The following is a 255,351-nucleotide window of genomic DNA, read 5'->3' as shown; positions in this document are numbered from 1 at the left end:
AGCTTTTAATTCCCACCGTCTGTCTAATGCCCTGGAATGTGACTTGATTTGATCCCTCGCTCTGCCAGGGTGATTCAGAGCTACTGCAGGCTCCACGCGCACCCCCCGAAAGGGGGAACGCTGGCTCACGGCAAGAGGGGTGACAGTTCAAACATCACGTAGCTGCTTGCAGCAGTGGGACCACCAGCTCTGTCTGGCGGGGAGCAGAGCCACCCTGCAGGGCGATACCCCACCGCTGGAGGAAGGGAGGAAATCCTTTAGAGAAGGTGAAGGTGGCCATCACGGAGTCAACATCAAAGCAGGAACGGGATGATGAGAAGAACACATCGCCCCTGTCAACAGCCATGTTTCCTCTCTGTGGTGCGTGCAAGTCGTGACAACATCCTGAGCTCAGCACGTGCAACATCGCACTTCAGCAGCTTGTTCGGAGGTACAACAGAGAGGTTTGGCTGTTCATATCAGATGAGGGCATGGGCTGGTGTGCCAAAAGCATCCCATAACGAGAGCTGGGACGTGGGATGCAGGAACCATCACTCCAGCTGCAGCCCAGACTCAGAAAAGCATCCTGACCCAGGACAGCTTAGGCTTTAAATGATGTCCTGAACAAGCGGCATAAGCAGAGACTCAAACACATCCCAAACAAAGCCTGTGCCACTAACTGACCCCGTGCCCTGAGCGGAGCCATGCAGCAGCCCAGCTTCCTTATCGACCGGGGGAGCCATCCTGCCAGTGCTGCACAAACAGGCAAACAGGTTGGGAGCGAGGAGGTTTGACAGTCACCCAGGGAGGTGACACAAGGCAGCACCAGCATCAGCCTGCACAGCCCTAGCTTGCTTTTTGCTTTTTCCCAACCATTTTTAAGCCTGTATTAAGCCACAGCAAGTACCCCCAGCCTTAGGCATGAGAGGGTGCCAGCAGATAATGCCGGCTCAATCTGGCTGCAGGGGTAGGAGTAGGGGATATCCACGCTGCCAGCCCAGCTCCACCAATGCAGCTGGAAGAGACTCCTCCATCCCCTTGGGGTGACTCGGGACCTACATTGCCTTCAGTCCACCCCACTGCTAGGTATGAAACATATTTATTTCTTCTTCAGATGAGGTTAGCTCCAGCATGGCTGTGCACGTGGGAAGGGGGTTAATTGAAAAGCAACATGTGCCTTGCTCCTTGGCTCACGCAAGGCACTGTCTTCTGGCTGATGCACAGCTACTGGCAACAAGGCTGCTTCCCTGAAAGATCTCTGCCCTTGATTGCTGGGGAGGCTTGGCTCAGCCCATCGAGTGTGTTGCGGACCCTACCTGGTTAAACACCCTTTGCATTTGCTAAATAAAGCAATAATAATAATGATAACTAGGAAACTTGGCTAAATAATCCTAAGAGGCTTACTCCAGACTGTGCCGATTAAGGCTCCCCAGCAGTGCCGATATCCCGGTGCACCCTGGCCCCCACTGCTCCGCTGCACGAATAATATCTGAGGTTATCTGTTCTCAAACAGGCCCTGCTAACAACCATCATTTGACCAGATTTAACCAGCAATTACTAGCTGCGAACAAAATCTCTGTGGTAAAATACAGCCCACACTCTATTACAAAGCCGACACAAACAAACCCTTTCAGAAAGCCAGGCAAAGGGCAAATGCCAGGAAGAAAGAGCCCTCTCCCCTCAAAATACTGCTTAAGGTTCCCAGAGACCTTATGAAACACCCAACTAGCGGCAAGGGTGGATGGCGTCTTCCTCATCGGCACTTTGCTACCCGCAGATGGACCTGCAAGGGAGCTTCCAAGAGGACGGGAGGAGGTAGGGAGGCATCTGCTCTCTGTGCATCTTCAGAGCAGGATGGGCTCAGAATAGCTAAACTTTCAGTAGGGGCTGATGTTCAATGTGTAGCATATGTTGCCATTTCGATGTGAATCCCAAAATAGTTGGTGTTTTGTTGTGTAATTTTAATGCACTGGTTTTTGGAGTCCTGTGAAATCTCTACCCTCCTGTTCAGGGAGGGAACGTGCTGTGAGCGTGCACCCCGACATACCATTTCCAACAGACTATTCATCTGCAAATCAACCAGAGTAGATAATCAGTTGCTGTAAATATTAGTTATATGGAGCACATATTAAATGCATGTGAATTCACTAGGAGTGGATCTGCGCACAGTGAGAAGGGGAAGCTGCGGGAAAATCCAACTGAACGGTGCACAAGGGGAGGGTGTGCTGCCCCTGAGCGTTACTGGCCTGCACTTGTCTCTCAACATGGAGACTAAAACCAGCGGGGCTGGGGAGCAGCCAGGTAAGCCTGCAAGCAGGGCAGCCTGCCAGCGAGGCACCGGGCAGCTCTGCAGCTGTGCAAGCACGGTCTGTGCAACCACTGCTCCCCAAACCCAGGGCGAGAGAGCGGAGGTGCCCCCATCCCACGCACCCTTCTAACCTGCGCAGGCAAACCTGCATCCCCAGGGCTGGTCTAGCTGCTCTCCGGAGTCTCCCAACGGCAGAGAGGGGAAGCACCCTGAGTTCCGTGCGCTGGCAGGCGGCAGCGCCCACTCTGCTGGGTTAGAAATGCGGGATGATTTGGGTCCAGCCGTCGACAGAAATGTGAGCCACGTTCCCCGCTCTGGTATCACCGCTGCACTGTGCTGTCTTGCAGCCAGCACCTACCAGAGAAAGCAAAACTTGCAGGAGAGAGGGGCCAGGGCAGCCCTGTGCAAAGCGGGACCCCCAGCCCTGGCTGCCACGACTGCACAAACCCTGCCCCTAACTGCCTTCGTCCTGCTTCACCCTCTCTGACATCCCATCTCGGGACACAGCGCTGTCCAGGGCCAGTCCTCAGGGATATTTTCTTAGGAATGAGCCTTTTTTGACCTTTTCTTCTTATTTTCCTCGTGGTGCTTGGGTTCTCCCAAACTCCAGAGCCTTAGCAGGCTTTTCACATCGCACTGGCTCTGTTCGTTGTGTGCCTGTAGCTAAAAGCAGACCCAGTCCCTCACATTCAAGGGAGGGGAGAGTTCTGTGTAGCATCAACTCTTATTAGGCTAATTTTATCTGCTCTCAGTGCCTTTCTGAGCTGGAGTCAATGTCCTCTGAGATTATCCAGCTGACTTGTCTTAGTAGTTTTACCCTGCTTTTACCTCTTCCCTTCCTGACTGTCTCCCAGCTTCAGGAGGATGACAACATCACTTCTCAAGACTTTCCAGGCAGCCAGGAGCAAAGCCCAGTGTTTATTCTGCAGCAGCAAGTCATCCTACGGTGGCTGGGACATGCAGCGAGCGGTGCCCAGCCTAGCACCGTTGGCCTGGGGAGCTGCACTCGGGCTGGGCACCGCTGCTTCCCGCACACCCAGCCCTTCAGGCTCCATAGATGTCCAGAAACAGAGTTAACATCAGCATTTAGGGCCTGGCCCTGTTGCCATGGGAATTGATAGACTTTCTGCTCACATTTTGGTGGGAGGAGGCATTTCAGGAGTCACCACTAGCTTCCAGAGTTAACAAACGTGAAGCCAAGTGAGGGCAGAAAGCAGCCAAGCTTCGGGGAGGCAAGAGGAGGACTGCTCCCACCCCACGCTCCGAGAATTTGGAGCTGGATGCAAGCAGAGGGAAAAGGCCACCGATAACCAGCAGCATGAAGACACTGCACAGCGAGCTCCAGGGATTCATGAAATAACATCTTGGTTTTGCAGAATTAAAGAGCAATTTGGCTGCATTAAGAGACCATTATAGCTGCTCCTCTCCCACATACACATCAGGCTAACGACATCCTGTCAAAAGCAATCTAACCAAAGCCCCCGTTCGGTGCTGATACTTAGTGCAGTAAATGTACCTGTCACAGCCCTGCAATGGCTGGCGGAGCTCTGTCCTGGCTGCTGCTCCTCCCAGCTGCTGCCGGCACGGCTCGGAGTTGTCCTGCCCATCCCTGGATTGTGAGGCTCAACCAGCCTCCGTGAGCTGCGACAGAATCGGCCGACGGGGCTGCCAGGGCATTTTCCTGACCCCCATCCACAAATCCCAGTATCATGGCAAAAAGCAACACAAACGAAAGAGCAAAATGAAAGGCCCTGGAGCCGTGCAAGGAGAAAGGCAAATCTGTGTCTACTATGGGGTCCGGCTGCTAGAGGGAACAGACAGCCCCAGCTTCCCCAAACGGGGCAGGGCTGCTCATGTTTGCACCACAGAGACAAACCCACTCTTTTTGGGACTGCAAAAACCCCCGTGGATGTACCCGCAAGAGGTACCTGAGGGAGCAGCCCTGCCGGCTGGGGAGGCAGCAGGTGATGTGCTGAGCCCTTCCCCGGGGCAGGCAGCTCTGAGCTCTTCGTGGCTGCCAGCCGGCACGAAGCGGCAGGAGCAGCCGGCGATGAGGAAGCCCCGCAGTGCCCCGGCAAGCGGCTACACCAGCACCTGCAGGTTAGCAGCAAAGAAATTGAGGCCACAGCCGAGACAAGCAGACTCCTGCCCGCAGAGCAGCTTTACCGGCGGCGCTGAGGAAGGCAAGCCAGCCTGCAGGATCCCTCTCCTCTCACATCTACGGGCTATTCAGCCGTCTGACCTTATGTCACCGGACCCAAAGCGGCGCAGGACAAATTCCATTCCACCGTGGGGAAGCCCAAGCATTTTCCAGCCCTGTAGTGAACCAGGGGAAACAAAACTGCAAAGCAAGGGATAACCACCAGCCAAAAAAAAGGGGAGATGGAGGAAGAGGTGGACAGGTACAGGGGCACGGTTCAAAAGAAAAACGTTAAATTTATACCCATCTAAGGGGGGGCACCTCCGAGGTCATTAAGCAGACAGAAGAGTCACTAGATGGCCCTGCTAGTCCTGTTCTTTTGATCACAGCGACGGGTATTAAGAGATGCTAGTTTAGCTACTCTGCAGGCTTTTGGGGACTGAGCAATCTGCTCCAAGTCTCCCTCTGGGAAGAAGGGCCTCCCCAGGAGAGCACGGCAGCCGGGTGGTGCCGTGGCCAGGCACATGGAGGGGACTCCCCAGGACACATAGCACCTCCGGGCCTCACCACGCAAACAGTTCTTCCCTGTCCCGCCATGACCTGGGTGTCCCCTTCCCTCCCCGAGACCGGCTCCACTTGCCAGAGACACTGCAAGTCTCTGCCTCAGCATAATCATGTTGACAGTGATGGGTGTAAGAGCCAGGGAACCATATTAATGAACATCGTGTTGCTGGATAATCATGACATTAGTATTATTGGATTAGAACATTTGCATAATTTGGGCACAAGCCGCTACCTGCACCGAGACATATGTTTACATGAATTTACATCCATTTGCATCCCAATGAAGCTCGTCCGACTGCATCCTCAACAGCTTTCTAGGTGACCAGTCATGGCCACTGGCATCTCAATGCCAGGGACCATCTCCTGCTGTCAGACACAATCCTGGGCCGCTCAGATCTCAACAAAACAGCAACATTTCTCCTCCTCAGAGTCTTACTCACAGAGCTTACACCCCAGCTGGGACAGGCATGGCCCTTGCAGGGGTCAGGAAGAAAAAAAACCCCAGCACCAGGGTCACCCAGGCTAAAACTGTCCCCCTCTCAGTCCCCACGGACTCATGCCACCTCCTGAGAGCCCCAGTCCCAGGATAACAGGCAGTTAAATCCATCCCACTCACAGCTGTGAAAAGAGCACGATAAAACACTCCCAGCAGGCTACAAAGCTCGGAATTTAAGAGGCCAATAAAGAGAACTCAAAATGAACTCTTTTCTCTTTTTTTTTTTTAAAAAAATCACATGATCTTTGATTCAATTACCTGATTTTACAGGAAGGGGAAGAGAGATTCAATTACTTGATTCCTGACTTCTTAACATAGAAATATGGACTCTGAAACCGTGGACCACAGAAAGGCAAAAAACCCTTCAAAGCCGCACTGCAACAATTTGGTGGCAACATCAGATTTATACAGCTGTAAGAAATAAGCAGCTTCCCCTCCTGGCCTCCTCAGCAGAACCTGCTCCAGCATTAAAATAGTGCAGTAATATCTGAGCACGGAGTCCTGCAGCCCACCCACAAGATTACAGGGCGAGAGGTGTTGTGCAGGCAGCAGAGCAGCTGCTGGACTAAATGCTCCTAAGTGCTCTTCTAGTGTAGAGCTGCACAGGGAGTTACTGAGTCCCTTCACAGACCCGGTAATTATGAGTAGGGAGGGACCAGGAGGTGCACACTAACTGCCCAGACATCTCCAGCCCCAGACATTGCTGCTGTGCTCCTTCCAAATGCCAATGTCCAAACCGTTTCCATCAAGACTCGGAGTAACCACAAGCCTCACCACCACTGAAAGCTTTGCAAATTACAGTGACTTATCTCCAAGCGCTGACCTGCAAGATGCAAAGAGCTAAACCCCAAAGAGCCCTTGGGATTAAACATGCCTGAACCAATCAATGGCAACGAGGGCAGCAAATCCTGCGGGGAGCTCGGTGGGAAGTTTGCTGGGATGCGGTGAGCTTGAGCAGCCCTCTCTCCCTTTAGCTGGTGCAGGTAACAATGCTGCCACGTAAATAAAAAGCACTGCTCAGATGAGATCATCTGGTATTTTTGGGGTCTGTTCACCCAAACCAACCCACATCCACTTGGTTTCTTGCCACTTCCTGCAGCTGAAGAAACCGGAAAGAAGAGAAAAAAAGAAACATTAAGCCATCACTCAACTTGAGGGAATCTGACCCCAGGGGATCCCCGCTCTCAGCCTTGCTGTGCCCAGAAAAACCCTTGTCCCACCTCGCAGCCGAACTGGCCATGTGCAGCTCCCCAGAGAAGCAGAGAGCAGCCCCGGTGCTGCGGCACAGGGGAAGGCGAGGAAGGTGTCCTGTCCCTGCCCTGCATGGCTCCCACCCACCACCTCTGCCACCCACCTCATACAGCTTCGAAGCCTGGCATTTAGCATATCTCTGCTTTAATCATTCAAGTTATTAAATGGGGACACTTTAACTTGTAAAAACCATGTCAAGATCCTTGGCTGAAAGGCAGCTGAGAAGCTCCCAGTGGCTTTGGTAAACTTTTATCCTTTATTTTAAGTAGAGTGCATTGTATTTCACTCCAAAGTGGTGTTCAGTTCCAGTATCTTGAATCTTTTGCACTCGCAAAGTGCATGAGAAATAGAAACAGACCTGGCAGAGGGGTCAGAGGGACTTCATCTCAACGGGAGTGAGAGAACCAGAATTTCTGGCTGAAAAAATCCTGCTTGGAGGAAGAACACGTTTGCACATGATTGTGTCATTAAGTGCCGATGCCAACTGCTAATGCCTAATGACTCCGTGTCACAAGCAATGAAGGCGGGAGCCCAACATGATGGCAACAGGAGGAGGGAACGTGCTGGTGCATTGCTGCCAGGAGATGGGCTCAGGCAGGGGCAGGGCACTTACATTATTTATGACCACATAGACGGGACGCTGAATCAAGGCTGCTCGAGTGTTTGATCAGCCCAGGGCTGTCAGCGTGGCTCACAGCTGGAGACACCAGATAACAGGAGAAAATTAAACCCCTTTTCCTCCCTCCCCTCACTTCTCTAGTGGGCCTCTCTCAGAAAAGAGAAAGGAGGGAGGAAAGAAAGCCCAGTAAATTGGGTCCACTGCTGTACAACCTCTAGCTTTGCGCCTCCTCCTGCCTTCGCTAGGGACCTCCAGCAAGGGCAGAGCCCGAGGGATGCAGAGTCGGAAGGTTCAGGGATGCAGCCCCTGGCACAGGAAGGGAAAGAGCCCAGGGAGCCAGGCGGCTGTGATTTCCAGCTAGGGAGGAGCGAGCACAGCCCAGCGCAGCTCCAGCCTTTGCCCTGATGTTCCCAGACAAGCCCTGTGCAGAGCCAAAGAAAGGCAGCACCGTGAGAGCAGAGCCAGTGCCAGGAGCAGGCAGCTGTGCTCTCATGGCTGCAGCCCGGGTGGAGGAGCAGGACCAGCCCGTGCACAGCTCTTGCTGTCCTTGCAGGGTGGTTTGCAAACCCTGACCAAGGTGGGGCTGAGCTCCCTTGGGTGCCCCTGCCCCACTGCAGGGTGGCTGTGCTTCCACAGGCAGCTTCCCCCCCCTTGAACAAAACCTCTTTCTCTGCCTTTCCCACATGCTGGTGTCTCACCCACCTCCTAAATACATCAGTGTGGGACTGAGTCCATGCTGCAAAAATCTGATTCCTGTACAGAAACAGGCTGCATCTGATTTCTTCCCTCCCTTTCCAGTCCTTTCACCCTCCTTTCCCTATCTTCGAGGAACAGATGCACCCATTCATAACCATGCAAAAGAAAGTGCGTATTTGCCTTTCCAACTGCAGTGCAGCTGGTAAAGCGCAGGAGGGAAAATTATGTTTTGTATGAATACACAAATTATCTGCACTGATCTTATTACACTTGAATAGCAAACCGACAGAAAAAGAAAACATGAAAGGAGAAAGGCATTGTTTGGGCTGTGCCAATGTAGCATCATTATTGTTTATCCTCTCCAACCACTCCATCATCCTAATCCCACCATCTCCCACAGTGACAGGTCAGTAACAATGATCTGCTAAATAGCATGACACAGGGGCTGCCAGAATGAATACAGGCAGGATGCAAACCCGGCGAAGCAACACCTGGGCGATGGCAGCACCTCTAGACATCTTCCCTGTAATTCCCAGGTAGGTCCCGGCCAAGCATCTAATAACTCACAAACATTATCAGCGTTAAAAAGATTCATGTTACAGTGGTACCAATTAGCGTCAGAGTGCTGGAATACACAAGGGTGATATATAACCCCTCAGTAACTCCCTAACCCAAATCCTCTCAGAGATGTCCTTACTCATCACACAACTAAGTCCCCAAAGCCCACAGCAGAGCTGTGCAAGAGGGGACACGAGGCTGAAGGGTCCTCCATGCCCCAAGGATCACCCCTAACACAGGACCGACACGTGTGGCTCTGTGCAAGCTCTGCACCTCGCACCGGGGGTCCTGGCTCACCGAGGAGCACTGGAAGCTGCGCAGAGAAGCGTGAGCAGCTCACTGCAATCTGACATGGGGCAGCCCTCACGTTCAGCCCCTTGGAGAGGGGCTGGGTTGGTATCCCGGCCACGTGGTGAGTCCTCTGCCGGGAACGGAGCTCGTCCTCCCTCCCCAGCCTTCCTCCCACACAGCAGGGAGGACACCCCTTCTTTTAAAATTTCCATGTAGCAAGTGACCTCTGTGCTCTGGGAAGACAGGAACCAAAACACATGATTAAATACATGAACTCCACCACACAATACTTTCTTGAAATAGCTTTGCAATCCCTTAGGTCTTAGATGCAGACACATCCATGACCGCAGCGGGCTCAGGCAGGACGGTGCAGGCATCTCCTCCCCAGTGCAGCGGCATCCGATTAGCCCAGGTGACAGCAGCTAATTCCTCATGCTACTGACAACACAGCGACTCCGGCAAGTACAGAAAAAACAATCACAAGGTGGAAATTCAAACAGAACACAAGTCACCTGCTATCAAAACAGGGAAAACTTGGCAAATTTCCTGCTTAGCACTTACTACATCAAGGCTGCTCAATGATGCTAATTAAACAGGTACCTCCCAGACATAGCCAGAAAGATTTATATCCCTAATTTGCGTTTCTCAGTTTATTTTTCTGTCCTCCAAGGCACCATTTTAATGGCCATGGCGTGATTGCTTGGAGGAGTTTAATTTTGCATGAGTGTCATTTGAAGATGAAGGTCTGTCCCGTCAGTGGCTTGATGACTGCTCACCCAGGGCCCAGATCCTGCCCCCTGCTTTCCCGCAGCGGGGCTCAGCTGTTCACCGAGATTTTCTTGGTCTCTTGAGCTTGGCTTCACCAGCAGAAAAATAACTAACACTGGGCTCAGCCGCTCTCAGTGATCCAGCTGCTGTCCCCGTCCAGGGGCCCTAGCAGTCTGGGGACTCTTTTGGGGGTGAATGAGCCTCAGAAATACCCAGCGCAGAGCCAGCGCCAGCAGCTGAGCTGGGGGATGCTGCGCGGGGTTGTCACTACAAAGCAGCGCAGACTTGCAAAGCAAGGACTGGTCTCGGAGATGCGATCTCTCCACCCAGCTCCCAAATCCAGCCCCAAAAACTGAGCACAGAAGGCAAGTCCCACACGCAGGGGTTGCTCCAATGGGATGGGACGGCACAGGACAGCCGGAGGGGAGGTATATAATTGCAAATAATTAAAAGCATCCGCAGGCCTGCGATAATTACTCAGAACTACCTCTGAGAGCAGAAGTCAGTCACGCTCAGGAGGGGAAGGTGTCTCTGCCAGCACCCCTTGTCCAGATGGCCCTGATTAGCAGCAAGGCTCCAGCCCCGGATAATAACTGCTTACACTGATTAGGCTGGTAGGAGAGCTGATGAGAAAGGGAGGCTGTGACGCCTGTTTGCTGCATTTGGTCAACTACAGGGAAACAGGGAAGCACCTGGGAGGAAATGGCATATAGCTGGGGGCTGAGAGGGGGCTCAGAGCATAACAGTTGCTGTTAAACTGATACAGTCCACAACAAAAATACTTTAAAACCACAATCCATCCTTCTTGGCAAAATATGAATACATTATGTAGAGCCACTCATTTCAGAGAGGGAAAACAAGAGCAATAATCCCTCCAAGATTTTACAAACAGCTTCCAGTGCCAGACAGAAATCAGTGGAAGGAAAAAGCAACACGAGGGATGCCTTCAAACCAACCCACAGAACCTCTGCAAAGCATGGAAGTGAATTTATACAGTCCTCTGCCTCAAGGGGATTTGAAATCATCCCTCAGAGGTGCAGCTCCCAGGCACTGATCACAGCACCCTTGGGTGCTGCGCAGGCATCTCCAGGGATTGCCCGGCAGCGGGGCACAGACCAGCAGTAGCGCACTACACCAGCCGTGGGGCTGAGTCGGCTCCATTCACGTTTTGCTATGAAGATAACGAGAGGAAGTATTTCTGCAGGGAGAAAGGCGTAGGGCAGGGCTGTACGAGGATGTGCGCAGCTGCCCGCGTGCGCTGCCACACATCACTGCCAGGCAGCAAGCGTCGTGTTCCCCACTCTGCACTGCAAGATCCTCATCTTGTGCCTCTCAAGCATCGCAGGCATTTCTAGCACTACCTGAATATACTGCTAATAAGAGGTGACGGTCAGGAAGGAATTTGAATGAGCGGCTCAAGATAAGAGCTTTCCACAAGATGCTTACCTGTCACCCGCCATCTTGTGCCTGCTGAAAGTCTCTTTATTTGATTGCAGCATCAGCTCTTCAAAAAAGCTTCCCTGAACAAGCCGTCAGTCACACCCACCTGTGGAAATAAGGCATTACGATGGGAAGAGCAGTCTCCATCCCGGAGAGGAACAAAGCGATGGGAGTGGTGGCAGGAAGAAAGGAGAGAGGTGGGCTGGTGAGACATTGCAGCCACCAGCCTTCTTCCCTGGAAGGAAACATCTTCTGGGAGGGATGGGGAGGAGGAGAGAAGAGCAACTGCTTTACTGTTTTATTTTACAAATAAACTTCAGCCATCTGCAGAGATTATCTGCCATTTTGTGTCACTGTTCAAGCACTCTGGCCGACAGTCCAGGGCTTTTGTTGTCCAATTCAGTAATGGCCAGAAACACATTGTCTGAACACCAGCTAGTAGCCCATTTCCTTCAGCTACGTTGAACTACTACACATGGTTCCCACAGAGAAAGCGTCCCCTTTCCCCTCAAACTATAGCTGTAAAAAGCAAACATGGAAACCTGGCAATTCATGGCCAGTGTTTTTGACTCAGAGAGATCCCGCAGTCGACTTTCCCATATACTGGTTGTTGTCATGGCAAGCAGAGCGGGGAAGGAACAACATAAGAGGTGGTTAGTCCTTGACATGCTCCATCCTTGGACTAATGGCAGCTCCCCAGCAAAACAATCCCAACAGCAATTATCGAGGCGCTTTTAAAATGGGAAAAGCAAAAACAGATTAAAAAGCCATTTGAAACCTTGAAGCTGAATGCCGAGTGGAAGGGAACGCAGAGCAGCCAGGGCTGCACGCGCTCGGAGAACAATGCGGAGACACTTCTCTGCAGGCAAAGCTAAATGGACTCCAATTGTCAAACCGGAGCCAGTGACAAACCTTGGGAGGCTGCAGGGACAGCACCTGACAGAATGACAATCGGTGCCGCTTTATGCTTAGTGGTTACAACATGGAAAACCTTCCGCAAGGGGCTGAGGAGCAGACCTGTGCCCCCCGCCAGCACCAGCACGAGGTACCAAAGAGGGGTAAGACAAAAGATGATTTTCAAGTGCAGAATTCAATTATGCTCCAGCCATGTGAGTCACTATTCCACCAGCTGGATTATTTTCTTTTGTTGCTGGGGCCAGCCCAAGGATTTGGAGAGTATCTGCAACCTGGGAATAGAAAAAAACTTTTTACTGTTTCAAGAGTGGCAAGCAGTTGTTACTGAGCCAAAGCTTTATTGTTTCCAGTAGTAAAACACTACATAAAAGTTGTAAGGAATGGAGACGAGAGCAACAAAATAATAAAATAAACAGAAACTACTAGAGCAGACCGAGCACTATTCACTGAGCCCTTCTTGCCCACCTTAAGCCAACAAAAAAGGCAGTCAACTGATACAAGCTTCAAATAACATTCCAACCAAAACTACAAAACACAACTGAGAGAGATGCAACAAAGAGAAAAGCAGTCTTTAACAGAAAATACGCGCGCAGAGCTGTAGATGTTCCTCTATCACATTCATATGTGGGAGATCACATTCTCCTGGGCTAGATCCTTCCCTTAACCCGAGGAGTCTTTCCATAGACAACCAAACACTTCTGGTTTGAACTCAACTGGAATTACTCCATCGAGGTAAAATACAGAGGTAAGAAAGAAAGGTTTCCAGTCTCACTGGTACAAGAGCAGTCCCAAACGTATCTCAGAGCGTTTTATAAAACCTAGTCTCAGTTAAAAATCAAACTTACCACAGCGTGCTAAACGGCCCTAAGAAGCGAGGATGGGGGTGAAAACACCACTGACCTGCCTGCACTGCCCAGGAATGAAGCACAAGAAACACAAGAAGAGTTAGAAATGACATGCTCAATTTTAAAAACTCTTTCCAACTCAGTGTAGAGTTTTTGATGAGAAAGTAACAGGTTTAAATAAAATGCAGTCAATTTTTACGTGTCTTTTTCCTTCTCCTTCTTCTAAAGAATTAACTTAGGCTGGCAGGCCAGGCTGTCTGAGGCACTGTGGTAACGAGAGCGTGAGCAAGGCAGCCTCAGTAGGACTGTCAAAAGCTCCAAGGCAAGACATGACTTTTTTGGTGGCAAAACACTTCTGAAATTGAAAACCCTACAGCTCTCACAAGAAACAGCATGACTTCAGCTCCGAAATCATACCAACCTTTCAGCAAAAGCTGACTTTTGGATTTACTTTTTCAGAAACAGCTAATAATTTTGGCATTACCCCTTTCAGAGATGCAGCTGGTCGAGTCTCAATGGCCAGGTTTAAACAACACAGACCATGACATAAAGCATCCCTCAGTGGAGAACAGTCTCATCCCTTGCTCTCCTTAACACCGATGTTGTGAAGCCCACGTTCAGTGGTTTCTCTTTATGCCATCTCAAAGCCCACGTCATCCAAAGGTTTTGTTTTCATTTTTAAAAGGGCAGAAACAGATCACGGAGGAAGAGCTGGAAGGATTTTCCCAGCAACCTGCCATAGCACGTCAGCTGGAACAGCAGTAAGGGAACAGTCCTCTCTTGGACCATGTTCATTTAGAAAGAAAGTCAAGGATTGATTTCCGATCTCCTGTTAGAGTGTTCCAGCACCCAATCTCATTTATCTTCATACTGCAGCCATTTGTAAGAGCATATACTGCATGTGCACAAACCGCCCAGCAGCAAAGGAGAACAGAACAAAAGAGTAATAACCAAGGGAAAAGGCTGACATTAACAGGCACAAATTGCCTTTAAATCCATGATTTCAGAGGGAATTTTTTTAAATACTTTGTTTCTTCAGCAAAAGATGGGTCAGATCCAAAGCATTTAATAAAAATCCACAGACTCCTACTTGCCTAGTGTGGGTTTTGTTCAGGCCTTCAAAGATCTAATTGCTCTAGAGATGGCAGGTAATTTGATTTTTCTCATCTGTCAGGCCTCGGAGGGAAATTGTCCATCCTGGAGAATAAGCAGGAGCGGGGCATGCAGCTTTCTACAGCCTGACTCACGATGACACCATCACAGTCAGCCAGAAGCTCAAGAGTTGCAGGAAAAAAGTAAAACAAAGGCCCCTGGCTCATGCAAGAGTTGACAAGGTGTGCGTGTGGGAGGAGAATCTGCAGAGCCTAACAAGATAAAGTAATCTGAAAGCTTTTATCCAATTTGGGCAGGCAAAGGCAGCCAGCTGGGCCGTGGGTTGGTGGGCATTCTCCCACCAGGAGCCGCAGCATGCACACGCTGCCCGTGACCCCAATGCCAAAGCATCACCCTCACCACAGGACAGTGAACAGCCAGGAGGACTGAAAAATTCACAGCAAACTTCTCTGAGTGTTTCTTCACTAATTGAAGAGTCTCCCTGAGCCCTAACAAAGAGAGAGACCTCAGCGGAAGTGAACGGGAGCACAATTTCACCAGCTGATTCAAGACGCCTCCACCGAACTCATACCAACCCAAACCAGAACAACGATGACAAGAAATACAGGGGTGACACCCTGGGCCCATGGGAGTCAAGTGCAAATCAGAGCCCCAGTCTCACCCCTGGGGTTCACAGAGGGAAATTCACCCCTGGGCTGAGAAGCAGTACAAGGGCCGTGGTCTCCTCACACCTGATTTCAGGGACATAGGGGTGAACTTCCCTTTCTCCTGAAGACTGCCAAGCCAGGACTGCGAGGCCAGGAGCTGAACCCAGGGCTGGGCTTGGCAAGCCAGGAACAGCGGAGGCAGCACACATTTCTACAGCTCCAGTGAGCACTTTCAACAAACACGGGTCTGGACCCCACGGCAGCACCACATAGCACAGCACCCCAAAGTGCGTGTCAGTCAGCAGAAGGGGAAACCAGACCAAACCATAAACCAGGTCAGTGAGGCAGGGAGGACAGGCAGGTGCTTTCCCAGGTGCCACTGTTGCTAATGCCTGTGCAAGAGCTGGCATCATACAGTCACCACCGGCAGCAGTTGTTGGCTGGAGTGAAGTCTACAGGAGCGGGCAAAGGGCAAGTGCTGGATCCAGGCAAAGCAGCTCCATCTTCACCTTTATCAGCATCTCGTTCTGGTGTGGACGCGCCGTTTGCCTTTAAAATATATAAAGACAAAAGCTTTGTTTGGAAAGAAGTGAAGGGGAGAGACTTGACAAAGTTATTTTATGTTGCTTTTACATGCTCAGTGCCATTTTAAGAGCTTCCTAAAAATAATAATGAAGAGAATGTCTCTGCATCATTACTCCACACTCTGTCAGCAGTCAGGGCCCATTAAACTTTATTAAAGAAAGAAAAGACAGGGGAAAAAAGGAGAAAGGAGTTTTACTGCTAGAACTGGTCCTCTGGTACCTGCTTCCCTCAAAAGGCCAAGTCAGACAAAAAGCCAAGCCTCAGTTCTTGGAGGTTTCCCCACCAGGTGACAGCATCCACGTGCCACCGAGCAGGTCCTCCACGTGACCCTCCTGCCCTCCACGTGCCTGGGCTGTGGGCAGGAGCCGCAGCAGAACGTGGCCCTTGCCCGGGGAAAGGTGCAGGGCAACGATGCTCTGCTGCAGAGGGTACTCGGGCTCACGTCGACTAAACGAATCTGAGCTAATCACCGCAGCAGCCCCTGGCGAAACTCAGGGTCTGCCGGGACACGCTGGTTCCAGCGCATGGGGTGAAACGCTGGGCCGGCAATGCAGAGAGCTCTAAGGCAGCGGTGGGTCAACATCAACTTCTTTCCCCCTTCTCTGAACTGAAAGGGGCACAAGTGACGTTAACTCCTGGAGAAAGGACAAGGGATGTTTCCAGTCACTGCCGTTCAAGGCACAGGGAATCCTGCAAATTCCTCTCACCAGCTACCGGCCGACATCCCAGTTGAAAGCTAGCCTCCTGAGCCATAAAACCTCTCAATGCATTTACAAGGACTCCAAAATCCAGACTTTTAACGTCTATATTACTGACCTCCCATGCTCTTTCCTTTATGCTTTGTTTTGAAAGATTACATCAATTATTGCCCTCAGTGCTTTGTGCTAAATGCTGAATAGAAAGTTGGAAGCGTGAGGAGTAAACGTATTGCAAAGGGCAGAGAATAAGTCTAAGGACGTGGGGGCAGGAGGCCAGACAAGCTGTTTGATCAAAGACCAAAGCACAGACCTCTGCAATGTGAAAGAAGGCACAAAAATAGGAGTTTCAGCTTCAGCAGCAGACTTGTTTCCAGATATATTGAGTGAAAGAGGCAAGAGAATCATTTTTTGTCATTCCTCTATTTTCAAGGAAAAAGTCTTCAATTTAAAACTCCATAAAGAATTACAGAAATAGTAAAAGTAATTTATTTTTTAGGTACTCGAGCCTTTATTCACTTAACTTCAAGGCGGACTCAAAAGAGCTGAAAATGTTTTGGTTCTACCACATGAGGAGGAAAATATTTTAATTCCTTAAAACATGGAAGGGGACATATGCTTCTTCTGGGGTTCATATTTACAAATGCATTGCATCTAGAATGCAAACCTTAAATCATTTCCTAATGCTGTCGCTACCCAAAGACATGTTTTATTTATAAATACAGCAGGACCATTCGGTGCTCTGCAGCACCAATACGAGGAGGCAGAGACAGGTCAAAGCTTCTCAGCCATGAAGGCACAATTCAATTTTTTCACTTTGTGGAAGAGGGACAACTCATTCTCCTTGGCAGCAGGAAAACTCAATCCCACAGCAGTGCCAGCAAGCTTTGAGCAAAGCGGGGCAAACAGCGGTGCCCAAAAATTGATGAGGGAGCCAGTGCAGGAGGCAGAGGCTTGGAGGGGAGAGGTGGGGGTGAGGTTCTCTCCTCCATTTCTGACCCCCTCTTCCTTCCTCTCCTGTGCCCTCAGTGCAGGCAGAGGCTGAAGGCAGAGGGAGGAAGAGCAGGGGTTGCGAGCACAGCATCCTCACGTGGTTGTCCACCTATTCTGCCCCGCTGCAACACCAGCCCTGGGAGACTACACTGTTTGGCTTTAGCTCGCACAGACGAGAGAACAAGCAGTCTGAAAACATTTAAGCCGCTTTCTCACCGAGCATGGGAAAACAAAAGTCACCTCCCCAAAGAGTGGCATGAAGAAAGTCATTAAAGAAATTACTATCCCATTCGGAGCCTAATTACTATTAGGACAAATTTTTTTCCTACATGGAATGCAGTAGTTAGACCCGCTGAAGCAAAATGTTACCTCCTCATCGTCCCTGAGGGAGCAAAACAGACGTCTGAGAAACAGAAGGGAAAGGGAAAGAAAAAAAAAAAAATAAGACATTAATGCTTTAACTTCAAAGATGGCCTGAGAATTTCCTGCCATGAAAATAATGCAGAATGGCTCTGCCTGTCTCATGTATTAATGGCTTGCATATTTATGAGTAAAAGTTGGTGCCTACCCCAGCCAGGGAGTCACTGAGCCACGGAGATAGTGACACCACCTCATTTCTAAATCCAGTCAATTCCTGAAAGACAGGGCATAAATCTGCCCAAATTAGGAGAGCTGGAAGCAGCATTTCCTGCCCATCTCTCTCAGCTCCAGGCCCTTTTCTCAGCTCTGCTCAGCCTCTCCAGCAAGATGGCTACAAAGCAAGCAGCCAGCCGGAGGTATCCAGAAGCTGCAGCTTCAGCAGCCTGGGAGAAGGGCTCAGCTTGGACCTGCTGACCTCTGGAGGTCCTTCCAGCTGGTCTCACCCTGGGATTGCAAGCCACAACATTTCTTCTACCCCACCAGGCGCTGCCATCATTGCCTCAGCTCCCAGACTCAGCAACATCACGGTTTAACGTGGCTCTGTTTAACTGCCAGCTGCTGTACCGCTCTTTAAGTATTAATGATTTAGACAACACATTGGCAAACAAGCAGAGATGGGGAGACTGTCATCTGCACTCAGACGTATGCCACTCGTTCATTAGCTTATCTTGTGGCTGTCTCTCAAACCTCCTCTTTTAAGCACAAATTAGAGCCTTCCCCAGCCCATGCCAAGGTCACTCACCGTTTTCCACCAGCAAGCTGTTCAGGTGACCCACAGAATACCGAAAAGGATGTACCCCTTCCCCAGACAAGGTCCTCAGAAGACCCATTAACTGGGACCCATCAAAGTAGAACTTGCTACTGATCTGAGGAGAAATGCCTTTTGCTCTTAATTTACCCCCCGCAGCAGCCAGGTCCAAGCTCAAACATGTTATCTCCGTTAAAAGCTCTCCATGGGCTAATGAAAACCACTGTAAGATATTGATGGTTTCTTTGTTTAATTCTGTTTAATATTCCCTCTCTTTAATAAAAATGACATAATTAACAAAAGTGAGGATTCTGTTCTTTTTTAACTGAGGCACCTCTTAACATATCAGCTGTACAGCCAGAACAAGGTGAGTCACCTGCCTAGCTGGGGCAGGTAAGGGGAAAAAGAAAGGTTGTGCTGCTTTCCTGAGTGCAAATTTCATTCTCTTTAGGATAAAACATTCTCCAGGAAAAACACTGCATGACCTTCCTCTTAACAGCTATCACGTCAGAGCGGGCACCTCCAGGAACTGGAGCTTCAGAAGAAGAAGAAACACCAGCCCCTCAGAAAACGATGCTTTTGAAAGGGTTTGAAAGCAGGTGGTAAAAAAATAAAATAAAATTGGCAGGTTCCTAACTCACCACTCTGTTCTGCAACTTTGGCTCATGGGCTGAGGTTGCCTAAATCCCAATGCAGCTCTGACAATGAGTCATTTTATGACAAACCCCAGGCTTCATTATCTGCCTCACCAAACCCCAGCCGGAGCTGGAGCAACACGCTGGAAACCTAGAAATTCTTCTTAATAGCTCCTTGTTTTCCCTTGGCCGCACAACCATGCTGTCGTCTTGGCCTTCAGGCTTAAAGAGCAAAGGACCATGAGAGCAGCTGCATTTGCAGTACCGCTCCCTGATTCCCTGTTCTGGCTGTGGCCTGGGATTTAAGGATGCTAAAATGTTCTGCAAAGTCACACCTGAGAGTGGAATTAGAGCAGAGGTGAGAAAAAGAAGCGAAAAGAAAGTCACCTGTAGAACAACACCTGAGGTGCTAATATGAAGCAAAAATTGCTCCCAACAGAGTGTTACAAAGCTTCAGAGTCTTTCAGAAAAGCTATAGCAAAAATCTCCCTTTAATGCCCTCGGTCAGCAATGAGGATCAGCAGTTTAAATGAGAAAGGATCTTCGCCCCTTACTCTGCTTTTGGGTCAGAGCAGAGCACAGGGACTGTCCCACAGGCAGGCAGATGCAGCAAAGAGTTTTGCCAGACTTGACATACGGCACCCATCACCTCCATCGCTCTTTAAAGAGATGAAACAGCAGGAGCGGTCTCTGCTTTTTGGCAAGCAGTGGCATCCGGAGTGACCCATCGTGAAAAGCCCCTCCCGGACAGACAAAGCTCTAATCTAAATAAAGGAGGGGAGAGGCACTGCCACTTGCCCTCAGGCTCCCACCATTTGCACGCCCCAGACCTTCAGCATCCCAGAGCACATGAACCCCTCCACAGAGAGGGATACTTCCTAAGGGACTGACGACAGGGCTGGTTTTGCACTTCTATTTTCTGCTCTTGCCAGGCTGCCGGCCTGGGAGCATTCAAGGATTGCAGCCTCCTGCATGTCTGATCTGCTCAAACCACCTGCTACGGAGCTGCGCAGAACACGAGGCGACGCGACTCGTATCGCTGCATAATGCTGATTGCTAAATTCATACGTAATGGGTCGTGATTGCCAATAGTTCGCTGCACGGATCACATCGCGGCAGTGTCTCTCCAGCTGGGCACGTTAAGTGCTCTCAGAGTAAACGAACGCCGACGATGCTCGCCCCTGCTGCTCACTCGCTGCGTGGAGGCAAGGCCACATCCCAAACACATCGGAGGGAAAACAAAGTCACTCTCCCTCTCTCCTCCACACCTTGAAGTGCCAAAGATGGCCCACACTGTGGGACAGAGCATACAGCTGTGGCAAACGCAACACAGCATATCATGTGCCTCTCACAACACGCTCAGCTTCCAGCTTCACCTCCTTGCAGAGACTATTTTAACCGGGCTCATGCGATTACTATAGTTTTCATTTTTTTAAATCTATGTCCACGCCGCCTGTCATTTTTAGCTCTCCCCTGCCTAGCAAGGAGAGATCTCACTGGAAAGCATTGACCCCTTGTGCCAAGCTTTGCATATGAGGTTTTTTAGCAGGAAAAAGGCATTTTCTGCCTGTGAGAGATTGTTTGCACTGTTGTGGCCAGAGAGCAGTTAGTTCAAACAGGTGGCAGGAAAGCTCCAAAGTGCAAAGCGCTGTACAAACACACCATCCAGGTGTGCATCTGTCCAGACTTCAGCACGGCCATGTAGCACCAGCAGAAAAAGCACCCAAGGGGTCACACCCACTATCCACCACCACCCGCTTCAATCCCACAGAACAACCTGCTGCTCCGCTCCGGTGGGCTGCAGAGCCAACACGCAACGGGAATCAGCTGTCTCTAATGTCACAGTCAACGGGGGCTTAAAATAAACCCAGTCTGGGGCAGCACTATAATCCAGAAAGAGTATGGACAGAGCAGAAGTATCACTCATGTGATTTGCTTTGCAAAAACTAAAATTAAAGAAAACTGAAAATCTCTGAAACTTGGGGAGGGAGGGAAGAGCAGAGAAACAATTTTATGCCGGCTATTTCTAGCGGGAAGCGTGGGGAGGGGGACTATGACTCTATGTTGCACTAAAGGATAAACCTGCTCTCTCTAATCCAATTTACGCCTCAGCATGCACAGCACAAAACAGGCTCAGGAACAAAAGGAGTGGCAGTTCACAGGGTGGCAGGAACGCTCTGGAGGGAGCAGCGCTAAACGATAACTTAAGGGGTTATTGAATAGATTAGCGGGAACCGCAGAGAGAACACATTTGCATCTCTTTCAGCTGCTCCAGATCAGATGTGATAGCAGCCTCTGCTCTCACAGTCACTTAATTGTTCCAAGGTTGTTGAGGGGGAAAAAGTGTCTTTTTTTTTTTTTTGCACTGCAGAGTTCTGGGAAGAGCCACACTTGGCTTTAAGAGCCATCTAACATTAGGAAAATTTTTATTCAGTCTCACAAAGCTGCTGGACTTCTGCTTTGCTTCAGTAAAAGCTCAGTCTGGGCTGCTGCCTCTGCAGGGCAGACACAAGCTCTGGGCCTTTGCAGGGGGACAGACCCAGGCTACGGCTGCTCTCGGAGGTGGGTGTAGGCAGCTCCCACCCCAGACGATTACTCATGTTGCAGAATAGATTCTGCATGCGGGGAAGAGGGAAGGAGTGAGCTGTAATGCTGTGACAGCATCTGCCATGAGAAAAGCAGCAGGGAAAGGTGATCCCAGGCTGCAGCTTTGCCAGGTGTGCTTCTGAGAAAGCTGTGCTTCGAGGGAAGTTGGCCCCAAAAGCTCACATCTGCCCAGAGAGGAGGTTCAGCTTACCAGGGGCTCTGCTGCCAACGTCACTGTCACGCTCGTCCGCCGGCTGGTCACTCTGGCAGCTCTCTGTGGCACTGAGGGCAGCCCCCTGCTCGCTGCCCAGGCTGCTGCGGCTCCCTGAGAGGGCAGGGGAGTGGGTGCTGCCCAGCGCCCTGCCTGTGGCCTGGCTGGGTTCCACGATGGGTGCTGCAGGGACAAAACAAAAGAGAGATGCTGCTGTGAGAAGGAGAAACGGGTGCAGATGCCGGGCCAGGTCCTGTGACAGCAGCAGCCTCCCCACTCCCAGCCAAGCACCCTCAGGAGCGGGGTCAAAACCCAGTTTCTGTGCTCCAATCCTAAAACAGCACCAGCGATTCCAGTGCTATAAAGCCAGGAGCGAGGAGCTGGCGAGAGACATGATGCCAGGTGGCCGGGAGCAGCTCCCAGCTACAAGAGCAGACCCTGAAAGGCTGCAGGCAACGGAGCGACCCACCCCCAGTTTGACACGTTGATACTAATCCAGTGAGAAAGGACCAGATCCTCACCTGGCACAGCTAGAGTGGGCTGCACCAGCGCAGGGCAGGCAAGCGGCTGAGCCAAAACCCACAGGAGCAAGAGCCAAACATTCAAGCACTTTACACTTCCCACCCTCCAGCCACAAGGAACAGCGATTCCTCACCCAGTCCCGCTCGGTGCTTTCTGCCTTGCGAGCCTTTTGACCCTGCAGGTGAGGGCTTGTCATCCACGCTGGAGGAACTGAACTCCGAGTCACTCTCACTGTCACTAGAAACCACTGCAGAAAAGATCGGGGAGAGGAGAGAGTTATTCACAATGTTCATAACACTTTCCAAAGAGGGTGCCAGATGGATCCAAATAAAACATAACAAATGCTGACTCGCTGATCACATTCTCCCTCTCCAAAAGGAGCCCTACCTGCAGTTCCCCCACAGCTGTTCACTCTTCCTCTCAAACATGATGTGTTTTTACTTTTTACAGATGATTTATAACTCAGCCGCATACACTTTGGTGGTGCCAGCACCTGAAGCAGATGCGCGCACCACCAGTGCTTCTCTCCCAAACCTGACCGGGACCACACCACTCCTGCTGCAAAGCCAAGAGCCCTGGCTGGTCTGGAAGCCGGGCTCTGCCCCTGCTGACCCCCGTGCCGGCACACCAGCAAGCCCCCTCCTCCTCCTGGTTGCTGTCTCCCACACGGGAGCAACACAGTAAAGGCTGGGCTGGGTACAAGGCTGGTTCCTGTTCAGCTGCAGGTGGAGGGGTCCCGACTCCACCATAAGAGCACCCACATCTGAGTAATGCGGGGAGAGGGGCTGGCCTCCTCCAAGCCACGTTTTGAGCAGAGCAGGGCCTCTGTGGAGGCTCTGGGATCTGTGAGGAAAACAGCAAATAAATACTGGGCATGTCAAATAAAAAACCCTGCAGCGATTACACAAAAAACCAGCCTTACTAGCTCATCATCCATTCAGCAGACACTCAATCCTATCAGCACACCCCCCAGAACTATATTACTCCTATGCCCCCAAGGCTTAAAAGGAAAGGGTCACTCCTCTTCCTTAAGGAGACTGTTGCCCCCTTTCAAAGCCGCTTTTTTTTCTTCTTCCCCCCCCCCCCCCCCCCCCGAATTCTGGCCCTAATCCTGCTGCTTTCCACCCTCCATAGTTTCCACAAGAGCTGAAGGAGCCTCATTTTGCCAGACAAAACTCCCCAAATTGGCAGGTTGTTTCCACTTTTCAATGCAATTATGCAAGTACTTCTGCTTATACCGGTGTAGAAGATAACTCGACTGCCAGCTGCTCTGGGTAAAATGAGAAAGGTGTTTTTCCAACCCCTGGGTTTTTGTAATGGCCTGATCTCAGAACAGAAATGATGGGGCTGAGGAGGAAGGTAACAGGAAAACAGCTGTCTTATATTTGAGGGATTGCACCTACAGCACTTCTCCATCTGACCAAGGCAGATACCAGCTCTCCTGGCAGCTCAGAAGCCATTTCAAACAGTGGGTCACAATTCCTGGTGGAAAGTACCATATTGGCTCACGTGGGTTATAGAGTAGGCAACACTGCAACGTACAGCCTCGACTGGAGAAAAAAGAAACCCCAACTATTTCTTTATATTTATCAGTATGTATTTATAAGCTCACATTCATATGAGAAATGAGCTCCTCGTTCTGCTACTGCACAAACCACTTTGCCCCCACACTGTTACTCGTAGTTCCCAGCCTCATGGTGCTGCCAGGTGCAGGAGGGACATGGGTGCAATGGTACAAGGTGACAACTGTGGGGTAGCAAAGAGAGCCGTCAGTTCAGCTCTCTGCATCAGCGCTAAAATTCACTACACGTGGTTTGCAGAGCTACAAACCCTTTAACACTGCCCAGGGCGTGAGGACAGGCGTCCCTCCCCTTGTGCAGGTGAGCACAAGGTGTCAAACATTTCAGCCAAGGAACTCTGCAGATGATCCTGTATTCAGGCAGTGATCTGTACTACACAAAATATTTTATTAAAAAAACCCCTTAATACCTAAAATAGCGCTTTTCTGGAGTTAACATCTCTGAGGATATTAAAGCTGGCTGCCAGTGTTATTGCAAAATGTTATCGAAGCTCCCCATGCACGCCGTGCTGCTGGGAAGCGCTGGGCAGAGGGCAGGCTGCCAGGCCCCCTCCTCGCTGCCCGCACAGCCTGCCCCAGGCACCGGCTCCTCCTGCGCCCACAGCCTTCCCCTCCTGGCACCATCAGAGATGGGACTTCTCAGCTGCAGGGAAAGGCACTGCAGAGCAGAGCCAGGCAGAGCGCAAAGCCCCATTACAAGCAGGGTGGCTGCTCTTCTGGCTAAGAGGTCTCAAAGCAAAGGTTTGGCTTTGGGCTTTGCTGTCTTAAAGACAGCTTCACTACTTCCCCAAAGCTCCCTGGGAGAGGTGGGGGACCGTATATAAATGCTGTTAATAACAACCCATACATACCAGGCTCTTTGCTACAAAATCCAAATCTCAGCTGTGAGAATCATTCTGACCATCCCATTGCCCAATTCCCTCAGCAAATGCACTTCTGTCCCACTTGGTTATCATCCTTTTTTGGCCTCCTGGATTCATAAAATCCATTGCTTGAGAACAGCTCCTTCCTCCATGAATCCTTTAAAAATGCTGGAAGGCAGGATTTATTTGGAGAAGGCCCCAGTGAATCAGTGGAGGTGACTTTAGCTGCCTTCCCTTCTGCCATTCAGCAGTTCAGAGAGGACCAGCACAAGAGGAGGAAAATATTAATAACACAAAGGCACTCGCACCACAGGAGCAGCCCTGTCTACTCTCATTTCCTCTGGTGCCAATAAAAGTGTATTTTACCAATGGCACCAATGTTTCCCTTTAAGGTAATTTTTCTCCCAAAGCTCCCAGACCTTCTGCTGGCACTTTTCAGAGCCCAGAAGTCGTAAATCTGGCGTTCCAGCAGTTGCTGATATATCAATAAGAGTCGTTGGACGGCTGTACTTTCAGAGAACGTAACAGATTTATCCCTCTCCATCTCCAGCTGACTGAAAAAAAGCTCATAAAAAAATATGCTGAGATAAAACTTGCAAGAAAAGCAGTATTCCCACAAGGAATGGGTCATTCATCGAGAGCCTGAACCACCACGGCTGCTGCCGGAGTCCACAATCCCTCCAACATGTGGCTCAGCCTCCGAGCCAGAGGTACCAGAGCCCCGTGGCACAGAGAAGCCACGGGGAACGGTGGAGGGCTGCCGGGCTCCACTTAACCCCAGCAGCAGAGGATGTGGCGACACTGCGCTGAGGCCAGGGGGAAAGGAACACTTGGCTGGGGTTGAGTTTTAATATTAAATGCATGCATTTGGCACGGGCACACCCGCGAGGGGGAGAGTCAGCCACGCTCCCTCCCACCGCCCACTGCAGGGCACAGCTCAGTCCCTGCACACACAAAGCCTGGCACTTCCTGCAGCTGCCAAAAACACAGAAAAAAACCCACATGGGCACGCATGGGCAGCCTGCAGCACCCAGCAGCCGCACACGCCCAGCGCAGCCAAGATGTCCTTGAGCACAGAGCTCCCCTGCAGCACCCGTATCATCAGCCTTGGCAAATAGGACCTCTGGGGAGTGGGGAGGCCGACAGCTCCTGGTCACTGCTGGTGGGAGGGTCGGAGATGAAGAGCTTTATTACAACCACAGCATCTCACCGGGTGCAGCTCCCACGCTAGATCACACTCAGCACTGCTCCCAGTTGCAGAGACATCTCCAAGCAGGAGGAAGGGACCAGACCCAACAGCTCTCCTTTTCAGAAGCAGCACACGTACAGCTTGGGCACTGCCCAAACTTACAGAGAAGTTGGACGACCCCTCAGTGGCCTGCAACGCGCTTGACCTGCCCCAGCACGCTCCTCTCTGCTCCATCACTCAGGGATTTGGCCTCCAGCACACAGACACCAGATGAACCCACTGCATCCCCTTGCCCAGCCGCTGCTCCTGTGCCTCCGACAGCGCCGAGCCCAGCATGTCGCATTGCTTGGCAACGGGACTGGAGCACATTGCAACGGGAGAAACCACCGGAGACCGAGCAGTGCAGCCCTCATGCCAAATAGTGCAATAGCTCAGGGATCACACTTCTTTTTCCACCCAGATGCTTTACATTTTTTTCTGCAGAACTCGGAGTTCAGAGGAAGGAAAGCCCTGCTGCTTATTGCTCCCCACCCCCTGACAGCCCCGTCCCACCTGACCCGGTGCAGAAACCCACCCACATTCCACCACATGGAGCAGAGCTGCTCCCCAGCACAAGAAATATTACTGCTATTCTCCCCATGACAATACATTTGTGCCTTAACTAATAGCAGGGTTCCCATGGCAACTGCTTGTTTATTACAGAAAAACTAAAGGCAACGGCAAATCCCAGTGTCAGTGAGCACGAGAGAAATAATGGGTGTGTAAAAATAAAACTTCTTCCTGGTGGGTTTGGCTTTTCTTGCCAGAGGCACGTTCCTGCGGTCCCTCGGTCCTGCTGCCTTCCCACCCTCCTGCAGCAGGTGCAGCCAGAGCAGCTGGTACCCAGGGCCTGGCACTGATCTCCTCCTTTTGGGGGGAAAAAGGGACACTTGAGGTTTGCCCCATCCCTGCTGAAAGGTAGCACCTGGCATGGAGGATGCTGAAAGGACAACCGTGGCTCCTCTCACCCAGGCTCTCCAGGGGCTGTGTGGGACGTGGCTGTGCCTGTGCTGGTCCCACCTGACTTGAATCCCTTAATGGCTGCGAGACAGCTCCTTCAGCGCCTCGGGACGCAAGCGGAGGGGTTAGACACGGCTGGCCAAGATAATGGAAACCCCACCAAGAGCAGCCTGTCAGAGTCAGGCACATTAAATGCCAGAGCTCGTTCTCAAGAACATCCTGCCAAACAAGCAACGGGGCTTTACCCAGTGCCGAAAGGACGTGTTCAGATCAGGGCGTACGAGGTGTGAGCTGACAAAAGCTATCAGCCAGGCAGAGGTAAGGCAGGCTGCCTTGTCAGCCACAGCCTCGTAAAGCTCAGTCCAGGCCCAGTTGCAGATTCACGTCAGCAATATCACAGCTACATCATCTCCACGGGGAAAGACAGCTGCCCTGCACATTGCAGAGGTTCTGGACGACAAACAGCAGAAGTCCCAGCACTGGCAGGTGAAAAAGAGTTAAACGGAGGGGCGAGGTGTACAAGCTCCCAGCTTCAGAGATGAATTACAGCCCGCAGTGCCCATTGAAAGCTGTCCAGAGGACAGGCAGCCTAACAGAGAAGGGCAACAAGGAAAGCAAGCACCAGAAAATAAAACCATAAATTAATACTATCCAACCCGTGAAACAGCAGCCAGCCAAAAATCAGAGCACAGGGAGAAAGGCAGCTCTCCACCCACATCAACACTTACCAACGGCCACTTTGCTGTCCTCCACCTGCTCCTTTGCTGCTCTTGCCAGTATTTTGGGGGAGTCCTTCCCACAAAACAAAACTCAACTAAAAAGCCGAACTAAAAAGCAAGCCAGGTTTGGGCTCAACATCTTTGACTCATGTTTTCTGTATCGTGTGAACAGAAAATACCTCATCAATCAGTTCATCTGCTAAGGCAACTCCTTCCAAGCATCTCCTGGAGGAAAGCACAACCATCTATTGTTTATCTAATTTGTCTTTAATTACAAAAGTTACAGTAGGGCTGGGAGTGCTTTCCTAGCTGGGGCCTGAAGAGAAGGTTTGTAAACCCGACTCTCCTGAGTCCTCTTTATTAAAAGGTTATTTCCCCCTGCACTACTGGTAAGGTTTAACTGGATGTGGAACAGTGTATGCTGCTGGTACGCCGAAGAGGTCTTCTCCAACTGAGGGGATCTAATAGCAAAAGACAGAAGGAGAGAGAGGCCAGACAGTTCTGCTAATCCACACCAGAAAGAAATGAAGAGAAATCAAAGCAGACTGGCAACAGCTTTAATTCTGCAGCATCCATCCGCTGCTGTGCTAACGACCCTGAGTGCTCAGCTCCTCAAAGCCAAGCTGCTGTTCTCCCCCGAGTTGGCTCTAGGCACAGCACTGGAGTGGGCGTACGAGCAACGACACGGTGGGCAGATGGAAGAGAGGGGGGGAGAAAAAGCCCTACAAGGCAGCGCTGTGAATGGGATCTGACGCGGCAGCGATCCAAGATGCCACATGTGATACAACGGTCTACTTCAATCAAGGTCTACCTCAAAGAAGAGGGATGTGAGTGCTGAAGCTAATAAATCTTCAGGCTTGTCAGTGTTCTGGCCCCAGCCCTGCACAGGGCTAAGTTAATCACCAGCTTCTTCGGAGACACATTTAAAGAACAACTCAGCCCTGAGCTCTCCATGCTGCAAACCTCAGCCCCCTCTCCAAGGCCTGGGGAGGGAGCTTCACCCTTTGCCATTCCCACCTGCTCAGGGGGTTCAGGCACAAAACGACACAGCCAGCAGCAGCTTGTTCCTGCCCACTGACTGTAGAAGAGTATCTCTGCCCACTTGCTCCAGGCCCTGGGAAGACCCCAGGGAGATGCTGGGGGGGTCATTTCTAACCCAGCTCAAAGCAGCTTGAGGTATCTGCCCAATGGTGCTCTGTGGAACAGCAGAAGCAAGGAGCAAGCAGCCCCAAGGAGAGAGGGAATGAGACCAGCCTTTTGCCAGCCTCGGCTGTACAGCAATGTCCATCAGTGGCACCATCTTACGTAGCTCAGCAGAAGGAGCTCTTTGGGCTGCAACTGCAGACAAGTGTCTGCTTCATGGCTTGTCCCTCCCTGGGCAGTCCCAGCAAAACAGCAGGGGCCGCAGGGAATGGAGGAAAGCAAGGGTGGATGGAAGGATAGGGAGTCAGGAGGACTGGGGCTAGTCTGGGCCACCAATGTGCACTTAAATAACAGCACAACCTGAAAAACATACTATAGCCAGCAAAACCCACCACTGCCCACATGGGAAACACACCACATCCTGTTGGCTATCCCTCACTTCTAACAGAGAGCCTCCCCTATCAGCTGAATCCTGCTAGCAACAGCAGGTCCTTCTGCTCCGCTCCCTGCCTGTTTCCTGGGCACAGAGCGGACAACCAACCTTTTCCCCTGGCCCAGGTGAAGGATCGGCTGGTCCCAACGCTCTCTGCCTCCGGCACGGCTGGCTCGCTTTGCCAAGGCTGCGAAGGCAGCTCACTGGATTTGCTGCTGCTCTTCAAAGGTGTGATGTACTTGGGCAGCCCTTTGTAGAACCACGCACCAGACCTCTTCCAAACCTGATGGAGACAGAGACACAACACCTTAAGCCTGGGGTTTTATAGCAAGAGAGCACAACCAGCACCACACGAGCTCCCCAGCACCCAGCCGCCCCTTCTAAGCTACCTCGACCCCACTCAAACACGGCCTGCAGGCACCTTCCACCTCACAGAGCCCACCAGTTCCCCTGCACTGTGCAACTACCACAGCATCCCAAATCCCTCCCCGTGAATCCAGCTTCACCTCCATCTTCCTTCCACCACAAAACCCCACAAATCTGAATGAGCAACAGGCACAGACTGAAGGAGGAGCAGAGGGTGATCGTGCAACCACAAAGTTTTTTGCGTTCTCCAGGTCAAGACTAGATGTTTCTCTGATGCCGTGCTTCAGTCAAATACACGTTCCCAGGCTTACTACAAGGATACTGCGATGAAGCTCTCTAGCCTGAACTAAGCAGCAGGCAGTTCAGATTCTGCATCTGTTGCTTTCCCATTGGGAATTCACAAAAAGAAAAGCTTCCTGGAGAGAGCAGGCACGTGCCATGGGTGGCAATAACCCCAAACACATTCTCCGCTTAGAGTAAAACAAGTCTTGCACTGGCTGGAGGGGCACCAAATCCTGACAAGTCTCTCCTGCCATGCCAGGTCCTTCAGCCTGGGTCGCTCTACTTCTGAGAGAGTCAAAGACCGGCAAGCAGCTGGGGGATGCAGGTGGCAATGCCAGGACAACAGAAACGTTGTCTCCTGCGGTACCGGATGGCACAACCTTGGTGTTCATTTCACAGAGCAATTCAGGCTGAGCCAGATCATTTAACAAGTGTGCTTGAAAACCCCAGAACGAGAAGAACGACACTCAAATAACCTGAACTTGCAGCAGGAAATGGACTGCGAGCGCTAAACTGTAATATCTCCTGTAAGAACGCCCTCTACTCTCCAATTTAGTTTTAATGCAGCTTATGATGAAGGAGCTCTATTAAGTATATTTAATATAAAGCCTGCTGTGAGCCAGAGGAAGGGAAAAGGATGGCAGCTCAGACAAGGAGAAATGGCCTCTACAAACCTAATTCTTTCGTGCCTTCCAGCAGTCTAATAATGAGCTAATGAGACAGCCAGGGCAAAAATAAGTTAATATAGTAAAAATATCATTTTCTATTTCACGCAGAGGGGTAGAAACCTTGCACTTCTGTTCAGAGTGAAGGAGATCAGTGTTTCTAGTCCAAGTTCCCAAAGCACTGTGCATATAGTATCACCATGATGGCAGCGGGTACAAATGCAGATATCCCTAATTACAGCAATACGCTTGCAATTTGCATTTAGGGCTTAATCAAAGCAGAGGGCAGTGACAACACCTGGCACTCATGAGAAGTTCCTCTCATGCAGGCACAAAAAGCAGGACACCAGCATCACCATTTCACTGATGGGAGGAGATTGCTCGGCAGGTTGCCTGGCTCCTAGTCCAGAGCCATCAACACAGAGAGCTAAAATCTTTGCGTTTGGGGGTCTTGAAAGCCAAGTTCAATTCAGAGGGCAACCTGGGAGTATGCTTTTTAAAAGCAAAGCGCCCAGCAGAAGAAAGCAGAGCATCGCTGTGACCAAGCACACATGCCAGTTACTGTAAGAGCGCAAGACAGAAGCTTGTGTGCACCATAGCAGGATCTAGAAACAAGGAGGTGAGAGCACCCTGCAATTCCATCAATACTTTCGTGCTGGGTAACAGCCCAGCAGGATGGTGAGGCTGTCATCCAAGAGAAAAGCTGGGAAGTCAGTTCCCCAAAGGAGAGAAGACTGCGAGTTCTTCTACAGAGGGTGCCTTGGCAGGCAGGACACCTTATCAGCTCCTTCACCAGCGTGCACACAGCCAAAGAGTGACCCAGCCAGTCAAGGCACAAGCTGACACAGCTCCTTCCGTCCCCTCTGCTAGCGCATAGGGACTGCGCAGCATTTGGTACGGCTTGTACAACAGCACACATCAGTGCAGCACAGAGACCCTGGAGGAACGTGCTCTGCTATCCTCGCAAAGCCAAGAACTGGGAAATGCAACACATTTTTTAAATCTGGGACAGATGTCTCTACACAGAGCTTAGCCCACTGCGACTCAGGTAAACATACACGATGCAGGAGCTGCAGGCTGGGCAAACCCTGGTCTCCCCTTGCCTTAGGAAGGCAAGAGGCCTTGGGAGCAGCTGCACGCACAGGACACAGCGGGCAGAACAGGGACTGCTGCAGCCACGGGGTTTGCACCCTGATCAGCACCGTGGCTTAAGGAGGGCAGGTTGTCCGTTCCCTGCTGCACATGGAGTAGCTGAGGCACACGTAGCTTCCCCACACAAACTGCTGGGGAGGAAGCAACCCCTTCTTACAGTTGTTCTCTGAACAGACCTTGCAACATCTGTAATTTAATTTGAAGCACTGAAGAGACCTATTATCTTCAGGCGAACTACAATTTAGGCACACCATAAAACCAATCAGACATAGCAAGGATTGCTGTAAGAAAAGGCTGGTCATCCCCAGGTTTCTCACCACCCCAAAGCAAGTCCAGTTATAGAAAGAGTTAATGATATAATACACCCAGCTCTGATGTACTAATACTAGTATAAAATTGATTCTATGCATACATATTCACTTTAAATTGGTGCTTCTAATAGAGTTTGGTCTCATTACAGCAGTATTGAAATTGTTTTGAGATCAGCTCTAAAATAGCAGCAGCAAGATGCTCTCCCCTATGTTAATTCAGTATCTCTGCTCCCCCTAGGTTAGCAGCATGCCCCATCCGTAACGACGGCAGTTCACGTTCTGTTCTGCACATGGGCACACAGGTTAGTTTTAGCATCCATGCATCAAAACAAATCAATGTTGATGACTACTATTGATGGTAGTTTCATTGATCGCAGGAGTGGCCTGACAGCAAAGTTCTTGCTTGATTTTAAATTAATAAATCTATAACAGTGATTCAAGACTAAAACTCCTGTTTATTAGCAAGAGTTTGCTCTTCCCAAGGAGAAGAGAGTTTTGCTCCCACTAGTCCCGTTGGCACATAAGGTGAAATCCTGCCCCCACGGCAGCCTGAGTTTGGGTGAGGCTGGAATTTTATCAGCAAGGACAGCCAGCTCCCTTCCAGTCTCTTTAGGCAATCCCATTTTAAGAACATTTATCATCCCTTGCTCTGAGTGCTTGACAGAGGGGAGTAAAGATCTGTATCTGCATTATCCCAGATCAGGATGAGGTGGCCCAGCTCAGGACAGAGTAGCCACACAACCTGGCCCTCTGCACTCCAACTGGTCCAGCCAAACACAACCAAAATCCATACTAAATATTGACTTCCTTCAGGCTCCTGTCCTTCTGCCTCCCCTGACACCTAAACTACCCTAAAGCAAAGCAGGGGAGGACACAGGGGAGAAGATCTACTTTAGCAACAGACTCCTTTTTTTATTACTTCAATTTAATAGCCGTGGCCATGACAAGTCCAGAAAGCTCAATGCCTTTTATAACCCTAATAATATTCCTATTAAAGTTGCATCAAGCCATCATTACAGCTACAGGATGAGACAGTCGGAAGCAGATGCATATTTGTATTTAGCGTGTTCAAGTGCAGCCTGTAAATGGGACCTAACAGAGAATCATGGGGCCCTGGTGAAAAGCATGTTACTGCTCATACTTCTCCCTCCTCTTTCTCCTCTGAACACAGAAGTGCTAAAACAAGCTTCTCAACAGAGAAAACATTAGGACTTGCTGATGAAGGGACATGGTCACAGCTGAAGGAATCATAACAAACACTCGCAGCCCCCCAGAGTTCACTTCACCAAGCCACAAGTTCTCCAGCTTAAAAAGGCTTTTCACTGCAAAGCTACATTTTGCTCTACCATCTACTGCTCGCCATGCAGTAGCTGTTCTATTCTGCAGCCCCCTTCCTTCGCAGCAGCCCGGGCTGGGCTGTGCGAGAGGAAAACAGCTACCTTTAGCTTCCCATGCTGACACCAGCGTTATCGGCTCAATCCCCCACCAGCTGAAAGGCGGAGGAGCAGGTTCTCGTGGGCTACAAACCCAAATGCAGCCTCCCCAGGAGGACTTCGTTGCCATTGCCCTCACGCAGCACATGCCCACACACTCACTTTGTCCCAGCTCTCCACCACGTCTCTGGCACACTGCAAACCACTGGCAGGGAGAAAGAGCAAGCGCTCTTCAGCTTCGTTATTTGCATTCATCTGCTTTTCCATAACACAGAGATTTCCAATTACATTATTTACAGCAATCTGTTGTCAACTCCCACATTCAGCACTTGAGGATGAAGAAAATTAAAAGGCAGTGAAATTGCTATTCGGAGCTTTGTTTCCGGAATAGCAAAATCTATCACACCTCTGACCCCGACGTTTCTCAAGCTGCAATGGCTGCCAGCCTTCAACCATTTATCATTCCCCTCTCAATCAGGCCTCTTTTTTTCCTGTGGCTCTATTCTAGAGGACACTATTTTGAGTCTAACCACTTGCTACCACCCCCCAAAATAATATGGCAGGCTATTGATGCGTTCTTTGAATTGCAAACAGGTGCACATCACTTTGATTCAATCCAGAGTCACCCAAAATAAACGCTCCCCTCCATCAGCATGGTATTTTGCCAAGAAATCATCATGCCAGGCAGGAATAACCCTGGGCTGTGTTGGTTTATGATGTTCAAAACGGTATGAGTGTATATCCAAAAAGGGAAGCCCTGGGGGCAAAAGGGGAGGAGACAACTCCGTTCTTCCAGCGCAGTAATCTTCTTCCTCTGTATGGTTTATTGTGATAAACCAAGAAATGCAGCCAGCCATGAAAATGCTGTTTAGCGGAGGAGAAGAAATTAAAGGGAAAGTGAAGCAGAGGGGGCAAATTAAAACTTTAACAGGTCCCTGATAGCTGACACTCGCTTTCATATTCAATGGGGTTTAAAAAAAGCTATCTCCCCCCACCCTACTTAAACTGTTTTCATTATTGCTACAATTTTGGATGTCTCGATTCAAATGTAAATGTGCACGAACGTTTCCAAGAGGATTTTAATTACGATGATAGCATCCCTAATTATGGATATAAAAAAAAAAATATATATAAAGTGGTAATTCAGGAACGTGCTTTGTAGAACCTGGTGGTATCAGTCAAAACAAGGCTGTGCAGAGAGTTAAACGGCTGGGCAGGGATTTGACGAAACCCAGCAGGTCCCATTTCCCCTTCAGGCCAGGAGGTGACAGGCAGACTTCAGCCACACGTGACTAATTCAACATGGGCATCGCTGCCCAAGCTGTTATCCAGCTCACGTGCCTTGCCAGAGGCCTGGCAGCAGGGAATCATTCCAGCTGTATCGCAGCTCCTCCCAAGCAGTTTTGCTCTTCTGACAGCCGCTGCAATAAGCCCGTTTTGCTGGAGGACTTCCTCCCTTTCTGCCCTGCACTCTTATTCATTCCCACGGGTGCATCACTACTACACTGCCAAGTTACCAAACAGGCTCACTGCAAACCCACGGCCAGTGCTTGCTGCAGTCAGGCATCGGCACTCCTGATCGTGCCACGGGACTTCATAGGCATGCAGAAGCAGGACTGGCCTGAGGAGGATCAGCCCTCCACGCTCAGTCTTCAGAAAGGCAACGCAAGATGCAAAGCTAAGAAAGGCTCCAACACGTGGAGGAGCAAAGAAGGGAGATTCTTGCCCTCAAAACTGAACGTGAGCTTGACTGAATTTGCTTCTACCCCTGCTTGCAGGAACAATAAAACACAATCCACACCTGCTTTAATTCCACCACCCTCGGCAGACATCACAAAGGAAAATGCCCATGGAATCCTGGAAAAACAAAAGGGGGTTTTCAATAGATACTTCTGCAAAAGTTGGGACAAGTGGTATCTCCAACAGGTCAGCTGTGGCCTAAAACAGATGAGGTCTAGCTTATTTCAGAAAGAAGACATATACTTATGACGTAGGGGTGTCTGCTGGTCCTTGGGGATGTTCTCTTTGCTAGTAGGAACATTCAGGCTCTGTCAGGTCCCAGCCATGTCAGAACACATTACTTTCCTCCCAGCGCCTCTCTGGCACCTTGGAGACCCTCACCCTGCATGTACACATCACGCTCGGCAGCTCGAGTGCTGCCGAACACACTGTTTTGCTTCTGGATGATTGGGACGTAAGCAGCAGGCAGAATCCATTAATCACCTCCACTCTCCAGAAATAAGACAGTGTCAGAGCAACTTGTTCCTCATTGCTATGCAGCACAGCCTTCCCAGTGGAGGTTTTCAAGGAAACAGAAAGCAGCAAAGAACACTTCTGAATGGCTGAGGCCGGGATTCCCAGAGGGGTCTCTGGGCATTAAGCATTCGAGTCCATCTGAAAAATTGATGTAAACAATAGATTGTTACTTTGGTCTTCATTTTCACCCAGGCATACTGATGATTTAATCGTAACTGAAGCCAGCAGAGATTCTGTCCACACAGCAAAAGGGGGAAGATGACTACCATGTGCCACTAAACTTATGCTAGCTTAAATCAAGCATACAGGGATAAATAATAACAAGGAAGATGGAGGGATGAGAGCGTTAGCATGTGCGAACAATGCCGCACATTTTAGCTGTTAGCTAGTACGTATGAATGTCCAACCACACCATCCTGGCTTGAGATCCTGGTGGGCCACATGACTCACGTGCTCACCCAGTGCGTGGCAGAGGCTAAAGGGGACAACTACAGTCCTAGGCTCTTGTCCCAGCCAGATGACGCTTACTGACTCTAGCCAACATCATTTAGTCCATCCAGGTTTCCAAACGACCTCCCTTTCTCACTACAGTGCCTGACAGTCTCTCACTAACAGAGCTGAGAGCTTCACAAATATCATGCCCAAATAGCTTGAGTGGTGGTTCAGAAAATTACAGATGGTGATGAAAGCGCTGATGTGGAGGGAATCATCTACTTGGAAACACCACATTTCATCACACCTGCGGGGGGGGGGCCACTCCAAACCAGCATCAAACACTCACCCACTAGAGCTGGCCAAGTGTAGGGGCCTGAGCACGGCCCGAGAAGTTGGGAGGTGTTGCCAGAGCTCTGTGGCCTGGGACAACCCTACTTTAACCATGTGCTTTGTCTGCATGGGCTAAAGAAGAACCTTGTTCAGTCACGCTGCGCATTGCAAAGGGGAGAGAAGGGTGGTATTGAGGTGTTACTGCATCACAAAACCCAAAGTATTCGGTGAGTTCCTGAAGCTCCCTGCCTGCATCCCAGGAAATAAAATGGGACCGACTCACCAGGCAGGTTAGACAGAAATGAGAATATCTTATCCCAAAGAGCAGACATCCATCTGCACTCACTGATAGCAAATATAACCTTCAGCAAAGAGCATGGCCAAATGGGTTTTGTCCAGAGCAGATGGCAATACAAGACAGATCCAGATCACAGAAACTAATGGCAACAAGGAACCGGTTGTGAACACAAGCCCTTAAAAGAAACCTGGTAGTTTAGTGCGTGCCCTGTAATATCGTGACACCTGAACCAACTTCAGGGACTCCACTAGTAGCAGCCATCAGCCGGGGGCTAAGAGCCTCATCTCTTCCTCCCACAGACTCTTAGGTTGGACCTGATCAAAGCCACTTTCCAGGCATTTATTCTGATATTGCCTCAACTTCCTTCCTCTGGCTGACATGCCTCAAGGCTTCTGCTAATTCTCAAAGCTTGCCAGTCTTCCCCAAAATAAAAGTAGAGGGGATGTATAAGTTGATGCCTGACTGCGTGCCCACACTATGACCCTTCCCACCTTCTGGTCAGGGTACCAGCACCACCACAAACAAGAAAGGAGACAGACCTGAACCACCCTTGAAGAGAATCAAAAAAATAAAGATGAAACCTAGGGCTGGGAGGTAAGATTAAGCTATTTTTTTAGTCAGTCTAAGAGGGAAAGTTCCATCCATTTTCATTAGGGAAGCACTTTGGCCGTATCTCAGGTTTCACGGAGAGAGCAAACTCTGAAGGTTACCGTACCCTCACACACTGGCAGCACATAACACTCAGTGGACAGGTTAATATTCTTCTCTGTCCAGTGACCATGGCTCCTCATTATTTTCATAAGAAATAGGAAAAAATCCCTATTATACAGTGTGGGAAGAGAAGAAATACAGAAAGAACAGAATAAAAGAAATGAAGTCAACTGTAGTCCCATACCCATCTCCCTGCAGAACACAGAAAATATCTTGACCTGTCTCACTCTCTATTTTTGGACGTCCATTTAGAATTCAAAACATCTAGATGGTTGAGTGTATCAAATTATTAGCAATATCCAAGGAGCTGGAATGTTCTCTGCCTGCCCTACCCACACTGCTGCTCAAAAAGTTAAAGACTGGCAGTGTCCATGTACACCCCTCATCTTACCGGGGCACAAACTTTGCAAGTGCTCCCACACAGACAAACCCCTTCCATGTAAAACCTAAGCAATGCCAAGTTTCCACAACTAGTATAAAAAAAAAAAAAACAAACTAAAAATTCAGCATCTCAAACACCTGCACAAATACTCTCACTATACTTCAAAATTTGATTTAGCAGAGCACCCAGGTTTCACAGTTAGTTGCAGTGGTCAGAAATAGCTACGCTGGATTGATGTTCAAGGACCACAAGCAAAAGCCCAAAATAAATCGATGGGAACAAGTGAAAATGTTTCTGTAATCACAGAACAAATTCACTGACTTCACTGTAGAGCAGCAAGCCCTGATGTTGGTGGATGCTGGCTGGCAGACAAGAATTGAGGCAGGCCATTACTTTTTGCAGCATAAAGTCAAGGATAAAAGATATAAAAATTGAGAGACCTGCATTAGAAGTCTCACACACTGGCAAGTTATGGGATTTTGCAGGCAGGGAGGAAAACAGACTTAAAAGCTGCAATCCTAGTTATTTTTAGGGGTACAAATATTGCAGCTATGCTATAGATCTCTCAGCTGTATTAAAGAATCAGCGTTAGCCAAGTTTATTTGCGACAGAGCTAGGAGGAAGAGTGCAGCAGCAAAAGGTAACAGTCTCTTTATGACCATGGATAGAATAACTCCACAAAGCCATTCAGGCTGCAGGGACTGGTGTGGTTTTTTCCCTTCACAAACCAAAGTTGCCACCATTGTGTGGATTCATGGAACCTGCCTGGCTGCCAGCCAAGCCTCCCAAACCCCATCCCAAGCTCCGTCCTAGTGCCCAGGCACAGGGAAGAGCCCGCGCACACTCAGCACAGACTTAGGTGCACGCTGCTGAACCCCATCTCTCCACACTTGCATTTTACCTCTCTCTGTTCACTGCAGATCTTGCACAACCAAAGAGGACGTTTCTGGGTTCCACAGGTTTCTATTCCGCACTTGGTGCAAACTTTCTGAAACAAGGAGAAAGAGAAAAAAATTTTAAAAAAGGTGGCGTTAGCAACTCCCCACAGCCATATAGCCCTTGGGAGAGAGAAGATCAAGAAGCGTCTGTCCCAACAGTTCTGTTTTACTTTCCTTAAATACCTAAACATGGCAGAATTTTCTTATTTATCCTAGAGAACCACTGATTGGAGGTCTGCTTCACTGAACCACTGCTTCAAGTCTATATGGACATGAGACAAAGGCAAATCTACAGCACGGTCCTTGACTGCAGGGTGAGAAGAGAACTGCAAACCCCACGACCAACAGGCATATTTCTAGAACATTTTTTTATTTCTTTAAATCCTAAAGCCCAATCACTGTGGCATGGAAAGCAGCTGTAACCGAGTACAAAACAAGCACCAGTTTGTGCAAGACTGGAAATCCTCTCCTCCCTTTCCTCACATACATAGTCTTAAACCCCACGGCTTCCCCTCCATTTCAGCACGCACTCGGCAGCTATTGATTTGTGGCTGCTTGGGAAGCGGGCACGACCATGCCTACATGCACATTGCCTGAGCAGAATGCTCGATAGCACCGCACGGCCTCTATTGCTGTACAAGGGAACTTTCATGTCTCCGCTGGCATTACAAGCCATTTACAACCTGAATCACCTAATATCATATAATGAAGCTGATGTGTATCAGGCTTGGCTTACAGCTTGAATGAGAAATGGGATGAATTCTTTGATCCTCACAGAGCAAAAGCCACTCACAAGAGGGCCCTGGAGAGCAAAACCTTGCTTACAGAGACATGTGAATTTAATCTCCCCAGCTAAGGTTTTACATATCCTCCCGACCAGGCTGCTCCTCCTCTGAGCCAGGAGGTCTGTGTCGAGGGACGAAAGTCTCAGTGACTCACTCAGCCCTCAGTGCTCATGCCTGGATGAGGAGAGCAGCAAAACGATGGTACCTGAGGCAATGGCTTCATTGCATGAATAAATGCACCCAACTATTTTGGTCAGTGTAGTCCAGAGGCAGGTCTGTCCCTGACTCATGGTGCACAGAAAGTGGAGGCAGCACCAGCAGCCCCACAGAGGTTGGTGCTTCTCTCCATCTCTCTGTTCCTGTCCTTGCCCTCATCTTCCCAGAGAAATAAGGAACAACCTATTGGGTCTGGTGCATCAATACTCAACATGGTGCTACCTAGCCAACTGCAGATGCAATTAGCAGACACCACCCGAAGTGCCACAAATTCTCCCTTCATCAAAACAAAATTAGAGGGAGCAACTCAGTCTTAAATACCCTCAAAGATCCCAATCCCCACACGTATAGCACATTCAAACACTCCCTCTAGTGGAAGCTTCCAAGCGATTTTATTCCTAGCCATAAATTTTGGAAGTTCCAATATAAGCCAAGGCTTTCCTCATCCCCTTCTCTGCAGACTAACTGGAAAATTGAGTGTCACTCACAACCTCTGAGAAGAAAACATAAAAATCAAGGACATTAAACACAGACCCATTCCTCATTAAATACAAGATAAAGCACTTTCTTCTCCTACTTACACCTCACCTTTTATACATGACACTGATACCTTCTGCATGGTAAATGACACATTATGCTTTGTGTAACTACTGCTATTGTTAACACATCTGGATTTGCATACATCTTTGTCTTGCCGTAATGCATTTATTTCTAAGATAACAAAAATTAGTATTAAAAATATTCTTCATAAAACAGAAAGTGGTGCTTGGAAAATTGACCAGGCTACAAGAAACATAGAACCTCTATTCAGCAGAAGGGACTTGCTGAAGTTACATTCTTTGCTACGGTTCAGATGCATCATTACGACAATTCCCGTTATTAAATTAAATGGGTTGCAATGAGATGGTAACAGAGCAACACTAGCAAGAAAAATGTGAACTTTAAAAATCCATAATTCCCTGACAAGTCATTGCTTATTGCGTACAACGCTGCATGAGTGATGGATATCCCCGGACAAGAGGGGAAAAAAGCTTAAAGTAGCAGTCCATTCTGTGTGCTCTGCCAAAGGGTTGACTGTTCCCCGAGTTCACTCCACAACATTAAAAAGCAGCAAGGGGAGAAGCCCAGGGCACCCAGTCAGCATTGCCCTGAGCTCACACACAGCTGAAAAGTGCAGCCAAGCTGAAAGCAGCTGCAAAATGCACACTGGAAAAGTAGGGTCTCACCTTAAATCAACCTGGATATGAATCCTCCTGAACTGCCCAACAGACTCCAGAAAAAGAGGGAATAACCACAGGAAAACCCATCCCTTCTCTGGGGTTTTCTGGCCAGAGCCCTCCTGGAGCCCCAGGCTCACGCAGCCTCACCAGCTGGAGGGGTTACTACCTGCAACTGCCAGCGGACAGGGCAGGGAAGCGTCTGCACCAGCTTTTGCCTCCTCATTAGTGTACAAGGCTCACAGGAAGGAGGTTAGAAAGTGCTGTGGCAATGTGACCCAGCTGGCTTCGGACAAGGTGAGAGCAGAATCGCCAAGGGAAGAAGGCACAGATACAGCACATCCTGTTATTCTGTGTGCTTGAAATTCAGGAAACAGCTCGCCGTCTCCTGTCAGCCATCCCGCCCTTTACTCTCCACAGACGTGTGTGCACAGAGCCCATGCTCCTCTCCAAAAGAGCTGCCCTGTAGCTCTCGTTTACACCAGACCTTTCACTTCCCAGTACCTTACAGCTGCTTCCTTCTCCACCCCTTCCTAAAAAGCTACTTTATCCCTGGCTTAGAACCCAGGGGTTCAAAGATTTGTGTTTACTTTCCCAGTCCCTCCCTTACAAGCAATCCTCTGCATAACCCCTGCCTCAGTCAAGCTACTTCTGCAAACTGGATCCAGTGGAGAAACCCACTCGACGGCAAAGGCAGGACAGCTCACAGCAGCTCCCTGCCCAGCGCACACATATGGAGGGATGCTGGGACCTCGGTTCTGACTGCAAGGGGCACCCACCTCCCTGCCCTCTCTTACAAGAGCTCTAAGCCCAGCAGTGCTGCAGCCAACTGTGGAGCAGCGCAGGCCCAGCCCGGCAGCCTGCTCTGCATGAGAACTGCATCTCACAAACTCCAGCAGTGCCAGCATGAAAGGTTCTCCATCCTGGCCTGCAGCCAGCATGAAAGGTTCTCCATCCGGGCCTGCATGGCTGCTTAACCACAGAGGTGCCAACATGCAGCACTCCACGGCAAAGGAGCAGGTTTTACTAAGTGCTGTCCTGTGGACACCGTGAGACAGGGTGGGTGACACAGGCAAACGTGTCCTTGGCTCCAGTACCCACCAGGGTACCCTTCTACCCTACCACGAGCAAGTAAGAAACACTCCTGCACCCAGCAGGTACCCTCACCTCTCCCCAGGCAACACGCTGAGGCAAAGCCACTTACAGAGGTATCTCCCCAGGGAAAGATGGGCTTCAAGTGCAGGAAAAACAGCCTCCCAGCAGAGGGAGGATAAGGTGGTTGCCTTGGAGATCATCATCTCCACCGCAGTACAGATTAACCCCTTGGCTGCAGAGTCTAGACAAGCAACAATCATTCCCCAGGGTAGAACAGCAGTCTCCCTGCAAACTGCCACTGCCTCTCAAACAGCACCCGTGCAGTCCTGCCAACAACATACAAACACAAGCAGTCACAGATGCACAGGCTAATTTATGCATCAGGGTTGGAAACGTTACACTGGCTTGGAATTTGAAGATGGACTTGAGCCCTCTGAAGAGACACGTTACTGTAAGGTCCAAGGGCAGACCTTGCAGTAAATAACTGTAAAGCATGCAGACCCTTTTATGAGTTGCGTCTGATGGATGTACATTTCTGCCCCTTCTCCCACTCTGCAGCCCCAGAGTGGGAGATGCAGAGGGGGCTGATGCACCCTATCTCAGCACTGAGTGAAATTTAGGCTCTTTAGGATCCTGAGGAATAAGATAATCAGGATGCAAGACAAAACCTGATGGTCTGACAGCACCGATCTAGACAACTAGGGCCAAAATAACTCTGCAGAGCTATCTAGCTCCCAAGAGGCCTGGAGGCCTTTTCTGGACAGATTTGCTACCAGGAACAGGCAGAACCTGTGTGACCAAACCCACCTTTTTGCAATCCTGACAAAAGACTGACGTGCTGCCCAGCAGCCCAAGCAATTCACCGCAGAGCAGACACTGGGAGAGGCCGTTCCCCATCACGTTCTTTCTCATGTTCTCCAGCCGCTCCACCAGGCGCCTGTGGGGAACGAGGCAGAGCAGAGGTCACAGCACTCACCTTGGAAGTTGAAGCACACGGTACTGAGGCATGCTGAAAACCTGCAGACGTGTGCTCCAGACTCAGCCTACCTTTGCTGCTTCTGGGCAGTTTTGGGCCCCTTGCTGGGACCATACGTACTTTCACTTCAGCCTCTGCACTCAGTGTTTCCTATCAGCTGGCTCTTGGTCTTCAGGGGATACAAACCTCTGTAAGTCCACCTACCGATGCTAACCAAGCCCAGAATAATCAAAACTGCGAATAACACCGACAGGCCTGACTCAGCTTGTGGGTGCAGGGCAGACAGCTCACAAGAGGGGCTTGGTCCCACACCCTTCAGGAGCTCCATGTCACCTGGGCCACACAGCCTCAGCACAATGATTTCCTGCTTGTAGAGCAAGAAAAGCGTTTAGTGCTTTAGTCAGACAGCACTGGGAAAGGGCTTAGACCTGCCAAGCCCTGCTCCATTTTTACATACACTCCCTGAAAGCAGCACTGCAGGCACATGACTTGTCTACATCCCGTTAGAAGCAGGAACACCAGACTGAGGCCATCAGACCAGAATGAGCCTGGCTGCAGTACAGGAATGCCAGTAACTGCTCCCTGCTTCGTTCCACAGCCTGCTTGGAAGACAGGAAGCACATATGTATGCACAATGTCCGCAGCAGCAGGACTACGAAAGGAAAGGAAGGCGGGATAAGCAATTAGGATGCAGGATGTGGAGAGCATGCAGAGCAGGGCTGCTGTCATGAGATCACTGCTTGGCAATTCTCAGGCATCCATTTGTAGATGGGGACGGTAACAGCCGGGCCATTTTTATCAGAGGCAGTGACCAGCCGCAGCCATGCGTGTGCATGCAGCTCAGGAAGGAAAAGCAATCCTGCTATCCATGCAGCCCCATTCTCATTAGAGCTAATGTCCCATCAACCAAGTCCCATACCGAGAGGAAGGCAAGGTCTGTTTGAAAGAGGCACTGCCTACGGTGATAAGGTCAGACAGCGCAGCCAGGCTGAGCCATCATTAGTGGGTTTATGATCCTTGACTTCAGCACAAGAGAACTCCCAGGAGTTAACAAAGGCATTTCAGAGAATGCTTCAGCACGGGAACAGCAAGGCTCTCGCTTTCTGCGGCTACACCAACAACTGCATAGGAACAATCGGCCCCTCAGGGTCTCTGGCTGCTTCTAGGGCTGTTGGGCCATCCCATGTATCACATAAACATCACTGTCCGTTCTCATTAGCACTCACTACCATCCACTGCACAGAAAGCACAGGGGCAGAGCGAAGCACTGGGGCAGGAAGCTGGACACGGGCTGGGAGTCACTTCTGTTTGTGAGACGGGAAACACCAAATACTGCTGGGAAATGCTGCAGGACTGCCGAACTCCCCGTCTTTAAAGACAGTCAGTGTAGGATGACCACAGATGCAGCTGAGGCCAGACCTCCAGCAGGATTGAAAGCAAATGGAAATCTGCAGCAGCAAAAAGGAAAAGGATGCCCGTAAATTAAATAATTCAAGCTAGCAAACCCCTTCCAGAGGACTTGGCCAACTAGAACATAAACTCATTCACTGCTCCAGGCAAAATCCCAGGGGGCTGCCACAGACAGGGGAAAATTTAACTGTGCTACCAGCAGCAGTTTCTGAGCCGTGCCGTCCACTAGCAGTGGGTGCAGCTGCGCAGCTCGGCATCTTCCCCAGCCTCTACCAGAGCTGCTGGGGCAGCTGCCTTAGCAGAGGCTGCATTTACCAGGGACTGCGTCAGTGGCTGCAACCACAGCAAGCGCCACGGCTCAAAGGCGGCACGAGAAAGGCTGGAGACACGGAGAGAAGGAAAACATCACATCCTTCCCAATGCTCATCCCCTCCAAACAAGCAACATGGGAGGGGAAAATAACTGACCTAAGGGGGATGCTCTGACTGATGGAGGCTGAGCTCAGGCAGCCAGGAGAGCCACTCCTCTGTCTGCACTGACCTTTCCTTCTGAGGGAAGGGGACAAATGAACGTGACTGTACCCGATGCGCTGCTGCTCGATGAGGTCCAATTTCTCCGCCTTGCGGATGACTTCCAGAATGACCTCAAGTTCCTGCGGGCTCAGAGCTTGCATCTTCCTCTGCTTCTCAGTCTGGAACGTGTGCACTGACCAGCCCGTCTGGAGCCTGTGGGAGGGGGTGGAGGGCAGAATTAAACTGTGAAAGGAAAGCACAAAACCCCTGCCCTGCCCGGCACACAGAGCCTGAGTGAGCCTTCCATCAGAGAAGTCTGTTCTCTGGTTAACGCCCAAAGCAGGAGTCTCTTCTCACTGACCAGATCACCATGTCACTCCCCCAGCAGCACTGAGTGCTGCACTCTCTCTCCCTGCCCTCTCATTTCCCTTTCAGCTCCAGTTTGTATTTTACCACTCCATGTCCTCACTCCTGTTTGGCTCTGCCCATAAAGAAAACGAGTGCACCTAGGGCTGGCTATCCTGGGGCATCCTTGCCGACACGGGGACTGATGCCAGACACCACAAATGCCAACAGCAGACTCCAGAACACAAGGATTACCTAAACCCTCCTCCCTCCAGATCACACAATTCTAAGGTCCTCAGGTTCAAACACACAAAGCACCAGACACACTTGGAAATACAAATTTGGCAGCTTCATCCCTTGGTCTAACCCAGGCCCACATAAGGACTTCAGCAAGCCGCTTCCCTCCATGCCTCACATACAGCAGCAGATATTTCTCCTTAGCTCACTTGGGGACAGGCAGGAGCTTTCACAGCTCAATTAATTACCATTCAGTGGGGGTTAAGAAGTCACGGCATAAAGTCACAGCTGCTAGCAGAATGCAGAGCACTATCAGACACAGCTGTCTCCATAAGGCTTTCAGGTGAAGGCTGGGGAAGTGGCAGCAGTGTGCACTGTTCACACTCAGGCAGTCCCTTCAGACGCAGGGTGACCTCCTATTTTCTAACACTCTGCAGCAGGCTGACCCCAGAGGTTCAGACGAGAGCAGAGGTGGCAGTGGCAGGGTACTGGCTGCCAGAGAAGGAAAGCATCCAAGAAACAAATGCAATTCTAGTGCTTGACTCATCACCATCCCTTTTGTCTTTAGGTTATGCAGTAATTTAACTTCAGGGGAAAATGAGATCAAACGACAAGTTCCTAAAACAAAAGAGTGCTGGCAGCTGGGGGCTGCTATCAATTATATTTAGGGTGCTGCAGAGATACAAGCCTGCCTCTAAGCCCTTCCTTTAACCCAGGGGAGGGCTGGTGGGATGGATTCCCACCACATGCCAGCCACGCTGCAAACTCCGCTGCAGGCTGGCAGCTCCGAGCAGCAGCCAAGCACCGAGCCTCAGCTTTGCAGGCTCCTGTCCCACCCTGGCAGCACACTCCTAGGGTACAGAAGGGTCTGCGTGACATGGCAAACTCCTGCCTCCCAACCAGGCTGTGGATGAGGCCAGTGGGCCAGAGCTCCACAGAGATACTGGGAAACCCTTCAGGCTGGAGCTGAGGCTGGAAGGAGAGGAGGGGGGTGGCAAGGACTCACTTGGCACGCAGTGCCAGCTGCCGGTCGTTGGGGCACACCCACTGGCCCGTCCCGCTGCCAAAAATCGTGTCGGCCATGGCACCAGGCTGGGGAGGAGAGGCAGGGATCACACCTGTAAGAAGCAAACACCAGCACTGAGCACAGCTGCCACCCCACCCTGAAGAAAGCACAGGGCAGCGCTAGGCACAGCCTTATTAACCATTCCGAAGGGCTGCTCGTCTGGCAAGCAAAACAAAGGTGATCTGCTGGCATCGCACACGGTGGAAGTAGACAGACTCTCACCCATAGACAGCGATAAAAACATACCATCATCCTCGTAAAATATAAGCCAATAAATACCTTCAAATACCTTGAAGACAAGGCTGCAAGTTTAGGTTTTATGGTACTCTGCAAAAAGCCAGAGTCTCTTTGTCAGTTCTGATTCTTCATTTCGAACTAGAGAAAAGCATTGTTTGTAAGAATAATCTCTGTCCCATCACCTCTAGAGCCCCACGCTGCAGTACTGACAGAGAAAGCCACTCTAAAGGACACAAAGAAGCTACACTTGCCTTTTTTACCTCTTAATGGGGTAACAAACAAAAACCCACGCGACAATCAGCGTGAATAGTGGCAAGTCATTTCGTTCATTAAAACTGCCTCCATAATAGCCTGATATTTATAACTACAGCCTACAATAGCAGCTTGTTTGCATTCTCTGATGTTTAAGACAGCACCTCTTTCAGCAGACCTCCTACTGCGGCTCCTGTAACCAGCACGGTCACACCAGTGATTCCTTGTGTTCGACGACAATCTCACTGTGAACTGATCAGTAAAGGCAGTAAGAGCCAACTTCCACATGCTCACGGGAGAAACGCACCCCCAGAAGAGACTTTGCAGCTAAGCAGTTCCAAGTCCTACCAGCAGCTCAGATGAAAGGAAAGCACCAAGGGACAGGCACAACCAAAAGATTTCAGTGGATGCAAAACTAATCTTGATGTACTGAGCTTTCCTCCAGCTGGATTTATTCTCCAGCAGAGCAAGTGTCTCATGAGCCCTAATGCCTAAGTTTCCAGATATTAATACTTACCTTTCCCAGAACAGATACTTGCCAGCTTTGAAACCGTACCTGCTGGACAGAGATAACGTGTTTCATGCTGTTTGGCAAACACAAATCAGATACAATAGCAGGCAAGGTATAGCACCTGCCAACTGTGCAGTAGTTCCCAAGAAAACACATGTTCCAGTCCCAATCCACAGCACACTTACCCCAGCAGTACCCGTGGTTCAGCGTGCTGCACCTCCGCTTGCTATCTACTGCTGACACACGGAGCTTTCTGCTTCTGTGCCAGGCTCGGAGGCATCACAGGCTGCGTGGCCTTGGCCCTCTTACATAGGCAGGCACACAGCTTGTGCAAATCAATCTCTCTCTCCCTAGGCTGAGCTCGCATGTGCCACACACACCACACACAACCCCCAGCACAGAAAGACCAACCTGTGTTAGAGAACTGACAGCTATCTCCTGCCAAACCCCACAACAGCCTCAAGAGCCCAAACGGTTACAAACAACGAACCAGTTCCTTCCTCTCTGACCATCCAATATCTAGAAAGAGTCTGGAAACTCATCATGTACAACAGGCAGGAGAGAAGAGGAGGAATTCCACACGAAGCACAAATTTCAGTGCAGGGGGACAGGTGCATAAAAAGGGTGAAGGCTCTAACAACTCAGCATAAAGCTCAGCAGCACGGTCCGTACAGTAAAGCAAGGCATGGAGGAGATGGGATGCTGCAAGAAAGGTTCGGTAGATAAAGAGGGTTCAGACAGGAAGGACAGACAGAAGTGTTGCAGACAATTATTTAAACCTTTACTACATTAGTTAGGGTGATCACTTTTAAAAAGGGATCATCCCTAGAAGAAATCTTTGAACCCTGGCATCTTCGATTTACCAACTACTTTCACCGCTCTGCTCAGTGCCACACATGCTGTTGGTTTGCATTTCCATTTTGTCCCAGAAGTAGCTCCCGCTCTTTTCATCTTCCTCACGATCTCAAGCAAGGAGAGAATGCAGTCCTTGCACATGTTCCACAGCAGCTCACAAAACAGCAAAAGAATACAGAGGCTCCTGCCCCCGGGTCACTGTTAGAAGCAGAGAGAAGCTACAATTTCACACAGAAAGGCTGACCTGGGATTTTCCAGATATTTTCCAAGCCTGTGATGTGTTGTTACAGGATTATATGCACATGTACCCACACACACAAATGCATATATTAAATTACTCGAGATATACCACATACTCTTCCCTCCCACTCACGCACACCTGAAGAATAGCACAGCCCACGCAATGTCCAGTGGCGAGGCTGAATGCACACAACCATACCGACGTGACCGGCGCTTGGCAGCCATCGGATGTTTAGCATAAAAGCTAGAGCTGGAGATGAGCCCCATACCATGGTCAGGGCGGAGGAGTTTGCTTTGCCAGCAGCTGCGCTTTCAGGGTGGAAAGCAGTGCTGAATACATCTGCCCCTCCTCTGCAGAGCTTTATCTGCTCCAACAGAGCTGAAGGCAAGTCAGAATAGAGCACATCAGCTAAGCATTTTTCTCAGGAGAGACCCAAACACATTCTCCAGCCTTATACCACAGTGCGCTTTTCTCAGCATGACTGAACAAAAACAAGCGATGTCATGCTCTTTTGCCTCTTGTTACTCAGCATACGGTTTCTGTTCTCCACCATTCCCTGAGCAGCATCTGCAAAGGGAGAAGGAAAACAAAACACAGCCTAGAGATCCATCATATCCCAAAACAGTTTTCCGATAGATTATCCCCTAAAATATTTACAGGAGCATTTTCTTTTGGCAGCACTGGGTATCTGCTGCTCCCTCTGATGTAAACTGGCATTGCAGGTGGCTTTGCACCTTTGCCTCTGAAAAAAGCCCAGTGTGGTTTGACACAAGCACCTTGGAGAAGGAAACAAGAATGACATGGGACTGCCGGCCACAGTCTGCTGGGGCAGAAACAGGAGCACTAGCAGGACTGGAGGGAAAGGAATATTTTGCATGGCCACGGGAATGATGCTAGAGAAATGGTACCAGTATCTGGAAGGCATGAAACATCCTCCCTTTTATCTCTGTACAGGACAAGAAGTACGGTGGAATCAGCCTAATCAGAAACACTAAGATAACAAAACCACGCCAGCCAAGAGAGTCATTTCTCCGGGCTGTGGTGAAACATCCCTCTCTTGCAGTCAGCCTTTACTGCATCCTCTCTCAAAAATGCTCCAGTTAGCACCTACCTCAGCGAGCCAACCCCTCCCTGTTCTCTGCTCCTCTCAACAAGCTGACAAAGGGCAGAAGCAGCCAGTCTCTAGCAGTGAGAGAGCAAGAGAAATCCACAGCTCTTAGTCCTCCTGCAAGTACACTGCATACAGAATAAAGGGGAAGCACAAGTACTTAGTGTTAAAGAAAGGAAACTTCCCACTCCAATATTCTGCTTTTTACTTGAATTAAGAATTAAAAGGGAGCGCTTATCTATACTCTATGACCTGCTTTAAAAACCCTCCACCTGTTTGTTCCTTTCCTATGATGGAGGAAGTCATGTGAAACAAAACCTCATTAAATCTGAGTCCACCTGGCTGCCCTTGGCATAGAAGCTGAGGAGCACTGCAAGGAAGGAGTGCTGCTCCGCAGGGAGCCAGCCATTTGCATGGGGCCAGGAGCATTTCAGATGATGCCTAACTGAGCACAACTCTGCCTGCAGCTCTGACGTAGCACTGCTTCTGCTGTCTCCATGATGAGACTTAGACTCTGCAGCCAGAGACCGTGGCTTCAGTCTGCGAGGGAGAAATCTTGCGGTAGGGTCTGAGCAAAGGGAACAGCGGCAGGGTCACACTGGTGACTTGGCCCCACATCCCTGCAGAACAACAATGAGACAGCAAAGTGAGCAGGATCTTCCCCACTTCTTGGCCTGGAGGATGAAGGTGGGCTGCAGCCAGCTGTGGGGCAGCACTTCCTCCAGGAAGTGCTCTTCCACGCTACCAAACCACACAGCCATGGATCCTGTGGCCAGCACACCTTCCCAAAGCAGCAGCAGAACAGCAGCAGGAGGTGTTTCTGGAGGTACTCCTGATCCATGTTCCAATAACCAGTACATTTGGCACCAACTACAAATGGCGGCCGCGATGGCGGAAGGTTGCCACGTCGGTACATCCCAGAGCTAGCCCTGGCTGACAGGAGTACACAGACACAGCCCTTTGACATGATGCTCTTCAAAGAATTTCAGGCTCTTCTGTGAAAGAAGGTCAGTTTTCTCAGCAGAGTAACAACAAGACCATCACATATCTTTACCTTAATAATGGAGTGCAGTCATAGCAGGTCATGCCAACGGTCCAGTGAGCACACCACCTGCTATCTGACCAGCCCCAAGAGCAGATGCTTCAAGAGTACAAGAACAGAGCCCAACACAGCAATACTTTTCCAGAATAACCTCCCAGCCTCCAGAGATTCCTGGATCATGCACTCCCTGAGCCAGGCTGTAGCTCTGTATTTAATACCCTTAACATTTTTCTGTCCCAAATTTATCTGCTTGCTTTTTCAGCTCATATACACTTTTAGCATCATCTTGATACACCAAGTCCCTTCCCCACTCCTCCACCTCAAACACATTTTGACTTTACCTTGACTACATCAAAGTTAAAACTGAAGGGTCTTGTTGACATTGAGGGAGTCATTGCAGGAGAAAACACCTCCTCACGGCAGCGAAAGCACAGCCTGCACAAGCCCTCCTGCAGCTGGGCTGATTACAGGTGCCCACGAAGCATGAATTCCTCCGAGCCCTGCAAATGCAAAAATGTCCTATACAGGCCCATAAGGAGCTCTCCAGTCAGCTTTCATTTGCCTGGTTATTTCAGCTAAGCAGCTTGTGTCTATATTAATTTGTTTTTATAGGAAATTAATTAGGCAATTTTTTTTAAATACCTCATTTAAAAAATAAAAATTAAACAGTTGGCCAGAGACGAGTTCCCAATTCCCAAGCCGAGCTGTGCCGGTGTAATTAACTCGCCTGCTTTGAGGGCGTCACCTTCCCCAGGACTCCCAGCTTGCACCAGGTACCGTGCTGGCCTGTTTTTCCTTTTAGCTGCTGCTCCCTCAAAGAGGCAGTGTAATTACTCTCTGCTCTGCACACCAGACCCCATTATCCCTGGGAAACCTTAGCAACTAAGTGAGTGTTTGCTCTTGTTGCTATGACAGAGGATAAATGACTAGCGGAGATAGATAAGGTTAACCCAGCCTCTGCCTCCCACCCACCGCTGGCCAGTCCCTTTTCCTCCCAGACACTAGTCACGCAGCAGGGTGACAAGTACGAGCAGGCAGGGAAAGGCTATTTAGTCCAGATGCAAGTCTTCCCCTCATGTTTTAAAGATCTTACTGCTACAGTTGTATTTCAAAGCACACGACTGTTTTAAAGTGACAGAATAACCCTTGTGGCTACAGAAGACACACACTTGACTTTCAAGATAACGGCCAAGTCTCAGAGCCAAAGAAGGGGAGTAACTGTGCCTGTACAAGTGCTGGCCTGAATCAGGGCTTCATAAAAGTTTTTCCTCACACACAAACCACTTTGAACTGCCCCTTCACACCTACACCTAGCAGTTTGTCAGCTCCTCCAGTGGCAAAGGAGCCTGCTGTAAACATTGACATTTTATAGGGGCTGAGCGAGCAGGAAGCACAAGTGCGGTAGAGCCAAGCGATTCTCATCACCTTCCTGCTGCCCACTCTCAGGAAGGGAGAGAGCTGAGCTGGTGCACAGGAGCACAGCTGAGAAACGGCCTTTTGCCATTTCTTACTGCGACAAATCCCCACAAACCCCTAACAGCAGATGGAGAGCCAAGTGACACAAGGAATCCAATATGATCAGACTTGACTTGCAGCTCTGCGGCTTGGGCCAACAGAGACAAGGAAAACACAATGTCCAAATAAACACCACAAAGCCTTGGCAAGCTTTGGGACAACAACTTAAGAACCCAATTAGACAGACTTTCTCCAGTCTGTCTCACCATGAAAGCTCAATTTAAGCAGTACCAGCGCCAGCAAAATAGGGAAAACCTCATTCAGAGCCATGTATTCAGATCATGTGTTTGGCCCAGCCCAAATTAAACACAAACAGGCCACAGCACATAGAAAGTGAGAGGTGTCATTATCACGTAAGGCCAAGCTGGAAAAGCAACAAGTGAGGATGAGGTTTGGGGAGAAAAACAAAGGAGGGTCCCATGCACCAGAACCAGAGCTGCTTCCCAATCCGAGCAGCAGTGGCAAGAAGCCTAACTGCTTTTAAGACAGAGCTTGTTAAAGAGCTTATGAAATACAATGCCCTGGAGGTCCATGGCAGTCCTGTGAGTGAGAAGATAAAATCAATTCTACGGGGAAACCGACATACAGTACCAACAATCCTGTATTAATGAGAGGCACTTACTGGCGTGGCTACTTGATATATGGTAAGCTATAAAGAACCAGTTTTTGCCCAAGCACAGCAGTCTTCCGGCTCCCTAGCACCCTACGATGCTGGGGAGGAGAGCCAGCACTATTCCACCTGCCAAGGTGTATATTTATTTATCAGACTTTGGCCCTATTTCCTTCTGATCCCCAGCCAGCCAGGTGCGTGTTGCAAAGTGAATAATTCATGAAGACAGCAGGCTCTTTCTGACTCACGTTCTGGGGCAGGTTGATCTGGCATAGGCCTAGGAGAATCAAATTAGCATCTAAATGGCCAATTAGAGAGACTCATTTCACTATTCTGATATGCTAAAAAGCTCAGGAGGCCTTCTTCATCTGGAGGTTGGTGGGGGTGGCACCTCCCAGCCTCCAGAGACGCATCAGGTTTCTTAGAAAGAATTGGACATAGCAGGGAAGTACTGAGCACAGGCCAGCATTTGTCAAAGAATCCCTTGCAGGAGAACCACGTGCCAGTGTATTTCGCGGGTAACCTCAAGTGAACCAGGAAAAGCATGTTCACGGCCGGTGGAGAAACTGCTGAGCAGCCTGACCCCAGGCCTTGCCAAAAACTCGCTATCCAGCACAGCTCCGAGCCACAGGCCTGCCATCACATCCGGAGGATGAAATACCCTTTGTCAGCATCCTTCAGCTCAAGTATTGGGTTCAGGCATCCTAGGAAGCCTTTGAACAGCACATAAGCATGGCCAGCAGTAACTCCAAGATCTTCATCACCCCAAACATTGTTGGTACGAGCAAAAAGCAAGCCATGGACTTTGACCAGACCCTGCGGAGTACCTGACTCAAGCTGCAGTAGACTAAAAACCCTGGGGTGGGCACAGCATGTTATTCTTACAGCACCCATCACCCCCTGTCAGAGTGCCCAAAAGAACCACAACAATCCATCCCACGTAAGATGCACATGGCTGCTCCCACCACACAACATGCACAAGCCCAACAGCTCTCAAAAGCACGCCGGGGCTGATAATTTTTTCGATGGAGCACGTCACTTTCAGCCTCCCACTTCTGGCTCGTTTCCCCCCACGCCTCTGCCAATTACTTTCTGTTACCTTCAGGAGGCTGAATTCCACCTAAATTCAGCTTTGTGCAGTTCACCTGGCTGTGTTTCTGAGCTGCTTTCGGCAGCATTTTAGCTAAGACTCTCTCACCAGTGGAGCTCCGGGTCGGGGCGCCCCAGGGCCCCCCAAAAGCTGCTCCCCTGTCCCAGCTCGCCAGGGGAAGGGGCCGTACCCCACGGGCCCCCGGACAACGCGCTTTCCCTCCAGGTATCCAGCACGTACCAACACCTGAAACTCTGCTTCAAACTCCGCACGAAGCGCCTGTGCACCCTCCCGGCAGAGAGCTGCACCGCCCGCTGCCCCCGGCGCGGCGTCCTCCCCGCTCACCCACCTGTCCCGCTCTCGCACCCGGCCTCGCTGCCCCGGTAAAACTCGCGGCCGGCTCCGCCACGGGCCACGCTGGGACGCGGCGCGGAGCTACCCCCACCGCGGACAACGCGGAAACGGAGCGCACCTGCGCCGCGCTGCCGCCGCCGCCGCCTCCTCCAGCCCCGGCGGCGCCGCCCGCTCCGCGCCCCGCCGCGCTGCTCCGCTCCGCGCCCCCCCCCCCCGCCCCGGGCCCGGGCACCCCCTGGCGGCGCCGCGCCGCACCCGCCCCGCCAGCGCCGGCCGCCTCCAAGGCCCGGCTCGGAGCTTCGGGACTCGGAACGGGGCCGCCCGGGAGGGCTGAGGGCAGCAGCCGAGGTGTGCGGTGGGACCGGCCGGCCGTGCCCGGGGGCTGCCAAGGCGGAATAAAACCTACTTAAAAAAAAAAACCAACCGAACTCTAAACAAGGAAAGCTGGTAGGAAAAAAAAAACCCAAAACCAAACAACCAAACCCGAAAAACAAAACAGAAAGACCCAAAACCAAACCAAACCCAAAACACATACCCACCCAAACAAAACAAACCCCCCAAAACCAAAGAAACACCCAGAACAACAAAAAAACCCCAAACAAAAAACCCACCCAAAGAAAGCACCCTCCCCCCAAAAAAACCAAAAAACCCCAAACCAAAACCCTGAAGGAAAAAAACCCCAAGAAACAACCAACCACACTCACAAAGCAAAAACCAACCCCACCGCAAAAATTAATTTTGCAGGGAAAAAAAAAGTTCAACAGCACCCATAGCAAAGCAAGGTGACCTGCTGAGCCGGGGACAACCACAAGGAGCTTGTATCGTTGAAAAAATGAAGGGCTCAAATCTTCAGAGGAATCCTAATCACAGACACCAGCTACAGAAGGTTCCCTGGGATTCCCAGCACAATTTGGTCTCACTTTTTTTTGTTTATAGTAAAACTGTTCCACCCAAGACTGCTGTGGATGGTCCTGTGAACGGGCTCCCCGTGTCAGTCTGCAGGAGGGCTTGCAAACCAGGTACAACGTGGACCCAACGTGGACGGAACGTGGATGGAACGTGGACTCAACGTGCCAAGATAAACCCAGCCAACCTGTTTAAACCAACTCACTGCACACTGAGTGAGGGACCAAGGGGCTGGTGTGGCTTTTCTTCTGCTTTCAACAACTGCTTGTAGCCCACTCCCTCATGCTTCATCGTAATAAAACACATCTTGCTTTGCATTTTGGAGAGCTGTACGAGTGCTAATTACTGTGCTGTACAGCACAGGGAGGGTGGGGCGGGGGGGAGCAGAGTGCTTGGTGAAGTGTCAGCCTGGGATCACACTGCGAGTCAACAGAAAACCACAGGAAAACAATTATTCCTTTGCACTAGCCTGTGAACACAGAAATTAGGGCTCATTACTGTCTAAATGTCCAGTGGATGCAGTGAGTAAATTTGCCATGTGACAGGGAGGGAGGGAGAGAAAAAGAAAGAAGGAAAAGAGAAAGGAAGAGAAAAGAATTCTCAGTCTGTGCTTTTACTGCCTGTTCAGAGTCTGCTCTTGAGAAACCTGGTGGCCCTGCAAGCCCCATCCCTTCCATATATCCACAAGGCCTCAGGATAAGCTTGGGGACCCTGGGCCACCTTTTACCTAAATCAAGTTCAAGTCTGAGTGTATATTTTGCTTCTTTGTTTAGGCAAGTGTGGAAAAATACATCACATGAAGCAGTGTTTGCATTAATAGAGAGGCTGTATTTCTGTGGAAGAAAGCACTTGAAGATGACATTTCGCACCAGGGCACTCCTCCACACAGTCAATAATATAAATAAATTAAACACACGGTTCAGCCAGCTTCAGGAAAAAGATAAATTACCTTATTTTAACTAGCTGCACTGGCAGGAGCAATAGGCACAGGAAACGACACGCATCTCAGAGCCTGTATCCGTTCTGTTGTTGAATTTGCTCATCGGGATCCCCACAGATGCTTTGGAGGCTGACTGCAAGGCTGGGCCTTAGTAGCTGGAAGTCACAGAGAATAAATATGACATTACATTAAAAATTTAAAAAGGCTAAATATGAGTTTTATCCTGATAACTTGAAGTCAATTTTTAATATACTCGTTTCTCAGAAAGCAGGCACTTCCAATTCCACCCAAAGAACCCTTCAAAATCTCTCTTTTATCGATGATGGGTTTCACTGAATTATTCACCAGATCACAGCTGCCAGAGACTTTAAATATACGCACGACAAGGACTGTAACAGATAGCAACCTTCTCCTGCAGGCCTATCAGCCATGCTGACAGTGGCACCGCAGATGCCCCGAGCTGATCCAGCCTCCATTCAGCACAGCACATAATTGCACGCCGGGGAGCGGCATTTCTGTGTCACCCTTGGAAAGGCACATTTCTCAATAAATAAAAAATAAAGACCACCATTTTCAGAGAGATGTTAGACTCGTGGGCATGAAGGTGTCCTCCAGAAGAAGTACAGATGCTTAAAAGCGGCCCTATTGTACAGCAAAACAATCCTAATTGTAACAGTCCTGGCGTGCTACAGGAAACGATTCCCAGTTTGGATGCTGGACTGGTAACTGGGGGTCTGGGCTCCTGTTCTCAGCCATGTCCTGCCGGGCAGTCAGAGCTGAGGCGTTGCACTGCTGATCTGCTTTGCACGGTTTGGGTGTCGTTTCTGGTTGGATCACAGGTTCCTTCAGGTGAGGATTCTCCTCACCTGTCTGTTCAGCATTTGACACAAGAATTTGAGGTGGGTAATTGGTGTTTTAATACACAAATAATAAGTATTAATTTTAGCAATTTTAAATACCTAGAATAGCCAAGAGCCAAACTGGCTGGCTGCTTATCTCTGAAAGACCGTTTCCTAGGGACACTGGCTCAAAACCTGGCAAGGAGACGTTTGGCACTCATCCCTTCCCATCGCCCTGACCACTCCAGCTCAGTCTAGCTGCTTTACAATTCACAGCAAGAAGGCCAGGATTTTTCTCCAAGCTCTTACTCTGATTGCAATCCTCTATTTGGCCCTCAGTGATTCAGTTTGTATTCTTCCCTCTAATTATCATTCCTCAGTAAAAAGGTCAATGATTCAGTCTCTAATCTGAACAACAACAGAAATCTTGCCTATGGAGCACTAATTTTTTCCAATCAGGATATAAAGCATGTTCACAAATCTCTCAGAGGCACCTGCCTGTTGCATTACCCAGATTTTATACTGAACGGGGGGGGGGGGGGGTGTCATCATAACACCCCTGTCTCACCAAAGGAAACAAATACAATGGTACCTTTACTTCATTTTACACTCAAGCTAAAATTAAAGAGGACAGTAGGAATATTCAAGCAAATTGAAAGACAAATCTAACAACTCTTACATATATAGATTAGATCTAGTGCTTAAATGCAATTACCCTTCCTGGCAAGGGTTTACAAATTGGACTTTTATTTCATTAATTCATGATATGTTTATTTCTGGAAGATATACACCTCCAAGATGCAGTGAAGCCTTCAGAGGATTTGGAAAGTTTGTTCTTAGTATTTTTACTGTGAGTTGCAGGTAGAACATCCACTGAGACTGGAGCCTGCTGTGCCGGGTATGGCAGAGTTTTGACTCTCAGTCTAAACAGAAAAGGGGAACAAAGATAAAAGTGACAGAAAGCAGTAAGAGAGTAAGGGATTTCCCTGGGGACAATGCCCCTTCAGAATAAAATTATCTGCTGCTGGGGAACACCTCAGTACCCAGCCAACTGCAGCAGCAGAAGGGGCAGGTTAACCAGGCAAACGTTCATCCTACCCATCCCGGTACTGCAGAGAGGAGCTGTCAGATGGTTTTCTTTGTGTGTAGCTCAGGCCAGCCACTACCACCAGGCTCTAATTTCTGCTGGCAAGTCAGGTTTTATCATAACAAAATTAACAACCACCACCACTAGCTACAAGTAATCCCCTTCCCTCAGCTGTTCTCCAAAAACATTATACTCACTTTTCAGTCTGGATGAATTATTTACATCCCATCACTGCTGTTCCTGCTCTCCTTGCCTTTTTGCCCTGTGTCACCATCCCTTTCATCCACACACAGGCTTTGGAGACCTGCTGGCTGCTGTACAGCATTAGTAATAACCATCACTGTGAAAACTGGGCTGCTGACACTTTGAAATCAGACCATTAGCGGCAGTCAGAGAAGTGCTGCCTGTAGCCCAGGGATCCGCCGTGGGAGCAGCCTCCCGGGAGCCTGATTTCATCACAACCTGTCTGAATGCAACCGCGAGCGTCTGCCAAATTTCACATCTAAATAGATCAGAAGGAGAGAAGGAGAGAGACAGGCAGGGAGGGGGAGAAAGCAACCAAACCAGAATTAAACCTCCCCTTATTTCCAGGGAGAGGATGACAAATAAGCAGTGCATCGCTTCAGCGACTGTTGCTAGAGTTCGCGCAACTGCTTTTCGTCCAGGCTCACCTCGTCTCCCTCATGGATGGGGCTGTTAAAACGCTCACCACCACAATGCAGCAGCGAGGGCATGAGATCTGAGGATTGCACCGGCCCCAAAACACTCGGGAGAGCTATTGCCACCTCAGAAGCTGTTTCACATGTATCTCCGTTGCTCTGATGTGGGGAAGGGAGGAGGGGAGAGAAGGGAGAGGGGAGTTTCCCTCAGCGCCTTTAGGGCTGAGGTACTGGGAAGGACCCTGAGAGCTGCTCTCCCTGCAATGGATTCGGGTTTGATTTTTTTTTCCTTCTGCTGCAAACTCCACAGCCCAGCAATACTTCACCTCCTGCCAGGACTATGCTATCTTGGACAAGCCAGTTCTTTCTGGTGTGGCCATATTACCTCAGGCAAGCCCCAGTACCTACAGTGCAGAGGAGGAAACCCGTGCTAGACAGCGTTGTTCACAGAGAGCAATGGCGCTGGGCCCCTGGCCAAGAGGGCAAGCCTGGGCTGGCTGCTGCGCCACGGCTGCCCTGGAGACCTCGCTGAAGGGCAGGCACTGAGGGGAGCGGAGGGGAAGGCAGCGGTGAGATGGAGAGGAAGGTGCTGAGGGGAGGAGAGGTGAAGGGGGAAGGTGAGACGGAAGGGAAGGCACTGAGAGGAGATGGAGAGGGAAAGCACTGAGGGGAGGAGAGATGGAGAGCGAAACCTGAGGGGAAATGGAAAAGGAAGGCGCTGAGGGGAAGAGCTGAGGGGAGATGGAGGGGGAAGGCACTGAGGGGAGGGAAGATGGAGGGGGGGTCATGGAGAAGGAGTGAGGCTGGGCCAGGGCTGCTGACCTCCCCTCCCTTGCTCCCCACCAGGCTTGAGGGTGGCTGCAGGGCGCCATGCCATGCCTGCTGCAGGGCCGTGCAGGGAGGAGAGCGGTGCGGGCAGGCGGCGGGGGGCGAGGGGCTGCCCATGGCCCACTGCAGCACCTCCACCGCAGGCCCCTGGCACGAAGCCACCACGGAAAAAGAAGCAGCAGCAACCGCTGTGCAGGAGTGATGCCGCTTCCACTACCACCACCGTGCAGGCAGGTGAGCTGGGCTGGCTGCCACAGCAGGTGTGGGCAAAGGCCACTGTGCTCCCAGGAGCCGTCCCCAAAACGCCCCGCACAGGGTCTGGGCAGGCCTGGGGAGGGAAAGGGCCATCAGGTGAAGCCGTGTGCAGGAGTCTGGTACATGACCACTGCTCACCATGGCACGTTTGTGCCATTGATGCTGCGCTGACACAAAGGGACATGCAGCCAGAGCACGTGCATGGGCGGGAAGGCAGCTCGGATTCACCTGTCCATGCGGCCGGAGGATGTGGAGCTCGGCTCTCCCTTCATCCAAGGGGACAACTGCTGCGGAGAGAAAAAACAACCTTCCCTAGGAAATCATCTATGGCACTTCAAAACCTTTCACTGAACCTGTAGCCTGTTTATACTTATACTTTCATATACAGCTACAAATCTATCCAAAAAAAGAAATAGATTAAATACGTGTAACTACACAGTATAAGCAGTAGGAGGCATAAGACATCTGCCAAGAAGTAGGAAATTTCATAAACTGCCTAAGAGATTTGGGATGCTGTAAATATTTAGCGGTTTTCTTTTGGTAAGCTACAGTATAGTTGTTTAAATAGTCGCCATTCCACGGGCATGAGTCACGGCACTGATCTAACTTCCCATCAGTGGGGTTGAGGTGCTGTTATAGCTACAGGAAGGGGAGGTTAATTTCAAAAAATCTTCCGTAGCCGTCCATTTCCAGTATCTTAGTATGAAAGGTGCCTGAAAGTTTGCAGAAATTGTGCTGTTAAAAAAAAAAAAAAAAAACAAAACCACATTGCTTGCTGTATTAATGGATAACAGCTTAAAAAAAAAATCCCCAACAACTAAGAATCAATTTCCTGCCTAAATTGAGTTAGGCAAGCACAGTGAACTTGATGCCACTGTAGAAGTGCTATTAATGCATTAACAGCCTTAATAAATACATTTTACAGGCGTGAGAATCGTTACATTAGCCAGATATATGATTTTTAGGCCATTAATATTTTCTTATAGATTTGATTTCTTATTCATGGGCTTGTAAAGGCACAACAAGCAGTTGTCTCATCATCCTCTTTATGAAATAAGCAGGAAAGCCTCAGAGGCAATGCATGTATTTCGTTGACATCGTTTATCATTTTAAACAGATAAACACCACCACAAAACCAGAAAGCAGCAGGCCTGCTCCACTCCATCGCTTGAAATCCCAAGTCCTGGGAGGAACCCTGACTCAGCCCAAAATAATGAGGAAGAGAATCAGAAGGATGCAGGAATAAACAAGGTTGCCGTCTCAACTTCCACCGTTTTGGACTCCAGTCAAACAGACCAAGGTCTTTCTGCTCAGTTTAATGAAAGTCTTCGATGGGACGGGATTCTTGAAGATCCCGTAGCAGAGGAAGAAAGGCTGCGTATCTATAAGATGAACAGAAGGAAACGGTACGAATCGTATATCCAGCAACATTTGCCTGCTGAGCCATGCCCGACTGTCAGGCATTCCCCATTACTTCATCGCAGGGCGTCATGCACAAGCAGCGATCACGCAGTATGTAAAGAAGATTGCTGCAGTTATTTTCCGGGGGAGCAAGCGTGAACTGGTCCTGAATGCTGAGCGAGCTAGCACAGTCTCTGAGCTGCAGCCAGTGGTGTCACCCAAAATCTCTCAACAAGTTCTGTAGCTTAGCACCGATTACTCACTGACTTATATCTGTGCGGAGAACAGGACATTTATATTTTAAAAACAAACCAACCTGGTAGTTAAAATATGGATGCAACTCAGACTACTTCAGCAGTTCAAAGTGCTCCTTTCCATACTACCTATTTGTCCTGGAGTATCCCTAGTTATTGCTACCAGTTTATTTCAAAATAATACTCACTGCATTACACCTGAGCTTTTCCGGTATCCACATTGTGAAGTGCTGGTCCTGAAACCAGCAAGCACAGCCCTTCTGGCAGATGGGGAAACCGAGTGTGGACAGCTGAATGACCGGATACCTTGTTTGGAGGCTAAAATGATTTGCAGGCACACAAACTCACCTGGTACTTGAATCTGAGTGAGCTGCAAAATGGGGATTGGAATCCAGCCTTCATCTCCTGGCTTGTGATCTAATCGTTAGGTACCGTATTTTGTTTTGTTATAAAAATTCATTTATCAGACCCTCAGATTTGACATTCTGGAGAAGCACAACATATATAGAAGGAATACGGAGCACATCTGTAACAATGGCATTATCCTTGTTGTGGTAGGCTAGAAGCCCATGTGGCCAGTATGAATTAAAAATCACGTCAAGCAGTAGGCAGCCTTGTACTTCCCTACTTCAACTTCTCATAGTAAAGGAACATCTTTCATACAGACTGTTACTACAATATTAAAGGGAAACAGCCCAGGCCACACTAAAGGAAGTATTTAGAAGTTGGATGGCACATCTGAAAGGAGAGGAAGTTTTTCCTGAAGCCCTCCTGAAAGACAGTTTTGATTTTTAAAGTTTTTTCTTAATGGCTCTTCAAATGGACTGTCTTTTAGACAACAATTGATGTTTATATATGGCTTCTCTCCTCTTTACTACTTTAAATACTGCATGATACTCAAATGCTTCCAGACTTTCACAGGAGCAGTGGCATGCCTTAGAATAGCTTCAGAGCTCCCTAGATTCCAATAATGTCATTACATGCAAATCTAGAGCTTTTGCAAGCAGATAACCAGATGAACAATAAAAAGTCAGCAAAAAAATCCCATTATGAATTAGTTAACTGGTGTTCAATTGCATCCATTTCTACTCTGCTAGAGATAGTAACAAAATCGGCACGCCTGCAAATTCAGACGGGCTTAGAGAACAGATTAAGTATCCAGAAAAAGATGACAGCATTTCTCTCCAAACAATAGTTGTAACCATCTGTTTTGGTTTTATGAGGTTTAATACATAAGACATTCTAGTCTTATTTTGCTGCTGTATTTACTAAAATAGTATTTGGGCATCTATATTTTTCACCAAAATTAAAAAGAAATTCTTTTCTGGTTAAATACTTGTTATATTTGAAAAGGATAAGTGCTTCACTTGCAGGATATGCTGAAATCCATACCAGAAACTATCTTTAAAAATAAAACTATACCAGATGAACGACTCAAATACACACTGGAGAGGATTTTCGGCTGTCTTCAAGGCACTTTTTCCAAGTGTCTTACTACATTGATAAAACCACAACATGTGGTGGTGTTTGTTTATTTTTTTTAATACACAGTTTTGTGTAGGAAACGCCTTTCTAGAATACATAAACAACAGCAACACATGATAAAAGAGAAACAAGAGGGGAGCTGGGATTGACAGGGTACGTTATGTATTTATTATTAAGTAAATACCATAAAAACACTGAAAAGCTTTGAATGAAAAATAAAGACACTTCCCTATGTGATGGTTTTCAGATCATTTATTACCAATAAAGTAAAAGACAAATTGAAAATTAGAAGAGGGGAGGTGGGAAACGTCACAGACATCAGAACACTTGCACAGAGCTAATCAGAGCTTTGCAAATGTTGGAGCATAAATAATTTAAAAGGTATCTCTACCAATTAAAATATTTTCAAGAGGTACATGATTCAGTTTGTTTGCTTTATAAAAATCAGGTGCTTTATGCTAAAACTGTAGTGTAAGGGTTATTTAATTTCTAGTTTAACTAGGGACAATTAATGATTACAACTTAAAATAATCTTCTCTTAGATCTCCTGCAATTTAATTCATTGGAAGAGCATTGTCGGAGCAATCCGTGTTCTTCCAGCGTCCTGTGTCCAACAGTGGCCAGCACCAGATGTTTCAGGAGCAAGGTACATGAAACTGTGAAGCGAGCCATGATGCGATAGCTTTCCCGAAGAAGAGTTCTGTCCGTTTGAAATCCCACGCACCTAGGGGCTGCGTTGTGCCTTCTGTTACGCAACAAGTATATCTTGGGGCAACGTTTAGGGGGGAATCGCGACACGTATTTAAGACACATCTCCTAAATACTGTAGTCTGAAACCAACATGTTTATTGAGAAGACTGTGCTGCTCTTAACAACTCTGGAGCAATGCCTACCTGACTTTGGCATCCTCTGTCACCCTGGTTTTGGGATCTGGTTTGCTGAGGCAAATACCAAAGATTAAGGACATTCTGTTCTGAGCTAATAAATAAGTAAAAAACCAAACCAAAACAACAACAACAACAAACCCAAACCACACAGACTCAAGCTTTCCTTCCCGCTGCGTTTTTAGTCTCCCAAATCATTTCAGTTCACACCAGAGTACACTTCCACACCATTCATCACACTTGCACAAACACGCGTTAAGTACAGCTCAAGAACAGGCTCCCAAATTTCTAACTCACCACTGACAAAATTCACTGTGGGGCTATGCTCTAGCAAAGTCCTCTTTAAAAGCAGGTCTAGGGCTGACATTGCACCAGAAGGTGACCTGCACCTCAGAGGAGTTTTGGAATACATGGAAAAGCTGTGTCCAGCTAAGTCAAGTCTACCTAAGTCAAGTCTACCAAGTGTTTCTGAGCTGCGACACCACGCTAGCCACGCTCCCAAAAGCGGATGCTCTCCACAATACAACGCTCTCTGTCAATATAGAAAACCATCTGGGTAAAGAAAGAAACCTCTCCGTCTTATTTTCATCAAGGCGCATGATAAACTAATTCACGTAACGTCCCGGTGGCTGTTCATAGTTATTCCCTTTGGTCCCCAAACTCATCGTGCACTTGGGACTGGAGGGGTTATTCAGCAGCCTACAGACAGGCAGATGTTACCCCATCCCAGTGCCACCCTGAATACCAAAGCCCAGAGAGGACACGGACCTTTGCAATGAGAACCTCAACAAGGAAGCAGAGCGACAGCTGTGGATTTTGCTACGCAATAAAAATTTGCCTGTCCTTTGCTACCAACCACCTCTTCACAACCCCCACCACGCCAGCATCCCACACCTGATCCCAGCATCTCCTCCTCCACTCCAGGTCCCTGTACACACAGCACATTTTCTGGAGCTTTCCTAGTTACAATTCCCTTAGCGCACACAGTACGACGTCGGTAAAAACTAGGCACTGGTGTTTTTCCAGCACACACTATTAAGACCTGACCTTCCAACAATACAGGGATAATTTTTGGCCTGATACTCTTCATTACGAGTCCTACTACACGTACACAAATGCTAGCGTGTTACACAGACTACAGCGCTGTAGAAGTCATTCTAAGTACAGAAGATACATCACGCCATTCATCTAAAGAACTTGAATTACCTGATCCTTTCTCTGCTGCCTAGAGCTGCAAAAGCAGTTTATCTATCTCCTGCCTTACTCAGAATTCCTCTTCTTTCCAACTCACACCTTCAAACCAGACATAAAGGCCATAGAATAACATTTTTGTATCTGTTAAATGCAGAATTCCAGATTTTCCTCTGTTAGCCTTTTTCTAGCAATTTCCAGGAGATGGTTATTCCAGAGAAAACAGTCTCGCGATCTAAACGGAAATGAATGACAGCTCTGGCTATCTGTAACCAAACAACCTGATAAGTTCTCTGCAAGAGAGTGAACTGCCCTTATTTTTGCACATCACCACAAAGCATCAAATGGATATCCACCTGCCAGGCACTATTCCACATACTTTCTTACCTGTCAATTTTTTCCCTGGGAAAATACTTCCCCTTATTTTCAGCTGATTACTGCACTGCGGGGAAAGGGAGGGAACTCAGGACTTTAAAGGCGAAGAAACAAGTTCCTTACTAAGTTACATTCTCACAGAAAACCGCGTTCAGGCCATTCTGATGCTTAAAGCAGGAATTAAGAGCTGAGAAAGAGCTGGTGACAGGTAAGGTTCCCTTAGCCTGACCAGAAAGTTAGGGTCTGTACCCGCTTTAGCTAGTGGAGAGTTAGCACGGTGCGTTAGACGGGACTGGGATGGATCAGAGCAAGAGAGACGGCCATCAGTCAGCAACCATCCAGGACACAGTCGTTCCCAAGGTACTCCGAAGTTTCCAGCTCTATGCTGGAGAGGAACCGCCGCATGGTCTTACGACAGTTGTAATCCAGCGTGGTGGTGTACACAGTCTTGGCGTGCTTCGGGTAGACAATGGTGGTGCTGGTGAAACGCTGCGGCTTGTTGCGGGGCTCGAAGTGGACCTCCACTTTGTAGTTGCGCCACGTGCAGTTTGGGACGCAGATGACCGTCTGACTGCAAGAAGAAACACTTAAGCCCACCGGCATGTAGATGTCATCGATGAAGTGCTTCTCCGAGTCGTATTTAACCGAGGATGTGTACCTGAAATGCAAGAGAGACGTGCATGAGCTCTGCTCCGGAGTAGCAGGCTGCATTTTCTGGAAAACAGAGCCATCGGGTACCGGGTGGCTCCTCAGCCCCGCACCTGCCCCCTCACGCAAACACTGCCCGCTGGGGTCTCGCTCGCTCGCTCATTTAAGGACAAAGCCTTACGTTAGCAGCACGCCTGGCACTGGCACTGTTTTGTCCAGCTGCCAGCACTGCCAAACGTTTTCTCAATCCTCATGTTCATCGTTTTAAGCCTGAGCTCTATGAGCCTAAAGAACCTCCTTCAAACTCCAGTGCCTAAACCCAGAGGCCTAAATCCACATTTAGCTTTTGTACATAAGCATCATAATCCCTCGGAGTGCCAAGTCCATGGAAGCACACGTTATTTTCTCAGTTCTCCTCTGCCAAGAGTCACGCGGGAGTTCTCTGCTATCGCTCCTGGCACGGGGCACCCTCTGAAGGCAAACTTCTGAAGATTCAACTGGCAGGAAAATACTACGCAATTTCCACATCAAACTCTGCTGGGAGAAAAAAAAAAAAATCCTCTGTGCCTGGATTGCAAAAAGAAGTTTTCATCTCCTTCACACTGCGACAACCCTGTTAGCCGTTCCACGGCGCTGCCTGCAATTCCAGCCCCATGCCAGGGCATCAACTCTTTCTACCCTCCCCTGCGTTAGGCTTCTGTTTGATGGCATCAGCCTACCTCTGCTCGCACAGTAATCAACTGGGAGCCTTCAAAGGAATAATTCACAGGCTGTGAAGTGATGCAGCGCATTAAAAAAAAATAATTACGCACTCTCTGAATACTAATTTTTCTTTTAGCTCACACGACCAGCCACAGCTGATAAGATAGAAAGTGCTCATTATAAAACCATGAGGTTACGAGAGCAAAATTCCTTTTCCCTAACAGAACAGTCCTAGAAAGGTGGCTGCTTTGAAGATCTTCCCTCATGATTACCTTCTGGTTAATAAGTTGAAAAGCAACATTTTGGAGCAGTGCAATGAAGTAAAATCAGGAGAGTAAAATACAGGAAAGTCTTCCTGGAAAAAACCCATATGGGATTAAAAGAGGCTGAACACTCCTTCAGCCTGTACAAGTGTCCAGGTCCAGGAATGTACAGCTGCGTGGAACAATAGCTCTGCAAATAAATTAACTTGACTCACAGGCACTGATAAGGCCTAACGACTCCTTTACGTGCTAACTCCTTCAAAACTACGTGACTGTAACACAGTATTTACCTTATTTCCTTTGGTGGTAAAGGATCAAACTCAACTCCTTCGCCAAAGGATAAAGGACACAATCTCGGAGGACAGCTGGAGAGAACAGGGCTGGGAGAGAACACGGAATTCTGCAAAAAACGCAAAAATAATCCTGTTTATGTCACAATTCGGTATATTCTCAAGAGAATGCACTTCTTTAACCCTTGGTACAGAGCTGTCAAGGTTCACATTTACGTGCAAGAGGATCTGCTAGTTGAGACATGCCTACAGGTGCAACCCGCAGGTCCGACCAAGGATGTGGCACGGTATATTTTTTGAAGACAAAGTCCTAACTCCAGGAGCTTACTTCAGAAGAGCCACCCTGGGAAATGGGAGAGAAAAAGAGCCCCCTCGGTGCAGCACGAACTACAGTCCATCTGCTGTATGGGCTCACGTTCAATTTACAGCGAACATTAAGAGTGTATGAAAGAGCTCTCCTTGCTGGACTCGTCAGACACGTCCACGGGAGGAAATTATTGCAGGGCATCTCACCGTGAACGACCTCCTCGTTTCACAGCTATGCCATGGCTACTATTTGAAGGCATTAAATCCAACCTAATTCACACGCAATCCATTGGGAAGAATTAACTCATTCCCACCGAGCAGCGATTCACAGAGCATCCCTGTGCTCCTTCCTCTCCGGGACAGGCAGCACCTTGAGCCGACGCCGGCCCAGCAACACCCCGCAGCCAGAAGGAAGCCAACCAAAGCGGCCCCAAAGGGAAGCAACTCGCTTGTGTTTTTGAAGCCACCTCGGCACATGTGCTTCACTATCCAGGGGCGAGGGGGCTGTGCGCATCTCTCCTGTTCAACACGCAGTTCTCCGATGGCCTTTTCCAATTTCGCGGCAGCACCCCTTGTAGAAAAGGGATCTTTCCTCTAGATCTGCGGTGTCCGCAGTGTTTGTACCAACAGCTCAGCGTCAACATTCAACAATCCTTTTTTAAAAAAAGCCTAGCGTACCTCTACCTGATACTATTAACTGAAACCATAGTTCAATATACAAACAAGCCCCGGTTCCCCGGCGTCTCCCTCCCAGCCCGGGCACGTTAAGGGCCACGACAGCGTCAGTGGAAGGGAGGGAACCGGGGGTCACTTGTTTCCAACCTGTCCCCAGGCCGGCCGCCCCGGTGCCAGCCCCCACGGTAACCCCAGCCCCGCCGGGCTGGTTTTCCGCCCTCCCTTCCTCAAAGGATGCTGCGGGACCCGGAGCACGGCGGGCTGCCGGGGCGGAAAGCCCGGGGAGAAGCCGCCCGCCGCCAGCCCGGCCGTCCCCGGCTGATGCATCACGGCGGGTCCAAAGGGCCGCGCCGGGACGGGCAGCCCCCGGGGCGCGGGGCCCGGCACCTGCCGCAGCGGGACCGAGCCCGGGACCGGCGGCAGCGCGGCGGCGGGTTCCCGGGGCTCCAGCCCCCCCCGGGCGGAGGGTCCCGCCGGCTCCGCCGCGCTCCGGGACAGCGGCCGCTGCACAGAGGCGGGTGCCCGGCGCCGCAGGGCGGGTGGACGGGGGCGGCCGGTGCCGGTACTCACCGCGGCGGCGGGCGGGTCGGGCTCCGGCAGCCCGTTGGTCGCGGCGCGGTCGGGGCTGCCCGAGGAGAGGAGCCAGGGCGGGGGGGCGGGCCCGGGGCTGGGGGGCAGCCCGGAGTCGGGGCTGTCGAGCCCCGCGTCGCCCCGTTTCCTCATGTCCGGGAGGTCGGGCACCTCCCGCAGGCTGAGCCGCCCCACCATGGCGGAGCCGCCCGAGCCGCCCTCCCGTGCCCCAGCGCTCCGCTCCCTGCGCCGGCTGCGCCCGGGCGGCGGCGGGAGGGGCGGGGCCGCCAGCGGAGGGGCGGGGCCACGGCAGGGGCGGGGCCTGTCCCGCTCCTTCTTCCAGCGCCCCGTCCCGTATCGCCCAGCGCCGCCGTCATCCCGGTGCCCCAGCCTCCCGGTACCACCGTCATCCCGGCACTGCTGTCATCCCGGTGCCCCCAGCCATCCGGTACCATCATCCTCCCAGTGCCCCCAGCCTCCCGGTACCACCGTCACCCTGGTGCCCCCGTCCTCCCGGCACCGCCATCCTCCCAGTACCACCATCCTCCCGGCGCCGCCGTCATCCCGGTGCCCCCAGCCTCCCAGTACCACCGTCATCCCGGTGCCCCCACCCTCCCGGTGCCCCCATCTTCCCAGTGCCCCCAGCCTCCTGGTACCCCCAGCCTCCCAGCACTGCCGTCATCCCGGTGCCATCATCCTCCCAGTGCCCCCATCCTCCTGGTACCACCATCCTCTCGGTGCACCCATCCTCCCAGCACCGCTGTCATCCTGGTGCCCCCAGCCTCCCAGTACCACCATCACCCCAGTGCCCCCATCCTCCCGGCACCGCCATCCTCCCAGTACCACCATCCTCCCAGCACCGCTGTCATCCCAGTGCACCCATCCTCCCAGTACCGCCATCCTCCCAGTGCATCCATCTCTGTATCCCCGGACTGCATCCCTGCCTGGGCGCTGCGCCCTCACTCCAGTCCCCAGCCACATGACAGCAGCCAAACCAGCTCCCACCAGGCTGCCCTAAATGCGGCCCTAGACCAACCTATGGACTGTGCACCCTCCTAACGCACTGCACATTCCCATGCCAGGGATGGGAAGGGTTTGGGGTGGTTTTTGCCTAGGCCAGGCCTGACCCCGCTGTCTGCCCAGGTGCTGCTGGCGGGCGAGGGTTGGTTTAGGGCTGGGACAGGCCACAGAGGGTCACGCCGGCCCAGGTATGGGGCAGCTGGGACCAGAGCACGGTGCTCGCTCTGCCACTGGGGCAGGACTGGGGACATAATTCCCCCGGGAGACTGGGCAAGGGATGGGGGGACACTGCTCCCTTTGCGTTCCAGCCACCCTCTGCCATCGCTCAACCTCAGCAGTGGCTGCCCCGGCTTCCCTGGAGGGCAGCTCACAGTGGGCACCTCCCCACGGAAACAGGGGCCTCATTTAGGCTGCAAAGCAGCAGCTCATATGCACAGGCTTCACTCACCCCCGGGAGTTTGACGACACCCTTGAAAATTCAGTTTCCCCCCCCCAGGCTGCTCTGTCTCACACAGACACAGACACAGACACAGACACACACACACACACACACACACACGAGGACTGGGACCCGGGCAGCAGCGCTGCCACCCTGAATTGCATTTTTCAGGCAATGCTGCCGAAGCTGAAACAAGAAACAGAGGGAAAAGGTCTTTCTAGCACTAGAGGAGACCGAGGGAACGTTTTTTGGAAAATCCTAATGCAATAATTGCACCGTGTCATCAGATTCGGTGGGGGAATACTCTTGTGGAGGGAAAGCAACTGTCTGCAGCCGGCCAAAGTCAACACTCCCCTGTGCAGTAACAAGCAGTCTGGCCTGACGGGCCCAGCACAAGTGAACCCAAACCCCTGAAAAGAATTCCTTCCCTGCCCCAAAATTAAAAGCAGAGCAGAGCTTTCAGCCGTAGGCGTCTGTGGTTTGCAGCTATGCAGTGCTGGGAACTCCGGAGACTTCCTCAAGGAATTTACATTCCTTTGAAGAAATACTATGAGGCTGTTTGTCTTTGCTGAAAAATGCAGATGGAAAGAAAAAGAACATTAAAAATTTTGATTGAAATCTTTGGAGTCTGAGCAAATGTGCTGGACAGGTGTTTTGTTCCTTTTGATTTAAATGCATCCCAAAAAAGAGAGATTGCTGGTCTCTGCGAGCAATGGGAAAGCTGATCACTCCGCTCCAAAATCTCCCATAAAAGCCCTTTATGAAATTAGACGCCTCAGAAGGTGCTGGAGCAGTTTCCAGATGAACGCGATCATTATTTCAGAGCTGCCGTACAGTTCCCGGGCTAAAAAAACCACGCTGCCAATAACCGAGTTAGTGCAATTTGGGGGGGTGCGGAGGGGGGGAAACCTGTGGCACCTTCCAGCAGCTGCCTCCGAGGGCTGCGGGTGTCCCCACGGCCGCTCCCATGGGACCCGAGTGCGAGGGATCTCGGTGCCTGGGGAGCCGTGCGAGGCTGCAGCCGGCCGTGCCTGGGATGAGCAGAGCCACACGGGCTTCTGGAAATCTTGCTGCGCTTCATTTACTGGCAAGAAACCTCCCGTGCTGGCCTGGCTTGACACAAATGGCAATTTTTTGTGCCTTTCCGGGCTCTCGTTTCTGGGCTTGGCAGGTGAAACGGAGATGGCTGAGCAGCCGAGGGGACTCCGCAGCCCACCCTGCCTCGCCCGGGGCTCAGACCCCACAGCGCCAACATCCAGAGCTGCAAATTCATGTGCTAGGATGAAAAGGAAGCATTTAACCAGAATTTTAACTACTTAATAACTAAAATACTATTGATAGCCACTGTATACAGGGGCCCTGCTTTTAAGGCACGTGTACTCTGCCCTCTGAGAAAGCCCATCTCTTTTTAAGCCTCTCAAACCACATTGATCCGTGCAATCCCCGATGGCATTGGAAATCTTTGCCTCTGCCCGTACCATCACGGCCTGTTTGTCCACATTATTTACTTTTTAACTGCCCGTGCACAGCCAGGACAGAGCAGATACGAGTATCTTATCAAGATCCTCCTTCCATAAAGGACTTTCCACCGGGCCGGGCACCCTTGGCTTAATCATCAACTGAACAATAGGCACATTGACACGATGCGGGGGGCCATCGTTGACGTGGGCAGGGGGAAGCAAACCAGAAGGATCCCGTGTTATTTGATAACGATGGAAAATTATTTCCAAATGATGGGAAACGCCAGGCTGCTCCCCATGGCGCAGACCACAAACCTGCCGGGCATGGGAGTCGCATTCACAGCGACGCTTCCGAGCAGCGGGATCGATGGGAGCCCTGGGAGCGGTTCGGCTGCAGGGATGACCGCTGACAGCACATCACTGAAGTTGCTGTTTTGAGCGGCTTTTACAGCCCTGCCGCCGCCCTCGTGAACCGCCGAACTGTGAGCCGAGGCTTTCCCGGGGCTTTGGGAAGCTCCACGTGCTGCAAGCAGCAAAGACTGATTTCCTCTCCCCGCGGGATCCAGACCCCAACGGTAGCCCTCTGGGCTCCCCGCGTCCTGCCAGGAATGGGGGCTGAGCCAGGAGAACCGCGGTACTCCGGTCCTGGTGACCCTGCATCCCAGGCGAGGCGAGGGCCCAGGGAGCACCCCCTGCCCCGTTCCCAGCAGGGACCCCCCCGGCACCCCCAGACGTCCCCTCAAGACGAAGCTGCCAAAGTAGTCGAGCCCACGTGCTCCCACCTGGACCCCAGCTCAGGACTGGTGGAGCTGCCCTGGCTGAGAGAAGGGAACAAGCACAGGCTCTAACCTAGAAATTTTGGGTGACGGCAGCACTAGCTGCTGTAACCGGCCCCGGCGGAGCAGGCGCACAGAGGAACGCCTTCTGCCAAAGCCTTTTCTGCCACAGCCCAAAGACAAATGTTTCAGCTCATTTTCCTAAGCGCAGCAGAGCCGTGGCCTGATGCTGCCGAACAGCATCCACGTCTGCCGCCCGCCCAGCTGCGGCCAAGAAAAGGCTTGCGGAGACTTGGACATCGTCACTCGGATGCTCGAACTCGCGGCTGTAAATCTGGTGAAAGAAATAAACACCCGCGTCGCCTGGCGCGGGCTGCTCCTGCCCAAGGGCGGAGGGGGCAGGACCGGCAGAGCGGTAGGAGAAAAGCAAATGAGTCATTAATTCTCCAAGCGAGAGAGAAATCCTCCGACGTCATGCATCGTGTGGAAAAAAGGCGCTACCTCTTAATTAATTTCAAAGGAAAAATGAGGATCTCTCAGAAATCTCTCCAGCAGTTAAAGTCATCAGAAATGATCTGATTATTTAGGGGCACAAGGTCAGCTCTGCTGAACCGCCCGCAGGGTGCGGGGAGCTGCTGCGAAGGCAGATGCTGCTGGCGGAGTTGCTTGCTGGAGCGGCAGAAGGTGGAAAAGCCAGAAAAGAGAGAAGCTGTAGGAGAGAGCAACGGGGACGGACAGCATGGAGCCCCGGGTACGGCACGTTTTGGGTGAGGTCCCCCCCGGCCCCAGGGGTTTGCTGCGTGGCAGCTGTACAGAAAACACTCAGCAGATGAACATCAGTAACCATTTAATTCGTTTTAGTGTCACACTCCGACATACAGCCAGAATTACACCTCGGCCAAAACCCACAAAGCACGGCATTTTATACAGAAGAAAAAAACCATCATCCTTTACTCCCCGGAGATGTAAACCCCAAACAGCTAATGTATGTGTACAGACGTGCCAAATCTGATAAATACCCAAGAGCCAGGGGGACAAAACCCTTATACCAAACATATAGGTTCGGTTTCCTCTCTAGAAGTGGAACTCCAAACACCCAGACCTGTAGCATTCTTCAAAGGCTGAAACTAAAAATTATTTTTTCCTTTTATTTCCTCTTATCTCCAGAATGAAATGCGGAGAACGAAACAGGGGGAAGAGACACACGACGGTAACTTGAACATCTTCAGCTATTCATAATTTAGTTAGAGAGTCATCCACAGACAGAACAAAGAAAAATTAATCTAAAATAAATTATTCACCCTCCCAGGAATAACGAATCTCTGCAAATCCATGTTCCCTCCTCCCGGTTATTGCAGCTGATAACATGTGAACCGTCCCGCACATGCACCTTGAGATGATCTGTCCTCGGGGAACAGCTGCTCGTAGTCCCCATGTGCTTTCAAGCACCGTTCCTTCTTTTGTCACCTGATGTGAAATCAGGAGAGGAAATAAAAGAAGCAGCAGCGGACTTGGGAAGATTTGTACAACTGGAGTGACAAGACACTGCCATCCCTCCCCGCAGGTGCCGGTACTGTTGCTCTGCGACGGACATCACCCCTACGGCAGCCGAGCACCCGCACGCCGCGGCCAGTGCCCAAGCCTGAGGATCCCTGAAAATACACCCTAAGGGCTTGGTGTGAGCGTACCTGTTGGTGCACACCTTGCTGCAGCGGCAGGTCGGTCTGAGCAGCGTTAGAAAACCTGACCAGTGAGGATTTAATCTCCGCGGATTTATTTCTGTGATCAACTCCCGCCTGTTCAAGCGCAGGCTCGCCTGCCGGCTGTGCAAAGGGAGGACAGGATTTTACCAAATTTGCCCTCCCACAGCCACGGGGCTGAGGAGGGGGCAGGGGAGCAGCCTGCGCGCACGAGGGGATGGTGCTGAAGCACAAAACAGGCAGATGCAGCGTAAGCCCAGGTTCTGCCTCGCACGGGGAATTCCTCATTTCACCTCCTCCCTCCCCAGCCCCAAGGAAGCTCTGGGTTTGGGTGGACGGAGCTCCCAACAGCGAGTGCTACAATCCCTGCTGAGCACAGCCCCTAAGAAATACAGCCCTAAGGCCCAACCCTGACCTGGTGGGAGCACAACCCTCCCAAGAAGGCATCTGACAGCACGATTGCTCCTCACCTACAAAACCGGTACAGCACTTCTTTCTCCTGCACATGCAAGTGAAGCTTGAGTTAAAATAAACCAGGCACAACCGGTCGATCTGCCCCTGAACCCATATGGGATTCAATCGTTCATGGTTGAGCATATGCCTTCAAAGTCCCCCAAAAAGGGTGCAGAGGAGTTTGGGAAGAACTCCAGCATTGCTAATGACGAGGCGATGTCTCCCTGCCCTGAGACTCCTCAGGGAAGCTCACACAACGGGCAGGACACAGACATCTATCAACCCCAGCCCTGCTCCGTGCTGGCTTTGTGGCTGAGTTATCCAAAATATTTCACCTCTGGTTCTCCTCCTCTCTGCACTGGTGCAAGCTGAAGCTCAGAGGAGGAGGAGAAGAGGAAGGCCGTCAAAGTCTGAGGCTGGTTTAAGCATCCCATCCTGGGAAGAGGCCCAGGCTCCCCATTAAAGCCAACATTTCCAGCATCTCTCCTTGCAGGGCAGCGAAAGTGCCAAAGGGGCACACCCCTGCTCAGGACACGCGGGCTGGCACGAGAACGAGGGGCTGGTGCCATTTGACGCTTGCTCCATGAACGGCCCTTTGTGGACAGAGGGCGAGATGTGGTACGGGAACTCCCATCGGGGACAGCGGGCGAGTCCAGCACACGCGAGAGAAGTAACAAGCAGCTGGAGATGGGCTCCGCAGATGTCTAGTTTGGCCTTTAAGCTGTAACAGTGACTGAGGCTGCCGGCTTGCTGGCAGGAGGTTTGCCGAGGTGCAGAAGGCATTAATACAGCCCTTTCCTCCTGTTCTGAAAAGGATCTGCCTTGTTGTTTTACTGGTTGTTTATGCACGGCTGGCCTGGAGCAGGGGAGAAATCTGCTTCGGGGCTCTCTCCTGGGCATCTCATTGATTCAGTGGAGCTGCAGATGCCTGGATTCCAGCTGTTAAAGGGTTGGGGTTTTTTTGATAGTGGTGATGGTTTGGGGTTGGTCCCCCTGCCCAGCAATAAATAATGAAACAGAGGAGTGAGCAGTAACACCGAACTCTCAGGCAAAATCCTCAGTGCTGCAGCAGGAGCCCAGCCAGGCTGAAGGCTGGGACACCAAGTATATCACAGCCAGATATTCTCTGAATCCGCTTAAACTGTTTTTGTAGCTGCTGACTTCCAGGTACCTCTATTTTCTCCACCATGTGGACCCAGCAATGTCCTGGGTTTGACTCCTGCTAAGCTGCCTAAGGGCAAACACCTTGGTCAGATTCTCCCTTGGTCTGAATGGAGGTGCGGCACCACGGTATACGATGGTTAAGAGATCACAGGGCATGGGAGTGATGGGACACGGATTTTTCAACAGCAGACTGTAAATCATAAATCTGACAAGTTTTGCTCCCAGTCACTGCAGCTAGTCCTGAGCAACAGAGTCTCCCTCTGCTCACTTAGAGTCTTTTTTTGATGAGTTTCTCCAGTTTCCGTATCCGAGAGGACTCCTGCTCGGGCGTAGGAGCGCTCAGTGAGAGGGAGCCGGTGTTCTCCACTCCGGAGGGGGGAGCCGGGAGGCGCTGGCGGAAGAGGTCCAGCATGCTGCTTTGCTCACTCCTCTTCAGGCCCTGCGGGAGCAAAGAACAGCGCAGCAAGACAGTTAGACTTCATTGATCTGGGAGCGGGTGTGTATGAGAACAGCTGCAGGAGAGCCCATTTCAAACCTCAACCTTTTGTTCACCCAGCAAGAGCTGTACGCAGACCTCTGGATGAGCCCGAGGCAACTGAGCTCAGCCCCAGGAGCAGCTATGAGCATGCCAAGTGAACTGGAAAGCTGTTCTTCAGTAGCAGCTCTACACCCTTTCAGAGTACAGAGGATACACTTGCCTTCAAGTGCTTTTCCCACTCCCAAACCTCTCTATATTTCTACTGAAAAAAGTCACCAACTATCTCAAACGCAGCGCTAGCGGACGAGCAGAAATTCTGTGGGACTGGTTCTAACCTTCATGTCTAGTATCTTCTGGAAAGTGTCTGTGCTGCAGTCAGCAAGGAGCTTGATGTAATTGTCAACAAACACAACCGGGGGCTCGTGCGGAGCCATGACCACCTGCAAAGACAAGAATAAAGAGATGAGAAATTCTGCGAGTTAAAGCCAGTGCTCAGTCAACTCAGGCACACGAGTGACAGCAGGACTTGCGTCTCCTAAAATAAAATGCTTAAGGAACAAGAAAGAGGCTGTAGGTACTGGTAGTAACCGAGAGGTAAAGATGAGTGAAGAGCAGTAAAAGAGCAGGGAGGAACACGGGGTCTCTTCCCACACGGTCACCGGTGCTCAGACCCAGGGGCTGCAGATTCTGTTTCCAGATTTATCTTGCTGCATGGGGAAGATCGGCTGGGGAGTCGCATGGGGGAAAAAGGCAGCGCTGGTGGTGGGGGACACTTAGAAAGTCCCCAGCAGATCAGGCAGCCTGAACGCAGTCCAGACCCTCACTTCGGCTGTGCATCCCTCTCGCTCCCTCCTGCCCGGACCAGAGCAGAGACAGCGTGTTGCGGGGGCGTCTGACAACGCTCTGCAGTCACTCCCTCCGTCCCCAGGACAGTGTGGGTCAGAGCAATCTGCTTTGCAGTCCTCCTGCTTCTGACATGTAACCTGATGGGTAGGGGTGCCACACGAAGCTGCTCTGTCCTTTGGGTGCAGCTCCTCCTGTACGCTTCTCCGCAGAGGCTGGGACGCAGCGTGCGAACTCTGCGCTGACGTCTGCCCCGGAGCTCGCACCTTCTTAGTGTCAGCAATGGGCAAGTCAGGAAAAAAAATTACAATAGCCTCGAAGCTGGAAAGGTGATTACTCATTGTTATATTTTCCTTACATAGGCAGTGAGCTCCACAGAGAATGCATCTTTTGGTAATGCTGGGCAGCAAACCCATCTTTCTGGGGAAGAGTGTGTGTGTGTGTGTGTGTGTGTGTGAACGCGTGCCTGCACGCAGGGCAGAAACAGCACAGGACCAGGCTCCTCCCTGTCTCTGAAAACATTTCCATATGTTTCCATTGACCCAGCTCACCCCACACTGTATTCTGTCACCGAGACATTTCTTTCTTTCCCTGCACTTCAGACCAATGAAACATCATAGCCATGTATACACTTATAAATCCTTAATTTACAGCCCTCGTAAAAATCTTCTGCCAAGATGAAAAGCTGGAACTTCAGACAGTGTAGCCAGAGGAGAAAGGAAACAGCTCTGTGGGATGTGCGCACCCTGACGCCCTCCTCCCCACTTGTATCTGCACTTTGTAGGGCTTAATCAAATGAATTCGTTTGTGCCACCTACAGGCTCTGAACTAGCTGCGCTGGTATAAGCCTGGGCACGCTACGGTATGGTGGTGGTGGTGTACGCGACAGGGGCATCGCTCCCGAACCATCTCAGTACTAGGTAGGAGAGCCCTGAAAACACCGAGGAGGAGTGTCTTGGCCTGTGCTTGCAATGGGGTGAAATAGTTCTTAGGGAAAAGACGCTTTAATGTACAATTTGGAAACAGCAGAGAGTCTGAGCGCTGATAAAAAGAGACAACCCACAAGGCAAACAGAACAGCCAGAGGTGACCAGTCAGCTCTGGGCTCCCGCAAGAAAACCTTCCTACAGCAACGCTGGTGGTACAGCAGGAGTAGACACTTCCAAGAGCTTTTTTTTTTCCTCTCCCAAACCCAAGAGATGGGTGCTGACACCAGCCCCAAGCGCTGTGTGCGGGTCACCTAGGCTCAGAGGAATCTACTCAGTCCCTGCATTAACAAACCTGCCCCCGCCACATTCCGCCCCATCACCCGCTGATTACACCGGCCTTATTTTGTAAAACAGCTCCACGGAGCACTGAATGCCGTAAGCCTATCGCTGTTTAATTACTAGTTGCACTGACACCGAGCCCTCACTCGGGGCCAGCAGAAGTGCTTTATGCAGCAGCAGGGCAAGCACGGGGTATCTGAAAAAGCAGTCACGCTGCTGCTGCGCAGCCTGTGGACCAGCAGCACTCCGCAGCCTGCACCCCCTGCCCGAGGCACTTCCTACATCGCTTTCATCTCAATCCCGACAAAGCCAACGCGACGTTAAGGGTAGACCACTCCATTACTCCTCTGATTCGCATATAAGCTCCAAGGCAAGACCTGTTTCTGTATGCAACATCACCAATCCTCCCTGCTCCTGTTAGTACTATGGGGGTTATTTTTCTTCAGGTCATTTCTAAGAAAATTTAGACTTGCTTTAACGTATCTACCAACATCTCAGTCACCTTACTCCAAGAGCTTGGAATTGCAGAACTAATTTCTGAATTCAGAATGCAAACTCAGCCGTGACATTACCTTGGGCACAGGAGCAAAGCCGCACTGAGCAGCAGGCAAGCACGGAGAGCTCGGGCTCCGCATCCCTCCCTTGCCTCGGCTGTGGTTTACGGGAGGCTCGGGCTGGCAGCTGCCTGTCCTGCCTGACCCCCGGTCCCACTGATGGACTCACGGGAACATCTTCACAGCATTGCTGGTGAGCAGGAGGGTACGACTGCACAGCTCCCATGGCTTCTCCAGGGATCAAACCTATCTTCTCACTCCAGCAACAGGGGGGAAGGGGAGATTGCTTTGCTTGTTACTTTTTATGAAGACAACACACTGCTTTTGGGTCATTTTCCAGGCACCAGGTCTGGAAAATGAAAAAGGACTCTGGTGAATACAGTAACCCAGACATGTTTGCACTGGCTGTTACACTAGACAGTAAACAGGTGACTCAAGCACGGCTTGGCTCCCCTGCGTGATGGAGTCTGCACGAAGGCCCGGAGTAACCTGAACTGGAGGGTTTGCCCTGTGGCAGACACTTAGGGATGCTAGCTCTGATTTTCACAAGCTCCTGAGGGAATGTGGTGCCCCAGCTCTCCCAGTAAGGAGAACTCGAGCCCTCGGTCACCTTGAAAAATGAGGATGAAAACTCAAATGCGATGTTAAAAGAGCGCGGGGGCAAAACCAAGACGACTAAGCCAGTTCTGTAGAACAGCTGGCAGCGCACCCGGACAAGCTCGCATATGTTCACGTGCAATTGCAGATTGCAGCGTTCAAAGGAAGGGCCCCCTGGAATTCACTCGCTCCGATTCCCAGTCCAGCAGTCTGGCTGGCAGGTTATCAAAAGTCTTGAGTTACCTTCAGGATCATTTCAGCCCGAGTCATGCCTTTCACCACTATCTTCGTGTAGCTGGCAGGAGCTTTCCTCACCACTTGGGACCCGATGGAGGGCAGATCCAGGAGAACCATCTTCAAAGAGTGAGTGTCCAGCAGCAGCTGCAATAGTTAATCACACCCTGTTATTCAGGTCCCTTTTACCAAGCTCCATCAGCTGCTATAATCCAACATCCTTAAAGGTTTAACACTTTCCACATTGGAAAAAGTCCTGGTAATTGGGCTGCAGGAACAGGAGGGGCTGACCCACGTAATGACACTATCGCCCGTGGCTACCTATCGGCACCGTTCGTTGATTTTAAAAGAGCACTGCTCTGCTGATTTGGAATGACTGATGGCAGCTCAACATCTGGCACATCAGGCATGGATTTCCAGTCCTCTTCCCCTCAACAGTGTGAAGTCAAACAATCTCAATTACCTGTAGCTGTATCATTATTTAGATACTGAGGTCAAATGAATTAACACTCCTGCACCCAGCCACCCATTGTGTCAGGTTTTCTGCATTTACTCAACCACTTGATTTTATTTTTTTCTTTAAGAAGAAAATTGCAACACAATACAGCTACACTGAGAACTGCTCAATATCCTGTGCTCACTGGTACACTGAAACTCACAGCCTGTACGGTTTTTATTACACCAGTGGCTAGATAAGCAGCAAGCAGCAGCCACAAAATTTAGCCCAGACAGACAAGCGCTGTCTGATGACAAAATGCTACGGGCTGGGGTTTATTAGAGCAAAATTACTCCAAATACCGCACTCTTCTGATTGCGCGAGGTATGTTTGAAGAGACGAGACATGACCGGTGAAGGACAGAAATGTGAAATCAAACTAGATGAAGAGGAGCACAATTTATTTACACAGCAGCGAGGGTGAAATCCTGCTGGGCTGTCGGCACGCTCAGCGCATTTCCTGCAAAAGGGCTCCCAGGAGCAAGTGGAAGCTCGTTCTTCTGGACACACGACGTTACGGGCGCTGCAGAACCCCCCAGCAGTCACCACGAACAATACGAACATTTACGGTACGGCTTTCGGCACACGTGGGCATTCAGTTCAAATACAAAGGACTGAGCCGAGGAGGAAGGGCAGTGGGTCACGCCAGCTCAAATCTGGACCCTGTTATCTGCGGCAGCGTGTCATTGCCGTGTGCTGCCTGTTTCATGGTTTGCGCGAGATGAACTGATGCCATCGATCTCGTCCTGGGAAGCCAGGAAACCACAGCACAAACGAGCAGCTCTGCGCACCCCAGAGCTGCCGGAGCCTGATGTTGCCTCAGGCTGTCACAGCTGGAGTCCTGTGTGTCTACGAGGGATCCCATGGACGGAAGATTTTTCCACGGTTGGGGAATTCACATCTTTCCCACGTAAACTCTCCCAGGTCTAACAGGAGTTTTGCACACTCTGCAGCCTTTCCCACAGACGAGCACTCGCAGGCTCTGTCCCCTCACACTATTTCCCCCCGTTACCCGCTCCAGGTCCCTGGCATCGCTAACTGCCTGCCAAAGCTTGCTGAGACGGAGAACTGCTGTTAAGTCAGAGACACAAACACAGAAAGAGAAACCCCTTAAGTCTCGTTCCCCGCACCGAACACGTCCCTAAATACCGCCCTAGTGACCAGATTTCAAACACGATTATTAGCAAAGAGGAGGAAAAGCTGTGTTTGGGACCAGGAAGGGAAGGGAAGTGTAATTCCACAGCAACATTTGCACCAGGGGAGAGAAAGCAGCGCGGAAAGATGCCGGTGGGTGACCAGAGGGGTGTTCAAAAGATGCAAAGGCTATTGAGGACCTACGTGCTGCAGAGACAGAGGAGACCAGCTTCTGAAGACCTCTGTACATCTAACCCCAGGAAGGTATGCCCCACTTATAATGAGATATATTCACTGTGAATCAGGCTAATAAAAACCTCCCCATCTGCTTTAAAGAACCAAATTGGGTCTGTTATTCCAATACAGTAATACTAAAATCTTTTAACATTAGACACAAGCCCACTGCTGGCAACTGGCTAATCACTTCAGACGCGTATTTAAAAAAGACTTCATTTAATCATTCTCAGGTTATTGCTCATCGCGCACGACAAGCAGGAACTGCACCTCACTCATTTGCTTTTCATTAAGAAAGAGAAAGGTTTTGATGCAAAGCTCCTGTTTCATTTTGCAGACACACACTGCTCAGAACCCATCCTTGATGCCGAAAACCCAAGCAGCTTTTAAGGCACCGATTTGAAGTTCACAGTAGTTCCATTAGGGACGATTCTGCCTTTTTTTTAAAAAAAACTTTTTTTTTTTTTAATCAGCCTGCAGGGGAGCAGCTGTATGCGCAGGGGACAGCTGAAAGCCTGCCTCATCCAAACCTCATCTTTGCAGAGCAGCGGGGTCCCAGCCCACAGGCAGGGGTGGGAGACGGAGGGTCACAGCCCTGCAGCTGCACCCACGGTCTCAAGGTAATAAATACCCTGCGCTGCCCACCCGCGTGCAACTCGGGGACAGCGGCTCCTGTCCAGGGGCAACGTCTCAACAGAAATACGTCAATTAATTCAAGTGGCAATAATTCAATGTCCTTCCTTCCCTGAGATCGTGTCTCACCACCTTGCAGTATCTACAGCTCTCAAAGTGCAACAGGGAGGCAGGTTCCTAGGAGAAAGCTGGAGAGTCCTGAGCCCCAGATCTTGGGTTGTCACTTCCCTGGGTCTCAGTTACCGAGTCGCGGAGGTGGAGACGGCTCCTCCCCGCCGTGCAACAGTGTTTTGACCTGTGCTTGCAATGCCTGAGGAAGCAAGACGGTGCAAGGCATTTACACAAGAAACCGTCCTGTCTTCAGGCACGGCAGCATCTCTCACCTAGCAAGATGACAAATACCCACCAAACTCGGGGCTTCTGTTCAGCAATTTTTGGGACAGAACAGAGAAAACACCGCACTACGCCTCCACAACCCCATCCTTCCCGCACGGCTCTGAGGAGGGGAAGACAACAGCCATCCATAACTAGCAGGCAAACCCGAGGAGGTAAAAATCTATTTGCACTCGCTGGAACTCAGCCAGGACGCAAAACTGCCATCAGGCTGCGGAGCTGCCTTGGGCTCCCACAGCTTCACTTCCTCGGAGAGGAAGTGTGCCCCTGGGAGCAGGGCACACAATCCCTGGGAGGATCCAGCACCGCTGTCACTGGGCCCGCGCGCGCAGAATGCGTAGGAACCAACCTGCTCTGGGCATACACACTGTCACGGGAGACCAAGCACTCTGTGTGTGCGTTATATATTCAACACTTTTTAAAAAAAAAAAAGCCTTGGTGTTTAAACTATGTGAGGTGAGAAACTGCCTGGACACCTGGAGCTTAGGGCTGGGGTTTTGGGATTTGGGGTTTTTTGTTTTGGGGTTTGGGGTTTTCTCTTGTGTGTGTGTGCGGGGGGTGGTGGTGGTGTTTGGTTTTCTTTTTTGTTTTTTGGGGGGGGGGGTTGGTTTTTTTTTTTTTTTTAATTTTCCTGTGGTCTCACTTCACCTCCAAACAATGCTTCCTACATCAATTCATTTTAAGGAGCAGACACACGTATGAGTAAAGGATTAAAGCTATTCCTGCACAGGCCCTCTTCACTGCCCACCCTCCACCCTGGCACTTCTTGAAGGGGAGGAAAGGGGAAGCACATCTCATCCAGCAACTTCGGGTTGACCATGCCCCAGCTCTTCTGAGCAGAGAAGCAAGAGGCTTGAGTTTAACCCCGGGAGAAGGCACAGCAGCAGCAGCAGGAGATTTGAGAAAGATGGGACAGAAAAACAACAGTCTTTCTGAGAAGGACTCGGGAGCTTCTTGCAATAGTTTATGCCACGACCAACTTTCTTTTTCTTTGTGTGAGCACACTGAAGACTGAATCTCACCATGACACCTGAAGAGGTTTGTGGTTCCTGTGCTACCGTTAACTTCGGCAAAGCGAGAGCTCCCCTGCTTGGGAAGGAGCCTGGGACCCCTCTCCCAGGACAGGTTCAACTGCGGCAGGATCACTATGAACCTGCTTCCACCCTGCCCTGTACCAGAGCGTTGCCCTGTTACCTCAGCTGTACCAGAGTTCAGGACACATAACTCAGCTCTCTGCCCCTTTTTAACAAAAACCACCTCGACTTCTTGAATGCGAAAGCGATGCAATATTACAGCCAATGCAACTACTTTTTCTTACCTGTTCTGCGCCCACCATGCTAATAGGTTTGCACTTGAAGAGATGGTTAATGAACTTGGGAATGAAGGAGCTGCAGAGAAGAGACAGCAAATGACACAATTATATGTCAGTATTTGGAGTCATACAGTCTTCTATGGTAACAAAGCATGCAAAACCAAACCAGGATGGCTTTCCAAAAAGACACTGTAAGTGCCTGGTTCTCAAGCTCACCCCAGCCACATTAAGTATACTAAATAACGAACCAACCCTAGGTACAATTCTTTTGCTTTAATCCGTACTGATGTCCAAGTTAACTGAGAAGTTGCACACATACTCTATGTAAATAAATTGCTATAAACTATATATGAAGTATTACAGTACAAGGTCAAGAACAAGCAAACAAGCTATTGTACATAAAAAAACCCAGCAACACGTCAGGATTAGTACAGCTATTCACAGAGTGGAAGTATCTTGATTGTATCCAGAACCTACATTTTACTGCATACTAGTAATTCCATAACATGTATATTACACGCTGAACTTGAGGTCCAGCCAAGGCTGGAGGTCTGCTGGGCCCTGGACATTCACACAGGAAGGCATTCTTCCAGAAAGCTTCTAGCCAACACAATCAAGACAAGAAAAAGTTTTGTGAACAGGAAAACACCGTTACCCTATTTTACTAACGTGGACTTCAGACTCAGAGAAATGACTACGGTACATATACTCAACTGGGGAGAATTTGGCGGGGATGGAAGCCCCCTTAGGCAACGTACTCCAGAGCATCAGCTTTGGTGTTAGCTTTTTGCTTCTTGGTTTTAGGCTTTGTAGTAGTTTCATTCTCCAGTGGAGAAGCAGATGCTCCCTTCTAACAGAGGCGCTGGCTGAGCACCTGCAGGACAAGCTCCTGCCCCTCCTACCCCGTCGAGCTGCAGCACCAGGAAAACTTGGGAGCTGAACGCGAGGAGAGGGGCCAGCGTAAGCAACACAAACTCCGTCTGTCAAGACCACACCAGTCATACGCTTGTCTTCCTTTTGCTGCCTTGGTTTTTAATGTACTCTGCTTCTTTCACGCGACCTTCTTTGGCTGAATGCCTCTGAGGCTCACGTTTCCAGGACCTTGTCTGTGACCTGGTGGCAGGTCTTAGATTTTAATGGCTCTGTCCTAAGTTCACATAAGTCAGTCTGGTTTCTGTCCTTTTGAATGAGGCACCATTTATGGTGGTGATCTAAATTCAGCGTGGTTTCCCCCTTGCATCTGTCAAGCTATTTGTTTCCTTCCCACAAAGCAAGGAGCATGGACAGCATCTTGTTTGTCCTGCCACCTGTTTTCCAAGCCAGGACATTTATTTTTCACCCTTTCTCATGGAAGAATTACAAAAGCGTAACTCAGGCACAGAGCATGCCAAGCTGCTGAGCAAATTGAAAGAAATGGTTCAAGGAAGAGCCCGTCCAAGCGAAGGTTCCTTCCCTTCCCTCAGACACCGCTGCGACCTCTCTCAGTGAATCATCTTTTCCTGGAGAGGCGTCAAGGAGAACAATTTCAAACTACTATTGAGAACCAGCTACTGGGCTGCCCCAAACAGCTTTGAATTTGGCCACCAGAGAAACAACCTTGGCAACAAAATATAAATAAGAGGAGGAAAACAAGCCCTGTCTCCTCCTGCATGAAAGCCTTACAGCAGAGATGTAACTTATCAGTTTTAGAAGTCTGTTTTTCAGGTGTATAACTAATTCCCTGCGGGCAATTAGAGAGTGCCAAGCACAGCTGGAGCTTAGGTGATCCTATAAAACGATCAATAGGTAGCAGCTCTGGATGCAGCAGCTTGTTACAAAGCAGCAGAGCGCAAGAAATTAACTGTACCTTTGATCTTGCACGTAGGTCCAAGTCTCCCTCTCTCTGTAAGGTCAGGCGCGGAGCTAATGCTCACGTTGCGTATGAGAAACAGGGTGAGCCTTTCTTTCTGCAGGGTGGCAGACTGGCAGCCAATGGACCCCCTCCCCTCTTTTTTTTAATCTTCTTTTCTATATAACCACATGGTCTCCCATAGACAGCATTCCGTCTGGCATGAAACAATTCCCAGGCCCCTTAGGACGGCCACCCACAATCAGTGCAGAAGGGTAAAAGCGACCTTCCATCCCCACATGCCTGTTATTTCATGCTGCCTTATTGGAAACAGCTTCTCAACTCCAGCAGGACAGACAAGACAAACCATGAGGTCCAAGGGCTGCTCTGGTATTTTTTTTTTCTTCTTTTTTTTTTTTTTTTTTGGACTAGCAGAGACCATCAAGAGCAGTTGCACTTCACTGAAAAATTCACTTGAGTCTCTTGCCTAGGCTGGACTCAATGCTTGGCTCTCTTAGCATACAGCAGGCAATCCTGATGCGAATAATACGTGCGTATTCAATGGTAATGCTCCGCACGCGGGTTTGTACTCTAAATGCCTTTACTCCCTGCGCATCCACAGAGCTAGATTGGATGCCAGAATTCATTTACAGTTTCGGCTATAAAACTGAATCCAGCAAACCCTCCATAGAAGCAGACAAGTCCCCAGTGTAATAATAAAGCAGCGCAAGACAGATTAGGAACCTAAAGCACAGAAACCACAGCATCTGAGAGGCTCCCATCCAAGGGGAGGGGCTCTGCCAGAGCCTGTGTTTTCCTAATCCCCTGCACTGATAACGCATGGAACACAACGCCTTGCTAAGCTAAGGCAGACAGAGATGCAACCACAGTCTGTCCGACGGGAGATGAGCTACCACAGGACATCGTTCAAAGCATCCTGGTGTCACTGAGTCACGGCAGCTGAGACGGGTTTTGCTTTAAGCCACGCTCTGAGGAGGTGACCAGTCCTCGCAGGCTCACCCAGGCTCAGCTCAGCCCCCTGCTTTGAAACCTCCAGGAGCTTCCTCATCACGATCTTCCTCCACCTAACTCCTCTGACTAAAAGCACGATGCAAAGGCCAGAGCAACTGGGAGGACGCCTGCTGCAGCTACCCACCACGCTTGGCTCTTCATGATGGACGAGGCGCTTTTCTGGCGAGGGGGAGAGCTGTTTGTTTTTCCTGTCTCTCGGTTCTAATCTCTTCCTCATTGAGGTCAGGTCACAGACTTCCCAAACACATCCCGGCGTAGCAGCCACAGCTTCACCGGTGCGGTTTTTGATTTCAAAGGATGAGGACCGAGAGACACAGTGAGAAGAGAGCCCCTCACCCTGCCTGCAAGTGCCTCCTGAAAGCTGGCTGCTTCTCACTATTTCAAGGGAGTGAGGGTTGCATATTGGTCAAAACAAAGCAAAAATGACAAATTAGGTTAGAGGATTGATGCAATTTCTGATGGCCATTTTTCTTCTTCCAGACTTGGCTCATATCCCTTGGTTTTAAATTCAGGGACTTTAGATGCCTTCTCCCCTGTGGTCCTGTAACTCAACACGAGCGCTTTATACAATCCATTAGAGCCGAGAAGTGGCTGGCAGTTCAAACACACACAGGCATTAACGTACGGAGTCGCACAATGCCTGTGAAAAGGATTTTCAGCATTGTGGAGCACACAAAAGGCCAGGTATTTATATTGGGCAGGCCAGCGTACTCCATAAGAATTCCGAGCTTCAAGAATTGTGTGCATTAAAACGTCATAAGCGTTTTAAGTACGTCAGTCCACCCTTACCACTGGGCTAGTCCTCCTTAAAATCAAGTTCTACAGAAGGACTCAAAACATGATCCGGCAAAAACGATCTTCAGGAACCAAATTTTCCACGACGCAGTGAATTCAGGACTGTGTCAAGTTTAATGTGCTGTAGATCAGAGCTGTGGTTGTATTAAAAAAGTTTTGATGTGGAGTGGTAGTTTTGATGGTTTCTGTGCTCTTCCATGGAACAAGCTGTGATGAAGGCACTCAGCTTAGATGTGAACTTTTCTCAAATGTGAGAGCTGGGTGTTTTATCTGGAGTTTACTTGGCATGTGCTTAGCAACAAAGTTAAAAGGGAGGCAACTAAGCTGAGGTATTAAGAGAATGCTGTGAACAGCTGAGTAAACGGGGGGTTTTATTTATCACCATGTTAGCGATATAAAATTCAAGCATAACCACATATAAGGCTTAAGTGCAATAAATTTTCACTGAGACAGCATTTCAAACAGTGATTATGGGCAACGTCATAATATGATTTACCAGTAACTACTCCTTAATGCAAACTAATGAGCACCCTGAGACAGAAAGGGGGAACGAAACTCTCAGGCCAGCCTCCCCGCTGTGAAAGCTTACGGTTCTCAGGAGAGCCTGCTGCATCCTTCCCTGCTGAAGCAGGAGCTGAAGCTCCGGTCACAAACCCACACAATAACTGCCAGGCCATACAGTTTATTTCAGGATGATTAGCTTATTACAGATGAATGAAACGTTAAGGTATTTTAGAGTGACACATGATAGGCATAGTACTGCTCCCAAGTCTACCAGCAGTCACATGCGACACCAAAAGCAGCAGCTACAACTGGCAGAGTCCTCCTGAGGGTTTTTCTTGGGGCATTGACATGCAAAGCTCAGCTGGGCACAGGCAAGCAGGGAGGAGTTCAAAGTACCTCCTCAAAGGACTGAATTTTTGTTTCAGACACAGAGCTTCAATGTTTGGATGTCCAAGAAATGCTGGAGAGCTGCACACTCAACCCTGAATCCAGAGGCAAGGGGAATTTCTGTCTCACCTTCCAGCTCTTTCATGCTGCCCAACATTAAGTGACTTGCCAGGAAGACACTTGTAATATCCCCCAAAATCTGAATGTGTATTTCCCCTCCCTTACTGAACCACTTTTGCACAGAGAAGTAGCTTTTAGGCTGTGAAGATAGAATATACTCATCACACATGCCCTCCTTACAGCGCTATCGCTATTATAAAAGTTATTTTCAGGCAACTGACGCACCGAATTTCTCAGTACCTGGAAGCACTGCAGCCTTTTATCACCGGAAGGGAAGTAGGATCCCATAGCAAGACTCGTGTCTACATTGAGATGTTCAAAGCCTTTTTTAGGGGTCCAACCCCAAACCTTCTGTACTTGGCAAACAGTGGGCAGCGATCATCGCAGGATTTTATGGGATGGTTTAGGCATCATGAACAGGAACTCATCAATACAAACATCTGAGAAAAATCTGCCTCAGCAGGAAACTCGAGACACGAAATTGAAGTATCTTTTAACCTTGTCAGCAGCTGCTGGTGTTTGCTGCCCTACCCCATCTCCCTCCGTGCTCTCCCCGGCCGGAGAGGGTCTTCACCCAGACACCGAGCGCTGCTGACGCTGCACACTAAAGGCAAATAGACTGTCACGTACAAACAGACCCGTGAGAACCAGAGAACCCAAGAAACCCTGCCACGTTGGTAACTTACTTTGCAAATTTTATACAGAACTGAGTAAAATACTTTCTCGTGGAGGCCAGGTTGTCGCGGATGATGGGGACGTTCTGTTTAATGTGAAGAATCACTGAGGTGACATAAGGACTCTGGTCACCAACGTGTTCCACGTTCTGCCACTGCATCTGCACAAAGGGGAAAAAACAACCAAAAAGACTGTTTAACTCATTAGGATTCAAGCAATCGGTAAGGAAAACTGTACAAACTTCCTGCCAAAAGATCTCTAAGGAATCATCAAGAGGCTGCCACTGCAATTCACCACCAAGGTCAAGTTCTTCGTCACTATACTGATTAAGCAAAACGCTTCCACAACAAGATACAAAGAAAACCCAGAATGACCCTTTTTGCACCAGAGCAGAGAGAGATTGTGACCAGTAACCTACACAAATGGGGACCACTAGGATTAAAAAGGCTTTTGCAGTACGCCAGGCTGCCTTAATATTTAACAGTTTCCAGTTTGCTGGGATGAAGTGCCCATATAAATCCTGATTACAGGCGTTTGAGAAAATATCTGCAAGCTTGCAAAGTCTGGATTCCTGTATGGCAGCCAAAACTTTAATACTGGTGAGACTGATGACAGATAGATGGAAGAGGTAGAAAGTGTCTTAAAGTCCAAAGCACTCTACACCAGCGCAGCTCACACTGAAAACACTTCTGGTATACAAGCTGGGATGCCAACTTCGGCTCATCCCAAACACGTGTAAAAAAATACAAAACAAGAGGAGTTACTCAATATAACTCTTGTTTTCATTTACCATCAGCAGAAATGCAACATAACAGCCCCTGTGAGCCAGATGTGCGACAACCTTGACTTTCTCTGAGTCTTATTTGCATTACACAGGGAGTACACAGTATAAGTTGTGTGAAAAGAAAAAAAAAAAAAAAAAAGGTAATGGGTAAAGCCTGGCCAAGCAGCCAAGCATCCATGTGTATAACAAAGTCTCACTGAGGAACACGAGCATCCAGAAAAGTGCTCTTAGCTCTGCTACTGTTCAGAGACTACGCACGCTGCAGTGTGCTCCAACCAGCTGTTTGGAGATGCTGTTCCTCACGCTGGAGAAGAAACAGGAGGAAAATGGGTATGGAATCAGGATAGGGAACTGGGCACACACAGAAGACGGGCTTTTTCTTTTGAGGGGGTGTTTGTCCTCAAACTTGTTTTCTCAAGTTCTGGATTTTTGCACGTAAAGTTTTTTATTCCTGGTTTTAATTTAATTATGGCTACTTTGTTCCCTGCAACCCAGCTGATACAATTCCATCCAAACAACATGCAGCCTAAATGACTTATTGGGCAAGAGAAGCCAAATTCTTTGCAAAACCACAGTGTCTGAGAGAGTCTACACGTGTCCTACAAAAGCTGTCTTTATTTAAACCAACCAAACAACACCCCAACCTGCTCGTCTCACGTCACTCGGGTAGCTAGAAGGGGTATTTCTCTCATCACCTGCTCTACAGGTTTTAATTCCATTTACTTTCATCGGGAAGATGGCTCAAGAGACAACTGCTTTTCTGCTCCTCATGGTCCTTGTCGTACCCGAAGTAAATACTTGGTGCCCACCCCCCTGACAGACTTGCACATTCCCAGCACTGGCCCTCCTCGACAGACAGCGATCGTCAACCAACAGACCATCCCCATAGAGCGGGAACGGCCAGAAAGTGGGAAGGGACTGCTGAGTTGAATTATTGCAACAACAATAAAACAGTAGCTTTTTCATTTTGCTGGTCTTCATTCCAAAAGCAACACTTTACAACCAAACCTTTAAAGCACGAACAGTAAAAATAGCCCTTTGTGTGTGCGCGTGTGGGTGTGTTTCACCCGAAAAAAAAAAAAACCCAGTAGCTGCAATGAAAGACATAGTACACATACTGAAAAGTCATCAAAAGAAATATGAGCCCAACTCTTCTGGTAAAGCTTTGTTCCTGTCATCTTAAATTTATTCCTCTTTTTCCCTCCTCCTATGTTTTCCTTGGGATATCCACATAGTTTACATGCACAAGCTGAAAAGGAGCCCAAAGAACAGGAGCAGTGAGGCCTCGCACTTGCCGGCCAAAGGGAGAAGCCCAACGCACGGGGCGTCCCGGCAGCAGCCGAAAGGCACCTGCACGCTGCAAGGACATGGGGTGACACGGCCATCTGCGAGGGCAGGACCCAGGTTTGAAGACCTGGTGCTACCTTCAGAAAACAAAAACCTCAGGACGCTCAAGATTTTAGGGCGCTTTCCTAAAAAAGGAGACGAGAAGAGAGAAACCTTGAGCAAAACTGGGGTGGTTTGGTACATGCACTACCTTCTAGGCATAGCAGAGGCTCCTGGGTCTGCCTGGTTGTGAGTCCTCATGTCCCCACATGTCCCTGTGTCCCCAGAGAGCCGGGAGCGGGGTGGCAGGGCCAAACCAGGAACCGCCAGGTCCCTCCTCCACGTCCAGCACTGATACGGGTCACCAGCAAAAGGAGCTGCTTCGTGATGTCATGGAGGATGAATCAGTCTCCAAGTCTCCCCGTGCTCAGCAGCATCCCGCCGCCGGCTTATCGTTACAGGCTCCGGACTGGGCACGAGGAGCATCCGTAACCGCCGGGCCAGCACCTTCTCCCTTGACCTTGTGTCACTCAGGCAGGAAGAGGTGGGAGGGAAAGGAAAGCCAGTGGGTGCTGCAGGCAGCAGATACTGCTGCCTTTGAAACTGCCTCCGCCGTTTTCTGACACGAGTTTTGGGTTGCACTGCTGCATGCTGCACCCTGTGTGATGGCTAAAATGCGTTCATGCTGACTTTTAATTAGCAGCTGGCAGCTCTGATTGCTCCGCTCGTGGGGCTTTCCTTGTGTGTATTGGAGAGATTATTAGAGCTCTGTGTTTAAGCGCTTGCTGTTGTCCACTCAGTTGTAAGGAAGTAGGAAATTGCAGCTGTGCCAAAAGGTTTTAGCAAAATATAAAAAAACCAGCAAGCGATCGACATGAGTCACTAACACGTCCCCCAGCCCCACTTACAAGCAGTTTTACATATAAATCGATGCTTAATTCAGCAAGTAAATCAAACCTTAGCCAGTGCAATCCATAAACTTAATTGGGGCAAAAATACCCCATGCAGATTAGCAGTTCCCTCATCCCAACAATTAAAAATAAAGCACACCAGGCAATTTAAGCGCCTGCTACAGATCAGTACAACACATTCGCAGTACTTTGTTATCCAGAATATGACAACAGGGGTTTAGGGCAAATTCCTCTCCCACTCCACATCCCAGCTCCCCGTCCTACAGCCATGTTTAATCATTCTACACCTGCTGTAAAGTTTGAGTAAAGATTATCACCTACAAATTTTGTAATATAGGGCCTTCTCATCATTTACTATTTCGTCCAGAACACACAAGGTAAAGAATCAGGGAAACTGAGCACCATTCCCAGCTGAAAGCAATATTGGCAATGCCATTTTCTGTGTTAAATCTCTCAAAGTGGCCTGCAGCCAAAGTGGATTTAGAAGTCTAAGTATTTCTTAATTTACCTCTATAGTTACTGAATGTTTTTGCAAGAAAAAAAAAAAAGCCAGACTCCAACAAAAGACTGGGAATGTTGAATCGCGGAGGACAGAGTGAAGTAAATGAAAAAAAGCTAAACAAAGGCAGAACCCTAATGGAGTAGGGGTCTCGAGACAGACATGCCTTCCCAGTACAGGAAAACTGGAACGGATCAGGCACAGTCTTTATTCCTTTAATAAAGATTGAAATTTTACATGTCCAAATACTAATTCTGCATTTAAATAATTATATGCATTTCTTATTCAACTGTCAGAGTAATAACCCAGCCCTGAAGGAAAGGGAGGAGGGTGAAGGAAAAAACCTCTTGCACCAAACCCAGGTCTAGTAAAAAAAAAAAAAATCACATAAAAGCGACTCTGTCTGATGCAAATAGTGGAATGTGTGCACAAGCGACAAGTATTTATTTAAATAATTTCATAACACTTAACTTGTTTATATATCATCAGTCCCATCACATGTGCTGCATTTTACCAGTGTTCCAAAGACAAAAATAAATGGCTTACCAGCTGCTGCTTTCTCAAGGTTGTGATTTACTTGGGTATAAACAGTCAGAGCTAAGTGATTCAAATACTACTACGCTACGTAGGTTCAGGAGATCTACGGAACTGACATGGCACACACACAACACCTGAAATGCCGAGCCTTTCCTAATGGTGTTATTTTACTGGGGAAAAAAAAAATAATCCTCTTTTCATTTGGAACATGTACAAGCTCTACTACCAGCTGCATTCCACTTCAAATATTAGCTGGGGGTGGTGAGGCTAGTTACAGCTGGAATACATCATAAAGCAGAAAGCTATTAAAATTCATGGCAGCGAGACAGTGTGTTGATCCTACAAAAATGGAGCTCTCTGTTTAATATTTCTAATTAAAAAAAAAAATAGTTCGATCCACTTCTGTTGTCTTCACCTCCGTCTAAAGCAGTCTGGGTTTTCACAATACTTTGGCAAGAAAACACAGCTCTGCATTTCAAACGTATAAAAGCCAGCAGTGTAACTGCAACAAAATCCTTAAGCACTAATCACATGGGCCTCTCTAGGAATGGCTTCGTATATCCTTGAGAGGATCACAGAAGCAATAGGGCTCAATCTCAATTCCTTATTACCCTTTGAGTACCTCCGTTTAACGGCCACAAACAAGCAGGCTAGTGAAACTCCTTGTCAAAGAACACAAAGAGGACAGCAAACGAGAAGGTGTATTTTAAATTTCACGCTAACGAAAGTTTTCCCGATTTTAAAGGCTCTCACTGGCATTAGGAGGGGAAAGAGAACTCCTTGGATACTTACAGAGAGTATTTTATTATCCATGTGTTTTAATGTGCCACAAAAGAATGAAAGCTTTAATCTGCATGATAGGAGTTTTTGGGGTGAAGGATATATTTATAACTACAGCAATTACTGCTCTAAGAAGCAAGAAGAAATCAATACGTGGCTAAGTCTCAAGGCAGCGTATGTCAATAGTGAAATCAAGAAATCAAAGCAAACAAGAACTCCACGTGGATCTTAAGGCTCCCTCTTTCCCAAACAAATCCATCCCTTACCTTGCTCATAGCAGTCAGGGCAGGGTCACAGGCTGCATCCAGGTCCTGCACTAACAGCTGTATGCTGTTGGAGATCACGCTGCAAAAAAAAAAAAAAAATATCAAGCACGAGTTTTAGAATAGTACTCGGCAACACAGTGCCAGAACTGGCTTATTTGACTGTGAAAGGAGGAAAATCATCTCCTAGCTGACAGTAGCATTAGGCTGTGAATACATATGGCCTAAATTTGTACTGAAAAGAAGCTGGGAAGCTCTGCATGCTGTTCATCAGGGAGCTACGCAATGGGCTGTAGTGTAGAGAGGACATTTTTACAGTTGACCTTTCTCTGTTTTGACACATAGAAAGGGCTGGAGATCAGAGGTGTCAGATGGGGTAACCCCCACCTTCGTATCAGGAAGAGGAGAAACCCCTGAGTACCGAGCCCGGACTGGGATTCGGCTTCAAATTTAATCCAGTCTGCATCAAACCCAACATTTTATCATCTCTCCACTTATTCACAGTCGATATTCTACTACCCACAGAAACTTGTGAAGAGGATTTTAAAAACTACATCTGTATGAGTTCTGAATGCTTCTCCCCTTTGAGAAGATCAAGGCAGATGTCTTATTTACACTATGTCTAGGATCGCAGCCATCTATTGTTTGAGTTTCTCAGAGACATACACCAGACTAAAGGACACATTAGCCAAACACATTTCCCTCCCTCCCCCCTTTTTTTTTTTTTAAACACCATGATATTGCTTAGAGACATATTTGATGTCACCACATTACGATGTGCATAAAGGTGCAACAGATCCTGAAACAACAGCCGAGAAACACTGTCTGCAGCAACTGGGACCACCCTCAAGGGCACGTAACCCAGTGCTCACATTACAGACACCTTCTGCTAGAAGTAGTAAGTGACTGTGTTTCACTAAGTAAGTACAGGTCTTAAAAACAGCATAAACTTTAAATCTGCCACAGATGCCTGTTTACAACTTCGGGATTATATATGTAAGAACTGGGTTTTACTTTTGTTCTTTCTCATGATGGTAGCACAGATGGGAATCGCAGATCTATAAGAAATCCGACCAATGCTTCCTCAAACCATCTTTCCTCCCCCTCGTTATCTTTGTGAAGTTCTGAGTACTACTCTGGAGTTCACTGTTCAAAATATCTTTAAATTTCCACCTCCTCATCGAGATACAGTATCACCCACTCTTACTTCTGCTGCTGGGATCTGGGTGGTGTTCTTCACCGCAGCCCACAGAGGTTGCCTATTCCCTTTCCTACAGCTCTAGCACAGAAGGACTGGAACAGGATGCCAAGTAAAAGCTGTTCCTTCAGAGCAATTAATTTGTTTGTAAAGGGAAATCCGTCCAAAATTAGTCGGAAAAATTAGTATGGGAGATGAAGCGACTACTGGCTTCAAGTTACCTGATCTGAAACTTGCATTGGGATAAAAAAAGCCTGTGACCATTTCTGCTGGTGCCTCTGCTTCTGCTGGGCACTGCAGGATTTACTCCCTTGGGGGATTCCACCAGCTCAAGCAATGCCAAGGGAGCCGGACCGAAATAACCGTCTCTCGAGCACAGCTGACTCCCGCAGGGCGCCTGCTGGCAGCGACTTGTAGGAAAGAGCTGTGGTTCAGCACCAAAATGAAACACAACCCTCTCAGTGGAAGGAAAGTGACTTCATCACTAGTCTCCACACGTCAGGAGTCTGTCCTAAGCTGGGTCACCACGTACGGGCTCTCGCCTAAAAACCACAAGACTGAAAACAGGGAGATAAACTTATTTGTCTGCACTTCAAAATAAATACCTGCTGCAGAGGGATAACGGCGCAGCAAGAAGTGTGTGGCAAACACAAAGCAAGAGGGCTTGGATCCTGGTTCTGCTGGAAGCCACTTCAAACCTTTGCCCCGTGCAGCACATAACAGTACTTCAGCGGCAGTTAATGCCTCCTCATACAATCCCTGATAGATACACAGAAGCTGACAGATCGGGAAGCCGAGGCCATAAATGAGCAGTATAGTTCTAGTACAGTAAGTTCTTACCACATTAAGTTCAACGCTTCAGGCCTTCAAGGGGTCCCTGAACACCACCCATAATCTCACAACAGATCAACAGGACAGGGGGGTGGGAATCCTGGATTTCAGGATTTACGCAACAATAATTTTCCTCCTGTTGAGCTTTGAGAAGAGCTCATTATCTTTTCCACATTTCCTAAAGAAAATGCTTAGCCAACCCAGGGGCGTAAACCCCTCTGAGCTGATCGCTTTATACGCATTTGGGGTGGTTCTGCACTTTCCTTTCTGTGAAGGAAGAAACACCGTCCAGGGTGTGTAAGCAGCAATGTTTTATCACTTTCTTTATGACCATGCCTAACAAGACATCAAATCCCAGAAGAAACAACTTGTTTGATGTTGAGTGAGCAAACGCCAGAGAGGTTTATAGCTATGACTTACACTGACAGAAGACTGGACAAAGCTCTATGCAAAGCTCTATGCTGGAACAGACTGAAAGTCAATTAAAAAGCCTTTGTTACAAGATACATCAGGTCTGTCAGTTTAACTTTAAAGCTGTCCAAAACAGCAAACGTGAACTATACATTTAAACAATTTCCAAAACATATCATATTGGCTGCCTATGACCAACCACCTCGTGGGGCAGCCACCGTGGGAACTGAGCAGCGACTCGAGGTGGCTGGCTCCTGCCAGACAAGTCACCAGAAAACACAAAACTCACCCTTGACTTGTCCATGTTAAGAAAATCCCACCATGTGGCGTATTTTATTTCTACTCCCCAGCTACCTTGCTTGTTTTGGCTTAGTGGACACAGCAACCGTAGCTTTCGGTCAGGGATTCACTCTTAAAAAGGGCTGAGAAATATCTAAAGGGAAGGGAGTCTCTGCAGCCTGGAATGGAGCCTGAGCCCATGTGAAAAACCTGGATGGAGATTCAGTGGGATCCTGCCCACTGGAGCAAGAGAGGAAGAATCACAGGAAGGAAGTCTTCTGAAACAAATCTTACTGCTATCTGGGCTAAATCTTAGTTTTAGGGAGAAGAAGAGCTGGTGGTAGGGATTATTTTCCCAACTTTGCCAAGGTTTTCTTTTGTCTTTTGTGAGGCAAAACCATTATTTTTTTGCCTCGACTTCCTTCTCTCAAAAAACATTCAATCTGTTTGTCAGCGGTGGAGAGAGGAGAGGATGTTAGAGGGGAATATTTTTAGCTTCGTTACGTGAAAAGTTATTTTAATGAATGATAATCTTCTCTCAATTATAATCCCCAAATATAAGATTGGATCAGTCCTTTATGTCATCTGAAATGGGGTTTGATCATACTGACAAGGCTGCTGATTAACAGTGGGAAGTTAAAGCAGGAAGGAATGTACTGAAATAGCTTCCTTTCTTGAAATCTAACAGCCACCTCGCAGAGCTGCCAAGATGCAAATGATGTTTCAAATGGAAACTCACTATTTCCTTTCCCCTTTCCAGTGCTCTTGTTCCTTTGGCTAGGACGACGGGGAACGACTACATCTAAAGTCTGTACTACTGCTGCTCTTGGAGTAGCCGAAGATGTCCATTCCTTCACCAGGGAAATGCCTATGCCTTGGCTGCGTATGTGGGTGGGTCCTACTGCTGGCTGGGTCCTACGACACTGGGAGCTTGGGCTTGTATTACTCCAGCACCATCTGGCTGACAAACTAGGATGTTTGATATATTGTGGGAGGATGCATCTGCTGAACATACATGCTGAAAGTGTCCATCTCTCCCGTCAGGTTGATTCTCTCCACTAGACTTGCATCCACTTTTTCTTTGAGTTTCTCTTCCAACTGTTAGGAAACAAAACAAGCAACAGAAAGATCAGATTTCTTACTTGAAATGACCATTCTTGAAAACTTTTCGTCCTGAAAAAGTCAGCTTCTTAAAACCTAATCTGTGCCCAGACTATATCCAAAGCTCAGCCAGTGAACAATGGCAATCTCTCCTTGTTGGACACCCCAGGCACATTGATCTGCCAGGGTGGCCTGTGGTGGCACTGCGTCCCCAAAGAAGTAAACCTCCAAGGTCATATATGTAACTCTAGCATGACACGCTAATATACTAGCTTAACACCGTGGCACCTGTCCTGCTAATAAAGATGTTTTTCAACACCCTGTCTGTGCCCAAACTGCAGAGGAGTAAGATTGCCAGCTCTAGTGGGGGAGAAGCCTTGATATGGTCAAACATCACAGCTCATCCACTAACCTATGGCATTTTGAAAGCACCTGAATGTAACAAGCACTGTGGCTGCAAAGCTTATCAGCATAAATATCTCCTCTCTTCACTCCACCTTGCCCCAATATTTCATGCAAGCATTTTCCCAAATCTATTTTGAATTACTGTTGTTCTTGCTTTTATAAAGGGGAGATCAGGAACAACAAGAGTCTGTTGTTTTTTTTTTAAATTTGGTCCCCAATCCAAAACAATTATGTAACAAATATAAAAGGATTGAATCCAAAACTGATGCTGCAAAGCAGGATTACAAGCAAATTACTTTTCTCAGGTAGAAACAGCAAAATCAATGCTTTTCTTTCTTTGAAACATAGATTTAACAACGCAGAGCTCAATAATCAACAGGATGCTATGTGGAGCCGATGCTACTATGGGTATTTTAGTACTCCTGACTCTTCCAGTCTCCACAGCAGCCTGCCCCTGAAGAGGGAGCGGCACAGCATCTCGTGACAGAAGAGGTGGCTGGTGCTGGGTGCCATCTCAGAGGTGCTGCAGAGGAAAGCTCACCTGCTGGGTGGTCGCCAAGCAGTACTCTGCAGTGCTTAGGATGCTGCAAATGAGGCAGAGTTCTTCTAAAGTAAACTTTGCCACTTCAGAGCCTTCCTTTTCTTTCAGCAAACTAGTGATGGTGAGCCCACCGCTGCTGCTAGTTGTCCTGGGGAAAAAAAAAAAAAAAAGACAAAACCTGTAAGGCTTTCAGGTGTACGGACAAAGTGTACGCGTTGCAAAATTAGATTTCAATGCCATAAAAAGCCCTTATGACCACAAAATACAATGCAACACGGGTCAGTGTCATTCTGCGTCAAACCCACAACTGCTATTTTGGTTAAAGAATAGCTTTTAGAAAGACAAACAGAACTTCGTATCAAGTCTTCAGGCAAAGGACAACTCATTCACAACATCAGGATTCAAGTGGAATACAGCCTTCCCCAGCTAGCTTCACCTTCGCTGCCAGTTACTCAAAATCTAATTAAAGATTACAGAAAAATCTCAGTAACTATCAGGGAGATTGTCATATTTATCTTCTCAGTCCTAAACAGATGTCAACATGCATTTGAAACTTTGGTAACCTGTTATAAAAACTGATGCTATCAACACAGTAAATTATAGAAGATGCAGCTTCTTTCCACCGTCTTCCAATGATTAACAGCTGTGTATCAACAAAGGAGGACTCAGAACAGTTTAGAGTCAGGAAATTCCCTACCTCTCAACTCTTTATAATCCAAATCCATTAAAAAAATAGGACAGTGATATTTATCTTGGACAGCAAAAATGGAGCACACAAAAAAAATGTGTATAAAGAATGCAACTGAGGTCTGATGGAGAGCACACATTAAATTTATCTTTCCACTTGTCTGGATGTAACCCTCTCCCCTTCCATCTGTAAAAGATTTTACTGGTTTCAGAAATTCATTCTGCTGCTCCCAGGTTTACAAGGGAAACAAACTGAAGATGGTAAATAGCATACAATGTTATCTGTAGTTAAGGTTGGCAATATCTCAAGGAGCTCCTTTAGCCTGTACGCCTACTCATCCATATTGGTGTAAACCCCTAATGATTTTCTCTATTTTCACTGGATTTACATCTACGTATTTTATTCATACATATATAAAATGTTACAGAGCAGAGGGAGTTACAGGTAAGCACTTTAGCATCACACAAATAAACCACCTTCATTATAAATTATTATATGTATAATGTTCAGCTAAGGCAGCTAAGAATTGCAGTATGCCTTTGTTACGCAAGTGGCAGGCTCAGTGCAATTCTGAAAGCCAGACCTCTCTGAAGAGACTTGGGCTGGCATTTCAAAAGGAACTTCGAGAAACTGTAAATCTGACTGCTAATCGAAGCCAAATATGAAGCTATCCTCCAGGGGCCCTTAAAAGAAAAACAATGCTGTGACTGTCCATTTGGTCTCTTGCTGTTTCTCAGTGCAATAAACTGAACTTTTGAGAAAATCGGGAAGTAAATGCAGTCACATTGCTGCTACGTGCTTTCTTTGACAGTAAAACATAAGTGTTCACGAGTATGTATTTATTAATTATCTTTACAAAGCATCTGCTCCGCACTGGAAAGTCTCACCGGACGGTGCTGCAGCATTTGGGAAGTGAAACTCACTTGGGCAGGTTTCCAGACAGAATTTTCCAGGCGTATTCCCGAAGGTACTTCTGGAATATGGTGGTCAGGGCTATCATCGGCTCGCCTGTGCTGAGCTGGGAGCACTGCACCATGCACTTCTTGTAGTACACAAAGAGGTCGGCACAGCTGGGCAGGACAGCTCCTCCTTCGTCCACGTTGGGCTTGGGGGGACCTTGAGCCTTGAAGTCAGCCACAAACCTGTCAATCAGTTCACCCAGATTTCTGATGAGGGGGAACAATAGAAAGATATTTTAGTATGTTGGGGGAGGAAATGGAGGGAAGAGAGAGAATAATGCTTAAAACCAGATGCCCTGTCTTGTGTCACCAGCAAACACATTCAGATTTTAGCAGCCCTTTCTTATCTCCACCCTCTCAGCACAAAGCTCATACAATAATGCGGACCGGACCGATGAGTAACGACCTTTTGTACTCCAGAGTTTTACTGTCAGCTTCAATCTGTTCTCCAGTCACATATAAAAGCTCGCGAGTTTGCCAGGACTGGGTTCAGCACATTTGATGCAAGTGCATAAAGCGTATGCTCAAGTTTCATTCCTGGCACCGGCAAAAGTAACGGTTGGGCTTCCCATATCATCGGCCTCCGGAGCAGACCTCAGGGAATACAGCTTTTAAAGGGATGTGCTCAAAATGGTGTGCCATTTGCCATTTCTCCATTGCATTTGGATACCACCTGGTTTTGCACAACTTCACATATCCTTTAAAAAAGTTTTATTTAGCATAAGCGCAAAGTGCACTTCCTACTTAAACTCTTTTTAAAAGCACAAAAAGCCCTCCTATTGTCTCAAGTGGTCCTTACTCAAATATTTTGGGTTTTAGGCAACAATAAACTTCACCATTTCACCACAACAAAAAAGCTTTTCAGCATGGCAGAGGGCCAGAACCAAAGCAGTGTGATCTTGGGGAGTTCCTCTGGTCCTACTCCTCCAGAGACAGCATATCCGTGTCAGGAACCAAGACCAGCTCTCCTGACACCGGAGCTCAGCTCAGTGGAGTAACCTTTGCCAGATGAAATAAATTACAGCAATAAACCTCCTCCCCCAGACACACAAATACACGCAACCTTCCACAAGGAAGTTTGGCTTTTGAGGAATATATGGACATTTCAGATGACAGAGTGGCACTCCGCTGACCAAAAGCAGTTGTGAAGTTCCTGAATTTTATATTCCCGTTTCCACTGTGGTCTTGTCTCCACTTCCCCCAGCTCTCCCCTTCCCACGGCACAGCCTTCACCCCTCTCACTGCTGAGGGTGTAACGGCTGTGCTGCGCCATGATCCAGAGCGCCCAAGAGAAAGCCAAATCCTTAGAAGGAGAATGGGAGAAGAAAGAACTTGAACTATACCTCCCACAAGAAAGTGAACTATTGTTTAAAAAAGAAAAAAAAAAGTGCATTACTTCATAGTTAATATATTATCATTATTTTTCAGGAACAGACTTATTTGACAGAATTGCAATGCTGTCCGTAGAAATGAAAAATCTTCTTTAAAAGCCTGTCAAAGAGTTTCAACTTGAAATGTTCTCCTAATCGTAGGCCAGCTCACAGGGCACCCAGCTCACCGCGAGAGTTCATGCCAAGGGACTGCATTAGGGTCTCCAGGGCTGGGTACGGCGTTACTGCCGGCACGACGGCACAGCGGCTGAGACTCCAGCACACACTCGCTTACCTCTGCCAATGAAAGGGGAAAAAACCCGCCAAGGATGAAAGCTTTTCACCAGTATCTGTCCTTTCTTGTCATCTTGTGAAAGAGTAAAACCACTCTGATTCTAGGGAACCCACAACACGGCACAGGTAGAAAAGGTGACCTGTCTCTTCCCTGATAAACTTACAGACTGCTGCACCAAAACAGATGAGCTCCTACCGTGGGGCCAAACTAATCTGCAGAAACGTGCTTGCGATATCAGGGCTTAAGCCAGGCTCAGAGGCTATTGCAAAGACAAGTAGGCCCTTTTTTCATGCTTATTGCTTGCTGCTTTGAGTACTTTACATAGCTCTGATTCCACAGATACACACAGTTCCTCGGCTTTGTTACAAGAACTGTAAAAACATCAGGCTGCCCAATTGATGTGATAAATCTCTACACTGGCACGAGCAATTGAATGCTGAACCGAAGCATTAATTGCATTCGACCACAGCGAAGCAAAGTATACCTCTCCCTGTAGCTGTAGGAGAGCCAAACAGACGGCTGCTGCAGGAGGGCTCACACGTGCTGCAAGCTCCAGCATTCCTTCAGGTTCTCAAATAAAGCAGACGTGGCTTGCTCCTTGTCAAAAGTCCCACTAAATTAAACAGCTGCATTTCCACCTCTGCATCTGCGCTTTGCTCCATCTGGGCAACAAAGTGGAGCTTTCTTAGTATTCACCAGCCACTTTTTTTTTTTCCTCATTCTCTCAGTCTCAAGATGCAGTGAGGAATGTCAATGGCTTTTGTTTCTTTATGCTTACTCCACATGTTCTCCTCTTCTCCAAGGCAAAGTGAAATGTATCTACATTTTCCCAGTCCCCCAAGGTCTTGTCAAGTGGGATGAACGAGCAAATGCAGCTGTCCAAAAGAGCTAGGAGAGCAGTGCTAGAGCTTCGTGCTTGTTCTGATCCTAACCTGGACAAACTGCCCATCAAAGGCAGGCTATGAGGACTGCTCTTATTTCAGCATAGGATCGATACAAGCAAAACATCAGGATACTAGACACTAAGGGAACTAATATATTATTAATGCACACCTCAGTTCACATCAGTCTCAGCTGGCCCAAATACAATATGAAGGCTAACAACCTTTGTGCAGTACAATGGGAGCACAAAGAATTTGGTAGAAAAACCTACTGGGAGATGAAACATGAAGAAGGCAGGAGAGCTACAGAAAACAAACATTCTTCTCTACAGACTCTGCAATAAAGCTCCAAGAAAATTCTCTGGTAGCGCAAATGTGGTATTTCCTAACAGTAGCATATTTATCAGGAGCAAGAACTCTCCAAATTGAACCAAGAGAAAATATGAAATGAAATCATACAAAGGGAATTTCATTCTGGTTCTTAAATCCTTTAATTCCTATATTCCTCTTCCTTTTTTCTTTCACCTATTTGGTGTACTTTCTGCATCTCTGGCAATCATGAGAGGAACTAGGCAGCTCCTCAGTGACATGAGAGAAGAACATGGTGCAAGGTAAGTTGGTCTGTTCGGTGATGTGAACAGTTGGTACCTGTTGGACGCTGGGGAAGGGCAACGGCATTGAGGTGCCTGGACCACTTGTAGGATAGTTGCCACGGCATTTTGGAAGCCCCTCTGCTCACGAGACCGCAAACACACACCACAAAGAGAAAGTGCCGTTTTCTGAACAATCTGAACGCCCACGTGCGTTTTAGCACACTTAACCACGGCTCTGCATACTCACAACACTGCAGACCTGACAGCTCCTCCTTCACTCCAGCAGAACAGCTTAGCTCACATGTGTACGCTCCTGTGGCTCCCACAGACCACAAAGAAGAGCTAAAGACACGTATCCCAAAGGGGCAGAAATGAAATCTGCTTCGCTGTTAAGAAATGTGATATTTACACTGCAGCTAAGGGTGGAGAGCAGCATCTTAAAGACTTTCTTTCAGGTGTCTCCTCTTAAATTGCTACAGATTTTGGCACCGTGTTTCTTTAAATGGGTATGGAAACATTTTTCAGGAGAAAAGGTCCAGGCTGCTTTCTGTCACAGACTTAAGGCAACGATGAACAAAACTGTCACACTACTCTCACTATTCAGAGCCCAAACATACAATTAATTATCTAAGCAACTCCTCATTTTCAGACGTCAGCAACAGATTCCTCAAAAGTACAATCAAAGGGGGAAGAAGAGAGAAAATCATAATGGAAAGCAATTTTTGGCAGACAGGGGCAGCATGGGGAATACTGTGGCAGTTTTTCTTTGAACTCCTTGCAGCCCGTGGCTATAAAGCTAATATAAAACATCTCACGATTGTAAAGGAAAAGGAAAAAAAAAAAAAGCAACCGAAAGGGCTAGGAGCACAGCGGGGTAGAATTACCAAAACGGGGATTAAAATGGCCCCCAGTGAGAAGGGAAGAAAAATTCAAACAAGTTAGTGCTCAGTTGGCTGAGGGAAGTATCTGTTTCCCTTTGTTATACTGCAGAGCGGAATCTAAACCCAGCATGACAGGCCATTGTGCAAGGTTTTATTTATTTAATTATTTTTTAAGCATAAAAGGTTGATGGGACAAAGGAAAGCTTTTTCAAGATGGCTATCTTGGAGTTTGGACAAAATCAGGGCATCAAGAGCCTCGATATATGCGCTCTTGCATCTGTAAGTCCTTGGAAGATAGAAGGGCACAGACAGATGAGTTACGTGAGGCAGGCACCTCCTTCTCCTTTCCAGCCACTAACCTGCGCTAAAAGACTGTACTGAACCTTTTTCAACTGTCTCCTCTCCCAGTTGGCACTGCAGTTGTTAGAGAGATGTTATTTAAACCCTGGTGTGAATCAAGGCGCTCAACAAAGTGCGGTGAGAGCTCTAAAAACTTCGCAGAGCTCTAAGCTGAAAGCTCCTTTCATTCAAGTTATTTTGCTGCAAGTCAAAGAGGAAGATGAAGAAGGGTTCCAGGGATTAAAGCCCCTGACAAAGTCCCCATCTGTGAGCGATGATAATGTTATCTTACAGCCAGCTCATCTACAGCAGCTTTCATCTAAGGATCTCAAATAACTTATTTCTGTAAAGCAAATCTTGAAACTCCTCTGCTACGAAGCCACATGTGTATTTTACAGAAAAAGCAAACCTACTATTTGTGGAAGACATGAGATGAAAGGAAGGCATATGTTTGCAGTGGGAATTGCAGAGGCAACAGAAGCAATTTCAGAAACACTAAGCCTCTTCCGCAGAAAGGCAGTGGGCATCATTCCTGCAGGCCTTTGCGATTACAGATGAAACCAACGTCCACAGCCCTCTGAATGCTCATTTTTGCCCAAGCAAAGGCCCTACTCATTCTAACTTTCTTGAACCACACATACTGCTCCTGATGAAATCAGAAAGCGGACTTTCAAGAAATTAATTTTCTGCAGCTTGAGTAGAGAATCTAGTACAATGCAACTGTAATACACATTCAAAAGCAAACAAACCCAAAAGAGCATGCTGGTTACTCACTTGTCCTGGGACTCGATATACACATAAAGGTGAGGCTCAAAGCACTTGGAAACAATGCCATGAAAAGGATTGTCAGGGACCTTTGGCTTCTTTGGCTGTAAGAAAACATTTAGGAGTGTTGGTTTCAAACCTGCCTTGTAAGACCTGGAAGAAACAGGAGTGCAACAGCACAGAAGGAGCTAAGTCTTTAGAAATATTACCACACACAAATTTACTGTCAAACAATCAAAGGCATGTAATCAACAGTATATACAGCGTCAGCGTGTTGAAGTCTTTCCTTGCTCTTACACAGCTGTTAGTATTCCAAGGAATTCTCTTTTCGCATGTAAAATATTCTTATCCTTAAAGAGAAGACTGCTGCATGCTAACAGTTTTCAGCAGAAGAATCTGAATGCAGTTTGTAAATAAAACCTTGCTGCACCCTTCAAATAGTAACAAGACTCCACTAGTCACCTCTGAAATGAAACGCAGCAGTTATTTGGAAGCAACATTGAAAAACCCCTACATTTTAGAACATTAAGGATAATAACTCAAAGTTACAGGCTTCATCTGGATGAATTTTATTTGGATAAACAGAATGCAATTACTGGAGGAGCTGAACTTATACAGGCAACATTACGGGACTGCTTTCACTGTGAAACATGTTTCTGCGGATGCAAAGACTTCTATTTTTAAAATCATATTTACAGCATTAAGCACACATGCCATTTGGGAGTCATCCGGTTTACTCTCACTTTAGGTTAGTCCTGCACTCTACGCAGTGGCCAAGCTTATCTCACTGAAGCCACTGGGACTGCTCATATGCTTAACGGTGTGCATGTTTGAGTACCAGGCTGGGCAGCGCCTTTAAGCTCATCTTCGCTCTACAGCTAGATTTTTAATTTTTTTTTACTGATAGGCAATATTTCTTTTTGCTTGTGGGCAAGCTGACAATTTTTCACTGCCTGCAAAGAGGGCTGCAGTGACTCTGGAATGGAATTCTTGCCTCTCTCCACAAAAGCCAGAATCAACTCCCAGCCAATGAAGATATGAATTTTTCCAGCTGAATTTTTTTTAGTATAAGAAAAACAAAACAAGAAAGCCTAAAGGACATACTCTCCCCTAAATGACAGAGGAGGTAGCACAAAGTAATTTGCAGAAATAGCAAAGAATGACAAGCAAGCATTTCTCAGAAGTAATTAAGACTCAAAGACACAGTGAATACTAACACATGATTGCAAACCTAAAGCGCGCAAACGGTTTTATGGAGACCAGACCACCTCTATGAGAATGGCTTCATTAACCTTCTCACTACAAGCATGACTGGAGAATGTACGTTTTTACAGCTTTGGGAGAGAGCCGCTACCCAGCATTCTCCGCCCCAGCCCCTCTGCCAGTGCCTGCCCGTTGCAGCTGGATGCACACGTTCATCGGAGCTGGGAGGAAAACAATAGGTGGCAATTACAGAAACCTTCCAGTCGCCAAGCCTCCAGGATGGCAGCGCCAACACAAGGTTGCAGATTCATGATGTTTATGATTTACCAGGCTGGAAGAGCCGACTCCTAACGCAGGACTGGTTTGCTGTGTGTGCGCATGTGTCTTTGCATCACGCTGCTCCCAGCGTGTCTGGTGGAGAGAATACTAAATCTTTTAACAGTAGCAGTGAAGCTGTATTTCTGAGCGTGCAATCCTGTCCAAAAGCTGCAGATGTTTAAGCTATTTCCTCCTTGAGTTTGATGGAAATAATAAAAGGTTACTGTTGTCACAGTAAGGAGGTCTGCAGCTGGCCCAGTTTCCTTTCATTACTATCCAAAGTAAACAGATTAAAACGAACTGCTAGGATTCACTAAAAGAGGTTCTTTTTTAACATGGATTCCCTCCCCCCACAACTCTTGTGCTCCCTCTTACACTCCCAAGTGTCTTGAATTCTCAGGACTAGTGTCTCAGAAGAGCTTTATCACTTAAAACTCTTCATCTTCAACCCTTCCTGTCCCTTCTCTTCTTCAGCGAGTGACAGATGATGAGACCTCCAACATGAACTCACCAGCACTAACCCTCAGATGTTGGCACTCTGAAATTGAAATACCGGGGCTTACGGGGCTCCCATTTGGCAGACAGATGCCTGCGGGGCAACTGCCCTTGCAGTAGAGCCCAGCACTGCGTTGTGAGGATTAACGCAGGGCGCACCCAGAAAAATAAGGGCAACCTCACCACAAACGGCATTTCAAGGGATAGCTCAATGGATGGCTTCGCACCAGCCTCCTCAAGTACAGGGAGCAGAGCACCTGAACTGTTTCTGGCCAGTGCAGGGCATTTTACTGTTTGCTAAAACCAGCCCTAACCAGCCTAAAAAAACGCTTTGCAATTTATCTCTTCACCTGCCTTCTAGCACCACTGATTTCTCCAAGGACGTCCTCTCAGCCCAGCACTGCACATCGGAGCCAAGCTTCCCCCAGCCATTACAGACAGTGGAAAGCAAGCTCTTCACAAAAATACACCACACAGGTGTTTCCCCAAGCTCCCAATCTCTGTCTTCTAGATCACTGATAAAGTCTGGCCAACACCAACTGGCCAGGTTGTATTTTAATGGAAAGAACAAAACTTTGCTTAATCATTCTATTTCAGGACTTCTGCTGTGGGTGGAAAGCAGAGGGCTGCCCTGCTCCTGTGAAAATCTGGAGGGGATGCAATGCACCAAACTGTGCTGGAGGAGAGCTACCACCCCACAAACACCCCAGGGGCAAGGATCTGAGTAGGTCCTAGGGCCCTGGTCATCCATCAGGGTGTAAATGGCCCGTTTACAGGGCTGTAAACTCACCGAACAGAGGGTAGTACCTTCCCCAAGCAACTCTGAATTGAACACTTAGAAAACGTCTGTCTGGTGAGTAAAAAATATGGGGCTTACACGCTTTGATACTGGTGCCAATTAAAACAATTGCATTTACTATTCACTCCTTTAATGTTTGCAGAGGGCTTTGGAAACCCAGTGCTTTTACAAGTGGTTAGGTGTTGCCTGCTTTGCAGAGGTAATGGATGAAAAGCACTATAGAGATAAAAATCCCAGAAATCATGTATTTGGAGTGAAAATCTAGAAGTGACACTTGAAAGTTCAATGAGTTGCCTGGTGACTCCAGACTTAAGTTTGCTTGGCTGACAAAGCAAAATATGAATTGCAACTGCTTGCAATGGGAGCTTCTTCTGGGATCTGAAAACCCAACTATGCTAGTTCATCTTTCTCTGACAGAAATCCTGCAGTTACTTCTGAGCTGTTGCTGCATGGGCTAGAACAGAATCCAACTCACTCTCACGTGGTGGGATTGTCTCCACACTATTAACCGAAATAAAGATTGCTTTGGTTTCAGTGAAGTGAGCCAGAGCAAACCACGGTCGTACTGGGAGCCTGTATGCTGCACAGAGGATCAAAACTACGCTAAATTAATTGCTGTGGAAACAAACCTTTCAAATCAATGTGATGGGAAAAGCTTAGGCACCACCAGAGATTTTTGACACAGAGACCACCTCACTGACAACTGGAGAGTTTCAAAGACTTACTTTGTCCATATCAGTTTTCTCGATCACAATCTCATCTGTCTCTGTCCCAGTTTCATCCTCCAGAAATGGGTTGGTGGAGGGAGGTGGCACTTCTGGCTTCTTCTGTTCAAAAAGAGGAAGCTCCTTAGAGAACAGTCTGTTTTGCCCCCTCTGGCACACAGCTGCATCCATGGTTTGCTTTATTAAGCCCTTCAAAGCACTGCACAGCATTTTGTCTTCCCCAAGCACAGAGGTGACTGCAGAGGGCCACATGCTGCCTCTCCATCAAGGTTAGAGCACACTCCCTCCTACGACAGGGCCAGAGTCTGGTTCCCCCTCCATCGCCCCACCAGCACACTCCAGCACCCTCTTATAGCCTGCTGCTCTTGCACCCACGCTCACCCGCTCTGCCTGAATCGTTCCTGGAAGAGGCGTTTTGGCGCCAAATTTCCACTCTCTCAAACCACACGCTCCAAAGCACGTGGTCTCCACCAGGAAGACCCAGGACAGCAGGACCCAAAACTCCGCTGCTGTAGTAAATCCTGCATTACTGCTCCCAGCAGACTGCTTGTCCCCACTGTGCACTCGCCAGATAGCCACTTATAATTATGGCCTTCATTTCATGTACAAAACAGGTCAGATGATGACATCCAGAGTGTCATAGCCTCTGGGCAGCTCAGAAAGGTGGACAGAGGATTTTCTTTTATTTCAAGCCACACCTTCCCCTTCTGTTTTTCCGTTCTAACAGCTTCTGTGCCTACCTTCTCCAAAAGAGTAACAGCCCAGTGAAGCCAATTTAATTAAAACCGCAAATTTTCCATGAAATTTGTCAGAAAAATAAAGCCATATTCTTGAGAGATCTAAATTCGGCCAGGAGGAAAACCTTACAGGACTTCCCTTTTTAATTAGCGGCACCTACTGATGCACAGCAAATTACAAACAGGTCCAGCAGGCTTGCCTTGTAGGCTGAATTATCACATCCAAGTAAGCTTCAAGACACCAGCTGGACAGAGAAGCCAACCTCAAACCAGTGGCTTCTGAGCCACACGTGGACTCTGTGCTCCCAGGGCACTGGGCTGGTAGCGCTCTTGGCTGATATTTCAGGCAGAAAAAGCAAAGAGATGACCCCAGAGATATTCACTGAGCTGTTTCTCTTGGCTCTGCCTTTCCAATCTACCAAATGAGATACTGAAAAGTAGAAGCTACTAACGCCCCTGCAAGCAAGACTAACCCAACAGACAATGTGGGATTGAAAGTTGGTACCATGCGGTGAACGTGTGGTAACTAGAAACGAAGAGAAGAGGGGACTTTTAGTTATAATGTGTCATCGACATGCAGAGAACAAACATTATAATGCAGTCACCATGCCATAATTACTTTGTGGTTCTCCACAGCAACGTGGCTTCAGTTGCAAACAGCACAGGGCTCAGGAGAACCAAAAAAGTACACAATCAGTGTATTTTCCTTCTTGTGAGTCCTGTGCCATCTTCTCCACCACACTCTGCAAGATCAGGAATCACCTTCCCAATTACAAACCACTAAGCACAGTCACACTAAACGCTCGAACCTGCCAGGGCAAGAGGAGGCTGGAGGTGACGCTTTCTGCAGTCTCTCATTACGACCGTAGCTGTGTGAGAGGGGGCATTTTTCTCCCGAAGCAGCTGTGGACTAAAGGGTTGCTCTTTAGAAATCCCCTTACCACTGTCCCATCAGCTAGAGTGCAACCTGAGAAGCGTTTAGCCAGAAGTCCTTCAAAGTTGGTTGTCCTCTGAATTGCAAACAAAAGCAATTTCACCTCGATCTCCTTTGCTCTTGTGCGCATTATCTTAGCAAGCTCTGTCCTGAAAGAGAGAGGGGGAAAACCGAAAAAAACAAATGTGGTTTCCCATAAGGAGAAAAATCTGAAATGTAAGATTGTAATTCAGTCTACTCCCTAGAGACACTTTCATCACAAAATTCGAGCTAATTCCTAAGATCCTCTCTAACATAAAACTGCTTTACAGATCACATTTCAAACACAACCACAGTTGTTTAGAGCTTTGTGGGTAACAGGACCCCATCTCCTAACACCCAGCGCACCACTGCAGCCAGGAAAGCCCGCAGTATCAAACTTGGGGAAGGGCAGTGTCTCTGACTGGGGTCCCAGAACAAAGGCAACAGTGCTACTGGGACTCCAGCTGGCACCCTCCTCTGGTCCCCCATCTCTGGCTGGCAAAGAGCACGGTCTGAGGCAGTCACACCATAGTCAGCTCACACTATTTCACTTGGCCTCCAATACTACTGATTTTTACCTCTATTACAGTGAAAATTGATTTCCACATCATCTCGCTCCCTCAACAGCACATGCAGTTTTAGCGGTACTCCTCAGGGTTTGCACTCCTCGCTTGCTTTTAGTCGTGGACGACTCTACATAGATATTTGAAGACTGTCTTTACAGTCCTAAGGGTATATGATCGATTTGGCGAAAGACAAGCCAACCTTTTGTTTTAAGGAAGGTGACCCTGCTGGGATGCATCGTGAGGTCCCCAAGCGCTCACCTCGTGACGTGGCAGAACTCCACAGCGATGCGCTCCGTCATGCACCACTCCTGGGGAAACATGCGCCCGTACTTCTCCTCGTAGTCCACCAGCTGACGCTTTATCCAAGCATAGCGCCTGTCAATCTTATCCAGCCAGGCCACCTGAATAAGATGGAGAATATCATCTTTAACAGCGCCAGCTGCTAATATTCAGCCTGCCTGCTTAATCATGCTGCTGCAGTTTCGCAGAGGAGCTTGGGCTATCGATCAAAGCTAACTTGACCGCTATTAATAATACTTTGAATGCTAACAGTCATTCTTCAAAGTGCTTAAACACACGCCAGACTGAAAACCCTATCTTGTGCAAATTAAGAGAGCAAGTTCTGTTGAAAATGAGGATAACAGTACTCCTAAATCATGTAGGTACTATTGAAAACTCAATCCAATAATAATTCACTTGATCCCACCCTCTTTGTTTCGCAGACAGAGAGGTTAAAGTCAACAGCGGGATGAGAACACAGAAATTTCTGGATTCTCACGTTCAGCTGGTTTTCACACTCTGGAGACTGTGGGCCCACAAACTTCTATGAGAAATCTTACAACATGAGCAGGATCGGATTTTTCCCCCCAATATTAGTGCTTTCTAGCCAAAAAGTAGAGAGACTAATCAAAAAGAAGTTGATGGAAAAATACTATTTAAAATGAAGCATTTTAGGCTTTTTCTCCTCTTTGTCAGAAACTGTCAAAATTTTGACATTTTTAAAATATATTTTGATACAAAATATTTTTTTTTTTCAAATCCAAGACGATTACAGTAAATTTTTTAAAAAGCTGTTAGCATAAAGACAGGAAGTTTAAAAATTAGCTACACAGATTAATCACTTCCTGGAAACTCTTCCCCCGCATTTTTAGGCATTTTGGGGGTTTTTTTGTGTTTGGTAGGGGGTTCTTTTGTTGCTTTTAAAGTTTCGGGGTTTGCAATTTTCAGAGTTTAATTTTTCAGCCCTTTACAGGGCAGAAAGTATACCTAACTTGAATTTATATATTTACAACAGGAGCAGAAAACATTTCCAGTGCTGATCTATGAAGCTGAGGTCTAAGGTGGGAGGAAGTCATCCTGGCAGAGACAACGTTGCCTCCCAACTCATCGGCCCATCCACCTCACACCCACAATTGCTGCTTCCGAGCCCTCGCCTTAGAAACACTTCACCACAGGAACCTGTGGAAATGTGAACTTTGTGAACGCCAGCAAAGCAAAATGTGAAATCCAAATGTAGCTTGCTAAGCTTCCCTTACATCTTGGTTTTCCTGGAAAAGGACCAGATACTCTGAGAGGTGTTGTTTAATAAATTTCTTGATGATTTCCTGTTTGATTCTGGGATCCAGGACGTTGGCGACTAGACACGCATCACGTAGGACATTGCTGGGTCCACCAGGCCTCTATCAAAATAAACAGGAACAAATGATTTAAGGTTAAATAGCTGAATGGGTGATTGCAAATTGTACTGCGTCCAGGTTATCTTGGTTTTATCCTTTCCCATTATTCTTCTCTTTTTGATGCTTCTGCTGCTACTTTTTATTATCACTTAGGCATCTATCTTCTGTTGGATGAAAATGGAGCTCCTTTCATTTCACTGGCTGTAAAATTGTTCCGTAGCTCAACAGCCAGAAAGCTCCCTACCGCAGAAGAGCAGCCAGCTCCGTCTACAGAAAGAACCGTTGTCTCATCACTTCTGCAAAGCCTTTCATCGGCCTAGATGTTCTGAGGAAAAGCTAAGAGAAGTGGCTGACCAGTGGGACAAGCAAAACTGCAAGGCCAAATTAATGGGGGAAAGAAGCAGTCCAGAGATGATCAACTTGCAACACCTGAAGTAGCATCTGCTGGCCTGTATTGGCATACCATGATGTTAGTGGAGAAGACAGAAAATTTAAAAGCATTTTAAAAAAATATGCTGTTTTGAAGCTACATCACATGGACAGAGATTTGCCCTTCATCAAGGATCTGTTCGAAACAGTTTTCTCATTTCGGTACTTGCTAGTTTTATGAAGAAACCAGCAAAGCTGGTACTCTGGAAGACAGAGCTAGTGTTTTCTTTGAAATAAATTCAAATTGACACCTACCCCCCCACACGCATTGTCTGCAAACATTTGGATGCATAATTTTGGGGAAGCACATTTGGTGCCTTAGCCCTAGCTCAGATTTGTATCCGTGCTGAGTAATCCAGAGACAAACTCGGTGGCAGCACATCGACAGCCAGCCTGTGCTTGGTTTTCCCTAAACACAACGTGAACCTTCTGTGTCCAGCAAATAACCAGTAACCTGGGTGAGATGCTGAGGGAACCCCATTCTGGTCTGTAGGGCCACACACGAATTGCTCGGGGCACTCCTGGCTTGCAGACCTCACCGCAACAGATGTGCGCAGCATGGCAGAGGAAGGCTGTTATTTCTCTGCCATATTCACTGGATAGAAACAGTGAGAAATAAACCTACCACCCTACAGCTTGGGAGGCTCGTTTGCTTTCTAAAATAACTCCTGAAACAGAGCGATATCAAATCTAGAAGTAGAATGAGATAAAAGCTGATGACAATTATGTCAGATAGTTTTCAGCAACACTTTTCAACGGGAGGAAGAGGGGAAGTGAGAACTTTACCTTTGTACCTTGAGAAGGAAAGGCTTCCTCAAAGTCAGCCAGGATCTGCTGTCCCAACTCATTCTGCGCTGCCTTCACCCTGATGAAGACAGAAGAAGCAAGGGTGGTGGTAAAACAACTTGTTTTATTTTCTGCAAACACTACTACAATGGGGACTGAAGCGCTAACAGCTACACAAAGGTTTTTAAGGGACAAAAAAAGCAGGCGAAAGGAAAACATCCACATTAAGAAGGCCTGTATGTCGAAACTGGGAGAGCATTTGTTCCCTGAATGACACCGGGATGACCATTCCAGCTCTGCAGCATCGATCCCTGAGACTCCGAACACATCCTAGGTGCTCTTGCCCTGCTGCAATTTAGTATTTCAGTAAGGGCCAGTTAACCAGCTGAGAAATCAGCATGGTTTCTTTAATGCCAATGTGATCAATTTATCTTTACATTCGTGTACGTTGATCACATTTCAACAAAAGTATGTTTCCAACACATAAAAAGCTTCACAATGTCTCAATCTTCATCGTGAACCTTTCACAGTTCCAGGTGCACTGACCTACTTTTAAATGCATCCATGTGAATACTGTTGGCTGCGGTTTTATCCAATAAATCCTCCACGTCTTAAGCAGCATAAAAGAGCAAAGGTATGAAATGGGTGAAAAAGTTTGAACAAACCACAATCTTGCTCTTTATTTAGCTGAGAGAATAAAGCTTCCAATTTCCAGAAATAAAAGTTAATATGGCTTAATTGATACTTCTAGGGAAATGGAAATGCCTACACATATTAGACAGAGCCAAAACAAACAGTTAGGCACTTATATCCCTCTGCAGCCCTTGAATTCTTCCGTCACTTTTTATTATACTGGAAACACTTTAAGGTCTAAACTGATCATTCAAAGCAGTGGATTTTTCCACTGAGATTGATATGTTAGAAAGAATGGCTACATTTACTTTTGGGAAAATGTTTGTTCAGACTGTGGGGAGAAGAATTTGGATTTTTTTTTTTGTTTAAGACTCCTCAACCTTATCAAGGAATGATCTGGCTCTTTAATCTTCCCATTTGAGGTCCATTAGTAGCGAAACACTACAAAGATGACCCGATAATGCTGGAGAACAGGCTGGATTCTTTAATGGTGCCAAATGCAGAAAATTCTAGGCCTTTAAAAGTGATGGTTGAAATATAACTTTGTATCTGTCATTTAACTGCATGTATGACCTGCCTTATCCAGGATTTACTTATGGAGATTTTGCTGGAAAAGCTTCCTGCCTGCAATGTCAAACTTAATTCTCACTAAAGCTCTCTGCTTCACAGAAATCTTTAGAAACTCCTATACCCTTCCAGGTATAGATCCCCAGTTAACACCTTCGTAACTGTAAAACAAAAGGGATTCATTAATATGTTGAAATAGGAGGAGTGGGAAATTCAAGCAGTAAGGAGGAACCCAGCCAAGCAGCCACAGCTACAGGTATAATCCTGCCTAAATTGCACAAGTAAGCACCAGTAATTCATGTGAGAAAGCATCACAGGACCAAACCCTTTGATCCTTAAGAGAAAGGAGGAAAAAAAGAAGGAAAAAAGACACTAAACATGGATTGAAAAAAATTATCTTTTAAATAATCAGGAAACAAGAAGTCTTTAGTATTAGGAGTCACAGAAATGAATGAGTGTGTTTAAACAACCCAAAGTATTAGCTGCGGTACTTCTTTCCTTACGACTGGTTGCAGGGACCTTCCCATTTGACAACAGCTGCAGTGCAAGCACAGTGGCAGCACAGAAAAGAGCAGCAGCCAGATTCCTAAATACTCAACAAATTTAAAAGAGGCACTGTCAAGCAGTTAAAAGCTCTGTCCACGGGTTTTGTTGGTTTAGGCTGTGATTCAGAAAAGTACTTAAGGATAGTCTTAATGGAGATTCTCATATCCTTAATTTAAGAAACTTGCAGGAATGCCTTGCTGAACTGAGATGTTAAAAATATGTATTTTTTAAAAATCTATCCTGCTTAAAAATCACTCAAAAGCAAACAGGGAAAATTAGTTTTAGCCTTTTTTCTTTTCTTCCTCTTCATATTTTGTAAGATAGGGATAGGGCAGAGACATCAAAGTAGCCAGAGGTTTAGGTATGTGTGAGCAAGGACAGGGAGCCTCACTGCCCTCCCAGGAACTATCACTCCTTATGTAAGCACACACACACACAGACACGTACAATTATTTTTTTCCACCAGCATGCACCCAGAAACATGAAAACCTTTACGCCATCTCTTTACAGAGCGATTGCTTTAGGCAGAGAACACAGGAAGGCACTCGCTTTAGCCACTAGAGATTCCTGCCCCCCATGGAAAGCCGTAAGCCTTTCAATAATTCAGAAAAATCTTCATGCAATGGAAAAACTGCAGCAGCAAAAGCCTCGACCCCATGGCTGGCTTCTCTTGCATTCACCGCCGAAGGATCGTTTCTGCACGGGTATGAGAGTGTGTGTTTAACCACCTGCACAAAGTGAATTGCTCACCAAGGCTCAGCAACCCCAGGCACTCGGCTGATAACAGATTTAGAATCTCTTGGCAGGTCGGATTGATCAGGATATCTTTCCCTGACTACATTTTCCACCCCGGCAGTGTGCTGGGGTATCGCAGCAGCCGCCCTGCCTTGCCACAGCAGGGAATTGTGTTTTCCTGGGATTTCTCACATGTGCCAAAACCTTTGGTTACCCAAGTATCAGTGATTTTTGTTTCTCTGACTTTTGTTTTACTATTAGTGGCTTTTGTTCTCTGTTTCCCCTGCCTTTAAAAAAAATAAAAACAAGAAAACCCACTGTTATGTTTCAAATGACATTAAATTACTAAAACCCACAATTCCTTTAGCCAAAGCTACCAGAAATCTTAAACTATGCCTGGCAGCTTGCTGAGATAAAAAGAGGCTGAGCTAGCCTGTTTTTCTGTGGCAAACTTATAATCATCTTTCTCCTAAATACTTTCCAGGTTTTTTTCCACTATCTGCTAGGCTTTCTCGACCACTTTCATGGGTGGCTTTGTGACTGCTAATTGTACACTCCCTCCACAGATAGAAAACAGAAAAGAATTGAGAGATAACAAAATATTCCTATTTACTACAACAAACAACTTCCAATGCACCATGTAAGAAGTTGTTTTAGGAACACGATTAGGAAAATATTTACATTCGGATGCCAGTTGTGACATTTTTACATCCATACTCAACAGGACCAGCACAAGAAGCCAACTAATTGAGAGTTCAGTCCAGGTTTCCAATGAATACTCACAGTGGGATTTTGTTTGGTTATTTCCAAAGGGACAGAACAGGTGGAAAGCAACATTAAAGCCACATCATTAGTTTTCACAGCATCTGGGAGCAGGAACCTAAATTGAACACCCCATGACAAAGAGCACATCCAACACCACCGAGCAGGCACTCTTCCTTCCCATGGTTTCCCATTCATATTTGGCTTCACTCCATTCACGCCAAGAAATAAAGGCTCTTTATTAAAGAAAGCAACAGAATCTGCTTGTTTAGCAGTGTATATAATAGACTTATTGTATATAATAGACTTGGGTTACTGTCACAGGTCAGTGCCAACATCTACTAAAGCATTTCTTGCCTTTGCACACATCCAAGGAGGCTTCACTTGTACGATTAAACCAAATTCATGAGATATCAAACCCCAGCAATTTCACAGCCTAAAAACAGCACTGCGAGAAGCCAGGCAAACTCCCTTTGATGTTTCCTGAATCAGAAAAGTAGTTCCAAGCAAAGAGAGAGAGGTCAACTTCAAATTGGGCCCTAATACATACACACGTAGTCCAACTCCAAAGCAGATACTACTGTGCCGTAGATTGCCCTGTGGTAATTTGCTGCCTGGATGTCAAAGCAGTAAAGAGATCCCAGCAACAGCCTGGGTGCAGCTCTCCTTTCACCCCACAAGCAGCTGCTTCTATCGCTACCAGATGGTGCAACTCTCCCTGTGTAAACACTGGAAGGAAAACCCTGCCGAGGCAATTCTAAAAATAGGAGGAACAGACCTTCTTAAGCTTTTCAGATCCTTATCTTGAAGGGAGACTAAAACAAAAGTTTTCCTCCATGTCCTTGCCAGTCTCTCTGGCGTGACTCGAAACCACCGTGCCTTTCAGCAGCAGGATGAATTGTTTTCTATAATTATCGGCAACTACAAAAATATTAAATAATCATCCATCGGAAAGGGAAAACCAGCCAGAATTCTGGACCAAGGCTTAAGTTATATTTGGCCTTAAAATGGCCAATGGCAGCAGGTTTCTGCCCAAGGGCATTACCACTCCGGAAGACAATGAAGCAAGCTATCTTTCTGAGCATGAGGTTAGAATAGACAACAGCCTAAATTCAGAAAAGCACTGACATATGTTTATATTTCCTTGATGTTCATTTAAGCAAATGCTCATGGTCAAATGCTTTGTTCAAACAAGGCCCCTTCTCTCTTTCAGATTTAGGGTAGATTTTTCTTTTGCTCTGTTTCATGGATTCCATCTGGGTTTCCTGGAAGAGGTATCTATACCGTAAAGAAAGTCCAACAGATTTACATGAAAATATTACAAACAAATCATTCAAACACTGTTTCCATCACTAAACAGCACAGGCAGCCAGCTGCTGTCTTAGCAAAGGGAATCACCGAAAAAAATTAATTACTGTGCCTGGGAGGCTCCTTCAAGTACCTCTGTAATGAGAAAAGTCATCTCAGGCATCGAGAGGACGGTGGTGATAGATTTGCAATTTTCACACTGAAAATAAATGCTATCAGGTATGGCTGCATCATTAAAAAGGTTCATCCCTAACGTTAATAGGCTGTTTTCACCTCTGAGCTGGGCTCGGCACCACTGCAGGCTGTTAAGCAAACATAATACGTGTGATGTGAGAGAAATAAAGCCTGCTGTAAAGCAGGAAGAGTAGGTTTCGGCCAGGGACAGCAATGGCCCGTAGAACAGGGAGGGCCTTGTTCCCTCCCCGGCTGTCACGTCCCAAATGAAGCCAAGACCCTAGGAGATCTGGTGGTTTGGTCACCACTGAGCCTTCACCTGCTGCTGCTGAGAATGGTGGGCACTTGCTGTTGGAGCTGCACCAAAACTCACCAATTTGAATGCGTAACTCCACGTTAGAAAATCAAGACTATACGAGCTCAGCATAAATGTCAGAGCAGTCAGGTGTTCTGCACGCCATTTGGGGAAGATTTGCTATAAACCTGAAATCTCAGCAGAACCGGGCAACGGGAGCAGGTTTTGCCAGAAGAAACCCAAGGTGCTCAGAATAATGGAGTTTGGCAAATGCGCAGAAAGAAATCCTGCCTGCCTAAACCCCTGGGCAACTACGCAGTTTGACAGCAATTCAACAGCAGTACGGCACACGCCTGGGCAAAAAGGGGCCCCAAGTACCACCGTGGCAATGCATCTATTTCTGCTTCATGCCAGGCTGCTGAACTGTATCACTCAGGTCAAGAAGGCAGGAGAAAGCGTCACCTCAGGGTTCACCACAAACACCTGCACATGAAGATCACATAAACCAATTTGCACTTCTACATATTGCTCCAGGTAAGTAAATTAAAAGCCAATGAGATGCGCAGGTCATTCATGAATTATATCCGTACTAATTACTGTTATTTAACAGAATAGGCTGCTCAAGATTTGAGCAAAGTGTGTCCAATTTTAACCTGTTTGTTTTGGCTGGAGAGAAGCTCAAAGGACCATGTCCAGCCTTTACATCCTTGAGAAACTGACTCCATCTAATGCATTTTCTAATCTTCCTTCCCAGCAGGCATGCAAGTGCTCAAGGGTTGATCATTTTACCTTTCAGAAAGCTGTCGAATCTGAGGAATCCCCATGTATTTGTTGAAGTGCTCTAACACATTCACGACACCTTGGAGAAGATTGGCAACTTCCCCATATTGTCTCCTCCTGGTCATAGCCCTGTAGAGGAAATTAACCATTTACAAAGGCAGGTTCGAAGAAAATCCTGGGTGGTAATTCCACAGGTTACCTCACCCCCACTGGGTCATGCCGGTCCCTATTGACATTTATTTTTCTAAAATACACAACTCTTCATTAACATTCCAATGCAGCATTAAAGTTTCACTTAACTGATGCTAAAATAAACCAATCCGGCACACATCTAACAATGCTTCAAAAAACATAAATGTCAAAAGCAACACTTGGCAAAGAACACGTAAACTACTGAATGCATCCGCTTCCCAGTATGGGTCCGGAGGCAGTAAATGTTATTTCACTATAATGACCTGAGTTAAGCCATTCATCATCACACACAAAGTGTGAGTTAAAGCTTCACAGGGAAGGGAATCATTATGCCGAAAAGCTATTAGCCTTCGCTTTTCTGTTAATAACTTTCACAGGGAACTGACAGAAAAAAAATCAAGTTTATTTATTTTTATTTCATCCTTTAGGATCATTCCAACGGAGACAGCAGCCTAAGTAAATTTTTATTCTGAACGCTTAACAACCCAGTGTTCGTGCAAAATTTACTACAATCCAAGAACAGGCTGTGCCTGGGTCTTGCAACTTCACAGATGCAACATGTAAAAAACTGAATTTCCCGAGTCTGTGTGTTCCTCAAGCACACTAAAAAACCCACAAAGGATTATTAGAAACATCTAACCCCGCTTCATACACAGTACAAGCTGTAAGGCTTCTTTGAACTCATTCTCAGAACTAGAGTAGACCTTTCCAAAAAAGAGATCTCGTTCCAGTTTAAGACACAAGACTGATAAAAATCCCCCCAAATCCCTGAAGAGCACATCCCAAATGAGGATATCGAACTGCACAGACTGTCTTACTCTTTAATGAAGCCAGACTCATTCCTTATCACCAAGGATCGACAGCAATTCAAGCAATCGATGCTGCACACCTTTAAATACAGCAACACAGGCTGCAGGTCACTCAGAACAGCACAGAAAAGATCTGCCAGCAAAAAATCAAGACTGCAACCTATTAAGTAAACTTCCCTCCAGAAAAACAAGCAGCTGTTACAGACCTATTCAGAGCACTGCACCAAACTTAAGTACTAAGCAGTGGCGTCAAAGTACCACTAAAAATTCAAATACTTACTCCAGTGAATCCACCCCCCCTGCCAACATGTGCAGGTGGTTGAGGGTGGTGATGGAGGTGGTCAGATGACGCTTGGCATGATCGAGCTGCTTGATATCCCGTGTGATTTCCTTAACCTAGTGAATGAAAAAACAAGAGTTTGGTTAAATATAAAGCCACAGCAACAAAATTTTAAGGAGATAAGAAGGATGTTCTCCTCCCTTCGGGACTACAAGCGTGTTAGCTCTACAGCCATGTTAACACAAGGACAAGGGTACAGATTCAACACATGGTTGACAGCAAATTACCAACCAGTCAGCAGGACCAAAGACAAAAAAATCTTCCCTTCTTAATGAGAACTGGAAGCAAAAGTCAGAAAAGTCAGTGTCCCCCTCCCTTTCATAGGCTAGAAAGAAACTGCTGCTCACCATTTGTTCTGATTTTTCAGCCTTGTCTTTAATATCCTTAATTTTACCGAAGAGCTGTTGAATGGCTTTCTGGGCTTCTTCCAGGGCCTGGAAAAGAAACAAGGTCAGAGCGGAAAGAAAACCTGCATTCCATTTCACAGTTGCACCCTACAGCCCCTGGGCTGGAGCAGTGGAGAGAAGCTGTTTTCTTACAATGAAAATATCATCAGCACATCAAAAGTGAAGGCACCATGCTGGGATATTTAACCTGACTGGACCAGGGTTTCAGTATCCATTTTACAATAATGCTCTGGCAAAATCTGATTGAGATATTCTATGAAATCACCTCTGTAATAAGAACTATGAATAGGTTTAAGGTTACTGCAATACATTTCAATGCTCTTTCTGGGCACAGACGAAAGGGCACAGGTTTACCAGGTAAAGAGGGTCGAGCACGGGAAAAACAGACCTCGCCTGGATTTTTGTGCTATTTTACTGCAAGCTTCTTGGGGCATCTGGTCCCCTTTATACAACCATGGTGCATCCTGACCTCACACAACCAGTGTGAACTACACGTGGATTCAATGAGTGAAGCCACATGTCCAAAATCACATGTCCAAAATCTGACTTCTGAAGTAATTCAACACGTTTCGCCTTCCCAGTCTGATAACATTTCCAGCTCCAGCTCCACTTTGTTTCCCGCTGTTAAGTGGGCTTCTATCCCTCTGTTTTTATATCCAGTCCCATGACCAAGGTTACAGTGCAAGCTACAAGCTCCTTCAGCAAATAAATTTAACACATCTTCATTTGGAAATGTATGAGCAAACTATCCGCCAGGAGCTCTTGCTGGAACATAGCTGCATTATAATAAAAGTATAAAAGTTGGAAATGTTTTATAATTCATTTTCCAGAGGGGGAAAAAAAGTCTCCTCTGAAATATCTTCTGAATCATGTGAAAGTTAACACTTTATCTATTAGTGTCACACAGCTATCATATAGCATGTTCGCAAAGGGAAATGAACACACAAACGTGCTGCAGGGACAGCTGTATCAGAAATGAACACCACCACCTACCTTCTCATTTGGCTCCAGCCTAGCCACCTTTTAGAATAAAGTTTTCTGTTCTCTTCCATTTAAAGGCATGTGGATTAAGTGCAAACCAAAGAACTAAAGAATGCTCCTTTCAACATATTTAACTATAGTCTCTGTACTCAGTCCCAGACCACGGCTGCAGCACATTACTCAAGTGGGCTATTAAGCAAGCAGTAACTGTCTTGTGTATTCTGAGATTTGGATAGGTCTGTTAAAAAAAAAAAAAGTCAACCTGAAATTCTTCACAGATGCCAATTGCTCTGTTTCCCTTTGCTTCAGCACTAATGTTAAATGCTAATTTCTCTGCATGATCCTAAGGGAAGTCAGAGCTGCTGAATTCTCCAGAAGAAGAGATGAGGCTTTAGCCAGCCAACAAAAAGATTCCCCAAAAAGAGATGTTATCCTCCTTCATATCCAAAGCCAAGGCAATCTCACAAAACTTACTCAAACTTTGGATCATCTCAAACCAACTTGCCTGGATAGGTATTTGTCAGGATCCCGTGAATGCAGAACCACCGGGAGGCAAGGTACAGAGCGTCAGCTGTAAGGAGCCTGGGGATGTCCAACACACCATGTAGCACAACAGAGCAATGCGGACACGCAGCAGGACCGCCCCAAATTCCCAACTAGCCGTACGCTTCTTAGACACATCTCCGATCCCATTCCCCTCTCCAAGGGCTAATTTTTCAGATGCAGGCTCGGACAACAGCCACAGCAGCTCTCCTTAGCACGACTGCCAAGGCAAACTCTAAGACCTCCAGCCATCCACCGCAATCGTTTCACTCAGGGGTGGCATCTCTAACCTGCTCTCCAAGGAAAAGAGCGTTCAACTTCCTACTTTAAGCATCAAAATGCAGCTCAAAGCCATTTGTTCTCCACAGCCTTCAGCAACCAAGTTCAGAGTAAACAATACTGCAAGTGAGGACTTCCATCTCAGGAAATCACAGGTCTTACATTAAAATCCCTATCCGCAAAGGGAAAACTGTCTTAGCTGTTTTCCTCATGAGATAGAATATCATCTACTTGAATATAGGGACCTTTTCAAAATTTACTGCCCATAATTTATCCTCAGATAATGGCCCAAAGAAGGATTTCTAGCTGCCAACATATCAGCAGCTTCTCTTTTGCTCACTGTTAAGAAACCACACTCAATCTATTTCTCTAACAGTCACGGTGCTGCTTAATAGTATTGTGACAAAAACCAGCAGAGACTATGTACAGGAAACTGGTTTACACCTGAAGAACATGTTCGTGCTGATCATTGCTCTGCGCTTGGTGGAAACCAGCACAGGCAGCAGTGCTCAAACTTCCCCCCCTAAAATCTGTCCCTGGAACACTGACCAAAGTAAAACGGGATTTTGTTCTTGTACACTTAAAACTGCCAAAAATAAGGTGAACTGGTGTCATCACCTGGTCCTGACACTTGTAGCTTTTACCTCCTTGCAGACTGGGAAAACACGAACGAGACAACATGTGCTCTGCCCCCATCTGATGAATTAAAGAACTGTGGTCTCCTGCTGCTGTGAAAAATAACATGACTGGGGAGAGACCGAACAGCACCTGCCATCCTGTTCAAGTTCTGTATCGCATCTCTTAGAGAAGGGGACACGTTTCCATAACTGTTAAAAGAAAACACACACAGAACTCAACAGGAAACTTAACAGACTGAGTAAATGAGAATTGCTCATAACCACTTCTTTCGTTTCTTAAAATTTGCTTAGTCATTAAGACATAAATCTTTAGCTGCTCTCCTAAAAAAGAGCTGCATATTCCTTGAGTCAGAACATACTAATTCATCAATGTGCTTGGGTTTTATATAATTTACATTTAGCGATTAAAAACACTTCTTCAAATGTACATAAGATTTGCTGAAAGTAACAGTGCGTGAAAATATTTTTTTTTTTAATTCAAGGAGCACTAGTCAGGTAGAACCGATGGGAAGTCCTGAACCGAATGAAAAGTGTTACTTCTTGCACAAAGCCTACAATTAAACTGTCTTATGGTTCTTTTTAAAGAAATTAATTAAACCCTTTTGGTTGTAACATTCCAACTGCAGCATCTGAAAGCAAAATACTGCACATAGAGAAAGGAAATAAAGAAAACTAACCAGTAATGGAGAAAACCCTTCACCTTCCTAGTCACCGTAAAGGCAAAGTAAAGCAAAGAGCAAAATCAAGGAAATACAAATTTCAGTTTTGAGAAAACACCTCATATTTGATAAATGGTGTTCGTTATTAAGGGATAATAAACCAACATTCAGGGCATGAAAGTAGGTCTAATTCTTCAGGGTGTAACACAGAAGTTTATTCATGTATCTAACGATTATTCTTTCACTTGTAAAACAGGAGAGGGGAAACCACAGCCCTGTTAAAGGCTACGCTCTACATTGCGGAGAATGCATTTCCCTTCACTCCCTGCTCCCGTGAAGACAGCAAATCATGAATTTTAAAAGCATTTTCTTACTGCTTTTGTTATTATTTTATTAAGAGATGGTTTATTTTGGACAGAAATTCTAAACCCAAAACAATATCAAGAGAATAGAATTGCTCTTATTCCAGCATAACTGGTTTACACAACGAACGACATCCAGCAATCTCACATCTGTGGCTTGACTCAGGGTTCACCTTGCATTACTAATTTATTGGTTTCCTTGCCAGTGCAACTGGGAAACACGTAAATGGATGCACCCCCAAACGGTATACAAAAGTTAATTTATTGTGTTTCTGTTCCTACAACAGCAGTTCATTTCAGGGGCAGAGGACCATGAATAAATAAAGAGACTTGATACATAATCTGTTGTGGTTATATGAAACAGGGATGTTGAAATTAAGGTTGCGACGTACTGGAAAAACACCATATGACCCTAATCAACAACTGAGCCTGCAAGCTACAATTAACCCGTCAGCATTATTTATTAGACTTTATGCAACCTCTGAGGTCCCTGAACATCAGGCACCAGCTGAGAAATACGGCACGGATAGGGCTCGACTGCCTGGGAGCGGCAGAGCCATCGGTCAGCAATGTCCGAGGCTTTTTCCGTAACGTCTGTCCCCAGGGTACCCCAGCTGCTCCCACAACAGTAAATTTAGCAAAGAGGGGCAGGACCAGCAACAAGAGTGACGGACTCCAGAGTGCTTGACACAGGACGGGCTTCGGCTACGTATCACTTTCCTCCTCCTCCTGCAGCGTAGCGTGTCTGATCTCCTGCCCCGGTGCGGGTTGAGGAGCACATCCCGGCTGCAGGAGGGAAGCAGGCGATGGCAGGGTGCGACGGGGAGGTACGGCCCCAGCGCCTGCAGAAGCAGGGACCCAAAACACAGTTCTTGGGGACAGACACAGAGGGGGATCTTCCAGTTTAAGAACATGATGTATTTTTAGCCAGCCCTGTTTCTCAGCCAGCCTCTATTTATGCAGTGGGAGCTCCCCTACTCTCGTGTTAACAGCAGGAGAAATGCAGGAGACTGAGAAGCCATGCACAGGAGCTGGAAGACCAAACTCTGTAGTGCACAGCCAGACCCCAGGTAAGCTGGGCAGACAGTGAGCTACATGGGTTTTCAACAAATTCTCCAAAGCTGGAGAGAAAAAGCGTAGCACATGAATCAGCTACAGCTCTTCAACCTCCTTCACCTTGAGATGCAACGGGAAAAGACTCCAAGCGCACCAGTATGAAACAATAGGGAGCAGAGCTAAACCATGAATCACTAAGAGTGCCTGAAAAATAGCTTTGGCGTTATCCCAAGCAACTTCTAAGGTCAGCCTGCACACCATCACTTGTGTTACCTTTTTGCATGAGATCTTCCAAGCAGCAAAAGGAGGAAAGAAAATCACCCAAGTGAGAGGTGGGAAAAGACCGCATCTAATTAATTAATTTTGAAGTGATGCATCCTTCAAAAGGTTATGTTCCAGCGATTTACAGTACCAGATTGTTATCAACACACACAAACCCAGCACTAGCGACGATATTCAAGGCAAAAAAAACAATTCAGTGAATTACAGTCCGTATCTCCAAATCCCCACAGCCGCTGCAGACGGACAGAGCCTCCTCCTTCCCCTGCCAGCCCGGGCACGGAGCTGTCGCATCGCTCCCATCAGGCAGCGCTGTCTCATTAGCGGGTGTGTTGATTTTTAAATACCTCTTTATTCATCCTATCAGGAACCTTGTGCAAGCAAATACTGAAGTACTAGGAAATAGGCAAACAGGAATTGAGAGAGGCCCATGTGTTACTACAAAATGTTGCTTTACTGGGGAAAAAGGAAATTTTCAGAGGAGGTTTGCTTGCTTGGGAAACCCTGAGCTCGGGGCCTAAATGCATTATCACTGTTCTGTCCCCAGTAATGGTTAAAGTACCTCGATAGTTTCCATATGCTCACTGGTGGTGTGCTAGAAACGTGCTAGTTTTATTTGATTCTAGCCAATATATATTTCAATTGGATGTTATTACTCACATCAGAAAGCTGCCCTCTACTAAGCATTTTATAGACACTTGACACATCTGCCAAATTCACAGCATCCAAATGTATTTTTAATGTTACAAATTGGGCAGTGGTCAGGATGCTGAGAATTTAATGCTCCTGGATCGCTCCCCACTCTTGAATACAAAGCGTTAATACTTCTTTCATTTGCTGCCACACTTACAACCCAGATCAATGAAAATCTAGACCATGACTAAAAATAAGTTCCCATCCCCAACTCTCCAAGGAGCCTCAGCTGCAGAGATTTCAAAGGAACCCTTGCACACTGTGACCAGCCTAACAATTTCTGCCGCTAAAACCTCATACAAATGAGTCCCTCCAGATCGAGAAAGGGTAGAAATATACTTTGATTCTCAGCCTGATTTCATTTTAGAGAAAACTCTAAGTTTTACAGCTAGGGATAAACCACTGCAGCTAAAGCCGAGAGGGCTTGTCTGTCAGGGCAGGGCGACAGCTAATTTCCCTGAGCAGACAAACCTGAAGGGCTCATCACACTTGGTTTTGATTTTAGCAGATTTCTACCTTAAGAGTTCATCAAATACTACATAACTCCTACAACTGTCACTAAAGAATAGAGTTTTCTGTCATCAACTCCAGTCCTAACCACTAAGGCTGCACAGGACACTTTAAAAGCAGATTACGTCCAACACTGCACCAAGCTTAAAATTGCTACTATTGCCCCTTCACTTAACCCCCCAAATCAGGCTTAGAAATCAAACCCCACGTTCTGAATAGGTGCACAAACACTGACAGAGGCTGAAGCGAGAGGCGACTTCCAGGTTGTGCTGGTTGAAACCTTGCGGTTTAACTCCTGAACGCCACTCCTGTGCCAGTCCAGCACCCCTCTGAGCTGTCATTTTCCATTGCATTGCCCAGCCCTGCGCACCGGTGCCTGCAGAAGGAAGGCGGTGAAGTGCCGTAAGCAACAGTGGTTATAGTGGTCTTGCTCCAGTGAGTAATTTTACACAGGTTTTACAGTCATGCATCTAATTTGCACCAGAGTGGCATGGCCATTTAAACGTTAATTGTGCAAGTTGCACAACCCTCTGGCAAAGCCTTTAGCTTCATCACGCTCAGACCTCACAGTGGGTTACCACAGCTTCGTCACGCGGCTCTCCGTTGGCAGGTGAACGGCCACAGCCTTCCCCCACGCCCAGCCACGCTCAACGCTTAAACACTATTATCATGCCGGAAAAACTTCCCCGTGCAGACACTTATTATTTCCCTTATTCTCCTTTATTCCAGAATAGCAAAGCTGTGAGTTTCAGCCCTTCTTTTCTGTTTACACCCCGATTGCAGCCGTTTGCTGCACGTCCCTGTGCCCATGACACACCTCGTCTCGCCGGGCCTCTCCTCCAGCGCCGAATAACCGACTGCCCTTGGCTGCCGGAGGCAGTGACGCACGTCCGCTCCTTTGCTCATCCTCCACTCCAGCACCGGGCCACCTGGTCTTTGTTTGATTGGGAGCGCTGCACACTAAATTTGCCTAGGAAGTCTGTAAACGACTGAGGGATTCCAGTCAATTTGTCTGCTGATGAGTTTGCATGCTGCAGGCAGCATTTCGGTCATATTTGCAGTATCAGAGTCACGCTTGACTTCCATGGGGGGTCAAGTTTGGCAACCACTCAAGTTGCATCAGATTTTGCAAGATGAATTCATGTTCAGGTTGAGACCTTAGAGGCAAAATATAGGTGGGGGGAATGGACAATCACACCGTGAACCCTACAAGTAGGGATTTCTAAGTGGAAATGCTGACAGTTCACCTGCCGTAAGCACAGAGGTAGCACAGCAGGAATAAACATTACCACGCACTGAAAACGTGAGACAACAAAAAAAGAGAAAGAAAAGAAAAAAAAAAAAGAGATCCACAGTAAGAAAAAAATCTCCTGCCTGTTGTCAGGATTTCTATTTTCAGGCTGGGTTTCTCGGTTTGCTGGCATCAAAACCAAACAGCGCTGGCTGTGGAACAGCCCGGTCTTACTCTGCAGCTTACAGTGCCTTCAACGCCACCAGCAAGCAAACGTGCCTTTTGCCAGCACAAAACACGATCCGGTTTGCAGCCTCGGGCTGCAGGACAGCGGCAGGGTACATCCCCTGCCTTTCCATACCGAAGCACAAGGCAAGGTCAAGCTCAGACTTGCTTCTGCCTTGATCCAGGCTTTGCAGCAGATGGCAAAAGTTATGCCTGACCTCTTCATACAGTTGCAGGTGCCAGTTTTCATGGCCAGTAGCCAGAAGGATAATAAACAGCACTATTTCTTCTTGGCATGCCATTCACCTGAAACCCTTTTCAATAAACACATTCTAGGCTAGAAAAAGCGCACTGTGTCTCTTAGATGGGAAGGACATTGTCCAACTGTCATAATTCACTAGGGAAATGACTCTAAATGAAACTCACTTTTTATTTATTTTGGCAGCTCAACTTCTGTTTATTATTCAATGGCTACAAAAGAATATTATGGGACTTTAATCACTCGACTGGAGTCTTACAGAATCTGTGGCATGACCCTTTTTTTTTTAAATATATAAAATTACACAGTTTAAGACACAATATTTAACCCTCGTCCATTCACCATCTAAAAATGTATTGAAATCTAACACTAGTCTGTTCATATTTCAGAATAATGACCCATTCATCAAAAACACAGGAGATAAAGCTTAGCCATGCAGGAGAGAATGAACGTAATTGAAAGATGGTGCCTACAACATCAGGGACTGTGACACAAAAAAGCCCCCAAATATTTTATAGACTTAGACTTAATTAGATATTAAGAGCCTTATGGTGATTTTCCTTGTCTGCTCTTCAGGCTCAGGCAAAGGCAGTCAATGCTGTCCCAGCAGCAGAGCACATCGACACCAACCACATGAGCTGAACCTGGGCACTGCGGCCAAGGAAGTGGCATGTAATTTGATGTCTGAAAGTGAGCTTACATTTAAATAAATAAAAAAATGGAATAAAAGTGCCTACAGCAGGAGATCTGAAAGCACTGAGTACCTCAGTTTAGCGTGAAATACAACCTGTAGCCAAAAAAGCCACCTCCACACAAACAGGTGGAGGCAAGAAGAGAGGCTGAAGCAACAGTGCTGCTTATTAAGCGTGTTTATGCAAACAGCACACAAAATCACCTCCCTGCCTGCCAGGCTGACACTGCCAGTAACCCAGCACTCGCAGAGCTGAGAGGACAAGCCGTTACTCCAGTGACACCATCCCCAGCTGCCCTGTAGCCCAGGACACCACTGGCTAAACAGGCACTTGAGGAGCCGGGACAACCCCATCAGCAGGGCAGTACCCCGCTCTCTGCCACGTGCAGCACCTGCAACACTTCTGCTCACCGCCCTTCTTCATCTCTTTCTTCCTCCCTATATTGATTCTGTAAAGTGTTTCCTGATCTCTATTTAAAGGAAAAAAGAAAAAAAAAAAGTATTTCGCATACTTCCGTCTATGACCTTGTCAAACCCAATAACCTGTGGGCATTTTCCTATGCCAGACACATCCTCATCCTTCCACAGGCTTAAATGCTGCCAGACGCTGCAGCACACACGCAGGGCAGGGCAGGGCAAGCAGTCTGAACCTCCCCGCAGCTGCAGAGCCGAGATGTTTATTTATACATGCAAGGAGAAAGGACAGCACTGGTTACCAAAGGATGGGATGGCTAATTGAATGGTCTACTGCTGTGCCGGGTTCAGGCTGGGCAGCGTGAATGTATTCTTTAACCACAGCAGCTGCCATCTCTTTTCTTACACTGCTGTAGTTATGAAAAAAAATATATTACTGTTCTCATGGAGCAAAGCAGGAGCCAACCAAAGCAATCCAAGTTATCAACCAGTATCTTCAGCCATGAGAAACATGCCAGGCTTTTCTCAGCCCAGAAAACATCCCTTTTCTCTTCTCGTTAACACTTAACTTCGTTCTAGCACTAATTGAGCCGGACCCTAATATAGTAGGAAATACTAAGTGATAAACCCATCTTTTCTTTAAAACACAGTCTTTACTCATTCAATTTCAGTCATTTCCTTTATGCACATGTGTGCACAGGGCAGGAAGGGAAGGATGGACCAGAGATAACAGAAAAAAGTATTTTCTTTAGATTCAAACTATAAAGCCACAAATCTTGAGATTCCTCTTGAATTCTTGATTCCTTCAGAAACAGGCTTTGTACAAAGCTGCCTCACCTTTACTGACCCAGGCACCCACGTCCTGGTTGCACAGATACTGTCAAGGGTTAAACTAGGATGCAAACACAGAGGCTACTTTATGACAAGGACAAAAGCCTGATAGGTGAAGCAGCTTCAGCCAAACCACCAGTAAAGGCATGTCAGCAACTGTCAAAAAAATTACAGCCAGTCTACACAGAAGGCTTAGGAAAAAAACACAAGAGTGACAAATAAAAACGTACGGAGTGTGTTAAATGCTCAGTGGAAAAATCTATGGGAACTTTTCATACTACACCCTAGGGCAGAGAGGAAATTATGCCACAACTGGACTGCAGCTCTTCGCAAGGTCAGCCCAGACTCCAGTTCAGCAGCAGCTCTGAGAAAAACCTTCCAGAGGAAAAATCGGATAGCACTGGCTCCCCAGAAACTGCAGGCGCAGCTTGAACCGCATATTGTTACAAGTGAACCACAGCAGCTCCTGCATTCCCAGCCTCTCCCAAGGCATCCAAAATAGCCCAAGTCTGGGACTCCCAAGGAAAATTTTGTTACGCCCTGCAGAGGAATGTTCCACCCACGACTGTTGTTTCCTCCCATAAAAGGATCATTAGTGAGATAATTTCTGAAGTTCATGGTATTGTCTACACATTTTACTGAAATATCGCACCAGGAAGGGGAAGCCAAATGAGCCAGACTATTTTAAGGCTTTTGCATTTGGAGGAAATTCTAGGGCAAAATTTCAAAAAGGCAGATGCTTTGAACTGAGAAACGTTACGCTTTGTGGAGAAGGGAGCATTCCTGTCTGTAGAGCTGCTTAAATAACTCTTTTGGGGCCACATCTACTTGATCGACTTTATTTTTAGATTTAGAATCTCACTTTTTCAGACACCTAAATATTATTTTATATGAACATGTGTATGTGATCAAGACTATTTGGGAAACAGTTTAAAAGTTAAAGACTGACTATAAAAAGCTACTCTTACATCCTTCTCATACCTACAATTCACCTTGAAGACCTGCTCAATCATCTCGGCACCCAGGTGGAGCACAGAAGTGTTATTCCCATCATTACCAGCCAGACGGGACAGGAGACTCGATCACAGGGAATACAGTGGCTGGATCTGCCATTAGGATTTTGAACTTGCTATCCCTAAGGACTCCTGTTCCTTAAGGAGCACGGAGAGCATGTTTCCATAGCTGTACACTGCATATTCCCCACGGGGTCCGACTGGGATTTAGATTGCTCTAACTGGGAGAATAACATGCAGCACTATTCAGACATGTCTCCCTTGGCAGCACTCCCTCACCATCAATTATCAGCAAAACGTTACCCTGGTCTCAAAAACAAGGCTGGGCTCCCCTCTCCTGGATGGCCGCGAAGGTGCAGCTCTCAACAAGGGAAGCACTGCTCCTCCACGCCAGAGGGACGTCAGCTGCTTTGCTGGGCTGTTGGTACATGACCCCTTCCCCAAGAGACAGCAAGCTGTTAAAGCCTAAATACCCTTAGTCTGACTTCTAGGAGCCTGCCTGGTATCACTGGTCTCCAAACACCAAAATCTCTACCAAAAAAAGAGATTAGATAGGTTGATGGCAGGTTCCAGTGATTTGGGCAGCCTACGCAAGATTCCCAATCCCACGTTTGGCAGTTAAGGCTGATGGAAAAGCCAAAGATGAGCTGCACATTCCCCACGGGAATCTGATTCTGCTTGAATCAGATTCTGCACCATGGCACACGGTACTCCCTCACCTGCCAGGGCAGCAGGGGTGGCAACTGCTCATGTGTGCAGCTCTGCCTCCCCACGAAACCCGAGGCAGGCAGAGCACAGCTAACACCAACACCAGAGCAGGGGCTCAGCAGGGAAGCCCCTCCTGGCTTGCTTTGACTTAAACAAGAACTTTTTTTTTTTCTACCACTGCATCTGAGGTTCATGTTTCCTTTGGAAGGAAGTCAGAGATTAAAAGGATGTTTATGATAACTATTATTTACTCTCCAGGCAAGAACGGCTCCTCTAGCTCCGATAACACACAGTCAGGCAATTCTGGCAAACGCTGATTAAAGCTTGTATCATGAGTTGTTAGGAGAGAATCCAACTCAAGGAAAGAGGCTTTTGCAAAACACCTTCCAAGTCCAATCTTGTAATAAATACACAGGATCCTGAGCTCGCACTGAAATTTAAGCAGCTACATCATCAGAGTTCATATGTATTTTTATTTACAGCACACACTTTCAAGGACACGATAGATTGCATTGTTGCTCTCAGGCCTCAGTATGTCAAGGGATGGAAGCATGTCAAAAGACAGGAACGGCTTTTTCAGAAGCTAGTCTGTTGCACGTACTGTGTACTACAGGCTATAGACATCTCATACGGTAGGAAAGTGACATAAACGGGAAAAAGTATCTGAAGATTAAACTTTTTGCTGTGGCAGGTTTTAGGCTTTGTTTCAAACCTATTGCAAAAGCTGTTTGCCAACTGTCTCTATTAATCAAGGGTGGTTTGAAGTTGTGGTTAGCATGATAAAACGCAATAACGATCTTCATCCTGGGCTTCCTAAAGGAGAGGTGCACAGAACGACACTATCTATCCATGTGTATGCTTCAATCAAATTTTGCAGGGAAATACTGGTCTTGAGGATACAAATTTCCTACAAATTTATAAGAATAAAAGATCAGTAGAAGAAAGAGCCTAATTTTACTGTGGGACCAAACTACTACCAGAAAAGGTAAATAAGGGAAAAAGCCCCTTTCAGTGGCACTGACTCCCTTCCTAGCAGAGCACTGGCTTGTCTTAAAGGCACCTTGCTTTCAGTTGTTTCAAAACAATTTCTTACCATACATTGGAAAATGAAACCCTTCCTGTCCACATGGGAGAAGCCAGGCCTCTTGCTCTAGAATTTCTAAGCATCCTTGATTCCACTGAGAATACGCTGGTAAAATAAAGGCACTCTTCAGCACAGGAACAGGCGGCTGAAGCTGAAAAGCACGGTTTTCAACCCCACAATTGGGTATCAACAGAGCAGTCCTGTGAAAAAGGCTGCCTTGCTTCCCCAGCTAGCACACAGGATACACTACTCAGAGAAAGCAGTGTAGGGAGTGACAGGAACAGCAAATGTTTTTTCTAGGTTTGCTCTGTTTGGTTTTGGCAAGACAAATATAAAATTTCATCTCAAACTGAAATGCAACTCAAGCATTCCCCAGCACTGTAAGATGACCTCTTCCACAGCGGGTCTCTCTGACCAGCTAAGATGCAAGGCCCGAGCTTGCTGACGCTCCTTTACTGCTTTAAACTTCAAGACCCAGCCAAGTCCTGCCACTCTAACAGCCTGGTTCCAGTAATTCACATATGAAATGCACATACAAGTGTGAAATGGTGGACTTGGATTAGAAATGCAGAAAGAAAAAACTCACAGCATTTCAGATACGAACAATTTTTTTTTAACCAGAAAACTAATACTTTCAATAATTGAATGGTTTCGGTATTTGTTAGGATCTCAAAGTAAGACACAACTGTTAGGCTTCTGGGAGACTGTCTGGCCTTAGCCCATGCAGTCCATGCAACTGCAAGCTCTGACGTCTGTCTTAAAAGTCTGCTTCTACCTTGCAAAGCAGCAAAGTGAGGGAAAATGAGAAAATTCACAGCTAAATACAGGAATATTTGTGATTAACTGCAGCTCCAGGCCACTTGAAAGATGCCCTGCAGAAACACATGCATGTTTGAAGGTTTTTACTTGGACAGGAGTTAAATTGGTTCCTTTACAACCAAACTAAATGAAGGGCTGCACAGACAGATCTGCCTCCCCGGTACTTCAGAGCAGGGTACTGTCCAGGTCCGTCTGTACATGCTTTGGAGAACTTCAAAGGGATTAAAGAGTGAGAAAGCACAGACATAAGGCAAAACTCTAAACAAAGCTTGCTAAATCTCCATAGCACAGAGACTCTTTTGTTATCCTACAAGCACAGCTGACCGCGGCACTGCTTTTGTTCATCGCTCCCCATGTTCATCCTTTGGGCCTGCAAGTCCTGAGGTGCTCCAGGCAACTCTCACCCACAACTCTTCTTGATCCCACTTTTTTATGTTCTTCTCTGAATTTGTCACCTCAAATGGGCCCAAAAAGTTACAACAGCACCAGCTTTCCAATCATACCCAAAGTCTCCAAGTACTGCACTAGTTTCCACTCCCTCCTCAATTTCTGTAATTGCCTCCCCACTTGATTTCTTGTCTTATCCCTGCACAGCGATTACAGGCAGCAACCACTCCCAGGTATGCCACATCCCAAGCACATCCACAGTTTAATAGCAGTACTCAGGCAACCATCAAGCATTAAACTAGTTCTGCTAGGAGAGGTAAGCATCTCACATTTTTTTGAAAGCGATACAAAAGCATAGGCAAGTTAAATAATTCAGTCAATGCCACAGACTCTGGGGCAGAGGTAGGATTAGAAATACACACCAATGGCTACTGCAGCAAGAAGTGGAAAATATAGCCAGCCATGCTGGTGAGGGAATGACTACCCCATCCCAGCAAATTAGTCTTAAATCTGGTATTAAAAAAATGAGTCAGTGTTGACACTGAGGAAACTAGAATGACTCACGATTCAAGGCATTAATGTTCCTGGTCTAAAACACAACAGACACAGGAAATACAGCAGCACCGGGCAATACCTCAAACTCAGATAGCACGTGGACCAAGCTCAGCGTTCGCAAACTCTGCAACCATGGCCGTGCTGTTCAATACTGCGCTCCGAGCAAACACTTCTGTCAAACAAAAGAGAAGCGAAAACCTGATAGCTGAGTAAGACATGCAAGATGAACCGGCAGTCAGTCATCAAGCTTAGTCACTAGCAACTCAGGACACTTCAGCAAACCGCCTAGTTAAAAGGCTAAATAGTGTTTTATTGATCCTTACTCAGCACCAAATGTGCTTGTACCTATTTAACCCTGTTCATTTTATCATTAGCTTCGGAGTGGCACAACCACAAGCCTCCTGGTTTTGCTTTTGATTTTTAAATCAATTTCTCATTCATTTCCCTTTGGAGGGTGATCAGAAAGCAGGCTAAAACAGCTGTTCAGGGAGCAGCTCGCAAAGTCAATAGTGTAAGAGACAGCAGAAACACCTCCCTAACAATGTGTGTGGCTTTCTGCCTGCCAGAGCCATTCCTCAATTTATCATCACAAGATGAGAACCCCTGGCATTACCAGAGATGAGATGCACGTACCTGCCTGCCATCCTGTCCCACGTTGGTCTGTCCTCTCACTACAGTTCGAATGTTGTCATCCAACCTCCTGCAGAAAAGAATCTACAATGTCAAACTCATTCCCTACGTGCCTGACCCAAACAATTGTGGGAACCTTGAGAGCTACAGAACAGATTTAAAATGAAAAAGCTGGTGCTACCAATGCTAAACTCACTTTTTTCCCCCCTCTCTCTCTCTGTAGGACACCACTATCTTAGATAATTTAAAACTCCTGTTGCAAAAATAAAAATCCATTTCCTAATTTAATTAGGGCTTCTTGCATTTCTCTTCTCTTAAACAACATTGTCAGTTTTCCCCTGTCTGTTTTCGTTTCCACTTTCCACATATTAAAGTGCTGTCTCAATCATTTCAGGTTGGTAATTCCAGACTGCACAGAAAATTTAAGTATTTCCTCCACACTTATATTTATTTTGTACTTTCAGTACCATAATGACAATAAAAGTAATATAAAATGAAAGGTTTTACAATTGCTAATTTGACCTCACAAACAGAACAATTTTTTCAGCAACCAAATCTTCTGGGTAGTTTGCTCTCTCAGCCTTCAGGCTGTATTAAAATTTGGTACTTGATGATTCTTAGTTCATTGTTTTTTCAAAGCTCTAACTGCAACCCATCAGCTAAAACAACCTGAAAGGCACATATTATACAATAGGGGCAAAGTATAAAAAGGAATTATTATTACAGGGAGTCATTTTTGTCTCTGTCCTACTATTGGACTTGAGAGTGACCCTGTTCATGCCTTTTAAGCAGATTAATTCCTATCAGCTATAGTAAAAAGGCTATATTTATGAAGCCTCGGTGACAAGCAGACTACTCGCCACCTGAGATGCAATGAAAAGAAGAAACATTTACCTTATTTTCAATCTGATTTTGTTCACAACTTCATCAATGTTTGCCAAAGACTATAACATGAAAAAAAAACCACAGAGAAGTGAAACAGGGAACCTTTTACCATGATACACATCAGCTGTGATACCTAACACTTTCTCACGCGTGGCACTTTACAAAGAGGAGAGAGATGACTTTGCGTTACAGATGGAGGAACTGAGACACGTGGCAACTTAGCTGCTCCTCAGGTCACATAACAAAGAGCAGCAAAAGCCAGGGCAGGCCAGGGTGCAGCCCTGCAGGTCCCAGTGGCTCCCCGCTTCCCACCCAGCCCTGAGCAGGGTGCCTGGAGCCCTGCCTCGGCTCCCAAAACGCCGTGGTGACAGTGACCTCCAGTGGGCAATGGGGACAGAGCCCTCGCCTTCCCTGGCCAGAGACCCTCCTGCAGAGTACAGACACCCAGCACAGGGGGTGGAGGAGGCCTGGCTGCTGCCAGAGCTGTAGTAGTGAGGGTGTTGGAGGGGAAATAGCTCTCCACTACTGGCAAAGGGATAAAAGCCAAGCCAGCATCACCAGCAAACTAGAAAGAGCTGAAAGCCAGAAAAGCTGGTGCTGCAGAGGATCTTAAACACAGTAAATGTTGGAGCTGCCTCACAACCCAATCTGCAGCTGCAGAAACACCTCCGTTTTGCAATAGCTGAGTCCAAAACTGCCCCTGGGGCTGATCTGGGAAAGACAAAGTACGGATATGAGCCCACAGCAATCTTGTTCTTCACATCTTAAAAGCAACAATAGGTTTCAAACATGGATGACTCTCTAGTGACATTTCACAGGCAACACCTGCCTTATTTGGCTGAAACCCTTGAGGATTTACCAATGATTAATATACGGCAAGTTATGAAATTTACTGCAAGAGAAACCTCTATATAGAAAACGAATTTATTTCTACAGATCAAAGCAGGACTTTTAATGCAGCAAGCACTTTGGGTGGAAAGAAACTACATAATGACAGTGAACCTCATGAGACGCGAATTTAAGAAGTGATTATTGTTATAATCTTACTACTTGTGCTACTGTGTAAAAGAAAAGGCTTGGGTACAGGTTTAAACACGTCTTCAGTCACTTACTATCAGGTTACCCCTCGCACTGAGAGGGACGTACTGTGAGCGCTACTTACTTGCTCAGTGGGAAAGAGAGTATTAATATACTCCACAGCGTTGAAATCTGCTCTGTCCAGAGGATCTTGGCTTGGAAATACCTGAAGAGAGTGAGGAAAACAAACACAATCAATAACACATTACCATTCATTTCTGTAACTTTACACAGTATCTACTACTTTTAATTACCTCAGCACCCAGTTCCAATTGTGTTTCACAGCATTGTTCTAACAAGCGTGCACAGAGAGCAGTCAGGCTGAGGAGTAAAGCAGCTACGTGCTCTGGAGGTCTCTGACCTATTAAAATTCCTGTGGATATCAGCCTGGATAAACACAGATAATATAGACGCATGCTTCCACGTACAGCCCCGACACAATCGATCATGTGCAAGGAATTCCCGGGACACACGAGCCATTAATTTTACATCCCAAATGATTCTGATGCTTCTGCTGTTGTCTGAAAATGAACCCCCCTGCTGAGGCATGGCCCTTATCTTTGCCTGGGCTTTGCAAGGCCCCGTGGTGAGAGATGGAGGATTTGCTTTTCACAACCGCGTAATAGGAAACATGATGAATTAAGAAATGGTTGTACAAGTTCTCTGGAGACTTGGGTTTGCCACTTTCACATGAAAAAAAAAAAAGGGGGGGAGAGAAACAGAATCTGCTGAATGATTCTTCCTACCCACGGGAAAGAGAAAAGAGCAGCTGTGGTGCAAACAGATCTCATCTCTCCTCAGAAGTAGCTCAAATGATGCAAACACGGCTGCCAGGCTTTGCTTTCTGTCTGCACAGACTAAGATACGCTGCTTTGCCTTCTCTGCTACCGTATTCATTCCATACTTATACAGTCACCAGCTCTGCACTCCATAGTCAAAACCCCACCTAGCAAACATGTAGCTCACCTCACAGCATCACCTCCACACGTCACCCTGGTCACCAAAAGCCTTCACAGAAACCTGCGTTACCTGGGCACATGCAGTGTTTACACCATTTTACACATTTTGCAGCATAAAAGCAGTGGTTTTTTGAGATCATTTAAAGAACAGCAACTTCTCCCCAAAATAGACTTCTTCAGCAGCGTTCCCAAAGCTACTCCTGCAGCCAGGGAGAAGCAGGCAGCAGTTCAATATGCATGAGGTCATGCCTGAGTGAGGAAGATGCTCTGACATTAGCTCATTCTAAGAGCACAACTGCAGCATCACAACCAGCCTGTCCTCACAACTCCTGCAGATTCAATTAATCCCAGATCTCCACAAGCATTAAGAGCAGCTGAAGCAAGGGGCAGGATGGAAGATAAAGGCTAGTCAGGAACTCTACTCTCAAAATGCAGACAGAGATCAATGCTGCAGGCAGCTGTACCAGCTAAAGTTGTTGCTACTCCCTGGTCTTTGTCACAACCCATTAACCAGAAATGACTGCCCCACATTTGGTGGGGTGACAGTCTGCCTGTGCATCCTACCCCACTTCAGGCAGAAGTCAGCTGAGCCAGTTCTGCTCATTAAACCAGAACCTGGCATGTTTTGCCCAAAGCTGATTAAGGAACACTCACAGGAACAACAGGATTATTGGGTTGGTAAATGCCGGCGAGGAAGTGAGGAAAGGCAGGAGGTGGTGTCATCCTCGATATCTCCCCTTGCTCAGGATGTGACTATCTGCCTACAGCCTTGTTACCTGTTAACATAACTCAGCCAGGGATGCGGTGGATTCTCCATTGCTCAAAACCTCAAGTCAAAACTGTCTCTAAAAGATGTGTTTTACCTTGAAGAGACGTTTTGTGTTTGATGAAAATGTCATTAGGTAACTTTCTTTGGTTGTACAATGTTAGAAATCTCACCAGGCTTCTCTGGCTTTCAAACATACAGGCTCTATAAAGGGCAGAGGATTCTTTTTCCAGACACGTTCCAGGTCTCCTTTAGAAGCTGGCATTTCATTTAGCAATTCTCAAGGTTTCAGCAAAAATTACTCAGTGGTTTACTGCCAGGTGTGCCAACCCCATGCAAAGATAAGAGTATGTGAGGTGTCTCTTTGGAGCAATAATATTCAAAAGCTGGCACAGAATTCACAGAGAAACTCTGCTACCTTCCTCACCTCCTGGTGCTGGGCTCACTTGAGATGCTGTGCCAGCTACCACAGGTCTGCTCTAGATCTTTGAGGAGAGCCACCAGAAGTGAAACTTATTTGAGCGATACTTTGAGAGACAGCTCCTGTTGCTGTCCACAGACTTCTACTACAAGAAGGAGCTCCTCAGACAGAAGGGTTGGCTGAAGTCAGTGCAAGCTCAGTCGCAGACGCCAACACACATGTGATTTTACCCTGGGTTCTCACGGACTTTTGCTGGGCTTCAAGTGCCACAAGGACTTTCAGGGAACACTGGAGGGCTTGGGCTGGAAGGTAATATCGATCACAAAATTCAAGACTAGACATTATCTTGACTTCAGGCGAGCCGCAGGCCATTGGAGTCCATTAAGATCCTTGGCACACCAGGTACAGGTACTGTCAGAGGACAGCCCGGCACGCCCTGCCCCACAACACTCGATGCCGCCGTTCCTCAGCGACGGGGAAGCCATTAGACGAGATATGCTCAGCTGCGGCCGACCGCGGGGCCAGCCCCGCACAATGCTGACAGCCCTGCGGCCCTAACGCGGCCCGGGGGACCGGAGCCAGCGGCCAGCGCAGCCCCAGGACACCGGCAGAGCCCGCCCCGGGGCGCTCCCCCCACGCCAAACACCCGGGCAGTGCCCGCCTCCAAGCGCGGCCAGCTCGGGGCTTTCCGGATCCCAGCAGCGGAAGGCCCAGAGCTCGCCGGGGGACACCGCCGGCCCCGCACCCGGCAGAGCCGCCCCTCGCCGGGGCCCTCACAGAGCGGGCAGCGGGCCGCGCCTACACCCGGCCCCTCACCAGAAGGGCCCCAGCCCCACCCCGGGGCCCAGCCGGCCCCCGCCCGGCCCCGCAGCAGGCCGCCCCGCCGCACCTGCTCGATGGCGGCCTGCACGGCGGGTGCCAGCTCCAGCGCCGCCTCCAGCCCGGCCGCCAGCTCCGGCTCGTCCTCCTCCATGGCGGCCCGCCGCTTCCGGGCCGCGCGGCACGCCGGGATGCCGCAGGACACACCCCCTCCACAGCACCTGGGGGCGGGGCTCTCGGGGGCGGGGTTTGCACCGGGCGGGGGCGGGGCCTGCAGCACGGCTGTGCGGGGCGAGTCCCGGCGGGGGCGGGAGCGGGAGCGGGAGCGGGAGCGGCGGGGCTGGTCCGAGCCGAGCCGAGCCGAGCCGTGCCGAGCCGTGCCGAGCCGAGCCGTGCCGTGCCGTGCCGTGCCGGTCCGGTCCGGTCGGGACCGTGCCAAGCCGGACCCTCCTGCCGCCCGGCCTGCTGTTGACAAGCGGCGGCGGGAGGCAGCGGGGCAGCGGTCGTCCCCATGTGGCGGACGCTGGCCCTCGCCTCCGCCTTCTTCCCGGGACTTTTCGTCCTCTGCATCCGGTTACTGCGTTGGGCCGCCCCGGGATGGAGCCTCAAGGACCGCATCCTCCTCAGCGGCAGGTACGGGCGGGATCGGCGGGACGCGACCCGGGACCGCCACCGGTGACCCATCGCGGCGGGCTGGGACCGGGAGCCGGAGCGATCCGGACGGGCCAAGAGCGCTGAGCCCCGGCGGCTGGGAGCCTGCAACCGGGGAGTGTCCCGACCCGCGCCGCTCCGGGGGCCGGACCCCCGGCAGCCCCGAGCCCAGACCCCGGGAGGGCAGCAGGGGCCGGCGGCGGGAGCAGCATCCTCGGCGTGGGCAGCCCTGCCCGGCCGTACCCCCCCCCCCCCGGCTCTGGCCGGTACCCGTTGGCGGAGCGGGGATGCTCCGGTGCAGCTCTCCCTCTGCCCGCGGGGAACCGGGCGGGGTTACCGCCGATCCACGGGCGTGGAAGGGACGAGACCTACAAACAACCCCCCGCCGTGTCCCCGGGTGGCAGCGCCTGGCACAGTCACCCCGGCCGCGTCCCACGCCGCCCGGGCACTGGAGCAGAGCTCCTCCTCGCCCTGGCAAGGCTTTCGGGGCGTGCACGGAGTAGGTGTGCACGGAGTAGGTGTGCACGGAGTAGGCGTCCACGTGCCAACAGCTCTCCTGGCGCAAGAGAGGCCACCCCTGCTCCTCGACCCGTCTGGGGTGATGCTTGGGGTGACCCGTTTCCTCTCTCTCGGTTCCAGGTTAGTGTCAACGGTCCAAGCCACGATGGCAACAGCGTCGGGGATCACGGTCGTCCTTAACTGCAAGGATGTTGTATACGACAGGTAATCCCTTCCGACAGCCTTGCCGTCCTGCGAGGATCGTGCGGAGGCGGTGCCCGGCCAGCTCGCAGCTGGAGTGTTTTATGCCAATGGCTTGCACGTACAAAGGGGAGAGGAAACCCAGTTTCGTGTTCCTCTTTCCTCCGCTTTGGGTGAAAGGTTGGGCAACGTGCCGGCCGTACGCCCCCCCTGAAAGATGCTGGCTTGTTCAGAGCGCTCGGACCTGGGGCTGCTCTGCCAGCACGGAGGGTCTCCTCCTGAGGATGGGCTGTAACGTGGGCCCATGAACGAGCAAAAAATAAAGACATCATCATCATCATCACTTCTAAAGGGGTAGGGAGTCTCCTTGCTGCAATCTGAAATTGCTAATGAGTCAAGCGGACCTAGTGAGAACTGATTTTAGAGGCGCATCACCTTTTCTATGCCAAATGGATGCTGAAAGAGTCCAGAAATGAGAAAAATCAAGATGAAGTTTGCTTTGAAGGAAAATCCCATTGCCTTGTCCTCAATGCTCCGAGATAAACTACCCCAGAAGCGGCTCTCGGCAGGAGCGATAGCGTAATCTGGGTCAGAAGGCTTAAAAACAGAGCTATTATCCAGAATAGCAGAGAAAATTGTAGGAGGGAAGAATATAATTACACTGAGCTGGAATTTGACTATCGCACTGGATTTTAGGGAGGGCTGCCCTCTCGGTCATCGCAGACTTGCCTTTAATAGCCAGATGTGAGATGTCCTACCTTGCTCTAGATGGCGAGACCTATCCAAATTGCTCAGTCCTGCTTAACCCAGGCAGTCTAATGAGTTACCTTTTTGCTCTAAAATAAAATATCTGCTGTATAGATAGGTCAGATGATAAATCCCAGACCCACACAGAAGGAAGGCGCTGCCAGGAGCCCTCCTTGTCCCCGGAGCTGCGTGCTTACCCGGGTGCTCTCAAGGCCAACAGCTCAATGCAAACATTTTGTGGTCAGAGACCTAGATTTTCTTTGAATCTGGAGGAAATACAGCCCAGTGCTCAGCGGGGAAGGTCTCGGAGAATGACAGCAAGACAGAAAGCCAGGAAGCGTCACAAAGGTTGTGGTAAAATTTGCCAATTTATTTACACAAGCAGACAATCATTATATTGCCGGCACTATAATTGCCCTCCAAAGCCCTGGGCAAGTTTTGCAAACACAATAGCCGGTCACTTCCCCTCCCTGCTTTACATCACTTACATCTTTCTATCTGAAATAGGAACGCATGCAACAAAATTACTCTTGAGATGCCAGGAGAGCAAAAGCAGATTTATTTGGGCCCCAAGCTACATTTCTTTAAGCAGCAGGGTAGGGTGCTTTGGAGGTTGGTTTTTTGTTTTTTTTTTATCAGTGTGATTTCACTCGGGACTTTTTAAGGAGCCTGGTCTCCCTGCAGAGCAGGGCTTGCTGCTGCCCGGGTTGTGCAACCAGGATTCTGACATGCTTTGGGAACAGGCAGCTGTCTGCAATTATTTCCCAACAGACAAACGTCTCGCAGGGGTTTATTGCCTATATTAGATATTTTGTACTTCCCTCTCCGAAGTCCAGGCCAGGCATCTCCAATTAACTCTGAGGTCTCCGGGTGCTTTCCAAATGCTCCCCGGGTTAGGCAGCCAGCCGGAGCAGTGTGGCAGGCAGAAAGGACACAATCTTGGAGCTTTTCTCCTACCAAGCATCAGCTCTGGGTGTCCCAGGGCTTAGGGAAGAAGATTACCTGCTGCAAAGGTGTCGGATTAGTGCCGGATCCCAAGCACTGCTGTGCTCCCAGCCCACACAGCAAACACCCGGCTGCAGGGCTAATCAAGATCTTCCCGTTAGCGCCGTGTTTGTGCTTGGCTGGGCCGCGCTCGGTGCCTGGCACGGCCAAGCGCTAAGCAGGGGCACCATCCAGGAGGCGTCTTCCACGCGTACCAGGTACTTTTTCTCTGCTGAGCCAAATCAAGTTAAATTTCGACACCTGTCAGCTTGTCATCAGCTTCGAAATCCACTGCTTCCATTTCAGACCTAGAGACTCTCTTCCAGCTTCCAGAGCATCGTGAGGTGCTCAGAGCCGTTGCGATGCCCGTGTGTGTGCTGCTCCTCCCCTAGGCACTGGCTGGCTGTAGAATACATCTGGGTCCTCGTTCCCTACATGACCTACGACATTTACGTCATGTACCTCTGCCACTGGCACAAGAGCCGGGACAGGGGAGTGGCAGAGAAGAAGCACTCACTGGCCAGCGTGCGGAGCTTCCTCCTGCAGGAGCGGCTGATGGTGACCCACCACCTCTTCATCCTCGTCGTGCTCACTCCCATCACCCAGGTAAGGGCTGGGCACGGCCCCTGTGGAACCCAGCCCGCGAGGAGCCCCGCGTGGCTGCAAGGGCTTGCAGTCGAGGCTGTGGCTGGCAAAAGCATCTGTGCCGGTCGGGAGCCCGGGAGCCCCTGGAGTTGCTTGGTGTTAGGTCTGGGCCACCTCTCCAGGAGGTCCCTGTGCTCACTGCTGGCTTTATTTGCAGCACTTCAGGGGAGAGCTGGGGGACTTCTTCGTGGGCTGCATCTTCATAGCAGAGCTGAGCACGCCTTTCGTATCGCTGGGCAAAATCCTCATGCAGGTAGGTGAGGAGGGAAGGGGCTCAGGTCTGGAACCCCACAGCGGCTCGTAGCCTCTCCCCACCCCAGGGGCAGCCCCACAGCTGTAACCCCAAGCTCCCCCGCAGTGCTGCCTTCCTCCCAGCCTCCCGTTAGGTCCCCATCCCTTTCCCCCAGTAAGCAGCATGCCCAGTAGCATCCCTGAACAGGGGACTCTGCCATGTCCTGGTGCTGCCCCCTCCTGCCTACACCTCCCCCTGCACCACGCTCCCTCCTGCCCCAGCCCTCTGCCCCCCCCAACTCCCTTCCCCCTTGCTCTCCTCCACCCCACTTTCCTGCTCCCTCCAAAGCGCTCCCCCTCATCCATACCTCCCGGGTGCTCCTCTCCATGCTCCCAGCACAGTCAGTGCCCAAGGAGCAACGGGGTGCTGCTCACCCTTGCGTTCACCTTCTTCCTTCTCCAGCTCAAAATGCAGGACACCCTCCTGCACAAGGTGAACGGGATCCTCATCCTGGTGACCTTCTTCCTCTGCCGTATTCTCCTCTTCCCCTTCATGTACGCGGCCTACGCCAGGCAGGTGGGAATCCCCATTTACATGGTGCCTTTCCGCATCCCCCTGCACTGCAACGTAGCCAACGCCTCCCTCATCGCCCCCCAGCTCTACTGGTTCAGGCTCATCTGCCGCAAAGCCGCCCGACTCTACGGCGGCTCGCCTGCCGACAAAAGCAGATAACGGCCGGCAGCGGCAGCCCAGCGCGGGGGCTGGAAAAGGGGTGCCCCCCCCACCCCCCCCCAGCTCTTCCACCTTCAATGCCAGCGCTGTGGGGACCGGCGCAGAAGCAGAGCGGCAGAAGCAGCGATGCCCCTGGGCTGGTTTAGCTGGAAGCGGCCTCGCCGTCTCCACTGCCATGCCAGGCAGCACCAGCCTGGGCTGGGAAAGTTTTCCAGTGCCTCGCATCCTCCCACCCGTGGGAGCCGGGGCAGGCACCAGCCAGGAGGTCTGCCCATAAGCACATTCCTTCTGGGATTCAACACTGCGGCACCCAACTAATGGTTACACAAGAGGGGTTGGTTACAACCCCACCCCCCCCCCCCCCCCCGCGTCCGTCAGGGCTGACACCAGACACCATCACCAAGCGCGGCCTGAAGGAGCCTGCGGCCCGGAGGTGACAGCGGAGATGATGCCGGAGCGTACCCAGCCCCGCACAGCAGCACTGGGGACCGGGGGAGCCGTGCGCCGGACCTGCCGCAGCCCCGACTTGCTCCTCCGGCCCTGGTTTACAGCCTCCATCCAGCTGAGAGCAGAGCCAGGCCCCGGGGCTGCGGCACGGCTCTCCACAGCCCATTCCTGACCTTTACCGACTTCGCCTCTACACTACATCCACGTTGAGCCTCTTACCTCCCGCTGCCGCTGGGCTCAAACTCATTTAAAGACTCCACTTAACCCAAAGGTGCTTTTCACTATGACTGCCTGGTGTCCGTGGCTGACAGTCCCCGGGGAGGGTGGCTCCGGTGTCCCGGCAGGCTGGAGGGGAGGGCAGCTCATACCGGGATAGAGGAGCGGTTATGCTGTCTCGGAGCAATGCCAGGGGCTGGCAAGGAGGGAACTGGGTCAGTGCAGGAGGAACCAACAACCCCAGAGCAGGGAGCTGAGCCCATTTCACCAGTTCGGCACCATTTCCACCATAAGTCACAGCAAAATGGGTACAGGCTTCCCGGCCAGCGCAGCGGGTGCGTTCAAGTCAGACAGCAGTTCAGTTCCTTCCCTGCAGCCAGCGCAGCCGCCTCCTCCCTGCAGCCTCCCACGCGTGCCTGGGGGTCCCCTGCTCCGGGGCAGGTACTGCACCAGCGCGGCCCCAGCATCCCCCCTGCAGCCGCCCGTGGCCACTCTGTGCCTTTCATTCTGTATAAAAACAACGGCTGGAAGGGCCGAGGACCCAGTTCCTTTGGGTGTCGGATCTTGTCCCAGCCACAGCTCTGTTCTGGAAAGTAAAATACAGGGCCTCTTCCAACATGCGGTTGGTTATTGCAGAAACACTACTGTTACATTAACGACCGAGACCAGCTGACGTTATAAACTGCTTGCAACCTGTTACAGATGTTTGTATCTTGCTGTTTTCATTGCAAATAATGTGCCTTATGTAAGGACAAAAAAAAAAAAAAAAGCCAACGAGGCATCTGAGTTTGCACTAACACTGCCCTATTTACTATCAGGAGACCAATAAAGATTTCCTTTCTGAGTCACACCGCTGGATGTCTCTCCCACGTGCCGTTCATTTCTGGGTGGGGGTGTTAAGACATGGGGTTACCGCTGCACCCCCACCTCCGGGCAGAAGCAACGCACACGTATTGGCACACGTATTGCATTGTCAAAGGCTCCTGCCCGTCCTGAACTCACCCGACTCGCTTCCCGGCCTCCGGCAGCACGTGGTGAACCCAGCAATCCGCCCAGGACTAGGAGAGAGCTGGCGGCAGGAGAGCTGGAGGGAAATAATTTCCCTGATGCCGGAGGCTGCCAGGCTCTGTATAAATGCAGACCGCCAGCAGGTAAGGCTGGAGTCACGGGACCGGCAGCTCAGCTCCGGAACAGCCGTGTGCACAGCTATTCCCGCTGGAAAATTATGAGCGGCTGTTCCTACCCGTCTTCACACGGCCCCGTCACTGCTTAGACAGGCTGGAAGAAAACACGGCAGCAGGGAAGTAAAGTTCAAAAGAGAAAAATAGATAGGGTTTATTACAGCTCTTACAACTCTCCACGTAAGGAGGCCCCTGAGGCTGGGTTGGCACTCTCCCGTCGCCCGCTCCAGCTTCTCAAGCCGGCTCCCCGGCCAAGCAGGCTCCCAGTTTGCTGAGCTTCTGCAGGAGGATGCCACGCAGCTCCTTGTCACTGACGTTGTCCACGATGGACTCCAGGAAGTGCCTCTCGTTGGCTCTCCGCAGTCTGCTGCTGGGGGACGTATCGGCACTGCTGAACGTCTCGTACTGCGAGAGGATCTCCAACGCCGCCACCACCAGTGGCTCGCCGCACCCCTTGTCCGGCAGCATGGCGGCGACGTGCAGCAGATGGCAGAACATCTGGATGCAGATGAAGGACACCTCCTGCACGGAGGTCCTGTCCTCGGTGGGTTGCGAGGGGGGCCCCGCGACGCTCTTGACGGAGTCCAGCAGGTCTGTGAGGCTGCCGCAGTACAGCTGGACCACGTGGAGCCAAGCCTCTGTCGGCAACCAGGTGGAACAGCTGGAGCTGCAGAGGAGCTGGAAGCCCCGCAGGAAGAGCACGGAGAACTGGAGGTAGCAGGCAAACGGCCGGAGGTTGAGCAGGGGCATGTACTGCACGTACTCCAGCGTGTACGGCACGTGCAGGATTTGCCTCTGCAGCAGGTTTTCAACCACGTGCACGAGCCTCTTCCATTCGCTGTGGCTGCACCAAGGGAGGACCTGTATGAGGGCCACCAGGAACCCTTTGCTGAAGAGATTCACTTCTTCAGGGTCGTCCACGTTGACCGTGAGGAGCGTCAGCATCGTCTCCCTGAGCGCCGTGGACACGCAGCAGCACTCCATCCATGCCAGGAGCCCGCTGCCTGGTCCATAGGCTGGCAAAGGCCGGGACGTCCACTCGTCCTCAGGAAGCGTGCAGATCTCAAACAGCGTCGCCGGGACCTCATTCTTGAAGTGATCTCCGTAAAGCTTCTTCAGCCGAAGACCAATGGTCCAGTCCAGTGATGCCACCTTCCTGTGAAGCCAGGCCAGCGACTGGACCCAGAGCTCGGGGGAGGGGGCAGTTTCTGGTCTTACCACCTCACAGAGCTGGCAGAGGACTTTCAGCAACAGGTCTTTGGTCTCCAGCGAAGGGAAAAGCTGGTCCCTAGGCTGATGCCAGTACTTTGTGTAGCCATCTAGAAGCTTGCAGAGGCTGAGGAGAAGCGGGAACGGGTGACAGGACTTGATCCAGTGCTCTTCTGAACAGGACTGTACCCCCAAAACCTTACTGAGGATCTGCAGGCTCAGCTCAATTTGAGCAGAGTCTGACTTCAAATAGGGAAGGACAAAGGCTTTGGTCACCTCTGCAGGTGACACAAGCGGGGCAGCTGAGCTTGGCTGCATGAGGAAGGCCAGGAACTCAAGGAACTGCTCCTCTTCCCTCACAGTGGAAAGCCTCCCCCACACTGCCTCCTCCAGACACCTCACCACCAGGCTGCGTGGCCTGTCTGGATCATCGTGGGTCTCCAGGAAGCTCAGCGCTGGGAAGGAGCACAGGATTTGTGCGAGGAACTGGTGCGCTCCTAGGTTGAATACAGCAAGGCTACAAACCTGCTTCACTGTGGCCTCGGGGTACAGCAGTGTGAGCCTGGCCACAGAAGCCACAGCCCTGGTCAAGCCTTCATCAGACACACTCTTTGTGATCTGGTTGAAAGTCACATTCAGATCCTCCTGGAAGCCTTCCATGACAACCTGCAAGTTCAGGGACAGACCTGGTCCGCCCCAGGAAGCCAGGACACCCGAGATCACTTTGTTTTTATCAGTCAACAAAAGCTCAGTGTAACATTCCATGATGGCTTTGGTCACTTGCATCTGTAGCTCTCGGGCCTCCTTGTCTTGGTGGGATGTGGCAAAGTTCACCAGCGTCTCCAGTAATTTCAAAACTAGCTCTGGTTTCTGGAAGAGAGCTTTACTTTTCACAAGGCAGCCAACCCAGTCCTTGGAAAAGGCCCAGGTCTTTTCAGAAACAAAAATGGAGCACATCTCCACGTGTCGCTCCAGCTTTTGCTCAATGATTGTCATAGCAACTGAAGACACAAGGCTAGTGTCCAAATCCTTGCTCTTCAGGCTGACACTGATCTCCTTGAGGAAGTCGTTGGTGATCTGTGTCAGCTCTAACACTACACGCGTCTCATCCTCACCCAGGTCTCTGGTCTCTGAGAAGCAAACCAGGTTCTTCCCAAAAGTGGTAAGAGCATCCAGGAGCCGGTAGCTCTCATAGCAGAGCTCCTCAGAGCTGTTCAGGGTGCCCTGCAGCTCCTCTCCCCAGGCATGCAACAAGCTGCAGAGAAAGTCCAAACCAACAAAGAGCTCCTCACGAGAGAGTTTGGCCACGGGCAAGAGGCTCATGCTTCTCTCTGCTTCCTTCACCTTCTCGTCCAGCCCCCTGTGGTGGAACTGACTTTCAGTGTCGCTGGTCCAGAGGCTGACCACAGAGCTGACCTTGTCCAGGTACTCCGCGACAGGGAGGGGGCTGCCCTCTGGCTCTAGCTCGGCGAACACGGTCAGCAGCTCCACCAGGTTGGCCAAGGCGTAGCACCTCAGGCGGGGCAGGGCGATGCTCCGGTAGGTTTGCTTTAACCCCTCAATCAGGACCGTGAGCGGGCTGGTGGCTGCAGGGGGGTCATTCAGAGCGCCTGGGTCACCCTTGAACCTCTTTGGGGGCTGGAGACCATCATCCAGAGAGGACTCACATCCATGCTGACATATGACAGCGCTGAATGTAGAGACCGTTGCGTCTTCCTCTCCCTCCTTGTGTTTCATCACCTCCCACCAGACGTCCAAGAAGAACACGATGTCCGACGAGGACGTCTCGCTGGCGACGTACTCCACCAACTGCTCCAGCTCGCTCTGGCGCACATCCTGGGGCAGCGCCAGCAGCAGCTGCACGAAGAGCCGGGGCGCACCGAGGGCCTTGACCAGCTCGAAGAGGACGGTGCGGTTAACGTCGGGGATCATCATGCCCACGGAGAAAAAGCCGTCCTCCTTCCATCCCTGGTCCAGCGAGGCGGCCGGGGGGCCTGGCAGCAGGACTTTAGCCCAGACGATGGCCACAGCCTCCTTCTTCCAGAGGCTGTGCTGCAGCGGCGAAGGGCAGCGGGCCCCGATCTCCCCCAGGGCGTCGGTGATGGGGGGTCCCACGCGTGGCCAGTCGGCTTTGCGCAGCTCCCGCAGCGGCCGCGGGTGGGTCAGCCGGGCGGCCAGCAGGAACCCGCCGTGCAGGATGGCCGTCTCCTCGCACACGTCCCACGGCCCTGCGCGGAGACACCGTTACCTCGGTCCGGCCCCGACCGCGTCCCCACCCCCACCCCCCGTCCCCGCTCCCCCCCCGCCCGGTCCCGCACCCACCGGGCTCCATGGCGGCGGCGTGGCCGCGGCGCGAGTGGCGCGCTCTGACGTCACGCGAGGCCAGCCCCGCCCCGTCCCGCCCGCAGCGCCCCCTGGCGGCCGGGCGGTGACAGCGCCTGCCCCGCCCCCGGCCCTTCCCGTGATTAATTATAGCGCGCAGGGAAATCAAGAACCCAATTAAAAGGGAGGGGAAGTTCGGTGCAGCGCCATGGCGGGAAGCTGGAAGGAAGCCACTCAGTCCCTCCTCCCGAATCGCTTTTATTCGTTTAAGGGCGACGCTGGCACGCAGCAGCGCCAGTTTCAGGGGTGCAGCGTACACGTGACGTTTTTAATTTGATCAGTACGCGATTCACAAGCGTCGTTGAACTTGAACCAAAAAGCTCGAACACCACAATCACAGTGAGGAATTTTTCCTGTTTAAAGTCAGAATATTCGCTACAAGCGTTGACGTGCCTCGGCAACTGCTAACACCGCTGATTTTGCCCAATTTTCTCCGTGAAAATTATTCAAGGTTTTCATCAAGAAAGGTTACAAGCCAGGCAGCGTGCCTGACATGGCCAATGCTGGTAATTACTCCCTGTATTCCCAGCCCTTATTCCACTAGCAAAAGCAGAGTGACTTCATTTCAACATTATTTCTGTTATTATTTCCCGAACTGTTATTTCTAAAGGCAATTTCTCATCAAAAACTAATTGCAAAACCACAACACAATTATTCCAAGTCGCGTCCCGGCGCCTCAGTGGACAGCGTAGAGCTGCTACACGCGCTGAAGCGTGGCCCCGGCTCCCACTGGGAACGCGGAAGGCTTCTTGGTAAGGGGTGGAAACCACCACAGCAATAACGTGACCCCAGTGAGAAACGCACTATGGGCTTCTCGAACCAACATTTCACCTCAAAAACTGGGGAAACATCTTGGAATGAAAGTAAGGTTTGTTCCAGACTAGAATATTCATGTGTTTTAGCAAGACAGTTTCTCTGTTCCCAATACACAGGCGTGCCCTGCGACAGCTGAACTGCTCGAGCTTTCCGTACGCAGCCCTTCCCTTCAGCCCGACACTTTGCCACACAAGTGAGGTACCTGTGATACACACAGCTACCTGAAAATCTCTTCTCTAAGCTGCAAATCCAGGACGGCTAAAGCCAATTAGTTACATAATTAGATATTGTAATGAATCTAGCAACCTCTTTTTGAAATAAAAACAATGCAGAAATGGGAGGTTTTCCTCTTAACTGATGACCCCTGCTTTTGAAGCCACGTACTCCTTACTGCACAGCCCGATTTTTCTGAAGGAGAACATGCCGTTTGCTTGAAAGGAGAGAGCAGCAGTAAGAGACAGAAGCTTAAATCAAACAAACCAACCAGCATGGGACATTACTGTGCCCTCTTACTGGTAGGAGTAATGCAACACGTCACATAGGGTTGGCATTTCGCTCAGATGAAAACCAAGGCATGAACGAGCAGTCCAGTCCTTTTCTCCAGCTAAGCAGAAGCCTTCTTCCTTTTCTGCGCAGCGAACCATTTCTCACTGTTGTCCGCTGCCATGGCCTGCCCGAAGAAAAACATTCACGTGTTCAGAACAGGAGCTGAGTCGCCAGACGCCAGGCTGCTCACGCTCACCAGCCTGCCCCACAAACCCAGACTGATCACAAGGACACCTTTGAATTTGGAGGAAAGCTATTCTGATGGATAAATTATTTTGTATGTACTAGTAAGGAAAACAGACTGGAAAAAAAAAAAATCAGTGTTCTCTGCTGCAGCAAATAAATAGATGATCTGGTAATACAAGAGCAAAATGGGATAGTTTAAACACAGCCTTCCCACAGAGTTCACGCTCCACACCAGAGCCCCTCTGCCTCAGGAGGATGTCCAGCTGCGCTGACATTACTGCAGCTCACAAATCATTTTCTGTACTGACTTACACTCAAGACATGCCGCCACCCAGTCGCCCCAAGAGCAAGGCTGGAAAACTAGCCAGGACTCTGCGTAAATTTTAAAAAACTGTTTGCTTTTCTTAGCAAGAAAGCAGCCTGTACAACTTGCTTCTCAGAAAAACTCCACATGGAATGAAAATTAGATGCTACGGGTGCCTATAATCAGGAAGAAAACAAATGTGCAGAGAGCGTTACTTACATCGTCTAACAATTTGTCACCATTAGGGTCCACCTTGGACAGATCTCTGAATGCTTCATCTCCCACAAAGCAGATTTCATGGCCGTCCTAAATGACATTTAAGAGCTGGTAAGTCAGATATCTGGGAAAGAGAAATTTAAATCTAATTTAATCACTATTTCCAATATTACTCACAGGATCAGCCAAAATAATCACTTGCACTGTGGCTTTGCCAGGTGTGTCCAAGCTAACCAGAGGTGTTAAAATTTTCTGATTCTCCTTTTTCATCAGTGCTTCAATGTTTGGCAACTTAAACCAGAAAACAAACAAAAATCAGCCCTAGTCAGACAAAGATCAGATGCATTCAGGTTGTTCTCATTTACGGTTCCCCGTTACCCACAACTGCATGGCATTCCCACTGAGAGAAATATAAACACAGCACCTGCTCAGTATTATTTTGTTCACATCCAAAATTTTTTGCTAATACTAGAAATTAACCTCCCACTAGTCAGACCTGGGTAATGAAAGGGGTAAAGGAAATGTGATCATTACCTCTTCCTTCGCACAGGAGAAGGCAATCCGCCCAAACGCTGTCCCGTGATCCACCGCTCCTCCAACGTTCTTCAACTCCAACTTACACTGAAAGAGGAAAAAAGAAAGCCTGACTTGCAAAGATGTTGTTCTCAGTGCTGCCTTCACTCCAGTTTTTCAGAGATGCGGACGATTTCAAAATCACCCACACACATATTTCCCAACGAACTGGAATTACCAGAGCAGACCACAGCTTTTTTTAAAAAAATGCAGTTAAGCATACACAAGCTTTAATTAAAATGCACATAATTAAGTGCACAGTTGCTTTAATTAAGAGCTTTTTTTCCCCTTTAAGATTTTGTTCTCGAGAAATGAGAGGTTTCTATGATGAGACGCAACTCTTAAAGATCAGAGCTGGAAAGTTTTCTAAGGACTAACCTGGTTATCTGCATAGCCTAGCAAAGCCCTTTGTTTTTCCTCATCCTTCTCATATATTTTCATCCCGAGCAAATCAGACCAGTAGTTAACAGACTTCTGCAGATCGGAGACACCCAGGGTTACCTTTAGCACAGGATCTTGAAAATTGCAATAATTTGAAATCAGTTACAAATACATCATAGTTTTAAGTGCACAGTTTTACATTCTTGAGAAGTAACAAAGAAATAACAAAAACATGGTCTTTTTCATAAAAATGCCATTGAGACACACGCACACAGCCCGTTCTAATATCCCACTTGTAAATCTCTCTCGAACACCAGTAAGAGCAAGTGTGTTAAGTTTCACCTTGTTTGAGCTGTTCCTTGTCTTCCAAGTAGAACTTGTATCCTCCTGGGGCTTCAGCTTCAAAAATGCCAGCTGTAACTTCTTTGAGGGGCCACCCCATTTTCTTAGCATTGCTCACGGCCTGGCTGGACACAAGTGTTATGCCCTAATGAGAACAGAACAGACACACACAAAATTCATGGGGTGGATCGTGCCCAAGTCCTACCTCTCAACAGTCTGCCTCTACAGATGATCAGAAATTATTTTTTTTTTTAAGTACTTTTTATAACAGATGGACCATACAATCTCCTGAAACTGGGTATCTTGCTCCTACAAAATAAACTTAGTCTTACTGTGCATCTCACATACATTTGGAATGCATTAATCTACCCTTCTTTCATACAAAAGGAAAAAGAAAAGCAAAAGGAATTTAAAATTCTGATTCAACACATTGTACAGAAGCTGAAAACCGAGTTCCTAACTTCTACCAGATTAGGCAGACATCTGTGGCTCCACGCGCATGTTCCTTGACACCCCACAAACTGGGGGAAGAATATTAGCCCAGGGGAAACGACAAGAAAACACATTACATGTATTCATAGAAGAAACATGAAAACTTCATTGGCTGTCAGCTATTAATTAACAAAGAAATAAGTAATAATAATTAAGAGTGTTTTCCTACAGCAAGATCCTTCTTAGCTGATCATTTCACATTAGATCTGCCAGCAAATATCAGCTGTCCTACACACATAGCAGCTAAGAGTTGAAAGGTGCTCAAGGAAGTGTTTCCTGGATCCAAAGTGAGCACAAAGCTGCTCTAGTTTCTGCTCTTCTAACTTGGAGACAACTACAAAAGCAAGAATAAAAAGTGTTTAAGGAATTAAACAGCATGAAAAAAAGCAAGTGGTACAACCTTTATGCTGCACGGACTCCTAACCATAAAAAAAAAAGCTCATCTTAAGAAGAAATATTTTGCTGCTAAGTGTGGTACTTACCAGAAAGTCATTGCCCAGGTGATATTCTCCAATACCGTAATTGTAAGTCAATTCTGCAACAAAGTGATTGTCCTCTGGCCCATAGCCCACCATCGTTTTGCTCCATTTTCCATCGTAAGGGCTGGAACATCCGTATTGAGTTGTCACGAGTATTAGAAATAAACATCAAGAACCACATGTATTAGTGTTTCAGGGAAGAACTGCATTTCTAGAGCAAACGAAAGGCACTGATAACCCAGTAACCTCCCACCAACTAGGGGCTGATACCTGTGAAGAATTGTCGTTGCGGCTCAGCACACAGGCATACCCCCCCCAATAGTTTTGGCCTCGGGCTGCCATCCATGACGATGCCACAAAAAACAACTCTACCTCCTTAACAGCTCATGTTTTAAGAGGACAAGCTGCTCGTTACCTGGAATTATACGAGCGCTTCCTTATTGTGAAGTAGGAAAAGTAAGAGGTTAGGCACCAGATGGTGACATTTCTTTCATTCATGAGGAAAGAAAAAAGTCTTTGGGGCTACCAGGAGGAATTTTTAATTCAAGACCCCAGATGGCCCCGTGTCTGCAGAAAAACAACGTAACTGAACGTAATTCCAGGAAAGTTTAGAAATAATTCCATAAAGTTCAGTATTAGTCTATAGGTGTAACACAGCAATACTTGTGTTTCAATGTAAACTTCATACCTACACAAAGACGGGAACTGGTGGTTAAAAACCCCCAACCCGACCCAACCCTATTTTAGCTACAACACAACGACAGGCGGCTGGTCGTGACGGAAGGTGTTTTACGAGAACTAAAGGCCCGGGGAGGGCACCCGGCACTACTCACCCGTTGCAGCTGGCTTTGCAGCCCTCCTCGAACTCCTCATGCCTCAGCACCTTACGAATTAGACGAGAAGGACGTCAGCGCGGAGCGGACGCGTTCTCCCTTCACCCCCGCAGTCGCCACCGGGCTTAACGCGGCGCGGCCGGGGCAGGGGGGGGCGAGGGCCGGAGGCGGCGACCCGCACCTCTCACGGCTACCGGGGACCGCGCCCGTCGGGGCGGAGAAGCCCCTGTCGTCCCGCAGCGCTGGGCCGGGGGAGCCGGGGCAGCCCCGGGGCCTCCACAGCTGAGGTGGGCGACAACAACAGCCGCCGCCATCCCCCACCGTCCCGTCCCGTCCCGTCCCCGCTCCCTCAGGACCCGGCCCCCGCTCACGCTCATGCCCAGCAGCTCGCGGTAGAAACGCGCGCTCCGGCCGCGATCGCCCACTTTGAAGACGAAGTGCAAAGCTCGCCGAGTCCCCATGGCGGAATGATGACGTCACGTCAGGCGCCCGTCGCGCGGAGCTGATGATGCAAGATGGCAGCTCTGAGGAAGCGGGTCCCGGAGTTGAGCCGTTCGCTGCTGCGGCCCGGCGGGCTGAGGGAGGCGGCGGGGCGGCGCGGGGTGCGGGTGCTGAGGCGGAGCCCCGTGCGGGTGCTGCCGCCGCAGAAGGAGCGGGGCGCGGCGGCCGAGGCGCAGCAGAGCCCCAGGGAGCCGCCGCCGCCCACGCCCCCGCCGCCAGCGGTGGAGCGGAGCTCGGCCGGGCCGGGGCTGTGGTACGAGAAGGCGGCGCCCGGTGACAGGAGGCTGGGGTGAGCTGCGGCCCGCGGGCTGCGTGTGTCCACCGCGGGGCCTGTGGAACCTCCCGCCAGCGGCCCGGTGTCGCCTCTGCGGAATTTGAGGCAAACGCCGACATTGAGGGGGTTCAGGGTAGAGACCGATACCGCAGTGCCCGCTACAGCCGGCCTCGAGGTCTGGGGGACGTCCGAGTGAAGTCCTCAGTGGGTGGCAAACGTCAAACCGCAGGTGTCTTTAGCGTCACGGCCGTTTTCTGTCCTCCTCCGCAGAAAAGTGGTGACTATCGCCAAGTCGAAGAAGTTTCGGGATCATCACGGGAAGGTTCTGCTGGAGGGTCACAGGCTGATCAAGGACGCCCTGGAGGCAGGAGCCGTGCCGCAGACTCTCTTCTTCAGCACTGTGGGGCACCTGAAGGAGCTGCCCGAGGCAAAGCTAAAACGAGCCAACTTACTTAAAGTGAAATTTGAAGACATTAAGAGCTGGTCTGACCTCATAGCTCCTCAGGGGCTTATAGGTAAGTTGCCTTAGAAACAGTCACAACACTGCTCGAAGGGAAACTTATTTCACACTTAATATTAAGTCGATAATGACTCTCTCTTCATAACCTTTCCCTAGACATTCTGTCAGTGTGTCAAGGGTGGCATAACTTGAGAGAATTCCCTTTTATTTGCCCTGCTGTGGTAACTGTGAAAGTGGCTCCTAGAGTACACTGAAGGTGATAATGCGCATTTTTAATAGCACATCACTCCAGCTCTGCTGGGAAACAGTTCTCCTTGTCAAGTGACAAACCTTCCTCAAACTTCTCTTAAGCCGTGCTTTTTCTAATGCTTTCTCCAGCACCTCTTTAGTGAAATTTGGGCCGACTAAATCACAGACAGCCCTCTCCTTGGGGTGTGTTAGGCAGAAACCTGTCAGCACTTTGTCTCCTCAGGAATCTTTTCCAAGCCCAACCATGCCAAGATGTCTTACCCTGCCACTCAGCTAACCAGCTCCTTGCCACTGCTCCTCATCCTCGACAACATCCGAGATCCGGGAAACCTGGGGACTATTCTGAGATCTGCAGCAGGAGCAGGCTGTGAGAAAGTGCTGCTCACCAAAGGTAAGAGCCTTTCCCTGGGGGAAAATAGCTTAGTTTGAGTAATTTGGGGGTAAGGCAGGGAATAAGAAGTGCTTGAAGATGTTGTTCCCAAGAGCTTGTAGGCAGTGCCTGGCCCAGACACGATTTGCTGAGAGAAGCAGTGGCTGCTGAATCCATCTTTGTGGGAGCCGCTGCAGTGTTGCTGTTTTCCTCCCTTCCATCCCAGGCTGTGTGGATCCGTGGGAGCCCAAGGTGCTCCGTGCAGGCATGGGAGCTCACTTCCGTCTGCCCATCATCACCAACCTCGACTGGGAATCTGTTCCCAGCAACCTTCCTGCCGGCATCAAGGTCTGTGTGGCGGACAACAAAGACCCAGGCGCTCAGGTTGAGACCGCGTCCGTGTTGAAGGGAGCCGGCAGGGCTGGCTCTGCTCCTGGCAACCCAAAGGCTCCTGTGAAATCCAAACCCCAGGCCGCTCCTGAGCACAAGGATAAGGAGGGAGCGACAGGTGTCTGTGTCCCAGAGCTGGCTGCACAGTATTACTACGAAAACTGGACACAGACTCCGGTGGCAGTGGTGATCGGCGGAGAGACCCATGGTCTGAGTGCAGATGCGCTTCACCTCGCGGCCAGCACGGGGGGGAAGAGACTGGTCATTCCCGTGGTGCCAGGCGTGGACAGCTTGAACTCCGCTATCGCCGCTGGCATCGTGCTGTTTGAGGGGAAGAGGCAGTTGCTGCGGAGGCACAAGCAGGAAGATGAAAGGCAGAAGTTCCCTGTAGCAGCCTAAACTGCTGAGGTTTGGGTGCTGAAGAAACACCTCTTCCCTTTGGCGTGCTGTAGAGTTAATAAAAGAGCAGCTCAGGCTGTTTGGTTTGCAGTAAATGAGTATTAAACAGCTCTGGCAGCATTGGAGCTGTGCCTGGATGAGTGCGAGACTCCTGGGCAAGCCCATGGGTGCTCTGGCCACACGGTGATGCTAGTGAGAAGGGAAAGGCGGGCGGGTGGGAGCCCTCACTTTGCCGGCAGCCAGCTCCCCGCTGCCCGGCTCTTCTCGCGCTCTCACCCAACAGATCTGAGGAGGCCTCGGATCCCTCCCTGCGGGGTCAGGGTGCAGCTGCCGCAGCAGCGGTTTTGGCCAGCCCAGCCAGGACGCTGCTGACAGCGCGTCCTTCCTCTCGCAGCCCCGGGCTGCACAGCCTGGCTGCTGCTAATGGTTTTGGGGCCAGGCTGGCCCAGGCTGGCTGTGGTTTGGGGTGTCCAAGCTCTGGCACTCGTGACTGCGCTGCTGCCAGGAGACAGCAAGGTCAGACCCCGTGCAGACACCTGGGCACCGCTCGTTCTGGCAGCTGGGCCTCGGCGCAGATGAATTGTGAAGGAGGGGAAGGGTGGAAAAGGAGCTGCGGGCACTGCCGTGTGCTGTGGCTGTCTCTCGGAGGGGAATGGGTGCTGGGCCCCAGGGAAGGATTTTTACTCAAAAAAATCCCCAGTAAAGGGGATACGAGTTAATTTAGGGGAGGCTGCTCACAGCCCAAGGCTGAGGGAGGTGCAGCACACGCAGCCCCCTCCTGCCCTCCCCAGCTCAGTGACCGGTGAGGTGGGCAACGCTGCTGCTCCTCCGACAGCTCTCAAGTCAGTTATCACCGCTGAACACAAGAGCCTCTGAAACACACAAAACACAGGGTGGATTTATATGGTTCCTGTCTTGCGAAGCCAGCAGCTTTTCCCAGCTCCTGCCAGGGTGGGTTGCTGTAGCAGCGATAAAAGGGGAGAGGCTGTAATCCTGCCCATCGCTAACGAATGAGCTGAAAGGAAAAAGCACTGGCTTGCACAACATCCGTAATTCAGTGCACACCAGCATGCCTCCAAGATGCCGCCCTCCCAGGAATGCTGGCAGAAACCATCACAGCCACAGCCGTGGGTCCAGCAAGAGCCAGGGGGGACCCTCAGCTAGAGGCACAGTCCGTGGGGTGGGTGGGTGCAGCAAGGCGACGTTCCCCCCTCCACGGCGTCTCCATCCAGTCACCATCTGGCTGCCAAACAGCTCCTTCCTGCCTGGGGCGGAGGGGCTGCGCCAGGCACCATCCCACCCCGACCCCAGGATGAGCCAGGCACAGGCGGGGGCTGCGCTAGTCGGGGGGGGGGGAAAACACGCGATCCCGGCTTATCCGCAGCAGTGCCAGGAACTGCCGGCACCTACCCACGGGGCCTGGCTGGGGCTCCTCTTCCCACACGGGTCCCAGGCAGGCTCCCTCTCCCCGACGGCAGGACGCGGCAATCGGCACCTCCAGGGACGAGGTTATTATAACAGTTTTATTACAAAGTTCCAATCACCATGTACAGTTTTTACAATGTCACTTTTCAAGGGCTCGGCTGTGCTGCTTGGGTTAGGGAGGGATTTTTTTTTTTAATTGGGGTTTTTTTGGTTATTTTTTTAAAGAACAGCACCATTAACGTTGGGTTTGGGACACACCTACGAAAAACAGCTCAATCAACTAACATAGAGGGGACAGGACAATTCATACCAGAGAAGAGGAGAGAGAGAGAGGAGACAGGGAGAGCACAAGGGAGAGACGGAGAGACGAGGGCAGCCCGGTGGTGGTCCTCCTCCCGGCTCAGAGAGGGAGGGCAGGAATATCTCCCAGTGGCAGGTGGGTGACCCCCTGACACGCACAGCCAGCGCCGCCTACGGCTGTCAGTGCTTGGGGTGGGAGGTGGGAAACCCACCCGGAAAAGTCTCACCCCCGGGAGGAAGAGCTCGGCTGCGCTGTGGTCTTTCAGAGGTTGTCAGCAGTTAAGACTTTGTCTTGGCCTCGTCAGGGCACTGGTACTCGGGGGAGGGGGAAAGGAGGATGGGCCAGGGGACAGTTTCCTTATTGCTTCCTTAAAGTCATTTAGTCAGCAGAGGTGGTAGGAAAGGAAAGAAGGGGGAGGAGGAGAAGAAAAGAGCCCCAAGAACCCCATCCACTGCCTGATGCATACGTTGGGAAGAACACCATGCAAAAAGATTTGCCTGCTAGCTAGTGCCATGTATAAAATAACGATACGGTAACAGTTCTGGCCTGGTTATTAGAGAATATATCACCATGAAGCACAAGCGAAGTCTCCAAACGCCAACAACTCCCTGCTGAAAGTGCATCTCAAGGAGTTTGCTTAGGAGAAGGATTCACTGCGTAAAACAAGGCACCACAAGAAAGTTGGATACTGGGTCAGGCGTGAGGACACGCTGGAGAATCCACAAGCGGCGGAAGAGAGACCTAGTTTTAAATAATGTCTGTTGGCGCAGAAGCCCCCTTAGATGGGCTCGGGTTTTAGCTTGTCTGCTAGAAAGTCGCTGACAAAGGCTTCCACGATTTCAGGCGTGATCTCCTCCACATCCATCACATACTTGGCCCGGGCTGACATGTCCAGGATGGTGAGCAGGGGCGCAGCCTCGGGCAGGTTGGTATAATCCCGCAGGGAGTCGGTCATGTCGTCCTGGAGGCCAAAACGAGAGGGAGAGAGGAGTCATCACAGAGCCAAGACACCAGGAGTGGTTTGCTGCTTTCGCACCACGTCCAGCCCACCATCTCCCAAGGGTTTGGGCTTTGCACTGGCACTGCAGGACCACAAGCGCTGCAGGCAGCACCCGCCTTGCTGCCTGTTCTGCCTGTGGTTTGCATCAAAACCAAACCAGGCTGATTCATCCCGGGCTGAGATGGGACCTCATGCTCCTCCAGCCCTTTCCATGCAGGACAGTTCCCAGTGCCCCCAGACTGACCCCGCACCCTCTGGGGCAGGAGCGATTTCAGCATCTCAGGAGCTGGGGACAAGTGCCGAACGTGGGGACTCGCCAGCCCTCTGCCAGCACGGCCACGGCCTCACCGCTCACCAGGGACGGACGCCGAAGGGACCCGGCTGCACGCCCGGAGCAAACCAGAAAACAGGAATGAGACAAAGACCGAGACCCCCCCGGCGGGTCTGAGCGTCTGAGGGTACGCACAAAAGCCGCAGGGCTCCCTAGCCGCAGGCTGCTCGCAGGGGGAGCAGGCTGCCCTCCCTTCAGCCAGGCACAGCACAGCTCCGGGCAAAGGGAGGAATTTGTCTCTGCCAAGGCCGTGCAATGCAAAAGCTGGCGCTGGGGCAGTTGATCTCTTGCTCCTGATGTCCGAAATGGGGTGTTCCTCCGAGCCCCTTTCCAAGGGCGGTAACAGAAATCAATCAATCTAGTTAGCGGCTGGTGGCTCTGCAGCGTGTGGCGGAGGCCGGCAGGGTAACTCCTGTCGCGCCTCCCCTTCCATTGCAGGGGTTTCTGGCGCAGCCGGACCACGTGGCGGGGAAGGGCGAGCGGGGCTGGGGTGCTCAGCTGCCCCCCACCCTTCCCACCTCCCAGCCCGGCTCGGAGCCAAGGTGTCAGGATGCCTCATCCTTTATTCCATTGCTGCAAAGCGACCAAAAACCTTTTTATAATCAATGCAAAACTGGCCCAGACGGCGCCGGGAGAGGAATGGGAGGCGCCTGCTCTGGCCGTGGCCGAGCTGCTTTGTGCATGGGGGCTGGCGGAGACCCGAGGCCAGCGCTCCCGGCTATTGAGGTGACGGATGAATGGGACGTGCTGGATGCTCCCCATTCTTTGGCCCGGCTGCTGCAGGGACGTTGGGAGCCGGATGAATAGCGGCAATGTTTCAGCTACAGCCGGCGAGCGGGAGGAAAACGCTTCGGAGGCTCTGGGGGAGGGGGGCAAGGCCTGGACCCTCCCAAAATAGCCTTTCCAACAAGGGGCTTATTCAGGGGCGTGGGGCTGAGCTGGGATGCTCGGAGACCCGTTACGGCAGCAGGAGCAGGAACGCCTGCCCGGAGGGGGCCAACGGGGCTGTGGGAGGCAGCGGCGGGGGCTTGCCTGGCAGGGGGGCCAGGGTGCGGCAGTGGGGACCCTTTTGTGTGGAGGGCGGCTCTGGAGGGCCCCGCTCACGGTACACTGCAGCTGTGACGCAAGTGTGGAAGGACGGAGCAGGCGCATGGCTGCGCAACGGCTGCCACCTGCCCAGGCCCCGAGCAGCGCCTTGGGAGGGGAACTGCAGCCCTGGGGGGCAGAGCCAGGAGATTTTTTGACCCTCACACAAAACCTTCCTCATATTCAATGCTGCCTGTGCAGGGGGAAAGGGAGACCAGAAGCCCCATTTGCTCTGGTGGATCCCCTGCTCCAAGCACTGCAATCTCCACGCGCCCCAAACGCCATCCCAGCCACCAACAGTGTGGCCAGCTCAGGAAACAGCCCTCGTTTCACTGGGGGACAGGCGAACGCCACAAAGACGTGCCCAGCTGATCCCCAGGGCAGAGCAGAGCTGGGACGCTCCCGCTGCTGGCTGCATGCCACCCCGCCGCTCCCCGAGCAGCCCCTGCCTGCTCCCAGGGCGGTTTTGTCCGGCATCACCCGCCCAGCCCGTGGGACTGGGGCTGCCTCCTGCAGGCAGCCCTCAAGGAAGGGGCTGGAGCACTGGTCCCTGCCCTCCTCCCGGGGTAGGAAGGCAGCAGCAACTCAGTGAGGAGGGCAGTACCAGCTGAAACCCAAACTGCGGCTCCTCTCGCCCTGCCCAGCCGGCTTTCCTGCCCATGCAGCCTCAGGGTTTGAAGGGGCAGCTGGTGGCTCCCTCCCACCTCCCCCAGCCCCTCTCTGCCCATCCCCAGCAGCTCCCCTGCCCGCATCAGGCTTTTCCACCTCCAAGCAAACGCAGCTGGGACCCCTTTGCGAGCGGTAATATCCAGCAATGAGTGCAGAGGACTGAGCCCAGGACTTAAGTCTGGCTTTGCCCCATGGTCCCTGACTACCTCCAATAGCTCTGTGCCTCAGTTTACCCACCTGAAGAGCGGCAACAGCAGTACCCAACCCAGCTCAGTCCTCGTACAAAGACCCAGCAGGATGCAGCCCTGTGCTCCCCTCCCGCTTACCTCGCCAGCCACGAAGAAGAGCAATGGTGCCTCCTCCTCTTTGGCTTTGTACTTGGCGATGATTTTTTCAGCTATGGGCTGAATCAGTTGTTTCGCTGCCTCTGACTCTCCGTCATCCTCTGAATCTGCAGGGCACAGAAGTGGGGAGACAAAACAAAAGAGGCAGGGCAAAAAGGAGGTTAGGATCAAACGGATGCAAACCGGCTGGGTGCTGGCAGCTCTATCCCACAGCACCACCACGGAGGAAACCGGAGCCCGGATACGCAGAACAAACTTCAAAGCCTCGCGGCTCTGTAGCAATTAGGGAGCAGCTGAAATGCGCTTTTCATGTGAGACAGGGAAACATGTAACAGAGGCGCAGCTCCTGCTCCCAAAATACTTCGCTGCTCACTCCCTGGTGCCGCTGCTGAAGCGCAGGGACAAACAGGCACAAAAAAGCTGCTTTACAGTTTGAGAAGCGTTGGGATGTTCTGAAGACCAAACGAACGTGCTGATCTGAGGCTGCCTGCCACCCCTGCCCGCCACCCACCATCCTTCTGCCTTGGGACGGCTGCTCGGCAGCTTTTCTGCTCGAGTCTCCGCGGCAGCAGCACTGTGAAGGCAGCTTTGATTTGACAGAGGTAGAGTAGAAAGAGATGGCAACATCAATCAAACAGCAGCCACCACTGAAGTTCAAATACTGAGCTGGAAAGAGGAGAGACTGCATCCTTGAGCAGCATCGAGATGAAACGATTTCAATTTGGGGACAACTCTGGGCACTAAAAAAAAAAAAAAAAAAAAAGGCAGCAGAAGAGAGGCCCCTGGTCTCCCGGTTGCGTGCAGCTCTCGTGGTCCCTGATGTAACCACCCGACACGAGCGGTGCAGCCCCCAGCTGGGACAGGCACTGCCCACACCCAAAGCGCTCTGTCCTTGCTCCGCACTTCCCTGCCCTCCTCTCTGGCTTCTCCAAGCAAAGCAGAGGGTGCCAGAGACGCCGCATGCTGCATTTTGGGGTCTGTCCTCCATGCACAACAGTGATAAATACGTAGAGTTGCGGGGTGTCTGCAGGGATTGATTTTTCTCCAAACAATGGCTGCTGGCAGCACTCCAGGCAGCCCTGCACACTCTGGCTAACCTAGCCCTAAACTCTCCGGGGGCGGATGTAGATCGGTCGGGATTTATTCACAACCGGCTCTTGCTAAGCCTGCCTTCTCCTGGGGGTGTTGCTGTTTGTGCAGCACAGGCACCAGTCTTCTGGGGGGGGGGGGGGGGTGTGTGTGTGTGTGTGTGTGTGTCTCCCAACAGGACATGGGCCGACCAGGAGCCCCCATCCCTGCCTCGGTGCAGTGCCAGCTTTGTCTCAGCCCCAACACATCACCGGCAGATTTCACTGAGGCCAGGCATCCCCTCGGGCACCAAGCGAGAGCCCCAGCCACCGGCCGAAGAGCGCTCTCCTGACGAGCTGTTTGCAGCAAGGTGATAGAAAAACTTTGCTCAGAGCAAGATAAAAATAACTCTTTCCAGAGGTCTGCAGCGCCAGCCCCAATCAATCATGCTTGGCGTGGCCAGCCGGTCCTCCCCGCATGAGGAGAGTATTTTTGGCTCTGTGCTCATGTCCCCTGCTGGGCTGTGCTGAATAAATAATCAGGGTCAAAAGGAAATCTGAAAGGGAAGAAGGGAAAGAGTGAGAGACATGTTATCAGCGCTGCAGAGAAGGGCGTGCTGCTCACAAATGGCGTGTGAGGAAGCGGGACACGAGCCCTGCCCTGGGCCAGGCCCCTCGCACAACACCGGCAGGCTCGGGGCAAGGGGGGCTTCCTCAGCAACCCCCCGCCACAGCTCCACAAAGCACTCAAGGGACAGCCACACTCCCCCCGAGAGCCCAGGACCCCTCGGCTCGCTCCCCGGGATGTTGTGTGCAGCCCTCTGCCAGCCCCCCAGGTCCCAGGGCTCAGCCTGCATCCCTCCCAGAGATGCTTCCTCTGCCTCCTCTGGAACGTCACGTGTGCCTGGCGTCCCCGCTCCCGAAAGGCCCTTCCCATCTCCACCACCACCGGCCGTGACAGTGTGTTTCTTGTACTCCCCAACGCCTCATCAGCATTCCTCTCCGCAGCCGCCACTAAAGCATCTTTGATATGACAGCTCCTCTCTACTGCAAATCGCTACTCCATCGCATCCCTCGGGTCACTGGGGAGGAGCTGCAGGAGACCCACGGGCACGGGCAGGCTCTGGCAAACCCCTGCCAGCTGCAGCAGCCCGTTTCTCTGGTACAGGCAAAGCTCCAGGTCTGTCAGCCCCCTTAAGGGGACTCCACGGGGACCTCTGTCTCCCCATGGCCTCTCCAGACTCCATAGCATTGCTCCTGGTGATGGAAATGGGCTGATGTCCCTTTCCATGGACACTGTCACCACCAGAGGCAGGTTCTGAGCCCCATGGCCAGCTCCAGCCGAGCTGGCAGGTAGCCAGCCCCCTTCCCAAGCACGGGCTCTGCTTCCAAAGCAGCGATGCTCCATACCTACAAAGAGAACAAGGCAGGGGCCCTCATTCAGCTGCACGGCGTTGGAGTCCGTCAGCTCCAGCACGGGTTTGGGATGCCAGGGGAACTCGCGGCATTCGATGTCATTCAGCACCTCCACCCGCCCCTGCCGCGTGATCACGTCTCCCTTGGAGTCCAGGACGATGAGAGTTGGGATGCCTGCAACAGAAGAACAACAGGGGGGATCGGCCAAAGCGTGAACCGGCCAGCGACAGGGCGTGGGGAGAAAAGCCTTTTCCTATCACCTCTGGTGCTGGCAGGAGCCCAGCAGCATGCTGCCTCTCCGCAGCTCACGCACGGTGTGGGAATCAGGGTGCCTGGATCCTGTTTCCGCCCTAGCAGAGCCTTGTAATTCAGCAGCCAGAGCAGGAAGCTGGGAGACAGGCTCTGGCACTGCCTGCCTTTCCCTGCCCAAGTGCAGGCAGGGGTCACCGCTGCCTGACGCTGATGCGCCTGGATGCAAACCCCACCACATCATGCAGGGACCCTCCTTGCAAGCTCCCTCTTGCAAAGCGCCAGAGAGACGTGGCTCCTGCGCGCGAGGTGGAGCAGCGCTGCCCCGCAGGCACCATCGCCCAGTGCTGAGACACGGCTGCCGCTGGAAGAGCCCAGTCCCCGGTTCACAGGAACACACGCAAACCTTTTTGCAGGGCAGACTGCGGACAACAGCGGCCAGGAAGCAGGGCGTGTTCCTTCCCAGAAGGAACGCCGTATATTTTGCAGCCACGAACTCCTCCATGAACCCTCACACCGCTCCTTGATGCCAACTGCCCAGCTGCTTCCAGAGCACAGGGATGTCTCTGACATGTCATGAACGTTATTACGTGGTTCAGATGCTGTTTTGCACCACCCAAGCCTGGTGGGGCAGGCACCCGACACCACCTTTGGAGGAAAGGGCCCCCAGCCAGCACTTACGATGGTGATTTAGTGCTCAGGGCCATGGATTCCCCCTAGGAATACTCAAAAGAGAGTGCACACGTCTGCAAGTGGAAACGGAGCGGGATCATACGCACTAACGCTTGCAAACAAACCTGGCATCCACTTTGCCTGGCCGCTGCCCTCGCAAAAGGGAGGTGAACGCACTTGCAGCAGAGATTTAGCCCAAGTCACCTATTCAAACCCAGCCAGGGCAGCAGGGAGGCGGGTGGACGCCAGCTGGTGACCGTCCCATCTGATAAGGCACCGACAAAGTTTTCCGGCCACAAAACAGTCATGGGAGAGTCCACAGGAGCAGCTCATGTTGATGATTTCATCTGGAAAGCACGCCATTCCTCTCTCATCAAAGAGACAAAGAAACATCCCATGAGGAAGGAAGAGGGGAGAGTTTGGGATCAGGCCCCAAGAGACGGGTCAAGTGACCGCTGTTGGTGCCAGGTGCTGCTGTCCGCTGCTCGCCACCCGGGCTTCAATCCGCTCACTATCCAGCATCGCCTCACCCAGTAACATCCCTCGAACCGGCAAACCGAGGCAACCCAAATCCTCCTGCCCTCATCTAAAAGTTCCTTTTAAAGCTCATTTGTTAGAAATACCCTGCAGAGCCATTCTCTGAGCAGGGGTACCCAGCACGCTTGCCCCTGCCGGACTCCTGGCACTGCACTCTCATGTTCGTACAACAGTGGGTTACTCACAAGCTCTCTGAATTCTAGGCATTTCTCTAGGAAATACATGGCCGTCTGTCTGTCCCACTCCTGCCTGCAGGTCCGGGCACGAGCGGCCGCATTCCCCTCATTCCAGCCCGGCAGCGCTGGGGCTGCACGCTCCTGGCTGGTGCAAGAGCAGTAGCGCAGGAACTCGCCTGATGGCTGGGCTTGCAAATCCTAAAGGTATGCCAAGAAAACCATTTTCTATCACAAAAAGGCTTATTCATTACCTGCTAGTATTCAAAATAGCTCTAGGGCAGGGACAGGTTAAACAGACTAGAAGGAATTGGGAAATCTCACTCTGGCCCTATCCTGCAAGGCACAAAGTACTACCGAAGCCAGAAGCAGCACACAGCGATCAACATCCACCGATTTGGATCTTTGTTAATTTACAATTCCCATCCCTGTCCCAAATGCCTGCCTTTGGGTCCTCTCCAGACCTGCATTGTACATGAGGGACATGCTGGAAAAGGGGGTTCAGCTCTGTACCCCGTTGCCAGTCAGCCCGAACAACGCAGCATACCAAGGCAGGGATTTCAAATGAGCTTTGCTGATCTAGGAAAATTAAGGGCTCGATTTAGACACAGATCGTTGTGAGTGTGATCCCACAGCTATCAGGGACTGCATCCACTATTCAAAGCATTCCGACTTTACCTGATTTGTGTATGCAGACACACACGCCAAAGCACCCAGCCACTAAAACCTCCAACTGCAAATACAAAACTGACTCAGAAAACAGAGTCTTTAAGATAATTCATCCTGGGTTTAGCACGCTTGGGAAATATAAGCAACACATCAGAAAACCTGGGGCTGGGTTTTCAGTCTGCTAGGAGGTGCGTGACGCGTGCTGGGTCAATCCCTCCACCTTTTACCCTGCATCAGAGGTTTCTCACCAGCCACGAAGCTCTGGTTTCCTTTCTGGACCCACCTGGCGAAGGCTGATGCTACCACGACCCATCTGCTCCCGGTCCCGAGCATCGCTGCTGTGTCTCCTCGGCTCCTTCCTGCACATCCCTGTTGGGTCCCTGGGGTTAGGGTGCAGCCTTACCAGGCTCACAGTGGCATCCCATAGGATCAGCCTTGTCTTCCCAGGTGAACCTTGTTACTGCTCCCCTGGCAAACACGTCCTCTTTGCATGCGACGCAGACCAGCAGGACCAGGGGAACCCTCCTCAACGTTATTCACACTTGCTAACCCCAATACTTCCCCCCTCCCTGCTCATCCCAGCCACTATTTGTTATTTTAGTGCCTTTTGGGGGCTTTGGTAATTGCCATGAGTCATAATACCAGAATTTACTTATCAAGAAGAATCACGGATCAGACACTTTGCAATGAATATTGTATAAGCTTGGATGAGAATTAGCATAGACGGGCTCAGTTTGATTTTATGCATTAGAAAATGGATTCGGTTCCCACGGGGCTAGCATTTTATGGAAACACAGGGGCCAAATGATTTGCTACCGAACCTGGCAATGCATCTACTTATTTATATATTAAACCCCATATCCGACATGGAAATCTCATCTGCGTTAAGTCTGTTGGGTGAGTAATCAAAACTGACATGAAACAAACACTCAGAATACACCAACTGCAGGATGTGTGTGGGGGGGTTTATTGCTGGTTTTTCACCTTTTCAGAAGAAAACTCCAGAAACCTGGTACAAGAAACCTCCCGAAACTGACTTCCAGGCTGCTCCTGTGAGAATGACTTGTGGGTGTCTGAGCTAAAGCATGGGGCAGGGGGGGAACAACAGTCTTTGGAAGTTCCCCCAAGGGATTGCAAATCCCAAATTGCCACCACAGAGTCCACAGGGAATATTCAGAAATCCAAAAGCTCTCATAAGATACACAACAACAAGGGGCAGTTCCCACCTGAGCATAGCATTTATCTCTGCTCCCCATCACGTCGGAAGGAGAGGTAACGTCAGGGGGTTTCACCTAAGGCAGGATGGGGAGCAGCACGCACAACGGAGAATTATTTCTGCGCAGCCACGACACAAGACATGACTCTCTCACGATAGTGCTGCACCCAGAAGCAATTTAATATAGGTGGGTATGGTAGAGCCCACTGACTGCACACGGGTTATGAATAGAGGCATTCAAGTAAACCCAAATAAAGGCCAATAACTCAACTTACATTTTACACTGAGTTTTTGAATGCTGTAGGGGCCAATACAGGACTAAAACAACAAGAGATTTTTGACTCTCTTGCTACTTTCCACCACTCAGGAACTTAAAGCAGTTGGAGAAGACAAACTGCTTCTGTTGTTTCAGCTCCTGGCCTTACAAAAACCAGCGGAAAAACCACCCCGCACGCATGGTGCGCTCACAACCCAAGGCACCATCAGGATCATAACCCGGACACTGAACGGGCTACATGCTCTCGCCAGTGCATAGGTGCAGCTCCGAAGGGAACGCCCAGAGATGCAGTCACAGAGGGCTTCAAAGATGCTTGGCAGCACGCGTTTGGGGAAAGGCAGATCAGATTACACAGATCCATTTTTTCATTTAGGTGGAATAACCACCAGTGGAGATGAGCTGAGCCCACGACATCTGTTTGCAGAAAGCTTTCTCTACGGCCAGCGCAGCAGCCTGCTGTGACAGCCTGACTCTAAACAGGCAGACGCCCACTGCATTCGTGCGAAGCAGCCCTGAAATCCACCTCCAGCCCTCTCCCTCATCTCCTGGTGCTCTGGCATCCACCCCGGACCACGGCGCGGTAACAAGAGCCCAGCCCAGCCTTGCAAAGTCTGTGCAGCACTTGGGTGGGAAGAGAGGTGGGATGGCGATGATTCCCATGCAGGATACAAATGAGCCTGTCTCCACATTTTAATGCCACTTTGTGGGATCGCAGTTCATCCTTGTGGAGAGGTTCCCACTTTACAGGAAAACCATGACAGATAAGCAGAAGGGTTTGCACTCAAATCCCAGGGTGAGTGATCCCTGGGAGAGCAGCTGAGGTGCAGGGGTAATATGGGAGCTTCCCTGGCAAAGGAAGGGGTCAGGGCGCAGGGGAACAGCAAATATTTACATTTTCAGGTCAGCACACAATGAAGAGAGACATTTAAGGAGCCAGTGGCTGGAGTTAGAGGGAAAGCTGTTGTCACTGTTTCCCTGGCTACAGCATGCCTGGTGCTCAAGTATCCACGTCTGGACACCTTATTTACAGAAAGTCCCAGTGAAACTGGCAGTCGTCCTGCAGCGCTCAGCTGAAACCAGCACTGGAGAGGTTTGTGAGCGGGCCGGGAAAAGATGGATGAATTTGGAAAGCTCTTGCCTCAGGGGAAGGTAATTAAGCAGCAAACTGATGGCTATTTAAAACAGGCGAATGGTTATCCTTGGTTTAAGGTCAGGGCACAGAGTTGAGCGATGACAGCACCTGAGCTCACCCCAGAAGGGGTGTTCAGAGAGGACCCCAAGGAGGGAATATTTGTCCTGCCACTCTCCCCAGGCCCTTGGCCACCTTTGGCAACACTCCTCCTCCCCTGCAAATTGCATTAACCCTCTGCCCACCTGTGCCCACCTTACCGATGCCTCACGGAAATGGATAAGAAACAGGCATGCTGCAGCAAGACCCTTTAGCCACAGGGAGAAACTATATGCATGTACAGGAGACCTCCTTGCGAGCTATTCACCTTGCACATCTCTATACTGCAGTTTGTCCCCTGCAGGAACAAGGTGCCAGTCCCCAGGAGGGCTGCTGCGAGCTTTTATCATCTTCGGGATGCTTTGAAGCCACCCAGACAGACAGAGCCTCTCCCCTGCCCCTCCGAGCAGCCGGGACTGCTGGAATTCTGGCACTGGCACGTACGGGAAAGGCAAAGCCATGGTTTACATCAAACACACACTCTTCTGTAATTCATGTCGCTAACATAAACCAGATGCCATCTTCCTCAGCCTCTGCAGAGAACGATGGCCTGCCTTTGCGTTACATAAAACAGCAAGAAAATGAAATTTAAACCTTCAAGAAAAAGCAAAATAAATAAATCAGTAATTAGGCAAAGAACATCCAAGCCAAAAACAGCTTCCAAGTTTCCAGGAAGAATTAGGTTGTTTATGGAAGTCCTGTTTCAACTAACAGCCTGCCTGGCAGGTGGTAGGAATGTGAGTTTGTGGAGAGCAGAAACATGAAGCTGCTCTGCCTGGGGCACTGTGCTTTGCTTTGCTGTTTTCTTGTTTTAGTTAAACAAGAGGAGACATTACAAATATTCAACAAAAGGAGCAGAAAGGAGAGCTGTGCATCTTCAGCGCGGCCTTTCCTACCTTGTATGCCATAGAGTCGATTCAGGCGCGACCGCCTGGCCTCGTCGGCGTATGGCACAGCTACCCAGGGCATCTCGCTGAAATACTGCTTGAAGGAGTCCTCTGACCTGTGCGAGGGGAACAGGGCATGGGAGCCAGGGTGCAGATCCTCCACCTGCCCACCTCTTTCCCCTGCTCCTCATTATAAACCTGGCCTGCAAAGCCCTTTATCCCTTCCACCAAAGCCCACCAGTAAGGGCTGCTGGCAGACACAACCCGGGGAGATCCAGACCAATTTTACATCCCCCAGTCCCTCAAGAAGGGGTCCATGGTGCATTTTTTCCCCCAATAAAACATGTCAAACTCTCTAGGGCATCTGAATATCAACCTATGGCAACAGCAGCAGCTTGAGCATCTTTCAGACCTCAGACCCACAAGCCACAAAGTGAAATACAGAGCCGCTCCACAGACAGAGCCTGCTCTCAGCCCACTGCCGCCCTTTCTACCCCCACTTTGCCAATACCAGAGCAAACCTGCTCTACCCCAAATCAAATTTCCTCCTCAAATCAAAACGGCAACGCTCAGAGCTTCCCAGCCTGGGGGCAGCCAGCTCTGCCTGCACATGGTTTTAGCGCTTTCTTACCTGTCTGCACTAACAAAGAGTATCTCAAACTTCTGGCCCGCTTCCTTGATTTTTCGGTAGGACTCTACCAGGACCCTTGTGAGGCTTCGGCACGGCGGGCACTGCAAAACACAACATGTGCACATAAGGACGTCATCTCCTCCACAGGGCCAGACCCACACCCAGCAGGTCCAGATGACCTAGTGACCATGAAAAGACAGATGTGACCTCACCTTTGCTGGAGTGCTGGGCAGCAGCCCTGAATGTGGCTGGGGCTTATGGCCTAGAATTTGCCAACAAAACCTCTTCCATTTTTAAAATCTAACCACTCTTCCCCTTCTGAAGGGCCAGCTGAGGATGACAGGCCATTGCAATGCTGCAGTTTCTTCCGGAACGGCCAGAGCATCTTAACTGCTTCAACACCAGCCAGCCAGAGGTCTTCACCCTCCCACAGAGCTCTGCAGCAAGAGCTGCAGGGGGATCCCCAGAGCACTCCCTGAGCTCGCTCTAATTGCTCTGCAAAATGCCTACTACTCACCCAGTGTGCAGAGAAATAGACCCCAACGTGCGAGCCCTCCAGGGCGTTGCTGTCTAGCGTCTGGCCGTTGTTCCTTAGCAGAGGCCCAGCAACAACTTCACTGAAGGGTTTTGGCCCCCAGGGGAACTCCAGACCTGGGGGAGTCAGGACAGGGGTGGAAAGAAGACACAAAACAGCAAGATGCACATGCATCAGTTTCAAGAAGTTCCACCAAAAAAAACCATCCCACCTTCTGCAAAAATATGGGGCAGCCGGGGAAGCCAAGCCCTGCACCAGAGCCAGGGCCACCTCTTTGTCATGGGTAGGCTGCACCCTCACTCGAGTCGCAGCACCTTTGGCTTGACAAAGCCTGCTCGGGTTTTGTGCCTGAGAGGCATTTTTTCCTTATCAACAGCATTTGTTTTAACAACAGAGGGCAAGGTGGTACGTGCTTGGGAATGCAGTCAGGCTATTTGCCTTATACTAACCATATCTTTTTATACACATACATATATTTATTTATTTATAAAACTATATATATATATATGTAAAAGATAGTTTATATATAGGGTTCTTTATATATGTGTATATACAACCTACACTTAGACTAACCCTCTGCACCCCAAAGCAAGCATGTGTGCGTACACACAAACACATGCTCTGAATCATCTGCTGCCAGCTCCCAGAGCAATCAATCTATGTATTCAGCCAGAGAGGAGGAAACATCACAGATGGCTCAGGCCACAACGCGTACTTGCTGCACAGTTCCTGCCACCTGAATTAAAGACTCATTCACCGCGCTCAGTATTTACTGCGTGAAGAAACGACGAGCATAATACGTATGCATGGATGGCCTAGCAGTTGAATGATGGGTCTGCAGAGTCTGGGAGTAAGGGCACATGTTTTGCTCATTTTGGTTTCTGCAAATTGGAAGAAGATGAACTTAACATCAACCCCCAGTACAGTAAACCTCAGAAATGGAGAACGGTAGCATTTTTCTGTTGCATTTGTAAATAATGGGGAATTCACTTATCCTAGAGTGTGATGTCAGTGATAAAGTCCTACTCAGTATTTTGGAAGGATTTTGCTCCCAAGATATGGCAGGTCTGGGCCCTTGGTCTGTCTGTCCATGTGCCTCCATCAAGAAAAAAATCCAAACTTAATGTTTCAGTGAGTCTAACTTTTTCCTCATTAACACTTCAGACAAAAATCCTGGAGGGGAAATCTTTGTTCTTTTCAACAAGCAAAACCAAAACACAAGATCTGGCAGGAACGATGCAGAAAATTTTATGCTGAAAATAATACAGTGCCTTGATTAGTTAAGTATGACAACAGTTGTTTGTTTCCTCCCCCCCCCCAAGGCAATTAAAAATGAACTGAATTGAAAAGGCAGCCGTGTGCTCGTGTTTCTATGGCACACGGGACTCCAGGTCTCACCTTCTGGGTCATCTCGGATTACCAGGAGGCCGTTCCTGCAAACCACCTTCCCGGTGGAGGCATCGATAAATATCAGGGAAGGAATGTTGGAGACTCTGTACTTGTTCCACAGCTTCAGCTGTAAAAGAGATCGAGAGGGAAGAGGAGAAAGGTAAACTTGGGAGGGTGAAGAGGAAGATTTTGAGGTGTTAGCATCTTTCAGACCAGAGAGCTTAGAAAGCTAAGCGCAGAAACAGAGTTGGTGCTTCCGCAATGCATATGAAGGCGTGTGAGGGCAGCTCTCTACAGCTGCTGGGCCAGCCTGGACCTCCAGCACCCACAGAGACAGGATCCGTCACCACCACCCCCTCGGTACCGCAGGCGAGACCAGCGTTTGTCTCACGCCTGCTGCGGGCTTGCCTGTGAGCACAGGTAAAGCTTCTCCTCCTGCTGCGTTTGCATCTTTGCAAGTGAAATGAGGATAATATTTACTGTACTCGAGGTCTTTGTTAAGACGACATGGTAAGCACAAATACTTTTAATGCCACTCCTCTGAAGCAATTTGTAATACTTCCCTGGCTGCTTCCTCCCCTCCCATTTCAATGTTCATTAAACAAACCAGCAATCCCTGCCAAGACGCAGCTACACTGAAAACAAGGCCAACACACAGAAACACAATTCTGCAACTGGGGCTTCCCGGGTTTGTTCCCAGGAGCTGATTAACAGGTTTGACATCAGCCTGGGGCCGCGTAGCCCAGCTCACCTCTCCAGCGCTGCCAGCCTCGCAGCGGTCCCCGCCGGCTATGGACAGAGGCCACGCGATGGGCATGTTTTGGGCATCCTGGTCTAGATGTTGCTGTCTACTGGTCATTACATTTTGCAGCGAGCTCAGCTCCGCACAACACCAGTGACTGAGTGCTCTGGATGTCACACGGTCCTGGGTTGACGTTTCTCAGCATAAGCTTCTGGCACAGGATCATTTGGAGCTTAACCCACGTACAGAAGCTCACAGGGACCGGGAGGAATGAGACGATGACAACAGCTGCTGGCACGGTCGCAGCCAGCCTCTACCTGCAGGCTGGAGGAGCCAGTCTCCCTGCCCTGCACCGAGGAGCTGCTGCAATCACAGCATTTACTTACATTTTACATTTCTCCAAGCATTTCAACCTAAACAGCCCAGCGGTGAATTATCAAACTCTTACACAAAAACCAAATTACAGCTGAGAGCCAGAGGGGAAGGAAATGAATCACCACCTTTCCCCTAACGCCAGGCGCTGCTCTGCTGAGCCCCTCGGGCTCCGGGTGTTTACAACTCGCTTGGCTTTGGAGAATAAAACCCAGCCATGGAGAAGGGCAGGAGGGGGACTGAGAATCCCACCCAGTGCCAGCAAGAGGGTTCGAGCACAAGACCTGGAGGAACCCTCATACAACGAGCTGCTGCTTCCACCAGCATCTCACGTGGAAACTGGACCCACGTGCGTTCCCAGAGAAAGAGGCCACAACTCTGCAGATCACCACCCCCAATTTCCGAACAGAGGCAATCCCATTTCCCAAGACTGGAATGATCTGGGGAACGAGGCAAACGAGGGCAGGAAAGGGATGCAATGTGCAGGCAGAGCAAACCGGATCCCTCTGTTCGCTCACCAGAGATCTAGCTGAGGGAGAAAGTCACATCCACGTCCAGGTTTTAATGGCACCGCATTAATATTTCTTCCAACGCCTTTTTACAAAAGATATACGTGAATGAGTGGCAGGAGTCAGCCTGCTTGCAACAGGGTGTTAGCAAAACCCTCTTGGGTCTGAAGGAAAGTGTCAATACTGATCTAGAAAGACTTTATTAACCTCCACCTACTCGGACCCAGAGAAAGGCAATACTTTGTGTCCTGCCCACCAGCCTTCGATTTCCAGTAGACATATTTCTTGGGACAAGCCGACTGATTCACAATGCCGATTCACAAACCAAATGGCCTTGGGCATGAAAAAAGAAATCAGGCTAAATGCAAACCAGCCCCCTCACAACCAGCGCATTCAAACCACAGAAGGTAAAATCCACTTCTGTGAAGTTTAAAGTGTGGGGAAAAGCTCTTTATAAGGATCACAGGCATTTAAGAGGGTTTTGCAAACAATGAGGAAATTACAACTAGCAATTGGATCGCTCCCTTTAAATAGCTGCTTACATTTCACTTCATTTTCCAGGTCCTTTGTACATGGGCAGCACTCCCCTTGGGGCACTACGGCAGGTCGCGGCAGTTTTGCTTGGCTGGGGAAGCGGAGGGTCTGCACCGACTCGCTGGGCTCAGGGGGACGGGGCTGGGACACCCCAGATAAGGGGATAAGACCAAACCAAAAGCCGCTCTCGCTGGAAGCACTGGAGCGAGCGGTGCACGGCTGGCTCCAGGCAGTCTACAGGGTCCAGCAGACACGGTAGCTCTCGCCAACAACCGGCCCTGCGTCTTGTCGGGATAAGCCATCAGGCCCCACTGGGAACAAACTGCAGAGAGTGGTCTTGGCTGCCCAGACACCCATGGTACGGGTAATCTGCAATTCAGATACTCTGTCCCTGTGAAATGGAGGGTTGCCACTTTTAACTCATCATTTAGGGTCCTCGGGAGAACGCCTCAAGCAAGCTTGAAGCTAGGCGTGTGTCAAAAGGGTCAAAAAGCATCAAAAAAGGTCAACGGACCATCTGCTGCTGCTGCATCCATCACCAGGCTCTAAGACTTGAACCCACCGACCGTCACGTCATGCTCAGTCACACCTTGAGCGAACAAGAAAAAGCAAAATTGCAATGATTTACTTCACATCTGTGCAAAAGCTGCAGCTCGCAGACACCACAACCCACCATCCCAGGTCACGCCAAACATTTCAGAGCTTCACAGATGCTGAGCAGCACTATTTGCAATATATCTGCTGCCTGGGTTATCATCGAAACCCATCATACGACACCAATGAACAAACACGACAATTGCTCCTCCTCGGTCCTGCTCAGCATACACCTGCTGGTTGTGGTCCACGCAGGAAGGGGAGCCCAGGAGAAAAAAAGGTGTCCTTTGTACAAGTACCTGCACAACCGCGCATCTCACGAAGGATCCGGTGTCGGGCTGGGCGTGGGATGTGGAAAGCAAATTACGACTTGCTCTGAAACCACAGGATGATGGGATGATAGCTCAGGCAGCAGGGCAGAGTGCTGCCTCAGCAACTTTTAAAAGCTGTTTTTCCTGCCGTGAAGAGGATGACATAGAAATAACATACTCCACACTCTGAGGATTTGATCATCCATTTAAAGACGGGATCTCTGCTCCACTTCCCAACAGCTGTTGCAAATCTGTGGGATCAAGCCAAAGCTAACACAGATGTGGAAATAATCTACGGACTATTCAGCCCAAAAGCAGCTGATCCTCTTGGAGCACCCTTCGCTCCTGATTCAGGCTGCATGCCTGCTAAACTCAATACTCACCCCAGGATGCCCGTTGGAGGAGGAGTGAGGAACTACATCCCCTTGCAAGATGCCGTACAGGCTGATCAGCTTTACAGAAACCTCCTTGGCTCCTGTGCAGGTGGTTAAGTACAGCAGTCCAGTGGAAAAAACACAGTCACCAGACTCCTCCGGTAACCTTATCCCTACACAAAGCATCACCACGAAGTCCTGGAGGACCTGGAAACCGCAACCCTGGGCTCCTTCTGCATCTCCATCCGTGATCGGCTGCGAGAGGCTTTAAAACGATCGCTTATTATTTGAGGTCTGAGGCCATCCCAAGACATCAGGCCATGCAGCAGCACTCGGCATCGGTCACAAAGCTGCTCTCCGCGCTGGCAGTTGGCTTGGTTGTTTCCCCCACTGTGGTGACTGGGAAATGCCTGGCCGAGACGCACGTTGGAGAGAAGTTTGCAGACCGCCACAGTAATTTTTCCAGATAAAGGTGTCAGACGAGAGGTCTCCCCAGCAGCCCACAGCTGTTTCTGCGCAGGGCTGGCACCCGGCCGGGGCGGATGAAATCCCCTCCTGCTCTGCGCGTACTGGTGGGGAAAGGATCCCCAGCTCCCACCAGCTGCCAGGCGCTATTTTTGGTTGTGCTGATTGATTTATCAGCCCTGGTCGCGTTCACTTACTAACACAAATCCTGAGCTGCAGCGGTTAACGCTGGCAAGGATAAAGCACAACTGCTTGCAGTGAAATGAGCCCTGGCCGGTGGGAAAGCCGTCTTCCTGCCCTTGTTGGGGACCACGTTTCTCTGCTGTTGTGTGAACCTGGACCACAAAAGCTCTCACGCCTCCATCTTCTATAGGATGTGGAGCTGCCTCCGACTGGGAGATGAGGAGGTTTGAGGCACCTGCCTGTGCCAGCAGCAGGGCAGACTCTGCCTCTGCTCATCTTGCAACCCGTGCTTCCACCCTGACCAGTGACAGACAGACAAAGCTTAAAGTTTAAAAACTCAAAAGCAGATTCCTTGGCAATGATGAACATGTTCCCAATGTGGACGGCTGCTGCTTTCTGCTAAATGAAACGCAAAGCCACTTTTCTTCTAAAACTCCACCCTTGGAGGTGACACTCCCAGGGTCTGGGCAATTCCTCCAGCAAGGCACTGGGGAAGACGCTGCTTTCCAGCAGCCCCCTGAGTGCCCACGTGAGAGTGCAGTGGGGTTTCCATTACAGAATGAGCTCGGCTCTTGCCGGTCTCTCATTCCAGAGCCATAGACTGAAACATAAAGTCTGATGAACTCAGGAGTAGCACTCGGGTGGAAAAGTGCCCTTGGTCAGGGCTGCGGGGACCGGCAGAGCCCATTTCCCAGCTCTGCCGCACAGACCAGCTCTGGGCTGGCGAGACGGCCGTGACCATCCCCACCGCTCTGCTTCCATGGTCCGGCGCTGCAGGGGACCTCTCTGTCCTTGCTCGATCGCAATGTTACACTGTGGTTTTACATCGTGCCTTAAAGGGTTTACAAGAACCAGGGGCCACCCAGGCTCTGCAAACAGCAGGCGCAGGGCTGCAGAACAACAGGCTGCTCCCTCGCCCTGTCGATTTAAATCCAGTTCACGCCTGTCCCTGCAACTCAAGCTCAGCTCAGGGAAAGGCTCCTCTTCCGGCCCTCCCTCGCTGCTCCTCTCCCTTCGTGCGTAAGGGAACCCCCTTAAACAAACGGGGACCCAGCCCGGGAACGACACGCAGCCAAATAGCGAGGGAGGCATTGAGGGCAGATGGTGCATGCCAAGGTCTGACCTTGCGACACGGAGGAGACCGAGCGAGGCTTGGGATAAATTAATGTCTATTGTGCTGCTGCTTCTCTCTGAAAGCAAATCAAAATCTAATTACAAAATACAATGGTGAGAGATGTCTGCTCCAAGAACATTAATGAGCTGAGGAGGGAAGATTTGGAATTGCAACAAGCAAGACTGATGTGAACGGCTGAGACTGACAGCACAGGCACACATGGACCAGTGAGCAGCCAGGCTACTGTGTTAGCATTCCCCTCTGCCCCCACACTGCCCATGGTGGGAGAAAGCCCAGCTAAAACCAACCTTAGGACCAGTCTCCCCCAGCACTCAGCCTAGCAGCGCCTGCTGTGGATGTTCCCCTGCCAGTCACGTTACAGCAACATGACCCACTGAGAGCAAAAAATAATAATAATAAAAAAAAATCTAATCAGAAGTCCTGCTTGTCACCTCCACCCTTCCCCTTGCTGCAGCTCCATGGCAGGGGACTGGCTCAGCATGGTCCAGCTCGCAGCTGCCCGCATCGCCCCGCAGCCGGCGCGGGGACAGGGGAGACCCTGGCAGGAGCCAGCTTGCAGCCCTGGGCTTTTGTTCTTCCCGGCCACGAAACACGAAGGCAAAAGCTTTGGAGCCGCGGAGAAGGAAATCCTCTCTGCAGGGTTTTCTGGCAAGGCAGCCACCAGCGGTGGGCTGCTCTTTGTTCCCCTGAGGAGCTCTGCAGCCAAACCCCTGGGATGAGGGACCCAGGCCAGCCCAACCTCACGTCCCAGCCCCCTCACTCCCTCCATTTTCTTCCTCTTACCTCCCTGGTCGCCCAGCACCAGCACCGTTGCTCTTTGCAATTTCCCGGGCTAAGCCATCCAACAGACCGCAAGCCGAGCATTTTATTTGAGGGCAAAGCAGCATACGGCTGGTGCGCGCGCCCTGCTTGGAGCACAAGCTGCGTCCTCGCCTCCTGACGCACGTGCAGGCTGACAGGCTGGATCCTCCGCAGCCCACATCTGATAGGAAAACATTTAATTTGAGCAGAACTGAAGAGCAGTTAACGTGATCTATGGAGAGCAAAGCCCCAGGGCCCGGAGCCGACACGGGAGGTGGCCTGGTTGTTTTATATGTGCAAGTTTCAAAGCAGCGCTGGGCTGGCAGCTTGGTTTGATCCCAGGACCAGGGCAAAGTATCATCTGTCTAAACATACAGATAACAAACGCAGGCAGCAAATCATGCAGGGAGGATGCTACAGACAGGCTGGTCTATCAACACTATGAGGATGTTTTCTATAAACCACTTGTTTCTTTTTCAAGTGTTCCTCAAATTGTGTTCAACAGCCTGAAGACGATGCAGAATTTAAGGATGCAGCATCGTACCCAGGACTAGGAAATACACCTCCATTCCCAAGAAATGCCTTTTTTCTCCACGTGCATGCCTTGCTTTATCATGCATATGAGCACCTCAAGATAAACAATTTTTACTCTCTGCAGTTCTGCTTCGGTTAAGCTCTCTCCCTTTACCCCCAGGAGAACGGGGGCACAGGGCTCACACAATGATGGGTGCAGAACCCAGAAGGTCTGCCAGCACCTTGAATCCACCTTCTGTTACCTGTTTTCACTGGCATTTTTTCATGCTTTCCTAGTAGGTAAGACAGCAAGACAAACACATAAAAAGCTGTGAGGACAGAGGGAGTTAAAGTGTTTGTAGGAAAAATTTAAGACACATGTAGAAGTGTATCATATATGGCCCCTATAAATTACACCCCCAAATAACTAGCACTGAGTAAGAAACAGCTATGTAAACACGAAGGTAATAAGAAAAAATAATAATTTCTCTCTCTCTATGGGGAAGGCATATTTTTCCATCTGTTTATAGGAAAGGCGAGGGGTGGGGTTGCAGTCTGGGACGTTGAATCAAAGTTCAGGGTGTCTCTAGGTCCCCAATCTCATCTGTCACTGGAAGCGGGACGGCTGCCAGAACCACCACACATCACAGCCCGGGTTTCCTACCTGCCGCCTTTGCTTTTGCCGCTACCGTGTGCTCGAAGGCAGCCAGCATCGTAGTAATCTCCAGGTCAAACGCCTTGCAATCCCGGATCATTAAGAAACAAACACTTCTGAAAAGCCTCGAGTTTAGACAGAGTTCCCACCGAACACAAAAGCCTCTTAAATCTGCAGGGAAATGGGGATTTTTGTTTAATGCACACAATGAGGTATTAGTGTGGTTTCTGTTTTGTTTTCAGTGGTTAATCCGAAAGGGAACCTTACACAATCAGACCAACAAAATGCTGGAAAACAATACAGCATTTGTTAGCACTGTAACGCACCCAGGGGAACGAGGGCTTCAGTGTCTGGAGAGCAGCGACCTCCCCGGGGCATACCAGCACCAGGACATCCCCCAGACCAGCAACACGGGAGACCCTTGTAAAACTACCACGACATCTGCAAACACCTTCTCGTGCCCACTGCTGCCGATACACCCACTAGATGGGAAACCTGCTTATTACACAGTGTCTTTTGAAATGCAATAGCTCATCCATAGCATCACTGCTGACACTTCATTACATAAACCTACGCTCAACACAGCGCTTGCATCACTGCAAACGCTCAGACTATTGAAAAGCAACTACTTTCTTCCAGTTGCTCCAGTTGATCTCGGGAGAGGGTGCACTGGTTACCGCACGTCAGGTCTGGCCCTCCCTACAGCAGCATTCATCTCGGCATCTCAGAGCCGACAGCGACGAATCTCGGAGTCTGGCAGCGCTCCCGGTTTGCAACCCAAGGAGCCTTTTCACGCAAAGGTTACACAGCTGCAGAGTTGGAAATGCAGCAATCACAGCCCCGGCGCCTGCTCGCAGCCCACGCTGCTGGGGCAGCTCTGGGCTTTGCACGCAAGACAGGCGATGAATGGGCTCTGCTTGCAGCTTGGGAGGGCGACACAGCTCGAGGGACTCACTCTGTAACCGCACTCAGGTTAAAATATGCCAGGAGCTAACCAGACCCAGGTGCGCTCAAGCTCCAGCTGGAAAGAGCAAGCCCTGCCAGTGACAGCTCGGAGTTATCCCGCTCGTCCCTGGCTCTTGGGGTGGCAGGGGGTCCTACAGTCTGTGCCGACACAGTGCAGTCACAGTGATCGTAGGGACTTCTCTGGAGCCATAAAGTCCGTCCTGCGCAACATCCCACTGCCAAAACTGCTCTGGGCTAAACCACCAACGATGATGTGCTCTCGGGGCTTCTGCGTCCTCTTAACACACTTCACAAGCACAGCTGAGCCCCAGAGCCGCGGCGGCCTGAGCCAGCGCTGGGTGCCCTGTGGGGAACACCGTCAGACCAACTCGTGATGCAGGATGTAACTAACGGGTCAGACTGCCTGGAAAATGCTCTCCTGCTGAGCACTTCTCTTCCTCCTGCTCCCCAAACCAACACCCCCTCTGCAGAAAGGCTGCGAGGGCTGGAAACATAAACCCACCTGACGCTGAGCCACTGACCTCTAAATAGGAAAACGCCACTGTGAATCCCACATTTGCAATTAATCACCTGCACACATTAAAAACCAGAGCAGAACAAAGCTGACCACAGCTCAGACGCACTAACATCTCGACTGCAGCGCAAGCCAGCAGGCAGGAGAAGCCATTTCCCCACCCTGCTGCTCCTTTGCAGAGGGGCTTTCCCATCGAGCTGTGCTCCAGCAAAGCTGGTGGCATTAGCTGCTAGGAGAAGGCGAAGGGACAGGGAAATCGGGAGGGCTGGGGGAAGGAGCAGAGACGTGGTTTGGGTTGGGCAAGGAGGTGGAGGAGCGAGGGGAGGGATAACCAGTGCTGGGTGAGCCCGGAGGGGGCCAGGCAGACGGGGCAGAGGGGATGTGGGGTTTACGACACACACATATGGTGGGCCAGGTGCAGGGCAAGCAAAGGAACCCGATCCATCCCACGAAACCCAGCACCGAGACACAAGAGGCCCTGGCTCCAGACCATCGACCGGGGAGGAACGAGACAGCAGGCTGGGGCTCCCTCTTCTTTAATTTAAGCCCTGACTGGCGTGCCTTGCAACCACCGAACCAATTAAAAAGACGAACAGGGATGGCGATAAATCAGTAGCAAGGTCAAAAGCTCCAGCTACATCCTGACTTGACTGATGGAAGTCACAAAATATATACTTTCTCAAAGGGGCGAGAGCCCATGAGTCAGCACACAGATGAAATACGGCACCGGGACTGACCCCTGATGCGAGCGAGCCTCGGGCACGGCGTCCCTCCCTCCGCCCCGAGCACAGCGCCAAGGCGAAATGGGAGGCTGCTGCCAGGAACCGACGACAACGCGAATCCCACGGGGGCAATCAAAATGTCAGATAAGATGCGGCGTATTAATTCCCTCCGCTGACAGCCAGCCCCAGCTGGAAGGGGAGGGTCGGACATCACAGGCTTCGGCGAGGCGAGGACGCCCGGCGCCCACTCTGCCACGGGGGCTTCGAGCCGACGGCGATCCAGGAGGTGACGCAGAGGGCTGGACGGAGAGAGCCGTCTTTTTGGTGGGAATAAGGGAGATTCTGTGCAAAAGGAACAGCCCATGGCGTGTTCTTTTATAAAATGCCGAAGACTGCTGTGCGCTGGCAGTGACCTGCCTTAGATGTGGCTGTATTTCAGCTGTTACTATATTCAGAGTTTGTAAAATGCTCTGGGATGATAAAAATCACTCCAGAAACAGTTATTAAAGCTGTTTCCAGGAAATCGATCCATGGAGACAGAGAAAGCCTGGTGTTTTTACAAAAGCTTCAACTAGAGAAAGCCCAAAGTTAAAGAGGAAGTTTTGCTTCCTTGTCTTTTCAGCAATAAAAAGGAGCTGCATCAGGGTTTATTCAATTCTGCAACATAAAAAACAACCATCAGTTGTTTCCTCAGAGAGGAGCCTGACCTGAGATGGGCAGAAAATATCCCTCAAGTCATCTGGAGTTGAAGGCTTCCTGCCTTAGTCAAGATCTGGATTTGTTTGCGTTCTTGTTTTATCCCGCTGCTTTCCATGATTACTGACCGTCCAGAAAAAGATCCCAGGCTAACAAAATGCACGCTGCAGGAACAGAGATTTTATCCAGAAAAAGAGCACAAAGCGCTATGGGAGCACGGTCTGCCTTCCCATCCCCACTCCAGCCTCAATGCTAGGAAGCAACGTGTTTGGAGTTGGACAAGCCACAGAAAACGCAAGCAAACCATCCGCTTGCGTCCAAGCGGCTTTTTCCAAGGATCTGCCATGAAGTTTCAGGCTCAGTCACCCCTTCCCCACCCCTGGGTCAGAACTGATTAAATGCAGCCACCAAATCAAGCTCCAACATACTCATCTCGTTTGGCAGCCCTGCGGTTCGGCTGTGAGCTCCAAGCTTTCCCCCCCCCCCCCCTCCTTCTTTTCAATTATCTTGCTTCATCTTTATTCCGTTTCCAGGAACACTTAGCAACAGGCTCTTGCAATCAGCCACCGGCAGACGAGGATCTGAGGAGGAGACTCTGAAGTTACAATGACCTTTTACTACGCTCATGCAAATTTTAAAGAAAGTATGCGAACAATTTGCCTTTTAAGTATCCTCCGGTTACATTCTCCAGGAGTTAATTCTCCTTCTCTCCTTAGACATCAGAAACACCAGATTTTATGATTTTACACTAATGAGAACAAAACCTGCAGCTGAATTTCAGTTTGCTTTGTGGAAATTTGTTCTGTATCTCATGCAGCATGCAGACCCCAAATGTGCAAAAATTAACCTGCAACATCTATCCCAGCCAAGACCGCAGGTCTGCTCAGACATCGCACGTTCACGCTGCCAAAAGCCGAGCGTGGGCTTCGGGGTCTGTCCCAGCAGCCAGCCAAACTCTTCCTGAGATGGACAAGATGCTGTTACTTCTCTTGGTGAGCAGCTTTTACGGACTGCCATCAGAAACTCTCATTCCAGGACAGCCGAAGGGTAGGCCAGGAGCCAAACGGAGCTGTAGCATCCCAAGGGACACATGGCAGTTGTGATCTTGGTGATAATTAAAGCTCATCAGCCAAGGCGGCAGATAAGGGAGTGGGTGCAGTGTTAAGGACTCTCATTCCCATGGGACTCACTGTGGTGACACAGGGAGAGCTCCTGCCAAATCCAGGGACTTTGGCAAGTGACATCAGTCTCTCCCAGGGCTTCTTCACCTCCAAAACAACACACCAACCACCCCAAGGCTCTCGGAGATGGGTAGCATTGACACCCCTATAGATGGAAATGGGTAAATACCAAGCCCGGTTTTGGCAAACCACAGCAGCAATCTCACAGCAGCCTTGATGGGTGCTGGCACCCAACGAGCCGACCAGGCAGCAGCCTTGCATTTTCATCACATTTCAATAAAATCCCCAAAGCCTTCCAGCACTTTCCCTGTCGCTCAGTCATTTTCCCACATACACAAACAAGTTTGGAGACACCCAGAAAGCACACACCAGGACAGCCTGGGCAGTTTGCAGGGCACAAGGGCATTCAATGCATTTAAGTCCTTTCTCCTTGAAATCAATGCTTTGTGTTTGGAATAAAAAAAATCCTGTATTCCTTGCAGGAAGCTGGAGGGAAGGAATGGGTAAATACCAAGGTAGGCAACTCACTTCCTTCTGCTTTCTGAGTGGTGTTCATAGATAGGGAAACAATTTGCAGTGCCCTACTCTGGGGGGGCGGGGGGGGGGGGAAGGCTCACATCCTCGATACTTCAGATGATCTTAAAAAGTATAATCTACTTCTTTTTTTCTTAAAAAAAAAAATGAAAAGTCTGAATAAGCATGTCATTGATCCAATCGCTGGGAACAGCATCTGGAACATCAATCTCTGCCTGAGACTGCAGAAGCTGCAGGAGAGCTCAAAGCAGCCAAGGCTGCCCTTGAACCAGATGCCGCTCGCTCTTACAGAAACGCCTGTGGATCTGTGTGAAAATGATTAAGCAAAATTGCTCCCTCTTTTTTCAACTTTATAACTCAAATCTGTTTTCTCTTAGAGGGCAGATGCTCATTACGTACCCCGCAGCACATCAAAGGGCAGGATATGCAGGAAGGCAGCCGCCCTGCCACGCAGAGGAGGGCTAGTGCCCAGCGTCCTGCCTGACCTGCCTGCACCCACCAGCTCCTCCTCACCCCAAACCTTTTGGCTCCAGGTAAAGAGCAGAGAGAGTAAAAAAGGTGTCTGCAAGCTTTGGTCCCCTCTTAGTGACATCATGAAGGCTGCCAACCAGGGGCTATTCCAGCAGCAAACAGCAGTGATGTGTTTCTGCAGGGAATTCTCTTGGTGCTTCAGAACTCAAGTCCAGCTACTGCAGCACCCCAGGGAGCCCCGTTTGTCAGGTGCAAAGCCGAGCATTTCTCCGACGCTCCTTCCCCATCGGTGCCTGAGTCTTCAAAGCAGAGCACAAGGGACCGGCAATCCCTGCCTGTGCCCAGATCCAGCCAGCATCTTCTTCAGACGCTCATTAAGAAAATGACAACATTAAGAGAGCATTGCACAAGGACACGGGTGCCAGGAGCCTCTCAATCCATCATCCCCAAGAGGCTGACCGGAGAGGCAGGAGAGGGAGGACTTGCCAGGGCAGGGCTGCTGCGGGGCAGAGCAGAGCCAGCCCCGCTCCCGCTCTGCCCCTGCACAGCGGCTTCCCATCTGCCACGTAAAGTGAGTCCTAACTACGCCATGCATGGGTGCCAAACAGCAACACCTTCCGCCCTACCTCAAACAAGGCTTTTTTCTCATGAACAGGGCAAAACATTAGGGCTCTGACACAACCATTTCCCCTAGCCAAGGCTCTTGCATTTTCAACCCCGCAGGCACTTTTTGGTGATGAACTGACTCCACTTTTACAAACAGAATTCATTAAATACCTAAAGCATGACAATGCTGTGGTACACCCCGCACCACGAGCGCAGTGCCTTTGCTCCCGCAGATGCCAGCCCAAAAATCTCACTTCCCAGCGGTACACCCCTCCCGCACCCTCCCAAAACAGGATGAGTATCGTCCAAAGTTTCCTGGAAACTTCTCTCTGCAGATTTGAACCTGGGATACAGATGAGATCTATTCCCGTTCTGTGAAAACTTGCACAAAGAATGGCAAACACAGACCTTGAAATCCCAGAGGCTGAAGCCAGACACCACGCTGCCTGTTACCCAAAGCCTCCTTCATTCTTTCTTTACTCTTTACGGAACGATGTTCAGATCTAAAACTCTCAGTTTTTCAGATCTGCGCCAGCTACGGCAAACACCCAGCAGCTCAGGCAGGCTTAGCAGGACGTGACCGAAGGGGCACCAAACCCTGTGCATTTAATGCCACACCTGATGCAAACCCCTGCCCTCAGAGATGAAAGGTGAGTGACCGATGAGAGGCCTCATCCCTAGAGCCCTTCTCATTTATTCTAGTTCAAAGAGCTCAGAAAACTGAAGACAATCACTCACCAGCTCAGATATTTAAGGAGGACCATGGGGAAGGGCGCCTGTGAAGCAGGAAGCATGAAGCCAACTTCATCCAAGATGCAAGAGAGGAGGAACATAGCCGGGCTCTTACTTAACAGCTTCTTCCAGGCAGCCCACTGCCTCATCCATCTTAATCTTTGACCACCAAGAGATGAAAACAATTTATCCTCATTCCCTGCTCTTCCTGAGAAGTTACAAGAAATAAAACTAAAACAAAGATCAATGTTATATCCCTTCTCAGACAATCTCCGGCTGACCTGGACTTTCTCAGCATCCCTTTTATCTAGCGGAGTGTTTTGGCTAAAGCTTTGCAGAGGAAAGCCATGTGAGCAAGCTAGTTAAAAACCTGGTACTTTAATGTTTATACAGCCAGCTAAGCAGCACACTACAAAGCCTTTTATTCCAAGTCTCTGCTGACAAGCTAGCATTGATAAATTACAGAAATCACCCAGGAATTACAAGGCACAGGGGAAAAAACCCAGTTCTGTAGGTGGGAAGTAAGGGCTCAGAAACCCAGGACTTGAGGAAAAGTCTGTACAAGAATCATCCCAAGATCAGGGAGCAATTTGCTTGTACTAAAAGCAGAAAGCAAAACCAGCTGAATACGCATACTCCCTCCCCATGGTTTCCAAGAATTCACCAGGTCCAGAGGTGAAGATAGAGATTCCTCAAAGCCATCTCTTCTCCCAAATGCCACTATTTCCAGTAAAAGCAATCTGAAACGTGCCCCAGTGTGTTGGCGAGCAGCACAAGTGGCTACAAGCGTGAGAAGGGACATGCTTCCCGGTCACAGAGGTGCAATGCAGACACCGAGCAACAAGTTGATGTCAACAGGGTGGACCGAAAAACAGCCTGAGTTCCCAGGTTGTGGCAGGCTTCACACGCTGACCATGTACTGCATCGTGTTGGTTTACATACTGTGTGTGCAGGAGCCAGGAAAAATCCATCTCCTTTGTCATAACAAACCCTAAGGTAAACAGAAAGGCAAGGCCACGCATATTATCCAATTAAACAGGCACGTAAAGGAGAAAGAGAGTGCTGGCCATCCACTTGCTCCTGATTTCTGTTGCTTCTCAGCGAACACATACAAAAATGGGCTGCGGGAAGCGAGGTGTGCTCCCCTGCCAAGAGCAAACCTGCTGCTCCTGAACAAAAAAGCAAAAGAGTTTTGTAAGAGAAACCGGCATTTCAGAGTCTTTGCATTGCTCTCCCCCACCACAGAGTGGGCAAGGAGCTGGTTCCCCCAAGGGGCTGGGCAGCTGGAATAAACACCCAAAACCAGGAAATTCCCAAGCCCGGAGAAACCAAACCAGAGCCAGCTGGTCTGTAAAGCTGCACCCCTACACAAAAACTTTGCTTGTCTTCAATTTGTGAAGTTCATGGCATTTGCTCTGCATGTTATAAACCACACGTGCAGTTCTGCAAGGTGGTGGGCAAACGAGGGGGTGTCTGAGGGTCCAGGTGCCCAGTCCTCGGTGGTGCCACTCGTGGGGATGCTGCTGAGGGAAGAGGTCCACCTGCACAGACCCTTCTACAGTGCCCCAATATACAGCAACGTAAAACTCAAACTCAGCTGGATGGAGTCTGCTGTGTTTTCTCCAGGAGGATTGAGGACCTCCTCTTTCCACTGGGCAGAGCCAGAGACCAAAAAGTTAAACTCTGTGCGCAAATACACGGCACTCTGGATTGCTCACAATTTCAAAAAGAGGAGAAAAGCCCCTCTTGGGTGAGTTCTTACTGCTCAGTTTGCTGAGGGGTGTCAGGACGGTCTGAGCCAGCAGCTCCGCTGAACACTTCCAGACTCCGTCTGGCAGGCTGGCACCCAGCCCGCTCCTCCGCTCCCACGCCAACAGGGACACCCAGATACGCAGGACCTGAGTTTGTAAAGACAGTTATGAAGCGGGAGGGAAAGACTCAGCAACTTCTACAGAAAGATGCTTCTATAGAGAGGATAAAATAATTAGTATTTTTTCCAAGTCTGCACTTGCTTACAAAAGATTTAAAGCTCCAAACCCAGCCCATTTTGCAGGGGGGGAAGCACATGTCCCAGATTCTGTTCTGAATCGCAGGGAATCAGCGGGTGGCAGATCATTAAAGCCTGGACGTTGTTATTTCAGATCCACAAGTTGAAATATCTCACTGCATCCCCCCTTCTCCCCCTGCAGATCTACAGGAGGGCCACGGGGAAGATTCAACACATGCAGCACTGGGTTGTTGTGGTTACCTTTTAGTGGATTCAAAAGAATAATACAACATATTCCCCAAGGGAGTCTGTAAATAGCAAAGGATTCTGCTTTAATCCCCTATCTATTCTTATCTGGATAATATGGCATTTGGACAAGTACTGCCAAAACACACATTTATGGCAACGCTGAGAGCTTGCATGGCCAACACGTGCCCTCCAAACTCCGGATTCCAAGAAATAAATAAAAGCCTCTTCTAGGATATAGATGGCTTTTCAGGTACAGAAGCTTCATGCAGACAGAAACCTGTTTTCAGGATTTCTGCCTCCCTCTCCCATCCCAGGCGAAAGGCATGTTTATACTGACCTTCCTCCACACTAAACCCAACTGCTTTTACCAAGCGTGGTGGCTGGTACCACCACCGTGCAGTCCTCTGCTTGCTTTTAATTTCTTTACTAATACTTTATATTATCTACCAGCTATTACCTATCAGCTTCAAACATCTTTGCTGGTGGTGACCAACATCAAAGGGAAAAGAACTGTAACTGCTGACCAAAGGGAAAAGGACTATAAAAACCCTACAGCTGATGAGTGCTACAGTCATCACTGCTGCACCGGAGACACCAGTCATATGTTCTTAAAAGTTCCTTGGAGAATGGTGTATTTTCAAAAAAAACCCCAAATGACAGCAACTTTGCAGACAACTTAGAGCTGCTGAAACCAGTTTTCATAATGGAAATGCTAAAAAGCACCTGAACAACAGAGTCACCGGAACACACATGTGTGGCTGTGCAGGGCTGACCGCAGCCTGCCACCCGCCCCAGCAAAGCTGTTTTTTCCTGGGAAAACAGCCCTCCTGGATCCCAGGCACTCCCGGGCAAGACAGGGCAGTTTGGAGAGGCTGCACTCGGTGTTTCGTCGCGGGGAGGGATGTCAGCGTCTGCGGGGCATGCCTCAGCAGCAGAGCAGTGTGCAGAGATGCTCACCTTCCTGCCAGAAACCTGCGCCGGCAGGTCTGTGAGGGAGAACATCAGCGGAGGAAGAACAGTGAGGTTATATTACAAAAGACATCCTGGAAAGGAAATAAAGGGAAGGTCGGGAACAAAAGGATGGTGCTACATCCTGAAACATTATCTTCTGCTTTGGGAGCCACATCTTAAAACCAGGTACAAAAGTGACAAGGGAGCTGGTGGAGGCAGAAAATTCAGCACAAGTGTGTGCTAAATGCAAGCAAATACATCTTGCCCAGCTGAAAAGTCAACCCTGTAAAGATGCATCCATTCCCAGAGGCACCAGGCAGGATTGTTTCCTACTCCATATTCCCCAGGTGTAATTTTAAATTCCTCACTGATTGGGCTGCTGCACATCTCCCCTGGGAGCCTGTACCACAGCCCCACGCAAAAGCATGTATCCTGCCTGCTGCAGTGGATCAGAACAGCCAGGTACAGCAGCAGGGTCGGGGAGGTGCACACTAGGTTACAAAAAGAAATACAAAGTCATTTTTGACAAAGGGGAAATGCCATATCCTTGCCGAATCGCTGTTGTTGGCTACACACCCTTTGGATACTGGCTACTTGCAGGCAAAACATAAAGCCAAGGATATTTGTTTAAAACCCACAGGCAGACGCTGTGATTCTATTTAAAAAATACAACTGGTATTAATTCTAAAAACTTCCCACCACTGGGACTGGGATTCAAAACCAGCACTGGGCAGTGAGGCCAAAACACACTCAGAGCAGACGCCTGCAAAAGATTCCAAGGGAAATTAGTTATGTGGGTTTTATAACAAAAATAAAATAAAATCCAACGTTTATAAAGAGAAAAAAAAAAGGCAGCTTCCCTAGGAGACAGTGCTGCAAACGCCCTTTGCAGATAATTCAAGACCTGTCCGGATCTGAGGTCTCCTCTGTTCCCCGTGCCAGTTGGTGTGTGCAAGGTGAAAGGCAAACACGAACACAGAGGAGGCAGGAGCTGCCTCCTCCCATCCCCAGGGCTGGCAGGGAAGGGGCTGCCTTGCCCCAATTCACAAGCCAGAGCCATGCCAGCTCCCGGGCTGGGCGCCGGCTCTCCTGCGGCGGTGGAACACCGCATCCATCCCCTGCCACACCACCAGCTTCAGAGAGCTGCGGGCAGAGCGGGACGAGCCCCTTGGCTTTCACCACTCTGCTTCTCCAGACAAGGACACGGTGGGCTAAAGCTGGATGATCAACTGGATTTACAGGAAGCCCCAGCTTCCCTTCTTCTTGTGCGCTAAAGTCAGCCTTATACCATAAACTTATTTTTTTCCTAAGTAATTTTTTTGTAGCTGACTCACACGGAGCTTCTGCCAGGAATTTTTATAATTAGTGAATTAGAGCAAGGTTTTGCCTATGCATGCCTGACAACATCTGCTGATTTAAGTGAGCTGTGTTCAAAACCTTGCAGAGCCCTGGAGGAGCACGTCTGAGGGCAGCCCTTCCTCTCAACTGAAGATAGGTTGATAGGGCTCTTCTTGCCAGGCTGGTACAACACACGCTGCTCCTCCTGCAGAGAGCTTTGCAGCTCCTAATCCATGTTTTGAGGGGAAGGAGATAAGCTGGAACAAAGTCCAAAGGGTAACGGAAAAGGGAGAGGGACGCTAGCTGCCTCTTGACTTCGCAAACCTCTTGCTGGAGCATCCCTGTGACAGCATCTGCAGCTATGCGCCTCTCCATCAAGCCGCATAGTTGCAAAGCCATCGTGCGTCACATCTTCCTTAGAGACAGACGATGGTATAGAGTTCCATAAAACCACAGAAAAAATAACTTCCTCAACCTCTTTCTTCGGTGGCACAGGAGCTATTTTGCAAGTGAGGCTCCAACACACAAGAGTGGTCCAACCTAAAGATCAAACGAAACCCACGTTCAGATAAGCCAAAAGCAGACATCTGGCGTTAGCAGCCTAAACTACAAAGTCCTTCCTGAATGATCCAAAAACATCCCACTTTTTGCTAAAAACAAATGAATGACCACCTTCAGGACTGAGCCGTTTGACATCCTCGCTGTAAGGTTTGCTACAGAGCAATGCCTGTACCCTCTGCACACAAATCCTTACTCGCCCGATCCTGTAATTCATACCATATTAAATCTGAAGGGCTGCACTAAGAAAATATTACAGTTGCCAAGCCCTGAAAAGCTAGGATGTGCTGGAAAAAAGTCTTTTCTGTAGCTTTAATCTGGTCCACTTGCGTGGGGTCTTTACAGCATGGCCACATACCACGTGTGCATACAGTCCTGACGCAGTTAGTACCGAGAATAGAAGATGCTCAACAAGCGAGGAATTATTCCGTTTTGGATTTTGACTGGTTGTTCATGCGCGGCACTCAGCCTTCTTCACTTCACACTTTATGTGCTGCTCCAAGGCAAAAATAAAGGCGTCTTGCCACTGCAGACTGGGATACTTCTCAAACAATCATGAATTTATTTTCATAAAATCCTAGAGAACTACATTCACAACACCTCTGGTTTATAGCCGAAGAAAAGTGTCACAGAGAAGCTCTGGGCTTCCACTTCCAGAATCAGCCTACAGCTGATTTTTAAAAAATAAATAGCACCGAGCGGCATTTTAAATGTTTGACATACAACTTCCCATGAGATCATCTGCAGCAGGAGCACTCAGCACTTCTGCAACTCAACCCTCAGCCTGGGGACCCAGGAAATCAGGTCCCTCGTTGTGCATGAAAAGCAATTTACCCGGCGCCATACACGAGCCCTGCAGCAGAAGCAGAGCAGGAATGCCGTCTCCTTAACCATCACTTCACCCTTGCTATTTTTCCAGGACTTGCCTCACTCCCTTCCCTCCAAATCCTGCACCGTGCAGGGCAGAGGTCCTACGCACGCAACCCCATCCTTCACTGGCCACCTCGACTGGCCTCCCCGCGCGCTGCCCGTCCTGCCTGAGCAGCGAGGGCAGGGGTGCCATGGAAAAAACCCATACATGATCCCATAATTAGAAACTGCATCGTAATGCATACGGGGGGCTGAATTAAGGTTGAGAGAAATACTGTAAATTGGATGCACATTTCTTGTTCCATTTTACTGCCTTTTTTTTTTTGCCCTCCCCCTTATTTGGCTTTGGCTGCACTTCAGATTAAGCTCCTAATAAGGGCTGGAGTTGGACAAGATTTTTCAGCCCATCAGATTGCAGCCGTCCAAGCCATTGAAATGAAATTCAAGCTGAACTTGAATTTTCAATAGTTTGGCCTAAAGGCAAGGGTGTTAACAACAGACCTGCCAACACCTTCTCTATGAGAAATGTCTGAAAACATGTCTGCACATCAAATACTGCTCAGGGTCTGGTAGACAAAAGCCACAAAGCTAACATCTCAAATCCACCGCTAACTTGCTCGGCCGGTTCTCCTGTCAGTAAAGCTTATATATTTTCTCTGAAAATCCAGCGAACCTCTATATTCTCTCTAGGAAAACAGTTTTTCCCCCAACAACCCTAAAAACCTGTTGTAATTTCTTTATGACAAGACAAGGCAGGGGATAAGGAGAAGTCAGGTAAATCAGGTGGACATATAGGAAGCGGACAGACACCAGTTCACCCAAGAGAGTCTACTTAAATGGTGCACATCACCAAGATTAAAGATAATCACAGTGACATACATGGAGGAGCAATCAGAAAACAGCCTGTCCTGTAGCCAGCTCCTCCTACAAGAAGCAGAAAGCTACGCTTGGGCTAAACACATTTCTCTTTTTTTTAAGTTCTAACAAACTATTTTTTTTTTAATCTGAACACTACAATCATATTAAAGGGTTAGCTCAAACCCTAAAAGCAAGGAAGATATGATAAAACTGAAATGCATCCCCAGTACCAGAGGAAGCAGACCGTGGAAGGCATGGCTGAGGGAAGACGGAGGGTGCACTTTGTCTCCCGTCTAGCCCTCCTCCGTAACTGCATCCCACCCTACGGTACCCGGCAGGGCAGAACGGCCGACAAAGGCAGGACCTGCCACGGGATCCAGCCTGGGCAGACTCCAAACTACCCCAATTTTGAAGCTACCCTTGCCCCAAGATTTTTTTTTACCTAAAAACTCTGACTTCAGCAGTCTTTACTAAAATAAAGATGTCATGCTACGAGTCTCTCGGAAGCCCTTAGGCCGCTCCTGCCTAAATGTACAAACCTAAAGCGCATCACACAGCTGAGCCTCTCACCGTCAGATCGCTGCTTTGCTGGAGGAGGGCTTTAACTGAGACCTCTGAACCAGCCTGAACAGATTTTGGTTTGGGTTTTTTAAAACGTTGAAGTATATTTTCTTGAGGACATGAGTGCTTCAGCTTCGCTGCCACCAAAATCTTTTCTAATTCACATTTCCAGCGTGGTGGGTCTGAACAGCAGCCATGGCCGTCTACTCCTGCCAGCGCTGGAGGCAGCAGGGCAGTGCAGGGAAGGCACTCCTCTTGCCTTGATGACAAACGATAGAGAAAAGGAACGATGGTTTCTTGAACTGCATCCAAGGGAAAGTAACCCTGCTAGAGTGCCTGGCAGGGCATCAACAGCAATGGAAATTTCAGCTTTCAAAGAACAGAAATAAGACTCAAGAAGGGGGTGGGGAGATCCTGCAGGAGCCGAGGTGCCACTAATCCCATGGATTGTTTTACAAACTCCCGTTTCTCTCCAATGAAATTATATCCTCTGCAGAAAAATCGTCTGGCTCCAACCTCTTTTGGTAAGTGGAGCATAAACAGAATGGAAAAGAGCTCATACCTGAGCAGAAACTGGGCTCGGACAGGTTGTGACAGGCAGGAGAGCGGAGGGAGGGCAGCCAGACCACTGGGATTTTGCTCTTTTCTTCAGACACTGCTGCGGGATCTTCAAACCCCACCAAGCAAACGAGGCTCTTCCAACACAACAGGCGAGCGCTGGCCGAGCTGGCATGGTGCTCGCTGCGAGGGGAAGGAGAGCACGGAGCCGGGGGGAGAAGAGCACGGCAATTTCTGCAGAAAGGTCTGGACTTGATTAAACTTATTTTCTTTAGTAACATTTAGTTAAGCAAAGGGGGAAAAACCCTGTGGTGTTCTTCAGTGGCTCTTAAGAGGGAAGCTGGAGTGAGACCGTTCATTCACCCGATCAGCTGAACACCAGGCTCTGCACTGCAGCAGGCGCTGCTCCCATCAGCATCCATTTCTCTGTCGGTAGGTGCTTTCACCAGCAGGAACAAGAAACAACAAAAACATGCGAGTAAATGGCAGTTCCCAGCTTTGAAAACAGAAGGTGTCTGGCTGCTCTGCATTCGCGTGACATACCCTTCACGGGAATTACACACCGGTTTGTATAGCTTGAAGCTCTGAACACAGCAAAGGCTGCTAGTAATGGCAGAGAAAACCAAAACAAAATTGCAAGAGAAGTGACCGCTCAAGCTTGCGTGAGGCAGGGGTTTTCTTCTTCTGCCTCTGTGGCACAGTGTCTAATTTGCTCAGCTACAGAATGAGTTTCACTTTTTCCAGGGTTCACGTTCTAGCACCCCTCTGGTGACGTTTCCGCCACACTAACACCCCACGCGTCACCAGTGGGCTCCGTCTGGTCTTCAACTACCACGAGGCTGATTATAATTATTTAACAAGTGGAAGAAAACAGCAGGCACAGGCTGCCTTTGCTCCTTGTTTGGATGTCAGTAAGCGGCTGTAGGTGGACACAGGCAAAGCACCACCCCGTGCACGAGCTGCTTGGAGCCAGGCACCGTCTCATCAGCTGCAGGGGTTCGGAGCAAACATCCACACAGATGATTCACGTACACGTACTGATGCCTCTTCAGTGCCAGCGTGCACTTTTGCACAATGTTTGTTTATCCTCAGGGCCAGCAAACGCCGTGTGAGAAGCACATACAGAATAGCAAAGGCAAGAAACAATCTTTAACTGCACTAATTGCTGGAGTAATTAAAAAGTAAAAGATCAAACTAAATACCAGAAGCCTGAGCATCAGCAAAGAACCACTTCCCTTCTTAGGAGCTGCCTCTCAAATGTACGTCCTCACCAAGAACCGCCCATGCTGAGCCACCTCCACGGGCCTGAACAACCGTTTGAGCAGATGACAAAAAAAATGTCAGGAATTTTTATTTTCAAGATTTGACCTTATTTTCTCTTCAGTGTGGCAGAATGAAAAGACATTTCTATTGCGCAATTGGAGTCTTGCCCACAACAGACACGAGCTGGCATGTTCTGAGTGTTCAGTATTTCAATCTCAATTCAGTAAAATAATAATTGCTGCACCTAAGGGTTTCTCAGCTCTCTAAGAGGAAACACAGACTTTCCTAGCTTTACCACCACATACTTCAGACATGAATTGAGGGATGAATCACAACTTCAAATTCTTCACTACTAAGCCTGGCAATCAACATTGCCACTTTCTGGCAAGGAAACCTAAAAATCCCTGATCTTCACCCGTGACATCATCTGCAAACAGCAATGTGATTTATGTCCCGTGGGGCACTCCTGTCCTGCGATTCCTTCGCTGCCAGTGGTGCTGGGGCGAGGAGGGGTTCATCCCTGCGCCCAGCAGGTCTCCGCCACGGAAGCAGCTGGGTAACAGGATTTGTTCTGGATAATCCTCGCTCCAGCTCTCAGGAGCCGAGGGGAGGAGCAGCCGGAGATGCACTCGGCCAGAAATGGCAGCCACCACAGGTAACAGCTTTTATACGACTTGTTCTCCTCCAGCCACGTCCCAGGTGTAAATCCCACCTCTAGTTTCCAGCCCCAAGAAGAAAAAGAAGCACCATGAAGACAGAAAGGAGGCATGGGAACTCTGTGCACTGACAGCAGGGCGATGGGCACCCCTGTAACCGGGCAGGCAGATGCTTTCAACATGTTTTAACGCTAGTTTAACCCACCAACAACCCAGTCAGTTGGTTTGGGATAGCAACCAAATCCAAGTGACAAACCTCTGCCCGTTTGCTTTGGTCCTCTCCCCTCTGAGCAGCCCAGCACATCCCAGCTGCATGAGCTCAGCCAGAACAAATGCTTTTGCATAAAGGAGGTGAAGTTCTCAGATGTCTGCGTGAAGACCAGCAGTACACCTTCATGTCGCATGGACGGACCTCCAGCTGCCGTGGAGAAGAGATGGGCAAGTGTGGCAGCTGCGGGGAAGTCAAGCACAGCCAGGGCTCCTGCCAAGCCACCGGGCAGGAGCAGCCACGAGGATGAAACTAAGGACCAGCCGCTGGCAAGGACAAGCTATGCAAGCTCGTGGCCAAAGTGCATCACCTCATGCAGGACACGGCCACGGAGGAGGTCTCTGCTTGCCTTCTCCTTCCAGATCCCAAACCTCTGTGCAAGACACAAGGCATCTCCGCCAGCCTGGCTTGTCACCGCGCCCAGGGCACCCACCCTCTCCTCACGATGCGAGGAGGATGTTTCCTTAGACAACGAACTGTAGGACAAGGACCATCTCTTTCTTCTGCCGTTGTTTGAACAGGGCCCAGCACTACAGATCCTGAGCTGCCAGTGGGGCTGTAAGCTCTGCCTAGGGTCATTATTTTAATAGTTCAAGGGACGGCCACAGACAGGCCTCTTAACTTAGAGAGTTACTGGGTTTTATGCAGATGGCTCCACTTTTTCAGCTGTGAAGACAGCAGTAAATACTCATGGAGAAAAACATCAAAAAGAGGACGCTGGATGTGGCCCAACACAGGGCCGCTGCTCGGCCAGCCCAAGCCAAAATGCAACGTAAAACACGCAGGGCTCACAGGGCTTTTCATTTTTAAAATAGAGTAAAATCTGGAGCCTTCCTGCTATTCAAAGCCAGGCTGCCTGGAGCAAAGTGACTTTCCAGGCAATGTACCGCTCCCCTCTCCAGCCTGGTCCTTGCGTCCATCCATCCACCCACCCATCCATCCCCATCTGCCTGCTCCTCCCGCTCTCACCGTCCCTCTGGCGAGACAGCTCTTCCCAACACAGAAGGCTCTCCCCAACCTCCCACATCACCACCTTCCTGCCTCAAGAGCCACTCTCCCCACGCAGGCGCAGGCGGCAGGGACATGCCCGCAGGGAAAGGCAGGGACAGCCACCTACCCTTCTGCTTCACAACCTGGCAATTAACTGGCTTGAAAACTGCCTCTCTAGGCAAAAACCCATCCTGGGAGTGACTGGGGCGGCAGACATCTACTTTGTACACCACCTAAATGATAAACAACTTTTGCCAAGTGGGGCCCTGGATGCTCCTGTCACACACAATAATTAAAACATCAGTCAAAGACACAGTGCGTTAACGCAGACGGAGGTGGATAAGGGAATAAAATTGTTCTATTTGAACCTCCGCAGCTAAATGAAACCTAAAGCAGGTCACATCTAAGGAGGTAAAAAGTGAAAGACTTATAAAAATTCAAGAAATCTCATTTAACAGTCAGCTTTCCCAGTGTTTGCCAAGAAAGTAGAAAACCAAAGTCAGAGAGCATCCAAGCGTGCAGCGAGCCAGGATCAGGCCAACAAGAGGACAGAAAGGCATGGAGGGCATCGCTGTGCCAGCAGGCAGGAGCACGCAGAGGGCGATCCTTTCTTAACCGTCAAGAAAGCATTGCAACAGAGGTGGCTTGCGGGTCTTTGAAGACAAGGGGGAGGCAAAATTGCTGGTACAGCAGCCCATAGCTTTTTCCATTCCTTCAGAAAAAGAAAGGAGTCAAAGCCGTGCCATACGTTAGCACTTAAGTAGTCCCTGCCCTCAGTTTCCACCATCTGTACTGCTCTCTGAAACTCCCAATCTCATTTAATTTATTGCTGTGTGTCTCCGCCAAAATCAGACCTAAGTATCAGTAATCTTGGTGGGAGGTATCCAGCTGCTACGACCCATTGTAGGAACAAAATGTATATGTGCAAACTCACATTGAGAAAGCTGGGCAGCAAATCTTCCTAGGAAAAACTTCCCATGCTTTCAGATTAGCAGATCAAGCTGCAGGCATTAAGACCTTTCCCCTTCTGTATCTGTGAAATCCAGCGCTTAGGACACAAAAATGGGTCTTTTCTAACCCTGGAACGAACCGATTTTGGAAGCGCGCGGCACGACAGAGGCAGCAGCAGCGGGGGGCAATGGCTGCAGCTGAGGCAGCGGCCAACAGGGAAGCCAAGCACGACCAGGGGATCAAGTTCATGTGCTGAGTGGGGCTGGCAAGATGGGACTGCTCCTGCGGGGACTGGGGTGCTGGGACCAGGAAATCCCAGCAGTGTCAGCTGCAGGACCCTGCTCTGGTCACTCATTCAGCCCCCAGACCCCTCTTGCCTCAATTTCCCTGCCTGTCGGACAAAGACAGCAAGACTTCCTTAATGCGTGCAGCCATTTGCAAAGCTCCTGAGCACAAAAATTACAGGGAAGACCTCGTTAGAAGCAGCCTGTAATGTAACAGCAATGCAACCTCCGTCCTACAACCACAAACCAGAATTAAAAAGGGAGCACCCTAAAAAATAAGCCTGCAGAGTCATCAGCCGCTCAGAAGGAAATAAGCGTAGCTCCCTGCCCTCTTAAAACACCAGCTATCAGTTGATAAAAGAAGAGCATTCCTGCAAGCTAAACACCCAGGCAGTACTGGCAAGGCAGGATTTGTAGCCTGGTGCCCTTCGATTTGCTCTGTGTCAGAACAGTAGTCAGAAAAACATTTGGGGGAGAGGAAAAAAAAAAGGGGGGGATGTAAAAAAAGAACATTTCTAATGCCCCGGTGACCTGATGCTGAAATCCTGTCAGACCCAAGTACATGTGCCAGGACCATCCAGACCCCAGGCTGCTTTTGGAGGGGTGAAGGGGCTGCGGGGTCCCTCAGTGGGGCTGGGGGCACCACAGGCCCCAACAGCACTTGGACTCACTCGCTTCTCAGGGACTGAAACAGTCACGCAAGGTGGTTTCATCAGCTTCACAGTTCCGACAGCAAACCTGGAAATTGTCTTTTCCTTCCCGCGTCATCACACGGCTCAGTTCATTTGAAACCCGTTTGACCCTTGCTGTCTTCCTCCTGCTTCAGTTCAAGTCGTCTTATTCCTGCACACAACAGCATCAGCCAAGCAAAGAGAGGACGAACCAGGAGCCATGGACCCCCAGGACCCCCAGCAAGGGCCAGGTGAGTGGATGGTGAACTGCAAACACAGCAGCACAGCCCACAACCGAAACTCTCCGTGCACACCTCCAGCCCAGCATGCAAGCTTTTAACTAGCAGCGCGCAGAAGGCGATGGAGCTGAGATCCCTGGCAATGCTAATAAAATCACTGTGTTTCTCCTTTTTTCGGGAGAGGCAGAATAATCCTTTTGAACTATCAAAGTGGGGGAGAACCGACATCTGTTCAGATTCAACTGCTTGAGTCTCACTGTTTTAGCTCCAACTCTTTCCCGATGGGTGGGAAAGGTCTCTAGCTTTTATTCAAAGGCATAGCCCTTCTACAGGACCTTTCAGCAGAGGATCGCAGAGCACCTTACAGACATTTAATTAAAACTTACAAACCCGCCCAGCGAGGGAGGGATTATCAACAGGCCCTGGGCTCCAACAGCAGCTCACCAGCACAAACATCTCTTTCTCCGGTACGACTGAGGCATTCGGCTCAGCTGAAAGAGTGCAGCAGTCCCAGCCTCACCGAGCTACCAAACACGCCCCAAACAGCCAGAGCCTCTGAAGAGCTGACAGAGCAGAGGGGAGAGGCCAGGAGCACACTCCAACGGGATGGGCAGGCAGGGGCTCCTCTCTGTCGACTGAGCCACAGCAAGGAGACAGGTTCAGCTTGTGCCGGAGACACAAAACCATGGTTTGTACCCCTCTGCAATTTAAAGACCATGCATTTCCAAAGCACGGCATTACTGGGGACAAATTCATCCACCTAACAACCCTGGGAGGTCAGTAAAATGGAAAAATCACTTTTTTCCTCCCCCCCTCCCCAGCTTACCTATAGGGTGAGACTTTCACTGGTTGAAATAAATCTATTTAAACAAAAGTAAGTTCAGACATCTGCCTTTGCACAGTGTCAGCTGCGAGAAATGAGCTAACATCCAGATGCAGTGGCATGTCAGGATTAGCCCAGGCTGGGGCAGGAATGCTTCCATGTATGGAAAAATATTGGAGCAGTGAAACCATAAGCTTGGAGCAGAGCAAAGTGAGAGGCCCTGTCAACGAAGTTGCAGGCTCAGGTTTAGAGGGTTTAGCAGCTCAGATCCGCCATAAGATCCTCGGCACGTATTACAATAAATTTCACACTTTTTCCAAAGGGGACTCCCACAGCAATGCTGCGAGTTGCGAGGGTGAGATCCTACACCCGTCTGTTTGCTCTGGAAGCGGGGCCTGGACCACTGGGTACCATTAACGTTCCCCATGCTGGGCACGGGCCGGGGCGTTGATGGAGAGGTTCTGGCGAGAACAAGGCTGCTGCTTGCGCTTGTCTGCCCGTCCATCTCTCAGCAGCTGCCTTCTGCACAGCAGCATTTGTAGAAGCCAACTCGGAGCTGGCATGCTGGATGAAGCGGTGGCAGTTCAAAAGAAAACGCTGAGCTGAATCAGCACGGTTGGGGAGTTGGCACGCGCTTCTGCCAACACCATGGCAAGGGCAGCGACTACCGAGGCACGGGGCGAGAGCCGGTGCAGTATTCTCTTCGACCGGCCCAGCACAAATCAAGAGGGCTCATTTGTCAGCATCCTGAGTTAACGCTAATGAAGTAATGACTATGACTTCATCTCTCTGTTGGGAATCTCTTGGGAACGAGGGAGAACTAGAATTTCTCTCTTCGGCTCACTTAGGCAGTTGCAATTCATTTCAGTTGCCTTCTACTCTCTTCTGCAAACATTACCTAATTCTCACCCAGATTCTTAAATCCTTGCACTGAAACATAAAACAACGCTCCCTTCTCAGCTGTCAAAGCCCAGCCTCGCAGAGATCCCTCCCGGTGGGATCTGACCCCCGTGCCAGCTGCCACCCCCTCCCCAGGGGCCAGCCACACCGAGCCCCCATCCGAGGATGCCACCAGCTATATTTTATACTCAAACATGAAATAGGAATCTGGTAACTCCTGACAAATTCATTTTAAATAGGGATCTTTGCACCCTTTCTCCATTAAAATATTTTAAAGTCAAGTTTGATTTAGCTACAGTTGCATAGACAGACAAGATGTTGCCAGAGGACCCTGGAGTTTCTGTCCTTGGCTGGGCAGGACAGCTTCAACTGCTGCAGATCTTCACGGGTGCAAAATACACACAGCAACCTCTCACACCACCCTGCTGCTATAGCACTTTGTCTGTCGAGCCTTGCCCCCGGCCGCACGAGGTAGCCCCGCTGCCTTCCTCATTACAGGCCTTCAGCTTCCAGGTTTGCTCTGCCCTGTGTTTGCTTCCCTGCCACCCTGCTGAAGATGCTCAACCCTCCCCACGCAGCATGCCTGGCCTCTGCAGTTGTGATGGCACCTATCGTTTGAAGAGCATCCTTTATGAACCAGATTCTCCCCACCACTTAGGCTCACCTCCCCGCTCAGGCAGGGAGCCAGCATCCCCCACGTTCCCCCATGCCTCACTGGGGAGCTCCCATCGCTTTGTTTTGAGGCCAGAGGGGCTTGCTGGGCTCCAAGCAGGGGTCCGATCAGATTGCAAAAGCTCAGCTAATGCCTTGATGCAACTGAGGCAGTCAGTCACTCACACTAAATAAAGACCACAAATTCTTTACATATTAATTGTTGGTTGCGATTATTTGCGATGTTGAAAGACAGACGTGAGAGTATGCAGAAATCATTCCCGCATCTTTTTACTTCCACCCTTCCATTAATTGTGTGTACTCTAAGCCAAATCAATAACACATTACATTTTCTTTGGAAAACTGAGATGATGAAAATGCAATCGGCTATCATACAAGATGCTCATGTAGTAATGTGAAACACAGAATTCACCTTCCCACAAGAGAATTTAAAATGTCTCTTTGCTTATTTGTCAACTCATCCCTCTCCCAGTTTCTCCACTGGCCATGTCTTTACCCTACAACCTACAGATTTAACTCCAATTGTGTTTTTCACCTACAGAGCACCAGCAGAGAAGCAGCAGCCCCAGCCAGCACAGAGGAAGCTGCCCTGCAGAGGTACGTCAAGGGCAAAAGCTGAACACCCCCCAGCCAGAGGGGAATTATTGTACACAAAGCCCAAGTCGTAATGAATCCAAACACCCTCCCCACATTTGCGTTACTCCCTCCCTTTCCTAGTTTTTATTATCTAGAGATGGCACGAGCACAGTGATCTGTCTAGAAAACTGTTTCAAATCTACCATGCATTACGCTGTGATGTGCCATGGAACCGGTTTAGAGAAGACAAACAGCTATAAAGTTGTGATAATTCAGTATTCAACCCAGCCCGAAAGCTCAAGAGTCAGCCTGTTATTTGCTGAAAGCGGGGGGCCTGAAATTATCTGTGAATAGTTCAAAGCTGCAGTTAATTCAACATCTCTACTTTCAAAAGCATAAAAATCACAGATTCCTGGAGTGTGTAAGCTTTTTAAAAATGTCAAACTACTAACTGTCAAATCAAAGCAGCAAACAGAAATCCACATGGCTGATAAGACAAATAGTTGCATTTTAAAGAGTAATTAAATATCACTTTGGAATATTTTGCTTGGAACTTGTTTCCCTGATAAAAAGTGGGAGGGGAAGGAAAAAGAGGAGGAGGCGGCAGCAATCCACACACACCAACAAGCTTCTCACCAAGCAAATGCTGAGGCAAGCGCTGCTCAAACTTGTTTTATTGAATTTAGAGTTCAGCCCACTGCATCGCCACCTCCTGTACCCTCTCAGTTTCCCTACAGCCCTGCATTTCACGTGAAAACTCTAGCAATGAGGAGCAGACAATTGCTATGTCGAATCTGCCTGGTCAAGGAGGAGGGTGCATGGGGCTGGGGCAAGAATTCCCCCAGTCTGATCACCAAGAAGCGCAATATCTTCTGACTCGACTTAGATTAAAACCATACCCCAACTTCCACGCTGGGATTGTTGCTGAAAAAACCAGGAATGCAAAACAGAGAGCTCTACCCAGATGCAGTTCGGGAGAAATGAAACCCTACCCCAGCCGCATGAGCTAACCCTACCATACGCTGCTTTGAAACATTAAAAGTATGTCCGTGAGAAAGAATCAAGAAACTCCAACTTCAAAACCTCCTGGCCTCTCTCAAAACCCATACCTGCTAACAATGATCTCACAATGAATTTCATGCAAACTTTCTCAGTACTGAGAAACACCTATAGGCAATGGTACAAGGAGACAACTCGCTGCATTTCAAACTAAAACATTATCAAACTGCTTGAAGAAGCCACCATCCAAAGGCAATGCAAACCTGATGTCAGTTTTTGGGAGAGCCCAGCCCAAGACCCAACCGTGCGTGTCCAGCAACAGCTCCCACTGCTTCTCCCCACCATGGAGCTGGCAGGATGTGATGACGGAAATATGTCCAAGGACTTTCAGAGTAGGCCCTCAAATATGGGTAATTACCAACTGAAAGATGCAATAAACAACACAGCAGATGACACATCAGCAAGACATTTAAAATACTAATTCTCCTCCAGGGAAAGTGCTCGGGCAGGCCACAGTTTGGATATACGGGGAAATCCAACCTCCAAGGACGCCAGTGATGTTTTTGCAGCTATCGCAGGACCAGGAGCGGCCCCCAGACTTGCCGTCTGCTGAGAGCAGTGATTGCTTCCTGGATTTCTCTGAAGGATTAGGGTCTTGGCATGAGACACGACTGCTAATTGTATGGAGGGTCACTGCAAAGCTGCATAAAACATACTCAGAAATAATTTGGAAAAGCAGCATCAACAACAATAACAAGAAAATTACAGAATGTTTTGGCTTCAATGTCGTCCGCACGATGTGGAAATACTGAATCGCTTATTCCTCAGTCATAATTGAAGTTCACTGTTGTACTTCTCCAAAATTGCACATAAAAACACTCCATTAATGTGTACCTTCTTTTGTAAAGCTGCTGCATGTTCAGCTCCTAAAAGAATGCATTTCTGGAGAAGAACTGTGCACTGATTACTTTAAAAAGTAAAGTTGCTTTGCTTGGTTCTGCAACCTGAGAGTAACAAATGAAATTGTCAACCATGCATTTTTAAATGAACGTTTTCATTTCAACATCTGGATTAAGATGCCACAATGAAAGACAGCATGCAGGCTTCTCTCCACTCCTTTCATACATCTCCCATTCTTATGTTTCAGAACCAGTGAGTTTCAAAGCAAAGAATCAGTTGGTGCTGCTAATGCCTTGCTGCTTACTCAATAGCCTTATGTCATGAAAAGACCATATTTTTCAAATCTACATCTCCGTGAGCCAAAGATTTCATATACATTCCCACCCCAGAAATACAAAGTCAGGAATACAGCTGAAAGTGATTACCTAGATATTTTGATATGATGAAACTCAAAAGCTGCTCCAAGTGATTTACAGAATTTTCTGTTACACAAATCCCACATCTGCGCTGACCACTTGCCTCCCAGATCTCAGCAGATGGCAATTTCAAACAGAAAAATTACAAGTCCCTGAAAATTAGGGTGTATCTTAAACCGTAATCAGGGGTTTGAGGTCACCCCCCCCCAAAAAAAAAAGTATACAGTCTAATTTAATGACATTTCTACCTTCTCCCCACCATTTCTTGCACAAACTCTACCTACAAAACTAATACTCAGTGTTGCATTAGGAGAGGCTCCCACAGTGGACGATCTTTTTAAGCAGAGGGAAAGAAAATGCCATTTTCTTCTTTTCGGGGCGGGGGGCGGGGACAGGGACATGGGACGGGGACACGGGACGGGACATGGACATGACACACACAATGGGGCGGGGGGACGACAGACGGAGAACATAGCTTTAAAAAGAAAAAAGGAAGACTGTAGTGGGTATTTTTTGTAAAATACTTCACAGAGATATCTGCGAACAAGCAAGAGGTTTGTCATGTTTTACCCATCAATCTTAAGACCATTGTTTTATTTGCAGTGCTGAGGAAGACATACTCCTAGCACAGAAGGGGTGTTCTGTCTGTGTCCAACACAGATCACCTACCATAGCAGTCAAGCCACTAAAACCACAAAATCCAAAACTACCAGCTTGCTCCTTTCCCCCTCCTTAGGGCAAGACAGAACAGACATCATCTTCACACGCAGAGACAGATCACGTGCCTCTGCCACACAATTCAGCAAAGGACGCATTTCATGTGGACATGGGAGAAAATCCACAGAGCAGGATATACAAATCCAACTTTTAAGATAAAGGAAAACCACTCTGTCCCAACCAAAGCGTATTTACCAGCATGAGCAAAGAGAGCTCCTCAAACTGTTTTCAGAAACTTGACTGAATAATCACAGAAACATAATCAATATGTTTTGCATTTATTTAAAACCAGCGCAGAAGTATTTCAGCTCCAGCAGAAACGGGTTTGCCTTCCCAAGAAGAATCTGGGCAACGCTGAAGCAGATGCCTAAAGACAGCAGAAAGCAAACACAAAACAAGAGGCAAAGCACGGACCCTACACCACTGCGGCGCTGCGTGAATGAACCAAGCAAGCATAATTAGAAAAGTCAAGATTAAAAAGAATGAGGAAGAAGACTGGGCCAAGTAAGTAACAAGTAAAACAAAAGCAAGGGCAAATAAACAACAGCAAAAGATAAACCGCTTCTCTCCCAGTGCAGACCCACTCGGAGCTTTTTCTCCTCCATCACCCTGACCCTCCTTCCTCCCCCTCCTACATGGACCCAGGTGAAAGGACCTACTCTATGGAGAATGTGGCCAATTTATTATTTTTGGGTTTTTTTAGCAGAAATGACCAAGATGTCCACAGCAATGCCACACAGCAGGGCAGCACGCTCCTGCCCTCCTCCAAAAGGGTGCATGCCGTAAACCCTCAAAGAGCACCTGAATTCACCCTGAGTGTAGATAAGGCTCTGCAGCAGAGATGGTCCGGAGCTCACCAGGAGAAGTCTGGGGTCCTCCTGACAGAAGGGAGGGTGCTGCCGGACATCAGGGCACGTAGACAGATGGGGGCTGTTTACATTAGGGAGGTTCTCAGTAGCAATCGGGAATTAAAGCTGTTATTAAATCAACCCTCCAGAACTTGAGCAGCTGTTCGTGCAAACAGATAACAACAGGGTGATGTTAAACCAAAACCCCAAACGAAACAAAGCCACGGAGCAACCTCTCTCTCCCATGTTCTGCTCAGCAACACCAGGCATTATCAGAAGACAAATCAATTATCCACAGCTGCACATAGCTACCCGAATCCAGGGCTGAACAGCTTGATTGAGGGATGTGTATCATGAGTTTAAAGGCCTCCAATCTCATTTGGCACATTACGGTTTTGTTTTTGAAAAAAAAAACAAAAACAAAAACAAAAAACAAACTCCAATAATATGGCTGGCTGTGGCTCAGATGGAGGCATAATGCCATCCTCCTCATTAATCAAAGGCTTTTCCCACGACCAGATGTTTGCTGACTTGTACTGCTTTCTTTTATTACTGGTTTGGAGACAGAAACTGCTATATGCTAAAGTTACCCAAATTCAACTGGTTGTTGCAAGACGCACAGGCTGTTATGCCCTTGGTAACTGCACCCCGGCATTATTGAGTTACTGAGGCATTCAAGGAAGAGTGGCTGTTTTCTTTGACAACCCATACTACTTTCACCAATAACCATGAGAGTAAGATGCTGTTTTACTTTTAGGACTGTGGGAACTTTTCTATAAGCCCAGAAAGGAGCCTGGTTGTTAAGACCTATCTAGGTTCAATGCCCAGGCTTCGGAAGAAGGAGAAACATAAAAAAAAATGCAGAGTACACCAGAGAAAGACAAGGCGCATGCTGATAAATGTTTCAGCAGGAAACCAGAACCATAATAGCCACATTATTCAGTAATTCTGAGCAACAGAAGTGATGCTATAGGTAACATGGGATAGGAAGTCATCTCTCCCCAAAGCTTTCACGACCTCAGCAGATAAATTAACCAACTCCCAACGAGAAGCAAAGCGTTGGCTGGAAGGGACCTCGGGAGGTCTTCGAGCCCTGCAGTCACCAACACGAGACCTGGTCGGCCAAATCCTGCCACCTCCAAGGACAGAGGCTCCGCAGCCTCTCCGTGGGCTGAGAGTTCAGCTCCCAGCCTGACGTTCCCACCACTCACTCTCTGTTATCGCTATTCTGCGTCTATTAAGATCCCTTCTTCCCATAAATCTATATAATTCTCTGGGCCTTGTCTCACATGGGGCTTAGGAGTAGCCTTTAGTGCAAAAGAACCATAACTCAAAAGGACTGCCTACATTTTTCTAATGCTTTTGTTTTTAATCAAATTAAGCCCGCGAGGTACTGAACATATGCTAGACATCCCCAGCTCTCGCTGGCATGTTTTTGAAAAATAGAAAGTTTGTGCTTTTCTGCAGACTCAGGTCATTAACGTGACTATGTAAAAATCAGCCTATTATACAAGGAAACTTCTAACTGCCTGAACTACAGGTTATAAATCTCCTGTTTAGAAATCCGATATCCTGACATAATTGCCCTTATAACTTACAAATAGGTTCTCTGTTATCCATAGATTAAGCTTCCTCCAAAGCCACACCACATCTGCTTAGTTTTGAAAATATACAGCACGAGCTTCAATTACTTTACACTCTGCACAAAAATAATCCTGAATTTAACTCAGGGCTTCTTGGAATAAGAGTTTAAGACCCCATAATCTTTTTATTTCATGTTTTCGTGCAATCTAATAGATGGAAGTATTGGCCAGCATGTAAAATTAATGCCACCTTCCACTTCTACGATTTCCCAACCATTTAACTACGTTGCAGTGGAATTTTTAAAGCAAATATGGCAAGCAAAAGTCCCACCACCTAAATAATCTGAAATGTTCTATAGGGAAATGGCCAGCTACTAATTGGAACCACAATCTTTTCACGTCCCTGTTTGGTTTGGTTTTACAGAAACCGGAATTAAACTGTTAATTTCTCTGAAGGATGAAGCTTCTGTGGCAACTCCCCTCGTTAATGAAACTGGTCTCAGACCCTGAGCTGTGACCATTCCTGCAAGCTCCCGGCTAGAAGCACCTGGACTTCAAAGGGGCAAACTGGGGGCCTTCAGCAGCAGCATCCAGGTGTGTGACTTTAAACATAGAGCGAGCTTTTGCAGAACACAGGGTTTAGCCACAAAAACCTGCAGAAAATGAGCAAAAAGCAGAATCTGGGTTTCAAACCAGCTACACATCTTCTTAGCAGAGGGAACATCACACGGCGCAGCCAGACGGCAGCCAACTTTTCCTTAAACGACTCCTTTGCCTAACGAACAGCGCGAAGTGCCGGCAGAAGAGGGCTCACAGACCCGTTCAGGAAGAAGTCATCCCTCTCATCCCAACACAGCCTCACAGAGCCCGAGCGTGGGGGATGCCCAAGAGGGCTCAGCCGCCCCCCGGCCCCCAGGTACCGGCGTCACCCCAATCCCCGCTGAGAGCCGAGCCAACGCCTGCCGCTGCTTTCAGACCGGCGGCTGCAATCACTCACCGGAAAAATGTTTAGAAATGGCACTGTGGGGCACCATTTTTTTAATTCTTACTCAATAGCTTCCAGAGATTAGATTTGTAAAGAGGTTTGGTTGTGGTTTGTTTTTTTTTTTTTTTTTAAACTACCAAGGTTGCGAGCTCATAAGGATGTGGAAGCCCAGCCTTTGCCTTCCTGTCCCTCACAGCCCTCCCTGTCTGGGTCTTACAGAGCGCTTTTTGTCCGATACCTTTCAGATTAAACTCTAATCTTCAGATGAGGGGCTGTAACTTGTAGAGTAGCAAACACACCAGCTGCTAAACCAAGACGAATAACGAACACCATCGCACCAACTCGCTTGGCGGCTCTGCCAGCAGCTCCCAGACGAGCTGGGCTCCAACTCGCTCCTCAGCCACCCAATGCCCTCCCACTGCCGGCGGAGGCCATGGCCCCTTGCCGTGCCCAAACCCACGTAGGAGCCCACGGGAGCCCTGTCCACGGCCCGCACCAAGGCCTGCTTCCCTCAGGCTGAGCGGCGGTCGCTCCCGAGGTCCGGGGTTTCGGCTCGGAGGGGCGACTTTCCGCGGGGGGCAGGCTGCACGCCGTGCCGCTGCCCCCCTCACACGCCTCGCCTGCCCGCCCCGCTCCTCTGAGGGACCCGTCGAGGCCGGCGGGCGCTCGTCCGACCGCCCCGCTGGAACCGCGAACCCCCACGCCGGGATTCCCCCCCCTCTCTCGCCCCCCACTCGTGGAGGATGGAGCCTGCGGGGTTTCCCCGCCCGCAGGCCGCGAGAACCGGAGGCACCGGAGGAGCCGGGCGAGGCGGCGTCACCCCGCGGGACGGCAGCCGACACTGCCCCCCTCTCCCCCCGCCCCCGGCTCCCCCCGGGAACTTTCTGGAAGGCGCCCACCCCACGCCACGCGCCCGCCGCCACGCGGGACCCGCCCCGGAGGCGCGGGGGGGCCCGGCCGAGCCCCGCCGCCCCCAGACAAAGCCCGGGGCGCGGCCCCCCCTCCCCTCCCCCGGCCCCGCCGGCCCGCGGTCTCACCTTGCGGTGCTTGTCGGCGAAGGGCAGCGCCAGCCAGGGCATGGCCCGCACGGCCTCCTGCCACTGCTGCTGCTCCTGCTCGGCCGACACGAAGACGATCTCGAGGCGCTGCCCGCCGGCCGCCGCCGCCTCCCCCCTGAAGCGCCCGTAGAAGGCGGCCAGGCTGGCGCCGAGCTGCGCGCAGGGGCCGCCAAGGCTGCAGCCGAAGTAAAGCCCCACCAACGAGACCCCGCGAGCGGCCAGCGCCGACACGGCCACCTCCTCTCCGTCCGCGGCCACCAGCACCTCGCCCAGCACCTCCGACAGGGCGCCCGCCATCCCGCCCCGCTCCGCTCCGCTCCCCGCTCCGCTCCGCCCGCAGCCGCCGCAGCCCGCGCCGGCCGAGCCGAGCCCTGCTCCGCCAGGGGGCGCTGCCGCGCCGCACGGCCCCGCGCCCGCCCCCGCCCGGGGCAGCACCGCCCCGCACGGCCCGGCCCCCCCCCCCCCGCTCCGCTGCCCCGCACGGCCCGGCCCCCCCCCGCCGCCCCGCTCCGCTCCGCTGCCCCGCACGGCCCAGGGTCCCCCGCCGCCCCGCTGCCACCGGCACGCATCTCCCACGCTCCCCTCTGCGGCTCCCCACGCGTGGGGTGGGCCAGCCCAGCCCTCAGCGCCAGTGTGGGTGCCGGGCCCGGCAGCGCCCAGGCCCTGGATAAAGCCCTGGGGAGCCTCCCCCCGCCAGGACTCGGCTCCTCCATGGCCTGTTTGCCCCGGGAAGAGGAGAGGGAGGGGTGGCCGGTGCCCGCCGTTGTCACAGGGAGAGGGGCCTTGCCCTCTGTCCCACTGCCAGGAGCCGGACACTGCTGGGGACCAGCGGCTGGCTCTGCCTTGCCCCCAGTCACCCATCCTGCAAACCCTGCCTGACCCCAATGCAAACCCCCTCACCCAGCCGTCACCCATCCTTTCCATCACTGCCTAGAGAAGGGCGACTTCCAGCTGGCGCCGTGTGTCAGCGAGGGTAGAGCAAACTTTCACAAAGTCTTGCAGAACACGAGTGCTTCCCTTCTTTGTTTTCAAAATCCAATGTAAATACGTGTTTACCTTTATCAATGGCGGGAGGAAAAACCTGAAAGCCAATCCAGAAGTGTAAACACGAGTAAATTTGGCTGCATTGAATTACACTGGCTGGCTGGCTGGAATACAGAAAGGAAATAAAGCATAAACAGTGACATGCAAACCAGGCTTTAAAATGTATTTGCTCTTTATAACCAAGGTCTGTAATCTGCAAGCCCGCAGAACTCACTGCAGCATGGATCCTCAGCCGCTTCGGACTGATGTCCGTGTGTCCGTGCCGCAGAGCCTTGACCCGCCTGCCCTCACCGGCAAATGTCTCAGCGTGCAAACACGCACCTTCCGCTCTCACACGCTGGTAAAGCAAAATAAAAGTTTGAGGCTTTTGGTTTGGAGCCCTGTGAAAACACATGGGGAGCAAAGTGTGTGCACTGGCTGGACACCTTCTCCATGTTACTTTTTGAAAGAGCCCCAGACCAGCACTCTTAAATCTTGCTAGCTACTGGAAAAGACACCTTTATTTTTACAACCTTTCCTTATTTGGCTTCTCGTTTGGCTTCTTATTGTTGCTGCTTTCAATTGTGTTTAAAATCATTGTATAGCATCCAGAGCCATTAGGGGATGCTTTATAAATACAATTAATTATCATTATTATTATTACAGCTTTACGGTCTCTCTTTTCTTTTGCCAAGATCTGCTCCCTAGAGGTGGTTCAAAGCAAGAGGAGTTCTGTCTTCTTTTTATTTGTCCTGCCTTATCTGTCTTAATTAAGTATTTGGGCTCTTCAGGGCAAGGAAGCTGTTTTTTAAGTCTGCAGCCCTGAACTCGACCAACCCATGTGGCAATATAAATATTCAGTTGTAAAAATGATATTTATGGCTGCAGTTAATTTGTCTGGCTCCATTTTTAGTGAACAAAGCAGAAGTAAGATGCTCTGAAACACAGAACAAGCAAAAAGCATTTCTCTCTCTTAAAGAGCAATAAAATAAAATGAGGAAGCAGCTCTTCTTACCGAACAACATCCCAACGTGAGGTGTGACTAAACTGAGGTTAAACCATGCGAACGCTTGCAGGGCTCCCGTTGTGGGTGGATGTCTGTCCATGCGCAGGCTCCACAGCAGAATCATGGATTCAGGATGCCCATTTGAGAACCAACTTGAGAGACTGGAATTAAAAAGCTAAGACAACATCATGGGGCTTTCAATAAGCAGTTTCTTGTCTAAACAGAGATAGCACCAATCTGCATTTCCCTAACTCCTATTCATTTTTTTCAAAGCACTGTTTTTTACGCTGCATCCCCTTTGAATAGTATATAATGTATTTTTCCCTGAAGTATTTGGCAAATATTTTGCCTAAATATTTGGCAAACATTTTGCCTAAGTGTTTACCAAATATTTGCCAAATATTTGCATTCGCCTGGATTTCTTTCCCCCACAATCAGTGTTTATAGGGTTTTGTCGTCAAGAAGAAGAAGAAAAAAAAATAAATATATATATATATATTGACGAAGTGCGGCAGGGTGAAAGCGCTGAGCCCGAGGGTGCTGCCGGGCGAAGACAAGAACGGCAGGAAAAGGGGGTTCGCCCCCCCCGCCGCCGATGTCGCTCCGCAGCGACGGGCCGGGGTGCAGCGGGGACTCGCGGGGCTCCAGCGCCACCTCCCGGGGGCTGGGGGGGGGACACACAGCGGCACCCCCCGACCCCTCACCTGTGCCTGCTGCAGGTGCCCACAGAGCGGGGCCGGCGGGAGGGCACCCTGCCCAACGCCTTGGGAGCAGAAATGGCAAAGTGGGGTGAGGTCAGGCTTGCGGTCACAGCCGGGGAAGGTCGTCGGGCTTTGCGGCTTCTGCCGTCTTCTGGGGATAGACGCTCGTCGGCTTGAGCAAATGAAACCCGTGGCAGGAAAAAGAAGAAAAGAAAGGTACACTCAGGGTGTCATTTAAACAGCAGTAGCTGAATCACCCTAAAGTCACAGCTTAAAAGAAGCCATCGAAGAAAAAAAAAAATATTTACCGACAGAAAAAAAAACCCCCAAAAAACCAAACACCCCCCCCCAAAAAAAAAAAAAACCAGTCTGGTTAATCTCAATCTTTGGGAAGGCAGCTCTCCAGGACAGAAAAGGAGCCCCAGGTTAGCTCCCAGCAGATGCAGCGTTGCAAGGGCACGGGCAGGCAGCAGCACACAGCAGCGGATGAGCAGCAATGCAGAGGCGCAGAGACCCTGCGAGGCTTGTGGGGGCCAGCAAGCTGCTAGATTTCTCATTGCTTTTTTTTTTTTTTAAACAAGCAACTGGACAAATTCCATCTACTGCAAACATCGGTTGCGAGCTTCTCTGTAACCTTCCTTACAGAGGCATGGCTTCACTAGCAAGCTGGGACAAATAATGATATGAACAGCCCTGTTTATGTGACTGCCTATGCCAAAAAAGAGCAGGTATGGGCAATAAGAACACCCAGGATGAGTAGAGACCGCCGAGAGCTGCCCACTCCCGAGCCAGGGCGAGTTGGCAGCCCTCCTTCACAGGCAAGAGCTCAACCTTGCTGGCAGCCGTGTAACTGCAGGTCTGCACCCGCTTCAGTGCAGCAGCTGCATCACCAGCCAGCAGCATTTAAAACATTATTAGACATTATGGTTTTTGACATTATTGAACATTAATTATACCTTGGAGACGCAGGCAGCAGTGGGACACCGATCCTCCTGGATCCAAGGAAGCCACATCAATCCGCAGATGGACTTGAGAACACTTATTTGGGGTTAAAAAGAAAAACTGTCCCTGTGTACCCAGTAGAGAGGCTACCCTGCAGTAAGGATCACTATAAAATCATTAGCATGTTTTGCTAAGGCACTTATTACTCCACAATACAGTAACTTTCTTTGCAGTCAGACCATCACGAGAGGGCAGCTATCTTAAGACGGCTATTCCGGTTTGTTCTCCCTGTTGACAAGCCCCATATCCGTGCGCTGTATCCACTGACGGTTCTGATAATCTCATCCTCTGATGCGGTGCTTAAATAAAAACTGATGTGATTGCAAAAGGCTCTTTAGTTTTTAATTTAGTTGTATTCTGAACTCCAGATTGCACTGAGGGGGAGTGGATTTTTCACGGTATCTGGACATCAGCCAGCAGCAAGGTCTCTTCAAAGAAATGGACACTCTTCAAACAGTTGAGCCTTTGACATAAATCCATTGTGTTCTGACATTTTTCTTATTTGGTAGCTCTTAATCGCAATGGTTCCAGACACGGTACATTTGTGGGGTTTATTTTAGTAACGGGATGTTGGCTGCATTTCAGAATATGGACGTACATATCTAGAGAAAGCCCTGGGTAGTAATCCTGCTGGAAATTTGCAGAAAAAAGGCCTAATTCTGCTCTGCAGATGATGCAAGCAACTGCAATCCTTCTCCCCTCAGTTGCTTGCTTCTGGATTCACATCAGCATCGCTGAGAACCGCCCAGGGTCCCAGCTGCTGAAACCAGCTCCAACAGGGCAGGCCATCTGTCTGCTCCAGATGGTTTGTAGCCGGTCACACATTAACTCCTTTAAACAGGTCCGTGGTAAGGTATCAGCCTTCCAAAACACTGCTCCAAATATGCTGGAGGTCTAAGACGACCGAGTTCAACGATGTTATGCTCCAAAGGAATTTGACCCTTCAAATTCTTCTAACTGGTGTTGCAATGCTGTTCACATCCGCATTGCTGAGGGCAGCTCGGTGCGAGGCTAGCGGTACCTTTGACCCTCCCCATCTGTCTGGGGGCTCCAGCAGATGAGCCCTGCCAAATCTTGCCAGGCAGCTGGCAAGGTCCAGATCTGTTGTGCTGGGGACACATGATGGGGGAGACCTCGGGGCACCCCCCGTTCATCAGACCAGGTCCTGGGGTGCCCGTTCTGCTGCTTCCCAGCAAGATTGGGGTACACATGCGACCACAGAAAGAAAAAACAGTTCTTCTGAAAGCAAATATAGTTGATTTCAAACCGCAGCAGCAAAACACAAGAAGGGGGGGGGTTCAATCACAGCCCATCTATGCGTGTTTGGCTCTCTGGAGGCTGGCTAGTCCAGTGCCAGGCTCCTGGGGCTGGGAGGTAACATTTCTATCCTAAGCCTTTTCAAACTTCCCCCTATTCTTTTCAAAGTCCTTTTCCCCAGGTTTCTGATTCTCTCTCTCCTCTTTGCCAGCCCAGGGTATTGATCTCAGCAGGGTCACAAGTAAACTTCAAAGGGACTCACACTTGCACGGCTTGTTGAGGACCACGAATGGCACCATCTGAGCCTTATCATTTCCCCTCCTGCCTCCACATGAGATAACGTGGCCATCACGCAGCGGGGCCGGCGACAGCAGTCACGCCACCAGCCAGGACACACATTGTTCGCTGCTAACTACTTGTGTTTCTTCATAGCTGCCCCTGCAGTGCCACCCCGTAGGCAGCACAGGCTCCGGCACGTGCACACGACTGCCCGCTGCTCTGCCGGCCATGGGGAAGGGAAGGATGATGGAGAGAAGCGGCAGCCCCAGCTCGCCAAGCCCTGCACAAAGCCACGCCATTTGGAGCGAACGCCAGTGCCACTTGGTGCCTGTAACCTAGCACAAGACTGGAGTGACACCTTCTCTTTCAATTCTTCAGTCCATTTTCCACCCTCAGAAGATGTGGGGGAGGTTTTGCACACTGGCTGTCTTAACATCAGCATGAAAAATCTCTTTTTAGCCTCTTTTTCAGTGGTGCTGAGCACACTGGATAGTGAGAGCACTGAGCACCCAGGGCAAGAAAGGCCTCGAGTCTCTGAAACATTAATGTAAGAATCAGACTTGAAGCATCTGTGTCTGAAAACAGTGGCCCAGGACATTTCCATTCTGCAAGTTAGTTTGGTCCTCTCCTTTCCCTCATTGGAGAGGCGCAAAGCGTTTACCTGAGCTCCGCCTGTGCCTGCTGCAAAGCACACCAGGGTGGCCTGAGCCACCCAGGGCGGATCATGGTGATGTGAACACCACCAAAGGAAGAAGAAACTGTTCCAAAGTTAAAATATGCTCTGAAACTTTACACTGAACTTTACATTGTTCTTTCCTCATTCGTGAAAAGGATTTGGTGATCTGAGAATAAAATCTTCTGGCTACACTGAAATATCCGTTTTTTTGAAGAAACAACTTCAGGTAAATTTTGCAAGTTGCTCTTTCCCCCTTGACTACCACCAAAATCAGGAGGAACTCAAGATCAGACTGCAGCAGCATCAGGCATTCTTTTGTCCTGAGATACCCTGATGGCACATAAAACAAGAGTGACTATGACTCACTGCTGCTACTACACAATTTTTCATGATGTCACATTATACGTGAAGGAGCAAGGGGTAAGTGAAACATTAACGACACTTTACATTTCTGAGTGGTCACACCACAGCTATAAGGCACCAAGACAGCATTTAAACAGCTGTAAAACCAAGCCTCACTTTCCACCGTAATTTTCCGTGCATTAGAAATCAATTTGGTTACAGCTACTTGGTTACAAGCTCCTGCGCTCAGGTAGAATTTCACTCCCGCAATGACTCAAGCTCCCACCCAAACCAAAGCTCCTTCTTGGCAGGTGCTGGGCAAACACGGCCATGGGCACCCCGGCCCAGACCTGGGGTCCGGCAGCTCCCTTCAAACCTTGACACCGCAGCACTGTGGAGGCAGCTGGGCTCCAGCCTGCTGCGTGGGAAACCCTGGTTCGGAGAGCGATCCCCAGGTTACCGTGTTGGTGAGGTGCCGGTGGGTGGATGGAGGAGAGGGGGAAGCTGCCCAGAGCCAGCTGTCCCTGTTTCTGGACCTCTGGTGAACCCCTGGTCCCCGGTCAACATGAGCGTGGGATCCCCAGGGGGTCCCCAGCCCATGGCCAACGAGTAGGAGGACTCCAGGTGTTGGTTAACAAAGCGGGGGGGTGCCTGCTCCCCACACAGCAGGGCCCCAAGTCCCTAGCCAATGCAAGTAGGGGGGTCCCCAACCCCCCAAAACCCCATGGTGGGCTCCAGCCCCGACCCACGCGTGTGTATATGTGTGCGCGTCTGTCTGCGTGGTCCCCAGCTCCTGCCTCCTCACGGGGGCGGGGGTCCCTGACCCATGGCCAGAGCGTGGAGGTGGGGGTCCCCACTCCTTGGGTCGGAGGGTCCCCAGCCCTACGCCGGTGCACGGAGGGGACGGCGTGCCTGCCCTCCCGTGCGGTACCGGCCTGCACCGCCCACAGCCGGCAGCCCCGGGGGCGGGGAGGCGGCCCCGGCCGTGCCCATAAGGCGTGCGAGCGGCGGCGGCGGCGACAGCGGCGCGGCCCATGGCGGCAGCGGCGGCAGCAGCGGCGCGGTGCTTGCGGGGCGCCCGGCGCCTCCTGCCCGCGGGCGCACGGCGGGAGAGCTGCGAGCTGGCCCGGCTGGCGGGGCCCGTGGTGAGAGCCGAGCCGGGGAGCCGGGGAGGGGGGACGGAGCGGACAGGGGATGGGGATGGGGACGGGCCCCGGCAGACCTCCCGCCGGAGCGGCGCCAGTCCGGGCGCGCTGGGGGTAGTGGCCCCGGGCCGGGCATCGCCGCGGGGCTCGGATGAGAGAGGACCCCGGGAGAGACTGAGGAGACCGCGGGGCCCGGCCGGCACCGCCTGTGTCCGGAGCGGGCTGAGCCCTGCCCGGCCGTGCCGCCGCCGCTTCGTCTCCCTCCAGCCTCGGGCAGCGCCCCGCAGCCCGGGGCTCCCCCTGCCCTCCCCGCCCGGACAGGGGCCAGCCCGGTCCCTCCCTCCTGCTGGAGGCACAGCTAGAATTAAACCACCACCGTTCGTTCCTTAATCGTCATCTAAGTGCTTATTCTTTGCCACAGGAATTCCCGTTGCTGTCCAGCCCGTTCCATGTGCCCTGCTCCAGCAGGACCTGGCAGCGTGGCTTTGAAAGAAGAGTGGTGGACGTGGGGTGGGGGGATAAGCTGCTAAAGTGCTCTGGGACACCAGTCTACAGCTGTAGCACTGCCACTTCTGCAAAGGGAAGCGTGCATCACAGCCCTGGTCTAAATCCATTACGCATGAAGTTTTGTGCTTTGAATTTTCTACTCTATCTGGTAAATAAGTACCAAGTGATAAACTTCTCAGAGATGCCCTCCCTGACATCAAAGCACTGACCTGCTGTGATCAGGCAGCAGAGGAAGTATAGATGGGTTTCAGTTTCTGTAGCTGAATATTCAGCTCTAGCTCAGTCCCCTCAATCATTCCGCCTGTGGCACACCACACGTTTCTGTGTGCACAGATAACCTCAAAACCAAACCTACAGCTGGCGCTAGTTAATGCTCATTTCGTGTCAAACTCCGTGCTGGAACAATCATGGAGGTACGGACCCCTCCTGCGGGAATTACTCACAGCAGCAGGTCGAACATGCCCGGGCCTGGCAGGAGGACTGCATGCATCTGCAGGCAGCGGTGGGAGGTCTGGAGAGGAGAAGGTTTTGTTCTGTTCCTCCTCTGACCCTGCAGCAGCTAGTTCTCCAGCAGCGCTGGGCTCTCGACTTGCCACCTGCTGGGTGGAAAAGAGCATGAGCGGACCCTGGGCATGGTCCCCAGCTGTGCCCACCCCTCAACGGGTATAAATGTCTCTAACTCCTAGCATCTGGTTCTAGCTGAGCCATGACTCCATGCCTCGGTTGCCTGTACAGGGACCATCCTCTTGCCAAGGGAAAATGAGGTCTGGAGTGCAGTGTCTGCTACAGCATTGTTAAGCCTGGCATTGTAGCCCCTGGCGAGGAACAAGCAGGCTGGGTTTGGCGTCTCTCCAGGAGGAGAGGACGTTGCGGTTTGGGAGGAGAGTTTTCCACAGATGCACAGAAGTGTGGAAAAGCATTGGGATTTTTTATTTTCCCTCTCTATGCATCTTTCATCCAGGAAAAGAGGATTTCTAGTCAAGCCACTAAGCTGCACGTAAACAAGGTCATCTAGCAGGTTGGCCGTGTACCACCAAAATACCACAGGGCAGGTAGAGCCCTGCTTTGAAAGACAAAGCCACCGAGAGCCTGCGCGAGTCCCAGAGCTGGCTCCTTTGCCCCAGCAGTGCTGGTGAGCAGGGTCAGGTTCCTGGGATAGCAGAGCCCTGGCCTGGCCACGAGGCACTGCGGTGACACCAGGAAACCAGGCTGTTCATAGTCCAACTCCTGGGGGAGGAGTGGTGTTCCTCAAGTCCTAATCAGTCTTCATCTCACCATCTCTTCTTCCTCCCATCCTAGTTTGTTGCCCAGATGCTGGGGTTCCTCATCAGTGTGGTCAGCTCCATCTTCTGTGGCCACCTGGGGAAAGCCGAGCTGGATGCTGTGACGCTGGCTGTGTCTGTACGTATTACTCTGACTCCCCTCTGATTTAAAATGTACACATTTTGTGTCACCAAAAAAAGAAGAGAAAAAAACAAAAACTGTAGGAATGTAAACGTGAGGACCCTGTGCGTAAGCACAGCCTTGATGCAATGCAAACGTCGCATCCACCAAACCGTTCGTTCTTTTGCCCTGAGCACAGGCAGGAGATGGGAACTGAGCAGTCGGTGACTGTGCCAGTGCAAGGCCAGCACCTGGGCAGGGAGCTGGAGCCCGTGACCAGCTCTCTGGACCCACCAGACCTAGGCGTGTGCTAAGAGCAGCACTGTGGTCCTTTAGTTAGCCAGCCCTTGCTAGAGGATCCTTTTGCACACCAGAGGAGAGAAGAGGCTATTTAGGTAACAAGAATGTGTTATTCTGGGAAACAGAGAAGGGCTGGAAACTTCCCAAAAACTCATAGCAGAGCTGTCTCCCCACCCAGCTGGGAGGAACACAGTGCTTTGGGCCAGGTCCCCCATCACCCTCCCTTGCAACCTGAGTCCCTTGTCTCTCCTCCAGGTTATCAACGTGACGGGCATCTCCATCGGTTCTGGTTTAGCCTCAGCATGCGACACGCTGATGTCCCAGGTTAGTAGCAACTCCCCCTTTCTTGTGCCTGACAGGGTTGGATTGGTGGTGTCTCACCTCCTGTGCAGTGTGCTCTGGGCACAAAGGGCAGGAGGATAGCAGCTTCCAGCCAGCACGTGGCTGCAGATGCACTGGCTGGAGCCTGCTCCCTCCCTGCAGCTCCCCCAAGGAGCCCTGGGTCATACCTGGGTAGCAAAGGGATGCGCAATCTGCCCGAGAGCCAGTTGTACCCAGCCAGCCTGGCGTTGGCCACTGCAGGGCGTGGGAAATGCATTTAATCAGCCTGTTGCGTTTGAGCATTTGCCCAGACCCTTTGGTTCCGTGCAACGCTCACCTTGGTCCTCTCTCCTGACTCAGACATATGGTGGCAAGAACCTGAAGCAGGTGGGCACCATCCTGCAGCAGGGGATCCTCATCCTGCTGCTGTGCTGCTTCCCTTGCTGGGCGCTCTTCATCAACACCGAGAGGATCCTCCTGCTCATCCGACAGGACCCTGAGGTCTCCAGGTCAGGGGTGGGATCGAGCCCTTCTGGATCAGGCATTTGGCTGTGGGTGGGTTGCCATGCAGTGTTGAAATCAAGGCTCTGTGGAGCATGAGTGCAACGCTGCTTGGCTTGGCTCTTGCTTTGCCGTATCATTAACTGGGGAAACAACTCTCTTTCCAGGTTAACTCAGGTCTACGTCATGATCTTTATTCCAGCGCTTCCTGTAAGTTGCTGCTAAAGCTGTTAGAAGCTCTGTATCCCTCAATGACATTTGGGGAAAGGAGGGAGGGTCTTTGCTGTGTGGATCACAAGGCAGCATCATTTAGGGTTTTACAACATGCCCCTTGATCTTGGGCTTTAACAGATGTGTATTGGCCAGCAAACACGCACTCTTTCATCTTGCTGTGCAAAGGCTTTTCCTGCACATGTAACTGGGGGTGGACATTGGAACCTGGGGCTCCAGGGCTCGCTCCTAGCTCTGAGATAAAGGCTGCGGCCTGCTGTTCGCACACACTCGTAGCTGCTGGGCTCTTGGCTAGTTACGTTGTCTCTCTGGAGAGACCCCCTCAAGATGGGGAGCAGTACCCCTGAGGAATAAGTGTCTGTAGGTCAATGCTTTCTTCCAAGGTTTCCAGGCTGTCTTGTGCTGTTGAGGGAGCATGAGACAGTTCCTATCTGGAGACTGATCTCTCTTCCCAGTGGGAATGGGAGGTGCCTTTTGTTACTCTTGGCTTGGGGTGCAGCCAGTGCTGGCAGATGCCATGCTTCAACCAGACACAGGAGCAGGGTGTCGGCAGCGTGCCTGGCTGGGGCACCCTGAGAAGGCGGCGGGAGGACCTGAGGGAAGGACCTACCTGTGAGCGTTGAACGGTAGCTGGCTGTTGAACCATAGCGTGGCGGTGCTGATGAAATGAATCCTGACTTTTGCAGGCGGCGTTTCTGTACCAGCTGCAGACGAGATATTTACTAAGTCAGGTATTGTATAACGAACCAGGTTCTGGGCCATGGATTAAAGGTATTCCTAGGAATATGGATAAAGTTGGGGATCTAAGCTCATCCTGTGCTGGGGAGAGCTGAGGAATGTGTGATGCAGAGCCCTCCGGCAGCCCTGCAGGGCAGGGAGAGCTCATGGGAACCACCGTTAGCTTGTTCCATTTCCCCATTGCTACCTCCCAACTCTGCATTTTGTTGATTGCACCAGCTCGAGCCCTGCGTGCTGCCTTCTGCATGTCTAACACAATCTAGCTTTATCTGAAACAGGAGCTGCGTTCTTGGCTTTCTCCTGGGGCATTGATGAAGGGTCTTTCTCGTGCTCGCTGGATGGGGGCTTGGGCAGTGCTGGGGAAGCAAAGTCCAAAGTCTTTCCTTGGCTTCCAGGCGATCATTCTGCCTCAGGTGTTGACGGGGATTGCAGCCAACATCCTCAATGTGGGCATGAATGCCTTCTTCCTATATGCGCTGAAGCTGGGCATGGTGTAAGTGTGAGCAGAGGTGGTGACAGCCTCTCCCTGGGTGCAGGGGTTTGCTCGGGGCTGTGGGGGTGTCCTGGGTGCCCAGTTCTGCTGCCCTTGCCCTCAGCCAACCTACCTGGAAAGATGAGGCTGGAGGGATCTACCCCATATCTGCAGCAAGGCTTATATGGGTGCTACAAGGTCTCTCCTGCCGTAGCTGAGAAGGTGGTGGAGGAGGACATTGTTTGACACCTGCCTGTCTCTCTCCCCAGGGGCTCTGCCTGGGCTAACACTGTTTCTCAGTACACCCAGGCCATTCTCCTCTTCCTTTACGTGTGGTGGAAGAAGATCCATGTGGAGACCTGGGGAGGTACTGTTCATAGCTTAATCCTTCAAAATACCAGTGTCTGGCCCTGGGAATTTGGCACTGTCACCAGCACCCACGGTGTAGGTCTGACAAAGGGGTTACCATCCCCTCACAGTGGGTAGATGCTGTAGCCACAGCCCCAAGGCCCTTAGTGTAGCCCCAAGTAGGTTCTTGTTGATCACCCTGGCTTGGGAATGCACTGTGGTACAGCAAGACTAAGCTGATGTCCTGGGAGCTGTGGCTTGTGGTGGTTGTCCTCAGTATCCAGAAGACCATATGGCTCCCCTTCGGGGGAGGAGAAGGGGAACTTGCATTCATTCTGCTTCACCTTCTCATGCAGGTTGGACCAGGGACTGCCTCCTGGACTGGGGGTCCTTTATCCGCCTGGCGGTACCCGGCATGCTGATGATGTGTATTGAATGGTGGACCTTTGAAATCGGGAGTTTCTTGGCAGGTGAGTCTAAATCCTCTTTTTCCTCTGGTTCAACACATCATCTTCCAGCGTGTTCTGGTGGCTGCCTCTTGAGTGTGGCCCCAGAGCACCTCCTGCCAGCAGCCTCCTCGCCTGCGGGGTTGGTTCTGCAGGATGCTGCATCTGTTAGATGGGAACCCTGTGGTCACTGCCTCCTTGTCAGCAAAGGAGGAGTTTAATTCTGACCTAATGAAGGAACTGATGAATCTTTTCCAGGGCTGCTGAGTGTGGTGGAGCTGGGTGCGCAGTCCGTCATCTACGAGCTCTCCTCTGCGGCGTACATGGTAAGGGCTGGGTGTATTAAACCAATATCAGCCTGGGAGGGTCCCCCAAACAGTGGCCCTGCAGATCAAGGCTGGGGAGGCAAGCAGGAGTTGGTACCAGAGAGATGATGACTCTCAGGCCTGCTGTGCAGCTGCACATCCACGGGTGTGCTGCAGATGGAAGACCCCTTTACTGCAGCAATGCCAATTTTCCCCAAATTCCCTACTGGGGAGGAAGAAAATTGCTGGAGGCTCTATTGCCACTCACCTCCTCCTTGTCTTCTGCTGCTCAGGTGCCTCTGGGTTTCAGCGTGGCCGTGAGTGTCAGAGTGGGCAATGCCTTGGGATCGGGAGATGTGGTGCAAGCCAAGACCTCCTGCATCACCGCACTGCTGTGCGCAGGTCAGCCCGGGTCCTGCAGAGCAGAATGAAGGAGCAGGACTTGCTGCCCTTAGGGCAAGCAATTTGACTATTTCTTTTTCTTCCAGGAATTTTTGCTGTGGTGGTTGCAACATTACTGGGAACCCTAAAGGATGTGGTGGGATACATCTTCACCAATGACAAGTGGGTTAAGAACTTTTGAGTATTATTACCTTCTTGGAGGGTGCGATTTATACCCCAGGAGCTGCCTCAGAAGCCGCTGACAGATAGAGTTCATAAACCACGTTCCCCAAAGGTTCCTCCCCACTGCCCAGTGTTACTGGGCAGCACGGATGCTGCTCATACTGGGACACTACCATGGTGGTACCCAAGCTGCACACTTCCCCGCAGGTGTCGTGGGCTGGGATCAGGCTTTGCAGCTGGCCGAGGGAGATAGGTCAGGACCAGAGTCCCTTGGGACCAGGCCCTGCTGCTTTCCCTGATCAGTACGTACATCTTCCCAACAGGGAGATCGTTATCTTGGTGTCCAGAGTGATGATCATCTTTGCTCCGTTCCACTTGTTTGATGCAACAGCAGTGAGTATTCCAGCACGTGGAGCGATTCCTCTCTGCAGGTTGGGGTGCAATGGAGAGTGCAAAGCTGCCTCTAGCTCACTCTTGACCTGTTAAAACGACAGAGAAGCAAACTGATAAACTGTCAGAGCAGCTGCTTGCATTACCTATAGCACCTCAGTGTCCCCTGTGCTTCTAGTCGCCCATTGGCATTGCTGCAGAACAACCCAGTTCTCCTTTTTCCCCCGACAAGGCTTCAGCTTTTTACTAGCTTGTCAGAGCAGCTCGCTCTTCAGAGATGTCAGGTACTCACAGCGTAGTAACAGCACTCATACAACTTGTTAGATAGTAATTCCAGCCTGTTTCCTCCTGTCATGTCTCGGGCAGTGTCGCTCTGGGGCACTGTCCCTGTGCTGGCATGCCTCTCGGTCTCTGCAGCCAGCTCCACGTTCTGCGCCTGGGTCGGCAGCTGGAACGAGAGGAACCCTGCATCATGTGCTCTGTGATGGGGCTTTGTTTCCTCTTGGCTCTGCGGGACAGCGCTGTGGGCTCCCCTGTTCCCAGGGCCGTGCCGTACCCCAGCGATCCTGTGGTGGTACCTTCCATAGCACGTGCCATCCCACGGATTGATCCCTCTGCTTGTTTTCCTTAGGCGACCTGCGGCGGCGTGCTGCGGGGCACAGGGAAACAGAAGATGGGCGCTATCGCCAACGCCATCGGCTATTATGCCATCGGCCTGCCCATCGGCATCTCGCTGATGTTTGCGGCTAAGATGGGGGTGTTAGGTACGTGTGTCCTCTGTTCGGCATCGGGAGTCTGGCTTTGTATGAGCTGCCGGCGCTGCTTCTGCTGGGCCGAACCGTGTGCCTTGAGCAAAGGCTCAGCCCTGGACCTTGTGCTCGGATCTTCCTGGATTGCACGCCGAAGTGTTTAGCTGAGGCAGGCTCTGAAAAGCCCCCATCAAATGGGAGCTGAGATGTCCCAGTAAATCCAGGCTTGCTCCCCGCATGGGACCCCTCCAGGAGCTGTTTCTTCTCACTGTCCCTCAGGGCGGCTCTCCCATCAAGATGGGGTTAGACATGGGGAGATAATCTGAGCCCATGAAGTCCTTGGGGGCATTTTGGCAGTGGCTGGCAAAAACAAGCTGTCCTCAAGCCCTCCCTGAAGTAACTCCCCCTGCTACAGGTCTGTGGGTGGGGATGATCGTTTGCATCTCTTTGCAAGCCCTTTCCTTCTCGGCTTTTGTCATGCGCATGGATTGGAAGAAAGCTGCAGAAGAGGTGAGACTTGTGCTTCTCTCTAGTAATTCTGAAAAGGTATTAGGTGACTTCTTGTCCCAGTACATTGCCACAGCCCTCTGGGAGGAGGCAAAAGTGAAAGGGGATCGGTCCCTCTCCTATAGTGCAGGAACAATTTGGTGCTGAGCACGATTGCTTTGGGAGGGTGGAGGGAGGAGGCTCAGGTTTGCTTGGCCGGACAGGACACCTTCGCTCTGAGACGAGCAACTACTCCGTGTGTTTTTAGGCTCAAGTCCGAGCCGGACTGAAAAAACAACTGGAAGATGTGAACTCCAATGGCACAGCTGCTAACAAAACATCTGCTGTGGGTACGTACCAGGCCTGACAACAGGCAGGGAGCCCAAATTCTCCACCCAGCCCATCCTTTCGTTCCCAGTCGTGGCAGCCGTGTCTGTCCTGCAGGCCCAGATGGCTAGAAAGAGCCGTGTGCGGTGCTGACCCCGGGCCAGCGGCACTTCTGTACTTAGTAACGCGGTACAAGACAGCCCGTTACCCCTGGCACCACCCTGGCTGCTCCAGGGAAGAGCCTGGACTGCCAGCCAGTGTCTGCTGCCAGCGTGTCCCAGTGTCCGTGAGCCTTGGGAAAGGACCCTCAGGAGTGTCACTAGTGCTTGTGCAGCATCAGCGTGGGATCCCCTGACTCTGCAGCTCGGCTTCCCTGCAGCACTCACCTCTCTCTTGCACAGATTACGTCTCCGTTGACACAGACACGGCGGACACTGTGGTCCTTCCCGAGAACATCGTGGGAGGTGAGAGGCAACCTGACCACCAGCTCATCACGCAGGAGGAGCCTGCTGTCACCCCTGCTCCTCCCGCCGTGGCATGGAGGGCCCTGATCATCCGCCGGGTGCTGGCTGCTGGTGCCGCAGTCGCTGTCCTGTTGGTGGGCGTACTGGTCCGGCTCCTGACTGGCAATGGCTAGAACTGGTGACGCTGGGGAGCTGTGTGCAGAGCAGGAGGGCACGCGGTAATGTCCCAGGAGGATGGTGCAGGGCAAGGAATTCCCCTTCAGTTACTTGTAAAGAGTCATTTCGCTCACTTTCAGGTTAACTCAATGTTTTATCCCACGCACAGAATTCTTAAAGAGGGTGAGGAAGTGGTTGAGCGCTGGTCCCTCTCCTGCGGTGCACCGGGCTGTCACTCCGGGTAGGTGGGAGGGCATCCTGGGGCTGGCCCGGGGACCTTGTGCTGCTGCCCTGCTTCCTGTTCCCTGGGGGCATTGCTCCGTGTCACTTGCGTTGTTTCCTCACGCACCAGTCTGTGCCAGCACCTCGGCGTGGCAGAGCCCGCTTGGTACCGCTGCAGCAGCCCAGAGCAAGGCCGGTTTCGTTGGAAGATGTCTGACTCTGGCTGGGGCGTTGGGTGCTGGCTGCTGGCCCCGCTCTCCCTGCTGCGTGGCAGGCACGGGGCCTAAAGCAACTCTTCTTTGCACTTTTGTAAGGTGCGATTTTGATACAATAAAGTTTTCTGAGTAAATGTCAGGCTGTTGACGTGGTGCGAGCGTGACCCCGGTCATTGGCACGACTAAGCCCTTAGAAGGGAGATGCGTGCCTGGTTCGTGCGGCGCGGTGGGCTTGCACGGGGCATGGCCTCAGCCTCCTGGCCCTGTGTTCGGGGGCTGGCTCGGGGGTCTAGCGGCAGCCAGGGGCTCGGTTTAGCTGGGCTCAACGGAGCACGCTGCTCCCCTCACGTACGAGCAGGGTCTGCGCACCCCCGATTACTCCCACGCTGTTACTGAGCCACACGGGAGAGGGGGGGTGCGGTGCACAACCCTATAGAGCTGTCAAGAAACTGCCATATGTCTTAATGCAACTGCCCCTGCCCAGCCCTGCCCTCAGCACCAAGCCCCTCAGGACCGGCCCCAGGCTCTTACCCACGGCTGTGTGACGCCTCTGCGGCGTGACGTGTGCCCAGCTGTTGGAGGTGAACGCCACGTGCAGCCGGTGCACGGCACCTCCCTGCCACCCCACAACGCTCCTGGCACGAGGCGCTGGTTGCCTGCGGGCTGGGAATGAAAAGACACGATGTAAAGGAGCTTGAAACGGCCCTCAACCCCGACCACAGCAGCCTCTGGGCATGGGGAGGATGCGGCAGACTGCGCCCTGCTCAGAGTCCAGGTAGTTTTGGGATGGAGCCTGGGGAGAGGAGGGAGCGTGCCTCGCGGGCTCCCCATCCCACCAGAGCCCGCGTCCCCCGCAGCGGGATGCTATATTTGGCCTGGCGGAGCGGTGCCGGTGAAACCCGACGCTGTGCGAGGCCGACAGCTGGAGCCAATGGGGCCGGCTTGTCTTGGCCACCACCACGCTGCGATGAGAGGGGCTGAGAGGACAGCAGTCCCGCCACTGCCAGCAGCAGCTCACGGGAGACCGCACGCGGAGCCATGAATCCTCCATCGCTGCTGGAAGAGGAGGACAACCCTCCAGCCCACCGGCCGGCAGAGCCGTGGCGAAGCAGGAGAGAGGTATGAAGGCTCGCGGGAGCGATTTGGGAAGGCTCAGCCCCTACGCTGGCTGAGGGGAGGCAGCAAGCGCCTTGTCCTGCATGTCTGAGCTCCTCTGCGCTGCCCGCGGTAGTGCGCAGGACCCTCACCGGGCTCCCCAGCTCCGTGCCCTGCTCTGACTCACTGTTTCCCATGGCCAGCCGAACTTGGCACAAGGAAGTGGTCGAATCAGCCAGCTACAACCGAAGTTTGCACTTGTTTGTGGTTACACATTACTCACCTCAGCAGAGTGATTTAAACAGAGCGCGGAGGAAGGGGGCTGTTTCACTCCTCTGGCAGAGCGGCAGCATGAAGCAGGCAAACATCCCCGAGGAGAACGGCTTTAGCGAGGTGATGAACTCCGGCCAGCGTGATCTCACACCCAGCAGCTGCAAGAAGAAACGCCGCTGGCTTCGGCGCCTGGTCCCGGACAACTTCTGGGAAGATGCGAAGAAGCTGCTGGTGCTGGCGGGGCCGCTGGTAAGGACCTCGGGAAAGACCACGCTACCCCCGGCACGGCCGTCCCCACTCGCCTCCATCCCTGACCTCCACCTCTCCTCTTCCCTGCACTTAGATCCTGATCCAGCTGATGATCTTCCTGATACACCTCGTCAGCTCCATATTCTGTGGCCACCTGGGCAAGGTCGAGCTGGCCTCTGTCACGCTGGCCATCGCCGTAAGCATTCCTGGGGGCTGCCGTGGTGCCGGGCACCAGCTCCCACCCGCTGACGCTGGGACAGGATGTGGGAATGGAGGCGGACAAGGACAGAGGAGACTTCAGACTCCCACTTTTCCTTTTACCCCCCTCCCTATCTAGAAGTCTTAAATGCTCACAGTCGCTCTTTGTTTTTTTTAACTCCTGTTTCCAGGTTATAAATGTTACTGCCATCTCTGTAGCTTATGGTTTGTCTTCGGCATGTGACACCTTGATATCGCAGGTGGGTAAGAGATGCTGGCGCTTGTCCTGGAGCCACGGGGTTTTCCAGCATCGGCTGATGCTGCCCAGGCACCGCACGGAGCTGGGAAGCTTGTCCCTAGGCGGCAATCCCATAACAGGGAGCTCCGTGCTCCCTCTGAAATACCAAACCCTTCCCGGGCGGTCTCCAGGGTGGTCAGGGCCGCTCCATTCTCCACGGGGTCCCCGTCCCATCCAGCACCGGCGCGCTGCCAGCGCGGCAGAGCTCACTGCCGCCCTCTCCCCTTGCAGACCTACGGCAGCAAGAACCTGCTGCGCGTGGGGGTGATCCTGCAGCGTGCCACCCTCATCCTCCTGCTCTGCTGCTTCCCCTGCTGCGCCGTCCTCATCAACATCGAGCAGCTCCTGCTCCTCATCCACCAGGACCCCGAGGTCTCCAGGTCGGGTGGTCCCGTGGCGCAGACACCACTGCCTGATCCCTCCTGGCATGGTGGGGCTGCAAGGGGGGGGGGCTATGGCCATGGCCCCTCGCTAACCCTGCCTCTCGTGTCCCCCCCAGGTTAACCCAGCGCTACGTGATGGCGTTTGTCCCTGCACTCCCAGTGAGTCCCTGTGGGCACCCTGGATGCCGGTCACATAGAGGAACCGGCCATCCTGCTCCTGTTTTCCACCACAGCAGCGCAGCTCCATCTCATCCACCAATTTTCTTTTCAGGCGGTTTTTCTGTACAACCTGGAGACGAGATACCTGCAGAACCAGGTGGGTCCCGCGGCCCTTGTGCCCACAGAAGGTCAGCCCTGGCTCAGGGCTCCCCTTGACCAGGTACTCGGGGTTTTTCCACGCTCGCTGTTCCCAGCGGCGAGGCAGCTTTGTCCCCACCACTGCCCAGGCGCTCTGGAGCAGCTCTGACCCTACAGATCACCCCATCCCGTGGCTCATTGTATCCATCTGCCTGACGGACCTCCCTTCACACTTCCCCAGGTCAGGGATTTACCTCCAACACACTCATTTTCCAAGCAGGCGACATCATCAGAAGTTTATTTTTTGGCTGGGAAAGCTGCTGAGCGCGGGGCTGGCAGGTCCTTTGCACCTCTCTGCCGAAGCTTTCGTGAAGGTGCTGTAGCCCCCATCTTCTCCTCTTTACAGATGATCATGTGGCCCCTGGTGCTGAGCGGGATCGTTGGCAACGTCGTCAACGTGATCGCAAACTGCATCTTCCTCTACGTGTTCCACTTGGGCATCGCGTAAGTAGCGCCCGTGTCCCATGGAGGGGAAAAATGCAACAACCGGTGATGGCAAGGGACTTTTCAGGGATGTCGACACCACCAGGCGCAGCCGAGCATCTGGTGCTCGCGGGGGGCACGGCAGGACGTTACGCTCAGTCGAGGAGGTGTGAGCAGGATGGCAACGACCTTTCTCATTCCCTTTGCAGGGGCTCTGCCTGGGCCAACACCGTCGCTCAGTATTCACAAGCCATTTTCTTGTTCCTGTATATTATAGGCAAGAAACTCCACGCGAAGACCTGGGGAGGTAAGGGCATCTCCCCAGCTCCCTCTGGGTCCTGCCTTACACAAGTATTCATGAATTTTCCACCACTTCTACCACATAAATTCTGTTAGTCCTGACGGTGAAATATTAACCTCAGCCCGGTACACCCCGGGAACGTGGTGCTGCTTCGGTGGCAGCACGTCATGCGCGAGTTTTGGCAGATCACTGTGCTGGGCAGTAAACATTAATTCTGGAGAAATGAAGCTTCCTGCTGAAGCTTTTTAGGGTTCAGCCCCAAAGCCGGATGAATGCAGATGTAAGCACGAGGTTGTCCTTAGACGCTCTGCTCCGGGAGGGATGAGCTGAGGGTTGCACTGTTCTGTGGCCCACAGGATGGCGTCAGCAGAGCTTGTATGTGCACGCTCCGCTGCCGGAGGTCCTATGGAGCTGAGGAGCATTGCCCTGGTAGCTCTGCAAACAGGAACGGCACCTCCAGCTGACTCGGGGTTTCTCGAGGGTGCAACATGTTGGCCTGTCTGGTCGCTCAGGGGACGTTTCTCCTCTCTGCAGGCTGGTCCAGCGAGTGCCTACTGGAGTGGGACAGCTTCACCTCCCTGGCTGTCCCCAGCATGCTCATGATGTGCATCGAGTGGTGGACCTATGAAATCGGGAGCTTCTTGATAGGTCAGCGGAGAGGGGGAGCTGCAAGGAGGTGGACAGGGTGTGAGCCAGAGCGGCGTCTGCAGCAGTCGCAGGGGCGAGAACGGCTCTCCACCGGGCACCCCCACCCAGTGCTGACCCCCTCCTCTCCCCCAGGCCTGCTGAGCGTCATAGAGCTCTCCGCCCAGTCCATCATCTACGAGGTGTCCGTTGTCGCTTTCATGGTAAGGGCCAGGGGGTGTTATTTCAGACCGGGGCTCCCTAGGGACAGTCCCGGGACAGACACCCCGGCAAAAATCAGCTCCAACAAATCTTGATCTTCCCCCTCTGTGCTTAAGCCTCTCCCTGCTCCTGCCTCTCCCTCCTACGGAGATGTTTTAAATTAAACCCTGAACTCCGTTCCCCTCTCTGCCGGGTGCCTATTCCGCTGTCACTGTGATGGCCCCGTTACCCGAATGCACGCACGAGCCTCAGCCCTGTGGTTACAGATCCCCCTGGGGCTTGGCACGGCCGCCAGCGTGCAGGTGGGGAACGCGCTGGGTGCTGGCGACGTCGAGATGGCCAAGAGATCCTCCTCCACCAGCCTGCTCTGCACAGGTCAGGCCGCCCGCGCACCAGGAAGCCTTCTCCGGGGCTCCTTCCAGGCATGGCAGGAGCAGGGAGCGCACACCCGTGTCCCCTCTTCTGCCCCCGCTGTCCCCCTTCGGCTGCTCCTGAGCTCCCTGTCACGGCTGGGCCAGGCTCAGCGCTTTGCTCTGTCTTTCAGGGGGGTTTTGCATAGCGGTGGGGGTGGTTTTAGCTGCCACGAAGGACTTGCTGGGATACATCTTCACCCGCGACAAGTGAGTGCCCCTGGCTCCCGGCCCCAGTGCATGGAGGTCAGTTCCCAAAAGTGATCGTTGGCTCTTCTCCATCTGCAGGGATATCGTTGACTTGGTGGCCTGGGTCATACCTGTCTATGTTGTCTTCCACTTGTTTGAAGCCACGTGTGTAAGTCCCTGGGGATGCTGCTACGCTTTCGGTAGGGGACCTTGGTGCTGAGTGGCAGCATTGCGGGTCGGTCGGTTGAGGGTCCCTCAGGCAGTGGGTGGGCACCAGCACACACACCGGGACCCCGCAGAGCTCCTGGGGTCACCCCTTAGAAAACACCGAGTGCATAAAGAGGTGCTGACCCACAGGACTGGGCAGGGATGCAGAAATAACCAGGTGGAGGTGGGGAGCGGGTTCATCACCGGCCGGTTCACCAGCCCCCAGGCAGCGGCAGAGCCCCAAATTCGACCTCAGCAGTGCTCCTGGCCCCAGCCCCAGCCCCTCTCCCTCTCCCTGGCAGGGTGCCTGCAGCGGGGTGCTCAGAGGCATTGGCAAGCAGAAATTCGGCGCCATCCTCAACGCCGTGAGCTACTACGGCGTGGGCCTGCCCCTGGGAGCCGTGCTGCTCTTCGTGGCCAGGATCGGCGTTATAGGTACCGACTCTGGGCCCGCAGCTCTGCATGTCCCCACATTCCCTGTGGGTGGGTGCAGCTCCCCCCGGCCCCACCGATAGCTCGCCGTGACCCTCCCGCCCGGCTCTGCAGGCTGCTGGGGACTGGGCACACTGGGGGGGACTGGGATGGCACCTACAACTCCTGAGAGCCTTTAATGGTACTGGGAAAAAGCAACCGCTGCCGGGTCTGCTGGGCCGCCCCAGCCCCGTGTCCCTGCAGACCTCGGTGACATCCCCTTTCTTGACTCACTGTCCTGAGATGTTGTCTCAGTTGGGTTTGCTCCGGCCGCAGCACCCGGCTGACGCTGGCGTGCCGTCCGCAGGCCTGTGGCTCAGCATGCTCGTCTGCGTCTCCATCCTCTGCACCTGCTTCATCGCCTACATCTCCCGCATGGACTGGAGGAAGGCGGCCGAGGAGGTAACTCACGCACCCGTGGCACCACGGTGGGGGGTTCCAGCACCGCACGCTGCCAGCTAAACCCATCGCGTTCCCTCCCCCAGGCTCAGCGCCGCGCAGGAGTGACCCAGCTGCCGCCGGAGGAGCCGAACCTGGGTCCCGATCCCTCCTGCAAGGTGCTTCCCTCTGGCGTGGGGCCGGCCCCACCGCCCCACGCTTACCCCCCCGCCATGGCAGTGCAGGGATGTGTAGGTACGGCCAGGAGCTGGGCACTGCGTGCAGTGGTGGGTTTGGGTCCAAGAAGGGTCCCCAAGGATTCACATAAGCCAGGAACAAGCCCACAAAATGGGGGTGCAGCGCTGGTGATGCCCCCAGTTGCTGGGAAAACAATAATTACAAGGGTGGGCTCGGGAGGGTGACAGAGGGTGACGGGGGGACAACCTGGAGGGATGGGCCACCCTGGGCAGTTCTCACCTTGCAGACACCGGGTCCCACTGAAGCTCCACCAAGGGCTGGAGATCTCCACGCTCCGGGCTGCTTGTAAAGTGCTTTCAGACCTCGGAGAAAGCCCTCCCAAGAAATCCCTCAATCCCCCCCAAAACCCAAAACCCTCAGCGAGGCTGCCGTTTTCCTTGCAGCGGGAGTAGATGCGCAGAACGGGGTCGTGCTCACAGCCATCACCAGGATGGAGGGACCGACGTACCAGCTGGAGCCGCAGGAAGCCACACCAGCCACGTCCCCACCGGCCACTGCTGTGGCCACCAAGGAACTGATCCTCCGGCGTGGGTTGGCAGCAGCCGCAGCCGTCGCAGTACTTGGGCTCGGCGTTGTCATAAAGCTGATGACCAGCAAACACTGACTCGCACCAGGGACTGTGGGGACTTTGGTTTGGGGACGAAAGCCCCCCCGACGGATGGATGTACAAAGCACAGACTGGCCAGCGAGAGAACCCAGCACGTGCCTGTCCCATCGGAGCCAAAGGGCCCCCGTCAGCATTCGGCAGCATCTGCTCAGCCACCGCTTCGAAACGGGTCCTGCGGCTGCTCCAACACCCAAACCGCTGCTCTGGGTAACCGCCTCCAGCCCGCACTGCTGGCTATCGCCTGCCGACCGGAGCCGAGCACAGCCCGGCTCACACTGCTGCTCTGTGACAAATGCCAAATAAAGAATAAACCAAGCTGGGCTCGGGCTGGCTCCTTCACGTGGCCAGAGCAGGGGAACATCCGACACCGGGGGCTGCAGCGAGCGCAGGGCACGTGGGTCTTGCCCTGTCCCGGGTGGCCTTCACAGTAGAACAAGGGTTTTATTCAGCAAGGCTCAAGGTCAGCTTCCGGTTACAAGCGTGGAGGTAAAAAGACTCCCAGTAAATCAATTAAAAAATGGAAATTCAGTTATGGTGACATGGCTGGCTGCTCAGCTGCTCTCACCAAGGACTTCCCCAGCCCTGGGACTCTGGTGGCAGCAATGCCCCTGTCAGCACGCAGCCCCAAACGCGGTGCACCAGCGGTGCGACGGTCCCTGGCACTCCCTGAGTCCTCGGGGCAGAGCGTGGCTACAGCCCAGAAAGCCTTTGCTGTCACCTCAGGTCGCCTTTGCACACCTTGGATGGCTAAAGGTGGGTTCCCCTGCAACGAGACCTCACCCGTTCAGTCGTGAGTCCTTTCAAGGGTGGGATGTTGCAGGTTCGTAGAGGCTCTTTCCCTGTTCTGGGCAGGCTGCTGGGGACAACCAGCCTGCACTGTCCCCATCACTAACACCCACATTTCGGCAGGCTTATTGCTGTATGAGACAGCTTTCTACGGGGATCACATGAGGTGTTACGCGATAACAGGCTCAGTAACAACTGGCTTTGTTTTGATACCCTGTGACAAACCATTCCCCCATTCCCAAGCTGCCTCCTTCCATCTGATGCTGTCACTGCTGCGTCATGAGCAATGGTGGAGGTCTGAATCGATTCTCGTGTTTCAGCAGGAGCTGGAGCCTTCATCTTGGGGCTTCTCTGCTTCAGGTGTTTTTCATTTGCTTCTACCTCTTCAGTGCATTGGCTGCCTTGGGAGAAATGAAATGGCAGGAAAAACAAAAAAAAAATCAGTGCTAGGACTGCAGGGAGCGAGTGGTGGGTTACAGGTTCAGAGTGCTGCCGACTGCCAGCCACCTCTCTCATCTGAGGGACACCATCTAGAGAGGCACAGAAACAAGGCTGAGTCCCACAGGGAGGGAGCAGAGCCCGAGGCAACAGGGCCATGGAGACTGAGACCAGGCGGCGCTGACACCACTCATGCAGACAGCAGAGACCCAAAGCTCACCTTTGCCACCACCGCTGCCACAATCCCCAGCAGGGCCAAGACAACCAGTCCAATTCGGCCTTTGTTAAACAGCTTCGAGAGGAAGAACTTGGCCCAATCCACCTTCTTCTGGCTGCCAGGTGGGTACCGGAGTCTGTGAACAAACTCCATCTTCAGGTCCTTGATCAAGCAGGCACGGCGGTGGGAGAAGGTCTCAAAGCTGTGCTTGCCGTGGTAGGCGCCCATCCCGCTGTTACCTGAGGGACACAACCCAGGCAGGTCACACCATGCACGGTGACAGCTGTATTTCTTAAATTCTGTTTGGCATCCCCCAGGACACAGGGAAAGCTTGGCTGTAGTGCCTCTCACACCTGGAGCAGCTGCTCTGTTCCCCAAGGGTAGAGAGGAACAGGTTCTATTATTTCAAGTGGTGGGACATAAGGAGGATGTTCAGCAACCTGCCATCAGAAACACCCAAGACCTCAGCCCTCTACCCACAGCCACATCTCTGCCACAAAGCCATGAGCCTGTCAGTGACCGTGGAAACTCAACCAGCCACTTGGCCACAGGCAACTTCATCCCATTCCCCAGCACAGCAGAACCAGAGCTGCAGCCAGATGTGCCAGAAGGTTTTCCTCTCCCACTGGCACCAACGCTGCTCCAACCACTAATGAGCCTTTTTACAAAGGAACCCACCAGTGAAAACAATATTAACGGGAAAACGCAGCTGAAAGTTTCTGAATTGTCAAACGGGCAGGACAGCACCCGGGTCAGAGGCTGCTGCTGGGAGATGGAAACCAGATGTATGGGATGGAGCAGGGACTTACCCACGCCGCCGAAGGGCAGATCTGGAATCACAGAGTGCATGAAGACGTCATTGGCTGTCACACCACCGCTGGAGGTCTCCGATATCACCTGTCTGATCAGCTACCCAAAGAGATGGCACAGATCAGGGGGAAATCAAGACGGGCCACCAAGACCATGGCATTTACCAGAGCAGGTGGGTGTCAAGGTGATGCTTGCATCCCGCTTTGTTGGGAGGAAAGTCTGTGCCTTGTTCCTTGAGAGAGGCCGGGTTTACGTTGCTTAAGCACAAGATCTGCCCAGCTGGAAGAGCCACAAAATGAAAAGGCTCCATCCCAGCGGGACAGCTTGGAGGTGGAGGTGCATTGGCCAGAGCCTGGGGTGCTCCTCAGCCCTCCCACCCAAAACACCTGGGGCTGTTGTGCCAGCGCAAAGCCCTGACCTAAATTTCTGAGCTGGCACAACAGAGCCTGGAGTGGGGGGGCAGAAGACATGCAAGGAACCAGCACCCAGCAGCGTGGGCCAGCCAGCTGAGCTGCACAGGAAGCTGTGCAAACCCAGAGTCCTTCTGCAGGAGACCAGGAGGCTCCAGCAGCTCTGGGGACACTTGAGGCCCCCATGAGCCAAATGCTGTGATACTTGTGCAAAGAGGAGACGACACAGGCCCTGCGGGGAGCCGTGCCTGGGACCGGCCATGTTCAGGATTGAACTGTGCAGAGATGCCTCCGCGGGGCAGCACAAGCCAGACCCACCTTCTTGTTGTTGGAGAAGACATACAGGGCAAGGGGCTTCTCCCGACCGTTGATGAACTCAATGGCTTCGTCCACGCTCTTCACGGTCAGAATGGGAAGGACCGGCCCAAAGATTTCCTCCTCCATCACCTTTGACTCCGGAGAAACGTCGGTGAGGATAGTCGGTGCTGAGGCAAACGGGAGGGCAGGAAACGGCGTGAGCAGGACAGCGGACCCGGTCCATTGCAGGACCTCATCCCGGGCACTGCCTGCGTTCCACACGCCCCGAGCGAGCCACAGGCGCACACAGCCCCCAAAGGCACCCGCAACCACCTGCCCTCCCCACAACAGCTGCCAGGAGCACCTATGAAGCAGGAGGCCTCATCAGTCTCTCCCCCGTGAGCGATCTTCTGTCCTTCCAGCAGGCCCAGGATCCTCCTGAAGTGACGCTTGTTGACGATCCTTTCGTAATCCGGAGACGACTTCACGTCTTCCCCATAGAATTCCTGCCAAAGGGCACGGCAGAACCAAAGCGCTCAACAGGCTGTCACAACAGCCACAGCTCCAGGGCTGCAGCTACAAAACCGGGACCTCGGCTCTAACGGGGACAACTCCTGCAGCACGAGGAACGCCACGCTCACCTGCAGCGTTGCCTTGATATTCTCCACCACCTTGCTCTGGATGGACGGCTCGCAGAGGATGTAGTCCGGGGCGATGCAGGTTTGCCCACAGTTCATGTACTTCCCCCACGTTATCCGCCTACGGGGAAAGGGAGATGGTTTCTCCACGGTCGGTCCCTTCCCACGGCCCGCCTCATCGTGCCTGAGCGATACCCGCCGTCCAGGGACAACAGCCCAGAGATGTCCACCTGCCCCATGGCGTCCCTGCCCCACCGATGAGCCCCCGCCAAGGCCTTCAACAGCCTGACCTGCAGGCGACGGCCAGGTCGCAGTCCTTGTCGATGTAGCAGGGGCTCTTCCCACCCAGCTCCAGCGTGACGGGCGTCAGGTGCTTGGCGGCCGCTGCCATCACAATTTTGCCCACCGTGGAGTTGCCGGTGTAGAGGATGTGATCAAATCTCTGGGTCAGCAGCTCTGTTGTCTCAGGTACTCCTCCGGTGACCACGGGGTACAGCTCCTGCAGGGCGAGGGCGCTGGGGTCACCCCCACCCGGCGCATCCCCGCGGCGCAGTCAAACCCGGGGAGGGACACGGGGCCACACTCACCCGGTCAAGGTACTGCGGCAGCAGATCAGCCATCAGCCGAGCCGTGTTCTCGCTGATCTCCGACGGCTTCACCACCACAGCATTGCCTACAAGACAAACGCAGCGCGGCCACTGAGCCCTCGGGCTCCTCTCCCACCCGCGGCCCCACGGAGGACAGGGGCTGGGGCGGGTCCCCACCTGCTGCGATGGCCCCGATCAAAGGCTGCATCACCAGGACAAAGGGGTAGTTCCAGGCCCCGATGATCAGCACCACTCCCAACGGCTCAGGATTGATGTAGGCCTCGTCCCGCATCGTCAGCAGGTTCTTCTTCACGGGCTGAGGGGCTGCCCAGGACGGCAGCTTCTCCATGGCCAGGGCCAGCTCCCCCAGCACACCCAGGATCTCGTGGCTGAACGCGTTGGGACCACTCTGCAATGAGAGGGAGCTTGGGGAGGGGGTGGCAAAGGTACCCACCTCCTGCACCCACCACAACAGCTCAGGGAGGCATGGCAATGTCATCCAGGACCATGGCGGACATCAGCAAGTTATCTGGCATGGCAAAGACAGCCCTTGGGGTTGCTTATTTCCTCAGGGCTGACCACTGTCCATGCGCAGACCTTGCCGACCCAGACCTTGTGCAGATCCGCCTTGATGGCTGCCAGGATCTCCTTCTCCTTCTCCTGCACCATCCGCTCCAGGGCCTTCAGCTGCTGCATCCTGAACTCCAGTGAGCGGCACCGGCCCGAGTTGAAGGCGGCTCTTGCCTGCCCGACGACCTGCTGCATCTTCTCCATGGCTGCTCAGGGCTGCGGGCAGAGTGCGGCAAGACCCAGCTCACTACGAGGCCATCGAGAGCTGCTCGGGCCTGGGAATGCTCAACATAGGGCAACCACCAAGAGATGTCCCACCTGGAGCAAGGCCGGGAGATGTTCTTCTCCTTGGGCAGCCTCCTGCTCCCAAGGCAACTGCTCAGGGCTCCCACCCTCCCATGGCCCATCCTACCTGCACAGGGTCCACCAACAGAGGACACCTCATGGCAACCCAGCATCTCTGGGGATGGCTGATAGATCCGGTTCTGCAGGTGCTTTCTCCTAGCTCAGGGTTACCCTTAAACCCACCAGCCACACCGCCCTCTGCTCACAGGGGTGTTCCCAAGGAACCGAAACACAGAGATGACCATGACCTTGGTAGGCAGCGGGCTGGAAGCAGAGTTGTGTGCCTGGAGCCAGCCTGTGCCCATCTTCCCCGTAACTGTGGTGCCCTCGTATGGCATCAGAGAAAGATGATGAAACATTGCAGAGGTTTCATCCTGCTTCCTAGGAGCAGTGTTTCACTTTTTAGTTAGGATGAAATCTGCCTGCAGTCCCTGCCTAACGGAAGGAGACACCGAGGTTCCGTCGCAATCGTTAAAATCTGCCCTTCCCTGCCTGCTGCCACAGCTGTGTGACACAGCCCCAATCCTGACCAAGAAAGCAGATGACTCATTAAAAAATGAAGGAAAAAAGAAAGTTACCTTCAGAGCAGCTTCTCTCCCCACCAGTCTCCCGCAGCGAGTACAAGCAGGCGCAAGCCCTTCTCCTGGCACGGCTCGGAGCGATCTCTCCTCCCACGAGAGGATAGCTGGCCTGGGCCCAGGGCTCTCACTAGAGACGCCCTTTACTCAGATATATCCTCACCCTGTGAATACACAAGCCCTGGATCGCTGCGTTCGCCTGGGGCAGTGACTCAGCTGCCCATGCGGGACCGCGAGACACCACGTGGCTTTGCTGACATTGGGCGCACGAGGCCGGGGGAGCGCTTTCACGTGCTGCAGCAGCCGTCGGGAGCCAACGAACGCAGCCCGTGCTATCTATCGTCCAGATCCGAGCAAACCCCAGGCTGGCAGCTCCTGCAGGTGGGAGGCACTCGAGATGGATTTGCACAGGACAGGAGGAAAAACAGTCCAGCTCCTCCACAGCTCCCAGTGCTGCCTCGCCCCACGCCCTGCCTGCCTCCGGGCACCTCTTCGGCAGCCTGCCTGCGCTCCCCGGCCAGAGCTCCGGGGATTCTTCCCCAAGAGCGGGGAGGTCACCGTGCTGGGGACCCGCGCTCCTGTGTGGAGGCAGAGGCACCTCGCAACACACGTGTGATGTTTGGCCAAGCCGTGCCCAGAGCTGGGAGCAGCAGAGGACGGGCAGGATTCCCCAGGAGACTGCAGGGACTTACCACACTTGGTTTATTTAAATTCTCAGTGTTTATTTAGTACTTGCAAAATATATCATTAAGAAGGCTTAGCACATGGATTTTCACCAGACATGAAGAAATCCCATCTATTGCACAGTAAATATATTTTTCTACCCTATATTAATTGCATTTAATAATAATCTTTACCTTAAATTTCTCCAGCATCCTCTCCCCAAGCTAGAACAAGACCCCTATTATCTCCCAGTGCAAGATTACAGCAGACCCAGAAGCTCAAACACAAAGAAGTACACACTCTTTCAGCAATTGTTTTCCCTTGGAGAAATCTGACCAGGAACGGGTTTGTACTGGTTTTGACTGGGATGGAGTTTATTTTCCTCATAGTTGCTACGTTTCTTCATAGTAGGATGGTGCTGTGTTTTGGATTTGTGACCAAAACAATGTCGGTAGCACACCTGTGGTGTGGCCAAACAGTGCTTGCACAGTGTCAAGGTCTCTCCATTTCTCATACCGCCCCACCAGCGTGTAGGCTGGGGGTCGGCAAGAAGCGGGGAAGGGGCACGGCTGGGAGAGCTGACCCCAGCTGACCAAAGGGATATTCCAGACCACACGACATTGTGCTCAGCTGTAAAAGCTGAGGGGGGACAGAAGAGGAAGGCGGGGGGGACAGTGGGAGTTACGGCGTCTTGCCTTCCCACGTCACCGCTATGTGTGACGAAGCCCTGCTTTCCTGGGGATGGCTGAACATCTGCCTGCTGAGGGGGAAGTAATGAACGGATTCCTTAATTTGCTTGCTTGCTTGCATGCCCAGCTTTCACTTTACCTGTTAAACTATCTTTATCTCAACCTACAAGTTTTCTCACTTTTACCCTTCCAATTCTCTTCCCTGTCCCGCTGGGGGAGCGAGCGAGTGGCTGTGTGGGCTCAGATGCCCACCTGGGCTAACCCACAACAGAGTACTGTGATTCCCGCTACTCGAAACAGGCCTGAAAGGTCTTTTCTATGAGAATAAGACACTCCTATCAGCAAAATACAGGCAGTGCAGGTATCATCTTTGTAATTTTCTAACTGCCAAACAATTGTTATGGGCACATGATGAAACCCAGAGCCCCATGAAGGAGCCTGCATCCCCTGGCCAGCTGCGGACTTTTCTGGTTCAGAGAGATCCATGAACATTTCACCTCAATTAAACAGCATGGGGAACCTCACTAGGTTTATTCATAACCATCGCTGTTGGTAAAACCATCAGCCAGCACAGCCTGTCTCAGACTTGTCACCAAGAGGGTGGTTGTTCGGAGCACAACAGAAGACAGACCATCCCAAAAACTGCAGGGAAGACACTGTCAACCCAATGGCAGCCGAAACTTTAGCTCCTGTTTGTCACCGAAGGAAGGCAAGCGGTTTTGTGCAAGACACAGTGTGTGCGTCCCTGGAAGCGGCGCTCTGCGTGGCATGGGGTGGAGGTAGGGACTGGTATTTCTTGCTCTGCAGTCCTCCTTTTGAGAGCCTGTACCCACTGGTCCCTCTGTTTCAGCATGGATTTTTAGTAAACAGGAGGCCAGGCCTTCTCGTGGTTAGTGCCTCTCTAAGGCTACTCTATGTGCTCAACAGCTCATGGAAATAACCCAGTACAAAAGAAAAAAATGACTTCTCAGCTTAAGGAAACAGACACAAAGCGAGCACTCAGAGTATGACTTGCACATGGCGCCTTCTCCTCTCTTCAGCAGTAAACCATCTGTGAAAGCAAAACACAACACCAACGCCCTGTGAAGGATTTGCTGAAACGAAACCACCTCCCTTTCTAGAACAGCCTGAAGCACAGCCCCTTACTCAGGGTGACTTCCCCAGGGTCCAGCTTGCCTGCCTCCTGCCCCCTCAGCATGCACCGGCTGGTTACCTTGGGTGCTGTACGAGCTCCGAGCACTGCCAGGGAAAGCATCGCGCTCTGGCTCCAGGGGAAGCCTTCTGCAATCCCCACATTCACCACTCTTAAAAAGGCTTTGCCCGATCTCAAACCAGGTCTACACACAGGAGAAGAAAAAGGCTCCTACCTCACTGCGACAGCCACAGCAGTGCTCTGAAACCTGCTGCTCCTTACCACACTCTGAGCCAGCCCAGCCTCTGCACAGCCAGCACAATCAAGAGGGCTTTTCTCTTCAGCACAGACTGGTGATTCTGAGAAAACCCAAATGATTTCAAGATGCTGTGAGTTTCCCCCCACCGCTGAGATGGCATTCACCTAGACAGGGCCTGCCTCCCTGGCTGGCTCTCACACCTCATCCTGGACTCAAACTTGCAGGCAGAGTATCTCCTCCTGCTTAGTGGGCTCCTACACGTCTCCTCGCAGCAGTAACAACACAGAACAGACTGAAGGGCAGAGTCCTGATCCACCATCTCCTGTCCCCTCAGCGGCTGCTCCTTTAAGCTCACTAAACCCCCAGGACACACAGTTGAGCCTTGCAAGGAGCAGCCAGCACAGGCACACGTAGTGCCTGGCCCGCCAGCTGCGGAGAACCAACAGCGATCACACTTGGAGTTTTACATCTTACCCCTCCACCTCAGGAGGCATCTCGAGTCCTCCAGCCAGCACCAGCAGGCTTCTGCCTCTGGCAGAGAGGGGAGGACATCCCACCCTTCCACACTACCCAGCCAGAAACAGGGGAGGAAATGGAAATAATTGAGCTAAGGTCAGATGGGGGCTGCACCTGGGTGAGGAAGAGCTTGTCATAGACTTCGGGATCTCCCTTCCCCAGGGCGCCATGGCACAAAGCCACAGCTGGCTGGGCTAGGCTGTGGAACAGCTCACAGCGCTGCTCAAGAAGGTCTTGGAATTGAAACCACTCCTAACCTGTCCAAAATGTACCAACCTCTGCCTCTGGAGGGAGGGTCTCACCTACCAAGGCAGAGCAACAAATAGTACAGCAGCCTAGGACATCTCTCTGAGGACATTTCTATACTAGATATCACTTGCCAGAGTGAGAAGCAGGTCTTGATAATTTCAGGTGGGCCAGATATGATAAGTCTCAAGACAGAAAAAAAGGCCAGGCTCTAAGAAAGGCTGCAGTTGCAAAGAGCGAACTTGCAGAAGATCCCATGAATCGCACATGCACTCACGCAGATAGCAAAGACCCAAAACTCACCTTTGCCACCACCGCTGCCACAATCCCCAGCAGGGCCAAGACAACCAGTCCAATTCGGCCCTTGTTAAACCGCTTCAAGAGGAAGAACTTGGCCCAATCCACCTTCTTCTGGCTGCCAGGTGGGTACCGGAGTTTGTTTGTACCCTCCATCTTCAGGTCCTTGATCAAGCAGGCACGGCGGTGGGAGAAGGTCTCAAAGCTGTGCTTGCCGTGGTAGGCACCCATCCCGCTGTTACCTGAGGGACACAACCCAGGCAGGTCACACCACGAGTTCAGCCAGTCACACCTTTGGCCACTTGAGGCCACCAACAGGGCAAGAAGCAGCACAGGAAAATTTCAGTTGCTTGCCAGCTGCACTACACAGTTTAAAAGCACAACTTCTCCCCTCTATTCCCGCAGAGAGGACAACGGATCGTTCCTCTCTGCCGCACTACTTCTGTACCCTTCTTCCCCACCGTTTTCACTACATGCTCTCCAGTACTGCGTTGTGTCCTTGTGCATGCTGTTCCCTATGCCTTGGAGCTGTCTCCAGCTCCTCCCTGGATTTAGCTTCCTCTCGAAGCAGCATGCCAGGTCTCTGAGATCTGATGCTGCCGCGTGCGAAAGGTTTCCTGAGGAGCCCTGCAGGGTACACCTCTGTTTTTCAGTTCCGTGACAGCAAGCGCCATTCGCAACAGCAGAACACTGCTGGTTCACAGTCAGCTCATGAGCACTTTAACTCTTCTGCAAAACTCCCACAGGCTGTTCTATAACCTGTTCCAATCCTCCCCAAGCTGAAGTCCTACCCTTCTTCCTGCAATTACTGCTAATCACTCCGATTTCAGCTAATGTTTTTATTGCACCTTTGACATCAGTCTGCACTAAATGCTTCCATCTTCCCCAGAACACATTCAAAGGTTCTTTCCCTTGTGGACCCTGTCCTTATGTACTCCCAGAATTTGTTACTGTTATTGAAACCGGCTACACAGAGACCCTTTGGCTGTAGCAGGTGCAAGGGTACCTGGACATAAACCAACTTCTGCTGTGCCCTGTGTCACACCTTCCATCAAGTCACAACGCTTAAGGAGCTCCAGTGACTTACCAACACCACCGAAGGGCAAGGTTGAGAGGAAGAAATGCATGATGACATCATTTCCAGTAACACCCCCACTGGAAGTTTCTGAGATGACTCTTTTGATTAACTGACAAAAGAAAAACAAACAAACAAAACATTACAAAGGCCCCGAAGAGACCAGACCATGTGACTGAGCAGGATGGGGAGGGGGAGCTATGAGCCAGCTGGCCATCGTGTTCACTCTCTGGCTAACAACTCGGACAAGCCCTCTCCGTGCAGTGTTAAGTCAAGGAAAGTAGGAAAGTTCAGAGGAAGGATGGGAAAGATGGAAAGATGGAAACCTAGGAGCTCACCTCCCTAGCAATTAATTAAAATTAAACTAAATGAATCACGAAAGACTACATGGCACCAAAGAGGAAATTCAGCTTTTTATGCTTCTATTTCACAGCCATGCAAACGCAAAGCATTTCAGCAAGAGACCAGGAGGCTCCAGCAGCTCTGGGGACACTTGAGGCCCCCATGAGCCAAATGCTGTGATACTTGTGCAAAGAGGAGACGACACAGGCCCTGCGGGGAGCCGTGCCTGGGACCGGCCATGTTCAGGATTGAACTGTGAAGAGATGCCTCCGCGGGGCAGCACAAGCCAGACCCACCTTCTTGTTGTTGGAGAAGACATACAGGGCAAGGGGCTTCTCCCGACCGTTGATGAACTCAATGGCTTCGTCCACGCTCTTCACGGTCAGAATGGGAAGGACCGGCCCAAAGATTTCCTCCTCCATCACCTTTGACTCCGGAGAAACGTCGGTGAGGATAGTCGGTGCTGAGGCAAACGGGAGGGCAGGAAACGGCGTGAGCAGGACAGCGGACCCGGTCCATTGCAGGACCTCATCCCGGGCACTGCCTGCGTTCCACACGCCCTGAGCGAGTCACAGGCGCACACAGCCCCCAAAGGCACCCGCAACCACCTGCCCTCCCCACAACAGCTGCCAGGAGCACCTATGAAGCAGGAGGCCTCATCAGTCTCTCCCCCGTGAGCGATCTTCTGTCCTTCCAGCAGGCCCAGGATCCTCCTGAAGTGACGCTTGTTGACGATCCTTTCGTAATCCGGAGACGACTTCACGTCTTCCCCATAGAATTCCTGCCAAAGGGCACGGCAGAACCAAAGCGCTCAACAGGCTGTCACAACAGCCACAGCTCCAGGGCTGCAGCTACAAAACCGGGACCTCGGCTCTAACGGGGACAACTCCTGCAGCACGAGGAACGCCACGCTCACCTGCAGCGTTGCCTTGATATTCTCCACCACCTTGCTCTGGATGGACGGCTCGCAGAGGATGTAGTCCGGGGCGATGCAGGTTTGCCCACAGTTCATGTACTTCCCCCACGTTATCCGCCTACGGGGAAAGGGAGATGGTTTCTCCACGGTCGGTCCCTTCCCACGGCCCGCCTCATCGTGCCTGAGCGATACCCGCCGTCCAGGGACAACAGCCCAGAGATGTCCACCTGCCCCATGGCGTCCCTGCCCCACCGATGAGCCCCCGCCAAGGCCTTCAACAGCCTGACCTGCAGGCGACGGCCAGGTCGCAGTCCTTGTCGATGTAGCAGGGGCTCTTCCCACCCAGCTCCAGCGTGACGGGCGTCAGGTGCTTGGCGGCCGCTGCCATCACAATTTTGCCCACCGTGGAGTTGCCGGTGTAGAGGATGTGATCAAATCTCTGGGTCAGCAGCTCTGTTGTCTCAGGTACTCCTCCGGTGACCACGGGGTACAGCTCCTGCAGGGCGAGGGCGTTGGGGTCACCCCCACCCGGCGCATCCCCGTGGCGCAGTCAAACCCGGGGAGGGACACGGGGCCACACTCACCCGGTCAAGGTACTGCGGCAGCAGATCAGCCATCAGCCGAGCCGTGTTCTCGCTGATCTCCGACGGCTTCACCACCACAGCATTGCCTACAAGACAAACGCAGCGCGGCCACTGAGCCCTCGGGCTCCTCTCCCACCCGCGGCCCCACGGAGGACAGGGGCTGGGGCGGGTCCCCACCTGCTGCGATGGCCCCAATCAAAGGCTGCATCACCAAGACAAAGGGGTAGTTCCAGGCCCCGATGATCAGCACCACTCCCAACGGCTCAGGATTGATGTAGGCCTCGTCCCGCATCGTCAGCAGGTTCTTCTTCACGGGCTGAGGGGCTGCCCAGGACGGCAGCTTCTCCATGGCCAGGGCCAGCTCCCCCAGCACACCCAGGATCTCGTGGCTGTATGCATTGTGCCCACACTGCAACGACAGGGAGCTTGGGGAGGGGGTGGCAAAGGTACCCACCTCCTGCACCCATGGCAACAGCCCAGGGAAGCAAGGTAAATTGTGCTGGCTCAAAGTCTCTGCCAGGGCAGTCACTGATATTGCTGCCCCACTATTGGTGGATTCCCAACAGAAGATGGTCAGTCCCGGTGTGTGGGGCTCGGTGTGCAGCAGAAGCCAAAACCTGACAGCCGGGACCTGCCTTCACAGTCCTGGCTCAGACTAGCTCCTTCTTAGCAATGGTGGCAGCAGACCTGTGCAGGCCACAGTGACAGCCAGGACCACGGGGCACATCAGCAAAAGCCACCTGGCATAGCCAAGGCAGCCCTTGGCCTTCCCACTTTCCCTGCCAGGCTGACCACTGTCTGCATACAGCGGAAGGGAAGCCCCCACCCTCGCTGACCCAGACCTTGTGCAGATCCGCCTTGATGGCTGCCAGGATCTCCTTCTCCTTCTCCTGCACCATCCGCTCCAGCGCCTTCAGCTGCTGCATCCTGAACTCCAGCGAGCGGCACCGGCCCGAGTTGAAGGCAGCTCTTGCCCGCCCAACGACCTGCTGCATCTTCTCCATGGCTGCTCAGGGCTGCGGGCAGAGTGCGGCAAGACCCAGCTCACTACGGGGCCTCCCTGCTACAGACAGAAACTGAACTTTCCCACAAACATTGGGAAACCATCAGCTGCAACCCCACCTCCCCAGCTCGAGGGCTGATATCTGCTCTCGTTCGGTCCTAACTCTGCCCTATCTTTCTGAAATCTTAATAATTTGCTGCAGTTTGTGATTTAGGAAAGTTTGAAGAGGAGCACAGGGGGCAAACGTCAGTACATCAGCAAGTGTGTCACGCAGGCAACCGCAGGGCCTGGCAGGGGCGGAGGTCAGGAGAGAGCCCACCCCGCAGCCCGGCACCGAGCGCTGCCCACCCAGCCGGGCCCCCTCCGAGGAACCCCAGCGACCCCCGACCGCCAGCCGGGCTGAGGCGACGCCTCCCCGACCGCTTCCCTTCCGCCCCCCCGGGAAGGCCCCGCCGCCCACCCGGGTCTCCGCTCGCCTCAGCCGCTTCCGCCTTCCGCTCACGTGACGGCACTTCCCCCCCCCCCGGGCGGTGGCGGGGCCGGGCGCGCGCAGCCCGGGGCGGTGCAGCCCCACGGCCCCGGCCCGTCCCCGGGTTCTGGCCGGTGGTTAACGGGCGGTCCCGGAGGAGGAGAGCGCGGGGGGAAAGCCGAGCGGCCCCGCGGCGGTGGGTGGAAGCGGCTGTGCCAGGCTGCTGAGCCCTTCCGCCACCGGGCAGGGCCGTTGCTGCAGAGGTAGCGGCAGGCAGGAGCCAGAGCAGCGTCCTTTAGCCTCAGGCATGAGCTTAGAGAGCACAAGAGAGTTTGGCAAGAGCGTAAGTTAAGAGAGGAAAGAACAAAAGAGCAGAGCGGGGTGAGGAACGCGAACCGGCAAGCCCCGGCCGCAGGAGCCGGGCAGGGCCCCCGGGAAGAGGCAGCGGCTGCACCGCCAGTACCTGGATTCCCACCGTCAGGGATGCTCCTTCCCTCCTCCCAGCACCGCCGCTGCTGTGGGCTGCGTTGCAGGAGTGCCGGCCGCTCGCAAAGGCTGCCCAGTGCCCGCAGGCTCCCCGGGAGCTCCGGCCGGCCGGGGGCGGGACTGGGCCTGGCACAGGCTGGGGCCCAGCACCTTGTGAAACGCCGACAGATGTGGGGCAGAGGAGCGTACTGCGAGAGAACTTGGGGGAGCAAAGTCCCCCCCCCGGGGCTCCTTATCTAAGGAGGGTAAATGCCACCGGGCAGTTTTACCCCTCGGTTTTCCCCTGCGCAGCAAATATTGCGTGAACTCAGCGAGCGCCTCATCTTCGGGCAGCATTTCCGAGCCCGAGTGCTGGTGAATGGATCATGGTGCCCTTCCAGCAACCTCCTGCTCAGGTGGGAGAGACAAGTTGGTCAAGGAAAACAGGCCAGCAAGTGCTGAAAACACAGGGTGGGGGTTATAGGGGGCAAAGTGAGCAACAGGAATTGACAGTCAAATTAACCTTGGTACAGCATTCATGTGGGAAACAAGCCAAAAGAAAAAAAAAAAGGCAGGGAAAGGAGCCGAGACAAAGCTGGGCTCATTCCAGTTAGAAATAGTTCTGCCCCAACTTGTTCTGAGACATGCAAGAGGATTATTTGAAAATTACACCCAGGTTGTTCCACACTACTGTTTCTGACACGTTCTTACAGAGGCCATACGTGTATTGCTAATGCTCCTCAGCCAGCTAAATCCCTGCCCACAACACACCTCTGTGACTCGCAGGGCTGGCAGCCGGGTGCTCGTGCCCAGGAGCTGGGGCTAGCATGGAGCATGCGCTCCCCCCCCCAAAGTTTCATGATGTTTTCCCAACTCAGCATGGCTCTCCAAGGCTGGGGCTGCACTTCAGCTCAGCAGGCTGTGCCTGAGCCACGACTCTCCCCAAACACAAAGCCCGGCTTTCCTGAAGTCAGCTGGCTTTGCTACCAACTTGCAGGCTGCAGCTCAGCCAGCACGTGAACATTTCACAAGCTATTGCACAAATCTCAGCGGTAAACAGGCTGCCGTGGAAAAGAATGACAAGAGCAACTGCCAATACTTGCACACAGGAGGTGACATGTGAAATTAAAACAGGCTGGGCTTGATGGAGCCCTTGCACTGTGGTATGTGAAAAGGAGCTGGGTTTGCATTAAAGACGATGGGTAGGAGAGGTGGGAACGTTCCTCACAGGAGCATTACCTGATGCAAAAATGCTGTCCTTGATCCTGTTAGCATCCTTGCAGGCACAGCAGGTTGGAGCTCCGTCCAGGCACCACACTGTCTGGAGGTGCAAGGAAAATGAGATAAGGAATTAATGCTACTGCAATCAGAGTAAAAGTTTTTGAGCTCTCAGCACGGAGTATTACGTTGTTCCTGGGGAACCTGCTGCAATGCATCCTCTGCAGGCAGCGTGCCCACCAAGGGACACCTGCAGGAGCAGGGAGATGGTTATTTACCTATGTTTGCCAGAGTGGCCATTCTCCAGAGCCTGTAAAATTCTCACCCTTCAGCCCGAGCGTTTTCACGCCACAGCAGTGCTTCTTGTGCTTGATGTCACACACAGGAGGCAAACATCCCAGCTCCCAGTTCATCCCAGTGGCCAGCAGGCTGGTGCTGTGCCACACTTTCGCAGAAACCTGGTCTCGAGGCTCCTTGGTATTTGCAGAAACAAGAGAGCAGCAGCGTGCTGCATCCTGGGACACCGTCCCTTTTGGTCCTTGTCAGGGACATCTTTTAGCCAATTATGGACAGGAAACATGGCTGAGGGAGTTTTAAGTGTTGCAAAATATCAGCTGAGTCTCCCCGGAGCAGCTGAGACGTGGATTTCAGGGAAGTGTGGGATCTCAAGTGAAATGGAAGAATACCCCAGCCAGCACCCGGTGAAATGCACGGTCTGTGGCATGCTCCCCACGCCTAGGAGCTGACAGTATTTTCTATTTTTATTCAGTCACTGAGAAACAATAAGGGAGGGCACTATTTATGGGAAAGTAATTGAACTCCAGAGGAATCAGGAGGTAAGCAGTGCTGGGGGTGTTCTAATCCCCAGGGCTATACTTACAGCAGCAGGGAGCCTGCTCAATAAAACGTCTCCTCTCCCCGCCATGCCTCACAGCCCCTTGCTCTTGCTCCCCTCTTGGAGTCAATTACAGCAAGGCACTGCGGCAAGACAGGCTCCTGCCCTGCACAGGGCCTGGGGAGCATGCCTTCGTGCTGCTCCTTGCCCTACTCCCACAAGCATCCAGCAGAGCCTGGGGAAGGAGGACTTTGGTTTAGAAGATAAGCTGTGCAGTATTTGGTTTCAAGAGTCCACCAAATAACACAGCTAATCAATAAATGTCTCTCTAGCTCGCACACCACGCTCACAGAACTTCAAGTTTTTAGCTAGGCGGAAGTTCCTTAATTTCTCCTTAAATGCCTACCTAGCCTAGAGCTCCAAATGTTTTCTAAAAGTCACACAGTCCAGCCAGTGGCACAAGAAGACAGGCAGATACAGAAGCCCAAACAGCACTCAATCATAAAAGCGGGTACAGAAGATTAACAACGGGGAGAGGTTTTAAAGAACCTACACGAACAAATGCAGCTCAGTTCATTTATGGCATCACTTGTTTTGAAAGCTGTGGCTGATCTCACATTTGCAAGAACAAGATACTGTGTAGTACAGAGCCATGGTCTGTGGGCTGCATTGTAGACATAGCTGGGGCCATGGAAAATTTGAAAGCGACACAAAGAAACAATGAAAATGATTGGCACAAAGACTGCAACAAGACTCAACAGCACCACTGGCATTTAGTTTGCTTTCAGCCAAAGAGGAGGGGGAAGCCTGCCACATACAAAAGCCTATTGAAAAGGTGTTTGTCCGAAGAAGCAGTGCCAAGACTTAGTTAGACTGGGCTCCAGCTGACTTAAAGACCTCCAGAGAGGGGTTACTGAGCTATGCTTCACTCATCTACAGAAAGGAGGAGCTATGTGGGCACTTACTAAAAAGCCACAGCTGGGGTATGGCTCAGGTTGGACTGTAAAGTTCAGGATAAAAGGAGATTATTTAAAGACTTAAAAGGCATCCTGGACAGTCAAAAAATAGTGGCAAGCAGAGATCAGAGCGGACAAAAAAGCCAAAGGATCAAAATGATAAACCCCCCCCCCAAAAAAAAAAAAAACCCAGAACACACACACAAAATAGGAGAGGAAGCAGGAGTCAAACAGGAGCTGGGTCACGAGCCGCATCATGAGCCAGCCTATCTGAATTTCAAAGCCTCAGCAAGGTTTGAAAGCAGCAGCATCCAGCTTTACTTGCTCTAGACGAAAAAGCAAGCTTCCCCTTTCAGTGCAGCTGGGCTGTGCAGTGGTGTGAGACCAGTGGATCACAACAGTTACTGTCTCTGAACCCAGGCGTGACCATGGTAATAGCTTGACATTGCTGTCTGAGAAAATAGCAAGAACTATGCAGAACACAATGAGTCCCAGAACTTACACCTCTCAACTGAAAAATGCTTCAGAATAAATCATGGTATCTTAGTTGCAAGTTAAATTAACTAGATTTCATTCTCTATCAGCAGAAGGGCTGAGAGTTCAACTTCTGGATTATAAAAAGCAACAAATGTCAGAATCAAAATGCGTTTTAGATTCCTCTGTCGACGTTATACATTATGGAGAGTAGAACAAGTACAGAACATGGTTCTCTTGAGTACATGCTAGAGGGCTGAACTAGAAAAGCAGCACATGAAATATCTCCTTTCAAGTTCTATCATTCAAAAGGCTGAAAAAAAGTATTTGGTAGGAACAAGCACCTGCTGTTCGGTGCAGAGAGCCAAAGACAGAGGACAGCTTCAGGATCTTTGTGGAGTAAGTTTATGCAGAAAGACAGGCCATGAACATTGGTCTCCTCCTCCTGAAAGCAGCAAACAAGAATAGCCCTTTTCTCCTCCTCCTGTTTGTGCAGCTGTAGTCTTGCTGGCAAGAGTGGAAGGAGAATGAGCTTGAATCCTGAGGGAAAAAAAAAAAAAAAGAAAACCAACAAAAAATAGTGAGTTCCTGGGAAAAGCAGCCTATCTCCTAGACTTGTGCACTAAGGCTTTTGCTTTGTTCCTAGATTCGTGTTCAGACATATCATTAGCATTCCCTGCTCACTCCTTCCTCATCCTTTTTTATTATGTGCCATGTGTAGGGTTTTGGGTTTTTTTAAATAAT

At 50.6% G+C, this 255,351-nt stretch overlaps 13 protein-coding genes and 3 long non-coding RNA genes across 33 annotated transcripts; 5 read left to right on the top strand and 11 right to left on the bottom strand.

Moving 5' to 3' along the window:
- Window positions 1–12,315: 12,315 nt before the first annotated feature.
- Window positions 12,316–54,385, bottom strand: RPH3AL (rabphilin 3A like (without C2 domains)). 10 transcript variants are annotated; one of them, XM_054847706.1, is made up of 11 exons: window positions 54,302–54,385; window positions 50,956–51,114; window positions 47,375–50,567; window positions 46,309–46,420; window positions 44,790–44,933; window positions 42,630–42,759; window positions 38,473–38,559; window positions 29,059–29,233; window positions 22,159–22,272; window positions 21,504–21,686; window positions 12,316–15,179 (listed from the first exon to the last, which is right to left on the bottom strand). In XM_054847706.1, the coding sequence occupies exons 4-11, from the start codon at window positions 46,383–46,385 to the stop codon at window positions 15,145–15,147; spliced, it is 945 nt and encodes a 314-aa protein (XP_054703681.1). In that variant the 5' UTR covers window positions 46,386–46,420; window positions 47,375–50,567; window positions 50,956–51,114; window positions 54,302–54,385; the 3' UTR covers window positions 12,316–15,144. The 10 variants fall into 10 exon arrangements, with proteins under 10 accessions (XP_054703681.1, XP_054703683.1, XP_054703680.1 ...); XM_054847708.1 differs by having other exon boundaries at window positions 47,375–47,413; XM_054847705.1 differs by lacking the exon at window positions 47,375–50,567.
- An 8,689-nt stretch (window positions 54,386–63,074) lies between these two features.
- On the bottom strand, window positions 63,075–69,021 carry RFLNB (refilin B). The gene is made up of 3 exons (XM_054847825.1): window positions 68,742–69,021; window positions 67,191–67,300; window positions 63,075–65,945 (listed from the first exon to the last, which is right to left on the bottom strand). The coding sequence occupies exons 1-3, from the start codon at window positions 68,937–68,939 to the stop codon at window positions 65,615–65,617; spliced, it is 639 nt and encodes a 212-aa protein (XP_054703800.1). The 5' UTR covers window positions 68,940–69,021; the 3' UTR covers window positions 63,075–65,614.
- LOC129215285 (uncharacterized) lies at window positions 68,938–69,800 on the top strand. Its single transcript, XM_054848094.1, has 2 exons — window positions 68,938–68,965; window positions 69,085–69,800. Exons 1-2 carry the CDS (start codon window positions 68,938–68,940, stop codon window positions 69,798–69,800), a joined length of 744 nt encoding a protein of 247 aa, XP_054704069.1.
- A 3,466-nt stretch (window positions 69,801–73,266) lies between these two features.
- Window positions 73,267–142,111, bottom strand: VPS53 (VPS53 subunit of GARP complex). Of its 4 annotated transcripts, XM_054848075.1 has the most exons (23): window positions 141,987–142,084; window positions 139,206–139,338; window positions 139,037–139,117; window positions 137,884–137,933; window positions 136,993–137,059; window positions 122,083–122,169; window positions 121,676–121,791; window positions 120,404–120,523; window positions 114,595–114,673; window positions 113,239–113,382; window positions 111,962–112,104; window positions 111,124–111,265; window positions 109,446–109,547; window positions 105,915–106,009; window positions 100,746–100,988; window positions 99,135–99,282; window positions 98,103–98,185; window positions 94,372–94,450; window positions 89,280–89,428; window positions 83,934–84,003; window positions 79,736–79,873; window positions 76,567–76,671; window positions 73,267–76,192 (listed from the first exon to the last, which is right to left on the bottom strand). In XM_054848075.1, exons 6-23 carry the CDS (start codon window positions 122,083–122,085, stop codon window positions 76,022–76,024), a joined length of 2,130 nt encoding a protein of 709 aa, XP_054704050.1. In that variant the 5' UTR covers window positions 122,086–122,169; window positions 136,993–137,059; window positions 137,884–137,933; window positions 139,037–139,117; window positions 139,206–139,338; window positions 141,987–142,084; the 3' UTR covers window positions 73,267–76,021. The 4 variants fall into 4 exon arrangements, with proteins under 4 accessions (XP_054704050.1, XP_054704048.1, XP_054704049.1 ...); XM_054848073.1 differs by lacking the exon at window positions 139,206–139,338 and having other exon boundaries at window positions 141,987–142,111; XM_054848074.1 differs by lacking the exon at window positions 139,206–139,338 and having other exon boundaries at window positions 109,446–109,544; window positions 141,987–142,111.
- An 89-nt stretch (window positions 142,112–142,200) lies between these two features.
- On the top strand, window positions 142,201–148,119 carry TLCD3A (TLC domain containing 3A). The gene is made up of 5 exons (XM_054848081.1): window positions 142,201–142,549; window positions 143,207–143,290; window positions 145,390–145,603; window positions 145,800–145,895; window positions 146,337–148,119. Exons 1-5 carry the CDS (start codon window positions 142,428–142,430, stop codon window positions 146,604–146,606), a joined length of 786 nt encoding a protein of 261 aa, XP_054704056.1. The 5' UTR covers window positions 142,201–142,427; the 3' UTR covers window positions 146,607–148,119.
- Window positions 147,755–152,038, bottom strand: GEMIN4 (gem nuclear organelle associated protein 4). Of its 2 annotated transcripts, XR_008579946.1 has the most exons (3): window positions 151,982–152,016; window positions 148,621–151,887; window positions 147,755–147,855 (listed from the first exon to the last, which is right to left on the bottom strand). XR_008579946.1 is itself a non-coding variant. In XM_054848072.1 (2 exons), the coding sequence occupies exons 1-2, from the start codon at window positions 151,989–151,991 to the stop codon at window positions 148,685–148,687; spliced, it is 3,213 nt and encodes a 1,070-aa protein (XP_054704047.1). In that variant the 5' UTR covers window positions 151,992–152,038; the 3' UTR covers window positions 148,578–148,684. The 2 variants fall into 2 exon arrangements, 1 of the variants encoding a protein (XP_054704047.1); XM_054848072.1 differs by lacking the exon at window positions 147,755–147,855 and having other exon boundaries at window positions 148,578–151,887; window positions 151,982–152,038.
- A 187-nt stretch (window positions 152,039–152,225) lies between these two features.
- Window positions 152,226–157,717, bottom strand: GLOD4 (glyoxalase domain containing 4). Its single transcript, XM_054848079.1, has 9 exons — window positions 157,581–157,717; window positions 157,210–157,259; window positions 156,380–156,500; window positions 155,406–155,550; window positions 155,061–155,197; window positions 154,644–154,730; window positions 154,287–154,400; window positions 154,113–154,199; window positions 152,226–153,527 (listed from the first exon to the last, which is right to left on the bottom strand). The coding sequence occupies exons 1-9, from the start codon at window positions 157,668–157,670 to the stop codon at window positions 153,462–153,464; spliced, it is 897 nt and encodes a 298-aa protein (XP_054704054.1). The 5' UTR covers window positions 157,671–157,717; the 3' UTR covers window positions 152,226–153,461.
- MRM3 (mitochondrial rRNA methyltransferase 3) lies at window positions 157,686–159,937 on the top strand. Of its 2 annotated transcripts, none has more exons than XM_054848077.1 (4): window positions 157,686–157,999; window positions 158,255–158,499; window positions 158,917–159,084; window positions 159,290–159,937. In XM_054848077.1, the coding sequence occupies exons 1-4, from the start codon at window positions 157,725–157,727 to the stop codon at window positions 159,850–159,852; spliced, it is 1,251 nt and encodes a 416-aa protein (XP_054704052.1). In that variant the 5' UTR covers window positions 157,686–157,724; the 3' UTR covers window positions 159,853–159,937. The 2 variants fall into 2 exon arrangements, with proteins under 2 accessions (XP_054704052.1, XP_054704053.1); XM_054848078.1 differs by having other exon boundaries at window positions 157,824–157,963.
- A 1,424-nt stretch (window positions 159,938–161,361) lies between these two features.
- Window positions 161,362–213,660, bottom strand: NXN (nucleoredoxin). Of its 2 annotated transcripts, XM_054847161.1 has the most exons (8): window positions 213,273–213,660; window positions 175,964–176,081; window positions 174,548–174,681; window positions 174,031–174,131; window positions 173,409–173,515; window positions 167,486–167,665; window positions 164,991–165,115; window positions 161,362–162,539 (listed from the first exon to the last, which is right to left on the bottom strand). In XM_054847161.1, the coding sequence occupies exons 1-8, from the start codon at window positions 213,588–213,590 to the stop codon at window positions 162,357–162,359; spliced, it is 1,266 nt and encodes a 421-aa protein (XP_054703136.1). In that variant the 5' UTR covers window positions 213,591–213,660; the 3' UTR covers window positions 161,362–162,356. The 2 variants fall into 2 exon arrangements, with proteins under 2 accessions (XP_054703136.1, XP_054703137.1); XM_054847162.1 differs by lacking the exon at window positions 167,486–167,665 and having other exon boundaries at window positions 213,273–213,649.
- Window positions 213,661–214,540: 880 nt separating this feature from the next.
- LOC129214896 (uncharacterized) lies at window positions 214,541–218,654 on the bottom strand. Its single transcript, XR_008579840.1, has 3 exons — window positions 216,980–218,654; window positions 215,332–215,497; window positions 214,541–214,674 (listed from the first exon to the last, which is right to left on the bottom strand). It is a non-coding gene; the product is annotated as an uncharacterized LOC129214896 (long non-coding RNA).
- A 1,935-nt stretch (window positions 218,655–220,589) lies between these two features.
- SLC47A1 (solute carrier family 47 member 1) lies at window positions 220,590–229,983 on the top strand. The gene is made up of 17 exons (XM_054847153.1): window positions 220,590–220,724; window positions 222,531–222,632; window positions 223,170–223,238; window positions 223,596–223,744; window positions 223,904–223,946; window positions 224,654–224,698; window positions 225,101–225,198; window positions 225,447–225,544; window positions 225,882–225,995; window positions 226,230–226,297; window positions 226,570–226,678; window positions 226,765–226,840; window positions 227,164–227,233; window positions 227,862–227,994; window positions 228,395–228,489; window positions 228,734–228,815; window positions 229,194–229,983. The coding sequence occupies exons 1-17, from the start codon at window positions 220,614–220,616 to the stop codon at window positions 229,427–229,429; spliced, it is 1,698 nt and encodes a 565-aa protein (XP_054703128.1). The 5' UTR covers window positions 220,590–220,613; the 3' UTR covers window positions 229,430–229,983.
- On the bottom strand, window positions 223,167–223,685 carry LOC129214894 (uncharacterized). The gene is made up of 3 exons (XR_008579839.1): window positions 223,573–223,685; window positions 223,424–223,490; window positions 223,167–223,266 (listed from the first exon to the last, which is right to left on the bottom strand). It is a non-coding gene; the product is annotated as an uncharacterized LOC129214894 (long non-coding RNA).
- On the bottom strand, window positions 227,188–231,429 carry LOC129214897 (uncharacterized). The gene is made up of 3 exons (XR_008579841.1): window positions 231,228–231,429; window positions 230,381–230,512; window positions 227,188–227,319 (listed from the first exon to the last, which is right to left on the bottom strand). It is a non-coding gene; the product is annotated as an uncharacterized LOC129214897 (long non-coding RNA).
- LOC129214886 (multidrug and toxin extrusion protein 1-like) lies at window positions 230,781–237,107 on the top strand. Its single transcript, XM_054847152.1, is given in 19 exon segments — window positions 230,781–230,829; window positions 230,832–230,968; window positions 231,287–231,466; window positions 231,561–231,662; window positions 231,856–231,924; window positions 232,194–232,342; window positions 232,462–232,504; window positions 232,617–232,661; window positions 233,049–233,146; window positions 233,335–233,432; window positions 233,961–234,074; window positions 234,207–234,274; window positions 234,539–234,647; window positions 234,817–234,892; window positions 234,971–235,040; window positions 235,381–235,513; window positions 235,857–235,951; window positions 236,035–236,182; window positions 236,569–237,107. Coding segments are annotated over 19 exon segments (2,004 nt in total). The 3' UTR covers window positions 236,790–237,107.
- A 656-nt stretch (window positions 237,108–237,763) lies between these two features.
- Window positions 237,764–242,767, bottom strand: LOC129214889 (aldehyde dehydrogenase family 3 member A2-like). Its single transcript, XM_054847158.1, has 11 exons — window positions 242,469–242,767; window positions 241,588–241,761; window positions 241,153–241,384; window positions 240,976–241,061; window positions 240,679–240,887; window positions 240,392–240,509; window positions 240,115–240,256; window positions 239,772–239,938; window positions 239,043–239,142; window positions 238,237–238,472; window positions 237,764–237,979 (listed from the first exon to the last, which is right to left on the bottom strand). Exons 2-11 carry the CDS (start codon window positions 241,747–241,749, stop codon window positions 237,956–237,958), a joined length of 1,476 nt encoding a protein of 491 aa, XP_054703133.1. The 5' UTR covers window positions 241,750–241,761; window positions 242,469–242,767; the 3' UTR covers window positions 237,764–237,955.
- A 402-nt stretch (window positions 242,768–243,169) lies between these two features.
- On the bottom strand, window positions 243,170–252,261 carry LOC129214888 (aldehyde dehydrogenase family 3 member A2-like). 3 transcript variants are annotated; one of them, XM_054847156.1, is made up of 11 exons: window positions 251,123–252,261; window positions 250,030–250,193; window positions 249,365–249,596; window positions 249,188–249,273; window positions 248,891–249,099; window positions 248,604–248,721; window positions 248,327–248,468; window positions 247,984–248,150; window positions 247,358–247,457; window positions 246,277–246,512; window positions 243,170–244,871 (listed from the first exon to the last, which is right to left on the bottom strand). In XM_054847156.1, the coding sequence occupies exons 2-11, from the start codon at window positions 250,189–250,191 to the stop codon at window positions 244,857–244,859; spliced, it is 1,467 nt and encodes a 488-aa protein (XP_054703131.1). In that variant the 5' UTR covers window positions 250,192–250,193; window positions 251,123–252,261; the 3' UTR covers window positions 243,170–244,856. The 3 variants fall into 3 exon arrangements, with proteins under 3 accessions (XP_054703131.1, XP_054703130.1, XP_054703129.1); XM_054847155.1 differs by lacking the exon at window positions 251,123–252,261 and adding an exon at window positions 250,651–250,708; XM_054847154.1 differs by lacking the exon at window positions 251,123–252,261 and adding an exon at window positions 245,188–245,311 and having other exon boundaries at window positions 250,030–250,687.
- Window positions 252,262–255,351: the final 3,090 nt, after the last annotated feature.

The sequence above is a fragment of the Grus americana genome, chromosome 19, assembly GCF_028858705.1.
Source record: "Grus americana isolate bGruAme1 chromosome 19, bGruAme1.mat, whole genome shotgun sequence".
Lineage (NCBI taxonomy): Eukaryota > Metazoa > Chordata > Aves > Gruiformes > Gruidae > Grus > Grus americana.
Note: the sequence above shows the minus strand (reverse complement) of the source record. Positions and strands in the feature narration are given on the sequence as shown.

Excerpts from the sequence above, each read along its gene's own strand:
- RPH3AL (XM_054847701.1), bottom strand. The coding sequence starts at position 47,145 with ATGTGGAAGTTGGCTCTTACTGCCTTTACTGATCAGTTCACAGTGAGA. Across the intron at positions 46,421-47,021 it reads TAGGAGGTCTGCTGAAAGAG|GTGTGATCCCTGCCTCTCCT; the intron begins GTGCTGTCTTAA and ends TGCTTCTTACAG. Across the intron at positions 15,180-21,503 it reads CGTTGGCAGCAGAGCCCCTG|GCAAACGGCGCGTCCACACC; the intron begins GTAAGCTGAACC and ends TATATTTTAAAG.
- LOC129215285 (XM_054848094.1), top strand. The coding sequence starts at position 68,938 with ATGGCGGAGCCGCCCGAGCCGCCCTCCC. Across the intron at positions 68,966-69,084 it reads GCCGCCCGAGCCGCCCTCCC|CGCCCCGTCCCGTATCGCCC; the intron begins GTGCCCCAGCGC and ends TCCTTCTTCCAG.
- RFLNB (XM_054847825.1), bottom strand. The coding sequence starts at position 68,939 with ATGGTGGGGCGGCTCAGCCTGCGGGAGGTGCCCGACCTCCCGGACATG. Across the intron at positions 67,301-68,741 it reads CCGACCCGCCCGCCGCCGCG|AATTCCGTGTTCTCTCCCAG; the intron begins GTGAGTACCGGC and ends CGTTTTTTGCAG. Across the intron at positions 65,946-67,190 it reads TTACCACCAAAGGAAATAAG|GTACACATCCTCGGTTAAAT; the intron begins GTAAATACTGTG and ends CTTGCATTTCAG.
- VPS53 (XM_054848073.1), bottom strand. The coding sequence starts at position 142,070 with ATGGAGGAGGACGAGCCGGAGCTGGCGGCCGGGCTGGAGGCGGCGCTG. Across the intron at positions 137,934-139,036 it reads CTCTCTTTCCCACTGAGCAA|TCTTTGGCAAACATTGATGA; the intron begins GTAAGTAGCGCT and ends TTCATGTTATAG. Across the intron at positions 122,170-136,992 it reads TGGGACAGGATGGCAGGCAG|GCCCTGGAAGAAGCCCAGAA; the intron begins GTACGTGCATCT and ends TTTCTTTTCCAG.
- TLCD3A (XM_054848081.1), top strand. The coding sequence starts at position 142,428 with ATGTGGCGGACGCTGGCCCTCGCCTCCGCCTTCTTCCCGGGACTTTTC. Across the intron at positions 145,604-145,799 it reads TGCTCACTCCCATCACCCAG|CACTTCAGGGGAGAGCTGGG; the intron begins GTAAGGGCTGGG and ends CTTTATTTGCAG. Across the intron at positions 145,896-146,336 it reads TGGGCAAAATCCTCATGCAG|CTCAAAATGCAGGACACCCT; the intron begins GTAGGTGAGGAG and ends TTCCTTCTCCAG.
- GLOD4 (XM_054848079.1), bottom strand. The coding sequence starts at position 157,670 with ATGGGGACTCGGCGAGCTTTGCACTTCGTCTTCAAAGTGGGCGATCGC. Across the intron at positions 155,551-156,379 it reads ACCTGGGCAATGACTTTCTG|GGCATAACACTTGTGTCCAG; the intron begins GTAAGTACCACA and ends TGTTCTCATTAG. Across the intron at positions 155,198-155,405 it reads CAAGGAACAGCTCAAACAAG|ATCCTGTGCTAAAGGTAACC; the intron begins GTGAAACTTAAC and ends GCAATTTTCAAG.
- MRM3 (XM_054848077.1), top strand. The coding sequence starts at position 157,725 with ATGGCAGCTCTGAGGAAGCGGGTCCCGGAGTTGAGCCGTTCGCTGCTG. Across the intron at positions 158,000-158,254 it reads CCCGGTGACAGGAGGCTGGG|AAAAGTGGTGACTATCGCCA; the intron begins GTGAGCTGCGGC and ends CCTCCTCCGCAG. Across the intron at positions 158,500-158,916 it reads AGCTCCTCAGGGGCTTATAG|GAATCTTTTCCAAGCCCAAC; the intron begins GTAAGTTGCCTT and ends TTGTCTCCTCAG.
- NXN (XM_054847161.1), bottom strand. The coding sequence starts at position 213,590 with ATGGCGGGCGCCCTGTCGGAGGTGCTGGGCGAGGTGCTGGTGGCCGCG. Across the intron at positions 176,082-213,272 it reads TCGCCGACAAGCACCGCAAG|CTGAAGCTGTGGAACAAGTA; the intron begins GTGAGACCGCGG and ends TCTCTTTTACAG. Across the intron at positions 174,132-174,547 it reads TCTATTTCTCTGCACACTGG|TGCCCGCCGTGCCGAAGCCT; the intron begins GTGAGTAGTAGG and ends TGTGTTTTGCAG.
- SLC47A1 (XM_054847153.1), top strand. The coding sequence starts at position 220,614 with ATGGCGGCAGCGGCGGCAGCAGCGGCGCGGTGCTTGCGGGGCGCCCGG. Across the intron at positions 223,745-223,903 it reads CAGGACCCTGAGGTCTCCAG|GTTAACTCAGGTCTACGTCA; the intron begins GTCAGGGGTGGG and ends CTCTCTTTCCAG. Across the intron at positions 225,996-226,229 it reads AATCGGGAGTTTCTTGGCAG|GGCTGCTGAGTGTGGTGGAG; the intron begins GTGAGTCTAAAT and ends AATCTTTTCCAG.
- LOC129214889 (XM_054847158.1), bottom strand. The coding sequence starts at position 241,749 with ATGGAGAAGATGCAGCAGGTCGTCGGGCAGGCAAGAGCCGCCTTCAAC. Across the intron at positions 241,062-241,152 it reads GATCGGGGCCATCGCAGCAG|GCAATGCTGTGGTGGTGAAG; the intron begins GTGGGGACCCGC and ends TTTGTCTTGTAG. Across the intron at positions 237,980-238,236 it reads TGGCAGCGGTGGTGGCAAAG|GCAGCCAATGCACTGAAGAG; the intron begins GTGAGCTTTGGG and ends ATTTCTCCCAAG.
- LOC129214888 (XM_054847154.1), bottom strand. The coding sequence starts at position 250,191 with ATGGAGAAGATGCAGCAGGTCGTTGGGCGGGCAAGAGCTGCCTTCAAC. Across the intron at positions 248,722-248,890 it reads GACCTGGCCGTCGCCTGCAG|GCGGATAACGTGGGGGAAGT; the intron begins GTCAGGCTGTTG and ends CTTTCCCCGTAG. Across the intron at positions 248,151-248,326 it reads TGAGGCCTCCTGCTTCATAG|CACCGACTATCCTCACCGAC; the intron begins GTGCTCCTGGCA and ends CGTTTGCCTCAG.